General features: G+C 41.0%; 6 protein-coding genes across 19 annotated transcripts in view; 3 read left to right on the top strand and 3 right to left on the bottom strand.

Moving 5' to 3' along the window:
• Positions 1 to 20,572: 20,572 nt before the first annotated feature.
• On the top strand, positions 20,573 to 49,062 carry LOC104037275 (visual pigment-like receptor peropsin). Its single transcript, XM_009491162.1, has 6 exons — positions 20,573 to 20,693; positions 27,506 to 27,711; positions 42,491 to 42,590; positions 44,778 to 44,882; positions 47,730 to 47,953; positions 48,622 to 49,062. The coding sequence occupies exons 1-6, from the start codon at positions 20,573 to 20,575 to the stop codon at positions 49,060 to 49,062; spliced, it is 1,197 nt and encodes a 398-aa protein (XP_009489437.1).
• A 39,797-nt stretch (positions 49,063 to 88,859) lies between these two features.
• VIT (vitrin) lies at positions 88,860 to 125,651 on the top strand. Of its 3 annotated transcripts, none has more exons than XM_075707834.1 (18): positions 88,860 to 88,890; positions 90,562 to 90,627; positions 91,647 to 91,803; positions 93,766 to 93,899; positions 97,671 to 97,748; positions 100,605 to 100,685; positions 102,484 to 102,690; positions 103,349 to 103,399; positions 107,112 to 107,150; positions 107,251 to 107,307; positions 107,962 to 108,024; positions 112,718 to 112,765; positions 118,286 to 118,348; positions 121,087 to 121,234; positions 121,436 to 121,539; positions 122,048 to 122,274; positions 124,346 to 124,859; positions 125,473 to 125,651. In XM_075707834.1, exons 1-18 carry the CDS (start codon positions 88,860 to 88,862, stop codon positions 125,649 to 125,651), a joined length of 2,247 nt encoding a protein of 748 aa, XP_075563949.1. The 3 variants fall into 3 exon arrangements, with proteins under 3 accessions (XP_075563949.1, XP_075563948.1, XP_075563950.1); XM_075707833.1 differs by having other exon boundaries at positions 91,632 to 91,803; XM_075707835.1 differs by lacking the exon at positions 107,251 to 107,307.
• A 14,768-nt stretch (positions 125,652 to 140,419) lies between these two features.
• On the bottom strand, positions 140,420 to 206,593 carry STRN (striatin). The gene is made up of 18 exons (XM_075707222.1): positions 206,282 to 206,593; positions 193,036 to 193,139; positions 184,753 to 184,826; positions 181,697 to 181,775; positions 179,500 to 179,655; positions 168,037 to 168,172; positions 166,027 to 166,162; positions 161,620 to 161,730; positions 158,534 to 158,677; positions 155,739 to 155,875; positions 151,113 to 151,288; positions 150,044 to 150,091; positions 149,252 to 149,373; positions 148,243 to 148,410; positions 144,945 to 145,085; positions 142,476 to 142,583; positions 141,035 to 141,121; positions 140,420 to 140,948 (listed from the first exon to the last, which is right to left on the bottom strand). The coding sequence occupies exons 1-18, from the start codon at positions 206,591 to 206,593 to the stop codon at positions 140,779 to 140,781; spliced, it is 2,409 nt and encodes an 802-aa protein (XP_075563337.1). The 3' UTR covers positions 140,420 to 140,778.
• Positions 206,594 to 208,130: 1,537 nt separating this feature from the next.
• Positions 208,131 to 274,624, bottom strand: HEATR5B (HEAT repeat containing 5B). Of its 3 annotated transcripts, none has more exons than XM_075707030.1 (36): positions 274,602 to 274,624; positions 270,707 to 270,875; positions 269,927 to 270,138; positions 267,686 to 267,794; positions 266,461 to 266,610; positions 265,783 to 265,954; positions 264,652 to 264,809; positions 263,373 to 263,622; positions 261,630 to 261,785; positions 259,938 to 260,188; positions 259,377 to 259,488; positions 257,539 to 257,691; positions 257,146 to 257,245; positions 256,391 to 256,500; positions 255,403 to 255,566; positions 253,219 to 253,394; positions 251,895 to 252,000; positions 249,914 to 250,104; positions 248,184 to 248,343; positions 245,197 to 245,386; positions 243,679 to 243,848; positions 241,187 to 241,331; positions 240,055 to 240,294; positions 237,915 to 238,166; positions 235,668 to 235,849; positions 234,546 to 234,614; positions 232,155 to 232,334; positions 230,593 to 230,830; positions 229,684 to 229,944; positions 228,590 to 228,717; positions 228,259 to 228,403; positions 222,058 to 222,327; positions 218,049 to 218,273; positions 215,369 to 215,520; positions 212,148 to 212,361; positions 208,131 to 210,854 (listed from the first exon to the last, which is right to left on the bottom strand). In XM_075707030.1, the coding sequence occupies exons 2-36, from the start codon at positions 270,830 to 270,832 to the stop codon at positions 210,550 to 210,552; spliced, it is 6,222 nt and encodes a 2,073-aa protein (XP_075563145.1). In that variant the 5' UTR covers positions 270,833 to 270,875; positions 274,602 to 274,624; the 3' UTR covers positions 208,131 to 210,549. The 3 variants fall into 3 exon arrangements, with proteins under 3 accessions (XP_075563145.1, XP_075563146.1, XP_075563147.1); XM_075707031.1 differs by having other exon boundaries at positions 215,495 to 215,520; XM_075707032.1 differs by lacking the exon at positions 261,630 to 261,785.
• On the top strand, positions 274,574 to 279,851 carry GPATCH11 (G-patch domain containing 11). Of its 7 annotated transcripts, none has more exons than XM_009484132.2 (8): positions 274,574 to 274,794; positions 274,879 to 275,105; positions 275,994 to 276,035; positions 276,115 to 276,235; positions 276,966 to 277,056; positions 278,233 to 278,337; positions 279,141 to 279,222; positions 279,769 to 279,851. In XM_009484132.2, exons 1-8 carry the CDS (start codon positions 274,748 to 274,750, stop codon positions 279,822 to 279,824), a joined length of 771 nt encoding a protein of 256 aa, XP_009482407.1. In that variant the 5' UTR covers positions 274,574 to 274,747; the 3' UTR covers positions 279,825 to 279,851. The 7 variants fall into 7 exon arrangements, with proteins under 7 accessions (XP_009482407.1, XP_075563152.1, XP_075563156.1 ...); XM_075707037.1 differs by having other exon boundaries at positions 279,141 to 279,241; XM_075707041.1 differs by having other exon boundaries at positions 274,873 to 275,102.
• A 2,275-nt stretch (positions 279,852 to 282,126) lies between these two features.
• EIF2AK2 (eukaryotic translation initiation factor 2 alpha kinase 2) overlaps positions 282,127 to 288,358 on the bottom strand; it is a 22,845-nt gene continuing 16,613 nt past the window's right edge. For all 4 annotated transcript variants that reach the window (XM_075707036.1, XM_075707033.1, XM_075707034.1 and 1 more), the window contains exons 12-16: positions 287,966 to 288,158; positions 285,118 to 285,243; positions 284,456 to 284,551; positions 282,429 to 282,491; positions 282,127 to 282,347 (exon numbers count right to left, since the gene is read on the bottom strand). In XM_075707036.1, the coding sequence (XP_075563151.1) occupies positions 282,228 to 282,347; positions 282,429 to 282,491; positions 284,456 to 284,551; positions 285,118 to 285,243; positions 287,966 to 288,158 (598 nt within the window). In that variant the 3' untranslated portion in view covers positions 282,127 to 282,227. The remainder of the gene's footprint in view (positions 282,348 to 282,428; positions 282,492 to 284,455; positions 284,552 to 285,117; positions 285,244 to 287,965; positions 288,159 to 288,358) is intronic.

The raw sequence follows: 288,358 nt of genomic DNA, 5'->3' as shown, positions 1-288,358 counted from the left end.
TTTTCTGTAGCGTTGCATGCACATTTATGAATTCAAGTACGTGTTTCTTGGAAACAGCATGTCGCATCTTAGGCTGTATACAATGGGATGAAAAACTCAGCAGAAGGTAAAGTGGATTTCCTTGATCAGGAAAATGCCCAATTTTTTTCATAACTATGGAGAGCAAATTCTGATCCTACATCTGCTTCTGTCGATATGCAGTCCTGCACAGTTCTATGACTTGATGATATTCAGGGGCTGACCAATTCAAAGAAAACAATCCAGATTTTCTCACTGACTGCCTTCAGGAATATTCCATTACCTAACTCAAGCAGGCTGGCGTACAGGAAGTCTTTCAAGTGGAATGGCAGCATTGCTGTTAAAATGTCAGTTCATTTTTATCTGTAGACAAATCACTGACTGCTCCCAGGAATGTTTCTCCTTCTGCTTCTATTGCCTTCACAGGAAAACTACTTGTGCAAAGTAAGTCCCATACAGATCATGCTGCTTATCTAGGTATTTTGGAATCTGGGGTTGGAAGATTGCTAAATTAGCATGGAAGTCCCTCAAAACACCTTGCAGCTATTTCATCATTAAAAAACATCTCTGCAGTATTACCCACATTCACCTCTTTCCAACCTGAGGGATAGAAATTGTCCTTGAGATAAATCTGAAAAAGACAAACGCAGAACCTCTGTCATTTTCTGTTCCAGAAGTTGATAGTGTCCACTAGCGATAGCATGAAAATAGTTACGTAGAGAGCTGCTTCCTTCTATGTCTGTCATTGATGTATAGAGGGAACAGTCATAGCAGCCTTATCAAAACCTCATTGTCACCAGAACCACTGAGCTTTTGCGTAAAATTGGACGATTGCTTCCTCTAAATGCATATCCAAGATCGTAAAAGATCGAGCCCTAGAAGGCTTCGCTGCGCATTCGGTGCAGTGGGCAATTCCCCTGTGAACATTCTGGACACTGAAGCACAACGTGACACTGCAGTTGCCTGTTACACCGAACAGCACAGGAGCGAGCTGTGCTGTGTAAGCATGTGGTACGAGTGGCACCACTGCACTTTACAGTAGTGACAGCTTCAGTAGGACAAGGCCCTTGACAGCCTTAAGATTTCTATAGGCCATTTCAGCCATGAAGGATGGACAGGGAGGTCTTTCTTCCTGTTTCTGTAGACATTGCTTTTCTAGTGCCTTGTAAATTTTTGTACTGCTCTGAACTAACTTAAGAAGTTGAAGTATGACTTTGCTGGCTTAGAACAGTAAGTGTTAAAATTGGGGGTAAAAATCAAGTAAAATCCTAATGCCTCCAGGGTAGTTTTAAGAGCCCTGTACCTAATCCTGCATGCTTGGATTGGCAGGCTATTAATGATCATTCTTTGTTGTGTACCCTTCAACATAAAAAATAGTTACTGATAGTGACATTGTCTTTTGAAGTGTTGATCAACAGCTCTGTTGGCTGCCTACAGCCAATTCTGCACTGTCTTACAAATGGCTCCATTTGTAAGGACAAAGTTTACCTATGTAGCCAGAATTTTTTCCAAAGAAAAGCTCAGAGTTTTGTAAAGCCTATTTAAATAAACAAGTGTCTGAAGAACACAGAATGGATTTCAATGGACTTTCCATTAGTATTATCCCTAAACAATTCACAAGCATGATTCAGTAGTTAGAGCAGTACCAGGAACATGAGAGGAGAACATACCACACAGACCATACCTTTAGCATTCTCTGGTAGAAACTTTATTCCCTGGAACTGAGAAACAGTCCCCTTCTCACAGCTGACAGCAATCACAGAGTTAAGGCATCACAAGGTGTTGGAAGATCAGGAGACAGCTGTGTTCTTTGGCACTCTATGGAAGAGCTCGGGAGCAGGTGGAGAACAGCTGCAGATGGATGGACCTCAGAAGGTAAGACCAGATACTCGAGGTTACCAACACCAGTGTCTTACTGACTCAGGAGATGAAGCAGCACGACCAACTGGAAGGTCTTCATTACTTCCTTCTGGCCTGTGTTTCCTGGGCAGGGCTGAGTCCCGCAGTGGCCAACTTTCCCCGTCTCTGCCCATGTTCCTTTCCAGGTGGCCCTTCCTGCCCCTTCCCTTGTTTGTGCTCCTTCCTACGCCTGCTCCTCCCTGTTTGCCTGAGGGTACCCTTGTGGTAATGGTTGCGCATGCCTCAGTAGGAGAAATGTGATGGGCCCGCTATCCTCCCCCTGCTACTCCAAACCAGTGTTTTTTCTTTTCCCTCTTTCCCAGCCTGGTGGCTCTTTGTGTTACCAGCTGTAACCCCCTTCTGCCTTTTAAACACCCCATGCAACATAAGTAGTTAAGACATATCTCTGAAGAGGGGAAATTCATGAGGGAGCTGGGTAGATTGTGTCTGAGTAAGTAAAGAAGCATCTCGGAGACAAGTATCAAGTATGTGTTGGGGGGTGCTGACAACACTGAGGGCAAACAAGGAGTTGCAGGGTGGGCTGGCCGTGGTGGGCCGCTAGCATAGAGAAGCACTGTCAGAGGCAGACAGAGTGGCTCCTGCAAGCTATTGAGGACTGAGCCCAGAAGGGAAGGGGCTGTTCATAAGGAACAGGTCTGGGTGAAAGAAAGGAGGCTGTCACTGTGTGACTCAGAGTAGGAGAGAGTGTGCTGGGAGACTGAAACTCCCATTTTTTCGGTCGATCCAAGCTGATTGGTTTGTGGAGGCTCTTACAGTCTAGTTCTCAGTTAGCTGGGTATAGAGGGACTCCGTGGTTTTTCTGCTTGCTCTGTCATTATGTGCTAAGGGGAAAACAAGCCTGGGCTGCATGTGCACCTGTGGGGTACAGTCCTGCAGTGGTGTGTAATGGCTTCTCATCATCTTCGCACAGGCTTCGCAGTTCAGAGATGATGCACATCGTATCAACCTTCCTAGTGTCTACCTGTACTTCAGGTTTAACAGTCTGGCTGAATGCCTGTTCTACTGAGGTCTTGGCCAGCAAGGGTGAAGTTAGGAGGAGGCAAGTGATATTTACTCTGTGTGAAATGGACTTGGACCACCACAGAACCTGGTATCTGCAGGGCAGATTCTGCCCTCGCTCTTTGAAATTGGAGCATTCACAATCTGGCATCAAAGGCAGGACAGGTGCAAGTAACCTTGGTGTTTCTGAATTGTTCCTGGTGGTGTCTAAGGGCTTCTATTACGAAAGAGTGGGAGCCCATCTAGTTGCAGGATGTGTAAGAGTCCTGCAAAGGTTGCTAAATAGTGTTGTGAATTCTTCAGTGTGTTGCTTCATGGCTTCAACAAGCGAATGCAATTTTGCCTGTGAGGGATACATGAGTGTGGAGAGTGTCGTGCTAGAGGAGACTGTGGGTGGCTAAGTGCAAAGTCTCCTGGGGTCCACTCTGTCCTAGGGCCTGTTCCAAGGACGCAGCAGCCTTGCATAGGATACCAGCTAGTTTTCAGTCCCTGTGAAGTCTCTGGCTTTCTAAGAAGAATACAGTTCTAGAAATCTGGGTCTCGGTTGTGGCCATGTTTGTCAGGGCCTGCAGAGTCTCGAGCCTCTTGAAGACTCTCTGCTTCTCTCTGTTCCAGTCAGGTTTGGTGTCTTGGTCCCACATCATGTTTAGTCTTTGCTAAGGGTGAGATTTAAGTGCCACACCTCAACACTTCTGGTCTTTTCTGCAAACTGTAGCTTCTCCAGCATTGCATGATCACTGTACTGTTTCAGGGGGTTCAAGTTTTGTTCAGGCTGGGATCTCTTAAGCCTTCAGTTTGTCTGTTTCTGGAATCTCCAGCTCATCTGGAATGAAAAAAGTATGTTGCTGTCAGTCTGCAAGTTCTCACGTGTGTTCCCAGGTGCCTGGGTCTCACAGCCATGTTACAGAAAACTGCATTTCTCCCCCGAAAGACTAAAACTGGGGACAAGGTAGGAGAAATAGATTCTCGGAAAGTAACAGCCCATTGGTCATCCACTGATTTATTTATTCCCCCCCATCCCAGCCGCTTTAGATTAAGTGTTAGGAACAGTGCCTATTGTGTTGTGTTTGGATGCGGTCTTAGCAGAGGGCCTCCCATTATTTAAGCCATCTGATGGCTTTTCCAATTGAGGACACCAGCAGAGTTACCATCAGAAACAGGGAGCCTTATATTTCTGTGCATTCTGGAAATGGCAGTCTGATATGGTTAGGGTTAGAGCTGGGTTAGGGTTAGTATCTTTTCCAGAGTTAGACCACTGAATACTGCAATACCTCTCCATTTAAAAGGGGCACATGAGCCCCTTCTCATCTGGTCCTTATATTTCTGCTAGAATCACTGTAATGGCCCATGGCTTTCTAAGATCTGAAGACTGCCGTTTACAGACGACTCACTTTCCTTCTGTGGCATTTGAGTTAGCATATGAGTTAGTAAGAGTTCTTTCTAAAATGACACCTTTAAAGCAATATTCTCTCTGGCGAGCGTCAGTCTGAAATACATGTGCCTGCCACAGGATGGCGGCAATCAGTCACCTTTGCAGCATCCTCTTTCAGTTCGATAAACTATTCACACTAGATCACTCTGTGAAGACGGTATGACAAACACAGGAAAGCCTTTGTGTGTTCTTATTCATTATACATGAAAACCATGTTTTACAAAGCTTATTACAATATGATAATTTGCTTAGCTACAAAAGCTGGCCCACGGGATGAGCTCTGAATACCTTATCATAAGGTAGTTTGTATGGGAGTTCATTCTTTGGGGGATTAAATACTGAGGGTGAGGTATGTAATCTCTTTTTAATGCTTCCCAGTGAGTACATAGTTAATTCTTACCGAAATCTGAGGGGTTTCCACCTTTAGGCCTGGGTTTCCAGTGCCTGAGGTCATCTAAACTAAACAATGCATCACTGCAGTGTGATACCCAGTACCTTCAGTTTCCCTGGAATTCAGTGCCTGTTTGAAGGCATTTAGTGCCTGGAGCCAGTCATTAACATGTTAATGTTTATGTACATTTACTTACAGCTAGTCTTCTGTCATCTCATCTGAAACAATAAACCAATTTTTACACCCAGGGTTCTGTGAAGTTGCTTGTAGTGGTCCCCAGTTCATTCTGTGGTCAATGTTATCAGCTGTGATCAGTGACATGCCCCAGCATGGAATGGTAAAAGCACTGTATTCAGTATTCAGTAAGACTCTGTGTGAAAGCTGAAGAGGATTCATAGCCTTTACCGTGTAAAGGATTTGGTGAAGTTAAATTGATCTTTGACAGTCCTACTTTGTGAAAGCTGAGCCTTTCTGTTAGAAAATACAGCTTTAAAAATCAAAAAGTGCAGGGGTGAAACAGGATTTGTAGCCAGTGAGCTCTCTGCCCTGGCAGACAGCATGTCCTGCTGTCTCCATCCAGGGATCTGCATCTCACTCTCCACCGCTGCAGGTATGCGCCCCAGCACTGGAGTGCAGGGCCAGTCTCTTTTCCCCCAAGACTAATAAGGTTTAAAACATGAGTCACACTAATCAGGATGGTGCTGCTGAAGAGGTGTTTGGCTGCTCACAGAACCAGTGGAGGAAACAGGAAGAGCTTCAGCCCCTCTTCTTACCAGCTTGGGTACCTCTGCTGTGAGTCAGAGGTTAACTTAGTCTTTTCTCTCTTTTGGTCAAGGTGTTGTGTTTGTAAGTCTCCCTCTTTCCCTTTTTTTCTTCCCCTCCTTTAACTTGGAATATTTGGCAGATGCCTTAGGTGCAGCCCCTGCACGTGGGGTCGGAAAGGCAGGACGCGTGTCGTGGGGCAGAGCGCAGGAGGCAGGAGTGTGCAGCACACACGGTGGCACGCCTGAGGTGAGCGAGCCCCAGCTGGGAACCGCAGAACAGTGGGAGACACGTCTTCTGGGGCGGGAGGAGGCTTACCTGATGCCTGGGGAGCACCAGAGACCAGAAACTCTCCCAACAGGGCATAAAAACAGGAGTGAGGCAGTCAGCATGGTGGCTGATGTGAATGAACATGAAGGAAAATCTCAGCCTCACAATGAGCAAAGAAAGGGTGCTATAAATTTCAAGTGTCTAGCTAAAATAATAAGCTCGTATGACTCAGTATTGGAGAGCCTAGTACCAGACAAGACATGGAGACTCTCTCAAAGCTGTTAATAGCACTCTGGCAGGTAGACTTTCCTGGCTGCCTCTGCTAGCCCACATAGCAATGTATTAATTGCCGTTCTGGAGCAGTCCGCCAAAAAATATACTTGGCTTTGTCCATTCTTTTCCCTGCACAAATGATGGAAAGTGTCCTGAGTGTCTTTGCCCAGCTGTTTGACGTCATGTCCCTTTGGAGTCTGAGAAGTCGTTTTCGGTATTTGAAGGAAAATATCCTGAGCCAGTATAATACTGGGATGGCACATTGTTATATCACAGAGGTGGATAGTCTGAGGCTGTGCCAGAAATAGGACTTAGAGAAGAAGCGCTTCTGCTCCTCTTTACTGCAGAATTGTTCTTCCCATGCTGTGGGAGATAGCCTCCTTCCCGGCGTTGTCTGTGTGCGATGGGGGAAGGCCATCTAAGGTGAGAGAGAGCATACTTTCTGGTGGCTGGTGTGAAGGTGCTTTGCATCAGGAAACAACATGGCATGTGGAAAGCCCTGAGCAGGGCAGAAAAAGACGCACCCCAGATCTACTGTCATTAAAGGTGTCAGACCAGAGGTAGGATCAAGGACCTATTTATCTAAAGCATACCTTCTCCTTATTCCTGAGATTTTAGCAAGTGTTTGTAAGGAGAGGGAAGAATAAGCTGTTGGCAGGATCTGTATGATCTCATAGGGGACACAGATTTAGGCTATAGATTTACAGATTTAGGAGGATAATTCTGAATTAGATGTGTTCAGTCAGAACTCTTCCCGTTGTTTCCGCAGTGCCCGTGCAGACTCACAAGCGACGTACTGCGTCATGGGGACAGCGTTCAGAAAGAGTCTGCTTTCCCTCTGCTGTTCATGCAGGTCAGAAGATTTTCATTCTTGTCTAACAGCTGGTTATGGTCTTTGTATTCATCCATTCTCAGTCTCCTGCTGGCAGCAGCTTTTCTTCCCAGAAATCCCAAACAGGGTCAAAAATCTAGCACTTCTGCAGAGACCCTCTCAGCTGCTGTGCTGTGAATTACTTGGCTGGCTGTTTTGCTGCAGGGCAAGAAGGAACCTCTCGGAGAACGGAGGCATGACCTTCTGTCTATGACTGATTGCTATCACTTTTGTGAGTTTCTCACTTGGAATAACCTGGGCATCTTTCAGTGTGGCTTTGTCTTGCCCTAAGTGGAAGTGAACATTGCTTTATCAACAGCATTTTCAAACCAAGAATTCTGCTATGAGGAAAAGCAATTGGCTAACTCTTTAAAAGATTCCTTGGCCTGGTGTACTCTCTTTTTATAATTAATCTAGCTAAAACCCACAACATGCTTGTGTGTAGGCATAGTGTGATGACATGACATGATAAGCAAAGTTCAATATTTTCTTTATGGACACAGAAAGTAAATTTGAAGGTGAAATAAATTCTTCAGTCCTTTCCTACAGGCTGCTGGGGTTTTGGCATCCTGAGCCACCTCTTGTAGCTGTATCACCCTGGCTCCCCAAATACAGGGCCATATAGATGTATAAAGGCACAGTTTTTATAATCCAGTTTATATCTCTAAAATACTGTCCTGACTCATGGTTAATTCCTTGCTTACAGATGACTTTGAGATATCTAATGCATGCCCCAAGTGCAGTGAATGCCAATATGCGCTTTCTGGGGAGCATAGCAATGGGGCATAGCTGGCTGTCCACATTTTTCAACTTCTAAATAGAGGACATACTGAATTTCATGCACAAACACAGATCTTGTGAGCAGCGCATGCAGATGTGTTTTGAAAGAACAGTTATGAAAAGCTGTGGAAAGATGGAGAGGGCTACGTGTCTTTTATTCAAGGAATAAAAGCTTTCAGTTAATGTTTGGGAGAAGAATAGGAGTAGTATTGCCACAGTATGCATAGCTCTACTGGCTCCTCTTTCCAGCCATACTGTTAAAGGATCAGTTTTTGTAGGCTTTTAGAGAAAACTCTCAGCAGCCCTGAGCTTTACAATTCTCCTTCTCAAGTGACAGAATATGATTGAAAATGTTATGAGGAAGCAAATACATTTGATCTCTGACCTAGTATCAGAAAAGATCCCAAAAACTCACCACAGGTGCAAACAAGGCTCAGGTCAGTCAGCTGATGTGTGACCAGCCCCTGGGCTTGGCAGGGATCTGTTGGGTTTGCCTGGGCAAATAAAATGTCCCTTGTGGAAAGCCTTGGCACCCTAAAGGTGAAAAGTGCTGTTCAAATTTTGGGCTTTATTTTTCCAGTTTGCATTGGTAAAGTGACACGAGGATTGGCTGACAGCATTTTGAAAGCTAACTTTCTGTGCATCTATGAACAGTGATGGTCTCTGTTTTTCCCTCAGCAGATGCAGCCCTGGCTGACCTGCTCAAAGGATTATGAGCGAAAGTGGGCAACGTGGTGCAGTGCCTGACTCCTCAGCCATGTTGTCAAACTGCGCAGTTTTGATGTAACTCCTCACCTCTTCTGACCTCACTTGGCAGCATGTGCTCTTGCCCAAATAAGCAACCTGTTTACTTATACACCAAGCAAACAGCCCTGAAAAGCTGATACTGCTCCTTTTGAAGTGCTGAAGAACTTTGCCATTCATTTGCAAGATCAGAGAGGCTGTATTTTTCAGGCAAGCCGCTCTGAAATCCCTGCTGGATTAGTTTGCTCCTGTTTCTTCTCTGAGAAGTCATATGCTTGCATCCTTTCCCTAAAGTGCTGTCAGAGCAGAGTCCCCGCAAACAGTACTGGTGTTTTAAAAATTTCCAGGGAAAGAAGAGTCAATGTTTTCTCTTCTGTAGGGCTTGTATTGTACTGAGTCTTCTTCTTTTGTAGTAATGTTAACTTTACTCAGGCACATGGAAAAGCTGTTTGTAACCCTGTATGGTTCTTCAGCAGAAGCTACTGACGCCTATTACCTATCCTAAACAAGGCCCTGGCAAATTAATGTGAGACATTCTCAGATGGTATTGTTGTTGGATTTGAAGTTGCAGTGTAAATGTTCTTTTGTTAAGTAGATCAACTTAGAAATATCGAAATGCTTGAGAGTTTAAAAAATAAAATGTTAGGAATATTTTTGTCTTTAGATATGTATTGTATCCATGTTTACCATGAGAAAGGCTGGCATCTATAGCCTTTCTGTGTACCACCATAGCATCTTGAAGATTGCTGAGGTGATGGAGTCTCTGCCTTTTGTAAAACCATTGATCCGAACCTTGGGGTAAAGGACAAAGACAGATACTGCTATTGCCCTTTCTTAGTGTCCTTTTAACAGAAGAGGTTAGGAAAGCATGTTAGTAACTCTCAGTTGGCATTACTAAAGGCTGAGAAAGCTTTTCCTGAAACCTTTTGCAATCCATACGTCTGAAACTACTTGTTCCTCTGTTGCAGGTGGTTTGGATTGGCACATAGCTTCAAGTTTGCCGGGGAGGGGCAGGCTGATAGAGGGATAGCACACATGCTTTTTCTTTAGGAAATGATGCTGAAAAGCAGTTGGCTTCAGAAAAAAAACAATGAAGTGAGAGGAATCTACCTTCTGTTTTTGTACAAGTTCTGGGTTTTGAGTGAAGGAAAAAAAAAAATAGCATTTTGGCTCCGTGAAATCCTTACAGAAGAGACTGTAAGGAGAATTAGGCTTTCTCTACAGGAAAAAGGCTTGGGAAAAGAGAGTGAGTGATGCAGGTGGTGGTGATGGAGGGAGATAAGGACTGAAGTACTACAACAGACACAAATGTCTGCCTCTGTGCTCTTATCACAGAATGCTTTGGGTTGGAAGGGACCTTTAGAGGTCATCTAGCCCAAACCCCCTGCAGTGAGCAGGGACAGCTTTAACCAGATCAGGTTGCTCAGAGCCCCATCCAACCTCACCTTGAATGTTGCTGGGGATGGGACCTCCACTACCTCTCTGGGAAACCTGTTCCAGTGCTTTACCACCCTCATTGTAAAAAATTTCTTCCTTATATCCAGTCTAAATCTATTCTCCTTTAGTTTAAAACCATTACTTCTTGTCCTGTCACAACAGGCCTTACTAAAAAGATTGCCCCCATCCTTCCTACAGGCCCCCTTTCAGTACTGAAAGGCCACAATAAGGTCTCCCCGCAGCCTTCTCTTCTCCAGGTTGAACAACCCCAACTCTCTCAGCCTGTCTTTGTAGAAGAGGTGCTCCAGCCCTCGGATCATTTTTGTGGCCCTCCTCTGGACCTGCTCCAACAAGTCCATGTCTTTCTTGTGCTGAGGACTCCAGAGCTGGACACATCCCCTACACACTTCTTTGGCAAACATGTATGGCTGCATGCATGCTCTATCTATCTTTAAGGTAAAATCTGGAGCTCTTGTATTGCAAATTTGTGAGTCATGAGCTGTTTGTTGCAGGTGCCAGGGGTGAAGCATGACTGGTGGTGTTGTTTACAGGGCTCAGGTGTAGGAAAGTCAGTAGAACAGCAGTGCTACCTCTCCTCGCCTGACTCTGAGGTGCACTGGTTTGAAATCATCAGCTGGTTGTGTTTTATCTATAGGGTAATTTATAGGGTACCTGTAGTGCTTCCAGAATTCTCTTAGACAGAGGTAGGGAAGCTTAAACCCTAATGTTTCACAGAGCTTTCTGGCATTACAAAATATACAGGGATTGTGACATTTTTCACTTTCTTTCGCCTGTCTTGTTGCAACTGAGCATGAGTCTTGTCTTTAGTACATAAAAGATTAATGGGGACAAAGTTTCTTCTGTAAAATCCCGCTGCTTACATGGATATGTGACTCTTTCCTCTCTAATAGAGTGAGTATACTTTAATTGGTTATAAAATACTGTATATACAGTATATTGGCAGAAAGCTGTCTGCTATAAAATGCCAACCTAAATTCTGAGCCAGAATGGAGTGCCTGCACAGAACACTTGTATTCTGTGACATAATGATGCTTCTGTTAAAACCGTTCATGTGAGGAAATAATATCTGTGATAAAACTCATGTTCTTTACCACGTGGCCCAGATACCTGGGATTTATACAGAATTTGTCTGGCAGTCACACAAAAGAGCCAGTAGGGACCTAGTAGTAGTCCAAACCTCAGTTTGCTTTTCCAGAAATTGCGCTCCTGATTCCTTCCCCAAGTTTGGAAGAGACACTGAAGTGGCTTGTCCAAAAGCAGTGGTCCCCACTAACTTTCCAGAACATGGACATCAACATTATATTCACATATCCTGTTCAACAAGGGACCTTTACCATTGTGTAAGTAAGAGTACAATGTCTGGGTCTTTTTTTAATATATTTTTGATGTATGGAAAAGTACTATCCTGAAGTAAACTAATTCATGTAATGAGAAGGAGTTTTCTATTCTCCTCTTTCTTCGGAGCTTAGACATAAAATCTTGTGAGTGCTGATATTTTAATGTATGAGTCAAAACCTGGCAAATGGAGGTGTAATATTGGACAGTAAGGAACAATGCATAGGAAGTAAGGAGAAGTGTCTGGTTCTCCATAAAAACTTTATACTTCTGACTTGATTATGTATAGTTATATAGCTTGCAGGAAGTTCTCTGACCACTTGTAACTGTTTCCAAGCTCTAATCTCATTTTGGGGAGTGACATTCTTGGTACTCTGGAAATGTCCATTAGTCCTGTTAGTCCCTGGGATGTGCTTTCCTTTTCAGCATCCTGAGAGGATGTATTCTTTCTGATTTCCAACTACAGAAAAACAATATTGGTATTACAGAAAGTTCAGAAAAAGTAAGAGCAGAAGAAACCAGCATGTCTAGGATTCCTCTGCTATTGCAGTCTCCGAGACTGGTCAGTTGTTATGAGACACTTCTATTATTTGCTCCCACACCTGCTGGAATGCTAGCATTAAAGACTTCACAGGAGTCTATGGTATAGAGTTTATAATAGCAACCAGCACCTGGAAACAATTAAGTGGATTCAGCTGACAGAAGCATAATACGAGGTTAAGATTATTTATGTTTTCAGTGATTTCCTCCTCCTGCAAAGTATTCTTTTAATCCAGGATTAAATTCTAATTGTGTATAAGTCCTTGGAAAGCTCATCAATTTGAATGGAAGTTTTAGGAAGCAAATTTATCTGAGGTTTGAATGGGAAGTTGTGGGGTATGAATCTTGCTACCTTGTAATTTCCGGACATTTTGTGCAAGGCAAGCAAAAATTGAATGAATGAAGAGAGAATCCTTGCATGCTCCATTCTCAGACATGATGGCAAAGGAAATGGAATGAAAGCACAGTGCCTTGGGTATTTATGCTGCCTGCGCACAGTCTCATATGAACACATTAAGATAAAAGACTGTGGTGTTTTGCTAGTTTGGATGTTGGAGCTGAGCATGTAAAGCAAAAGCATCGTCAAAAACCCACGTTTTTTTCAAAGTGGTCAGAGTCCATCTGTACATAATTTGACACAGGACAAGAATAGTTGGAGTTAAGCAGGAGGTTTGCTTTGTTGTATAATATTTATATGAATGAACAAAACTTCACTGAAGCCAATGCAGCTCTATCCAGCTACTGCCTGTTCCATGTAACCTGTATCCCCACAAATACAGTTACTACTATTGCTAGTTATATGCCTCAGGCTATATACTAACATTGCAGTATTAAGGCATGTCAGGCTTGCTTTGCCTCAAATTGCCTTGGCCTTCAGCTGGCTTAGCTGTGACAACAATTTTTTTAATTATCAGGTGACTATTTCCTGATTTGATTTACTTGGTTTTTTTATAATCATTGGATATAACCACAATGTTTGTACAGCAAGTAGTTATTTTGTATACAACGAAATATTTAGGATGCCGTCTTAATGTTGCAATGTAAGAGAATATAGGCCTGGCCTGGCAGTGGAGGGCTTGCCCATGGCAAACCAGGGTGCAGGGAGGAGGAGTGCAGACGGGGGGGGATAAGAGAAGAGGGCACAGAATGTCAGTTCAGGGCTATGAACAGCTGAGCAGCAAACAGTTAAATGTAAACCTGGGAGCAGGGCAAAACCGGCTTACAGGTAGCAGAGAAGATAGGTAAGAAGTACACAGCGTGTATTAGATACTTTTTATATAGGACATTCAGACATAATGTGAAGTTGCCAACCAAATAAAAAGAGCAAGGTGTAAAGCATGAAAGAAAATGTACAAAAATAGCCCCAAGTGGACCTTAGAAAGAGAAGGAAGGAATTGGCAGCTTCAACATCATGCTTCTCCTGGCAAAGCAGAGGGAGAAACCTCTACCACCACCATCATACTCCTCCCAGCAAAACTGATGACTCCCTGTAACCATTCCCTCCCCCTGACTGAAGCCAACAACCCAAATACTTCAAGAGAAGGAGCGGAAGGGTAAGTATAACACCAGGGACAAGGGTAGATGCTAGGAAGTGTGTTTTATTGAATTATTATTGAGACTTTTTCCCATGTTAGTATTCTTTACTTCTTTTCTTTAGTAATAAATTAAATACATTTTGAGATGTTTTATGTTTCCCTTTTCTTTTTTCCCCCTGTATAATTCCCTAATTTGCTGAATTGGCAATAGCTTGCTTCATCCCTAGAACGCAAGTTTAAGATTCTCCTGATATTGAAGTCCCGCTGATACATGAAATGCTGGGGTTTTATTCTGCCTTTTCTGCAGAGAGTGATTTCTTCACAAGAGTCAAAGTGACAGTTCATTTGGTACACCTGCAGTCTTACTTCAGAGTCTGGTAAGCAGAAAAAAAACTGGTACATTTTGCCTTTTTGAACCAACACCTAAGGAATTAATTTCATGTCCTCAAAAAAACAAACAAGCAAAAAGATGTTTGTTCACAATAATTTGTAATAAAAAGTCATTTACTATTAGCAACCAGCAAGCATGGTCTGTGTTGAACATACCTGACTGTGAAGGGTAGTTTGGGTTTTGATGCTTTTTATAATGGTGGTAGCATCTTCTTCAGTTTTCATGGTTCACAATATTTGCAATGTCCATAAATTCTGCATGAGATTGCAGGCCTATGAGATGATGCAAGCCCATATTTGGGGAAAAATGATACTCTAGCTGGGCTCCCCTCTCAACTGGAGCACTGAAGTGCTGCTGCAACACAGACGGTGAAAGTGCCCCAGTGACAGAACACCAAGACAGCCGCTGCTTTGAAGTAGGTTTGTCTAAGCTCGCTACTATAATGAGCTCACCGAGGATGACTGGAAGGCTTTTAAAGCCAAAAAGCCAAGTTTTGCTAGAGCAGGAACTACAATAACATTTTTTTAATACAAAAAAAATCAGTGCAACTCATGAAGACAGGTTGGCAATAAAAGTGCTCAAATTTCGAACTCCCCCGTGCCACAGAGAGGCCCCTGCCTTCCAGCTGAATTTCCACTCTTCCTCAGTGGTTGCCGAGAGTTTCTGGTCCCCTCGCTTCCTTAGGAAACCCTTTCTATCATCTCAGAAGCAGGACTTGTTGCTCTTCACTGCGATCTCTCATGAACTGATTCAGCTGCCCAGAGGGTTTTAGTTTTCTTCAGCATCACCTAACCTACTCAGTGTAAGTTCAGCTCGGAGCAGGGAGTTTAAATAACACAAAGACTCAGCCACCTAATCTGCACAAGGCAGTTTTCCCTTCTCTTGAATCATCTTTCGGTACGAAAGCAACATATATTTGAAGCTGCAAGATAGTCTGTTTTCATATTAACATCAATCTAAACACAGCGTTCTGTGAGAAATTGCTAATTTCAAACTGTATATTGCAGTAATAAGCGCTAACCAAGCATTTTTTCTGACAGGTAATTTTCTAGATCTGTCACAAGCTACAGAACACAATTCCTCAGGGAAATATTCGCTTTTGAAAATGATGAGAGTAAGAGTAAAGTATGAAGCAGAGTAGGCTAAACTCCATTAAAATCATGGCAGAAGTGTGGATTTTACAATATATTAATTATATGATGTAATGATTTTCTTAACTGAATTTGGCAAGTAACCTAACACAGGAGCTGAAATGTGGTTTGGACATTCAACTAGAGAATGCATCAAGTGCATTTGTTTTCATGTTAAAATGTCACAGCAAGGGAACAGTCTAAGGTTAAACGGGCATGTTTTGAAACATAATGTGAAACGTGCTCAACCATTTATGGTCACTCTTCAATGTAAATATTTCAGATCTGTTTTTCTGCTATAAAATTGGAGGTCACTATGTTACCACCAGTTGAACCTCAGCAACGAAAGAGCAGATTCAGGTCCGCTTTCTTACAGGTAAACTATTCCAAGTGGCATGCAGCTAGCACAGTCATTCCTATTCATCCCTTGACATGTTTTAAGCATTACTGACCTGATCTGTTTACAGAAGTTTTTTCTTTTAATTCAGTGGGCATCAGAAAAGACCCTGTGCAAATCATTTCAACAAGTGTATTTTCTTGGAAGTGGTGAACAAATACATGATCTGATTTTGAAAGAATCATCTGTTACTGATATGACATGTATTTTCTGACGACTTCAATGAAATCCATAGGCATAACCAATCATTGCATGATTATTGTTTGCAAGACTAAGTGATGTCTTGTTGGATATTGATAGTTTTTTCATTTTATAGTGAATAGTCTAATGAAAAAATGTGAAGTAGAAATGAAAATAATTTATTTAAAAAAAAAAAAAATCTATGTAGAGATTTTCCTACTAAGATACTACTGGATTTGCCTTGAAATCCCCCTGATTTGTATTTCTGTAAAATTTCACAAAATTTGATGCCTTCCAGAGGCAAAACTATTTTTATTCCATAGAGTCAATTTCTATCTGCTTATATATTATTTTAACTCATCCCTTCCGCATATTTTTTCTTTTGCCTCCTCCCGCTTTTGTCCATTTCTTTAATCCATGTGTAACAGGTATTGTGCAAAAATAGTGCTGTAACAACTTACACTAGCTTTCTGATAAAATCATTCCTTTGGCAACTGCCGAATTCTTGGGAATTCAAGCTCCTCAGGGAAAACAGGTGCTTGTTAGAAACATACATCTTATGTTTTCTGCCACACACAAATTTTAATACTTACAATTTTTCTGTTACAATGTAGTGGAAAAGGTCAGTAAACTGAACTCTAATATAACTGGCCTGAGTATCTCAGGCCAGTTAATGCTGCTGTGACACTTGCCTTATTGTGCTGGTATATATGTCACTTTGAAAGCATTTAGAGAGGTGGACAGGGATTAAAAGGCTGTTGCACATTTTTAGCAGCCAAAATAGGGGCTACCTGCTGGCTTATACCCGCTCTAAATTGGCTTTGCCTGCCACCTCAGAGGTCATTGGTTGGTTTGGAGTGTCCATAAAATGGGCTTTATTAACCTGTCGTGTCATAACCCGGTCATTTCATCACTCGCTTTAATCAGGTATCTTGAGGTACTGGTGGTTTCATAGGGTTTCTTTCTTCATTAAACTTCCAGTAACAGCAGCATTAAACCCTCAAGTGCAGCCATGAGTATTAATTTCTTATATTCTTTTATATGTAGCATAGAAGTTTCAGCTTCTGTTAAACTTGAAAATGTGGCTTACTGATGGTCTTAAAATCCAAATTCTGCTTTTACTTGCATCAGTGAGGTCATCAGATTTCCGCTGGCAGGGTGGTGTGCAGGGTTGACCCCAGCCTGCTCATGCCGGTTGTGGAGTCCCTTCCTCGGAGGCGTGTGGAGAGCAGTTCGTGGGAGGGCTGGAATGGCCATCTCAGACGGGCTTTGCTGAGCACGGAGAGGGCTCGCGCCTCCTGCTCAGAGACCTGCGCATCGGCTGCGCAACGGGTGCATGCCTGCTCCCCGCCTGACTTGGCAGGGCATGGGTAAGGTCATCTGCCAAGAGAAAGCCCTTCCGGCCAGGTCTCCAGGACCATGGCAACCTCTCTTCCTGCAGCTGACAGGAGCTGGGTCGCACGGCTCTGCTGTACCTGGCAGGCAGGTCACAGCAGGGAGAAACACGCGTGTCGGAGGTCTGGGTGAATGCACGTGTAACAGGAGCCATGGCACCAGTCCCCCAAGGTGCGTTTGCATTGCTTGTGTCCCTTCTTTGGAGCCAGCCTGTAGCTCCTACGTATTTAGGAAAGAGAAACTTCAGGGTCCTTTCATGTCCAAATCAGGTTTTTTCACACGCTTTCCCACAGTCATAGCTATGTCAAACACAGTAATTTCTCCATACCACCACAGCGTTTAATTTTCTTCTCCTTTTTATAGAACTGCCTGCAGCGTATACCGCTCTAATCTTTTCAAAGCACTTTGCAAAGATAGTAGAGGCACTCAGGGATAATCTCTGTGAGGCCAGTAAATTGGTCACCACTGAAGCAGTTGGAGACATGAAGCGAGGTGACTGTAATCTGCAGAGATGGAGCCCTCCTCTCGTTTGGAAGTACAGTGACCTGTGGACACATGAAACAAATCACAGGAGTTTGCAAAGCCTCTGTCCTTTATTGAAGGATGCCACCGGAGGGAGTAAGGAGAAAACTGCAAACAGGGCAAGATATTAGTCACTCAGTGTAGTGTGTGAAGACCAGGGAGCAAAAAAAAAAAAAAATCATCAAAAGGGGTGCTTGACCATGGAGAACAGTTCACCATGATTTTTTTTTTTCTTCTTGATATTAAAAGGCTCGTTTTTTTCTTATTATTATTGCAAGGTGCAAGGCTTGGCAGAAGACTTTCTCATTGAAATGCAAAGTTGAAGTGTCCATGGAGCTGTGGTATTTATATAAAACCAAAAGAAACTCACAGCTAGGAAAAGTCAAGATTCAAGTTCAGGATATCAAGGCAAATAATATGATTTGCCTTTTATAGTAGCAGATGGAAAATAATGATCATTGTTACTTTATTACTGCTTAAAGTGCTTATGCCTAAAGAGGTCACGTGTTACAGTTTTCTTGAATGGCTTACAAGAAAAATACTCTCTTCTGGTTGTCCCTCTCCCTATTTAATCAAAGTCACGGGCACTGGCATTTGTGTCACAACAGATACCAAACTCAGATTTGGAAGCCCAGGCATGTGCCAAATGCCATGGAAAAACTGCTTGTGCATAAAGGGAAGTGGTTAGCAAGCATGCTCTGCCACCGCAGCGCTGCCTGTGGTGTAGGAGATCAGCATTCCTTGTAATTGCCGAGAGCGTGGCTTCCTGTGAGATGAGGGCCAACACCTGGTTCCAGGACACCAGGTCCTGGCTGCACAGCAGGATTAACCTGCACAGGGTGAGATGTGCCTCATGGCAGGAGGAAACTTGTCGAGGAGCTGTTCTCTTCCCTTTCACAAGGCTGAGGGATCTTGCCCAGAGGCCTTGGACTTGTCCCACAAGTGGGCTGTTGGGTGCCTGATTCATTTTCAATGAGAGAGTGGAGGGAGCATGGACCAGGTAGACAGTTTTTGCCTGATGGGAAGTGTCATCCTTTTCCACATCTTTCTCTTGGTAGGTCATGAAATACACTCCAATGAAGGCATGAGCATCCATGGACAGAGGCTTTGTGATGGGCTTTCAGCTGAGGACCTCTTCTTTGACCCAAGCTCCTTGTCCTGAAGAGTAGGTGGTAATCCTGGGCTTTGTTGTGGGCCGCCTTGAGCATTTTTGAATGTCCCTGAGCACTGCCTTTAGGCACAACTTTATCCCAACCCTTCAGCTGAACAGTGATCCACTTACAGACAGGCAGATTACTAGCTAGAAATGGCTGCTGTAGCTCAATGTTGAAAAGCTGTGACTGTGCACGTATTCTCTGTGAAAGCTGATGCGCATCCAGGGCTTTGCTGGGGACCACAGGATGCTTAAATGGCAACCTCAGAGAGCAGCACCAAGGCAGAGAAAAGGCTGCATGTGCCGGGTGTGCCCGACAGCCTTGTGAGAGATGTGTGCATGGTCAAGTGATGCCCAAAGCTGGAGTGGTGGTGGGAATATTGGGGGCAACCTGGCACTGTTGCAAGAGCCCCCAGTGAAGGACTTTGGCCTTAAGGGCACTGCTAGGGCCATTTTTAATCACTGAGCTGGTAAGTCCCAGGTCACTCTGTCACAGCCTGCTAAGCAGCATGTTTTTAGGAGGCTTCTCAGGGTTAAACTCCAGCCGTCTATAGACAGACTTAGGAAGAGGTCTCTACAAAAAGTCAGCAGGAGGCGGGCTGTGGCTAGCAGTTGGGAAAATCAGGCCACTTGGCTGTTTAAATGGGATCTGCGGGAGCTGCCAGACCCGTGCTGCAGACTTTAGGCTGGAGAAAGAGACAGCAGCACTCCAGTGACCGGTACAAGAGTGAGATGGCTGGGGACACGTCAAGCCCGGCACCCTTGCAACAGGCTTCAGCGAAGCGAGTGTGTGGGTCACTGTCCTCACCATTAGCAGGCAGGTGAGAGACTTCCCATCTTTCACAACAACGCAGCTGTTTCTCCCTTCTTCTCGCTGTAAAGGGTTGCTCTCCCCTCTTATTCTGGTCACGTTGCCTTTATTCTTCTCTCTCATGGCGAGGCTGTCACAACAAACACAGGGAAAGTTTGACAGGAGGAATTAATCTGCCTCAGGAGGGGCAAAACCAGTCTGTGGATGGACAGTGGAGGTTCCCATTGCGGTGCTTTGCTTCCCTCGGCCAGGTGCCACCACTGGGGCTGATTCGCTGCCGGGGGTGGGAAGGGACAAGCCAGGTGGGACCCTGAGAGGGGTACAGGGATTTCAGTGCAGTAAGAGTGTGTTGCTCAGCAGGAAAAGTTTTCTGCTCCAGATGAATTAGTTCAGACTCAAATTTTTCAATTATGACTATAGCCTGATTGTTAAGAGAGGTTATATCTGAAATACAATCATTGATAGCTCAGTAAAGAGTAAAAATACTCCAGACTGACTCACTTAAATCACACTGGATCTCATTTTTCAACAGTGTGGGAAAATCCAACTGTACTTGGAGCATACTAGATTGGAGGGTGCTTAGCAGTCTAAAAATACAATTCAAAGGACTTAAAAAAATTTTTTTCAACCTGTACTGGAAATTATCTTCCCTTCTTTTTAAGCTAGCAACTATCCTGCTGGTAAAGTAACTTCATAGCTGATTTATTCTGCTGTGTTCAAGTCACGTTCCCAGGCGGTGACAACTCCCCGTTGTTTTTTACTGTGTCTTTTTTTTTTTTTTTTTATCTGTGTGATATTTTTCCTCAGCTTCATTTGAACTAAAATTCTACTGGTCTTCAGTGAAGACAAAAAGACAAAAGTACTGCTGTTTTAGCAACATATCAATATGCACTGTTTGTGGGTGTGCCTGTGAGCCTGTAGGTTATGTGGTATTATCCTATTTTAATGGCTGTCGTCTTTTTGCCAGATACACACTCTTCATTAAAGGTTTTTGCACATAGCAGTAATAAGGATATGAGGAAATCTGCTGCCTTGGGCTGGCCACAGATTCAGAGGCTGTATTAATAGATAGGATTAGTAAAGAAGAACAGGTCAGAAGGCTGCAAAGCTCCTGTCCCTTGAGATTTCCTTCTTTAGAGCATTAGTCTCATTGAAGAGCTCCCTCGAATACAGGGAGCAGAAACTGAGGAAAAGGCTGGAACCATTTTATTTCACTGAGACCTACCGGGGAAAGGGCAATTTCTGGGTCATAAGCTCCACTGAAAATGTCTGTCCAGTTTTCTCCACAGGCTCCCTGGAGGAACAACAACATCAGTTTTCTGAGCAGAGAGGCAGCTGTAACAGAGCAAGGAGAGACTATCATAGGTTTCTACCTACTGGCTTTAGGTATGTACTCAACTTGGATGTGAAAGGAAGCTCCTAAGTAGAGTTTGGTATAAAGTTCAAAGTGATTCATTTGGGTTTCATCCCTAATGGAACAGGATGTTAGAAAATGCAACTTTTTCCTTCAGATCAAGGAGGTACAGCTTTCTTTTGTTAAAAAGAGATGAATAATCAATGCAGAAATCTTGAGGAAAAAAATAGTCAAGCCTGTAAACTTTTAACTAATGTTCACTCAACTTAATCTGTGGGAAGATAAAAAAAGTACCTTATCATGCACTTCTGATACTGTGTCTTCTCGTGTCTTGGTAGCACTGAATTAACGTTCTGTGATTTCCAGAGTTTTGACTGCTGCCGGTCAGCTGGCATCCTACAATTACCTCCTGGAGAGACAGAAAATATGGTTCCATAGCTTTGAATTTTTTTTTAACTATTTGTGCTGCTCTTGATTTAAACGTTTGATGCACAAAAAATAAACTTCTTCAAACAGGATCTATGAAAGAACTAAGTACTAGAACATTATCCTATGTTAGTAGTCACAATACCGTGTGTTTATTTTGGTTCTGCTGCAAGACAGCTATTGCAAGGATTTGAAAATGGTACCCAAAATGAAATCACTTTGATCCCAGTGCAATTTGGTTTTGTTTGTTTAAATATTGTCTATTTGGGGCAGACTCATTGCATGATACAAGGAAACTTTGTGAAATTTCAAAGAATGCAGGTTTGCTAGGTAATCAAAATTTCCAAACATAAAACCTTACAGGAAAATAGAAGAAAACATAATTTCTATTAAATCTGTTCTTCTAAACAGCATATAAAAAATGTTTCTGTTTTTAAATGATTCATCTAAACAAATTTTTTTTCATTTTATAAGCTCATCACGTATTGCAAGTAGCTTACTAGCCCTCAGCTTATTTTTGATAAAGGTCTATGGAAGTTATAATGTAAAATGCTAAGTATTTTAATATGTTTACATGAGACTTTCTTTTTTTACCTATAGGAACTAGGGAGACAAAAGTCATGTTTAGAATAAAAACAGAGATTCTAGTAGAAAAATATATGGCTACTATCTTAGGAGACTTAATTAGAAGAGTGACTGTAAGATAAATCAGAGTTGTTCCAATTTATCCACAATCTGTTCACATCTGCGTATCCATTCATGAATGGCTGGGAAATGGCTGCACCATCAGCTAATGAATTAATCAGTTGCACTTAAGACTAGAAAGAACATCTTAGGTCAGCAAGGCCAGTCCCCTGCTGTGACAATATGTAATCTCATTTGCGAAGCTATCATGCTCCCTCATATAACTGGCTGGGATTTTTTTGTTGTTGTTACCACTCTTCCAATTGACAGCCTGTTCCTGACTCTGTTTCTCTGTTGGGTAGGAGCCTTTCCCTAAATTCTTAGCTAAAGTGATCACACCAACTTTGTATCCTTTTTGTCACTCCTTTTAATTCAAATAATTTTTTTGCCTGCAATTAAGGTCCTATGGCCAGTCTGTGTTCCTGAAGGAACAATCATACCGTGTGGGCAACCCTTGTATTCCTACACTAAGCAAGTGAGGGGTTTGGGGTTTTTTGGTTCGTTCATTTCAGGTTTTTTTTAAATTTTAATTTATTTATAAATGTTTAAAGGAAATTTTAAGTCAGTAGGAGAGAATATTTGTTAGAGAACAAATTCAGACTTTTTGTGAGTGTTTATATCGGAAGGGCGTGCTGAGAGCATTACCAATCCCATCAGAAAACTGGAACAGACCACAAGACCCAAACATGCCTTTAAATGGCACACATTGCTGAATGGTAATAGTAAACTGTTATTTGACAAGTGACAGAATGAGTGTTATTTTGAGACATTGTTTGACAGATAAATCTGAGAAGGTGGCAAAGGAAACAAGCTATTCACAAAACATTCATCCACAAAGTGATCGCATTTATTGAACAAATAATCTCTCCACGCTTTGTCAAGTCTAAAACATGATGACTCTTCTCCTTCCTGCCAAAATTGGCAATATGCCCTGGATAGGATATTGTGTATGTATAATTAGCAGCAAAGACTAAAACCAGAGCAGGGTCACTTCACAGTTGCAATAGTTGACAGCTTTGCAAATACTCTAGATTTTATCACTGTTTTAAATAAATTTTTCTAGTCTGAAAGTCTTCCACAGCAAACCTCTCCAGATAGACATTTATGCTTGTGTGTAGGTAGTTGAATCAGTAATTGACTTCATTCATGCCTGCTCTATATCTAGATGCTCAATCCAATTTCTGTCCTACAGATAAGGTTATTTGCTGAGGAAAAAGGGTAGTTTGTATTGTGACACTGAGCCTTCACCTTCTGCTCCTGTTTCTTGAATTCTTCCTTCCTTCCTTCCTTCCTTCACTTAAGGCTCCCTTTTTTAGATTTTAAACTGCAGATAGGTGAGTTGTAACACCTATTTTTCTAATTCATTCTTGTCAGATTTTACAAGTAAAGGCCATGCAACAATGTCTAATAAGAACAAGTCTAAGTACAAAGCATAATAACCTATCTTAGCTGGGCACGGATGCAGTCATCTATTGGAAATGTGGATGACCAGCTCGGAGCTATCAGTTCCCTTGTACCAAATGTAACTCTGCAAAAACATAAATTGAATGTTAACCATGAAATTGCATGCAGCCTCAGGTGTTTATGCTTGTTCAAAGACCATCTCCGGTACATGAGAGAAAAATAGGATATGTGTGGATGCTCAGACTTGAATGATTTGGCAGAAATCTTTGTAAAATTGTTGTGTTCCCTCTTAGCTATTCCCAGAGTTAAACAATCTCACTGTTCTCAATCGCTTTCAGCAGAGAGATTTTCAATATCCTTAGTCACTCTTGCTGGCTACTTTTTCAGTGCTTTCTTTGCACAGGCTGGCAGATAGCATGCTGATACAGGACTTTGTCAATAGGATTTCAGTTCCTGACTACCACCAGCTTGCTTCGCTGCCTTCCTGTGCCTCCCCCAGAAATCGCGGATAACAGCACCAGCCTCCTTTGGGGACCACTTCTGACATCAGCGGATTAAAATGCTCTATTACGGGTTATTATTCCAGGGGAAGGATTACTACTGAATTACATAAGGGCAATACAATATTTTTAATATTGCTGTCCATCCTATTCCTCCTACCTGCAGTGTTTGCAAATGTGGTCCCAAGTACTTTTCGGTGGGTGTCTGAGGAGAAAAGGTGACTCCTCAGCTGTTCAATATTTAGCATTTATCAACACTCATTTAACCTATTCTACTCTGATACTGCCAGTCTCACAGAAGCTGGTCTCAGTCCTGCCCTGTGTTAACAAACTTCAGTAATTGTGGGTTATCTGTGTATTTTGCCACTTCAGAAAGGCCAGCATCTCTCGTTGATAAGCAGCCCATATCAGAGAGCATTACAGTTTAGGGGGCAGATGTGGTGACTCCCCTCTGAACTTTATCTTCAGTGGAAGTGCTCAGTTTCTTCCCATGCTATTTTGTTCTTTCTCAGCCACCTTTTGATCTCAGCTGGAACCTGTCCTTCCTTACCAGGATTACCTTAGGATGCCGGGGTTGGATTTTGGGTTTGGGTGGGGTTTTTGGTTTGTTTTTTGGTTTGGGTTTTTTTTTTTCTGTATGTTCTTGCAAGTGAACATTGCTGGCAGCCTGCAAAAAAATGGAACTAGTTTCCTCGGTTGTTTCTTTTCTATCCTCTGTTTTATTGAGATGCCACCTGCTGACACCAAGGCCTTATAGCACTTCGAAGTTCAGAGGTTTGTTTCTGGGCTCTTGATCTGCCTGTGCTCTACCCTGAGGCACACACCGCCTGCAAAGCAGCTGAGGAGACCCCTGCCTTCACGCAGTGTCGGAGCTATTGCTGTGCTTCCTCCGCATTGCACTTCCAACCTTTTTCCCTGTTGTGACATCAAGGTTTCGGGGAGGGGAGAGGGAGGTTGTTTGCTTTGAGGTGTTCTTTCAGTTGGGGTTGGTTGTTTTTTTAAAAAAAAAAAAAAAATCAGTCAATACAGTCAGCAACCCCAGACCAGCACATCTATCTGATGGTGCAGAGATCCAGTGTCCCATAGCCACTGATCTAGTTGATAGCACTTTTATGTGACCATCGGTTTTGTTACTCCATGGTTTACTGAGAATTGAGTTCCTCCAGTTTTTTATCACAGTATTAATATGGTCTATTACCCAGACAGATCAGACGTTTCAAGGACTGGATATGCCGGTGCATGTTCTCCACCTGCTTTTGTTAAAAGGATTGTGCCTGCCTGCAGAAGTCATACTCACTCTGTAATCTTATCTCCCTCAATGCTTCCCTCATCCCCACTCTCAGTGTGTAAATGTAGTTCCAAAAATTGATCACAAATACTGTGTGTCTGTCACCTCCATCTAAAATGTGTATTGTTGTTTTACATGACGTTTTGCTCAATATCTTCCTTAAGATACTCTAACTGAAAATTCCCTTACCCCCCAGGCTAGGGAGAATTTGCTCTGTATATTCCCCGGAAGTACGTCCGACACTTTAAGGGTAGCCCTCCTATCCAGTATGTTGCATTGACAAAATTTTGCTATTTACAAAGGAGGTGCCATTTTATTTTGTCTGCCATTTTAGCACTGTGTCTTCATATTGACAGGGAATACTTTTATACCTACTGCCTTGAAAACTATCTTACCTTACCGAAGGAAGAGCTGACATACACAAACAAGACAATTACCGTGTTTGCATTGCAGACTATCATGATGCATTCCCAAAGCTGTCCTCCTCCAGTGCCCTGCTGTGCCTATTTACAATACCTAGACTCAGAAAAAAGTCAGAAACAATTCCTGACTTGAAGTGCATGCAACCGTTGGAAACGAGACTCGATTAAGAAACATTGTCACCTAGTGGCCAGAATAAGATGTATTTATTGTTGTTGATCTTATCCTTATAATGAGAGATATATAAAATATATGTATGTATCTCAGTGTATCACTGTACCAGTGACTATTTCTGGTTAATACTATGTGCCAACATGTCAGCTCTTCCCAGTTCAAAAGCTCTTTATTAAACCATGTGCATTTGCTAAGCAGAGCAGCAACAGCTTAGCACTTTTGCAAAGAGGAGTTATTAAAAGGAAATTGCTCCGCAGAAAAAGAAATGCATAGTGCCGTACAGAGACTGTCCCATGAACCGCCTCTCCTCCACTCCAGACCACCCAGAGCACCTCACTGGGAGATAAGTACCCAACATCTCTGTTGGCAGAACAAGTGCCTTGCACTTTGGCATTTCAGCTCATGATACTCCTGGATGGCCTGGAGATTCAGAGGCTGTTTCCACCCTTCCCTTCCTGGGAGCCTGGCAGCGAAGTGCTGAGTTTCTGACATGTGGGGTTGTTGATGCTTCCTGAAGGAAGGCAGCTGCCCTCTTGCGACAACATTAAACCTATCAGCCATCTTTCACCTCGTGAACTCCTTTGAATATCCAGAGATGCTGTGCAATGCCATCATGTCATGTCCCTCTTCAGTGCACATATTCACCTCTTGCTGTGTCAATATACAGCACCCTTACTCTGGGATATCTACTGCTTGGGCCTGGATAGAGGGCTACGGATCAACTCGTTTCTCACTCGCCTGGTAGTTAATGTTGTACCCTGGCATCAACTGTGGGGAACAAAACCACCAGCTGCTGGGTTCCTAAACCTGTCCTAGGCTGCAGGCACTCAAAAGAAGACGTGTTTTGCTCCACATTGCCAAGATGAAGTGAGGCCAGCTATACTGGCAGTGGCAGAGCTGGTTTGGGGGGTGGAAACAGGACCCACTGGGGAGCCAGGTGCCGCCGACCTGCTGCTCAGCCCCACTCCAGCAGCTGCCCTGGAGCCAGACCCTTCACTGGCTAAGATCCATTTTCAACACTGAGCCTGATGCTTATGGGTAAACATTTTGTTAAAAGTAATTCATTTCTACATGACTACATCATTCCAAAAAAGTGGGATGCAAACTACAAAGGTCTCGCGCTGATGGATGGAGCAATAACTGTGCACATTTGGAAACTCTAGGTCTCTCCAACTGAATAAGTGGCTGACTTTCACCAGATTTACAGTCATCTCCCTTGCATTTTCCTCATGTAACTAAACACATACAAGTCAGGCATCTCTGTTCCTGGAGAGTAAGAGAGGACAAAACTTTCTTTAAAAATACATTTAAAAAGACTGAAGCTTCTGAAAGGTCTGTTCTAAATGTTCTCTTTGTATAGATTAGCAGGTGTATTACTGAAAAATATTCCCATCTGGGACAGGTTTTGCTGCAAGGAGATCCTAGACTGTTCTAAGAGAAGAAACTTAATTGTATTAGCTGCACTTCTTGAGAGAGGACTGGTAAAGTGGCTCTCTGGCTATGTGCATGAACTTTTGGTATCCATTATTGTATACAACATACCTAAACAGCTGCAGCTTTTGGCAGATTGTTTGTAGTCTCTGCTCCACTCTATCAATCTTTCCTCTTTCCTTTTTTTCCCAGGTAGTATGTTTCATGAGTTTCATCTGTCCACTTAGGAAAAAAAACTTCTCTAGGCCCTTAAATGGTGAATCTTCAACAGATGCAGCAGCAGCTCTTTGTGTTTGTTCTGGTTTATTGCCAGAGTTATTCACTTGTTCCTGCTTCTGAAATGTACGCAGCTATTTAAAAAGGCTTCATGCATAGGTCTTCCAATGGATAATCTGGTTTAATTTGTTTCTAACGGAATGAAAGGGTAATTTTAGAAGAGCTGTCACACATTTACACACTGAACTGCTTCTTGCTTTATTTGCTTTTCGATTTCATGGATTTAATTTTTTTTTTCCAGGTTGGCTGTCTTGGTTTGGAAACAGCATTGTGATTTTTGTCCTGTATAAACAAAGACATCTTCTGCAGCCCACTGACTACCTCACATTTAACTTGGCAGTATCAGATGCTAGTATCTCCGTGTTTGGTTATTCACGGGGAATCATTGAAATCTTTAATGTCTTCAGAGATGATGGATTTATTATCACATCAATATGGACTTGCCAGGTGAGACTGGATTACACTTAATTAGACAAAACAGGTGCAGCTATTTCTGTGTATATGCTGTATATAATAACCAGACAGGCCCAAAAGAATGAAAAGAAATATTGACTGACCTTCCAAAAGGACAGTGTTCTCTTTTGTTACACCCATAAATCTATGCATTTGATCAGTATTTGCCCAATTTTCAGTGATTTTTTTTCTAGCTATTTGCAATAGTTCCTTCTAGTTTTGTTTTTTTACTTCACATCATAGCTCCTGCTCATGTTGGAAAGCTAAGGTATAGGCTGTGCTTGTCTTCAGCTCTCCTGAAGTCAACCTGGTTATTGGCACTTTAACATCTGACTTAAAGCAATGTAGACTCCTACTTGACCAGGCATGTAGAGCAAAGCCTCCACACAGCACTTGGGTATACCCATATATTTTAGCATACAACTTCTTGTGCTAAATCAGTTGTAACCCTCCGATCTTACCCTTAAATTCTTAGTTGGTTCATTGCCTGTAGTAGGATGAGTGACTTAACTTTATGGAGCAGTCATCTCTGAACTTGGAGGCAGCTTTTTGTTGGAGAACTTGGAAAATCTTATTCTTGTTAATTCTGAAACATGCCTGTGTAGACAGAACATAAATACATCCCATGGATAGATAGGCACAAGCCTGGCTCCCTGGTGCTTTCGATAAAATCTGTGAGAAAGATTATACTTAGTGTGTCTGCTTCATGAGGGAATCAAAAATCTGAAAATGCTAGGATTGCCTACAGCAAGATGTAAGAAAGATCGTGCTGAAGGAAAAAGGAGAGAGAAATAATCCTCTTTTCTTGGAGGTTTGTTTGGGTTTTTTTTTTCCATTTTTTTGAAAGAGGAAGTTGAACTATTGTGCAACATAGATGAAAGAACTTTTACAGCTTATGTCCCCTCCCTTTCAATAGAAAGGTTCAGTTTACTCAGAGAGGAAGACTTCCCACAGAAGACACTGATTAACCTAGGAGCTGATCTAAAAATTGATTGTTTTCTTGTTTAAAATGTATGTCTGTAGTCATTTGGCAGAAAAGCATTTATTCAAAATGAAGCTATTTATTTCCTCAGCAAAATCCCATTATTTCTCTCATGAGAACACCTACAATTGCAATCTAAGGTCTGTTGAGGAGAAACTTTGAGGACACCTTTAATTTTTTTTTATTATGGAAACATTTGAAGTCATCACAGACATACCTGCAAACTATAAAATTCTCACCCACACTCAGAATTAAACAGATTTCAATTTTTCCCTGTTTCAAGGAAGGCTGGAGCTATGAGTAAGAAAGGAAAGGTGAAATCTGGATCTCTGGGTTCAGTTCTAGCTTTGCTGCAGAATTCCTATGTAAGACAGGGTAAGGCATTCCGTGTGAGAATACTGAACCAAGATCTGTGGCATAACTTAACATTTACAACCCAGCAGGTTGAAAGAGGTAACATCAAATGACCCTTCTGCTTCCCCAGTCCAAGCTCTTCCAGAGCCCCATCTATGCTGTGGCTCCTTTTTTGGGCTGTAAAAAACAGCACGCACACACACAGAGGAATGGACACGGCATAGCACACTGTGTACATGCCCTTGATTTGCATGGGAGTCTTTCTTCCACAATGCCTCTGCCTGGAAGTCTCTCTTTGGCTGACTTTGAGCTATTTAGAGCCTCATTACAATGATCTGGCTTTTTTTTAGATTTAAAAAGACTGGGATGGAGGTGTGCTTGAACTTACTGTGATGGAGGTGTGCTTAATCTTGCTGTGCTTGAATTGCCTTTACAAGGAGAGAAGCAGTCCGTAACATTTTCTTGGTACCCAGACAGTTTATTGGTCATGGTGTGTTAAGTAATCTTATTTGGATCTCCTGGTTTTAAACAGCATTAATTTGTAAAATATGGATATCAAGCAAAGTTTTAAGGTTCTGTGATCCAAAGATTTTGTTCGGGACATTAATAATGCATTGGCTTTTCTAAACACACTAATTTGCAAAATGTTAAACTTTCTGCTTTGGTAATCCTCTGTAGGCTTTAAAAGTTAACATTTATCATTTCAAGGAGGAACTGATACTGTATTAACGCTAACTAAAAATTCATAGTAACCTGGAAAAGTCAATTTGTACTCTGAATGAATAGTTTGAATTGGTTGTGACTTGTTGAGTGGTTGAGCTGGTTGTGGCTTGTTTGAGAGAAAATCATGTAGGATTCCTGTTTCCATCAAGATTTTGTTCTGGGTTGGGGGTCTCAAAAACATGTTTAAACCCTGACATCCATCTTCTTGATTATTAAGCTTAACAAACAGAAGCCAGGGATGAAAAAGTAACTGATGGAAGTAGAGTGTCTGTTTGGAGGAAGAATATTGTGCAGAAATAGTGGGAAGCTTCTGTGCATAAAAAAGATGTGAGCATTTCCATGTGTGCGTAGACAGCCAGCACAAAGGTCATTCTAAAAATGTTCAACATTGAACAGAGGTAGAGTTTTGATTGCTTGTTTTTTTGATATTTATAAAACATGATGCATTCGTAGTCTAACCAGAACAGGTCTCACATCTGGAACATGAGGAGTGAGGAGCTTGGTGCCAGGACAGTAAAGCCCATGTTTTCTGTCATGGCTCTTCGAAGTTGGTGTCTCTTGCTCCCCTCACCACACTCAAGCTCCTCTGCAAGTAGCTGGGATGACAATTTGGGCTGTTGCACACATGAACATGGCTCTTTCCTTAGCATGGCCCATCTGTTTTCCCTGACTTGGTTTGTTTTGCTGAGTCCAGAGGATGGTCTTACTTGGCTTTCTGTCATTGCCCATTTCACTACACATTTGCTCCTATTTGATCAGTCAGCTTCTGCTGTCAGGTATGCTTAGGGAAACTTTATTTTCCCAAGCTAGCCTGTCATTTCTGTTTATGAAGAAATTTCATGAGCTCACCTCACTTAATCCACCTAACTATTTTCCCTTCCTCTGACTCGGGCCTCCTTCTGTGCCCTCGGGTAATATTTTTCAAAATTAAGGTTCACCGTTCTTGGCTGCCCCAGTTAGAGGGAGTGGAGAGCAGACAGACAGACACTACTTCTCTTTCAAACCCTCTGTAACAAAAGATGGCATCTCCAGTTAAAAGCACCATCTCGTGGCATACCTGCTGAATGGGACAGATATGTGTGCTCCTGTTCTCCTCCTCTGTATGGAAGAAACACCACTATTCTTCCCCATGCCAAACATTATTTTTCTTTTTGGAGGTCTGACAGAGCTCCCCTCTCCAGAATGATGTTGCATGGTAGGTCTGCATCCAAATGCTGCCCCTGCCGAATGCTGTGTACAGATACAGTTTTCCCAGGTTGGCTTTTGGACTCTGATTTCACTTCTTGTTTATCCTTTCCCTGCTCTACCACTGTGTCTTAGTCCTAATCTGGACAGAGGGAGGACAATCAGCCTCTAGCACATTCATTTTTTAGCCTCTGGTAATATTATCAGTAAGTGAACTAGTTCATATATTAAAGTTCATGTCAGGGAATGTAAGCCAGTGACCAAGAGCCATCTGTTCCCCCACTGACCATAGTTCTAGTGAAAAGCTACCTCAGGATATGTTTTTGTCCTTCCCATATGTTTTTTATTTGTACATTCTGCTGAATTAGAAGTTGCACTGAAACCTGTAAATAACATTGCGTCCAAATGTTCTTACATGTAGGAAGTACAGAAATATTAATTCTCTGCAGATAAACACCACAGTTTCTTCTAAACCTTATTAATCAACAAACAAAGTTTTTCTCGTATCTGTTAATCATGTGATGAATAGAAAAGATGCAGGCTTCAGGAAAGCTCTAAATATAGCAGAAGGATTATAACCTATCTGATCCCCATAGGTACATTACAGTCATGCCAAAAACCAAGGATGGGCTGTGGGATGCCTTAGAATTTGAAATCCTTCATAATCCTGGTACTTCAGTTTAAACTTGTTTCCACTAATTCACTCTTCTAATTTCTTTTTTTTTTTTTTTTTTTTTTTGAGAATACATTTTGGTTATTTTGACATTAATTTTATAAATACTTAAGAATTTTACTATGAGGGTCAAGAAAATTGACTGCTCCTATCATGCGCTCATTCTGTTGGTATAGGCTTCTTTAAAAAAACGTTACTTATTTCTGACTGTTTCTTATGTATAAGATGTATCTCAGCTGTGCACAACAGAGCATGATGTAGTTATCTCCAGGTCATGGTACCGTCACAGACATACCCACTGCCACCGACATGCTGACTGACGCTATTATCACAGATGCACTCACCTCACTATCAGTCTAGGTATCCCCGGTCCATCTGGCCAGCCAGATGGTGCCAGAGCATCCCCAGCAGATCCAGCTCTGCACAGAAACAGCCTCAGGAGGAACGAAAAAAAAAAAAAAAACGTTCAGCTTTGAGGTATTAGTGAGCACAACAGTAGCCTGCCTGAGAGGATTCAGCCCACACCACCTCTGTCGCTGCAGCCTGCCCTCGCCATCCCACCAAGGGCCAGCCTGGAGGGGCCTGCCCTCACCCTCTTCTGCTGAAGCTGCTTTGTGTTGTGTGGAATAATAAAGCCACAGAGGGGAGCCGGAGGGAGAGAGGTGACTGTCTCACCCTGTGGTTGGGTTTGCTACATAGCAGTGAGGAAACCTGGTTTTGAATCCTACACTGCTTAATGCCTTGATGTTTTATATGGTATTTCTATCTGGCAGACCCTGGACAGAAACAACTGGCAATGTAGTGCAGCAGCAGTGAGGCCCACATTGCACATGCAGGTATTGTTTTACTCTGTTATCCCTAATTCATCTGTGCATAGTTTCCCTGACAGCACCAGACCTGTGGCGTATGTGCATCCTCAAAGGGCACGGTGTGGCCGGGAAGTCCAAAATCTTCCGTAAGTGCCAGACTTGGTGCGCATGCATTGAGGAGGTCATGACCCATGGAACTGTCTGGGATTTCTTGCACTTTAACAGGCTTTTCTGAATAGTGGTGGCGGAGCTGATCAAGTTGCCAGCTGAAATCCCAGACAAATGGGGATCTCTAAGAAAAGCTGGGTGCGCAATAGCCCTGCTTTAACAATGCCACTGTTGGATAAGGAGGGTTCCCCTCTTTCCAGTGGGTGTCTGACCATTCATGTAGGGAGTTTCTCTTTGTCTCTGGCCCTGGTATTTGTTTGCTCTAAGGACAGTGGAGCATCCCCATATGATGAATAGTGTTGGGGCATATGTTCCTAGGCAGGGGATGTGGATCTGAGCACCTTTGGATGGAGAAAAGTGAATCCAGCTGTCCCATACCCTCCATGGGGAAAAAGGGAGAATGGATCAGCAATCCCTCTGCTTTTCACAGTGACACTACTTAATTTTTGAAAGTCTTGCATAGTTAAGGGAAGGATATGGCTGTGAATACCAACAATTCTAATCTTTTGCGGCCTGGAGTAAGGCATTAAAAATCAAAAGGGAGGCAAGATATGACCCTCACCTTGTTCTGTTGGCTACTTTAGGAGCTTTGTTTGCCCACTAGCTTTTGCCACATACAGTCTAGGAGTCAAGCTTGGAGCCATGGCCACCATTGCACCAGGCAAGTAACCAGAGCTGCAGCCCTGCAAAGCTGAGCATGGTGGCCCTTACTCCCTCTTGTAGATTTAGCTTCCAGTCACTGCCTCTTGCTGACACTTAAAAAACAGAGCATTTTTGGTGTTATTAAATGCTTAGAGGTCTAGCATGACATTTCTGAGAAGTAATAATGTCCATCTTTTGTAAAAGTTAGAGGTGGGGATCTGAAACACCAAAAGGAAAATTGCAACAGTAGGAAATTCTGAGATCAATAAAGATGAAAATATATGGGTTTTTTTCAGAAGTTTTGAGGGCAGGACTTGTAATCTTGAATAAATTATTTTAAGTTTTATTGATGGCATTTGCTTTCTCAGAACATGCATTTATCTCTTTTCCTATACACAAATTGTAAAATACTGCTAAATCTTCCCTGAGGAGGAAACAGAAGATTAATACCTTCTTCTTTTAACAAAATGTTCTGTAAATTGTCTGATAAATCAAAAACCCTAAAGGCATTTATGTTCTTTTATAGAGTAGCTTTGAAGGACATCGATTTCTGTCCATTTAATATAACTGGTAAAACAAACCAATTGTTGACTTAGCTAGACTATTGACTCTGTTGACTCAGTTTGTGATTTTATGTGTTTGTAATTGCCGAGAGAGTGTTTACGTATTACCGTATGTGGTATGGTATTCCCTCACATTCTGGGTGAGATGACTGACCAGCAGTAGCCTAGCAGTCAGCATGACCAGGTAATAAAAGCAATGGCAGATGGAAAGGACCGAACTGAAAACTCATAGGCTTCCTTTCTCCTTCCTTCCCAGTATTTGGAAGATTACTGAGGTATCTCTATGCATTCTTCACCAAACTTCTTCTGGCACAACCACCCATTCACGTTGCTCCATCATCCATTCATTTTTTCCTTCACAAAATCATCCCACTTTCAACTCACCGCATATGTAACAAGCACCCTTTGCATATATGTCTCACTCCCACCTCTGCCTCTTTCTCCCCAGCAGCTGTCCATGTGAGTACCCTACTCACCACAGAGCTCTCACTCATAAAACCCAGACAAATCCACAAGCTCTTCTTCTTCACCCCTAGCGACATCCATCAAGGTGCGTAAAGGTTTGTTCCCACTCACCCTCCCTCCCAGCTGGCTACAGGGAGATGTAGAGATGGTTGCTGTTATTGTCCTTGCCCACATGTGACAGCACTCGAACGTTCTTCCACACTTTTCCTCCTCTCTCTCCCTGGGGGGAACTGTCTGTGCAGACACACCTTGAGTTCACTAGTGCTTGTGCGCAGTGGAGCCAGAACGTGTGCTGCAGGAGTACCTTCACCCTCAGCATGGCTTTCTGCAGTGTCTAACATTGGCAGAGCTTTCCCGTCCAAAGACTGAGCTAGCTCAACCTTGCTTGGTGTAGAAAATGTTGCAATATCACTGTATATCCTGGTGTCCAAGCATGTAGCTCTAAGATTGAGGCTGGGACAGAAAAAAACAGACTTTTTTTTTCTCAGATCATAATAGCACAGGAATGTGGTCTAATGTCTGCTTAGTTGAAAAATATTCAGCTATCTACCTATAAGATGTTAAAAGAAATTAAACCGAATGTAAAAAGGGAGTGAAAAATAGTTACTGACTATCCTAGCACAGGACTGTGGTACGATATGGCTGGGATTTTACTTATATATAGTTTATCATTCCTGACATTTCAGTAAGATGAAAATAACCCAAAGTCAAATCATGGAACTGGCACTAAGAGTATTAACGGATAAAACAGGTGTTAAAGGTGCTGAAGAAAAGCTGTGTAACATTAGCTCTGTATTCAGCTCACCGTAACACACTGATTCCCTGTGAAAGGTAGGATGTGGAGACTGATCTATAAAGCAAATTCAAAAAAAAGAGTGCCCTTTACTTTGCCTGTGCTGTGCTACACAAATCTTCTTCTCTCAGATATGTTTTTCTGAGCAATTTTAATATCTCAAATATTATGAACACTAGAATGTATCCTCATTCTTGTTTCCTTGGATAACTGAGATTTGGATACTGGGAAAAAAAATGTTGCAGAGATACTAGTTTTCTCCATTTCTTTATTTCTGGTCCTCCTTGATGTAATCTGAAGCGTGCGCACATTGCAGTCAAAGAGGTAAAAGCAACTCATGTAGACATCTGCGATCTAAATTTTAATGAGAAAAATACTTCGTCTGCAGGGAAGGGGGGAAAAACTGTGCCTTTGCACAAACAGAATCATTAGCAACATAGAAGATCATTTCAGTGTAACTAATGCTACTGCAGGGAAGTTACGCCAGTCTTCATTAGCCATGAATTCTCCCTAATTTTCCTGTAAATGAGTATTTCTGCAGCCAATTGTGAAAAATTAGGGAAGTTATGTATTTGGTACTTGACAAATTGTGAATGCTCAAACTATCTGTTTCCTTGTTTAACAAGTCTGACGTAGCCCATCCCATGCCACCCAAGCACTGCATCAAACCACACACTGCTGCCTGGAAAAGGCATTCGTTGTCTGATAGTGCTCCTACAGAACCCAGAATTTCCAAAGCCTAAATTTTGATTCCTGCACTAGCTTTTTCTCTCAGAGGGCTCTGAAACATCCTTTTCTTGTTTCTTATGTGGAAAACAGTAGCCTTGCTCATTCTTCTGTGCTGACGTGTGTTTCTAAGAGATTAAATGTCTTCTCTCAAAAACTGCTGTCCATCCCTTACCTTCATCATTCAAGATCTCACCACAGGGCTGAACAATTCGTGTTCTTCTGGCTCCTCCCTGTGTGCCACATGCTCTCACTGACTTTCAAGCAAAATTTCATAGGAAACTTAAAAATCACTCTCATAATATCTGCTGGTATCTTAAATAGTCCTACCTCACCTTTACTCATCTTCTATTTCATAAATATATATTCCATTAAGTCACTACACCGCTAGTGTGTAGGAAGCAATTCCTGTTTGGGTCCTGACCCTGATTCTGCCCTGACTGAATCAATGACAAGACGACCATTGCTTGCAATGGGCTGTGTATGACACGACATCCAGTATTTCCACACCCCTGGCCCTGCAGAAGGGATGATATTGCACTTGGTGCCTTTCCAGATAGCTTTTTAAGGCCAAGAATAACCTGTATCTTTTAGACTTCCTTCCTGGGCTACTAGGACTCCTTGGCAATGTGTGTGACTCTCCTGTTAGGCACTGTCAGGTCCATCTTATCATACACAGTTGTGATGTGGAGACCCTTACAGTCTATACCCATTTTAGTACTATAAGCATTTTCTTGGGATAAATCAGTTATCTTCTGTTTCTCTGGTTGTTTTGGTACAGGATCCAGAGGAGCCAAGAGTATCATCCTAAAAGGAGATCTCCTAGCAGCCGTGCAGCTTTTTCGGGCTTTCAGGGACATAGCATGTTCTTGTCTTGGCCACTTAATGGCTGAACTGGTACCATCACTAACCTGCCCTGCCTTGTGCCTAGGAGCTTTAAGAGCAGAAGAATAACTCTACTGGTGGGCATTCAGCCAGCAATCAGAGATGACCTTGTATTAACCTGATGGTGGCTACGTTTCCTTCTTGCTGGGAAACAGCACAGACGATTGTACTTTGGAGTATGTGGAGGGTCACTTGTAATCTCTGGGCTGTCCTGGTAGAGCCCATGAACAGTCTGTGGGACCTCTGCTTCCCTTGAGACATGTGTAAGCCTCCAGAAACATTTACCATGATATTTGAATAGGCAAAGGTAGTACTTCTTTATTTTGAAAATAAAAGCATGACTTTAATCTGATGTTAATGGTTCTTAGTTATTGGGGTAGGATCACCACAGGCTACAAAGCCAAGTCTTGCTTTCTGTGGGAATGTAAAGATGAGATGGGTGACTCATGAGCTGTTATCCTCCTTTATCTGTCTGTGTATTTGTTTATTTATATTAATGGTGCTGCTAGCAATAAACAAGTAGGCTCTGAATTAACATCACCAAAGTGGAGATGAGTTTTGGCTCAGGCCCACTGAAAAGAGTTTTACACAGTGTAGCATGGATGTTCTCAGAGGGCAATGCTAGAGTTTCCCATCTAATGCTTCTTAATTTCCTTGTACAGTAATTCACAGAAGGACAATGGCAATACAGGATTTAACCTGAAGGTGGGAATCTTTCCACTGAATCTGGATCATCGGGTGGTATGAGCTACATGCTTGGTTTCTTCCTCCCCATTCATTCTTCATGGGTGGATGGGAGAGACATGAAACCTACCATGGTCCCACAGCATCAACGCAGAGCTAGAAAGCAGGTGCTCCCAAGCATGTGGAGATGGGGTACTTGAAGTAAGCTTATAATCTGATGAGGCTGTGTAAGGAAATTCTGAAAGAAATTTCTATTTGTTAAATGAGCTGCACTTGGTGGGGTTGTTACATTCACAACCATGCTCTTTGATAGCGGCATGTACTACTATAAGTATAAATTGTGAGCTGAGAGGGCTACAAGTCTAATAGCTAAAAGTCAGACCAAAGTAAATATACGTTGGCCCTCATTTGGTTAACCCAGTATATAATCCTAAAATAACTACAAGCAAACAAGTAGATTTATTCTGGATTCCCTAACATTACTAAAGCCAAAACCTGACCTGCATAGCTGGCACTAAATGTACATTTAACAATATAGTACAGTTAGTATAATTACATATCTGTACACATAATTGTATAGCCTAAATATTGCATTCATATTTTTCCTATCTTTAAAATATTTGCCATGAACAGAAAGGTTTAATCACTTGGTGAATGCAAAATACTGAGTGTCTAAACTATCTAATCCTGTAGCATATCAGTTCTCATTGTTTATTAGTAAATGAAGTGCTGTTTGTGTCAGAGATCTATAATGGCTTGGGTTGATGCAATCACCTGTAAGAAGAGCTACCCTTGAAGCCTGCTGGGACATTTTAAAAGGCAGAATGCAACCATAGCAGAGAAATGTTGCATGAGCAAAAGATGTTGTGGAAACTGTGGTAAAGGATGAGTCTCTTTCACTTCCTGTAAATCTTAAAGAAGCACTTTGAGTGCTTTAGGAACACTATGCATTGAGAGTTTTAAGCAGTCTCCTGTGAAGACTGATTTTGATTACGAACCTTGGTAGTTCTTCCATTTGACAGAAGAGTTACTATAGTCTGGTTGACACATTATTGATATATTGGAAGGATGGTGACATTATGTTGTCATCAGACTTGAGTGGAATATTTTCTCACTGACTGCAAACCTTAAGAACTTGTTAAATTTTAAAATATACTCTAATCAAAGGTACCTACAATTGTTTTTCCAAATGTATTTCTTAAAGATTGATTTAGATCCTTTTTTGTCTCCTGAGGTTGAAGGACGTTTATTGCCATTATCTATTTACATTATGCTCTTGGAATAACATGATCTGTATTCAAAATAATATTCTGAGAGGGCTTATTGTGATGACTTTAAATATATGCAATGGACAAATAATCCCTGTTTAAAGTTTATCTTTTTATTTACATATTCATTATATCTTATTTAATAGAAGAGTAAGACAGGACATTGTGGTTCTGAAGGGAAACAAATGGACTTCAGGAAATTGCAACAGATTCACCAGTTGGCCAGAGGAGGGAGTGATGCAGCCTTTCTGGCTGGTGAGATCAATGTTTCAGCCTAAACTGAAATGTAATAGCTATTTTGGCAATCTGCTTTTGTGCCATTAAAGCTTGATTAATCCAATAATAAGAACAATAGGTTATATTTTACTCTGCTTTAAATGAAGATAACCCTTATGAATTCAGTAGTGATGCATAAGTATTAAAGGTAGCAAAAGTGGGGCACACCCAAGCTCATAGCTAAAAATTTGATAGTGCACTGGGGATTCCTGACTCTCCCTGTGTTGAAGCAAAGCTTAAGAAACGAATTTGCATGCAGTAGGAGCTTTATATATTGTGGGTTGTAAACAGTACACCAAGAACTGGTGAGATTTAAAATCAGACACAAGAACAAAGCAGAATAAACACGGCCTTTTCTTCAGTTGCGTCTTAGCTTCCAGGCAACATAAAGATAATGAGCAAGTTCTGTGAGTATCTATATAGCCGAGGGAGTAATATTGGTATAGCACTGAGAGAAAAGCTTTTAAAACTGCTAGTCTAATCCTGTTTCTTAATGGGTAAAAAAGAAAGCTGGTAGATCAAAATTACCACACAATCAACTTCGCATTTATGTCAGAATGCACTATTGCCTATTAACACTGCTGCTATTTGATCATAATTAATAATAAGAAGAACAAAATTGCATTACACAGAAATGGAAGAAATATTATGACTGTGGAAGGAAGGAGCTGGCTAGGGGCTAGGATAAAAGAAAAGGAAAACCAGAAGCAGGGAAGGGGAAGAGCATCAATGTTCCAAAGGAATTAAATGTTATCTACTATTCTAGTATTTCCTTGGCTGTCATTCCATATATCTTTAAAGGTGCAGAAAACTGAGAATAGCATATATTTTTGTTACCTACATATGTTAATATCTCTGCCTATAGAAATTGGGATTATGCTAAAGCAGTTTTTCTGTTGCTAACTACTTTGGGTTCCAAGCAGTCACTTTGGTTGCTACCTACAGTCAGTGTTATCTTTTCAGGAGCAGAAAAAGTAGCAGAGATCTTTCTTCCATATCCAGTAGGTGTATGCTTTTGAAGTAGGTTGGCTACAGCTAGAATAAGATCCCTCATTTTCTTCTGAAGACATATGTCTAAGTGACACCAATATAAAAGTATTGCAGAATCGATAGACTTTCTGGGAAATGTCATATGCGTAGCTAGGGTCAAGAGCTAACTCGTCACTGATAGAAGTTTGACAAGGACAATACTCGTTTAAGGATCCTACTCCCAAAGCAGCCCTAACCCTGTTGGATGCTCTCTCCTGTTTTAATGTTCCAGATGCCATGGCCTCTGTATGGGCTGTTCTGCAGCTTGAGAGCCACCTCATTCGTCTCCTTTATTCATTTAATCATGGCACTCTTGTAATCCCCAGAGCTCCCTCTCCTCCTTGGCATTTCACCCTGTCACCTGTTCCTGAACCTCCGTGCCTCTGACCAGCACAGGGGCAGTTAGCACAGCTGCCCACGGGAGACTGCTGCCACTTTAGCCACTTACTAACCGTATGACCCTGGTCAAATCTCTGATGATAGCCCCCACAGTAGCAGGAGCAACAGTATTTTGATGTGCTGAAATGCTGTTATGAAATAGCACAAAGATGACACATGGCACTGACAATGGCTCAGTCCTATGAACTATGCTGATTTAGGTAAATGTGCATTTTTTTAGCAAGGCACCACTCCAAAGAAAATATTTTGGCTTGTTCTTTCTTATGGTGACAGAGCTTCATCTTAAATGGTAAAGGGCAAGGGTGTATTGGTGTATTTTTAGACCCACTTTCCTCCCTTGTGTGCTCAAGGGCTGTTTGAACTGATCACTTAATATAATTGTCTCCCTTTGGTCTGACGTCAGGGACGGGGCGTGGAAGAATAATGGTCACATCTGCAGGTGATGTAACATACACTGGTGTATTTCAGAAAAACTCAACCAGTTTCAGCATAGGAGGGCTGTGATACACACTAAGAAGCTTGTCCTCCTACTTTAGTACTCAGTCTCATAGCTCTTTAGACATAATTTCAAAGTGTTTATTTCCATCATTGCTGAAATACTGCTTCCTTTCTAATCTAATAACTAATGCAATTGCTTAAGTTTATGCTGCCTGGTTTCTTAGTAGCCATTGGCCATGCTGTCTTCTGCACCTATGAAGCATCGTTGTTAGAACAAATGGAGAAGTGGCAGCTGTTTGCATCACTAAGGCTAATGACATGCAGAACACATTTGCATATCCTTGTATTTCACCAATCTCCACAGCACACAGTGGGCCAAATTCAGCCAAGTGCAGCTTCTAGCAAGTAGCTAAGACATCCAAGGAAGTTTGTTTCCTGGTGTAAACATGGTTGCATTTATATACCAAGCATGAACTGATTGTAAGTGGAGCACAGGTGGATGTAGATTGTTCTAGTAGCAAGTCTTGCATGCACTTAAAATGTGCTGCGTTTGTAAAAGTTGGCATTAAGAAGTATACAGTGTCAATATAAGGGCATTGGTAGCAAGAAAAACCACCAGTGAAAGAAATGATGAAGCAGCCCTTTCCTAACCCTTCACCCAATTTAATTTATACAGTCTGCCATGGTCTCACCTTTGAGCCTGTATTAAAGCCCCAGATTCAGTGCTGGGATAAACTGAAGTCCATGGGAGTTGGGCTCATTCACACAGAGTTTGTTCACGTAAAATAACGATGTGCCTTTCTGCCGTTAATTTTACCACTTGAATGCCAAGTTACAGTCCAGAGACACTTGCTTAATATTCCTGCTTCACTCAGTGTAAAACTGGCAACTCCAAGAGCTCCTCTGCTTTGGTGTATCATTGTAAGCTTTCAAAAAAAGAACTGCCTTCAACGTTTTGCCTGGATCGTTTCCCAGCTACATAGCGGTCCCCAGCAGATGGCTACATCCATCTCCACTACACTCAGCAACAACTTCCTTCCTGTACCCATAAGTGAAGCTAGTAGAGTTGTAACCATCCTGTGTGTGTGTATCGCTGAGACACTGCCATCAGCGGGAGCCTACACAGCCGTACGGCTCTGCTTGCGTCAGTCAGAGGTGGTGAGGATCAGGGCTTAATAAATAGCAGGCAAGCAGTAGCACCAACGTTGAGACTCAATCTATTGGAATGAATTAGCTTTGGATGGATTTATTTAATTTTTTAAAAAGCTTTTTTCAGTCAGCCAAGCCCATTACCTCCTACGTTCTTCACTCTTTGGCCTAAACTTCACGGGTTCAGTTCGCATGTTTGTTCTGCCTAAGCAGGGCAGCTGCATCCAGTGTATTTTTGCCTATTCAGGGTTTTCTTCTTTTCAGTTCAAGCTTTTTCTCCTTCATTTGGCAAGTCATTTCAGGGAGGCATAGGTGTAAAAGTGTGTTTGCTTGTTTATTTTAGGTACATGGCAGAGCACTTACATAATTTTTGAACATTTACTTGCTCACTGATCCTATAGAAGTTAACTGTACCTGACATTTTATAATATTTCCCTGTTAGTTGGGTTTCTTGAAAAACTTTCGAGACCATTAACATGAAAATGACAGGAGCAATTCCTGTGTTCTTTTCCCCTTTGGCTCTCTGCAGTAAAAGAACATCCTGCCCTGCTTTGTTTTTCAGGTTGATGGCTTCTTGACACTTCTCTTTGGTCTGGCTAGCATTAATACCCTTACAGTAATCAGTGTGACTCGCTACATCAAGGGCTGCCATCCTGAGAGAGGTAAGAAATAAAGGCAAGTCCAGTTCTGCCTTCATTGAACCTGGTGCAAATCTGTATTTCTTTCAGTCACAGGCTATATCAAATATAAACTAGATGCATTGGAAACTAGAACATAACACAGTCATTTACTTAACAAACATGTTTGCATAGAATCCTTCAGGGTTAACCCAAATAAGAGCCAAATTATTACTAGTACACTTCGGTCACCACAGGCTAAATTCACCCTTGTGCCAAAGGTACCACAGGTCCTTCTGACCCTCTGTGTTCTCCAAAATGTGACTTAAATGACTCCTAAGTGATACATACATATATCATTGTCTGGATCTCACTGTAAGCCAACGAATTTCGTCTTTTATGAGATGATGTTTGGGAAGTTTTCAGTTGTTGATAAGATCCTTGGTTTGGAATGCTGCCCTACATACAAACATTTTCACTCTTCAGGGTGTTTTGCCAGGGTCTGCGCACAGCAGGCATTGTGGACTGCTTTAGATGGTGCTGGGAACATTCCGTCTGCACATCTTGCCTCCAGCTTTTGTAGCACTGCTCAGCCTGCCATCCCCACATGCCTCTCCAGTGGACAGTTTCATACCACAGGAGATGAAAATTACTCCTGCCATCCCCAGAACTGACCATGACCTGACTCTGCCCAGATGGTCCCCGTCTTCTGCCTGTCTCCCAGAACTGCAAAGCATCATCACCAGAGCCTCGCACCCACACTTCTTCCTTCTCTAGTGCCCCGTTGATCTGTAACCTGAATATCTCAGACCACCACTGTTCATTGATCTCTCCAGTGCTAGAAAACTTTTATGCTCTTTCTGTTGTTTTTTTTTTTTTTTAAATTTAATTGTTTTATTAACCTTTGGTATAAATGCCTCTGTAAAGGCATGCAAGTGTCCCACTGTACAACTCTGGTCTGAAATCCTTTACACATTTCCTGCCCTGTGAAGCCCTCATCAGCAAGTGTCTATAAACATCACCTGCCCCTTTCCCTTTATGCCTCTTCACATCACCACACTCACCCCAGGCACACCATTTCACAGGATCAGTAGAAACCTTTCCTTACCATTCATCCTGGACCTCCTGCCTGCTGAAAACTTTGACTTCCACTGAGAGCCTTATATAATCTCTCTTCTTTATACCTACATCTTCCATAAATTCCCCCTGTCTTCCTCTCACCCATCCTTAGATAATGTATTATCAATTTTCATGCCTTTGTTATGACTGGCTTGCACCATCTTTCAGGCAGGAACCTATTCGTGTCTGTGGGTAAAGCATGCATAAATACACTGGATGCATCATATGAGTTTTTCTCTCTAACAGCATGAGTAGTATTAGCTGTGAAAAGAACTTCTGCAGGGAGGTCTTTTTTCCACAGGAAGTTCTGTAGTTTATTGTAATGATAGACTTGTTCAAGTTAATTTTCAACACAAACTGCTGTTGGAGCTGCTAGAATTTGGCTGTGATGTATTCTACATCTTACATTCATTACATATTATGAAGTCAGTCATTTTTAAAACCCACGTTTCTCTTTTGCAAAGCTGTATCATGCATTCACCTGAGGGTGTACATAATTTATGTTTGCCTCCTGAGGAAATCTGAGCAAGTAGCCGGTATAACTTTACAGAAATGTTGAGGAACAGAGATTGGTGGATCCACAAATATTTCCCACATAAACAAAGAAATAACCACAATGTATGGCAACAGCAGGACAGATTAAATAATTTGTACTGAATGGCTGATGTAGTTTGAGCATCTAATGTATTTTCTCCTTTTTAACAGGGAAAACCTTGAAGTGAATAAGAAAATACTCTGAATTTAGACTTATCTTGTTTGTTTCTATGTAACATTATTTAATTTAACATACAACTGTTTCCCGCTTTTTACAAAATTGGAAAACGTAAGTCTAACACAGGATTTGCTAATTCCACAGTGCTCATCAAATGCATTGTCTCCTGCTTGGAAGCCATTCATTTCCACTGTTCACAAATGGTCTTGAGTCTTGAACACAAGCCTGACAGATGCTTTCAAGTTCAAGCTTTTCTTATGAATATGCATTTTTTTTTGCCTTCATATTTTTTTAAATAGCTGTATTTACCTTATTAGCTGTTGGTATCAGAGTGCATTTAGATTTCAGAGATATGTTTGCCTTTCCAGATATTATTTTCTGACTAAATCATGCCATTGCAGGTCACTGTATCAGCAACAGCAGTATGACAGTGGCTCTGGTTCTCATTTGGGTAGCAGCTTTCTTCTGGTCAGCAGCTCCATTATTTGGCTGGGGCAGTTATACAGGTAACAGGTATCTTTCAGTTGTACTTATTTGGCATCTCTCCACTTAACTGAACAAAGATACTTACCTTTCTTTCTTGCTGTTTGTGATAAACCAGACCGATTAGCAGTGGAACTGAGAAAATCATTCATCATGCATGACGTACAAGCAGAATGTTGCCTGCTTTGGTATCAGCTATAAGGAGATTTTTTTTTAAGATATCACAAGAAAGACTTGGGCCAAGTGCATATTACCTATGAAAAAAGAGAGGCCAGAAATATTTGGCATGGTTAAGCAATGAGATAAAGGAAACGATCAAAAGACATCCTTCAAAAACTGTCAAGATTAGGAAGCTAGAAAAGAAGACAAGTTCCAGCAAGTTAAATCTGAAACTATAATAAGACAAGCCAGAAAGATTTGGTGAAACCGTTTGTTGAAAATATGAAAACTAACATAGCAGAAGAAGAAAAAGATGTCAGAAAGTTTGTCAGTCCAAGAAGTGATTAGGGGACAAGATAAGACCATAGCAAAAAAGGAGGGGGAGAAAAAGGAAAAATTTTGAATAGTGAACACTGTGGTAATTCAATGGCTAAGAGACACTCCCAAACCAGAAAATTCCTCCATGGGGAAAAGTTGGAGAAATTGTCTCAAATTTACTCTCCAAAAATTTAACAAAACCAATCTCCAGGAACAAATGGTAATGATACGGGAGTCCTAACAATTGAAATCATGTGCCTGAAATTGTCCAGCAGCTTTCTGCCTGGATCCTGTAGGCATCTGCATCCTTTGAGAAGTCATGAAATCTATGAAGACTTATTAAAGCAGCTATGTGAATATATCCTTACTTATTAAATACGTAAGCTTTGAAGTATCTCTGGACCCTTGAGGAAAGGGTATGAGGAAAGCATCCATTTTTGTGATTGGTTAAATCTTCTATTCTTCCCAAACCAAAACATTACCAGGATATTAGGCTCAATGGATCTTTTGTTTGAGACAAAACCAAACTGCTTATTAGACTGTTCTGATTTTATGTCACGTTTTTGCACCCTGGATATGTCATAAATTTGGGGGGATTTGGACTGGTCCTTTTCTGTGTATCTTCTGGTGATCTGTTTTCTTTTTACATTTATCTTACTAGCTTATCATTTGTAGAAGGATTTCTGATGTCCCTTTTTGGCCTTAAACTGGAGCCAGGAACTTCTTGGGCATCACTGCCTTGTCAGGGCATCCAAGTGGCCCCCATGGATCCTATTTGTACTTTGGGTTGAATTCCTTAACAGTGGTCTTCAAGACCACTTCTAGGACCACTTTTCCCTACTGACAATCACAGCGGTTTCAGGTTCCTGGGCTATCTGACTCTAAACATAGTTCCACTGAGGGCACCCATGGAGATGTGGGAGCCCAGCAATGGCAAGTCCGGCAGCAGGCAGCGGGTGCCGGCAGACCGCAGCACATTGCACCTGGCTGCCTCGGACCTCTCACTTCCACACAGCAGCTGCAGGGGTCCCCAGGACCCTGCTGAATTTTGGAAATGTCACTTGCCAGTGTCTCTGCAGAGGGGGGAAACACAAGTCTGAATTCTGACTCACTGGAAATCTGCAGGATTTTCTTTTCAAGTCATCTGGAGGCTACTTTCTTTTTTCAGTGAAAACTTTTCACAAACCAGAAAGCTGGAATTAAGCCAGATTTTATGGCTATCTTTTTGAATCTTGGGGTATACTGATGAAAAAGGCAAAGGAGACAAAAATCTATTTCTATTACTGAACACATCCAGACAGCAACACCTAGAGCTTTTGGTGTTAAAAATACCAAGCTCTTTTTGATGAGAATCATAAAAGAGATTTTAATCTTTTGCTCGTTTAATTCTTCCTGTCTAAACCTCCTATCACCTGTGAGGAATTAAGGGATTTTTTTCTTCTTCAGAATTATCACTGTATGTCAGGGAGAGATCTGTTGCTAAATCATGCAGGCTTCACCTGTATTGTATCTCCAGGACTTGTTAATACTTGACTTACCTAATTTTGGTTCATGCTTCATTTATTTATAATTTAATTTGCTGCCATAGCTTTCAGAAAAAAACCCAGCTTTTTCCATTAAAAAGAAAAATCAACAATTCACACTCTATAGAAAACCTCTAATGCTATTGAATTACGTTTTATATGAGGACACATTTGCACACATCAGAGGGTCTAAAGAAGTCAACTGTTATTCATAAAAGTATTTAAGTAGAGACTACGCCTTATTCCCACTGCTTTTCCCTTAAGTACCTGATCAGCTAGTGTCCTTTTGTAAATCCCACTAGCTGCAGATCCCACAATCTGCCTAAATTCATTTTTAAGAGCCTGCCGCTCCTTTGTAGTTGCAGAACTGTATGCTTCCCATTTAATAAAAGGTCTCATATCTTTCTAAGCATTTATGTGTTTCATCTTCCCATAATCTTTATTATTAGCTGTATCAATTTGCTTTCATGGCTCTCACTACAGTAAAAATTTCCTTGCCTTTTTGTTTCTATTAAAAAAACCTCAATATTTTTATTTCCCGCTTTGCTATGTAAGTAGCGAGTTTTCACATTCAGCGTATTGTCTCTTTACAATTGCTTGTTATGCTGTTACAGTGCTCATCTTAGGAAGTTTCTGTGTAGAAGATTATGACAAATAAGAGTAGATAACACTCAGAAGTATCAAACCTACTGAATGAATACCCATTTTATTTTCACAGTTATCACAAGCTGGTCTTGAAAATTTGTTTATGTAGGATATTATGTCACAGCTCATTAAATCAGAAAGATTGTCCATTCTTTCATGCTTAGAAGAAGAAAAATACAGTATTTGAACTGATAAATAGCTAACCAACTTATTTTTGCTTTCCAGATCGCATGTATGGCACATGTGAGATAGACTGGGCAAAAGCCAACTTCTCTACAATCTACAAGTCCTATATTGTCTCCATTTTTATCTGCTGTTTTTTCCTACCTGTAACAGTCATGGTCTTCTCATATGTGTCGATTATCAATACTGTCAAGCTAAGCCATGCATTAACAGGACTGGGTGATCCCACAGACAGACAGAGGAGAATGGAGCGGGATGTCACCAGGGTGAGTTTGGGTTTCGTGTTGGGTGGGATTTATCTTGATGAAATCTGTCTTTCCGAAAATTGCTCCCAACTAGAACAGAAGAGAACAAAATTAATCAGCTGCATTTTATTTCTCTACAATCTCTAGTGACAGAGTCTGAACTCAGTGAAGAATATGAGGATTGTATGAAACTCCTACCCCATCAGTTGGCTAAAATATCGGTGCTACCTCACATGTGAAAAATAATCTAAATATAATTGGAGTGGGTTATACCGCACAAAAACAAAAGTTTTGTTTGGCATATGCTCTTTTCTTTCAGAAGTTACATTACTTCTGAGCACACACAGAAGTTACAGTGGACCTTTCAATTTACTTACCATTGCCTTAAGTCTACCCGAAACCCTCTTAATTCATATAAACATACAGGGCACTGTAGCTATTTTCATTCCATTAGATGAGGCATTGCTCAAGCACACCACCACGCCAAAATTAGATATATAGCTTCTAGGTCTGCCTGGCTCCATCAAAGCTAACATTTTGCTTGTCTGTACTCTCCTGTGAGCCATACCCTCAGGATAATCTGAATGTTTTCCTTCCAGCCAAGTGTCCAAGCTACTATTCCCAGTGTATTGCTTCCCTGATGTAGTCTTCCAGAATAGATTTAAGACTATTCTTCTTCTGTCTTGTAGGTTTCTATTGTCATATGCACAGCCTTCATTATTGCCTGGTCACCATACGCTGTCATCTCTATATGGTCTGCCTATGGTCACCCCGTGCCCAATCTTACCAGCATCCTTGCCAGTTTGTTTGCTAAGTCTGCCAGCTTCTACAATCCCATTATCTACTTTGGAATGAGCTCCAAATTTCGGAGGGACATTTTCATCTTGTTCCATTGTGCCAAGGAAGTCAAGGACCCTGTGAAGCTCAAACGTTTCAAAAACCTCAAACAAAAACAACAAGAGCCTTCTCAGAAAGAAGAGAAGTATGCCGCAGAAATGCACCCTGCACCAAGCCCTGATTCTGGGGTGGGAAGTCCAACCAATACCCCACCTCCAGCAAACAAAGAAGTATATTTTGGTATACTTGATACACCATCTAATAACCCTGATATTGAATGCGATAGACTGTAAGTTTTGTGGCCACTTAGCACATGCACCCACTTTGTATTCAGGAAGACCCTCTTCAGATCAGCGCTTGAGTGATTTCCTAATTCCCAGTCCATCTGTTTCTTGCTATAGCACTGAATACTATATAACTCAAGCAAATCAGATGGTAAAGTGATATTTTCCTTCTATGTAGGTACAAAAAGCTACGAAGCACATTACAATGTGGGCAGCACACCCAGTGCCAGAAACATTTGATTTTCACATGCATGCAGGAAGACTGACTTGTGAAGAGCAGGCATTAGCTAGCAAAGATAACTAATATGTTCCTATCCAAATGTTATTAATTAGGAGATTGCATTTCCAGATATGTATTTTTCTTTTCAACAGTCCCAGCCATAGAGGATCATTTTAGCTCTGTGGTGCTGCGCAGCCCAGGCTGTAGGAGAAGGTGGGCGCTGCTGAGATTGCTGTGGAGCTGCTGCAGCTCCCATGCCGGCGAGCTGGTAGGCAAAGCCGTGTGTGCTCCCTGCGGGGCACTGAGGCGTGCCCGCCGTGACGCTCCCAGGCCCTGTGCGTGCATGGATGTGTGTCTGATCATCTGTGCCTGACTCTGCGTGTGTCTACGCGGGTGCTAGGAGTTGTAGATCTTGGCATTTTCTAGTCACTGTAGTCTGAACAGTGGCTTCATACTTTTCCTCGTTGGTCTGCAGAATTATTTCCACCTTCCCGACCTTCCCAGTGAGCAGGGCCTGGCTGTAGCATTCAGATTCAGGACAGCTGGCCTGTAATTTTACTGATCTGTCTCCAAACTGGTTGTTTTTCTACCTGACTATTAAGGTGGAGGAAGAGATGTTGTACAGGCAATGAAACCAAAAAAGACACTAAGGTTTTAAGAGTACTGATGAAGTGTGGCATCAGAGCTATTTACAAAATATAGTCCAACACTTCACTGCTTCTTCTAAAGAAAGTTTTTGTACCTGCCTATGGGTAAAAAATGACTTTGAGGTAAATGTAACTGAGTAGCAATTAAGGATAGTGATTTACATAGCTAAGCTGTAGGCTTAAATCAGTAGCAAGACTATCAGATGTTACAATATCCAATTATTCCACCAAGTTTATTTTACAGATTCAAAGTGAGAAGGTATATTTTCATAATTCCCTGTCTTGGAAATTAACTACATACTCAGAGACTTCTGCAAAAATGTCTCTGTATTAGCCATGGAAATTGTGGGTTCATTTAGTGCCATTTGCAAGTTAAACAAGGAGAAAAAAAAAAAGAAGAAAAAAACCCCAACAACATTGGTTGCTAACTTCACTGCTATTTATGACTTTCTGGAATCTCACTGTCTGGGTGTGCTAAAATGTAGTTGTTTTGCAAAAATATGCTTTTCCAGATGTGTTTCTTGGGAAAGTTACAAAGAGAGCCCGTCTTCATTTCCCCCATTACTCTATTTGTTTTGAGAAAAATCACCTGTGTTTTGAAGTTAAAAACAAATAAACATTATAAGCAACAGTGGAGAACTGTGTTTTCTTTCATGGCCACAGATCTGAACTGCAAGAGTATTCATTTTTGTGGAAAATTTTGAGATATGGGTGCTATTTCATTACCATAAATAATTAAAAGCAAATAAGCAAACAGTTTGCTTCCAGATAAAAGTGCATGCTGTAGCTGCAGAAACAGATGAAATCATGTAGGGCAACGTCCTGTCACAGCTGGATGAAGCCAGGCTGGGCTAGCCAAAGCTAGTGCGCAGTTTTGAAAGTTTCTAGGTGTAGCACAAAATCCACCTTGGTAACCCTGCTGGACTGAGCTTTCTCACTGCTGCGAGTGCTTGGTTTTTCCTCCAAAGAAAGGGGAGTGCCACGCATCCCCATCGGATGCGGTTCTCGGAGGTACCTGCAGCCGCAGGTGTGCCAGACACCAGCCCATAGAGCCTCCATGGCCATAGATGCCAGGCTAGCTTTTAATCTGTATTTCCACTAGTTTATGGATAACTAGGGAAAATTCTTGCCCTGCTGCATTGTAGCAATGCTGTCGATCTGCAGGATTCAGACTGTGACATAGAAAGATGTGAAAAGAGCGAGGCGGAGCAACAAGGCCATTTCCAAGAGTGCCCCCAAACTCTGGCTGAAATCTCCACTAGTTCATATGCCATTGAGCATGTACAGTGAGGTTAGACTGGGGGAAGAGGAGGGAGTAGTAAAAAACGAGCCAGAATAGAGCAGAGCAGAGGAAAAATATAAGAGGAGGAGAACCAGATAAGCAGGAGAGCAAGGGGGCAGGAGCCAAAGGATGCATACCTGCTGGAAGAAAACTAGAAACAGCCAACACAGAAAAACCCTTGACTGGACCATGGCAGACCTCACTCCTGCAAGGCCTACAGCTACAGTCCTTTGTGGATATATGGTAATACCATGAAACCATATAACTGTAGAGCAGAATATCTGGTTTTGCAGGTTACACAGGGGAAAAGAGGATAGATGCCTTTGCAGGCACCAACCTGTGCTCCAGGTTCAGTAAGAGCAGGAGCACATTTGTCACTGAAGTTACTCAGGTTAAAAAGCATCCAGCCCTAAAGCACCAGTGACCTATAGCTGCACCCACGACACCAGCAAGTGGCTGAAGGCAGAAAAAAGGTCCAGAATCCATTACTGCTAGAGTGCAGGTAAGGAAATGTGCTTCAGCATTTCAAGTGTGTGAATCAATACAAGTCAATTTGTAAAACACTTTGCCTGTGTCCTGCATTTTCTCCCCTTGTCTCTGGTCCCACACATACCTGGACAAGGCTGGCCCCTGCTGCTGCCTCCACAGATGGGCTCCTCTGCCTGCTGAGCCCACGCTGCTGGTCAGGGGGGAGCAAAGAGCTTGGGGGGCTTGAGACAGTCAGCAAGGGTAGACATGGTCTAGATATGCTGAAGGGGGATGATGGGGTTTTATGCTTTTTACTTAGCAAGAATGAAATACAGTGCAAACAGCATAGAGAGTCCTAGAGTCAAATTACTGCTCCCCATAACCTTGCTGCTCCCCACAGCCTTGGATTTTCTTTTACAGTGGATGAGCAGCAGAGATGAGAGAAGGCTGTTGTCCTGACTGATATTCTGGTGACAAGGATACTTTCCAGGGAAACCACAGCTTTGAACGCTCTTCATCTGAGACAGTCTTAGAAGGGAGGTCCCACTCACTTTGACAAAGCAAAGGACTACCTGCTCCCAGTGCTTTCTCTTTAGAAACACTATATTTTTACATTTTTCTAATGCAAAAAGCCGATGGGTGTGCCAAAGGCAGGGCCAGGTGTCCTATCTCCACGAGATAGGACATCCCATCCTAGTGCTGCCACTTCGCCTTGTGTGAAGGCATACAGCAGGCAGCATGAGCTTGCTAATAGGACCTGGTTCTTCCACTACTTCTACCAGGGGCCTTTTTCAATGTGTTTTGTACTGAATGGATTAGTGCCAGCCTGCACAAATGAGATCTCATGACTATTGCTAGTATCCAAATGGTCTCTTGTCATGAGGTAGGAGAACAATATCCAGATCTTCCTCCCTTTGGCATAGAAATTCTGGCATGTCGGGTCCTTCTGTCTCTCTTGCTCAGCCCTGGATATTACTGTGAGATTTTGTAATTGTTGGGGTTGGTTTCATGTATGACACACTAAAACTAAGTAGTGTCATCTGACAGAAGGCAGTAGGCCAAGCAATTCTACCATTCCCAAAGGATACTCTCAGAATTTGCTGGCTTGTTCCAGCAGGATCTGAGGCAGAGGTTAGCCCTGTTTTATCCTAGATGCAAGAAACCCAGCCAAAACCCCCTTGCTAGCTGTTCATTATCCATTTCTGTATTCACAGCCCTGTTGATACATTAAAGCATTCCGGCAAAAATGATGTGCCTGAACATGGTAAAGTCACTCTGCAAAAAGCTTGAAGCCCTTAGGCCACCCTTTAAAATATGCCTTTAGCTACTCTGCATATTCATTTCCAAATATTTCCCAACTGTTTTGATTAACTATTGATTAGTACACTGTCATGGTTTAGCCCCAGCCAGCAACTAAGCACCACGCAGCCGCTCGCTCACTCCCCCTACCCCGATGGGGTGGGGGAGAGAATCAGAGGAGTAAGAGTGAGAAACACTCCTGGGTTGAGATAAGAACAGTTTAACAACTGAAATAAAATAGTTAATTAATAATAATAACAATATAATAATAATAGTAATAATAATATACAAAGCAAGTGATGCACAATGCAATTGCTCACCACCCACCGACCGATACCCAGACAGTTCCCGAGCAGCAATCGCTGCTCCCCGGCCAACCCCCCCCCCAGTTTATATATTGAGTATGATGTCATATGGTATGGAATAGCCCTTTGGTCAGTTTGGATCAACTATTCTGGCTGTGCCCCCTCCCAGTTTCTTGTGTACCTGGCAGAGCATGGGAAGCTGAAAAGTCCTTGACTAGCATAAGCAGTACTCAGCAACAACTAAAAACATCAGCGCGTTATCAACATTCTTCTCCTACTAAATCCAAAACACAGCACTATGCCTGCTACTAGGAAGAAAATTAACTCTATCCCAGCCGAAACCAGGACATACACTCAGGAGGTGAGTTCTTAATGGCTACAAAATTAATGTATTTACATGTGTATCAAAATCTCATCAGCTCTTACTTATTTCTTATTATCAATATTATTCATAATTATCAACATATCAGTATTATACCATAATCGCTGCAGCTATTAATCATGAAATACAGTTATTAATACTCACATGTACAACTTGCAGGTGGATTACCAATAACCCTGCCACTGACACAACCCTTTCACTTGGGCTACACAGTTAGAACAATCAAGTTAACCCAGGTTTACTTCTGTTCAATTTCTACACTTAAAAATAGCCTCTTCTGGTTTGGGGGGAAAGGGGGAGGGTGGGAGTTACAGTAATCATCTGTTTATTTAGGCCAAGAAAAAACGTTTGGGCCCACATTTCTCCTGCTGGCATTTTTGCCAAGCTGAAAATCCTTTAGGGTGTCAGCACGTTGAAATACATGGTGACATTTCTTAATAGCTTTGACATTTCTAATGGTAACATGAATAACTTGAGTGTGTAGTTAGAGGGAGCAGGATAGCCTACTGCAGTCCAGTCCCTGTTCTCAGTGCTATTATGCCTTTTTATCTAATGACTCATGTAAAAGTATTTCTTGTAGCAGACACCAGAAAACAGGCAATGCCCCTCCACCCCCCTTAAGACAGTGACTTTATTACAGTGTGTGCTACTCAGGCTTGCACCCCCTTGCAGGCTCTCTCTCCACCTCTATAAATCCTTAATTCTTTGCTGCACAGACTGACAAGATAAGAGAGATGCAGAGCATGCCCATCCAAGCATGGCCTATGGTTTGGCACTTTCCTCAGGAGAGAGAGATGGAGACAAAATCCTTTCCCGAGGGTAGGGCTGGACAAGAACATTGTTCTCCTGCTACCCTGGTGAATGTTCTCACCCTAAGCAATAATGAAAAAGGTGGGTAATGCTACCACGTCTGTATTTCCAACTATCCTGGAGATAAGCCAGCCTGGCAAACCAGGTTCTCTTGCAACACTGTGTGTGTCCCTCTGCCTACCTCTCAAATTACTAAAGGCTTGGAGGCTGAACCTTCTCAGTACATCAACAAATGCAAAGGATTTTTGCAAGCACTTTGGGAACTCTGCAGACCAGAGTGAAGGTGCCTGCAGGGTCAAATGGGTCTGTGTCCAGTATGTGGTCTGAAGCGCCCAATTCTTGCCTGTAGCAAAATAGCTGGCCCCCAATCCCTTTCCACATTGATGATCTAGGAATATGGAAAGCTACAATACTGTGCAACTGAAAAAAAAAAAAACAAAATACCCAACCAAAACAAACCTCCAAGGTCCTCATGGTCAGCATATATTCCTGCTTTCTGGAAGATGGCAATTAGGTGATTCCAGATGAAGCAGGCTAAAAGCTGAAAACAGGATCTTCTCCAGAAGGACAGAGTAAAGGTACTACTGGACACACATATACACAGAGCCTGCAAGAAGCTTTGTGCCTGGAAGACTCTTATAAAACTTCATATACCCACATTCAGCTTAAGAGAGGTAGCTAAGTGAATTGCATTGACTGCAGGAGAGAACAGGAGCCTGTCATCTAGGGCTATGGTTTTTTCTACAGCTTTGAGTATACAAATATGTATTTAATACATATTTCTGAAAGTTTGTTTTCTGGGTTGGATTTTGTTGTTGTTGTTGAGTCTGTCTATATAACAATAGTTCATCATAAAAGGGAAGTGAGACTGCATCCTTCTTGATGTGCAGGAGAAGCACAAGAATAAATTGATTCCAAGGATGTCCAAATAGTACTACAATAAGAACACAGAACAATAAGAAAATTACTAAATGGAAAATAATAATCACATTGCTAATGCAAAAATCAGGGCCACACTGAATGATAAAAATAAAGAAGTACCAGCTGTCTGTGCCAATAACCATCATCTTTAACGCTCATTGAATGAGACAAAAGCCCTTTGGGGATAACAAACACACAGCATTTAATTATGTAACCTAGTAAAACAGGAGTGGAAGGACTTACAGAAATCACTGCAGTAAATGCCCTCCCTTGCTGATATTTGACAGCCTCCAGTAGTCTTTGACACTGTACACCAGCCAGCTTGGCTGCTGGAAAGAGCCACCACTAGAGCAAAGCTGGGATGGTCCCGGAGGATGCGCGTGGGGCTGGAGGTGCATCTGCTGGGTCCAGCACAAGGTCGGTGCAAGCTGCCTAAGCAGGAGGCGCCTGTGCGTGTGTCCCATCCACCGCAATATTTGCAAAAGGAAGTATGAAGTCAAGAATAATATTTGGCAGCACAAATGAGAGCACGAGCCACACACCAAAGATAAATTTCAAATGGATTCATATCATGTAACATTCATATAGAGAAGTGGAAGAAATTCAATGAACTTGGAGCATGCTTCACACCACTGGTAAGCTGCTGTATGAAATGAACAAAACTTCTCTGAGAACAAGCTAGCCAATTCCTGGGATAACATGTGGTCTATATGTGGATTTAAAGGGAATAGAAAATGGGCTTTAGCTCATCCTTGACTGATACAGTGTTACCGGACAATCCAGCCCTCAGCTTCCTTTGCCAAAAGGCAGTCAAGTACTGATGCGTTATCATGTGTCGTATCAGAAAAAAATCTCAGGCACATGACCAGTCCAAGAATTTGAAAGTTTAAGTCCTTGCTCCAGAGATGAGACCTGTATCTCTCCACAATTTGGAGGAGCTATTTACCAGACCATTCCCCATCCTTGGAGACATGGCAATGGAAAACTTTCACTTTTGGAAAGCTGATACACCTTATTCTTTGAAAGATGCTATACATTTTTTGAAAGATAAGACACCTTAATGTGGTGGCATGGATCGGGAGTCCAAAGGAGGAAGGGTAGAGCATCATGAAAGTCACTGACCACTGTCTGACCACCAAAGCACAAGAACACCTTGGCAAGTTGAGGAAGACTCAGATCGGCCATGCAACATACAAAAGGACAAAGAAAATGGACTACCAGGACAGTAAAATTGCTGTGCTTATCTGGTATTTCACTCTTGCCTGGGATGACACAATCCAACTGAGGCATGCAAACATCTGCAAGGACCAGAGGTGTAGCACGGTATATTTGCCCTGAAATTGCCTTCATGGGTTGGTAGGCTGGGAGTGCAGGTTAGACCTGTGTCTGGGGAGCTGTTGCCTGTTTGGTAAGCTACAGTACTGCTTGAACTGGCTATCTTTTCTTTGGGAGACAAATTCACAGGATAAATTCACAAGCAGGTCTTAAACATTTCAGCTTCTAAAAGAAGCCAGAGCTTTTACAAGAGGTGGAACACATGGGCTCAGAAAGTGTGGGAAACGGTGACTCTCTCTTAGAGGGCTGTGAGGAAAGACCAGGCTAGCACTAGGATAACTAGTCAGGTATGCCTGCTGGTAAAGGAGCCAAAAACCTTGACATCACAACTTACAACTGAGAAGAGCAAGGCTCTATCAACTTCTGGGCTGCAGCAGTATTTAGCAGACTTGAGTCTTCCTCAAGTTAGTTTAGACCTCCTGTTTGCTTATGCCCCCCTCACTGGCTCTGTGTAATTATTGCTGGTGCCCACCCACATCTCTGTTGATTCACTCTGACCCTGAGGAGAAATGGCATCCCAGTTTCACATTTCCAGCTTAACAGAAATCCCATTTTTCAAGCTTTGTTCTTGCAGCTTGTTTTATTGCCACATCCCATATTATACCCAATATGCACTGTTGGTAGGTGCTTTGGCACCAGAAAAGGAAGAGCACAGCCAACAACCAGAAAGTTAGCATAGGTGAATACAACACCAAAACACTTTCTAATACTAATTCTTACTGATAAGCAGGAACATTTTTTCCCAATTGCTTTTCCTCATCCAACCTACTGTGAAAATGGAGCATCACCATGGAATAGTGAAACATGGGCACTTCCCACAGTGTTAGCTCTTGCCTGTTCTGCCCATAAAGAGCCCTTTAAGATTTACCACGCTAGCAGCAAAGAATAGGCCTAGCATATGCATCAAAAAAACACTACCGAGAGTAGTGTCCCTGAAGTCCTCCTGCAAAGACAACATGGATTTGGGGCCTTCACCCTTTACAACCATATGCAACAGAAATTAAGTTAACAATGTTATTTATATTGCCACAATCCATACGTGGGACAATGCTTCTGGTATCATAAAATTATATTCTCCAAATAAGCCCCACTCAGTGAGTCTGCTCAATAACCTAAAGGCTTTTCCCTAATGCCTCCATCTGCAAAATCTGGAATTGTACTTCACCCAGCAAGTTCAGTTGCAGTTCAGCGGGCACAGTCAGTTCTAGGGATGCTCAACATATGGTCTCTCAGCTGTAGATCCCAAAGGTTTTTAATGAAGATGACATGCCTCAGCTGCCTCTAATCCTGAAGAATCTGATTGCTTTCTGAATAGCAGAATGCACCCAAAGGACTTCTGCCATGAAAAACTCAGGTTGAGCTTATTTTTTAATATGGGATCTTGCACAGTAAGCAAAGCAAAAACTAGCTGTAGTCTGGGCAGTCACAGTCATCAACAGTGTTGAAATTATTTTCTCTAATTAATCACAACAGCAGGTTTACCTCATCTGTTGGTCTCATGGACTTAGAGCATTTCACTGACCTACATAATCTTCAAAGAGCAGAAGTGTCCTGCCATCTTAACCTACAGCTGGCCATAGGACCCCCCCATTTTGAACTGACATTTTCGTTCCTTAGGATAGGGACAACACAGCAAAGCAAGCTTTTCCAGACTCCCCACAAGAAAACCAACTCATCCCTATTGGTCTGTAAATCCCTGTATTAGCCCAGGTTACAAACAGAGGACAAAAGACCAGACCATCAGGCAGCAAGGGGGCACACTCCCAGCCTCTGGCTGCCATTCAAGCCCTTCTTTGACACCTGGATAAACCCAACAAGGATTAAGTATGCTCAGCAGGGCCAGGAAACTAGCCTGGTCTGTGTGGTTGGTCTCCCCCTTCAGCACTGCTTTGACTTAGTCACAATTATTTCAGGCTTTGTTAACCAGGCGTGGGTTGATCTGACTTGCTCAGCAACGAGCTTAAAAAACAAATAATCCAATTAATGAAAGAAGCAGAGTGTAAAAGTGTTTGGAAAGGGTTGGGAAAGCCAGGAGAAGCAGCCGGCATGTCCCTGGTGGGACGTCTCCCTCCAAACAAGGGCGCACAGAAGTCCCTTGTTAGCTCAGCAGGGACAGCAGCATGGCTGCACTTTGAACCCTGCAGTCCTTGGGACCGTGACATTTCACTGGGACTCAGAAAACCAAGGCGGGGGGGACAAAGCCCCGTACGCCATGCAGACATTCAGCCTTGCAGTTAAATAAATTCCAGAGACAAATGCTAACATTTGCAACTGCTGCCCACTTCCGATCCCACAACAGCGTCTCAGCAAGGGCTTATATAAAACTTCCCTCTAGCCCATCAACCCAGCCTTCGTTAGGCAACAGCAAAGAAATGTCAGAAGTGATTTAAGAGTATATCTTTAGCTGTGAAATGAGTGTTTGTGCTTAGGTTGAGGGGGGAGAAGGGAGTGGGAAGAGGAAGATTGAGGAGCGTTCACAATTATTCACATCGCAGTCGCGGAATACATGTGTAGGGCTATTCATTCGAAATGTTGCCGTTGATAATGGCATTCAGCTGCAGAAATCCCTAAATATCATTTATAGAGAGAGACAACTCCTCTGCCCTCCTGCAGTAATGAAAATTCAGGGCTTTGGCTCAAATTCCTTGTACCACCGCTCCAGTCCTGACCCTCGCTGTGTAAAACCTTGTGATTAAGAAGCTGTGTGACTGCAACAAACCCCGCCATCAATGCTCTCCTTCAGAAAGGGTCATCACAAACATTATCACTTGCAAATCCAGGGCGAAATCCCCCAGCCCTGAGTAATGGCTCAACTTTGGTGTTTATGGCCACAGCAGTTTTGAGACATGACCATGTCTGTAACATCGGCCGTTGAGGCACTGAGAAAAACCCAAGGTCTTCCCCAAGAGCGATGTTTGTTCCTGCCAGACCCAAGCAGCCAGGATCATGCCTGCATCCTCCCTACAGCTTCTCCCCACAGTGCTGAGGGAAGGAGAAACAGAGGGCATCAGAGGGGAAACATCCCCTCTCCCTTCTCCATCATGCCCTTGCTTATGTGTTTATGTCTGTCCCTTGGAGCAAGGGCAGAAAAGGTCATCCCTTTTTATCCTAGAGATATGGGAGAGAAATCCTATTCCCATGCAAGCAGCAGCAAACTGATTAACTGTAACTTGCAAAGATTTCATCCCCCGCATCTCCAGATGAGACCAAGTCACAGAACAAGTGAAGTTTAGAGACAGGAGGACACCAAGTGCCTGGGCACTGCAGGATAAGGTTAGTCCCTTTTATCAAAATTTTTGTGCATAAAACTGTTCTCAGACTTTTTGAAGTTTTGTAGATTAGAAACAATACCACACTGGCAGCAGTAAATTACACACTTTCCAACAACTGTTTATGGCATAGAAACTCATGACACATCCACACGCCACCTCTGCCATCCCACTGATGGCGTCTCTGCCAGTGGTCTTGGTCCAACCTGTTGATTTCCGCTCTATACTACAGTTGATGGCAGAAGTTACAATGTTGCAAATCTCTTCTGAAATACCAACCCAAGCACTAAAGTCTGGTTCCATGGAACCATCTTTGTCATAGCAACAGACTCCATGGAGATTCACTTGCACTGTCACAGTTTCCTACAGATGAAACACTGAAGACACCGCAGAACATGTTCAAAAACTCTTCAAAAAAAAAGAAAAATAAAGAGAGAGGTAAATGCAATCTAGCATTTGTACCAGTTTCCTCAGTTACAGGTGCTGCTAGGTTCTTGATCACCCATTTTCTGAACACTCCTTCTTTGCATGTCATCGTGTGCACGCACCACTCTTGTAGAAGAGCAGACACAAAGATGGAAAAAGCTGGTGTGCAGAGGGCCCTACTCAGTTTTCTTTTGAAGCCCATTTATCTGTTGTCTTTCATTTCTTGGATCTCTTAGCAGGCATCAGCCTGATTTTATGCCCCTGACTCTGTGACTTTCAGAAAGTCCAGCCTTGGAAATGTGAAACAAACTAAACAGGGAGTTTATTCAAAACTTCCTATAACTAGGCAGAGCTGTTTGGCAAACTGCAGCTGCCACAGTAATGCCAATTCCTTCCCCACCCCCACAAGTGAGAAGAAACAAACAGAGCAACAGCCTAAAAGCAAACAATTACTTACTGCAAATTAACCAAATTTATGTTATGCAAATCAGCACTTGTTTCAATTTTCTTACTCATTCTTGTAAATTGACCTTTTACTAGATGATGAAAGGTATTCACTTTTTGAAAGGAAAGAAGAAAAAAGAAAGCTATAAAGCATTGATTTTGTGAAGACCAAAGAAATTCACTTTAGAACAGCAGCAGATTTAAAATGTAATTTCCCCCAAAATCACTGTCTGCGTAGCTGGACAAGAACAGCTGGATGGAAACAATTATAGTTAGCACTTGCAGGTTTCTTTACAGGCTTTCCCATGCAATGCCACAAAGGAGACAAAGTGAGCTTCTGATGGCATCCTGTCGAGCATCTGAGCTCCTCTAAGTATCAATGCAGAGTACGTACACAAGCTATCCCAGTCCATGGCAAAGACAGCTTGATGGCAGAAAGCCCGTGAGGAGGACACGGTGGGAGGGGAGCTCAGCAAACACAGCGGGGGCTGAATGCAGAACCACTGTGCAGTGCACCAGGGGCCTCAAGAGCCACTGCTGATAACTTCTTTGGGCTGTCAGCAGCAGCTCCACCGCACCAGAGCAAACAGCCAAAGCAATCCGGGAGCTGTAATGCAGGGTAGCGTGTAATATTTAACATCGTAGCTGACACAGCTTGGTTACGTACTTTGTTAGCTCACTCAGGAGGGGAACACATCATTTTACATGGCTCTGCAGGCCTGACACCTCCTTCTCTTACACAGGCATGAAATCAGGATCGTCACCTCTGTTCTCCCTGCAAGTACATTACACAAGCATGACATGCTGGACATGTTTCTCATTGATCATAAATGTCTTTCACTTTATGGTAAGGGACTCACAGAAATCACCACCAGCACTGAACAGCCTAAGATAAACTCACCACGGAGAGTTTAAAGCAGCTTTGGGCTGCTCTGCCTCAGTGAGCTGTCAGTGGAGACGCAGAACTTGAACCAGGATCTGAACACACCAAATTATGGCTGTAGCTGTAAATCACCAAAATTAACACCACAGCTGCTTCGCTCCACCTTCCTATAACCTTAGTTTTTCCCTGGCCTTCTCCCCAGGACTCCCAAGCTCCTACTGGGATGCAACAGAAACCATTAGGATTTTGCAAACCAAAGTCCAAGCACCAACCTCAGCACACAGCGTGGTGTTGCAGGGCTGTGGGTGCAGCAGCAGGAAGCATTTCCCTTTTGCCTGGTCCTGAGCAACTCCTTCCCCAGCACAGACATCTTCGCAGCATGTATCTGCAGAGCCCTGGATGTCTGTGAGAGGTGTGAGGACCATGGGCATCCCTCACAGGGCTGGGAAACCCAGAACTTGCCTGCAACCTCTTTTTTTTGTTGTTGTTGCTTTTGGATTAAAAAAAGGCAGTTGCCTCATACTCCCTACCTCTTCTGACAGAAGCCACCAGTTTTCAAAGCCACTTGTTGAGCTATTTGCAGAAGAGCTCCCCTGCTACCATCAATCCAAACAAAGCGGGCCAGGTTAGAGGACAGGGCTCTCCTACAGCAGCTTTCTTTGCTCAGGTTTGGGAAGGCAAGGGCTGGCCAGGCCAGCTGTGGGGCGGGAATTGGCAGCCAGAGATGGAAGCAAGAAGCTGCAGAGGATTACCACCTCTTAGATGCCTTTCGTGGAGCAAGCCCTGGGAGATAGGTTCCTGGTCTTTCTACAGATATGTGTCCTCCTCTATCTTTGGTAACCCAAGCACCTTTTCAAACTTGGTTCTGTAAGCTCTGTGCTTCTCAGCTTTCTTTTCTGCAAAAGCTGCTTACCTTTCTTTTCTTCTGATAGTTTATAAGAACTTGCATGTAATTTAACTTTCCCTCTCCCAAAACTATTTTTCACTTTCATTGTTTGCCTTTCTTTGAAAAGAGCTCTGAGAACATAAGGTGGAAAATGTCAATTATTAAAGTAGTTTGAAAGCATTTACAATATTTTCCATAGTATAAAACACTCTGAGGTGTTAGCAAGCATAAAATGTGGAGGCTTTGTCATGAATTCCTCTTACAATTCTTATGGAGATTTAATGTTGGCAATTATAAGAATGCAAATGGCATTTCCAGCTTAACTGTGCTTGTGACTAAGCAATTTATTAGAAGTAATTTATTTAATTTGGGGATCAAAATGCAGAGCTCACCTTATAATATATGGTTGTGGCAATGGAGGCAAGGAACAGAGGAGAGAGCTTATTCAGAGAGATATATTTTTCTAATAAGATTTGAAGAGTTCTCTTTTTTCTTTTAAATGTAACAAAAGAGCAGCGTTTCTTCTCAAGGCTTGATTTCAGAGACAGATTTAAAATTTCATTGGATCTTTCTGTGGCCCTTATAAGCATCACAGAAGAAAGACGGCTCTCCTTTGCTATTCTATTTCTACATTGCTGAGTTTATAGTTAATTGAATTGCTACAGTGTGGAGTGATGTTTATGTATACTGTCTGTTTTCTGCTTTTTTAACTGGAAATGAATCATGAGAAATTACTGGCTTACAAAAAGTACAGATACAGGCTACTGCACTGCAGAAACTTGTGTCTACATCTTTGTCCCTTAGGGTACACCTCATTGCTCTGTATGGCTGCAAATGCTCCAAACAACTTGATGCTTGGATAAAATGGTGGAAATGGGCAGCAAGAAGGGTCATAGCATTTCTTCGCAGTCTGCACTCCCCAACCCTGCCCCTTTTACACACGTTATTACAATAACAGCTTAGTTGCAAATACCCTGAGCAGGAGGAAGGGCTGCGAGTTTCCTGCTTACAGCCCTGCCCCGCAGCCCCCCAGAGCGGCAGAGCTGCTGCCAGCTCAGCCGCCCTGGGTGGACAGCAGCATTTCCAATGTCGGACTGGTTTGCACACAGCAGAGTAATCTTTTGAAGGTGTTTTAGTTACTGGTAGTAGTCTGGATCTTCAATACCTTCACAGAGCAATGAACATCTTGGTGTTGACCAGTTAAAGAATCACCAGAAACACCATCTCTCCCATCCCACTGGAAGTGAGAGGAGCAAAGGGATGGGGCAGGCCTGAGGAGAAGGGCAAATGCTGGCATTTGGCCAGTCCACTGGGCTCCGCACAGGGCCCCCAAGTGCTCTACACCCCCCAGCACCTTCCCCCTGCCCCATCCCTCCAGCAGGACCCCGATTTTGCCCTCCAGTTTCCCCATTACCTCCCCCCACTCTGCCAGCGCCCAGCGCCAGGACCATATAACCGCTCTCCTTTCCTTGCCAACTAAATTCAACCTTACTGAAACACGGCACAGTCTGTCTCCACAACACATTCCGTCCCCCAAGGAAGGTGTTGCCAGCATCTGGATCCGCACAAAGAGAGGTTTATATGGATGCAACACCACACAGGAGTTGGGGGCACCCTGTGTATTCCCACCCCATGTTGAGATCCCCTATTCCTACACAGGCACATGGGTATACCATCCCATTCCCCCCTCCACCAGCTGGATCCCTCCTGGAAATTTTGCCTCCCTGGAGGCAAATGGGCCTTTACAAGCACAGTGGGCAAGGAGACCCTGGAGGGGGGCCAAGCCACCTCCACTCAACTGGGAGAGAGCAATGTAAGCCCTTACACGGTGAGCCTCTGCACAGGGGTGCATGCAGAGGAGCTTTTCACGAACTCTGGCAAATACCTGTTTTGAAAGGTACATACCAGTAAAGAAAATACATTAATCCACCCATTAAACACACTGGCAGTTCTGGCCCCACTGCATGTTTGGACACTTCTGTTTGCCAGAGCAGCACTCTGGTTTGTGCATGTTGCCTCCAGAAAAAACCTGCATTTTGAACAGTCTTCAGTGCCGAGAGCCAAAGCTGGAGAAGACAAGGATAAGGGCACCACAGAGGGGATGCATTCAGTTGCTGGGAGGCAGCCACGAGCTCTCTACTGTGAAGTGGCTTTTACTGGCATCACCTACTTGCTCTGACACCTGATGCCCTACAGAGCGTAAACAGAAAACACATCAGGAAAATAGTCAGGAAGAACAGACAGAAGACTGTTACTGGGTTTACATTTTCCAGGCCTGATTTGCAGTGAATAGTCAAGCTTTACTGCCAAGGTAAGGGGCACTGGGATCCAGAGTGAGACCTGGTATTCTTGGCAAAGTGAATTAACAGTGGCAGTGATAGCACACAGCTCACTCTGGCCGTATGCAGATAGGGAAAGCACGCTGAAAAAGCCATTTGTGTTTTCTGAGAGCTGTGGTCCTCATCTGCAAATTTCAGCACTGAATCCAGCACTGCTGAAACTTTTGATCAACAAAGAGCACTCTCCTAACAGATGATTTTACTCCTCATACAAGGAGCTTTATGCTGATGAATCAGGTTTTATATGAGGTAGTAGAGCAATGAAATATATCCCACTTACCCTGGGAAGACTCAATCCCCACCTACACTGGATTCAAGATGAACAAAATCCATATGCTGCACTTCCTACAGACCCAGTTCTGTTCAGTCACCATACATGTTTGTTTGCAGTAACTGCAAGTTCTGCCAAAAAACCTGTTCTTAAAATGGATTTCCATTGTGGCGGTCACTTGGTTTCTGGTAGCAGACTGGTGAGATACAAACATCACAGTCCAATCCCATAATGTCACAGCTTTTAAAGCTGGTTACACCCCCTTCAGATCCAAAGGCCTGTGGCCGTAATCAGGGCAAACTCCTCCCAAGCAGCTGCCTTTGACATTTCCTGATCCCAAATGTTAGGGGGGCTGTTCCAGCCCCAGCATTTACCGTTCACTTTATTTATGTTTCAGCACAGCATTTGTGGCAGCTTCTGTTCTAAATCTGGCATTAGGAATACGGGGCACAGGAGGTATGGGTAGATTCAGCTGCATGGTAAAAAAAATGAAGATCTCTTGATGCCCATGATAGCTCCCTGTTGTATTTCAAGTGCAAGTGCATCCTCCGTCTGTTTTCTTTTTTCCTACAGAGGTATATCTTAAAATAATTAAAGCAAAGCAATAGCTAAACATTACATCTTTCTGCTGCAGTCCAAGATCTATAAGCAAATGCAGCTGACTGGTTGGTCCTAACTAGTATTGTCTGCATGCCCACAGCTAATGCACTACACATTAAATCGCTCTCAGAGTATACAAACACTCTTTACAGACAGTAGTAACTTCTGACTTTGCTCAAATGCCTTATTAGATTCTCTTTCCAAGCCCGAGTTTACTTTTATTTATGTCTTTTGATTATTATAGGGGTGCATGAGGTCAAAAGTTTCCAAAAGTGACTGCCCAGAACTTAAAAAAACCCCACAATTCAAATCCATGACAGTTAAAATGGTCAGTGCTTAATTGGAAAGGCTCAAGCTCTCCATGGATCAGTCACAGAAAAGGGTCCCTTTCCCATTTCCTACTATGAACCCTCATTTTTGAGCCTGCCCAGCTGGGACAGCAGGCTCCCAGGCAGACCCCATTCCCATGCCGTATGCTGCAGGAGATCCAGGGGTTTATCAGCTGTCGCTTGAACATTGCCTCCTGGCAAACCTGAAAAGGCCAATTTCATCACCGTTTGTCCCTCCCTTCCCTGTGGGGTGAACAAATCAGCCTGGGGCTTGCTGACAGAACCCAGCTTCTCTATAGTCTCAGGAACATGGCCATTGCCATCTTCACTGAGAAACACCCAACGGATAAATTTACACACTGTAAGTTTGGTATCCATCCATTTAAGCCAAGCATGCCAACATTATGCATTCATTTGGCCCATGAGGTCTCCTCATTCATAAAAAGAAAGAAGAGATGCCTGGCTACCCAGTTGCTCTAATTATTTAAAGAAGTTTCTGATGCTGGCAATGGCTACAGCCTACATAATTCAGACTCCGTACCTTCCTCAAACAGAAGACAAACACATCAGTGTATTTTATATAAGCCTTCCTGGACATTTGTTATTTGATTTACCTGAGGTCAATTTAGATTTAAGTGCTTTAAGCAGCTAAAGCCAAACAATGTTAATCTCCTAGGTGCCTTGCCATCCCAATTATACATTCAACTTTCTGCTGTGCCTTGTTTTCTTCATGTATAAATGGTTTTCAAGCACAGATTACCTTAAGCGTACTAATGCATAAGTTAATATTTTATTTCACAGAGCTTGAGAAATGTAAAAAAAACTGCACTATTTGAACTCCACTGCCACTTGTTAGGAGTTAACACTAACAACTGCAGCTGCACTGTCTTTGAAGAGAGCCAGCACTGCCAGGCTGTGCATGATATTTTGGGTTGTTATAACCTGGAGAATATTCTGCTCTCTGATTCCCATGGTAGTATGCGGTGGAAAACACTTGAGGGCAATTGCTTGAGAGCAGAAAACTTCTTCCTTTCTGTTTAAGCACTTGGATGGGATTAGATGTGACATAGCTATGCGTGATCTTGCAGAAATCATCTAATTAGACAGTGCTTTCTGTCCTTATATGCAGAGTCAGGACTTTATAGTACTGGCTTACTAAGCCTGCAGTGGTCATCTGAGAAGATATGTTCAACAGTTCCTGTGTAATGATCACAGGCCAGTTAGCTCAGCCCTGAATCACTTTGATTCCCTATACATTTCCTACTTGCAACCTGGAGAGCAAATGATCTCATGGTTTTAAAACTGTGGCCCGCAGCCCCACGCCAGAAAGGCAGCATGCACCTTGGGTCCCACAAGTGGGACAAAGACCCAGTGTGTGGGAGACTCTGCGCTTTTCCCCTAAAAATTTCCCAACCAAATTTCAGATTTCTCCAAAAATTTTGCAGGCATAGCTTGTTCTGTAACATAGATGAAGATGATTTTCTTTGCATATATGTACACTGGTGGAGCCAGGAGTCCCTCCTGAGTGTTGGGGAGATGAGCACGATGGGTTGTGCTGCAGCACACACCCGCTTCGCAGGATGTGCATACCCATCACGACCCTGCACAGACCTCTCGGAAGCAATTTATGGCCTTTGAAGCCACCATCCTCTGCTCTTATTTAGGTGTTGACCTATGTGAACCGACCGTGTGCTAAAACCTTGCTCTCTTCCTCTATCTACGAAAGTTTGACCTGTTCATGTAAATCACTACAGAAAGGCCAGCTATGATCAAAAGATTATGAGCCAGGTCAGTAATGAACTTGGACTGAATTTGTACACCTGAATCCAATACTATACCTGTCTCTGATGGTGCCCAAATGGTTGTATATGGTCACATCATTGCCTGCCCTCAGCTCAGGGGCCATACCATTTGGTGAGCATCAAACCCAGAACAGGTGGATTTATTTACAGTTTCCAAATAGGTGAGTTTTCCCCTATTTCATTTACCTGTGCATCACTGCATGAGGAGGGAGGGAGACATGAAGGTTCTTACATTTTTGTGTTGGCTGAAACATGTAAGCCCACTAGTTATCTTATAAACAAAAACTTTATTAAAAAATGTTGATGTTAGGTTTGTAATGAGTATTAGATTAACTGAAGTGAGCTTCCCTTCAGAGAAGACAGATTTTCAGCTGTTACCCAACATGGCCTTTACGCAGCTGTTACCCGAAGCAATACTTTTTAAACAAAAACTGTATACCTTAAAAAATCTGCATGACAGATGATCTCAAAATGAAGATTTATTTAAGGGACTGTGACTAAGATCCAGCAGCAAGTGTCTGGTCTTCCAGGCCTGCTTCTAAACCTGTTTGAAAACACCAAACCTCTTTACTGCGTCTTGGCCAGATTATCGCCTCTGTCCGCACTGACATTGCTTGCACACAGCTTACCATTCCTCTCTCTTTCTGCTGTTTTATCTTCTAGAGCATAGGTAAACTCTGAGTAGATCACAATTCAATGCAGTCACTACATTTTCCTCAAAAATAAAGAATCTTCTCAAACTCTCTTTGAAACCAAAGTATTTTGACTCACTGGTCTCATTTGTTAGCTGCTTCATTAAGACTTTCAAGGGACAGGTTAGAGGTCTGCATCCCTTTGCTTTCAGGCTTCATATTACAGTCGAAACAAAGCTACTCCACGTATCAGTGCTACCCACTTGGAAATGAATAGAGCAGCAATTTTGGTAAAATATTTTACTGAAGAAAGTTACTGAGCTGCTGCTGCTGTGGTGCAGTGAGGCTGTAATAGGCATCAGCCTTACTTACTAGGTGTGTATGCGTACATGTGCATATCTGTGTCATGCAGTAGTAAAGATTCTGCCCCTTGAAATTTGTCACCTACTCTAAGTGTGCATTCACATATTTAATAATATTTTCAATGGATCCTGCTAAATCCTGCCTTAACTAACAAGCAAATGAAAATACGATACAGTAAAACTTAAAAACTACCACCACAAACAGTACTACCGGTTAACAGAAAACTCAAGTGGAGGCCTCTGATTAGAAGCAACAGTGGGAGCCATGAACACATACAGATATGGAGCATTTGTCCATCCCCTAGACAATCGTGTTCAATACCTATTCTCTTCAAACTAGTGGCTTCCTGACTGCACGGTCAGCTCCTTTGTGAACAGATCTTTCCCTGTGGCAAATCCCAGCACTGAAGTGGAGCCACACAATGTGGTTCACCTCTTGCTCCCACACTTTGTGTTGCCAGCTCTTGGGTGGCTGGAAATTGTTTCTATCAGGAAAGAGCATAGGCGGCAGCACTCGGAAATGTTGTGATAAAAAGAGACAGCCAGTGCCCTCCTCAGTGTTTTGTTTTGATACTCTTCAGCTCTCCATTACACATGATAGTGAGAGGCTGAATACCCTGGATAATGACAAACCTAAATAGTTTTGCTTTTTCTGCCCACTCAGTGTTTCTGCTCTGCGGTTCCCAGGATGCTCATTTCCAGGATGCCAGGCTAGCTCATAGGCAGCGATGCAGAAATGTGCCAGCCCACTTGCAGCATCCTTGACCCCAAGCCCCAAGCAGAGTCAGCCAGGCTGGGAGAGCTCAGGTGGGCGCAGTGGGGACAGGGCTGCACCACTGCTGGGTTTCTGGAAGCAACAGAGCTTGTTCACACACCACTGCATTTGAGCTAAGTCGTGCCAGATCCATGATGGCTCTTTGCCCTTGATACAATTTACCCACAAATTAGATAATCTGTCCATGGAAAATGAGAAATGGATCTATCAGCTGTTTCTTTTGTAGGACTACCACCCTGCAGCAGCAACAATGAAGCACGACCTCGGTGTAGGTGCTGTCGCTGTTGCTTTGACACCTTGCCGACCACGTTCAGCGTGCCAACAGCTACACCCCTCAATGAGCTGATGCAGGTACCAGAAGCTGAACCTTAGGAGGACTTTTTGCCTGTGCCGGTTATCCCAATCATCTGCTGCTTCTGACATCTCAGCTCCATCACTCAGCACTAGTGCAGCCATTTCTATGCAGTCCTGTCATGTGCTCTGTGGGCACAGCCTCAGCCTTTGCTGTCCGACCATGTCTTGGTTTGCCAGAAGCTCACTCTTCAGTACTCTCCTTTGCACTGGTTTGAGATCAAGAGACTTCGATAATGCACAGACCTGAGACTTTAGAGCTATATAGGCATCTCAACATGTACCTAGATGCCCATGGATTTCTGAAAGTAATCTACTTGAGTGGAAAATAAGTGGCTAAATACCAGTGAAGGTCTGTGCCCAAAAACTTTAGAGTATTTGTATCAGCATCTGCAGGTAAGGAGTTATCATGGGGACTTCAACCCTCCACTAGGACTGGGAAATGACACATAGCCACTTACCTGGAAAACCCCAGTATTTAGTTGTCTGGCTCCTAGCACCTATGTACCTCTAAACTTCCAGTCCTAAGGGCTCAGTCGTTTTGCCCATGATTACCTGAATAAATAAATGTCACAAAGCCTTATGAAAAGGGTGATGATACTCTGAAAGTGTTAACTTGAATTAGTAAGACTTTTGGGTTTGGTTTGGGGTTTTTTTAGTAGATCTGCTAACTAGATCTGCTAACAGATTTGCTGTCTGGGGAGGCTCTCTGTCAGTCCACTTCATTCTGCCTCCCAAGGGATTACCATGGCAAGCCTGAATTTCTATATTAAGAGAATCAAATGAATTATGAATCATTATACCTTAGTAACACAGTTGGGACTTCCTGATAAATCTTTGTTGTTGTACTGTTTATTGATATGCTGAGCTGTTACACAGTTTCCATAATTACTGGAGTAGAGATTCACAAATAACAGGTAATCACTTTCTCTTAAAACTGCACAAGCACTTTCCCTTAAACTAAACACATTTATGGGATTATTAGATCAGAAGTAGCCAGGAACTACATGTCTTTCCAATGTGTCTTTTGAACTCTATCCTCTGTATTTATTCTAGATTTTTTTTTTCTACCTAGATAAAACAGTGTATGTTCGTTCATATATATTATCTATACACTTTTGAATACCTAGGTGGAATTGCAGATTATAGTTTGCATTCCAGCATCCTGGAATATGATACCAGCCCTTTCTGTGATAATCTTGTAACTGTTGTGATCTTGATTGTCTCAATAAAATTTTCTTTTAGGAGATCTATATACAGATACTTAAGCAAGTTAATAATTTTGTGTATTTGGTGAGGTCACACTAAATGAGTGCCAGTTTAGAAGTCTTTGAGAGGTTTTTATTACATTCCCACACCCAACTTCATCAGAAAGAAGTCCATGCTAACCCTCATGGCATACTTCTACCTCTCTGTGGCCAGACTCGCAGGCTTGCTCTGTCACTAATCCTCCGACTTCAGGAAAACTGCTTAAAGAATACGATGCTATTCACTTGAGTAAAGGCATCACAGCCTGTCTCTTCAAAATATTTTTCCTCTTTAAATCTGACTTGCACCTAACTCATCTGGTATTTATAATCTTTAGAGCTGTGCAGTTTACTCCTGGCTGCTAGTTGTAGTCCTTTTACTACAGTACTGAACTGCACAGGGAGACTGAAAAAAATTCAACCAAAACATCAGTCGAGTAAAGCTTTGCTTCCCAAAAGAGAAAAACTTGACAAATCTGACAGGCTAGTGCAAAAGGAGCATAGAAATCCCTACCAAAAATATGTGGGAGGGAACATATATTTAAAATAGGACCGCCTAATTCGGCTGCTAAATCAATAGCAGTGTGTGCTGGAGGGAGAGGGAGAGACAGAGGGAGGGAGAGACAGAGGAGAGAGGAGCAGAGGCAGGCAGGGAGGGAGGGAGGGAGGGAGGGAGGGAGGGAGAGCAATGTGCCTTTCACAGAGCTGGGAGCTTGATGGGAATGTTTGATTAGCTCCTCTCTGAAAGAGAAAAGGTGTCCAGGCCTCCCTCCGCTGCCTGACTCTCCTTCTGTAGAATAATGTTGGCTGGAGTTTGGGGTACAGAAAAGCTTGGAAAAAATAGCACTTTGATACTGTGTGGAGAAAAGGAATAAAAAGTTGCACACCTCAAGCAAGGTAATTCTGATGTCATTTCTCTGCTATATTTATTCATGGGGGAAAGGGGGGAGTTGCTTTTTTGCTTGTTGATAATATTTAAATATTTTCACTGCTAAGAAACTGTAGGTACATAATTTTTGTTTAACATTCCAGCTGTGTGCATAGGATCAATGACCTAAGAAGATGAAGACATAGATGTAGAATGAAAGTGTACTTTAAATTATATATACTTCATTAAGTATTTAGAAAAGCATTAATCCCCTACTGTTAAAGCAGACACATATACTCACTGCCTGAACAGCAAGGGCTTAACTATCTGATAAAGAATGATGTATATTAGTCACATAACAATAGACATATATATGCCTACTGTTCAAATAGTGTGTAATAGGCAATACAACTTGTTCCCTAGGTTTAAAACAGTTTTGCTTCCAAGACTTTTTCTTTGTCTCTTTGATCAATAGGAAGGTGTGTGTTGTATCATTAACTAGCACAGCCTGACACTGGGGAACACTAATGTCCAAGATACAGAACAGAAAATGGTATTATTCCGGTAATATGTATTAATATGGTGTGAACTCCCTTGCTAGATGGATAGATACAGATGTATGAACAGTACAGTAGCCTAGACGCTATAGATCCTTTTGTGCTGAGTGCCTGTTTTGCTGGTGAGGCTCCAAAAATGAATAGCATTGTCAAGCCTGCCACAGCCGTTCAGCTGTCTGCGGAGAGATTAGAGCCTCGATAAGTCTCTTCAAAATGCAATTTCTCTCAGACTAGTACGAACATGAACCAAATGCCCCAAGCAAACTTTCAACCCTAGTTACTATTTTGTTCCTAGAGTTTATGGAAACTACGCCACATCCAGAGCAAAAAAAGAATTACAGATTACAGAGGCAGATCCTCCTTGGAGCACACTCCTTTTCCTGTTACCTCTCCAAAATTTAAACAAAACACCAAAAACGAGCAAGCACACACAGGGGAAAAGTAGTTTAGATGGCCTTTAAAATACATTTGGCTGAGAACAGCAATGGAATCATACGTTTTTATAGTTTGTATTTTACCATATACATCCTAAAGTTAAAAAGACCTTGCATTTGACTACCCTCAAAGAATAGCTATGTTTTTCTGTATCTGTAGTACCACGTTCTTCAGACTTTATTCAGTTCATCACTTGAATGACAGTCAAGGCTGTAAGACTGGTCTCTTTCAGAGATGCAAAGAGAGCTCAAGCAAAAAAAAATGCATTATACATGCACATTACTTTTGGAGTATTAAATCAGGTTGTTTTTTTTTTTTTAAACATATGTATTTTGCTTGCATATTTTATCCAATCCTTTGAGTTGCTGGGGTGGTTCTCACTGGGATGACAGAAAAGACTTCCTGTCTTTCTGGTATTCAAGACAAGAAATATTTTTTTAAAAATGAAAACTTGACTGTCCTGCCGATATAATTGAATATTGCTTTGTGTTTCTACCTGTAGTAGGAATGTTATGTTCTTAACTTGCTCACTACTTTATGTACGACACTTTTTTCCCTAGTAGTATTCTTACACATGACTTACCACTGACTGGTTGAACCAGGTAGTTTTACTAGCTAGACCAAGTTTCCTCACACTTGGGATGCAAGAAAGATACCCAATGTGTATTCTCTTGTGTCTACTAGGAATGAGATCCTACTGAAGTCTTTCCTTTAGCAGAGACATTAACAAGGTGTTCCCTCTTCACCCAGCTACTTAATTACTTCCACAGAAGTAGTAGGAAATTAATTTTTACACTCCCTTTTGTCAAACTTGATTAATTTGAATATTTCTAAAAGGGGACTGCCTGAGCCACAGTGTGGACACAGTAGCTGGGAAAACAGGCTAATTACTTCATGTGAAACAACAGGATTATTTATTATTTCTGGCCATTGTATTTTAGAAAATATTGCTAAAAATAAACCTGAAGTTTACATAACAGTGGCATCAAAGACTTGACTGTACCTGGTCTGCCTGGAGAATTTTTAACTTTCTCCTTTTCACCTCTGAGCCACAAATAAAATAAAATATAACTTTGCCCAGTAGCTTTAAATGCTAACCCAAGGCTCAGGACTTGCATGTTCAAGTTTCCGTTTTACCAAAAGTCTCCTAAATGATGGTAGGTAAGTCATTTAGGGCACCTGGCTGAAATGAGCGGTGAAAGTGATAGCTCAGTTTACTATCTGCAGCTATGACTGTATTCTTCCTCCAATGTCTTGAAGTTAAACGCATCGAAAAAAATGCTGTGGCACTCATAGACATGAACTCCCCATACAGAGGGACTGGCATGGGCAGGTGCCAGAGCAGCGAAGTGTGTGTCGGCCCATTGCAATGGGGTGGGAGGCACCGTCTTTTCTGGATGGGTGGTGAAAAGCAAGAGTCCAGGATTTCCTGACAGCCCTGGGGGATTGTTCTGGCCCCCTGAAGTTCTGAGTCTACCAGGACTCCGCCATCATCTGAGGCTTAGACCTCCCATTCAGGGCTCAGAAAGCGGACGCTGAACACGTAGTACGTCCTTCCTTCTGAAAGCTCATCCATCAGACAGGTCTCATCGGTCTGTGTTGGAAAACAGAAACACAGAACAAAACAGAGATAAATGCAAAACTAAAGCTTTGTGGGTTTGCTTTTTTTTTTTTTAAGGAGAGAAAAATAATAGTCATAATCCGCATTGTACCTAAAGCCAGGGAGGATGCAGCTACAGCAGCCACAGGTCTGCCCTCCTCACCTTTCTCCTGTGGAGTAGTTTTTGAGGCCGGAGTCAGAGAGAGAAATAGGTGCTTAACACCTACTTAGAGCACTTCAATTCCTCTTTTGAACTTGCCGGGGCACAAGGAGCCCCCTTGTCCCAGCGCTGGCCTGGGGTGCCTGTGCTAGAGCTCAGCTGGGACCTGGGACAATGCGGCCCCTGTTCTGGGCCGGCTCTCGCACAGAGGCTATAATTATCTCTCTTCTAAGGACCAGCCAGGCAAGATAACAGTTTTTACGCTATGTTTAGAAAACAATGTCTTACTACAAATTGACGGTTCATTCGCCTGTAAAAGAGCCTCTCTAACAGTCCTAGAGCAGCTGCCGTTCTTTTGCATCCCGGCTCCTTTATTTGCGGCACATTTCACACTTGGAAAACTTGGGTGAATGCTGCGCAGGCAGCGCAGCCTCCCCCTGCCACAGAAGAGGCTCGGAGAGGCGCAGAAGCGCCCAGACAATCTGCAGCCGCTTAGATTGTACCTCTATTAGTAAATTAAACTCTGACTGTGGCTCTCGACAGCCTGCAGCGCCCCTGTGAACCCTGTTGGCCCCCGACCCGCAGGGGCTGCAGGGGTTGCTGCGAGCGCTACGGCGGGGAGCAGTGGAGGCTGCCTTCTACTGACTCCTGGTAATGCCCTGCGGAAAGCAAGCTGCCGAAAAAAGTGGGATGTGAAGGGACTTGCTGCAGATAAAACAGGAGCATGTATTACTGATGAGCTTTTCTTCCGGTGCTGTGGCCCACAGACAAGTCGGGGATCTACCGAATTGTGTAGGCTCCTAAGGCATCTATGGGGTAGCTATGCTGGCCAGCTGAGACTGGAGTCTGTGTGGATATATCTGACCCTCGCAAACACTGGGAGGTATCAGAAGTGGGCAGTCCTGACAGCATGGCACTCGTGGGTTAGCTACCCGAGTATTTGCTCTGGGCTCTGCAAACATTCTGCACCAAACTCTGTGCTGGGGCAGCTGTACGTTTAGCGGTGTCTGAGGGCTGCTCCCACATCCTCTGCCAGCGCCCTGCCAGCAGAGGAGTAGAGCCCGCTCCCTCTTTCTGCAGCCGGCTCACCCTCACCTCTCTTGCCACCTTCTCTGAGCTGGCAGTAGGATATGGCTGGGTCGCCTTGGGCTGCCTTTTCGCCTTGGGCTGCCTTTTCACCTTGGGCTGCCTTTTCGCCTTGGGTTGCCTTTCCTATTCAGGCTCATTTTTCAGCAAATGAGCCCTGGGAAAAAAACAGGAAGTGTTGATCAGAAAGAAAATTTCCCAATGACTTGGAACCAGCAATATTTCTCATGAAAATGTATTTTAATTGAAAAAAATAACACCATCTGCAGCTTTTGCTTTCCCTTTTGAAGCAGAACACCCAAATCTACAGCTCATATCCCAAACTGGAAGCACATTTGCATTTAGAAGAGTACTTATAACCAGCTCTGCTTCATTCAGATCATCTAGGTTTAAGCAGTTCTTAACCTGACAAGTCTGACTGTCATGACTGAACTGGCTTTCCAGCACCCATTAAGTCCATGCTACCTTTGCTTTATCTCCAGAGCTTCAGAGTGCATTAAGAGTTCAGTGGCACATTAAGAACACGATCTGTGTCTGTTATCCTTAATGTGTCTCATTCTACAGGACATCCCATAGACGTGGACATAAAAAATACTTTCAAGGTCAGCTTGCGTTTGCAAACTGTTTTTCAGCCTGTCACCTTATAAAACAGCTTTGTAAATGTAACGCATGTAACACAGTGGCCAACAGTCTTTCAGCTGGCAGCTGGTTTCAGATGAAAAAAAGCGCATAATTGCCAAGTGACAGTTTTACATGCGCCAAAATTTCTGGGAAAATTCTGAATGATTTTGTGTGGCTTCATGCCGTCCTTTAATGTCCCCACCAGGATGAGCTGGGGATTTCCAGCACCTCCAGGCTTGTACATAAAACTGTGGAAATTTTTACCTCTCCAAAATCACTTGTTTACAGGGAAGTTTGGACGCGGCCGCCTCTGTGCCTCTCAATCTCCCTGCCAGGTTCCTTTAGGGATTCAGAAGGCTCCATTCTTTTTATTTTCCCCAGATACGTAGTTTATCCTTGAGTCCACAGAACAAGGGTGAGACAGAGGAAAGCTGGCAGTAGCGCTGTGTATCCTGGCCCTGGTCACCTTCAGTGAGTCAGAGTTACAAAAGGGTAATGGCTCTGTGACTCTGGGGGCTATTTGCACAGCTGCCAGCCGGCTGAGGACGATGGGAGCCCATCCTGTTCACCTTGGTGGGAGCCCATCTTTCTCATCTCTCTTGCATTGCATCTGCAGCACTCCAGCATTTTGTTCTCCTGGGCTTGGTAGAAGAGTTTTTGGACATGAAGCATATGAAGAAAGAGAGGCTGTTTGGAAAGGAGGCTAAATGGGAAGGAGAGGAGTATCCAGATGAGGGAGAGGAAAGGTTAGAGAAGTTTAGAGTAGTTACAGTGGAACAACTTGGTACAAATGGGATTGCTTGCAAAGTCAAATACAGGCATTGCACAAGTCAGACAAGTCTTTCACCCTGCTTTGGGGACAGTCTTTCTACCAAACTGCATCTCAAAATATGTAGTAATTTGGGACATAAAGTCTCAGGCTTCCATGGTCTACATCTTTTATTCTCAATTGTGAAACCTGGACGTAGAAAGAAATACATAAATTATGCAATAATTAGATTTGACATAGGAGCTCATACGGTAATCTCCTAAAGCCAAAGTTCAGAACAAACTTCCTGAGCATGGAAGTCGATTATGCAACATTGAGGTCTTCAGGCTTAGTTTTGTTTTAAAAACAAGAGACAATAAATTACAAGTTCCTGCTCCCACTCCATGTGATAAGCACAGTTTTCCTTTTTGACCTTGGGCTCTCAAAAACAGAATCCTGTGATTCATCTCTATGCTGAAACAGAAGGTCTTAAAAGCTTCTAATACGCAAAATTAGTAAATCGGTGTCAGCCTCATCCTGGGACACATTTCTCAACAATTTCTGGCTGCACCTACATTGTCACAGTATCCAGGACCAGGCTCTGGAGGCCACTTTCTCTGCCACCTTGTTTTCTAGCTCTTCAAGTTCCCTCCAGGGCACTCACTGCACTGCCACAGTAACAAGATGTAAGGCTCCACCCTCACTGCAGCCTTTCGCCATGAGACCTTGAGGACCAGGACTCACCTCCAACCCAGGAGGAGGAGACAGGACAGACTTCCAAATCCAAAGATCTCTGTGGAGAAGACAGCAGAGAAGCATCCAGCTTATCCACAGAAGTCCTGGTAGACTCTGCCTAAAAACTAGACTAGACTAAAGACTAGCCTTTGATGTTCTCCATGAGGAGTATGAGAAAGCACAGACCTAGTGAGTGACCTTAGGAGCCCTTCATGGCTCAGACCAGCAGGACATGAATGCCACCTCCAGTAGGAGATCTAGACATGCCTTCTGCACCTGGCTACCATGACAGCTCATGCATATCCTCTGAGCATCCATCCAGGTGGCACCTCTATATCCCATACCTAAGGAAGGTGGGAGCCTGGGCTCCACCTGCAGGCCATGGGGTAGGGTGGCCATGCACAATGTCCTGGGATGTGGGTTCCAGCATCCTGCCCCTTGCAGCTGACTCTGCAAGGAGGCAAAGGATTTAGAGCTCCCAGCGAAGCAGCACTAGAAGATGACTGAGGGCCATAAGGTGTTTGGGGGTTGTTTTCTGATTTGCCTTCTGTAGCAACCTCCTTTTTAGCATATCTTTTCTAAACTAAAGCTATCAGAGAGATATCTGAGAGAAGTGGAGGGGAAGGTTTCCAAGCAGGAATAATGCAGTTAGTCAGGAAGAAATAATATTTTTTGAAAAGTATAAAATACATAAGGGGAAAATGTTAAGCAGTGCAAGGAGCATGAGAATATCATTTTTACAGCGAACTATAATGCAAAATTGAAACTACTTTCTTAACTTTGTTTCACTGGTTGCCACCACAGAAGCAGATTTCAGGTTAGCTTTTCAAAATGCTTTCTACAGCTTCCCCAGTGCTTCCTGATTTGCTGAAGATATTTTGTGTAAGATGCTTCCTTGATCAAGTTGTCATTAATAGATATCGATGAATTTCACCACTTACTGCCTTATTTCAAACCAGTGCCACATGCCAGGGTAGTTCTAGATTTTTTTTTTAAATTACATATATTTTCTGAACCCTTATCCAACCAGTCCATGGCTTTGGCATGAGGCATGGGTAGTCGTACTGACTGCAGGAGATACTGAATTGATAAAGGTTTTCTGTGAGATGTTGTATAAACTTACTAGCATGCTTAAGGATCAGTTTTGCTTTTGACTTACACATATAACTCACTTTTGTAGTAAAGGGATACATGTAGCTTTAATAAGTAGAGCATAAACATCCTAAAGTTTCTCTAAATTTCTGCTTCTAAGTTTCTACCAAAAAAAAAAAGGTGTCAAGTTTTGTTTGAACATGCTACAGAAATTCCAAAAACCATCCCCAGGGTGATGTGCAGTTTCTTCAGTGCCTTTAACACAAATTCTTCACTTTTAGACCAGATATGTACCTTTGGGGGAATTCTGACACACCACACTAATTCTTAGTTTGCAGGCAGCACAAAAGCATGGTTAGTCAGCACTTTTTTCATTGTGCATCCAACCTGAGAAACCACGTATCACACTTTAAAAAGTCACTTTGACTTGTTAAAACCATCTGTTGGAAATAGAAAATGGTGCATTTTCTAAAAAGTGAAAGAAATGTGGCCATGAATCTCATGCCACAAAGCTAGCACAGCCCTTGGGCACTGCTGAATTGCAGGTACTTCTTTTTGCCCTCAGTTTCTTGGGGAAATGGCAGTGCCAGGCATTGATGGCCCCTGGCTGGGGTCTGACTGATGTTAAACAGAAGTAGTTAAATTAGAAAAGAGAAAGAAGTTGTCTGCCACAATGAGCAAGCTCCAGTGCACAGAGGGAGCATGGGCTCGAGCCTCAGAGTGAGGGGGGCAGATACATGAGCAGACAAGAGCCATGGTGGGAGGATGGAGGGAGGGAGTTCTCTGGACAGGGATTCACAGGTCTGAGCTCACAGCTCAGCTGAGCTGAGCTCACAGCAATTCCCAATGAGCCATGAAAGCTGCACATCAAAATGAAAAAAATTAATGCATAATACATTAACAGAAACCAGGAAAGTACAGTGTAATGACCCTCATAGAAATTGTCATCTGGATAGTCCAAATTGTATTTTCTCTGTGAGTGGGTGACATATTCTAAATGTATCTCTTCCTTTGCTGGAAGGGGCAGGTCAGACCAGCATAATTGATGGTTATCTTGCTGAGCCAGATGAAAAAGTATAATCATTGCAGTTTTATTTAGGCTCTGAGAAAGGTCTGGTAAGTTAAATCACACTGTAGTTTTAAATAAATTACCTTCTGAAAGAGCTCTGTGGAAAGTAGAGAAATCATTCGTCACTGTTACTTCAACCTTATGTTGGTTTAATTTCAGGGCATTGCATGAGCACAAAATGAGTAGTGCAGGGCTGCTTGGGTGTTTTTATTTGGCTCTAAATTGCTGGGTATAGCATGTCTTCATTATACCTACCTGAATGGGGCTATTTTGGACTAAATTCTTCTTGCAAATCTGCATATAAATGTTTCTTGAAGCAGCTCTGAAAAAAAGGACTCCTGTGCCAAAGCCAACTTCGGTAGAATTTAGACCTCTGAATCTACCCATACCTCACTTCAATGACTTGAGAGTGAATTGACAGGTACCCCGTCAGAGGTACTGGCTACTGGCAGTCCCCCTAGCCCTCTTCTGAGTCAGGGACCTCATGGAGCAGAGCAGGCACCATTTAAAACGCTATGTGGCAGCCACAACAATCAAAGCTTTTGTAATAAGAAGCAGGCGGTGAGAACCCTTAATCAGGGATAACTGTATCAGGGCTGTCTGTGGCCTCGGAGAGTTTGAACCCATGTTTCCTTCATCACCAAAGAGGTCCCCCATCATCCGACTCCAGGGCACAAAAGATTGGGATACCCTCCATTCTCTGTGATGAAGCAGGACCCCTGCGCAGCCAGGAATGCCAAATGTGGGGTCAGAAAGAAAGCAAATAAAAGAAGGGGCCTGACTTGCTGTTTGCCAGTCTCTGGCTTTGCTGCTGGAAGGAGCATGCGTTTCATGGTAGCTCACTACTGCATAAAAAGTAGAGCGAGTCCAGGGAGAGGGAAGGTCCTAGGACCCTACGTCCTCTTCCCCATCTAAACATCCAAACCGCAGGGCTGCAGCAAGGCTCCGTGGGCACTTTCACAGCTTTTAGGATCCCAGACGCACGGTGGTCTGGTTTCAGTGGAGAAGGAAGAACGTGCCCAGGCATCCTCTGTACCCTGGCGGATGGCACCCTCGCTCCCAAAACATCTCTTCCATCGCTTTGCAGAGGGCCTGCAAGAGGCGAGGCCTCTGCGCTCTCCAGGGTCATTTTGAACTCTTGGGGCTTCGCCAAGCAGAACTATAACCTCTCACCACCTCTGAACTAACGCTGCTTTGCACGGGGAGCCAGGGTCTTTCAGGCCACAGGGGGGATCTTTCCATGTTTCGTCCATCAGGGCCGACAGGCAGGCCTACACCCATTTTAGGCAGCTCACAGACCACCCAGTAGGCAACAGCCCAACCTGCCTGTAGTTACCGCGCCCTGACACCAGTAGGCCAAGCCAGCCAGCTGAACTTTGAGAAACAGGGCCGACAGCCACCTCTGTAAAGCAGTATGGTGTAAACCAGCACATGTTCAGGAAATGGAGCAGTGTCCAAGCTCTGAGCACCCATCTCTGAAGCAAAAGACCTAAAAGGCAAGGAAAAACTGCAGCAGCCGTCCCCGGGCTGTCGAAGGGATCACTACCGCAGGGGTGGAGGACCACCGCTGACCAAGTGTGGGACTCGTGTGGCCAGAGAAAGCATCTGGCAAACAGTCGGTAGCTACTGCTTAGGTGGTAAAGGAAATTATGCAAAATTAATAGTCCTGACTGTAATCCTGATATTAGCTGTGTATGTTAATGGAAAGACTCTTTAAGGCAAAAGCACGAGCTGTCCCCAGGCTCAGAAACTCGTTTAGCAGTGGTTTGATTGTTCATTTTATTAAACACACAACTGCCTAATGTGTGATGACGTCTGATACTTCTTACAACTCCTCCACCACAAGGGAAAGACCTGCAGCCATAGAAGCCTGAGTTTCCTTGTTGGCTCTTTCTGAGGTGCTGGGTAATTAAGCAGAGTGCACCATGGTGCTCTGAAGCTCAGCACTGCCTCCAGGAAGCATTTTTGGGTTCTCAGTCCTAGTTCCACCTGCCTCTGGCTGTCTGGCCAAGATGCGGTGTTTGCAACCACAGCAGAGGCTCCTCTGAAAGCTGAAGAAGGTTGAAGAATGCACATGGTACAGGAAACCTTGAGTTTCTTATTGAAGAAACAGTGTGGGCAATTCATTTCTTCTCTTTGATGACATAAGTATACCATGTCCTGTCTTTGCAGATAGCGCTAGCACAGACACCAGCTTTCTCTTGCTTCAATTATAGCAAGCCCCTTGCAATTTCCTTCATATATGAAAGAAAATAGGTGAGCGTTCACTCACCTTTTTTGTAGCAGAACTTTTGTCTGTGATATTTTTTAACTCCTGGATGCATAGATTCTATTTCAGACCACTCAGAGAGTAAAGTCCAGCATCCCATGTAAACAAGCTCACCCTTGCAAAATAGCACCTTGGATGTTACCTTCTGTGACCTGGCCTGAGATACCTACAGGGCAGTCTAAGCCTCCGGAATGAAATACAGTTATCAACTCAGCTTTTCTGGCTCAGCAGAACTCATTACCTGCCTTTTTAAAATAAACAGCCACTTGGATTTTTTTTTTTATGTACAGACTTTCAAAGTAACACAGTGCACTGAGGGTACATCATTCCTTCCCTCTGACAAGAAAGGGGATGAAATTAAATCACATGTGACAAGACATATTTACCTAGTGTGCACCAAAATGAACAGCTATTGTACTGCCAAGCAAGGTACAATGCGGACAAAGTATGAGCATGAAACAAAGAAAGGGTTGAACAATTTTTTAAAAAGAGACAAAAGAAAACAAAAAAGAAATCTAAAATGTTTTCTTGTAGAAGATCACGATCAGCTCTTGTTTATCCAAACCAGTTTACTCACACCTACACCATGCTCACATGATTTTCCCATAAAGGGCACATATTTAACGCAACCCACAGTGCTTGGAGATCATGTTGTTAACTCCACGCTACTTGCTCAGATAGCTTTAAAACAAAGTCCACTTCTGTTTCTTTTTTTGGTGCCAGTGCTGCTGCAGTATTACAACCCCTTGAGAAGGGGAACAATAACACATGCTATTGTGGTACAAAGAGAGTACACAAATTAATTTCTGCAGCACAGGAGATTACAGGAAATAAACTGCTTACTCCTGCAGAGACAAAGCACGTGGCAGCAGCAAAGAATTTTGGTTTGCACGTGGAACGGACAGCAGTGCCTGACACCAAAAATCAAGGACTTAAAACCTACACTTCCATCAGAAAATGTTATAGTTTGCCACAGTGACAATTTATACAGATTTAAACCATCTGTTTGTTTGTAGCATGTAGCAGTTGTCTCTGATTTTTATAAAAGTCAAGCTGCTAATAAAAAGTCAGTATAAAAACCTTACTTTATACACAGAAAGAATAGTTTGCTAACTCTGTCTCTTCCCTAATATTCAAGCTTTTTCAAGTATTTGTGGTAGGGAAAAAGTAATCAACATTCTTTCAAATAGAAATTTGGTTTTAAAGGTAAAATAAGACCTGCACTGGGAAACACTGAAGGAGGTGCTTCTTACTACATTTGTACTTGACTTAGCTGGGATTTAAGCACATGTTAATGTAATGCATATACTTAACTGCTTTCCTGGCATAACGATAACTTCTGTTATGGCAGTCTGAAGGATACAGATGGGAAAATGTACTCTGATAAACAAAGATGCAGCATACAGTTTAGGAGATTTAATACTGAATGGTTGCTAGTTACCAGTGCTGACTGGGACTGCAAATACTGCATTAATGGAAATCTGATAAGGAGAAATCTCAGCAAAACTCATACTCCAGGCTAATGCAAAGTAGAAACTTTTGGTTTTGTTTTAATGGGATCTATTCAGTTGGTAAAAGAGCAATAGCTTTGTGTTTAATAGCAAAGTGTCATTCTTGATCTACAGATAAATCATCCCCAAACACAGCCCCCGTGTAGTGGATCTACACGGACTAAAAAGCCTGTCGTATGCATGGATTGGAGCCCTGCTTTCTCTTTCCCTCCCACAGAAACAAAAAACCCCACTGTTCTATTCCAGGCTGTTGCTCCCTTTACCAGTTTGAAGTAGTGGATGCCGTGCTAGTGCACAGTATAGGAGATCTCATATGGCTTAAATCAGGTGACTCCCTAGGTCCCAGATACACTGAATGCACACAGACTTCCCACAATGGAAAGCTTGGAGCCTCTAAGCCAGACGCTTAATGGTTGGCAGTGTAAATCCTCCTGTGCTTTCCCCCATGTGACAGCCCAAAGGGTCTGCAGGCCAGGACCCCCCTTGAGAGTGTTGCCACCAGAGCTGTGTCACAGGATGTCTGTGCATTTTTCCTGGCATGTCAGTGCCTAATGTAGAAATTAATATAGTGGCAAAAGTAAGTTTCTTTATTATTACAACTTATTTCCATCAGGATACTAGTATAAACTGCACCAGTAAAAGTACAGAGTCCACAATAGGATGCTTTTGTGTGTAGCTATGACAACAAATCCGTTAAGTAAATCTAGCAGCCTTTTCTAAATGCTCTTATTGATAAAATATCTGTTATTGCAGGCTAAGAGGTCTGCTGAACTCATTTGCCCCCAACAGGCTTTACATATGAACTCCTTTCAGATTTCTCAGCCTCTTTCTGCAGGAAATTCGTAATATTTTAGGGGAAAAAGCCCACTTTCTGCTGCCTTGAAAAGCAATGCCACCAGCAGACTAGGTAGAGATTGCAATTGCAGCCAAGGCTGGGGTAGTGCCGCCCAAGAGGCCTGGCGTGGCTCCTGGGATGGCTGGCCTTGGCTTGGGGACAGCAGGGCTTGGGAATGGCAGGGCCTTCAGGCAGCAATGAGAAGTCTTGCGCAGCACTGGCGGTACAGGTGATTATACATTTTGTGAGACAGGAAAAGTTTAGTAGTATTGGACTTCCTCCACAAAGCACACAGCAACCCACCCATGAAGCTAGCTTTTACATGGATCCTTTACCATCTCAGACCTTTTCTACTCTAATTAAACTGGAGATGAAAATACTTCAGCGCCAAGCCAAATGCTGTCAGGACAAATTCTCACAGCTCTCTTTGACTTTAAATAAAGATGCCACTGCTGAATTTATTCGCTGCAGATTTTGGGAGTGCTCATATTAAGATGCCTTTTCCAAAGCTTAAGTCAGTGCCAGACTGGTATAGCCTTTAATGGTGCATGGTGGTTCTGCAAATGACTTGCAACTCTTATTCTGCCTCTTCTTTTTCTGGGATTGACCTGAAACAAGAACTCAGTGCAGGGGGGCAATTTTTTGATACCTCTGACGTGATGATGGGTTGAGACATATAAACGACAAGAAAACCATCTGAGCAAAGTTCCTCTGAACTCTCTTCTACAGCTTGTTACTATTTCCTTTAGCAGCTTCATAGTGGAAACACACTGCCGTAAATTCTTAAAATGGATTTTTCTTCCAGGAGATGGGCAAGGTTTTTTCACAAAAACTAACAGTGGCAGCAGAATATTACCACATAGCTGATCCTGCTGCTATGGCTTGTGCAGTCTGGGGTCACCCCAACTGCACTGTCCATCATTTTGCAGAAAGACACAGTCACCATGTTGAGTCACTTTCCACACCCCCAGGATTCAGTTCGGTGTCTTCTGAGCAACCTCGGTCACTTTCAGCTTTAGCAGCCTAGCAGGAAGACTAGGGATGGAGAGCATTAAGGAAAGACATAGTACTATTAGGAAGTGATACTGTTAGTATGTGCTGGCATTTGAAGTTCTCTGACCGTAGCACAGAAGCAAAAATCAGAGGTGCAGCTGGTCCATGTAAAAAGGATTATAAGTTATATAGGCTTAGAACTGGCTGAACTCAGTTTAGTTTAGCATACCATTTTAGTCATCCTCATTCAAGAAGCATGTGGCTTGCTTGAAAAAGAAGAGCAATTAAAATAAAAAATGTGAAAACACTGTATATGAAGGCAGACTGCAGATTTTTTTCTCTCTCTCCTCTGTCTGCCTTGTCAGTCTAAATTTCTTTCTGGGGCAGCCAAAGCCCTGGTTCTGAGTACACGAATTGCTATGTGAAATCTGCCGCTACCATTTTTCCAGGAGGCAGATATCTTGCTTTTCTTGATCATTTGCAGCTTTAACATTCCATGTATTTTCTTCCTTGATAGCAAGCTAATTTTTATTTTAGTACAAATCTTTCCATTTGTAAACATAGAATCATAGAATCATAGAATCATAGAATCATCTAGGTTGGAAAAGACCTTTAAGATCATCTAGTCCAACCATTAACCTACACTACCAAGCCCACTCTAGACTAATCAAGGGTAGACCAGACTAAACCATATCCCGAAGTGCCACATCTACCCGTTTTTTAAACGCCTCCAGGGATGGTGACTCCACCACCTCTCTGGGCAGCCTGTTCCAATGCCTGACTACCCTTTCCGTAAAGAAATTTTTCCTAATTTCCAGCCTAAACCTCCCCTGGCGCAGCTTGAGCCCATTTCCTCTTGTCCTATCGCTAGCTACTTGGGAGAAGAGACCAACACCCACCTCACTACAACCTCCTTTCAGGTAGTTGTAGAGAGCGATAAGGTCTCCCCTCAGCCTCCTCTTCTCCAGGCTAAACAACCCCAGTTCCCTCAGCCGCTCCTCATAAGACTTGTTCTCCAGACCCTTCACCAGCTTCGTTGCCCGCCTCTGAACACGCTCCAGCACCTCAATGTCTTTCTTGTAGTGAGGGGCCCAAAACTGGACACAGTATTCCAGGTGCGGCCTCACCAGCGCCGAGTACAGGGGCACAATCACCTCCCTGCTCCTGCTGGCCACAGCATTCCTGATACAAGCCAGGATGCTGTTGGCCTTCTTGGCCACCTGGGCACACTGCTGGCTCATGTTCAGCCGGCTATCTACTAACACCCCCAGGTCCTTTTCGGCCAGGCAGCTTTCCAGCCACTCCTCCCCAAGCCTGTAGCGTTGCATGGGGTTGTTGTGACCGAAGTGCAGGACCCGGCACTTGGCCTTGTTGAACCTCATACAGTTGGCCACGGCCCATCGATCCAGTCTGTCCAGGTCCCTCTGCAGGGCCATCCTACCCTCGAGCAGATCGACACTCCCACCCAATTTGGTGTCGTCTGCAAACTTACTGAGGGTGCACTCGATCCCCTCATCCAGATCATTGATAAAGATATTGAACAGGACTGGCCCTAAAACAGAGCCCTGGGGAACACCGCTCGTGACCGGCCGCCAACTGGACTTAACACCATTTATCACTACTCTCTGGGCTCGGCCACCCAACCAGTTCTTTACCCAGCGAAGAGTATGCCTGTCTAAGCCGTGAGCTGCCAGCTTCCCGAGGAGGATATTATGCGAGACGGTGTCAAAAGCTTTGCTAAAGTCGAGGTAGATGACATCCACAGCCTTTCCATCATCTACCAGGCGGGTCACCAGGTCATAGAAGGAGATCAGGTTGGTCAAGCAGGACCTGCCTTTTGTGAACCCATGCTGGCTGGGCCTGATCCCCTGGTTGACCTGTACTTGCCTGTGGAGTTCGCTCAAGATGAACCTCTCCATAATCTTCCCCGGCACCGAGGTCAGGCTGACAGGCCTGTAGTTCCCCGGGTCCTCCTTCCGGCCCTTCTTGTAGATAACATGCAATCAGTCTCTTTGAAGACCAAGTTTATTTTGATCCTTGAGTTTTTCCTGCACAACACACAAATATTTTCTCCCTCTCAGACTTTTTACTCTGATATTTGTCAAGCATCTTGTAGTATTTTAATGACTGAGATTAATTATGAGCGCCCAACCCAGGATTCCCTCAACAATCACTAAACAGCTGCAAAAGCAGCATGGGAGGTGACACTCAGGAGGAGCTGAGAGGGGTTATCTCTGATAAGTTTGTGTTCTTGTAGCCTGGCCAAGAGCTTCAAGGATGGCAGTGGTCGAGAACCACATATGCAGACCCAGAAAAAAACATTGTCCAAATGTTCTGACAGCGTCCTCTTAATCTTAAGTGCTCGTGCATGCACACGCATGCACACACATCCCCAGAAATGGAAAGCAACCAGTAATTTGGCTCAGAAACAATGACATGATTGCAAGATACTTTACGTAATGTCCTTCAGGAGTGAACGGACCTATGTTCCCCGAATCTCTACGAAATTACATGGTGTGATTTGATGTGCAGACAAAATGATTCTGTGATTATGTCTTAGAAGAGTAGTGAATGAACCTGAACAGCTGTCAGAGCATGTCCATATCCATCATGCCCTCTCCTGCCACTGGCTTCAGAAATAAGTATGTGGAATGAAATCTTGATTTCCTGAGGCAAAAGGCAAATCTTGGACAGCAGGAAAAAATTAGTCCATAGGAGTGCTACAGCCCAAACACCATCTCCTCTGGGGATATCAGCTGTTCTGCAAAGCATGAGAAGAGGATGCAGTGTGTGAGGACTGTGAAAGGTTGAAGAAGAGTGCACTGTCCCTCTTCCCGCACCGTTTCAATGTCATCTGCGATACCTCCAAATACAGCCTGATGTATTCGTCTTTTCCTTTTCAGTGCTCCTTAGTGACCCATCCAGATTTTGCTTTACTCACCATGAAGGCCACCGTCATTGCAACCTTCTTCGGTAAGTACAGCTGATGTGCTGCAATTAGTAGTTTGTGTGTTTGTACTCTCCTGTCCTGGCTCACCAGTGGCTGCTGGCTTCTTCTCTTCCCTTTGGACTCCATGGCTGATGAAGCTCTCAGTGGTAGGTGGAGTAAGCCTTGGCACAGTTTTTCAGACATGGGCTACCCAAACTTCTTGACTTTGGCATAGAAAGAACATTACTTACTTGCAGTGATATCCGAGTACATGACTAGCAGCATGCAGTCCATATCAGATGGCACAACTGGGCTTGAAAAATGTCTGTAATGTAAAGATTCCCTCCAAAGCAAAATCAGGTGTTTCTTATATGGGAGCATCCCTTCCCATTTTTTTTTTTCTGTGTTCTTTCTCTTTCCATGAACAAGAAGGTACCAAAGGCTATAAATGTGTCTTATTTTCTTTCCCCTGGCAGTCAGACAAGATCTTGTTTTTTGGGAACATGCAGAGACTCCAGAATTTGCAATTCATCTTACATGAACACTCTGGTTGATCAAGCATGATGTCTTAGTGTACTTTACTTACATGTCTCCCTTTGATGGAGATCCAGCCACCACGTAGCCTAATGGTGCTGTATGACTTTAATTGTGATATTCCCAGGCAATATTCCCTCTAGCTGGGATCCTCAGGTCCAGCAGGATAGCCATTCTTAGTTCAAATCCATAGCTATCTATGTAGTTCTTCTGTCTTTACTAAAAGACCAAATTACTTTCTCCACATTAAATTATGCCTTAACATTGCACGTAGTTGGGGCCTTGCACTTCATTTTCCACTGATTCGCTCCTTTTTTTCTAACTACAGTTTTGCCTTGGTTACACAACTGCACCAGTGACAAAAGACCCCAATATTGCATCTATACACTGTCACTTCATACACTGTGAGACTGATTTTTCTTTAGAGCAAGTTCTAGGCGTGATTAAGTCTGCAAACTCTCTGCAACCAGTCTAGGGGGAGAAGAGCTTAAAAGAAAGATGACTGCTGTTGCATATTCTAGTAAGATTAACTTAACAAATTACGAGAGAGTCAGCCATCACATCATAGAGAGTTTCAAATCCCCCTGAAAGCTCAGAGAAAGGAAAGGTGAATAGGAAAGTCGGGATATTTGTAATGAAGTTATTAATTACCTAGAATATAGGGCTTATAAAATAAGCACAGCGAATGAAGAGTTTTTGTATGTCATGCACTTAGCAAGTAAGCCTAACAGGGTAAGCTACATGCATATATTGTGATGTATGTTTTAACATAATAGTGTATGTCTCTTACTATTACACTTTTCAAATCATTATTCTACTTACTGAGGAAAATCAGTGCCCTTGCTGGGACAGGATATTGGGACACGCCACACTAGAACCTCATACAGTCCGTAATGCTGCCCAGTGCCCCACACCCACTACCACCAGTGAGTGAAATGCCACGACACACGATTAGAGGATAACCTCCCCACTGGGCTATTAAGAAGGATCTTTCTCTCCCTAACTTCCCATCTTGACTGCGAAGTTAACCAACAAGTAGAAACCTAGCTGTGGCTGAGAATATTCCCATTTCATTTTGTCAATCTGTTGATTCAAATTTGAGAAATCTCATGCACAGGAGCTTGTGGTGACTGATGTTGATAGTCCCCCTTTTTCCTGATACTATGCTTTCTTTGTTTTAGGTGTATTTCTTATAGGTACATACGCAGCTAAGGAAGCCACAAAGAAGACAAAAAAGGCTAAGCTATGTAAGTGGTCCCAGGAGTATTCTTGGCTGCTTTACAGCACACATGTCTGATGCATAAAAGAAGTGCAAAGCGAGGTTATATTCTGGTAACTCTTCACAGTTGTCTGCAGAGTCAATGGGAGTGTACGTTAACTAACAGATTCTTTCACTGAAATCAAATCACTAAGTAAAGCGGGTGCTACTGCACATGTGTAAAGGGGAAGTTGTGTACTTCACTACTAAAATGTGTCTTCATAGGTCATTATGTACCACACAAGGGTCTAAGCAAGCACTAAGGTTTTCGCAGCGGGAGAGACAAATATGTGAAATGGACCTGCTGTAACACAAAGCATGGGTAGCTGATTAGCATGAGACAAGTGGTGCATGTCCTATGTACTAGGATGTATAACTTTCAGCTATACTGCTGTAAGACCATTTCTGTCCACAGATTGTTTTGCTCATTTAGTTGGGAAACTAGCCTGCTGTGAGGTTGTGAACTCACACTTAAACCCCTTGTTCAAAGTAAATTGTACCCAGCAAATAGTTTTCAAAATTAACGGCAAGTTGATGGGCTGTGGCTGCAGCCTGGCGTTACAGATGGCACAGAGCTACGCGAGCACATTAGGAGGCTGGGGAAGCATCCTGCCTCGTGAGTGCACAGTCCTTCCTGGTCTTGGCTCACAGCCACATCTTCCCCTACCCTTCCTTCCCACACGTTAACCACAGCCTGGGTGACTACATTTCTTTCTCTCTCCAGCAAAGTGCAATAACGGATATTTCCTTCAGAGAAGCAAACATTGAAGGTCAGAAATATCCTCAGGCTTCTTTATTCCATCCTTAGTTACAGCCACATCCCTCAGTATAGGGGTTATTACGTGTTCTACTGTAGATGCAGCACACATAGACATGTCTTGTACCTCAAAACCTTTGATACGAAGGCATAAGAGGAGAGCATCCCTGTCACTCACTCATTGTTTCATGACATGATCACTCAGCTATGAAAACATTCAATCTGACTTTACCAAGATTTTGCACTCACAGATGTACCCCAGATCGATTGCGATGTCAAGGCGGGGAAGATAATCAATCCAGAATTCATTGCAAAATGCCCTCCTGGATGTCAAGATGTAAAATACCGTGTTTACGGCACAGACATTTATGCCTCCTTTTCCAGTGTGTGCAATGCTGCAATTCACAGGTGAGTGAGTTTAAATGAGCGAGGCACTCAGACAAAACTGTCATTTCAGTGTAGGGAGCTCTCTGCTTTTCAAATCCTTTAAAGTTCCCACTGCCTTGTAAGCTTGATTACAGGCTGCTTGTTCTAGTAGAAAACCTGCGAGAAAGACCACGTGTGATTCAATGGATCCAATCTTATAAAGTGCTGTCAATCTTGTATTCCTGTTGAAATCAGTCATGTTTGAAGACATTTCTCAACCCTTGGAGAAGTGTCTTGAGATTTGCAGATCTCTCATTCACACATAGCAAATTACTATTGTACTATTATTCAAGTGGAAGATAGGGAGAGAGCTGCTGCTACTAATAAAGATTCAGAAAAAAATAGGCATATCACCAGTGATGAACACATATAGCTCTTATATTTCTGGGATTGGTTTTGGTTCTCCAGATTTTAATTTAACTGTCCTTGGCATCAAAGGCTGAGTAATGTGCTTTCCTGCCACAGAAAAGGACACAGGGCAAGAAAACACATAATACCAGTTTTATAGAACAAATTTTGCCAAGTTTTATTAGGCATGCAAAAATGTGTGCAAAATTTTAATGGAGAATAACTTCACAACCAAAACACACCAGAATTGTAGGCAGGATGCAGAGGCAGGAAGCATTCAGCTGAAAATGCAGTAAGAACTTATAAAGCCTGATTGACAGCTTGACTTCATTTGGAGTTATTCAAGCTATTGCAGTGCTTCCAGTTCTGTGAAATAGCTGGGATCTTGAGTGAAGTTGAATAGTTAAGGCTTAGGGACTTTCTACCCTACCTCTGCACTGCGCAGTGCACAGGCTGACGTACCTGTGTGCACAGGGCTGCCGCCTCCCGGCTGCAGCTCTGTCTGCTCGGCCGCTTGCTGGGGAGATGCCTGCCAGGTGACTGGCTTTCAAACGACAAATTCTTCCCTCAGATGCTAGTGCACAACTGAAATTGTTCGTCTCTGCACGCAGAGCTCGTCCCAAAGGGAAGTTACAAAATACTGATAGCAACTGCAGCTTCCCCTATAGTTCAAATGCTGGCAGCCTGTATTGTTGCAGTGATAGTTTCAGTTTTCCTCATTTGCCAGCTGGATTTGGCTTTATTAGCTTATATGTTTCATTTCCACGGACAGTGAATTTCCTCTCCTTACAGTTATTTCACTAGCAGCTTCTTGCAGTCATCAGAGGCAGCTACAGCACTAACATATTCTTCACCACTGTTTGCTGCCCATTACTTATTTTCCTGCACAGTGTCATTATTCCCAGTCCTACCACCCCTCTAGAGTCGCAGTTGCTTCCTGGTTTGCCTGCTTTCCTATTGATGCCACAGCAGGTTGCATACACTGAAGCTTTTTTGTTTGTCTTGAGATACGTTACATCATATGTCAAACACCATTTAATGTGCACCGCACACAGAGCCTGCCAGGTTTTCTACAGCTTCCAGCAATATTGTGTTCAGTTTACTCCAGGTTGAGGTCAGAACCAGGCTTAGATTTTGCAGAAAACACATACTGGAGCTCAAACAAAACATTCATTTTTTACAAAAGAAAAAGTCAAGTGAGTGGGAAGTTTGCCTCAAATTTGTATTTCTGTCACATGGCTGGCCCAAAAACTCCTCTGAGTACCTCTCCCTGTACCTTCAGTCATTCAATCAAGCTTGCAGGAATTTTAACGAAGGCAGTAGCTTGTTCGTGTGTGCAACTGGGTCAACCTCAAACACAGGACCAGTAGATCAGTGGGAAGAGCAAACAGATCCTGACAGCACTTTGTAACAAACTGCTCTTCCCTATGTGGAAGCAGCACGAATATTTCTCAGCAGCAGACTTAGTGTCACAGCTCCACTACAGCCCCTGGTTTAAAGGTAAAAGCGAACGCTTCGTATCTCTTGCATTGTTGAACAATTTCTAAGTTTTGGGGGGGAATTTCTGCCTCCAGACACCGTGTTTTCCCCTTGCAGTGGCATAATTGACAACACAGGCGGGAAGATCCTCGTCCAGAAAGTCGCCGGCCACTCCGGTTACCGTGGGAGCTTCTCCAATGGGGTCCGGTCCCTGTCGCTGCCGCGCTGGCGGGAGTCCTTCCTTGTGTCAGGTACCGTGGTGGAGCACCAGAGCCGCCTGCCCTCCCCGGCTGCTCCCCGCTGCCCCGCCAGCCGGGCAGCAATGGGCGGAGGGGGAAGCAGCTTTCTCGTTTTAAACACCGGTTTAGTCACCCCGCCTAGCTTTAGCATGAACATTTGAGTTTTTATTCTGGGCTTCCTATCTAGCCCACAAAGATACACCCCACCAGCCGTGTGCTGAGTGCAGCCCGGTGTGGGTCTGAGCCCGCTGTGGGAGGTGACAGGCGGTCTGGATTGACTCTCTGAGGGCACCTTAACTCCTGCGATTGATGTGTAAAATCCGAGCCTCAGTACTGATGGGGGAGGTCTCCTTATTGCACTTGCTCCCCGCCCTGGTAAGGAGTGCTGCTAAGGGAACTAAAGGGCCTTTTGGCCATTTGAAGCATCCTCAGCCTGCACCTGAGTTCACGTCTTCTGAAGTGACTTCTGACTTCTCTCAACCCATCTCAAGCCACATATAGCCACAGTGTATTTATGCAAACCCTATATTAAGCAATTCTATTGGTGCATCCCAAGCATGTTATGAATTTTCTCCACCTCTGTTAGCCAGGCAGTTTTGATATCTACTCCGTGCAGGGAAAGCCATCTTAATTTAATGCTCATTCCTTTTTTCTCCTCATAGTATATAGAGCAGCTCACTTGCATTCACTGACAAAATTCACAGATTTTTTTTTTTAAATTAGATCCCCTTTACACCAGCTTCAGATTGTCTTGAACCTACATGCACTCATTCTACTTGTGTGAGGGTCTAATTTACATTGCTTTACATACAATTTCTAAATCTAACTTCTTGCTGCATCCATACAGTGGGACAGTTCTTGCTGGTCTGCGCTTTTGGCAGTTTAGGATAGGTATGACCAATTGATGTTAGTTAACTACATCATTCCTGGAAAAATCAACAGCTCAAGCAACTGAACAGCCACTAAAAATGTGAAATTTGTGGACAGCAAAGGAGGTCTCAGAAAAAGACCAAAATGAACTGTTGTCTGGAGTTTGCATTAATATATTTGGATGCATTTTTTACAGCATTCTGCCATGGGTACAGCACATTATGAGAAGGATTTATTTTGGATGAGTCGGAATTTCCTGGAATAGCTGAACCACTACTTGTACTTGTTGCTGGTTTTCCCCCAACAAACAGCACATTGTAATTCTGGTACATAAATGGGAAATAAGATTTTTTTACCTCAGCAGCTGCTCAGTTGTTATCCCATAAAACTGTAAGAATTTTTGATTTACAGTAACAAATCTTTATTCTTAATTCATGAGACACTATAAAAGAAGATACAAGAGAAAGTTACAAGCACATGTAAGAGGGGATGATGAGAAATCTGAGTATGTGTAGGCATGATGAGATTTGTCCCTCAGGCACTTAATTTTACGCATGCTGAGTGCTCTCACTGATGTCAGTGGAACTACTTAGTTTATAAACTGGCTCAAGAGTAAATCTAACATGATATATCATATATCATATCGTATTTCATATATAAATAGGAAGAAAACTCCCACTATAACTACTGGAAATGTGGGAATTTTAGAATTTTAGAGAGAAATTTAGAAGACTAAAACCCCAGGAAGGCTGTACTATTCATCAGCAGCCTGAGGATATGAATGCAGACAGATCTCACTCTCAAAAAGAGATGAGTTGGGTTTTTTTATAATTATAAGTCATCAGAAAGACAGAGCTGCATAAAGCATTCCGCAATAAAAATATAAAGTCACCTAAGGCATTAATTTCAGGATGGCTTTTGAGCTTGAACTGAATCCCCTATTCTTCAGTCAAATTTCCTTTCAGCGGACCAGACCCGTATGCGCTACGGTACCCTGGAAATGTGCCAACAGTTTATTCCTATTTAGGATACTGTCACCAAGAGTTTGTGATGTTTAAATTGTGAATGAGCATCCGCACAAAAGAGCACAGAAGAGGAATCCTCGGGGGACCCGGGCCATGAAGTGGTGTGATTTAGGGGCAGAGGGGGACGAGTTCTGTCCTCTGGGATTAAAGCAGCCTGCACACCAGGAGGTATGCAAATGTGCTGGTATTCACTTTCAAGCACTGAAATGCCTTGGCATTCAGTTGAATGACTCCATTCAGTTTAGTGGGAGCTTTGCAGCTAGTGGGTTAAGAAAATAGAGTCCTAAACCTTTGGGTTTGCTAGTCACAAATAAGCGTGAGAGGGTGAACAGCCATCACCCCATAGCTTGTCCTTCAACAGCCAGAAGTTGAGGTAAACCCATTTTTAAGTACATTAAGCAAACTCTGACCTAGATGCAACATTTTCCAGACAGTGGAAAAGACATATTACCATTGCTCCAGAGAGCTGGGCCACATTCAGGTCAGGCCTCAGACCTAATTCTTGATCACATATGGGATGCAAGTTGCTGTTGATCAAAAGCCCGAGTCTGGGAGCAGCCAGCCCCCATGCCAGCTAGTTTATTTGCACAGCAGCAGGCTTCAGGTTTGCATTAGAAATCAGATTAGCACAGAAATATTCTAAATTAAAAGCAGATTACTACACTATTGCTGCAACTGTGTAACAACCACTCATACCTGACAACTCTGCCTCTGTTGGGGATAAAGAAATGCATTTAGAAATCATCTGCAATCCTATAACTTTTCCATCTTTCTACTAAATTGGTGGAAGAGTTACCTAGTCCTGCTTGGCTCCTGATCCCAGTTTTGGCTCGGAGGGAAGTGGAAGTGAAGACCTGCTTCCCTTTACTCAGGCTTCTGTGAGAGACTCGAGGGCAAGGAGGAAGCTCTTTCCAGCTTGTCCTTGCATGCTAAATTGCCAGCTCTGATCTTTGGCAGATCTGTGTTCTTCAGTGGAGCTGCTCTCAGTTTATACCACTGTAAATGAGAAATGGATTAGATCCTTACATCATTACTTCATTAGTATCTCAAACTAACTTCTTCATCTAGGTTTTTTTAATGACAACTGAAATTTCAGAGGAGTAAAACAAAGCAGAAAGAAACATGAAAAGGGACAAAGGACAGTGCGTCTCCAGCTCCATGGCCATCCCTGCACATAGAGGACCAGTTCCTCTGGCATATACCCTTCTTTGTGTGCCAGCACAGGGGAAATAGCACCCATCAGTCTGTGGCATGTGATGCAGCACTAAAAAGATTTGTGGTTCAAAGCTTAACTGGGAAATGTACCTCATTGTTTTAAGACAGGACCCTCATTTTACATCTAAATATAGGTACCATATGTTCCCACACACAAGCACAGCCTTCTCCCACTGTTATTACTGCAAAAGACTGTTGCCAGAAATGGCATGTTGCAAAAGTGAGGTCAGAGAAGAATGCCGTGTGCGTGACGAAATGAATCCCACATCAAACATGCTTTCTAACTTGACTGCATAGTCAGGCACTGCAAAAGGCTGCCTAGGGATGCTGTGGGTTTAAGTACAGGTTATACACATGTCCTTCAGGAACGGTCTCCTTATGCTTAACACCATTTGAGAGCAAAGGAATGAACTAACTGACCTCTTCAAATCCTTCCCAGGACTGCATTTCCATGCTTTCCAACTTTTTTTTTAATGATGCTGGATTTAGGAATTGGTATTTTTAGTGGCATGGTTTTGAGATTCTGCCATCAAATGAAAGAAATCTTCAAAAAAAATGAGTTGGGCAGTAAAGAAGTGGGGTCTGATTCTGAATGCATATGTTAGATGAGAGTTTTGTTGCAAGAAACCTTAGAAATTTTTTGTGATGCTTTCTAATGATTTTTTTTTTGTAGAGGGCAAGCCAAGAAAAGGTGTGACATATCCATCAACTCTTGAATATTCTCCTTCAAAAAGCACAGCTGTTAAATCAGGCAAGTAATTATGACTGACTCTCCTTTACATCCATTCACAACTATCTGTTGTATCTTCTCAGTTGTGTAATACAAAGATATAATTATTCAGAGTCAGAAGTTAATGCATCCCTTAGTATGTCATCCAAATCCCTTATTGTATTTTTTATGTTAAGCATATGGAAATTATCCCAGACAATTTCTGGTTTTTGGTCATACCATGTTTCACAGACTTCTGTTGCCAAGAACTCCCTGTTAGTGAGTATGATGTTGTAGTGATTATATGAAAGCAACTGAGGTTTTACATGTTGACTTTCTCCTAATGTATGCTATCTTTTGGGATATTCAGTGTTGAGAGTATAATAACAAATAATAATATAATACTAATGACACAGATGGCAATACACTGCAGCTTTAGCTAAGGATGACATGATAAGGAACTACTCTGAATAACCATTTTAGTCAGCATCCTACTCTGTAAGACTCAACTCAGTTGAAATAATTTCCTCATTTTCAGAGGTCTTTGATCAAGTCTCACACCAGGTGGTAGTTGATATTCAAGTGTATGTGAAGTGCCTCTGTCACTGAAATGACACTTGTTTGTGCCCCCTATAGCAACTGTGTAATGTTCAGACTCTTCCCTGGGGGTGTGAACAAAACCAAAGTTAACATCTCATACTGTTACACATTTCCCTAACACAGCTCTTTTGCTGTTCGCTGAGCCTGAGCCTTCCTGAGCTTATCCTCTGTGAGCTGTGGTATAACAAAATGTGCTGTATCTTTTCCATGAACTCAAATGCCTGTTAGTGGGTGCATCCATCCAAGGCCACACAGAAGTTATGCGGAGTCCTGCTTTTCTCCTGCCTATTATTGTTTGGTCCGTGGAAGCAAAGTACAGAGCTCTTTCCTCATCTTTAGGCTTTTACTTGCACAAAGGCACATTTTCATCTGAGTGCTGTAGTTGTTCAGGTGGAATATTCATCACTCAAAGCCATGCCTTTAATTTGCAATACCTTTGCATTTACAATCACATAGATACAGACTTATATACATGTCTTGACCAGGTGCACAGAAATTACTAACCCAAATACGCACTGCTAGAAGGGAGGCAGTACCTTAAAAATTTTGGCTTTTTTTCTAGGAAACAATCACTAACACCACATCTCATCATTCCCAAATGTAGCCACACATGAAGTATCAGCCCAAACATCTCACACCAGACCAGGGACAATCGCAGCCAGGGTACAGCTCAGCAGGCTGTAAGCAACGATTTCTTCCACCAGTGCTAAACCCCACATTTTGTGAGAATCGGTATAGGAATGGGGAGCGTCATCAAGTCACATCTCAGACACGCAAACAAACTACCAGGAAACTGTTCCTACAGCAAACCAAAGACACAAGCGGTTTCCTTCACTTTGTTCTTGAATCAAAGAGTGTGAATGACAATGTTAGCAACAAAGACCGTGCATTCACACAGAGAAAATGCAGGATGAGCAAAGGAGCAAATAATAACTGTTACATCAAAGTCAGTGCTTGAGGACGCCACCGCCTTGCTTTGCCCAGCCCTGTCCCGCAAGTAGAAAAGAGATCTGATGGTCACAATTCATCTTCACCAAGCCCTGCTTGGCTCCGTCAGCCCTCCTTAGCCCTGCCACCTCAGCCCAGCAATCTCAGCTATACTCTGCTAGAAACAGCTTTTTCTTAAGATAAAAATCTCTGTAATATGGTGCTGGGAACATCTTGTGATAGAGGATTTCCTACTTCTTTCTTAGTTTTAAAAAAGCTACCTTTTTCCTCTGATTTAAATTATAGACCACATTGCACACTTGGATACTTAAACCCATTATCTGTAGGACGTAAAGGCAGTCCTTTGAGGATTACACTTGCTGCCAGATTAGCAAAACATTCTGCTTCACACCTGATCAGCTGTCAGAGGTGCAATTTTTGTCCTCATCCCAGGGATGCTGGAGATTCATAGTGCCTGACATTTCTTTAAATGCTGCTGGTGGTTACAGTGCTTCCCAAATGCTGGGCACAGCAAGAAAAAAACTTCCTAAAACAGTAACTATTCACAGCTGATAAAAACAATCAAAAGCTGTTGTTTTAAAAAATAATACAAATTTTTAGGAAACCATTAACCCTGGAGTAATTTCTCAAATAGGTCAATGCTGCCAAAATAGCTAGAGAAGAGAAAAATATGGAAGATAAAATCCTCCAGTACTCAGTCAGACATAAAAGCAGAGGCAGATTCTTTTGCAGGGTAGCAGTAAATGAACTGTAATAAATGTTCCAAGTACTTCGATGGCTTTGGGTCTTAGAAGAAAAAAAGGACCAAAAAAAATCACCCTATTCCTTCTAAGCCAGTCAGCTTCTAAGCCAGTCAGCCAGTCTAAGCATTCAGGATTTAGCCCCATGATGATCTGACAATGTCAGGCAAGAAAGAACTACATCTGAATGTGAATTAGTGACCTAAATATTGCATGTTAGCTGGTATTCCCCAAACACCCTACACGCACCATGACTCTGATTCTCAGGACACGCTGCTACTCAGAGGAAAAATCAACAATATGATGCATTAATCTTATGAGTATTGGGTTATTAGTGGTAAAACCCCGTATTTACTGCTTGCTTCAGAAATTCTATTGACGTTGGCAGGAGCTTTTGGGCAGTAAAAATGCCTAAATTTGGCACCAAAAATATGGGGTGACTACTGTCTAGAGGCACCCACCCATCATTTTTTCTTGCTTGGTGAGAAAGCTCTGATTAGACTGACTGCCCTACCTAATGCTAGGGGGGGGACTTATAATCTCTATATATGAGACTTAAAATTATTTTCTTCCAGAGCTGCATTTCCTAATGTGCTTAATTTTGCTTCAGAGCCTAAAAAGCCAGAGCAAGACCTAAAAGCTACGAAGAGTGCAGATACTGCTAATGCATCAGAAAAAGCATCAGAACAAGGTATGGGTTGGGGATCTCAGTGCTCTTTTACAGTATCCCTCCCGGTCTAAACTGCCTGCAGATGCTTGTAGGAAGCAGTTTGACACTGGTAACAAACACAGCTTTACCTCCCCCATCCAACCTCCTCTCTACAGGCTCTTTCCCACTGAACCAACCCCATTACATGAGCACCTGCGACAGTGCTTGAAGGGCACCCTGTCAGTTTAATCTCTGCCTGCGGTTTGGGCGAGTTCAGGTGCCATGAACCTCAAAAGCCTGTCTTACAGCTCTTGGCAATTTCCTATGCAAGGCATGTGCCCTGCAAACCCTTTGAAGATACTGCGAGGGAGATGGGCATCCTGCCTGTGGGAGCATTGGGAACAGCTAGCCCTTGAGAGCCCTTCTCTTGTGTTAAAGGCTCCACCAGAAACAAAGCCAACATGCACCAAGGCAGCATTTTCTCTCTGCTCTTACTATGCTGCTTCCTTGGGTTTTCTGCTAATACTGTTAGCTCCCAGCTTCCTTGCTCCTTGCAGCCTGGGGTATAAATCTGGCCCATGTGCCTGCTCCTTGCTCCAGCAGCACCAGATCACAGGGCAAGACTCACTGTGCCCTCTGTCTTCTTTCTTTTAGCGCAGCAGCATGGAGCAGGGCACCATTCAGCCCAAAGAGAGCCATTCATACTGATTTTTTCAGCTGAGTTGTTTTGTTTTTCTTCTGAGCTCTCTTTCAGCATTATCCCATTAAAACTGCCTGAGAGCTGAGTTTTTCACTGGCTAGCATTAGGTGGTAATTAATCCACCAGACAGTTTCATGACGATGGCTTCCAAAAGGAGAACATCCAGCAATAAAATACAAGCTTGTGCTGTGCGGCAATGAATAGACTGCACACCATTCCCTTTCAGTGTACACAGTGTGTCAGGCCATCCCCAGGGCTATGGGCGGGGAGGAGAGGAACAAGGCTGAGGTGAACACGCAATATATTTTAGGGCAGATGGAGAAGATAATGTTGAAGGCTCTTTTTCAAGACAAGGACTTGAAAGAGCTGTAGGCATGTTAACAATTTCATATAAGGATATCTAGGATGCAAATTTTGCAACTAGAATTGTCTCTGTTCTCACAACAGATGATACATTTTAAAAGTAGTAGCAACTGTGAGATGAGTCAAAGTTAGATGAATTCAGCACCTCCCAGGTGGTGCTCTCTCCACTCCTCTCAGGAGAAGCCCTAACGCTTCCTGCTCCAGCTCTGACCTACTCCCCAAACCACCATTACCTAAAAGTTGTCTTTCTGCCAAAAGCATTTCAGTGCTGTGGTGGGCAACGCATATTTTGTTCTGGTCTGTGACTCAGAATGGCCATCTTTTATTTCCAGATGTCAGCTGATTTCCATTTATATGGACTTTCTAACAGCTTAATTACACTGAGAAAAGATGATGACAAAATGGAAACTGCAACTGCAACTGACTGGTTGAACCATTTCATGGGTCTGAGACATCTGTCATGTTGATAGATGTTCCTGGCCAAAGCAGAGAAAGTGTAGCGGAAACACTAAGGCTACAACAGGCTGTAGTCAGCACTCTCCAGAGAGCAGTGTGATGCTGTGTCACACACGCACGTGTGCTACACATCCATACAGCAACAGAGGCACTAACGGCTCCGCAGAGGAGAATGCTTGTAGACATCCTGAGGAGAACACCAGTGGCTGGGTTGCCTTAAACAGTGAGCGCTATTAATGATGCTTCCATCCATGTCATGCATCCAGCTGCAGTGATTGTGTCACACATCCAGCTGCAGTGATTGTGTCAATGTTCCTACAGGGGATGCAGTCCGCAAAGAGTACCGGACATCTCCAGTGCCAACACCAGCTACACAAATGGCCACCACAACCCCAACACCAACGACTACAACAACAGATCCTTCCGCCACAACACCAAAGCCAACCGCAACACCTGCAACAACCAGAACCACAACAGTTGCAGCTGCAGCCAAGACTCGACCCGGACTGCATAGGGTCAGAGATATAGGTCAGTAGCATGGATGTGTGAATTACTTTCCTCCTGACCTACAGCTTTCCTAAAATTTAAGGAACAAGACATGCAGCTGAATAAGCCATGATTTAGTAAATCATTAATTCAGCAATTCAATGTAGAAATATTAGGAGTAGATAAAGAGATTAATTCCAGCAGATGGGCTGGAGTTAGAGTTGTGGTCTAGCCTTTGACATACATACAAAATCAGTGTGTCTCACATAAACCCATGTGTGCGTATATTCTCCAAGATGAGAGTTCATCTGCAGCAAGCAGTACAACTGTGGATGGTCTTTATACTGGCATATAAATTGATTCACGGGGGAGTAAGCTCTCCATCCCCAAATGCTCTCATGATTTTCAGGTATAGGATTCAACAAATAGTTCTTTGATTCACGTGTCTGGACTGAGAGTTCAACAAATAGGTCAAGACTCATTTTAGAATTAATTTTGTGATAACTTTCAATAAGTGGAAGATGTAATACATTTTTTTGTAACAGCTTTTGGATTTTAAAGATTAAAACACTGTGAAGGAATTCTCATATGACTTTTGCACACCTGGTTTTCCCTAACCTTTTCTTCTCTGTTTATTCTTATTCATTAACATTGGGGTTTTTTGGTTCAATAGCTCTAAATTAAAATATCTTATTTTTAGGTTCTAGCAGTGTCCACCCAGCATATTCATCTGTGGTAGCTGCAGCATCAAGTAAGTATGGTGAAGAAGTATGTGCCACAAGGCATGCAGTACAGTGTATTTTAGGGCAGCAATGACTCAGTAACCTTTCAAGCCTCAGCAAATTCAATGACTGCATCCAAGTCTGGATTTAAACTGAAAAACAGACACTTGGCCTGAATGTCAGAGATGCTGATCACCCACAGCTCTGGGGAAGCCTTTCTAGTGAATATCTGCACATTTCAGCCTTGACAACTGCTGGGTTTTGCAACACTTGAGACAAAGCTTGTGCTGTTTGAATCATGTTTTCCTATTGCTTCTTTCTGTCTTACTCTCTCAAAGGGAGATTTGATTTAGTTGTAAGATGCATGATGCAGAGGGCTACATAGCCATCTAAACTTAGCACTGAGAGAGATCTGAAATGCCAACTTACGTTGAACCAATGCTTTTTGAAAAACCTCAGGCTGTGGTTCTGAGTCTGGCATAAATGTGATTTTTTTTTCCTGACATGCCACTCATGTTATTGACAGCAGAGTGGCAGCTGCTCAGAGCTCTGCATCTCAGTCCAGAAGCCTGCTCCCATTCCAGCCCACAGCCTGCAAATTTAGAGGTGTTTTCCCATACAATGTGTAATTGCTCAGCTGTGCGGTCAAGTAAAGGAGAGTGTGTTTAACTGTTTGCAAGTTTCTGAGCATGGGGATATGATTGCTTCTGAGTGAAAAGGGAGCTGGGCCATCATTAGGTTTTATGCTCTGATGCTATTTCTGAGTACCTTGAGCTCAGCTTTGCTCTCACATACATAACTGCAGCAGTCCTTGCTGCCAAGTAATTTAGAGCCAAGCACATGGCAGGGCAGGTGTCTTTTGGGCAATTCAGCTCTTGAGGAAAAGCATCATTAAGTCAAATTTAGCTGTGAGCCCAGAATAAGGGCAGGGGCTGGAGGGGTTAATCTTACCAAGTCAAACACACAGGTATCTGTATGGCAGGATTTACAGAAGCGCTAACACAATTCAAAGGGGTTTAAATTCAGTGGGAATCTGCATCATTCAGTACTTAATGTGCCTGCAAGCCTGGTCCTGCTTGTTGCTCTCTTTTCTATTTCCTATTCCCACAGGCTGAGCACAGAGGCCATTATTGTCTTTATTACCATTTAGGAAACCCTGTTTGAGGTTCCCCAGTCAGTGAGAGATGCATGTTGACGGTAAAGTTCTGGCAACACTGAAATCAGTGGGAAGGTTATATTTGTCTTTAATAAGACCAAACCTTTAGTCAAAGAATGAAAAAACATAAATAAAAATGCACTCACTCTTTCAAGACTTTCAATGGTCACTTCATTGCAATTTGGATCCATCCTGCTTCACAATTTTCCTTACTGAAGTTCTAAACATTAATTAACTCCCAAAAGATTAAAGTGATCAGACTTAGGGACAGGTTATTGTGAACCGGAAGAGTGGTGACCTACTTCTGGTCCCACAGGCTTCTTTTCTAGGACCATGTCCAGCATGTCTGTACTTGGTATCTGGCTTCCTGAATTCTCCTGATCTCTTCTTGATTCTAAAAGAGTACAAATGCAGTTGTACAAAAGTACAAATACAGTTTTGAATGATGGCCATACACAAAGCAGTTTATCAGTTTAAGACAAAAAAAACTTTAAAGACTTGCTTTAAAGACTTGATGTGGCAAAACTGCTAAATGAAAAAACACTGATGCAACTAGCATGACATTTGACAGCTTACTCCTATCTGCCCTACTAGCGAGCGCAGCATTTCACCAGTCCAGTATACAGTAAAGGACAATCTGGAGGGGGAAGTGGCAATGGCAGCGGGCTTTGAAAGTGGATGCAAACCCTCTCCGGCTCTGGGCACAACTTTAACTTCAGCCGCGCTCTGGTACAATGACACCTTCTGCCTCTTTCCAACAGCAGTTAGCCCAGCATGCTCCCAAGGGCCACAAACCCACTTGCCCCCTCCCATCCCAGCTCTTCAAGCAACCCTTTCTTGCACAGCTGCTTGAACCTTAGATGAGGATGAGGAATAAATCCAGTGCTGCCGTGAGCACTGCAATCATAAGCCATGTCACGATCCTCGGTGCCACGCTGAGGCACTGAGCTGGCAACCAAGCATCAGGCAGTGAGAGCCTGGGCATCCACCCACCGCTACCGCCACCCCCCCTCCACCACCACTGTGTTCGCCCCAGCCACTGAAGGCGAGGCAGAAACCAGCTTACTGGGGCATGGTGGTAACGTGCCTTTGGGTACTGCAAGAGGGAACAGCCCCAAGGCCCGGCACAGTCAAAAGAAGCACAGACTGCCACCATGGGTGTGGAGGGTAGGGTTAATTCATTAAAAAAGTGGCGTAAAATACTTCTGATACTGCACTAATCTCTCTCTCACTCTCTTGTACTCTGTTTCTACTGACCTTGTAAATAGCCTTATACAAACATTCGGGCTCGGTTGTGGCAAACACGAAACAAGGCGAGCTCTCAGGCTCAGAGTTAATTTTCTTCCACCTCTTTGGCATGTACCGATCTCCTGCATGGAAAGTGTGCCCTGCACAACCCCACACAACACTGCTGCACAGACTTTTCCCTCCACAGCCTGAAAACCCAGCCTGGGCTAGCTATGGTCCATCTGGAGCCAGAGCTACAAGCTTACAGAGTTTAAAAGCCTTGCCAGTTTTGGCAGATGAGCCTGTTATTTCCTTAAACAGGATCTCTTTGGCTTCTGGAGTTTACAAGGTCTCTCAGGACAGCTCCTAGGAATCCCATCAAAGGGCTCCCAGTGGCCTATGCAGGTTCTAGTTTGGGTCAAATGCAAGCTATTTTCTGGCACCTAATTTTGCCATATCAAGTTCCCAAAGAGCAGCAATTCCTGTTTTCTGAGACAACCATTCAAAATTGTCTTGTTTATGATATCTTATTGATGAAAATATCTCAGGCGCCCCTGTCCAGTGTTCACAGGAGTCAGCTAGAACATTCCCACTGATTTTGAGAGGCTTTGGAATTAATCTTTCTGGGAAAACTAATGAATAAAGGCTTGTTAAAGGATACGTTTGTTAACAGGCTTCTTAAGAATAATTAATGAAATGAAAGGCATGATTAAAGACGTGGTTTCCATCTGCAAATGCTTTGAGCTTTTAGTATTTTTGAACAATGGGAATTTAATAGCCCAATCACCTTAAAAAAAAAGCCTTTTGTGTAGATGGTGGTGAAGACATTTCAGACACATGAATTCTCCCACATTATTTTCGTCATTGTCTCATTATTTACAGTCTGCCTGCTTGCTTGTGTCCACTCACTCTCTGCAGAAAGGGTAGCATCTGGTCTGGGGGGTTATTTTGGGCTTGGGGCTTTTTTTAACCTTCCTTGCAGAAACAACGGATGGTACTGAAATAGAAATAAACATAGATAACCAGTGTGAGTGAAAGAAGGAAAGTTATAAGGGAAAGCAAAGTCATAGCAGTAACTACAAACCTTTTAAAAGCAGACCAGAGACCTGTACAAGTAATATTCATAACTGAAGGGAATGCTAACTAGGCATGACAGACAGAGCAAGGTAATCCTTTTTTTTAAGCTGGCTCAAAATACATGGAGTTAACATCTGAGAAAGTATATTAATGAAAACTCTCTATATATGAACCATTAACTCTGACAGCTATAAAATGAGACTCAGTGAAAAACCCAGGTAGCAGTAGTCCTGAACCAAACATGGTATAAATCACACTTTTCCATTTTGATGTCTACTTAGGACAGGTTCAGGCTGCACAAGGAAGAGGACAGAATACAGGTATGTCTTAAATTAATAACAACTAGTAATTTGTGTTGCTAGAATACTAGAAAACCTTGTGTTTAAGTTACATGTACTAACCAATATAATATTTTCAAAGCATTCAGGGGCACTTCCACCTCTGCAAGTAACAGGAATATTTTACAACCCGGTACAGGTAAAGGCATTACAATCCCTTCTCTAATTTCTCCCTGTAGCTAGTTCCACCACTCACATCTGCTGAGTCATGCAGTAATGCACTGTTTTTCACTCCTAACCATGTTCATAGCAGGGTGCAGTGAGAGCCAATATCACAGTGGTTATTGCGTGACAATAGTGTAACTTTTAGGGAAAAGAAAAAGAAACGGGAATAATTAAAATTAGAATTGTTGTCAAAATAGTATCCTAAAATCATTTATAAAGGTCTTTTACAACATTTGCTGTTGCAAAATGAGAAGGGAACTTTGTGTCTGCGTGTATTTGGGGGATGAAGGCCCGACCCTGAGAGGAGATGCTTGCTTTCAGTTTCCAGGCCCTGAGCGCGATCAGCATCTCAGGACCCACTACCACTTGTTCCAGTGCACAGGTGTATAGCTACACTGCACAGCACCTACTAACATTTAAACTCTTTTCTTCTGCTTCTGCCAACCTCTTTCAGCTTGTAAATCCCTTTTTTTTTAAAAAAAAAATCCATAGTTTCCATCTTCCTTTTCCATTTGGTTTGAAAACATGTGCAGAAAGACAGTTTGGGGCCACCGCATCCCTTAAGATCATGTTTCTCTCTCCTCGCCCACTGGCATCTAACCTCTCGCCTCTTTGTCGGATCATGCAGGTATTCCGCGCCAAGAGCCTGTTGCTGCCTTCTGGAGGGCAGCCAGCTCTCCAGCCCACCTAGGTGAGCAAGATTGCTAGCAGCAGATTTTCTGCTCTCTTTCATAGTTTTAGTAACCCCAAATTAGCCCTCAGGCAGTACCACAGATCATTTTTGTGTGTCCTGGAGAAGGACCAGGGCAAGCCTCACGCACTGAATGCCAACTAGCAGCTTCCTGAATGTGAAAGGCAAAGGACAGCTTGGTGACTGGCGAGCTGTTGTTTCAGGCCGTGGGAATCAACATCTACCAGTGTTTGCAATTTTCCTTATTTGTTAGTCAAAACGAGGAACAAAAAACCAGCTCTGTGCAGGCTATCAGGTCTGTGGAGCTAAATCTTCCCTTGCTGCTGTTCCCAGGAGCCTCCAGGCTGATTGCGACCATAAAGGTTGCCTTTAATACTGAGTGTAGAAACATCACCTGTGCTTTCTTTCCTCCCTGGCTGTGCAATTCACCACTCTTCACCAGCAAGCAGCCTCATCAGTGGGCACTCTGCAAGGCCACTGACAACTTCCCGGAGCTCCAGAGCGCTTGGTGCACATACAAACACTAACTCTCCCTTGACGGGACAGCAAAGTTTCTCAGAGATGGATTTTCCCCGGGAGCTGCTGGAGCAGGGTGAGGGATGGGAGCCAGGGTGGCAGCAAGGCAGGCAGGGCTGCCCCTCGCTGACAAGGGCTGCAGACCCACAGAGCCCCAACAAGAAGAGCAGAGTGGGTCCAGTGGTTGTAGCTGGGGCTAGCCAACAGCCCAGGCTGCCTGGCAAGTCCCTAGCAATGAGGCTGGTCTGACCAACTGAGGCAGGACACCAGCCCAGCAAGGCAAGGTCAGGATCAGGATAGCAAGGTACAAGACTAGGCACAGACGCAAGGAGCAAAGGCAAGGGCACGCGCTTACATGCTGTCCCCGAGCAGCACGGGTGGAGGGCCCCAGGAATGCTTCCCACAGCCCTTTCTCACACATAGCCCTCGCTCACCACTGCACCCAAACCTGGGCCAGGGCAACAGAGCTGCGCCGCGGTGGAGCTGACCTTGAGCACCGGCAGCCAAACCCCCTGGGGAAGGAGAGGCTGCAGAGCCTGAGGGTGCCCCCGGCGTCCTGAGGGCTTTCGTGAGAGCTGGGAAGCACATGAGGAGTATTGCAACAGGAGACAGCAAAGTGGGCATTGATGTTGAGGTTAGAGGATGTTATTTATGCAGTAGGACTTTCTGGATAATATGGGCCAAGTAAGTTTACCCAGCAATCTCCCCAGCAAAATGACAATTTGTAGTTGATGTAGTTGCAGCATATTTAAGACGGGTACACTCCTCCTCCTCCTAAGATTTATTCTGTTCCCTCACTTTTATACCCCTCCTCCTTGTTTCAGTCTCCTTCTCTTCCCTCTGGTTTCCACCTGTGTTTGTCCTTCTCATATCCTTTTGGCCATACCGATGTCACAGCCATTTCTTTTTTTTTCTAATCTCAAGGTTTTTGTGCTCCTCTGACTCCCTTTGCCCTTGTCAAAATCCGGTGCCCACCTTTAGAGGCGGAGCAAGGGGGCAATATTTGCCTGTGTGGAACAGCAGAGCAAATATATTGCCTGTAAACATGCCAGTCATAGCAATGCACTAATTACCTGACACCACATATAGGGCAGGGATAGCCTGTGGTGACAGACCTGCCTTCCTGGTAGGACTGAAATGGGAAGAGCATTAACATCTGGACCAAAGGATGTGCTGGCTAATCTTCAGGCTAGTCAAGTCTTTGCCAGAGAGGCAGGGGAACAGAGTCTTGTTTAAAGCAAAGTCAGAGTTTGACCCCTCCTAATTGCTTAAGGCACCTTAAGGTCCCCCCGAAGGTGATTATAAAGCACAAATTTTCCATCATGAATGATTCGGTTTTCTCCATCACAGAACAAGAAGGGAAAAACCCACAAACACATACTTGCTATATTCCCAATGAGTTCTGATCTTTTTTTCAGCCCAGGTTTTGGCAGCTCGGATGTGTTGCTTCCAAGCAGCCAATTTTTCTAACGATCAAAGGGAAATTCCTGAACAACTTCTTGCTTTCTTGGAAAGGAGAGTTGTTTTTCTTGATCCTACCAAGCGCGCGCATGCTGCTCTGCAAACAACAGCGATCAGTTCTGCGGGTTTGGCCGGGCTGTCGAGGAACTTCCTCTCATCGGCTCAGGTTAGCAAAAGGGTGTGCTGGGAAAACACTCACCCCAACACACCAGTTGCTTGCACAGCTTCTCGCTGCACATTCTTCAGAAGGTCCCAACTCTTCCAAGCTTTTGACAATGCACATCAACTCTCTTGAAACCCCACACTCACTTAGCCCAGAATTTTTTTCAAGACAATTATACTGAAGAGTTGTGATGGTGGTGTCTTCTTTTGTTTTTAAAGGCCAGACTTGGAGCATTTTAAAAATCAACGCTTGATTTTTATGGGCACCATCAAGTAAAAAAAAAAAAAAAAAAAAAAGAAAAAAGCCATAGCTACTTAAAAGAATGAACATATGCCTTTCAGATATGCATTTCACTGAGAGGTTTCTTTGTTATGTGTCTAGGACTACATGCAAGAAATAGAGCTTTTGCCTGGATCTACAGGTCACTCAGAAAGCTGTATATTCTGCATATTTGCAGCCAGCTACCCAAAATCCTTGGGACTTACCTAGTGCTTTTCTTCATTGTTAGGAAAAAACAGGGGCTTTTTCACCACAGAAAGTTTCAAAAGGGTGTGAGCCCTGAGAAGACTGCTCAAAGAGGCAATAGACAGCTCTCACCCATAGGGGTTTGGACAGACTAGCACACCTGTTGTTATCTGAGTTGAATTAGTTCTTGAGAAGAGTGAATCTAGAAAAACTTCAGCATTGCTCCTACTGACAAAAAGCAGTCTTTTCCTGGAGTTACCAAAAAAACATCTGCCTTTTTTGAGCTTAAACAGTCAGAGAAGTTAGAGGAGCCTGTGCTGCAGTCACTGAGGATAGTCCCTGGCAATGAGCGGGCAGCAGACGCAGACCTGTGATAAGTGGGACAGGCACATTCCGTTGCTCGTGTCCTTCAGCTCACATCCCTGCTTACGAAGAAGAGCTGGCAGATCTTTGCACAGCTCCTTGGCTGGTTTCATGTGCAGAGCAGTTCCTACTGCTTTAAGCACCTTTCCCCCCCGCAACTCACCAATCAACATATTTGTACAGAAGACTGAAGTGCAGGGTTGTCTTCATGATTTGCTCCTTGGCTTTTTTTTTCAGCTGGTCAGGCTGAAAAGTAGTTTCATATGAATCTTTTCTTTCTGCAGTTGCTGGACACTTCTCTGCCGAGGGAGAGTGAAGCACACCTTTTGAGATTATCTTATCAAAAGCTTGTTTCACTGAAGTCTCTTCTTGTTCTCAGTGACAGTGTTCAGGAGACACATTGGCCACTGATAACAAACGAGCACCAGCTCTTCACTATGGGTAGGGTCCTCCTCTGCAGCCAGCACCCCTAGCTCCAGTTGCTGCTGTTTCTTCATTACTCTGCTGAGGGATGTACAAAATTCTGGCAAATGACCCTCCCCAGGTGGATGATAAACTAGGAATATTCATCCTGTTTTTCCTCCTGCTTACTCTCCCATTACCCAGGCCTGCCCTTCCTTCACCCTACTTCTCCTCCTAAGCAAAATCACAGCAAAACTTCTGTGTGTATCATGACCGACTTCTCAGCCCTTCGCTTTCCTCAGTTTTTAGATTCTTCATAGGGTGTCTAAAAAATGCTCAGCATAAGGAGGGAAGGGGGTCTGGAAAGATCACCTTAGCAATGAAACATGATGGGGTTCCTCCTACCCTACGGGAGACCACGCATTCAGCAATCTGTCTCATGCAACAAATCTCCCTCCCAAAGAGAAGCTGATAGCTCCTTGCTGGGCTGGCAACCTAAGGGCAAGGTCAGTGCTCTCACTAGGCCAGAGGACACTGGCAAGCCCACAACTTTTTCCAAACCTGCATTGTGGTTCACCCACTGGCTCTAGTCAAGAGCACACCAGCTGCAAGCCTGGGTAGGGGAACTCAGGCATGGGAGACAGTATGGATTCAATGGGCCTGAGATCTATGTCTTTGTAAACTGCTCTGAAAAAAACCAGGAGATAGACTGTCAGGGACCAAGGATCTTACCAGTGCTCCTTGGTACTCTTCTTGTTGTAGTTGGCTGCAAGGGCTTTCATCTGGCTGTAACCCAGAGCGAAACATCACTTTTTGGGAAAGCTCTTCAGCAGGCTCCAAAAACAAAGACACTTCAGGGTTTATTTAGAAAGTAGCAATTTTGATTAAGTTTTCCACACCTGATAGGCTGCAAGCAAAATGTAGACCACTTCTTTGTGTTTGGAAGGGTTGAGGGGATAGAAAAATCCATAGATGAGATGTACTTGCAGATTGTCAGTGGAAAACAATCTAAGCCAAGCAAAAGTATACCGAAGTCAGTATACTTGCCCCAGTATCAATGCAATTTAGAGGGATAACAGATCTAAAGAGGCATATTTGAAATCATAAAAAAGATTAATGCTCTGGAGGCAGTGATACAAGGCTCCTAAATATGGCTTGAAATGTGTGCATAAAGGTTTCCAGGTTTACTGATTTCCTTAGGTCTTAGATGTTAATGATAATTCACCATATGAATTGACCTTTCTAAACTGAGCCAGCGCTTTGTAATATCTAGTAATTCCATTATTTTCAGTAATAATTTTTCTTCTCTTTCATGTGTGAAAGCAATGGAAACAGACTCATGGAAACCTGGATTGAGCCTTTTTGACACAGGTAAATATTTTAAAGAATCCAGTAACTAGTCTGGGAATAATTGGTTTCCATCACACATGGGGAAAGCTAACTCTATTCATCAGGCCCATGACACTGCAGATAACAATCTGATTTTAAGGAGTAATTACAGTATTTAAAATTATAAATGAGGTATGTAGTTTACATTTTAGTAGTTAAAATTATTCTGTGCTTGCATCAGTCTCAAATTCCTGCCTAAAGCAGGAGCAGAACAGATGAGCTCTGGAAAGAGTTGGCAGCTACACTGCAGGAAAGGGGTTCTAGCTGCTGAAATCCATTTGTAAATAAGAAGATATTTTGGGAATGCCACAGTTGGGGTAGCAGTCTAGAGTTGCAATCAGTGAAGATGACGACAGATTATTCTGATGTCAATGTACTTAGGAAAGACATTCAGATAAGAAAAGGAGGGTTTAAGCTGAGCGTAAAGAATAATGAGCATCATTGAAATTTTCTGACATTTTAGCCTTAAAAAATGGCAATATGGAGATGACAGCATTTTTATAATTACTGGTGAGTGAGGGGAAAAAAAACCCCTACATTCATAGCAACAAGACCAAGACTTGCACAACCCTTAATCAGGAGCAGTTACCAACTGCAGATTCTACATGTTCAATATTTAAGGGATCCCTTTCCTTGGGAATATTTAAAGCAGACTACACAAACTACAGGCCAATTCATTACAGGGTACTCTCTCTCTTACGAGGGGCTGGACCATCCAACATAAGATGTCTTATCCATCACTAGTTTTGTTGCTGGAGAGTGCTGTGCTGGTGGCCCTTGTAAAGACCATTCCCTTGAACACTCTGCTTACTTCAAAGCTGAGGCATGACTAATCCTTGCGCTGGCTCTGACAAGCAGCATGGCCCATATGCATTAGCTTGCAAATCCAGCGTCAGCAGCCACCGTCAAAATTTGCATCATCCCAGACATGAACAGATCTCCCTTCTCCAGCAGCAGCAGTCTGAACCAGAGAGAGGAAGCATTTCTATCTGCTGTAGCTTAAGCCATCGGTGTGCTTGTTCAGAAAAAGCTACAGCACCAGGGCCAGGGGTGCAGAGGGGTATTTTGAGACAGAAAATGACAGATTCCATTAAATGCAATGAGAAGTTGTACATGGGGCAAGGGATGTTGTATTAATAGTTTCTCAGCAACTGAAGTGCCTGCATACACTAGTGTGATAAAGTCTGATGTATTCAGATTGTCACTTCAAAGGAATGGTTTCTAGTGTGGATGTAGTCACTGCTGTCTTACTTAAATGAATGGGAAGTTTAATCAGCATGGACAGCTGTGACAATCAGTGAAGGGAACTTTAATTAGCATGGAGTAGACTGCCCATGCAGTGAGTTGAAATTCCCATGGCAATAACAACATTAAATTGGACTGGCAGAACAGGGAGGCCCATAGAGACTGACCACCTCCTCAGTTAGTTGGGGAAGAGTATTTGGTGGGTGACCTTATTATTACACTAAGCACAAATCAGTCAGCTGACCCACAACCTTCAAGAACTGGTAATTGCACTGGCAAATAAAAATGAGAAGTGCTGCATTGCCTACACTTGGGTTTTCCATACCAACAAAGCTAATGGCAGTTATCTGCCTGGGTAAGGAATATGGATTTTATTGGATGCAGATTAATGCATGAGGCAGATAACTGTGAATTAGCTTCCCTATACAATTTAATTGCTAAAACAAATGGCACATGTTAATATCTAATTTCACTATGGTGTTAAATCCACCTACTTTCTGTTCTGTAAATAAGGCAAGCGGGGGGAACTGCACATATGGGATACCAAGCTGGCACATGTGAAGTATGTGGTGTGCAGGCTGCAGGATGAAATGCGGCTTTGGTCTATTACTGAGGAACTGTTATGTGCCCATGAAATTAAAGCCTCTACTGGAACATACACAGTCCGGAGGGCAAGCTGCTGACTATTTTGGGCTTTAAAGAAAAAAAACCACAATCATTCTCATCCATGTGGTTGACAAAGAGAGGCTACGTACGGGTCCAAGTCATTGCTTCCTTTGTGTCTGTCTGTCTGTCTCTCTCGTCGCCCGTAACTTCTGCGCCAGATAAACCCACCATAAGCCAGGGCTGCCAGCAAAAAGAGCCATCGTGCCTCCCAGCCACCCTCTGCCCAGGCCCCTGCATGGCCAGAGGGTGAGCTGCACCAGCCCATCATTAACCTTTTACTTTCTTCCCAGTTTAACTCTGCTCTTTCCCCCTTGTTGCACCCCACAGACACCGGGCAGGCAAGGGGGCTGGTAGCAGGGCAGGAGTGGGCAGGAGCAGGCAGGAGGGTGCCTGGCAAGAGGAGGGCTCTGCCTTTGGGTGGTGGGGCTGATTTGCACCACCTGAAAGTGTCCGTGGGACTGTGCCTGCAGGCATTTACACACAGGCAAAGCAAGGGCAAAGAGGGGGGGCATTGCCAAATCATACTGGCGAGCTTTTCCTCTCCCGGGTTTGGGAAGCTGTGGCTGCTGGTGGAGCGGCTCGGTTGCCAGATGCGAGTGCACAGCCCAGCCTCAGCCTACAAGAAACACTTGGCCCTGGGGACATTTCTTTCAAAGCGCTCTTCTGCAGCTCTTGCTCCTTTGCTTTACTTTGCCTGGCTGCAAATCCTTCACATTTATCCAAGGAGCAGCCACGAACACACACCAGCCTAAGACCAAAATTCACTCTCCTCCTCTAATCCTGTCCTGTTTCCCCTCCTTGCACCACTGCTGCTTGCACCTCGTGCCGCTGGTGCCTCCCCAGGTCACACTCATGCCTCTCTGTGCCTGCAGCTGGTGGGTTTGCTCCCATCAAGTATTTTCAGTTAAAATACTCCTCAGTGACCCATGCCCCGCTGCAACGTGCCTCACGTTGCAGAGGGTTTATCTTTCAGGAGCAGCAACTGCACCTGTACAGGATTTGCCTTGTGCCCTTCCTCAGGTCAAAGGCAGATTGGGTTCCTGGCAGCAAGACTTTCAGGCCTGAGACAGGTCAGAAACGTTTGCTGCAGCAGATGTCAGTGGACAGAGCTGTTTTGTTTTTTCCAAAACCGTCACTTTTCCTCAGGCAGGAGCCGGTGCCCAGCCTCAGGCAGTGCTGCCCCAGCACCACCACTTTGCCTCCTCCTGCCAATGTTTTCCCCATCCAAACAGGCCTCCTGTGGGCAAGTGCACACCACCAGGAGCCCTCACCCCTGTTCCTTGCCTGGGAGCTCATCCCAGGTGTGCAGAGGAGGGGCAAGACAAGAGGCACAATCCAGCAACGTGCTGGACAACAGCTCCAGCCGGGAGGGATGAAGCCAGCTGGAGCCTGGCTCGCCATCCTGCCTTCGAATGAGGCCAGCCTGCTCTGGCAGAAGAGGGCTGGCTCCGCTAACCGTGGGGGTGAGGCATTTATGGCACAAGACTCAGTGTGGGGATGGGTGGAGAGCCCCTACGCCCTGTCCAGAAAGCATCTGCTCCAAAGCTTGGGTAGGAGCACAGGGAGGCTGCGTGCGGGGGCTGCGGGCACCGCAGGGCACCACCTGTGCAGTGACAAAAAGCGACACCAGCTCTGGGGCTGTCCTAACCCAGACAGTCATAGCCAGAGAAATTCTCAAACAAAACACACAAAGAAATCACTAGCTCCTGCCATAAACAAAGTAGGGCTAACCTCTGTGCCCTTTACCTATTTCATGCATGGGCTCCAGTACAAGGCCGAGCCCAGGGCTCCAGCAGGCTTAGCGCCCTGTCTCTAGCAACAGGCAACAGCAGGTGCCTGGGGACGAGCAAAGCAGAGGAAAATCACACAATACTGCTGTTAGCAGGTCTGTTTAGTCCTGCAGTAGAAACTTTCTTCACTGGCAGCTGAATTTAAGAACAAGAAGCCAAAGGAACCTTTCTGTCCTGTAAGGATGCTGCAGTATGCTATAGCCTCCCAGCAGGGGATCAGCACCAGGTCAGCTTTACATTAGGCACTACATACTCAGACTTAACACAGACTTGGCCCCTGCCCCAAAACTATGAGCAGCTTTCAGCATGCAGGTGGAAGGACTCAAAGTAGTTGTATTTGCCCCTCAAGAGGGGTGGATCATTAGACCTAACTGGAATGGAAATAGGAGTGGTGATGGAGGGAGCTGGTATTTCCCCCCCATTTTCTTGGCTGTTTTCTGCATTATTATGGCTTGGTCATTAATATCTCCAGCAACCAACTTAGGCCATGCATGTGCTCAGAGCTGTTACACCTTCCATCATATTTAGGTGGTGACCTTCACTGATGTCCCTTTGCCGCCTGCTCTCTTTACATACACTGATGCTCTTGTGGCTGGCTGCTGTGGAGAGACAAACTCTGTGCACCTAGTAATTTCTCATCTTTTTTCTATATTAATCTCACACTTTCTAAAGTGACCTTCTTGCTGTCTCTCTGAAGTCTGTAGTCTTTCCTCGACTTATTTGGTGATGAAGATTTAAGGAAGTCTTCCTCCTCCTTTCTTAAAAAAAAATAATATGCAGTTTACAAAAACAAGCCATTCAGCTGTTTTTTTGACCAACTGCTTCCTTGGTAAGCATTCGGTTTGAGGCTTGTCTGATCATTGCTGTCTCTTCTGAGGATTATCCCAGCTAAATCCCCTTAATCTTGTCATGCTGTAGTGAAAAGAAACAGCTCTCTGCCCTTGCTTGGGAGGGAGACGCTGTACTGCAGGAGACTCTCACCAGACATTCAAGTCATGAGTGAAGTTTAGCATTTTCAACCCTTCCGACGCCAGCCTGATGATGCCCTGTGAGTCAGTGCATCTCACAAGTACATAAGCTCACCTTCCCAAGGCTGCTACCATCCAAGTATCTCAGTTGGGGCCTCAGCTAAAATCCACTAGTGACCCTTGAGACTGTTTCCCATGACTTGACTGTTGCTCTCTGCCACCATTTACCCTGTTTCTTTTGTGCTTTCCAAAATAACCCAGTCCTCCAGGAGCACCTGAGGAGCTATGGCTTGCACTGCTTCCCCAGCTGTAACACGGTGGGGTGAGTTACTCCCCGTACCTTCCTCTCCAGACAGAAAAGCAACATGCTAAACCTGTCCCTCGTCTGCTTCAGATGTTGAGCAGCTCATTGTAAAGCACGGGTGAAGCACAGCAAGCCAGCGGGGTGGCAGCGCCAGTTCTCTCAGGGGCAAAGCTCTGGGAGGTCACCACCCCACACCATGGCCACCAGCCTCTGCACCTGAGGAACCCTCTACTAGTGCATGCTGGTCTCAAGCCCTTGCAGTGAGGGGACGGACTCGCAAAGGGGAGTCAAAGTTGGTGCTTGGAAAGATTTTGGTGGCACTTCTAAAAATGCCTCCACTCTTGTTTTATCCTAGAAGCAATATAGGTGGAAAAAGGTAGCTCCAAAGATGTGGTCCCCATCCTCATTTCCCTCCATGTCAATCCTCAGGCCAGGGGGGGACCCTGCAGCCACCTGGTTGCCTGCTTCCTTCCAGAGCGAGGGCAGCCACCGAGCACACACTGATGGAGCCTTTTCTTCCTCTCTCTAGGCTTCAGTTCAAAGGAAGAATTGAATCCGAAGCCGCAGGACTCTATCTCCCAGGGGAACCCAAGTATGTACTTCAGAATTAATTTCATAATTAAGCGGTAACATTTTATTAATTACATGTTGCTAGAACACATTCAAATTAAATAGCAAAAGCTAAGTTTTCAGGAAAGCCTAAGAAACTCGAGGAACGCATTTTTCCCTTGCAGAGGAACAGTGAGTGCTCTCCGCTGACCCCTCTCATAGACATAATTGGGTTTTGCTTCTACAGGGAAGGAAATAACAGCCAAGATTTAGCTTACCTGGGCAGGGAGATGGTGGCTGCTCACCGCTACCTCTTCCTGGGCAGTATCAGCTCCGCGATCCTGGGGTGCAGAGCTTCACTCAGGGACTTTGGTGGTGGAAGACAGCAAACCGATGTGTTGCGGCCAGGGTTAGATGAGCGAGCCCTGCTGACCAGGGCAGGCTCCCGTGGCTACGCTGAGTACAGGCACCCTTCCCACAGCAGTGGGTGGGAGGGAAGGAAACCACCTGAGAGAGGGACCCAGCGCCTGCCGCAGCAAGGAGAGAGGGGATGCGGAGGGAGCATCGAGGATCCCTCAGTCTGGGGATGGAAATATAGGGTTCCCTGCTCTGAAAAAGGAAATCTTCTACAGCCCTTTACAATTAAAGGCAGATTTGCCCATTAACTCATCTTCAGATGGGGCCCAGAGTAGAAGGAGAAAGCAAGCTCTGAGTGGACAGATGGGGTCGTCTGCCGCCTCCTCATGGGAAGCCGCCCTGGAGAGGGGGCTTCACCCTCCCACTGGCGCCCGGGTCCTCTCTTGCCCATCCTCCAGCAGCTGAATGCCGTCTCTTGCAGAACTGGCGTCTCAAGGACTCTTTACATCAACTACTGAACCAAATGTCTATATATTCCCAGGCACTCCTCCTAATACTTCATAGTATTTTTTTCCCTATCAAAGATGTCAAGTACACCTAAAACTGATACAGAAATGAGGGAAAGAAGAAGAAAAGGGGAAGGATCTGCCCTGCAGACCCAATTGCGCTGCAGGAAAGCAGAGCTCAGTGTAGCAGAGATGCAGGCAAGCACAGCTGTATTTCCAGCAGTTGAACTGAGATAAGGCGCACCAGAATCAAAACTCGCATCCTGCTGACACCTCTAGGACCATAAAAGCTACAATTCAGATCTTGCCTCCCTGAAATCAGAAAGTGCTCAGCTCCCTACAGAGCACCTTTAGCCTGTGCTCTTGCAGAGTCCCAGTAACGTCCCAGCACCGAAATACTCCTGCTGTCTGAATCCTCCCCAGAAATTGTGTATATAAGCGTATATAAATCTTTGCATGCTCAGCCCCTGCTGGCTAACAAACTCCCCACTTTCCACATATAGACCACATGGTGTAGCTCCCTTTGAAGGACAGGAAATTCAGGAAAACTTAGCCATTAATTGAGGTACTATTTGTTGTGGGTTCCTGGCCTTGCCTCACGATCTGCTGTGAACGCACACAGTTCTCAGTCACGCTTCTATAATTCAGCATTATTAAAATTAGAAAAACAGACAGCTACAGGAGAAAAAATTGAAGGTAATGAGATGGGAGGCAGTTGCATAAGCCAGTAAGAACAATTGGCGCTTTGTAGCCTTTGGGCTACCTAATGATTAAAACACACTATTTTGGACAGTCTGATTGGTAGGAGGCATCAGCGGAGGGAAATCAAGAGATGGGGATGACCTGGATGCCAGAGGGGGAAAATGTTAATTAGCGCTCTAGTTAAGCCAAATTTTGATCCCGCTCCTGGTCGCAGTCCAACTGATGAATGTTTCACCACTAACTTACAGAGACATAAAAGCAGGCTGGCAGTGATGAAGGCAGCATTCACAGAAGCACGAAGATAAGGTTCGTCTGTGTAATTAGAAGGAAGAGTTTGTTTGGGTGCAGGCGTAGCTTTTCTAGAACATTGCTTTCAGCCCAGAGAGACAACATATAACAGCATGCTGCTGCTGCTGCACACAGTGGTACAAATCCACAGCTACATGTGAAAAGAGCCCCTGCTCAGTCTGAACTCACCAAGCAAAATCATCATCCCCAATGTTAGCTCCAGCCCAGAGTGAAGCTGCGGAACGATTCTCATTCAGAAGCGCAGAGTTGCCGGGATTGCCGTCGGCAGCTCCTTGAAGAGACGCCACCATGTCCTTTACCCCGAGGCACATCCCAGGCATCACACGTTTAGGGAACTGAGTGGGTCTTCCCTCCCTTCTGAGCAGCATTAACACAGTATGTGAAGAACCGTTCCTGTTACCTCAATTATTAAGCCCACAAAAACTTAACCAAGGAAATCTGTATGGTCTGTGCTCTGCAGGTGGCCAGACAGCAAAACCCAAGGGTCACGTCTGGCTTTACAAACTCTCACCACCTCTGGGCTGTGAATAAATCAGACTGAGCCTAAGCCGCGTCTCTGAGGGCACAGGACACGGGCCAGCTTGCTCCTGCGTGGCTGACCTCTCCTCCCTAGCCCCCAAACACGGTGCTCCCAAACTGACCCCTGGGGACAGCTTCTCACCCTTTTGCCACCCAGTTGGGCTTGGATGTTGTATGGGAGAAAATCATGCCAAGGACTGTGCTTACCAATAAGCAGGACAGACTTGAGCCCCCAGCTGTGACTTGTCCTTGTCAAAGGCTTTTTGGTAGAGGCTGCACAGCAGGACAAGTCACTGCATGCAGAATTCTTAGGCCTTTGCTCCTCACAAGAAGCACAGCTATCAGAAAGGACTTAAAATATTTTCCGTGTTTCTGTGTGTCTCCTCAGATTGCAAGGTTGATTTGTCCTTCTTGATGGACGGAAGCTGGAGCATCGGTAAGCGCCGCTTTCAGCTCCAGAAGCAGTTCCTCAGTAAGGTGGCTCAAGCCCTTGGCATCGGCAGCGCTGGTCCCTTGATGGGCATCGTTCAGTACGGGTAAGAGCTTCTTGTGCAGCTACTCCCATTGCCGTGAGGCATGACTGCATGCTCTAGCAGCTGTAGCTCTGTGGCTGACACGTGCTAAAGGTCTCACTCCAGCTTGCGCTCAGGAGCCAGGTAGCACAGACAGGTCCTACAGCTTTTGTGTTGTTGCATGTGAAGCAAAAAACTGACAATTGCTCTCATTTCTTCTTTTAGCAATGACCCTTCCACAGAATTTAACTTAAAAACTTACGCAAACTCCAAGGACCTAAGAAACGCAATTGAGAAAATCCCACAGAAAGGTGGACTTTCTAACGTTGGTAGGTGATGGAGCTGCTTGCACGTCCTCAGCTCGGGGAGGGCTCCAGAGCCTGGGCTGTAGCGAGCCCACACCTCCTCACCGGGTACAGAGGCTGTGGCCGAACAGCGCTAGGGCAGGGCTGGTGAGGGGGTACCACTCCCACTGTGACCTGCCTGCATTGGTCCAGGGTGCTGTGAGTCCACCGCAAGTGGACAGCATTTACCTTTCTCCTGGTGGGCAGGTCCCACCGATGCATCAGGGATCCCTGCTAAGCCAGCTTGTCACCCCCAGCCCCTCTGGGGCACAGGGAGCATGTGGTTGGGGTTCAGTGCAGTCGGGCTCAGGAGGCACTGGCATCGACAGCAGCAATATCTCCTCCTGCTCCCACGGCCACAGAAACCGCTTTCCCCAGCTCTTGGCAGGGCTCCAACACTTGGAATCAGCTCTCTGCCTACCGTTTCATGAGATATCATCAGGCAGAGCGCTTCCAGACCTGTAACTCATCCTCATCTCCTCTTTTATTCCAGGGAAGGCACTTTCATTTGTTAACAAAAACTTCTTTTCGGATGCTAATGGAAACCGAGGTGGAGCACCCAATGTGGTTGTAGTGATAGTGGACGGGTGGCCCACCGACCCCGTGGAGGAGGCCTCCAGGCTGGCCAGAGAATCAGGGATCAACATTTTCTTTGTCACTATTGAAGCAGCTGCTGAAAGTGAGAAGCAGAACATTATCGAACCAAACTTTGTGGACAAGGTACTTACTGGGCTGGGCTCTGGCCAGGAGCTTGGCTCTGACTACATTTTCCAAGCGGTTTCATTCAGGGCATTTCCCTTTCCTTCTTACCACTTATGGTTATTTCTTGTCCTGCTTCTATTGTCTTGATGTCTCCTGTACGAAGAGCCAGGCATCAATGCTGAAGTCAGGCGATGAAGTCAGTAAAGTTCTGGTTTGAGGTGCATCATGGAGCAAATGGCTTTTTACTGACTAAACGTGGACACAAACCTGCAGTAGTACTGAGACGAGAGATTTTCCAAACATACAGTAGCATGACAAAGCACAATTGCAGCCTGAGCTTTCCACAAGCCTCCTGCTGTGCATCTCCCACCCAGCAAAGGCTGAGGAGCCCTGTCAACCTAATGTCAGTGTTGCATTTACAAACAGGTCCCATACAGGCAAATGTTGGGATACTCCCAACACAGGCACATCCCAGTTCTTCAGCTATACTGGATAACACAAACATTTTGTTTCCACTGTTGATCTGATGGGGGTTATTTTTCTGTTATTTGTTTCTGCTGCTATGGACTTCTGGACTTCATGGTAGCTCTGAGAAAAAGGGTAAATCCCTGCCATGTGCAGCAAAAAAAGACAACGCAAGCCTTCAACAGTTTGTATTTGGCACTAATGGTAGCTGCCTGCTCAACAGTGCTTCAGGGCAAGCTGGTACCCCATTACGGCAGGAGGTATCTACCAAGTGCTGGACCAGGCTGGGCTCAGGAAGCAGGCTTGAGTTATTTGGTATTTTCAGAAAACAGATTCCCATCTGAACCGTGTCACTCTGCCATGAAATAATCTCCCATGAGTTTCAGAGCTGCTCCAGAGAGCTGTGCTGTCTCCGGTCAGCGTTTAATTGGATTGTAGTCTCATTTGCATGTAATGCTTTTAAAAGAGCAAAGCTACAGTGAGTCTCTGCAAACCTGCCAGGGACACAGCAGCAGTGGGAGTAGAGTGGGCTTAGAATAGGAAGGTAAAGAGGGAACGGTGACTTGATACTGCTGCATCGTAACACTAAAATAGCAGCAAGACAGTAAGAGCAAACGAGAGCTGGGCACGGTGAGGGGCCCAGGCTGGTGGGAACTGTAACTCCCTTGGAGCTGTTAGGCTTTATGCAAGTCAAGACCAGGCATCACGAAAACAGTGCCTCGGTCTTTTAAAACACAGACACACACACAGGAAGCTGAGAGATAAAGCCTGGCTTAACAAAATATTCTTCCCCAGAGAACTGAGGCATTAGCATTTAAAAGGCACTAAAACCAAGGACAATTTGATCCAGCTTGTCCCCACCGCTCCCACTCCCCCACTCTTGACTTCTCCCACTCCTTCTGTGCCACCCCTAGTTCCTACCCACACTCACCAGACTCCTGCTAACCCTACAGAAGCTTCCCACAAATCTGCTCCCTACAAGTATTCAGTTATAAAAATTAATTTTTTTTTTTTTTTTTTACTATTCGGCAGAGCCAGCACAATGGGGAATCTTTATTGGCTTTTTGCATTTTCATGAAAATCGCTTGGGTTTTTTTCTGCTTAGAAGGGTATAAGCCAAGGATAACCCAACTTCAGTCCCAGGTTTCAGTTCAAGGTAGTAGGATTTGCCAGCAGGCAAAACTTTCCTTGTTGCCCTGAACGATGGGAACTGAAGTTGCCACCTGGCAAACACGCAGGCTCCCATAATGCCCACCAGAGCCATGCTAACAGCAGCTCTGTGATTTGGATGCTCTCTCTGCAAACAATATAACTTATCTAAGAAAGCCTGACAGGTGGCAAATTTGCTTATTACATTTCTTTCACTACTATAATATCAGCTCCATCCCACAGCTTTAAAAAAAACAAACAAAAAAAAAGGCAGGAAAAACTGGCTCGTTACGCAAGTATCTGTGATGTTACATTGACGTCATTTCCCAGGGAAGCAGATGGTGACTGGAGGAGAGGCCACTTCAGACTCCAGCATTGCTGTTTCCAGGAGCCTATATTTACAGTTTAGTTACATACCCCAGTTGAAACAGGTGGACTGAAATTCCATTGCATTCGTCCTTGTGTTGCCTTGCAGGCAGTGTGCAGGACAAACGGTTTCTACTCCATCAACGTGCCCAGCTGGTTCAGCCTACACAAGGTGGTCCAGCCCTTGGTGAAGCGGGTCTGCGACACCGATCGGCTGGTTTGCAGCAAGACGTGCCTCAACTCAGCTGACATCGGTTTCGTAATTGATGGCTCCAGCAGCGTTGGCACCAGCAACTTCCACACAGTCCTCCAGTTTGTAGCCAACATCAGCAAAGAGTTTGAGATTTCGGACACCGACACCCGCATCGGAGCTGTTCAGTATACCTACGAGCAAAGGCTCGAGTTCAGCTTTGACAAATACAGCACGAAGCAGGACGTGCTGAGCGCTATTAAAAGGATCAGTTACTGGAGTGGTGGGACTAGCACAGGAGCAGCCATCACCTATGCCTCCGAGCAGCTGTTCAGTAAATCCAAACCCAACAAAAGAAAGATCATGATTCTCATTACAGATGGCAGGTCTTATGACGATGTTAGAGTACCCGCCATGGCAGCCCACCAAAACGGTAAGTTCTTCTATGGGTAGCTGCTCTTCCTACATGCCTCAGCATTTTTCCAGGTCAGAGAAATGCAGTTTGCTAGAGTTTGAAGGCACTGGATGGAACTTCAGGAAGGAAGAGTAGCACCTAACCCTGGGGTCTCATCGAGCTCTAAGCAAGACCAGTGTCTATTTAAAACTTGAATGAGGACCTTCCAAAAAAATTCACATAAATCTAGAAAAAATGCACCTATGTGTAGGAGATCTCAGGGGATTTCTACTGTCTTAGTAATACACGAAGCTTCCTTTTGCTTTCTGGTCAGGATAATCATGCATCTTCCAACACCATTGTAAGACAGTTGCATTGGAGCAAGAACCTGTTGTTCAGGAGCCTGTTGTTCATGCCCAGAGATAGAGCTTTACTGTTGTTTAAACTTTTTTGCTGTTGGCAGAAGGTACTTCCAAAGCACAAACTAGGCCTTTCCTCCAATTTGAAAATGCCGTTTTTATACAGAGAGAGAGCGAGCACTGCAACTCACCGCTCACATTTTTGTGGCCTGGCAGCTACCTTTGCAGTATTGGTCTTAAATATAAGCAATGACAACTTTTATGCTTATTCTAAACTCTGGGTTTCTTTCCAGGAGTTATAGCTTACTCCGTTGGAGTTGCTTGGGCAGCCCAAGATGAACTGGAAGCCATCGCAACGGACCCCGATAAGGAGCATTCCTTCTTCGTGGATGAATTTGACAACCTCTACCGCTTTGTTAATCAGCTCATCCAAAACATTTGCACAGAATTTAATTCCCAGCCACGGAACTGATGGATTCGAGCAAGGCGGACCCCTCAGGCGCCATGCTGAAGGCACGCCCAGCGCCACAGGAGTAATGCCAGCCTCAGTTCAAGAAATACTGGAGGTGTTTCTCTCTGGCACTTTCCAGTCAGCAAGGTTGATTGCAGCTCTCTGTCCCTATGCATGATAATGCTCTCTGTAGATGGTTGATTTTTTTTTTTTTTTTTCCCCCCCCTGCAGGCTTCAGAAACTCTGATTTGGAGGGATAGCAAAAGAGGCAGTAAACATGGAGGAAATAACTGGACCTGTTTGAAAAGCTGCTTCCAGCAAAGAGGCCCAGCTTGTCCAATTCCCACCTTTGGGCATACACAAGCTCTTTAAAATGTACCACCTGCTTCCTGAAATGGCCGGCTCCCTTCAGGGACCAGCCACACTGCTTAGCTGCTGTGGCAGACGCACCTCCATGTGGCACTGCCCACCACTCGGCACCCAGGTCAGGGCTGAAATACCAGACGCTTTTTTTAGGGGGTATATGACTCAAGTTTGAGTATCTTCTTAAAAGCAGGCGCTCTCTCTCTCTGTACAGCTGTCTTGCTAGCAAGTTAAGCTTCAGCTAGTGTAAACACAAGCACTGAGATTTATCCAAACCCAGAGACTGGAAAGCAAGCGAGAGGAAAGGGTCAAGCTGTGGGACTCTACAACCGTTTGTCAACCCCAGTAAAGCCCCAAATCCACAAAGCAGCCAACACGCAGGAACTGGAGTCTAGCCTCCTACAGCACTGTATTAATATTTGATTTTGAGAAGTGTCTCGTCCCCTTAGCTCACTTGCTCTGCTCTTGTGCAGCTCAAGGCCTGTAGGACCACAGCACAGCTGCCGGGACAGAGGAGACTGAGAAAATTGTGGGGTTTAGTTACTTGCAATCAGAAAAGCGTTGGAGACCCACCGCTCCACTGTTAAAACACAGCTCAGAACAGCTTACAGCAGTCTCTAGTGTGAGGAGAGCTATTCAAGAGCCATTAACAGGATTTAAGAGGGAATTATCTGAAGTTCTGTATTATACACTGGGAAAAGCAGCATTTTGAGCATTTACAGACACCGTCTCCCAAATCTGGGATTGACTTCTGATTTGTGGATTGATTTCAAAACAAACCTACTACAGCCCTGCATTATTCTAAACACATGGTTGTTTCTTAAGTGACAAACTAGCCATATCACTAGTCAATAGGGGAAGAGTAACATATTAAGGTCAAAAGAATTGCACTTTAATTAGGAAGCAGCAGTTACTGGTTATGTTTCCATCCAGTATAATTTAAGGAAACATGTTCATTAAGCAAAGGTATCGAAGGAAAGGGATGGAGTTTCAGAGCCAATAAAAATGTGTGTCTTCATGCACCTTATGGCAATAAAAGCTGCAACACGTCAGGCTTGTGGAACTAACAGGAAATGAGAAGAAATTAAAACTCAAATTTCACATCTTATTCACAAACCAGACTTAATAGCCTTTATAGTTTTAGTAAATAACCATGGCCAAGGATGTTTATTATTCACATAAAAACGTTAATGGAAGTAAACTGCCGTAAGGGAGACTCCTTTCTATCAACCGAAGTCGCACAATCTTTGAAATTGTTGTGTTTGGAAATATGACTGAAGTAGCTCAAAATTACCAATGAAATGAGCATAATGCAAACCAATGAGAATGGCAGATTCTGCATGATCTCCCTGGTGTGGTAACATAAGCCAGGCTAGGGTCCTCTCAAGAGGTTATCAAAACCAATCCTGGATGAAATGGTGGTTTTACATAGGGAAGGTCCAGATCTTCCTCTTAGAAGAAACATTCAGTTCCAGCTTTAACTGAACATCATCGATACAACAATGCTACCCAGACAAAAGACACAGGGCACTGCCAGCTTCCAAAAAAAGCAAAACAAAGACATATAATATATTTGTATGCAGAGGTTTTAACATTAATCTGTGCTGCTGCACTTCCACAGCAAAAGCCTCTAGGCTTGAAAAACGTAAAGATTAAGGACAGAGTTAAGTAGAAGCAGAGCAGCCCCTGATACCTCCTGTCTCCTGACCCACCTCCCTCACTACCGTTCTGCTGAAAGCATCTTTCTCTGTCAACAAGGGACATTACATGGGCTAGACAAATCTCCAAACGCATAAATTGAATTTACTGGGGACTTCAGTTCAGACACCAGATTTATCGTCTGAAAACCTGTTTGCTTGGGGTTTAATTTGGGGCTAGCTGAGAAAAAGGCCTTAGTCTTAACTTTTAGCTACTCTCAATATTGTGGTTTAATTTTTAATGTAACAGCTTACCACTGCATACTGTTTTCCATACTGGCAGTATTCTTGCAGCATGGAAGACTGGTACTCTACAGAGACTCCCCAATGTTTCGCTTGTGCTTTGCCAAAAGCACAGCACAGGCGGCCAAGACTTTAGGAACAGTTAGAGCCACACGTGTTCTTTAGGATATGCATTTTAATTTCTTCTGAAATGTTAAACTTCAAGCAATGACAGTGAGCTTTCAAATGCCTTTTCACAGGGAAGTTGCACAGCTATCTTCTGTGTCAAGCATTTATAAAGGGCACTTCAGTTTGTTGTTGTTTAAACTGTTTATCTTAAGTTTACAGAAGAACTATGGCACTCATTTGCCAATGTGCATTTTTATTAACTTCTCAGGATGACCTTGAAATTGTTGGATCTCAAAGTGTGAAAGTGGTTCAATGTTTAATCCGACTTGTCATCTAAACTTAGATGTCCTATTCATAAACACTGTAAACTTCAGCGTAAGCTTACTGTAAACTTGTAAGAACACACCCTTCCATTAACAAAAACGAGTGGATCAGCACAGCACACACTCCTCTTAACCTTTACCTTTCACAGCAATCAAAATACTTGCTATCTATTAAAGTCTCTAAATACCATTTTATTAAAAAACAAGATAACTTGCATATAAATCTTCATAAATGTTCGAGGGGGTATATTTGTTTGAAGAAAGCAGCAGAACTCCTTCTGTAACATATACAAGCTATTTTGAGCTTATCAATACAAGTTGCTATATCTTTTGCAATAAAATTGTCCCAAAGGCATACGCAGTACATGTTGTCTTGTATGTGGTTAAAAAACAAACGCCAAATATGGTCCATGCCATTCTAGTTTCTGAAATGCAGCTGAGATCCTTACTAGATTATGGAAGACCTAGCAAGGCTGGTAAAGCCCCAGGGGTTTCAATGCCATCCTTTTACATGCTAAGCTGAAAAAAAGCCTAAAAGGGAGCTAGGAGAGGAAGGACCACCGAATTACCTATCAGAGGAATCAGTCATTGAAGCAGAGTCTAATGACTGAAAGGCATCAAAATCATATGTACCTTCCCGAGTCTGCAAGATCACATCTTATTTGGAACCAGACTTCTTTTGGAAGCTGAAAAAAATAACAGAGTCTCTCCACACCTTCTAGATGCAGGGCTGAATCAAAGAGGAGCTAGATGTCCCGACACTTGATGCTGGGCTGCTTAGTTTCAGATGCCAGACCAGGGCGGTGGAACCTGCCATTTGGCTGACGCACCCGAAGAGAAAGGCACCAAAGGGTTGGACTTGGAGGCAGGCAGCCAGCCAGGGCTGGGAGCTGTCTGAACTAGTCACTGGATGCATAGCCAAACGGGGGTTGTCTGATCACCCTCTCCCTAGGAAAAAAGCATCTCTGTACTCAGGACTTGGGCTGGTGGGTTATCACTGCTCAGCACCATGCAGAACAGCTGCTGTGAACAACCAAAGCTCAGTCCAGAGTCCAACCATCTCTTCAGAGAGAGGTAACTCAAACCCCTGTCTCCCAGCAGTACCTTGCCTTGCTGGCCCAGAGGTGGGACACTCGGCACCTCTGCTGTCACTGCCACCCTGCACAGAAGGCATCGCCTGCTGTCTGCGCCCTCTCGCTCCTCAGCTGCTGCCGCTTTGCTGGTTCACCAAGAGGAGGGTTTCCCCATGGCAGTGGCTGAATTTTCCTTTTCTGACAGGCAGGCAGATGAGCTTCCCCTTCCTCCTTGCGTTCCTTCCGCCACAGCTCTCCAGCACGGAAAAACTCTGGGGTTAAGCATCCAGACAGGACCAACCCAATCTAAACATTGTTAGTGGATTTAACACCCCAACCTATTGTAAATTCCACAGAAAATTATCCACATTATCTACTTGGCAAGTCAAACAAAGCAGTAAGTTATCAGAAATATTACCTAGACACCAAACACTAAGTCAGTCTTCTGTGGTAGACTTACCTTAAATTACTTCATGGTTGAACAAAGTCACTCTCTATCATTTTTCTAGTTGTTTTTCTCTGCCTGTCAGCAACATTACGGAAACAACTTGATCCCTTTTCTTTTCTATTCCCATCTCAGTTTAAGAAGTCTTAGACAGTACCAGGCCATCCACATTTGCAAAATCACCTACATATTGAAAACATTGCAAGTGTACATCTATATAGCTGAGTGCCTCAAATTCCTCAAAGTTTTTTTTTTTTAACTTAAAAACTTAACCTGGGGGGTATCACAGGTTTTAGCATTGCATCAGCTACATCACTCACAATCAGCTGTCAGTCATACTGAATGGCAAGAGAAGCAAGTGTTATTTTTCTTAACACCAGTTTAACCCCTTCTCTGATTTCTAAAAAAACCCCTGATAATGCAGTTCAAGAACTCCAACACTCACTCATAGAAATTACTTCTTTCTAAGCACAAAAAGAAATGGTAGTTAAAGTTTCACAGTATGGCCAAAGAGAATATGCTTACTTTTCTCACACCCAAGTCATTATGGGGACATGTCTTGTTCATGGGCAAGCCCATAAGGATGTTAGGAAGGCCTCCCATGTGTCACGCCTACATTGTTCGTGAAATCTTCTTTCTCCCTACCTCAGGAGTCTTCTACTGACCCACTCTGGAGGCTGAACACTGGGGTGAATACAACTGTATTGTTACTTCATAAAGCAACACCTCCTTTCCTAAGAGGGAAGATGAGTAGGACTAAATCAGAAGGCTTATTTTGCTACCGTGGAGAGGAGATAAGAACTTCGCTTATCCCACCTACAAGCTTAGAAAAAAACAGGACGGACTCGCTAACAAGTTGTTCTGCTCAGTTCTGTGTAGGTTCCCATACCACCCCCTCAACAGTGCCGTTCTGAGCATCTTCCCGTAGCAACGCGACTACCATCTGTGGTGTGTGGTTTGCTCTCCCTCATCCTCTCCCCAAGGGCAGAACCGTGCGCTTATTTTTATGTTAAATGAATGTTCTCACCAGGAAGCGCACCATGTCTCGCTGTGATTGGTGCAGTGCTGATAGACCAGCTCCTGCACAACGGCACCGTGCCCACTCTGTATGTCTGTTCACCCCATGAAGATACTGGGGACTGGGTGCCAAAGCCCACAGAAAGATGTAGGGTGCCAACAGTGCCAAGATGGCAAAGCAGTACAAAACCAAGACATATGGAGAATAGAAAAACCAAGACGCTACTGTGAATGGTAATGCTTTGCACAGTTCAGAAGGAAGTTCACATGAAGTTACCTCATGGCCCTCCAAACCCATGTCTACTTGTCCTAGTCTGAGTGCACTTCCCCCTCCTAGTACACACATCTTGTGATAAAACGCAGAATTACGAACACAATACAAAATGTTGAAAAATAGTATTTATTAGCACCCAATTTACATAATTATATGGTACAAATGACACTTACTTGCTGCTGTAACATTAAATAAAGCTGCTCTTAAAAACCATTGCTTATTTCTGGAAGTCCATGTGATTTTGCTCAGCACAGAATGCAGGTACAGTATACAGCAACCCCACTTCACTACTGTCATACCAATACAAATACCTCCATGGTTACCTCAATGTGGTCTCATTTTAAACAGCACACTAACATAAGCAGATCTATATAATTTTAATGACAAAATATTTGCTTGACTTATTCAGGCAAGTGAATGTAGCTTTAAATAGAACCTATCCAAGAAGTTTCACAAAATAGGTATTGCAGTGAAAAAGAGAAAATTCAGGGCTGCAGTTGAGAAGCTCAAAAATATACTTGTGTATTTCAAAATAATCTCCCTCTGATTTTTCTATGTTTGCCTTCTTAGATATTTATCCACGATTTTAAAATATTTAATTTTATTAAGAAGTTTAATATTGAGTGTTTGAAGAAGCATTTTCATTTAAAGCAAAAATTTATACTTTTTATAATAAATGCTTATCAAATCTTTGGAGAACAAATCACTTTTTCACTTTTCTCATGTCCCATGATTAAGAAGCCTTTCTGAAATCATGAAATACATGAAATTTATGGATCCTTACTCCCAAGAAAACTATTTCCTTCACAAGTCAGAAAACAGAATTTCTCACTTAAGTTAACATTCACTTTTGTACGACAGTAGCATTTAAACAAGGTAATTTGGTGGTACTGAAATTCTGACACAGACTTATACTGAGCCATACACAAACTGACAAGCAGACTATTACTCAACAAGTAGGTATTTCTCATTTGGATCCACCACTTTGCAAGACACTTGAAGCCCAACATTGTTTCAAAGTAGTCATTCAAAACTGGCGTGCAAAATCATAACCTCAGCATAATTCTGAAGGGGAGTCTTAATTTCTTTTAGCTGTTTATATATCAGTCACAGTAGCCTTTTCATATCAACTATCTGTCATAGAAGTGACCCAAAACAGAAGAAGAGCAACTATAATTACTAACATTTAAGTGGTTATCACCTGTGGTATCTTCTGTGAAAGAGAACCGTCAGGTAACTCTAAGTTCAACAGTTACTCTTGTAGAGAGGAAAAAAAGTATATTAATACAAACAACAACAACAAAAAAATCCAAACTATGGTCCATAAGGCAATGAAATTTGTCTGGATTTTTTTTTTTTTTAACCTGACAGTTTCTTTTAAAATAAACCAATTGAAGATACTTATATGAAATACAATGCAGGTAGTTGATATGCTGACAAATGTCAACAGAAAATCTTACAGCAACAATAGTCTTCTCATCATGGATTTTCTTCTACAAGTTTTTTCAGATGCATGATTCAAGGAAAACATAGGACAAGACTGCTTTTCAGTCTGCTTGGGCTTTAAAGGTACAAGAAATTATTAGCTAACATGCTCAGTTTGCATTTCCAGACAAAGTGCTAACACATATGAGACAGTTTTCAAAACCTATGCATGTTTGTAAATGCCTAACTGCAAGGAAACAATTCTAGGAGCCATACATCTGAAAACAAGCTACATAAAAACCACTATCTTGATGACAGGAAGAATAAAAAAATAAATTCTTAATGGAAAAATATTAGCTTGAAGTCCATTGTTTATCCCTTATACAATGTATTTGGCTGCTTTTAGTAAGTAATCCAAAAAATAATGAAAATATTTGGCTTGGCAACAAGTTATCCCTTCCCTTTCAGAATAGTACAAATCCAGCTGCATAAATCTTCTCAACATCCCAGTCTAATACTCTGGTGCAAGGACCAAGGGTTCCCTGAAGTAGCAAGGAAGTAATTTTGGAAGCCTGCAATTCAAACTGAGGGAATGCAAGTAGACTGGGCTTGAGGACTGTGCCAACACAAGGCTTTGAGCAGCTTAAAATACACACATGCAGGCATGGTTTAAATGTGGGTGCGATCTCCCAGGATTACAACAAGGCTTGGCAGTATGAGCAGGGCAAAACTAGTTTAATGCAGAATAGCACCACCCAGACTCAATCAGGAAGAAAGTTGGGCTAAAAAGCATGTATTATTATTAAATGCCTTCAGCCATAGTTTGGATTTTGTTATCCAGCAACAAATCTTTCCTGACAATAAACCAGCTGACACCAACAAATTGTACTATTCAACTGGATTTACACCTTCTGTAGTGGAATTCAGATTCTCTAAAACATCTTGAACGATACAGCACTTCGTAAGTTTTCACTGCAGACTACAGAGCAGCAAAATTAAGTCAGCAGGTGGGGCAAGAGATAACTCAGTAGAATTAAATGAACGGGGAATAGGGAGGTACAAATCAGCCTTTTGGTGGCGGGAAGGGTAGGGCTGAAGCTGAAACCCCACCACCCTTCAAAAAACACTCTAAGAGAAAATCAATAGTTTGTTCTGAAATTTACCCTGCAATGAAAGTCCATTGCAGATGGGACTAAGATTCTAAGAAAATATAGCCTAAAGGAGGATTTAAGTGGGAAGATAAAAATCAGACATCAAAAGGATAGATAACCTGCACAGCAGGTATGTTCATTAGCACAGGCAGAGACATCATTTTAAAGGACTGACTTCCCACCATCCTCCCTCCTGGGATTAGTCCCACCAGCTGAACAAGAGCACTTGCCTGAGCAAGGACTATTTACACAAAGGTCATCCTAGTCCCCCCCCCCACTCCCCAGGTGTTTGTTCATTTGCTCTGTTGTACGCAATACTCTCTTTTACAATATGGTTTATTTCTTGTAAAACACCCCCTATGTAACTGGACAGATTAACACTGTGGTTTTAATAATTTTTCTCTGCTGCTCAGTAGAAACACTGCGGAGGTTTTGACTAGCAGTTTACAGGCCATTTATTCCAGTAACAGTGTTCATCTCTAAGCTTAAAGACACTGACGATGAAAGAGTCAAGACTGTTCACCGACTGTAACCCTCCTCAACGAAATACATTACCAGATTTAGATAAAATATTCTCAATGCCTTCATGTCCTTATGGAAAAAGGGAGCGTCGTGAAACATCTGGGTAGTTTTTTCGGGGAAATCTTTGCTTTCTCTGTCACTCAGTACACTAACAGCTAGGCTGAGCATCCCTGTGATGCTCACCAACAGCAGATGCCCAAGAAAACTCAAATTACCATGTCAAAGATTGCAACATCTTATACAAACCAATCTACCACATGTAAATGGTTTACTATCACATGCTGATTTCTCCATTCTTAACAGTGTAGTCCAAAACAATTTCCATTAACCAGCCACAAATTTCAGAATGTTTTTAAATGCTATATTATAAGCAGCATCATGTTTTCACAGTTATTTCCATGAATCCTATCAGCTCACCCATTAAAAAGCTGAAAGACTTTTACACTCATGCTAAGTGAGTCACAGATTACCTGGAACCACTGGTCCCGTTCACATCTCATTTGTATGAGAAAGTACTGAAGGAGTATTTTTTACAGAATGGGATATCTAATGTGAAATGAGTCATACAGATGACACTGTATGTAATATGTATTAAGCATGTAGATTATGACTGAAGGAAAAAAAAAAAGAAAAGAAAAATCAGAAACAAGCCTAACATTCTAGTCTGCTTCCCAAATCTTATGGCTTTGGTTCAATACTAATGGACATCATGAGACACAGTCTTAGTCCTGCAATTTTGTTTTTAAATAAATGTGTATCTGGAAGCAAACAATTAGTCCCACTACAGCATATGAGGAACTTATCTTTGCATAACTGGGTTGCCAACAGGAAGACTGTTAATAGAAAAGTAAGTTCTGTTCTTAGAATTTAAGTAATAAGCTGTTATAAATTTCCTGCCATCTCCTCATCTAAAGTGACATAGTTCTGAAATTTGAACAATCTCCACCTTTTACTGCAAGAGCGCATAATTTGGAATCTGGATATATACTAGATTTTATCCTTCATATAACCTGCAGCCAATGGACAAATGAATAAATCTGAAGAATCATTATGGGAAAGCCTCGCTAAACTTGCTACTCTAACTTTTTAATGGTTTCCTTTGCAATACCATTGGGCTAAACTCTGCACTGCTCCCCAACCCAATTCTCCCAAGATGACACCAGTCACATGGAGGGCACATCAGTTCTGGCCATTTAACCTACTATCCATCCCTTACGGAGTTCGGCAAATGGTCTCCCTGCTTCCCTTGCTGGTCAGCACACAATCCAAATGACCACTACCTACAGATCTTCAAAGTAAAAATACAAATAACCTCATTTGCAGATACTCCCATGCTGCAGAAATTACTCGCGTTAGACTGCAAACCTGATGCTTCAGCAAAGACTCCAAGCAGAAGACTGCTATAGCCTCTTGCTGTACAGGCACAGGGACAACCACAATGGCTGCATTTTCTTTCTTAACCCACATTACTAGGTTTTACTAGGTTGTCCTGGTTTCGGCTGGGATAGAGTTAATTTTCTTCCTAGCAGCAGGCATAGTGCTGTGTTTTGGATTTAGTAGGAGAAGAATGTTGATAACATGCTGATGTTTTTAGTTGTTGCTGAGTACTGCTTATGCTAGTCAAGGACTTTTTCAGCTTCCCATGCTCTGCCAGGCGCACAAGAAACTGGGAGGGGGCACAGCCAGAATAGTTGATCCAAACTGACCAAAGGGCTATTCCATACCATATGACGTCATGCTCAGTATATAAACTGGGGGGGGTTGGCCGGGGAGCAGCGATCGCTGCTCGGGAACTGTCTGGGTATCGGTCGGCGGGTGGTGAGCAATTGCATTGTGCATCACTTGCTTCGTGTATCATTATTATTATTACCATTATTATACTGTTACTATTAGCATTACTATTTTACTTTATTTCAATTATTAAACTGTTCTTATCTCAACCCAGGAGTGTTTCTCACTCTTACTCCTCCGATTCTCTCCCCCATCCCATCGGGGTAGGGGGAGTGAGCGAGCGGCTGCGTGGTACTGAGTTGCTGGCTGGGGCTAAACCACGACATAGGTTTACTACACATTTCACACAGGTGTCAAGGAGGCTCCCTAGGACAGTCTACAAAGACAATGCCAAACCACCAGCCTGCAAACGCTTCCAAATACACATCTTGAAAGGCATTAAAAAAAAAAAAATCAAGACTTGCTTATCTGATGATTATGCCCACTTTTTAATTTTTTTGTTTCCTTTGGTATGGACTAACACTTCTAGAAATTCCTGCTCCCCAAAATTATATTGTTAAAACATGAGGAAGGAGGTGGGGAAAGGGGACACACCTGCGATCAAACAGGTGTACTGAAAAAGGTGGTGTAACTAAGTCCTTTATCTCTGACACATTTATTCAAAAGGACAAGTTTCCGGTTACTAAATTCACAACTGCAAAATGGTGTTGTATGACCTAACCACAAAGCTGTACAGTGAACATCACACACCTACTCAAACACATTACATACGGGACTGCTTTAACGTAACATACTTGAAATCACACAGCCTAAAAAGTAACCTACAGTATGTGGCATTGTTGTACGGGCTTCTTGCTAAAGAACATATCCTATCAAAATAAAGATGGAGATCCCAAAATATTCAGTGCGTGATTTTCTTACAAGTAATAAAATCTTTCACGTGGTATGTCAAAAGTTTTCTCTTTGAGGCACAAAAAATAAATGCAGACACTAGGATTTTGTAAGAGCGAAGAAAATGTTTTCCACAATATAATTATATCTAGAGCTTCTTCCAGGCTACTCCAGATCATTTTGTGCAAGCATTTTGGTAACTAACTCGAATATGTGAAAGCAAACAGCACAGTGAAGTAGATTAGAAATAAAACTGAGAGTATTTAAAACTAGCAGACCAATTTTCAACATACGGAAGGACTGAAAATTCTCCCATTAAATTACTTAGTAAAATCAAAATCAGTAGCACAGGCCACCATACACAAAAAATTATATGAGTTAACCATTAAAAAATGTACCACGTAGATTAGATATGGGAAAAATAGTAGTGATAAATGCCATATACTGATGCTGCACAAAAATGCTTTTTTGCAAGAATAAGCCTTAGGTCCAGTTTTGTTTACATCTTCAACAGATGTATGTATCACATTAATGAAAGTTACCAATTCTATTGAACCAGGAAGAACTGCATGTAAAATGGAAAAAATAAAAATAATTTAGTGCCCTCAGACATCAGAAGTTCAAAGCTTATAAAACCCAGGACAATCATGAAACAGGAGTATCTAGCTGCAAGAGAATCATAACAATATATTGAAAGTGAAAGTTGAGAAGCAGCAATGCTCAGTTATTTAAAAGTTGTCAGAAATTAAAAAAAAAAAACCCAAACAAAAACCACCAAAACCAAGACGATTTGGGTTTGTGAGACACTAACCAGAAGACCAAAAGTTTGGTCTTCCTACACAAAAAGCATCATGTTACAGAGGAAAAAAACAACCAACCAAAAACCACACTTAAGAGATGACCTTCAGACTAAGTCCAACAAATCATGCATGTGGAATGGTATTGTGGGCACCAAGATATGGAGAACTGAGCTAAAAAGCTGAAAACAAGAAAAAGTTGTGTAAAAAGAGCAGACTAAAAATAGCTTGAAGAAAGGAATGGAAGTATACAGCTAGAACCAGCGCGTGCATGCGGGTTCCAAATTACAAAGACAATGAGGAATATGTAAAATGGCACAAAACACGGCTCGGAATACTGGCATGAAGTTACAAAAAAGACCTACTAAACACCATGTAAATCCTCCTGTCAGTGAGACACAATCATTGAAATAATCTTTGAAAGGAAGCCTAATTGTTTAGAACATACATAAAACCTCACTGGCCAAGACAATATTAAAATGCACAAGTCTACAACCCTGCTTTAGCAAGCAGATGGACTAGATAACCTAAATAGTTCTTTTTTACCCCTAACTCCTATGATGATGTTCAGAAGATCTGACGGGCTCATGCACAATACCCTGCAGTCCTACAAGTATGTGAGCAAGTACAGTAAAAAGACATTGACATCAATTATGAAGACCAGCACAAAAATATATATACTCCACAACCTCTTTGTAAGGCTACATTTGTTTTGTTTTGTTTTTTAAAGGCACCTCATCCTCTAGCTATTGCCAGCTTTTAAAAAAATCACTTTTCAGTTTCGAGCAAGAGCTCAATAGTGAGAAGGAAACATCTTTCAATTCACATTTGAACAGCCACTTCTTACATTCCAATTGTAATCAGAATGACAGTCTTTAAAAACAAGCATGCTGGCCTATTAGTTTTATGTACAGCAATTTAAACAACTGTAACTACATATTGTATTGTGTAAGCAAAAGCACAACATTCATTTCATACTCACACCATTATCCTTTGTATACACAAACTCAAGAGAACTCTTAATACTAAAACATTAAAATGCACCCATAGAGTCTTCCCTTACTAGACACATTTAATACATGTTTACAATATATATACACATATATAATATACATAACTTCTAGAATTTTCAAATAAATCTTTGTAATTTCCTCTTCAGAAAGAAATAAAATAATGACACTGAAAAAAATATTAGTCAAGTACACAGAACTCTCACAAGGTTGAATGCTCAGTTTTGCAGCCAAGTTTCCCCCTTTCCATCATAACCAAAACACTTTATAAAAACTAAATAATCTGAATTACTATTGTACTCTGTTTCATGGTAAAAGTTCTAATCTTATCTATGGAAATATATTGCATATCAATATAATGAAGTGACATATCTGAATATTCTGAGCAATAAAAGGTATTCCAGGATATTTTAGCAGTAAATACAATGTGTTGCAGGCTCAAACAGCACAGGTCAACCTTTTATTCTAAATAATATAGTTGATTTAAACTCTGAGATCAGCTTCAAATGTGGTCCCATCCCCAAATGCCACTCTAAAAACAACACAGCCATATCCTATGTTGATATCTTTCAATAATTCCTTTTTAAAAAGTGTCAGTTTAAAGGTAAAGATTTATTTATCAGTTTCCAGTCTTAGCCTCAGGCTGGTATGTGGAAGAGTTGCACTGGGTTCTTTCCTACTCGTATCAGCACCAGAAATCATCTCCAGCAGAAACTCTGCCTTCCATTCCCATTAGAGGAAAACACCAACTTCAAGCTTATGAGCACTAATAACTCTGATGATGACACATAACAGAAAAGAATCCACTCACCTTCATTTAAGAAGGGATAAAAAGACCAAAAGATTGGCTTGAAAGTTACTTTCATTCAAATCAACGGACAAGCTCCGAATAGATAAACAAAGCACATCTGTTGAGTAATTACAAGAAGCACTCAATCTTTGGGTAACCTAATCAATGGCACAATATGCCCAGTGAAGGAGACAAGTTAAAAAGTTCCACAAATGGTGAAGTTGGGAAATACCTCTAGAAGTAGCAGAATCTCTGAAACTGATGGAACTTTGTATAGTTACCATGTGTTGCACTAATAGGACTCATACAAAGCATCAGGTATAAGTTTAATCTTCAAAAGAAGTATTTCACTGTTATCCTTAATGCCCAGAACGATACCCTTTTTGACAGGAACAGAAAGAGGAGATGAATGTTTGATAGTTAAATTGTAGGACAGCTTCTCTGGAAAGCTTTATGATAATTTTTTGTGACAGATCTCCAAGAATAAACAGCATTATAAATCTGAGTAAGTTAAATCTGCTACTGCAGTATATACAGACTGCTTCAGTCTGTTGTTAATTGGGACTAGACTAAAGGCTCAGCTTCTAGCCACATGCTAATACAGTCTTTAAAAAATATATAAATTTTTTTGCAAACTAAATGTTTACTGTATAACACAGAAGATTTAACAAAAACTTTACTGCATTTTAATTTATGTTAGTAGTTTGCTTTCCTTTAACTGCATTTGTCTTCGGCTAGCAGCCAGGTGGCTGAGATTAACTATCTGCTACTGCTCTCTGAACAAGATCTACTTTATTAATACCAAAGGGATGACAAAGTGCCTCTCACATGACACAGTAATGAGCATGTGAACTGACACTTTTTCCAGCTGATTTAATTTTAAGCACATTAAGATTCCTCAATGCAAAGCATCTTAGGAAGTTTCCCTCTTTTCCTACTCCCTGATGCAATTAGACCCCTTCTTTCCAGTACTCCTTTTTATTAATAGAGAATACATAGACCTAGTTTCACCCAAGGCCTGCCTGGACGAAAATTCACACCCTCTGAAATAAAAGCATTTCTTTTGTTTTTAAACTATTTGAAACTGAGAGTTTCCAAGCTCCCAGCACCAGCTGAGCTCACAGAAACCAGAACAAACGTCAATCTAGAAAACAGCACCCTGCAAAACTAAACACTTACAAACATTCTCTGAATTATAGGGCAGCGTAAGAAGACTCATGCCCCCCTCCTCTCTTTTGTGCAGCTGGTTAAATATATACAAAGCTAGAGTTGAAAGGGAAGCACTCTGTCATACAAACACTTTAGCCAGGGCATCTGCTCCTGCACTGGCAATATAACATTTGGAGGGGTGGAATGCCACATCATGAATGGACTCATCAAATTTTTTGCGATGAGCAGTAAATTCTTGGATGCAGGTCTTGCTTTCGAGATTCCACAAGCGAATTGAACAGTCATGACCTAAAGAAAGGGGAAACAGTTTTCTTTATAATTCTCATGTCTGCCACGATTATGAGAAAAAGGAAATGAAATCTGAATGTACTTACTGCCAGACATCAAATACAAGCCATTGGGATCAACAGCTAAGCTTGTAACTGCATCTAAGTGAGCTACCATGGAGTGGATCAGTTTTCCTTTGAAAAGAAAAGATTTTTCTAGGTTATTTTCTGCAGTTCACTTTGTTATCTGTATTCACTGCTTAGACCCTACCACAGCTCATATTATATATATCATCTTGTCCCATGACTGAATCATTAAAATTATGCAAGAAGTCATTCTTTTAATGTTTACAGTCTCAGGAGAGCCACAGTACCAATATCACCAACTTTGTTAGACCTTTATGTGTGCAAAACCACCGTGAAGCTGCAATCACTATGTGTTTTAAATATCTGCCACTTAAGTGAATTAGGTGAGTTCAGGAGTAATATCTTGACTGTGAAGGAGGACAGGTGGTGAGTAATATTCTCACATAATAAGCAGTGAATATAAACTACATAATAATATGGGATAATTTTAGTCAACTCGGAGAGAATTTATGTTCTATCACAGCTTATTATAATTACAGTAATGATTTCATGTTAAAAATAAGAAATCATGGCTCCAAGGTGGGTTTTTTTTGTTGCAGAAGATAATAAAACAGAAAAGAAAAAAAGAGCAGCTGTTTCCTCTACTGTTTATTACCAAACTACACTATCAAACAAATCAGCTATTTTCAGCTTTTTCCTCAGCCTCTATTGGGTCCTTTCATCTCTTCTCATTTAACATACATCTGGGGAGTAGCAAACTTAAAATCAAGAAGAATACTGAAAGATCTCAATTTAACTTTTAAGCCAGTGTGACCTGGAAGCAGAGAAGTTATAAACTGAAGATTATCAAGATTCACAGTCAGAATACCAGATCAATACTACCCTTCCTATCAAAAAGTCTTTTAAAACCCAAGACATTTATAATTACACATCTCAGTGCGACTCTCACTACAAATTAGAAAAAGTATTATAAGCTGTCCATCTGTTTCTGCAGAAGTGAGAGATTTGGAGAAGTACAGTGGATCAAACTGAGAATGATGCCTGCAAGGGAACTTCTACCTCCAAGTCATCAGGCAGAGATCTTGGAAGCACTAAAGGTGTGCCAGAGCTTCCTGCCCTCAGATCAAAATAACACAGACAGCACAAAAGAAGAAACACGAACATAAGAACACGAACATTTTAAAAAAGCTTCCTTTTATGTTAAATATTGATAACCCCCATAAATAAGGCATTTTAAAAGTACAGAGAATGATGCAGGTTCCTTATCACTGTGCCAATAAAGTTTTAACTGGGCTGGCAATCTTCGGGCTCTACTGGTGATGAGAGACACTTCTGTTTCAGAGGATATGCAATTCTTAACATCCCTCAGCATTTATGTGAATAATATTCATCATAATGAAATTCTCTTTATGTTTTACGTTATACAACCGCTATGACTAGGACCTGCTGAAAAGATGCATACCTGTATTGTTGTCGTAGAATTTGATGTGTCTGTCTTCATGAGCAGTGATACTAATTGGAAGAGTTGGATGGCTGATGACTCTGTTTATCTGACATGAGGAACTGACTGCTAAGAAAAGACCCACGCATATCAATACTATTGCTAATCAAATTTCTAAGTTCTTTGAAAGACTGCTACTAAGAAATAAATATATAACCAATCTTATCTGCAAAATAGTTTTAGCTTTACATAACGGAAACTCTCAACTAGCACCTTATGCAATGTGGTTTACTCTAAAATACTTTCCAAATTACACACACAGAGAGGCATACATAAACCATATGTATGAGTGTAAACACAAACAAACAAGGTCCATCTTTTGGCCCTGGTTTTAGATAGGTGCAACAGGTAAGAATGTGAAGCCAAAAACTGAGTGAAAATACCTTTTTTACACTTTCCCACCTCCACTCTCCTCTGGCCAAGCCAAACTTTCTTCGTAACATACACACAGTACAGGAAAATTAACATTGCAGGCAGTATGTTTCCAAGCAAACAGGATCCTGTGCCCTCAACCTTACAGAGCTAAATGCACCTACTATTATTTGATATACATAGATTAAAATTCTTATTGAAGAAAAAAGATGCTAGACTATTCAGAGGAGAGCTACTTTCCTGGCCTTCAAGAATCTTGAAGTATCATACATATATATCTACACACACACACACAAAAAAAAGTATAGGAGTTTTTTGATTAGAAATCTAGGCATTGCTGTGATGCACAGACTAGTACAAGAGCGGTCTTAAGAGGCAAAACACAAAACCACAAATAGCCACTCCACAGAACATCAAAATACAGTTATGACCTTTCATGTAGGAGTTGACTGGTTTTAGTTAAACTGCTGCCAAAGAACACTCACATCATCTAATCAAAATTCTTACTAAAATAACCAAAATAGAATACTGCTATAGGGTCACTGGCTACCAAGGTGGTAAAGACTTCAATTTACATCTTTCTATAAAAATCTGAACCTTCAAGTAGTGTCAGCATCCACAGGACACTTAAAAATTACGGAAGTGTAAATTAAGGAAAAACACATCCATATTAATAACCCCCCCTAAAAGTACTAAAAGCACATGAGACTGCATCACAGCCAGCTATCCTCACAGTTTTAAAATGCCAAGCAGAGTGAGGCTTATACTGAACAGCGGAGTCCCTAAGTGGTGGTGGTAGGGCATTTCAGGTGACTTATTTTCCTCTTGCCTAGTTCTTGTACAAATAATTATGTATTTTTTTTTAAATATATGTAAGCTTAATAGTACTGTTACATAACTAAAGATACTAAACAGGGACTGCTGGTTGCCATAACGCAGTCTCGTTTTCTTAAAGACATATTACTAAATTACAGTAAGAAGGAGGAGGTGAAACAAATAGAAGGCGGGGGGGGGGGGGGGGGGGGGGGGAGAAGAAGAAGAAAGGTAACGTCCACTGAATAGGTAACATTTAGGACAATTTTTTCAGACAGGAACAAAGATGTGGGTTGAAAAAAGAAATCCTGCACAGCAAAGCATAGAAAGAAGGGAGATGGCACTTTCCATTCCATAAAGTAACAGTCATTCAACTATTTTAAAACAGACAAGCAAAGCCAACAAGAAGGGCTTATTCCCTTTTAAAAATATAATTAGACAGTAGAATTCGCTGACAGAAAACTTCTAGGGGAAAAAATTATAAAAATTTTAAAAAAGACTGAATATTTATATTGTTATCACGTTACCATTTTGGCCTGAATATGAAATCTCATGCTTCAGGTCCTTCTGGTCTCTTTCCTAATGCTGGGGTAAAATAATTTACTGATAGCACGCTCCTTAAAATTTCCTCTAAAACTTCTGATATTGGCCATTGCCATGATCCAAGGCATTGTATGGGAGCTTGTGAATACTCTTCCACTGGAGCTTTGCTTTTTTCCTACAGTGAAAACTTCAACTAAAGTCCAACTGCAAATGAGTCAAAAGTGTATATAAAAACTTAGAAAAGGGATACCTCTGAGGAAAAATAAAAAAGAACACACACACACACACTCCCAAGCTTTTAATAAATTCAGCTTCAGATTTTCCTGATACTACCTCCAGCTTGTGATTTTGGATTGAAGAGAGAACAGAAATCTTGAAGCTGCAAAGATCACTGGGCTCTATTAAAGAAACCTGTGCTTTTCCTTGTGCTACTGGTCCCTGAAGAGGAATTTAGATAGTGTGGGCTTGTTTTTTCTACCATCTTTCAAAAGTATGTGCACTCTTTTGCTACTGAAATACCCACTAGGTCTGTTGTAGTAACAGTAATTTACTGTTACATGTCCAAACACAGCTTGTAACATAATTCATGTTACAATTTATCATTACACTGCCTAATTGTTTGGAAACACTGAAAAAAACTATCAACAGTATTGACCTTAAACAAGCGATTTCTTTGGTTTTGGGGTTTTTTTTGATACATACTAGTATCTACGCTGGACTCCAGGGTAAGAATTCGTTGTCGTGTCTCCATGTTAAAAATGCTAGTGTGTCCACTGTTAAATGATGCTACCATGAGGCTTGGGTCACTGCTCACAAGATCTACTGATGAAGGGATTCCCATTTCTAGAAAACAATGTAGAGAACATTTTCATAAGCTTTAGTTAGTGTAAAGAAAACAAAACACCCACCAAAAATCCCAACCAGTAAGCACTTTAGTATCAAAAGGGTCATGATTATGAAAAGAAATGTTACATTTTAAAATCTACATTATACTAACCTAAATAGATTGCCCTGCATGATCACTATTTTAATCATGTTTTTCTGATATGCGTATCAACAACGTTCTTTACCGAGATGCTGTATCCGGAACTGCAGCTGAACAGAAATCTACTTTAAGAAAGTAAGAACTCCCTGGACCCTTTTTCTTCCTTTAACTGTAAGAGCAATTCTCAACCCAACCTCCACTGCATCAAGTAAAAGGACGTGAAACTGAAGTGGTAAAATCATTTACATGACAGATAATTAACGTTATTATTAACCTGGGCAAATTCAGAGCTTAAGAAACCCCCAAAGCTTTCCAGGTGCAAATTTATATGCTGACACTGTCAGCACGGAAAGTTACATAAATACATTATAAAGTCGTATTACAAAGCTTCTTCCAACCTGCCTATTACAGTATACATCCAATCTCCTGTAGCTATCTGAACACTGCAGGACGGACAGCCAAATCAGCAGGGCTTGGGTACAGGAAATATCCCTTAGAATTTTTCTCCTCGAATGTCCTGTTCACCACCTGCTATGTGAAAGAACAACCCTGGTTGCAACAGATGCCAGGAGGAGGAGGAAGAGGTACAGAGTCAGACACTGAATGTTAAGCAACCAAATGTCCATGGATCCAAATAACGCAGGAATATCATCACCTCTCTCCAAACCTAAGACTCATGGGAGAAACATCTTTCTTGGACACATGACCTCAGGAATGTTGCTCAGGAATCGTACTTATCTCCAGATACTCAAAAAAAGCCAAAAAGGATTGATGTGAGAAGAAAACACGTATTGTTTCGGAAGTGACCTTTTCTATCACTGCCATGCCCACTTCTCTGCAGCTTCCTGGTAAGTCTACAATGGTTAATCTAAAGGACTTAAATGATGACTGCTAGATATTTTAGAAAGTTTGTTCAAGGTTCTCAATAAGCCATAGGAAAACTCAGTTCCAAAGGAGGATCTTTGAATTTCACAACTGGGTTTCATTCCAGTTTCAAACATAAAAACCCCAAAGATTAGCTCTGTGAGGCAAGACTATTCCTCCTTCCCCCTTCTTAATTTAATAATTAGGAACAGAACCAAAACACAAAAACCAACCAAACAAAAAAAAAATCAAACAAAAAACCCGCTACTAGGAAGTTTTCAAAGTAGACAGGTAGATGAGCTGGCAGCAAACCAGTATGTTTTTCACAGAACCCTGCAGACCTTTGGAAACATAGTTGTACCAGAACTACGTGAAACATTTCTATTTTGCTAAGCCTATTTTAACTAGCAAGTAATGGCAGATCTGACCAGCTTTACACCATAATTCAGTACATCTGTTCAGTGGTGTTCCTCAGGGGTCAGTATTTGGACTGGCGCTGTTTACACCTTTGTCAGCAACATGGACAGTGGGACTGAGTGCACCCTCATCAAGTTTGCTGATGACACCAGGCTGTGTGGTGTGGTTGACACACTGGAGGGACCTTGACAGGCTTGAGAGGTGGGCCTGTGTGAACCTCAGGAAGTTCAACAAGGCCAAGTGCAAGGTCCTGCACATGGGTCAGGGCAATCCCAAGCACAAATACAGGCTGGGTGGAGAATGGATTGAGAGCAGCCCTGAGGAGAAGGACTTGCGGTGTTGGTTGATGCAAAGCTCAACATGACCCAGCAGTGTGTGCTTGCAGCCCATCCGCATCCTGGGATGCATCAAAAGAAGCGTGACCCAGCAGGTTGAGGGAGGTGATTCTGCCGCTCTGCTCTGCTCTTGTGAGACCCTACCTGGAGTACTGCATCCAGCTCTGGGGCCTTCAACATAAGAAGGACATGGACCTGTTGGATTGAGTCCAGAGGAGAGCCACAAAGATGATCAAGGGCTGGAGCACCTCTCCTATGAAGACAGGCTGAGAGAGTTGGGGTTGTTCAGCCTAGAGAAGAAAGGCTCTGGCGAGACCTTATAGCAGCCTTCACTGGAAGGGGGCCCTACAGGAGAGCTGGAGAGGGACTTTTTACAAGGGCATGTAGTGATAGGACAAGGGGTAATGGCTTTGAACTGAAAGAGGGTAGACTAAGATTAGATACAAGGAAGAAATTCTTCAGTATGAGGGTGATGAGGCACTAGAACAGGTTGCCCAGAGAAGCTGTGGATGCCCCATCCCTGGCAGTGTTCAAGGCCAGGCTGGATGGGGCTTTGAGCAACCTGGTCTAGTGGAAGTTGTCCCTCTGCCCATAGCAGGCTCATTGGAACTAGATAGTCTTTAAGGTCCCTTCCAACCCAAACCATTCTATGGTTCTATGATTATGCTGAAGTTTATTTTGCCTCAAACTTGTTCTGAAGAGCCAAGGAATTTTCTCAGTTCATGGGTTGCCCTTGGGACCATCAGCTGTAAGAAAGTTTGGTAATGGCAACAGGCTCATTCTAGAGCACTTACTCAAACAGCTACTTCAAGAAATTAGGCTCTAAACAATAGGATTTTGATCTGTGCATGACATTTCAGTAACTAAATCCAACGGACTAAATCTTTTCAACTAGCAGTGTTTAGGATGACTACATTATTGCTATTTAGTTAATGTGCAAACTCAGAAATTCAACTGAAATCTCTGTTTTAGAGACACAAGGAATGTAATCTGAGAAAGTATTGATGACACTGGCCTGAGCTGAAGCACTGGCTGCTCCAAACCTCTGTTGGGGGGAAGAAAGGGCTTTTTATTCTGGACAAACGAAAAGCAAGGGCCTAACAGAAACTCAGCTTGAATCTGAACTATGGAGTTGATACATTATACTCCATGGTTCTAGTAACATCAGCAGATCATCTGCAGCAGTTGGCTTTTAGATGTATGTGACTGTCCCTGGTGTGTAGGTATCTATTCAGCTGGTGTCAAAGGACAAGGGACCCAAAATTTACTCTTCCCAAAAACATTCATAAAGATATAAAATCCAGCAAAATAAACAAGAAGGATTTCTATTGAGCAGCCAAAATTATGGCAGTCTGAACAGTGATGCTTATCAACTTTAAGGTAGGGCAATTTTCTGTACCTTGATTATCATTAAATATATTGAGAGCTGGAGCAATTTCTGTAGCTTTCCATAGACGTATAGTACCATCTGCTGAACAGGACAGCAAATGCTGGTGCGCTCCACTGTAAACCAGACCCCACACTGCATCTGTATGGCCTACAAAAGCACCTCTTAGAACAGAAGGATCTGTGAACAAACCACAAACAACCACATTTCAAAACAAAATTTGAATTAAGTCAATAGTTCCATCTTGGTCTGTGTTTATGGACCAACCTTAAGAAGCTAGTCCATAAAAAACCCAAGACCAATCAGGTCACATCAATATAGAAGTCTCAGTTATTCTTGTATGAAGATGCTTGAATTTTATCAGCATACCTGGCATTCAGTGACCCAGTTTACAACTAAGTTGTAACAAACAAAGTTTCAGCAGAAGGGACAGTATCAAAGTTGGCAAAACACACTTTGATTTTAAAATTCACTCTCAAACAGCTGTTAATGGCACATCACTCCTTTTTTTCCAAAAGCCAGCTTTGAGGCCAACCCCACCTGAAGCTATGAGAAGTGAAAAATGCTTTAAAACACAGACACAAGGCTGACATCCATTCAGTTCTGATAAATCTTACCGAACTGGGCCTTTTTAGCTTTTTGGAGACAACATTAATAGCTTTGGTCTCAGACTATACAACCTCTTCTTGTCTCAACTGCACACAGATTTGTTGAAGAAAAGAATATTAAAATACACATTTGCTGTACTTGCCAAGTAGAAGATTTAGTTCTGTACTTTTTCAACCTAGCTGTTTCTCAAAATTTTGATGAAATCAAGGCCTTTTTTAAGAAATTGACAAATGTTATCTTCTCATCAACCAGTGTCAGTATTAAAACAAAAATTTAGAGTAATTGAAGCCAACATTCAATTTTCTCTTTTAAATTTTCAAAGCAGCATTGCCTACAAATTATACTATTTTAGCCATATAACGTTAATGTCACTAAACGTATCATTTCACTGGTGTGTGAGACAGCAACATACCATAAGAGTCATAGGGGTCGATGTTTGGGTTGGTTGTATTCCAGCCATGGATGAGGCCATCTGTTCCCCCACTGTAACACTGTTCACCATTACTGCTCATCACCACACACAGCACTGGTCCACTGGAAGAACCCCCCCAAAGAAATGTTGACTATTAACATTTCCATTATGTGACCAACAATGTCAACAGAATCTTCAAATTTCCCTGTTAGATACAATTCACTTGCTGCACAGACTGAAACAAAAATTCTGCATATCAGACCATATGCTACAACACTTCCCACAAAAAAAAAAAAACCCACAATATTTGGTAATGTAACTACAATCAGGACAATTTAATGATTATGCACATGAAGTATGAAAAGTGTCACACTTTTAAACTATAGGCTTTGCCATTTTGCATAAACAGCTTTTTTCCCTTTAAAGATCTAAGGTTCTTTCATGAAACCAATTCAGTAGATTTCAATTCACTGCGAACAGCTTCATTCTACAGATGCACATATCTGACAAAAAGGTAAGAGCTGCAATGATGAACAGAACACTTAGTCACATTTGAACTGTGTAATTTGTAGATTTTTCTTTTTAAAACTGTGGTGTACCTAGTTCCAGGCATAAATAATTTTGCAGAATGGAGATGAACATATGCAGATATTTTAAATAACATGGGAACTAAAAGCATCACATGAAATCACTAGTTGACAAGGTGGAAATTACTTTTCAAAAGAAATTCTGTGTTTGTTTAAAAGTCATACATTTCTCAAAATATGACAATGTTTCTCAGAAAATACTCACTTATGTGCTCTGAAGGTATATATTGGCTCTACATCAAGAGAAGCACTCCTAAATGAAGTATAAAAAAGTGTTAACATCTATATGATGCTTTACAAAAATGTGCCAGAATTGCTAAATTCTTAAAATCACCGCTACGTCTTTTGAAGTGTTTCTCACACAACTTCCTCTCCCAACATGATTTTTCATATGTCTAGGAATTCTTTGCATTCTTTCAAAATATGATGGGTTTTGGTTCATTGGTTTTGGTTTATTTTTTTGTTTAAAGACCTTCAAAGGTAGAGAGTGCACAAACTCTCACACACCAGTCAAACCAGTAGGTAGGTATATCAATGGTGGGGAAGGAGTGGAGGGCCATCAGTATCACATGAAATATATCATTAAGTGTTCCCAATCCCTATCAGGGGAAAGGAGCTTATGACACCTTGTTTTTATACCAATGCTGTAGCACAGTTACAAACCACTTCAAAAGCTGCTGCTCTGGACTTTACCGATCAGGTGCTTGATACAGACTGCAGGAAGACCACATGCTTTCCCCAGTCCTCCTAAAAGGTGTGATGTACTCCCTTACCATATTAGCCCCACTAAGAATTTTGCTCTCATTTCTGCAAATCCCCAGCAACACGCAAGAGACAAGTGTACAAAGGAACCTAGCAACATCTCTGTCAAAGTTTAAAGCTGTACACATGTATATGCATATATATGTATATATATATATGCATATATATAAAAATGCATTTTTATACATTTATATACACATGCAAGCACACTAACAGGCCACATCCAAATATTTTCACTAGTAAATTAATTTGGCATGTTATCTACAAGGAAAATATAAAAAAGTGAATGGTTTTCATTTTCACAAACAAAACACATTCACGAACATGCATGGATTTCTTCTTGCACTCTTTAAAAGTCTCCATCCTTCTCTAAAAGCTTGTTTTCCTACTCTTAAATTCAAGGAAAAATTTCTATTAACTCCAAGGGCCATCCAGTGAAGCAGCATCTACATTTTTTGTTTCCCTTCATAAATGAAAATGTTTTTTGAAACAAAGCAAAAAAAAAATCTTACTTTTTTGCTGGGGCTGTTTTTTGTAAATTCCACATTTTTAATGTATGGTCCTCTGAAGCTGTTATTAAGACTGGTTCAACCGGATGAAAAGCGAGACCTCTTATTCCATCAAAGTGACTTCTTAATGTGAATTTGGGGTTCCAAGTCTTTCTCAATGCATCCTTATTGTTTGCTATCTAATAAAAAAAAATGCCAAACTTGTAATTAATCTGGAAGGCACAAGGAAAGGAAGAAATGAGAAATTTAGTTTGGCATTTTCAGAAGATGTCTAATTACCTCACCCAGTTTTCGTAACAACCTGCTCTTGAGCAACAGTCCATTTAACACTGATCAGACAATTCAAAATGAGAACGAAGGTAGATGTATTCCACAAAGGCAACAAGTAGTGTCGCATCCACAATAATATATTCTGTGCAAATCTGAAATACTTCACGTCTGTTAAGCTACGCAATTTAAAAGCTGAAAAGAACCTTTCTGACTGATACTGCTGTGAACTCAGTTTGGTATTTGAAAGTTGATCTGTACCTACTGGCTCATTCATTAACACCGGGCCTGACAGAGAAGTGTCTAACAGCACAGAAGGGAACACCATCTAACTTACTCACCTAAGGCAACACAAGCTCTGTGATAATGCAAGACAAGTAAAGCTTGCCAGGAAAAAAAAGAAAAAAAAAGGGGGGGGGGGGGAGTGGCAAAAAGGACTCGGCTACACACTAAGAATGCAAATGACAAGCAATAAGCTGTTGTATATACAGGCACAATTATTTGGCAATAAATGCACTTTTAGCAGATCCAAAAAGAAAGCACCTTAAAAAAAGTTACTTCAACATTGCTCCTCTGAACAAATGTTGACGTAAAATGCTGAACAGACTTTTATCACTTTGTCAGTCAACGCTGCCATAGTTATATTTACCTTCCTATAACCACTGCTGATGGTGGTTATGGAAAACCAGTAAAACAAACAATTGTAACTCAAATATTGATGATTTCATTATGTTGAAAGCTGCAGATAAACCCAAATAATTTAGTCTCATTAACTGCAAAGAAGAGACAGCTGTTTTGAGCTACTTCAAGAATCTGTATTTTATTCTTGAAGAATCAGGGGGTGGGGAGGGGAGGTTTAAGAACAAAAGTGCTTTTTCTTACATTTTGTTACTTCTGGATTTAGTAATTAACATTATGCTTCAATTAAGAGGTTCTACAGATTTTAAACAAATGAGAAAGGAGTTGTAACATACAGCAGGTTTAGCCTCACCATGTTTCTTAGTAATTATGTACTGTCTGCTCAGTTTCTTTGCCAGTTTACTGAGCTGAGTTGGCTCCATGAGGGAACTGACAAAGGCTGGAGCTGGTGCAAGGATGGGGCAGGACTGCAAAGTTAACAGCTCTGGCAGATTTTTCTGGAGATTGGCCAAGAAAGCCTCAGCAAAAAGGGTACAAGACATACAGAGTATTCACAGATAGCTGGAGAGGAATTTGGTTGCTCAACACAGGCATCTAATGCTGATTAGGTGACAGAGGGAACCTTGCCTGCCCTCCAGCTGCCATACCACCAGCACAGGTCCTGTGTCACATGTGCGAAAGCCGCACAGACACCTCAGATGGCCTAACAGTGCACGCCAGTTCTGGCAGCGTAATATTCTCCATTTACTTCTCATTCATTCAAAGATGTTCTTCCAAAGGAGTCCAAGATGATTAGCTTATAAATTGGGAAGTAGGTAGAGGGCAGACCCAGCCAGCAGACCAGCAGCAGAGGTGGAACCACATCCTAGCCCTGACACACCACCATCATTCCCCTTCACCCACCAGTTTCTCACAAGCGGCAAGCAGTGGGTCACTAACACAGCAGCCAGCCTCCTTTTCTCTCTCCCCTCTAAAATACAACAGTGAGGTAGCAGTTGCGGGGGGGCAGGGAGGGATGTTCAACCCCAAAATTAGCACTTGATCTGGATTTGCCAATAATAGCAGCATCTGTGTCTATACAGACAACTTGAAAACTCCAGAAACAGCAATGATAATGCAAGTAGGATTACAGACACTTCTCTTGTTCAAAGTTGTAGGAAATCAAGCAAGAGCCTACTGCAAAGTCCAAAACCTCCAAGTCCGTACACAATATTAAATGTAATGATTTTGCAGTTCAGGTACTCTTATGTACAGTAGTCAGAATATTATAATTTTATGAAGCTTCTTAATCTACCCAGATGAGAGGAAAAAAAACCAGAGCCAAAGTGAACATTTGTTAAAACAGCAATGTGTAAAGGAAGCATAAAGAAAAGATAAACACTTAAGAGAGTATTGGTGAGCAATCTGGGAAATTTCATCTTGTTAAATATTCTACAAACTTACCCACAAAAGGAAAATTTTCTTTTTTAAGTAATAAATTCATAATCTCCATTAACAAGTGAAAAACATTCTTTAATTTACAGACAGCCAAAGCAACATGTGAAAGACTTAAACCATGAAATGAGGTAGGTTAATGCTGCCATGTAGTAGAAGAAAAGAATCCAGTAAATGGGTCAGAGGGAAGAAAGCGACTGAAAATAGGAAAGTGTCTGCAACTCAAGAGCAAATACATTTAAAGACAGATTCACGTGAAATCTTTCAGCTTCATTCTCCACATGATTCAAAAGTGACTTTAAAAAAAAAAAAAAACCAACATATTAAGTTCCCACTAATCCTACTTGATTGACATTTGGCAGCTAGAAGAAGGTATGAAGTAGTCCAAAATAAAACCAGATTATATTATTTGTAAGCTAAACTTCCAGTGAAATTTGAAATGGAAAAACTAGCCTTTCATTTTGCTTCAATAAAGAGCACAGTGACAAAAGCAAAGAGCTTTGTAAACAATTTTTTTTTTTTTTTAAATTGTCAGCACTAGAAATGGTAAGAGGTGAGGTAAGCATGACTATGAATTCCTGGTCACAGGACTTCATAAAGACATTTAACAAATGAACACACAGAAGCTAATATTCTCAATCACACAGAAAAGGATAGGGGTGGATAAAGAAATGCTAGATTCCATAAATGAAAGCTGTTAGTTCAGGATATGGAGACATGGACAAACACTACAGTTTATATGGACACTTGAACAATGAAGTGAAGTAGTGAAAGCATTAAGCTCTTGTACAGATGGTTTAGGTTTGCCATGTCCTCTGAATTTAAAAATTCAGCATCAAAGTTTTAGGTGTAATGGTAAAAGAAATGAAATTTATACAACATCTTATCCCTTTCTGGAGACAAAGTTAAGAAAAAATTAAGAGCTCAGCCCACATTAGGAGATAATGCTAAAATACCGAATTTTAGCAGATATGTTCTACATCATTGCAATCCTGATGATCCACAACACATCACATGCTCAGAAACTTGCTATAGCAGTAGCACACATCTCTGCAGTGTCACTCTCAAAATGTGTGTAAACTTTTATTAACTCTGTAATTTATTGCTTTACAAGTACATACAAGGGTAGAACTTCAAATTAAGGACCTGCAGGTTATTTCTGAAGTCTCAGATTTGATTTGCGATAGTAAAATCCCAGATGGCGATTACTTAAGAGTCAGATTTACTGAAGGGTATGATTCCTCCCCAACATGCAATCTCTGAAATCCCTCAACCTGGACAATGCAATAGCAAGATTAGCCTAAAGTTGACAGATCACAAAGGAGCAGATGATTAAAGTAATACCTTAAGTATCTTTTTCCAAGAAATCAGAAATACAGACAAAAATTGCATATGACTGCAAAGAAGTAATTTTCAGCAAGTTTTTTTTTTATGAAAAGTGAAAGAAAAAGAAGCCATAAGCTACAGCAGTGCTGGCCACAAAAGCCTCCTAAAAAGTCTCTGGTCCAGCTTCCCATTTGAAATGGGACTATTGCCCACACCAGGTGAAGTAAGCCACAGCTCTCCCCCAGCCAAGTCTTGAACATCTCCCAGGAGAGGGAATCCACAGTTTCTCTGGGTAGCTTGCTTCAGTACCACCTCCTACGTAACACTTTTTCCCCTAATGTCCAACCTGAACCTCCCAAGCCACAATTTGCTACTGTTTCCTCTTGTTTTAGCACCTGGCACTATGGAGAAGCTTTGCTCTGTCATCCTTGTAAGCATCCTTCCAACACCTGTAGGCTGCTATTTTAGCACCCCTTAGCCTCCTAACAAGTGAATAACACTAGTTCCCTCAACATCTCCTCATCAGTCACATGCTACTGGACTCTTCAATTTCTCCACAACCCTCTTGAGGTGGAGGGCCCCAAAACTGCATACAAGTATGGCCTCACCAGACCCAGGTAGAGGGGACATTAACTTCCCCCAATCTGCTAACCATGCTACTACTAATTTTGCTCAGCATCACCAGGGTTACAAGTATGCAGCTGTATCACTATCACTAATTACATTTACTTTCAACTATTTGAATGACACAGCAGGCAAATGAGAGGAGGAGAGGGGCTTGCAGAGAGCTTCAAGGCTGCTGTGTATGGGAAGAACAGATATGTCAAGTAAAGATTTGTGACATACTTTGGCAGCATAATTTTAACAGGAAAATGTTTTCTGCTGAGTCTACACACACATAACTTGCATCTGCCTTTAGCAAGTAGACAGTAGGACCTTGAGTTACCACTAATAACCACTTACATCATAAGTCAGTGAATCTGCCTCATTGGCTACTGTAAGGCCTGCCAGTTCTCCAAGACCCAGCTCATTTTCAAGTGCTTCATCTGTTCCCATAATGAAAGATTTCCCTGAAGAAGGAGGGAATGTTAAAGCTTCCACTGCAAGAAAACAAACAAACAAACAAAAAATCCTGAAACATAGCTTTATATAGCATTGATAAAAGCATATTTTCCACTTCCAAAATACTAAACATCTCTCAAGTAGCTGAGGGCAAAAAGATACAAAAGGATGCATTAAAACAATAGCCATTCTAAAGATAATCACCATACTTAACAATAAACAGTATTCTCTGAACATAATACTTACATTTGAGGTGTACATGACTCGAGACAGTAAGTGTAATTAGCCACAGAAGGGAAGAGTACACTTCCATTCACCCATACATAATGCAGAAGTAACACAGAAAAGCTCAGGCCCTTCCCCAGCTCCACTATAAAATATGCAAATAGGCTCTGGAGAAGTAGCAAAAACACAGACAAGAATAGCTGGTGGGAGCAGCTGGACCCTTCCTTCCTAACGCTGTAACACATCCAAAAGCATGTCTACAATGAAGCTATTTACATGCCCTCCAATCTAGCAATATGACTGGAAGCTGAGAATTCATCACTACTTGTAAAATCAGTTTAATTACCAAACAGGTTAATCAGCACCGAATTCCAGGTTTTTACTAGCAGTATCCAAACTCACTAGTTTACAGCTGCTATAGCATGCCTATAGGAGCTCGTCACTGCAACATAAATACATCCATAGGCAGATTTACTAGCAATGGGAGGATCAAAGGCTAAGAGGAATACAGTTCACACACTTAAACCACATAAGACTCTGCATCAAGTAGTATGACTCAAAAGAAGCTGTGCCTTTACCAACTTCCCTGTACAATAGCTCTCCAAGTCTACGCATCACAAAAGGGGGACTGAATAGATGAAAATGTGTTATCTTCTGGACACAAGAGACTTCACTCAATTTTATACACTTCTTGTTTCAAATTACAAGGGCTTCTCATTAAATTACATTTTTTCCCCTTTTAGCTCCATTGTAAATACAAGCCTTGGCAAATACTGTTGCTACCAGGGAGAGAGAAGAAGAAACACCACCTCATTCTCAGCATCTCATTTAGTCTAACAGCACCAACACTAAGTTAAAACCAAGCAAACTGTGGTTTACCAGGAATAGCCTGATCTGTTCAGGCTGCTTCTCTCTTGTCCCGAATGCATCATGTTCAGATGCTATTCAATTCCCCTCCAGTCCACCCAGCATAAAGTAAGCTAATCTTTCTGTGGTCTTTCTGTTCCACACTCATACCTCTACTGAGTGTCCTGTTTGCTTTCTATTACTTCTTGCAACCAAATAAGCACCTTTCAAGCTCTGCCATTTGATTAGGTCTCTTAGTTACTACCTTTTAAAACATCTCTCACCTTCTTCACCCTGAAGTCTAAACTACCATTCTTTTTCACTCTTTTGAACTTATGATGTAATACTCCACTCAACATGCAATACAAACAGGACATCAAATTTGAAAAGTTAATAGAAGAAAAGAATTGTATGTCAAAAATATCACAGAGTCTCAGATTTATAATGGAATAGACAGCTAGTAGTTTGTAATACTGAACTCAGACTGATAACAATCAGCTGTCCTCTTCTGTTTTTGTGAGAGTCCATCCGAGTCTCTGAATTAAAAAGCACATTCTTGAAAGGACATGAAAATAGAGCTCTGCTAATATGGCGCTCAGCACATGTGAGAAAAGTTGGAAAGGAAACATTCAACGAAAAACGCCTCCACTTCTCAAAGTGTTGCTAAGTTACCCCCTTCTTCATACAGAAAATCACTGAGCAAGTAGGAAATAGAACTACTGAGATCTTTGGTTACTATGCCACACGCCAGGGCTTTTTATGCATCTTAATTATAACTTGGCCGACCTACTTTTTCACACTCACTGAAAGACTGTGAAGTGAAACCCGTGTTTTGCTCATTTTTCAAAAGACATTTACCATTTAAATAAAAAGCACATGATAAGATCGTCTACAAATTAATATAGCCTCATAATTTATTTTATTATACTGCATATTATAGCAATTCAAATGTTGAATCAAACAGATGATTTAGCAACTTTCAGACATAATATTAATGAAGGTAACCACATGCTTCATTGCAAAGATGTGTGGCTTTCCATACTTGGACTAGCCGCTATGAGAACATTATGGAAATTAATACACTGGCAAGCGGTAAGTTGTTCTGTATGATTCACTACATAATCACCACATGCATTTAAAACCTACACCTAACCACCTGTGTTTACCTGCAGAGACTCTATCTTCACATTTAAAAAAAGAACATGTGTGTGTGTGTGTGTGTGTGTATACACACACACACACATTAAAAATTATGTTCATGGGGAGAAAAACAGATGCTCTTATGTCCTGAGAGTTTATGTTCCACACTTGACTACCAGGCCTGAGCACAAACAAAAGCAAGTGACTTAAGATCCTCATATTACAAAGCCACCAAGTGCCAAATGAGTTTTTTCCATCATGTTCAAAGGTATTCAGCCAAGACTTTACCTAGGTAGGTGTCTTGACTTTACTAATTGTGACCAGAGGGGAGGAACGGGAATGCCATTTATCGCACTTAGACAGAACTCATAATGTTGAATCAGTATTTGTAAAGTGCTTGGAAAGTCTCAGAGAATAATCTTTAAGCAGAAGTAACTATAAACATCTACCTTTTACAAAGACGTAGGCACATTTGTAATACTTACCTTCATCTGTCCTGTTTATCTCATGTTCAATGAGCCTTGAGCTACTGGGCCTAGAAGAAGGTGCAACAGATGGCTGTAATGAAGGGAGATCATCAACATCTCTCAAGTTTGCAAGCATATCTTGCAGCTTTGACCTGTTGGGCCCTAACCAGAAAAAACAAAAAATTAAATGGTTTATGCATAGTTCATGACAGCACTACTTATACCAGATATGCTACAGCAGCACATGCAACAATGGGTCCTACCTTGCATTATAACGTTACCACAGAAAAACTAATGAGCACCTATTTTCAGCAGTAACTAATCATCCAGCATGAAATGAATTTCTTGAAAAGAAAGTGATAGAAGCAACTGAGAATTGTGAATGCACAATTGTCCCCACGTTTATAAACTCATACTGCTACTTGCATGGGATGCTGAAGAATGCCTCCAACTGAGTCACAGTGATTATTAGAATATTTACATTTCAAAAAAATAGCTGATGTTTGTGAATATTTTAAAATTTGTGCATCAGATACTTTGTGCAGCATATTCTCATGACAACATGATTAAATTTATTTGTGCAGTAGTGTAGTATCGTGAACTATATAATCAAAAAAGTTATACTTTATTAAAATGTAAATGCAACTGGATTCACTGGCCTACTTCCTGAAGCTACATATGGTGAAGACCCATGCCCTTCTTGACACTTACCTGTGCTTTGCTCCATCATTTTCCCACATCCCTGTTTTGACTGTTTTATATAGGATTGAGGCTGAAACATATCTTCGGTAGTTTTTCCTGTTGTAAGTTTAATTAAGAATGGGAAAATGTCTTACCCATAGTCCATTATGTTTTTTCCTAGACCAGTAAATAATACAGCTATTTTTAAGCAGCTTTAACACAGAAGTGTACTCTAATATATGTATTCTCTCATAAAACCATTCTATGATTCTTTTCTCTTATTACTTCACAGGAGTGTTTACTACAGCCTTGCAAAATCTTAAGTTTACAAATGCAGTTGCAAACTCTACTTTGTCCACCCTAACCATAATGACAGATAATAAACTAAATTGTATTAAGCTTGTCTGTCACAAAAATATTACTTGATTCAGGAAAACAGTAAGTAGGATTTTGCAAGATTGTTTTACTATAATATCCGATTTATAAAAACAGTATTTTACTTAGTAGCAGTTCAGTGTCTAAGCACCATTTATGATGAGATTAACGTCATAGAAACAAACTTTGCACAATTTAATGTCAAGATATTTAGCCACTTTTTCCTCGGACTTCCTTCCTCACATTCTTCTTCACTACGTGCAATATCATGAATAGCTGAAAACAGGCTGTGATTCTTCTTGATTTTTCTGTACTGATGCCCTTCCAATGATGGTTTGTCCATGGAAAGATGCTTAATTTCTGTACTGCAGTAAACCATTTGGTCTCCCAAGATCAAACCAATCAAATCAGTCCAAAAGGTACTGTAAATGTACTGAGTAGTAGTTATGGACATGAAGGAGCACTGGATGTCCAAGTGCTGCCTTAAATCAGTAATTTCTCTCATAAATATGTAAAACATGTTCAAATAATATCTATGTCTATATTAACAATTAAATATTAAGATTCATTATAAAAGTACTCAACAGCTGCTCAAGAATATAATTTCAGCAGTTTGAATAAATAATTTCTGCTAAGTTAACCCTACAACTATTTACCCTGAACTACATAGTATGTCTGTGTATTTCAAAAATAACAGACAAGTTACAAAAATCAATTTCACCGAAGTCACATATTGGTATGCCCTATTTTAACTATAGGGAAATTTAGAATCAATTTTGTGAAACACGAACGCTTTAGTCGGCCAGCTCAGCTTCTTGTCTGACTTGCAATTAATTTCCAGTAACTTAAATGATTCCAAAGATGACAAAAAAAAAAAAATCACTTGAGAAATTTAAAGTATGGTAATGATTTACTCTTTTTCTTAAAAAAAAGAAAAAAAGGAGGTTTAGTTTGTGTATTTGATAGCATAATTTCAGCAACATAACCAACTGCTGAGCAGCAGCTTATCACAGCATCAATAAAAAAAGTAACAAAACAAGTCAGCCTCAATGATGCGAGGATCTGACACCTTTTGTATCATTATGCATGTCTTTTTGGAAGTGTGAATTTCCTTGGTATTCATAAGCATCTTCCCACAAAGGGAGAAACATCCCTCAAATTTCTTACTGGGCTACATGCAATATTATTAATTTACATCATTCACACATCAATTCTCAATATGGCCAGATGTTTGAAATATAGCTGTGAATACAGTGTTTCACTTCAAACATTTACATATGAGTCCAAAAAGCTTTAAGGCTTACTTATCAAAAACCACTAATTTAACAAAACAGATTTGTATTTTAAGAAAGGTAACAAAAATATAATACAGGGCTAGAAACTGTATTTCAGGTACTGATCACAGTTTTTTGTTTGGGTAAGAATACTCAACATTTTTAAAGACTAGTCCCACAGGTATGAAAGTCAATAAATAAGTCCTGTGATTTACAAATAAACTGATGGTCAGAGTTGCTTCCTATTTCGAGCCCTGCATAACAAATTATGATGACAGCACGACTTTCATGTTGTGAATGTTAAGTACAAACAGGGGTAGAAATTAACCTGTTTTCTCCCTCTGACATCTAATAGGATACTCAAGACAGTTTCTGGTTTGTTTTATTTACATACCAGACTTTAACTCTTCCTGTGACACTGGCATGTTTCCAGCTAAGAAAGGGTGCTGAAGTCCTCTATATTAAAGTGTGAACTATTAAACCAATGCCTTTTACAATTTAAGTTTCTGAATAACAAAAGTATAATCCATGCTCAAAGCAAGAATTTTTAATTAATCCAATACCTGGTTGGAAGAAGTTATATCTAATCCAACTATTTATCAGGAAACTTGATTGACATTAATTTCAACCCCTGAGAACTGGTGAACAGGAAAGCAGTCAGGAGCAGCAAAGTAAAAGAGTAAGTAACTTTAGGAAAACATTGAAAGAGAGATAGAATTAAGGGTGTGAAAGATGTGGGATTTATGATTTTAAGGTGCAATGTTTTCCACTTACTCTTAACCCCCTTTTTCCCCTTGCGCTCCTTTTTGTATTGTTCCTTGAGTTTGGTTATTACTCCCTGGTCGACATTCCAAGCTTCAGGCATGAGACACTGGTCTTCCTTTTCTAAACAAAGTGAAACAAATGAAACATCCTTTTTCAATAATGTCACCAAGTGATCTCCACTGAAGGAGGTAACAGCTGCTGTCAATGGCATTTGTCTTTTATTTTAAACAGACAGAAATAGCACCAAGCTTGTGAAAGCTGTAAAACTGCTACTCACATTCCACTTCTATTTGCTCAGAATTTTCTTAACACAAAAACTGAGATGAAATTTCACATGCCTAATTTCTATAACCAAGCACATAGCTGTTCATAAATGTAAGCAACATTTACTTTATGATAAATCAGGACATATTTTTCAGCTTTTTCTTTCCTCCAGGGAAAGAATTATTCTATCTAGAAGCAGCAGCTATGTTACTGGTCAACATAACTTTACAACTCAGATGTTGCATAACTGCATTTCAAATTCTCATTTCATTGTCTTTGTGCTATGCTATCATTTACACAAAGCAGCAGCACGTTTAAATAATTTTGGAACATAGTATACATATCACCAAGGTTTAAATAAAATCTTAAAGCACTAAAGCCATGAAATTTCACAAAAAGGGGAAGGCCTGAGCTATTAGTCTTTGAAAAAAACCACATAAAACATTTCAACATGCCTAGTGAGAAAAAAAAAAAAAAAACAAACCCCAAACCACAAACACCTCTTTCAAATTGCTTCTCCTGTGACATGATACAGAGAAGAAGTATTCCAAGTGCCGGGTCACAACCACCCCATGCAATGCTACAGGCTTGGGGTAGAGTGGCTGGAAAGCTGCCTGGCTGAAAAGGACCTGGGGGTGCTGGTTGACAGCCGGCTGAACATGAGCCAGCAGTGTGCCCAGGTGGCCAAGAAGGCCAACAGCATCCTGGCTTGTATCAGGAATAGTGTGGCCAGCAGGAGCAGGGAGGTGATTGTCCCCCTGTACTCAGCTCTGGTGAGGCTGCACCTTAAATATGGTGTCCAGTTTTGGGCCCCTCAATACAAGAAGGACACTGAGGTGCTGGAGCATGTCCAGAGAAGGGCAACGAAGCTGGTGAAGGGTCTGGAGCACAGGCCTTATGATGAGCGGCTGAGGGAATTGGGGTTGTTTAGTCTGGAGAAGAGGAGGCTGAGGGGAGACCTTATCGCTCTCTACAACTACCTGAAGGGAGGCTGTAATGAGGTGGGTGTTGGTCTCTTCTCCCAAGTAACAAGTGATAGGACGAGAGGAAATGGGCTCAAGCTGCATCAGGTGAGGTTTAGATTGGATATGAGGAGAAATTTCTTCACGGAAAGGGTAGTCAAGCATTGGAACAGGCTGCCCAGAGAGGTGGTGGAGTCACCATCCCTGGAAGTGTTCAAAAAATGGGTAGACGTGGTACTCTGGGACATGGCTTAGTGGGCATGGTGGTGTTGGGTTGATGGTTGGACTGATGATCTTATAGGCTCTTTCCAACCTTAATGATTCCTAGTTTTATTCATTAAAAAATAATCCAGCCACCAAGCCAGGAAACATGAAATTAATTATTACTCTACCCTGAACTGGTTTAGTGGTGGACTTGGTAGTGTTAGGTTAATGGTTGGACAGGATGATCTTAAAGGTCTTTTCCAACCTAAACGATTCTATGATTCTATTCCAATAGTACGATATTTGGGGATTTTGAACAAAACATGTTATGTGAGTTTAAATCTCCAAGTCATTTTTTCCATATATGGAAAGACTGTACTTAGGCAGCTTAGAAAAATAACTTGCGAGAGGAGGGAGGTAATATAGCTTTTCCTCATATATATTTATTTTCATGACCATTACAGCCACGAAATTAATTTTTTGAAATGCATTATCTTTTTGCTTTGTTTTCCTCATTAAAATCTCAACCTTATTATTTAGAAATTAATTCCTTTCAGACCAAGTTTGCTTTGTACATCAATAAACTATTCTAGACCTTTTAAAATACAAACAAGAATGAACTTATCCTCAGACTAATACACAGAAAGGGTATTACATGTCTGTAGAGGAAGCACAACACTATCAGTCACAATCTGAAGGAGACACTATGATGGGACAAAAGATACAAAAACAGACATGGGTTATTATGGGAACTGACTTGTTAGAAATTAACTATGCTGAAAAAGACCTAGGGATCCTCCATCGACATCAAATTGACCAGGAGTCAGCAGCAAACTCTTGCAGCAAAAGCGACCAACCATATCCTGGGCTATATTAACAAGAACATAGCCAGTAGGGTGAGGGAAGTGATTGTTCCCCTCTGTTTGGCACTCGTGAGACCACACCTTGAGTACTGCATCCAGTATAATATTTCCTATACTGGGAAACCCCATAAGTATAGTGCTAAGTACCTAGTATTGACATAGTATAGCAAGTCCAGGGGAGCCACTAAGACAGTTAAGGCAGCTGGAGCAGATGAGCTACAAGGAGGGACTGAGACTACTGTGAGTGTTCAGCGATGGCAAAAGAGGCATCTTAGTGCTGCCTACAACTACCTAATGGGCAGGCGTAGAGAAGACAGAGACAGACTCTGTTTGGACTTGCATCACAGAAGGACAAAATACTTCTTACACGAGGACAGTCAAATACCAGAATACTGCCCCTGAGAGTTTATGGGAACTCCTTTCTTGGAAGATATTCAAAACTTGACCAGAAGGCCAGAGTAACCTGCTGCAAATGGACCTGAGCAGGAGGTTGGATTAGATGATCTCTGACTCCAGTCATGATCCTATACTCATGAGTTACAGATTAATTCAAGACCCAAAGTCTTGAGGCATTACTCTTTTTGCAGCAGCTATGAAAATAGAGAGGTATGAATAAGCTGAAGAGAGATCCAAAATGAAGCAAGGACTTCCTCTGTTTGCTTCTATTCTCACTACCCAACATCACTCTTCTATGCTACATTTAACAGTTTCATTTAAATCAAATTAACATAAGTGATTCACAATGGCACTTCCTTGAAGAAGCTTATTCTTATATACAGTTACCATAGGAGACACAGGTTGTGAAACAGGTAACTCAAAAACATGAATGTCTGTAACTCAAAAAAACCCTTAATATTTCTAGAAATGAAACTAATACTTTCCATGACAATTTTTTTTTAAATGTTAGACTTTTGCTCATTTGTACTCAGCTGTCATCAGTGAACGTAAAAATAAACCAGAAGTGTGAATGTGAGAACAAAAAAGCTCCTGTTGCCTTACTAACTTTTTGGTGACACAAGCAATAGCTAGCTACACTTATCAAGCATAAATGGATAAAATTTTAAAATTAAAAAGAGAAGTATCACAACAACCTAATAAAAATATTTTTCATGAAAAAGAGTTGCATTTCTAAATTTGTTTGGTGAACAGAATACTGACTGCTGTATCTAACAATATTGAGACACATCCTCTTAAGCATAGAGACTACACCACACTGAACTATAATTTGGAGTCCAACCAGGAGTTGGACATGGCTTCAGTGAAATACAGCATCTCAGAGCTGTTAGCTCACGTGACAGCCACAGCTACCATGGCTTATTTGCCTGTCAAGGTTTCAGTTCCATTATAAAGCTCAGTTATTTCCCATTCATCTTCCATAGCTCCTTTTGTGTCCACTTATGCTTAAGACTTTCCAGAGCAGCTTAAGGAGGAAACAACTCCCCGTCAAGATATTTAACCAGTTCTCTTCCTTCTTCCCTTCCCTATGCAGTGGGTTTATGTGGAATAATTAAGTCCAGGTAAAGTGAATGATGGCACTCTGGGTTGCAGGACATGAACCTCAAAGGACAGAAAACAGTTTGTGAAATGCCTCTCTATGACTAGGGGGCTTAAAGATACATTCTTCTGATAAATTACAGAAGAAAATTTGAGCAAATGAATAGTTCATATTACCCAAACTGCTAACACACAATAAGAGTACAACTAATTCAGTCTTTATGACTTGCATTACTCTCTGTATCAAAGTGGGAGAAAGCAAAGATGACAAAATAACTTTCATGTCATAATTGTTAAATACAGCTTTATCAGAGCCCTTCATTAGCATGGGTCACTGGAAAAACACATTGAAATTCCACTCATAAAATTCAAATTCTATCTGCCTCATCATTAAAGAAAAGGAAAAAAGACAATGACCAGGTCATAAACCTTGAAGAATCCTTACATTAAAGCAGTATACAGAAAAATGAGAATATTATGTCAAGAGGACTTCAGTCTGCCAATTATTTTCTGTGGGAATACTCAAAAGGTGCTGTGATTGTGACAGAGATCTCAATCAATCAATCACTCACAATATATTCTTAGCACAATTTTTTTTTCTCCTGGTACAACCCATTAAATTTCCTTACCCCAGTCTGTTCCATCTCCTGAACTTCTCGATTCCCCATCACCTTCATCTGAGGTAACCAAAAAGTCAAACTCTTTCAAAGCTTCTTCTGTATCTCTGTCTTCACTGCTGTCAGATAGCACTCTTTTCCTTACAATCTGAAAGGTCAGGAAGGAGAGAAAAAAGTTGAATTAAGTTACATACACATCTTTATACCAAGCAGTACTCTCTTGTCTTCTATGCAAAATACTAACAGGAAGTTGAAGAAGCAGAAAAGTATACATCAATAAGCAAATCTGGAATAAGCATACAGACTGTTCAAATTTCTAATTCAAAATCAAATTTGTCTGTAGATCACTTGATAATAAATCTACAGAGACCGAGACCAATACTACCAGAAAAGTACAAACTTTCTCTTAATTAAGAAAACCATGCAAAGCCCACAAAGACCCCAGAATGCTGTAGAAAGGACTTCAGCAAAACCAAATTCACTCTGAAAACAGCCTTTTAACTCTCACCTCTGAAATCACTCTACATGTGGACCAAAAGACAAGTCTAGAAAACAAAAAAACTCACAACTGACAAGAACGAATTTGCTTAGATTTGGGAAAAAAATCATTCCATCCTGAATACTTCCTCAGATATTACTGTTATTGAAACATGGTACTTCCATGTTTAAACTGCATCTCCCTTTCAAATACAAACGCAAATTTGGTAAAAAAAAAAAAAAAAAAAAAAAATTTACCAGATTTTGGTAAAAGAAAAAATACATGTTTTAAAGAAGGACCTCATTGTATGCTTTCTGCAATATATTTACTTTTTCCTCAATAATCAAAAGGGACTAGATGCTTTACAGTTATTTGACTAACAGCTGAGCTGATGCCATGGTACATGAAGTCTGTAGCATAAATTTTATTTCCACAGAAAAAGAAAGATTACATTCATTACAATATTTTGACTTAGAACCTTGCTAAGGGTCAGTCTGAAAAGACTTCAATACATAGGCCAACATCCCATCGTTCATGAAGATGAATAACTGTTTCCCCTAAATACAATGAACCAATTTCAAAACCTGAAGCAATTCTAAACTTCAAGCTTCATTCCTTCAGCAGACTTATTGAACATACTGTATTACAGATGATTTTACAGAAAAGTCTCAGACATTAGTTCACAGCCCAGGGATGACAGGAACAAGTTTACAAAGACCCTCTTTAAAAACTCTTTAAAACTGATGGCTTTTTAAGTGTTCATTCTTAAAACTGATCATAGAAACAATCACATCCATCGTAACACTTATCTGCTTCAACTGTTGGGAAATACAACTCATTGAATAAATATTAATTTTGAAAAGAAGAGGATAAAATTGAGTACTGATTGTATGTATCTATTTTATGTGATCATATGACCAAGTCATACAGAAAAGTATAGATAATGAGTTTCATGTATTTGACTGAACAAACAAAAGTGTTTATTAACCACATGTTAGAGTTTTTCCAGTTATAGTTTTTCTTCCTTCCACAAGCTATTTAAAAATAAATGCAGTATTTCAGTTCTGTACCCTACAAGGATAAATTCTAAGATTCTAACAAGTCATTCTAAATATCAACACATTTATATAAATATTCAACAAACAATGCATTTTTGACATGCAACATTACAAACAATACCTTCAAACTAAGCCAAAAATTGTAAAAAAAAAAAAAAAAAAAAAGAGGACATCTGCTACCTTAAAAATTGTATCCAATATGTATCAAAAATACTAGGCAGTATGGAATAGTGAAGACAATTCAAAAAAATTTTAATCTGTCACTGAAAAATTAAAGCAATAAAAATGGCAAAGCTTAACTTGTATGCACAAACTCAGAAATGCATATATAATTCCTCTTATGCACACATGCTTGAACAGACCATCATAAAGATGCATTAAGGATTTGCACGTGTACATACACAGTCATATACTTTGCATACAGGCATCTCATTAATCTCACTTTTTCTGTTCTTCGTAACTTTTTCAATTATTTTTTCCACTCACTGTTGCAGTATCAATGATTGTTTTCTCTCTTCCTTCAATATCTTCTTCATCATCTTCATCACTAAAGTCTGCAGCTGCATTTTCAAGAAACTTGAAGGTCTCTAGCAGAGAGGCAGAGTCAGTCAACTCAGGTTTCCTAAACAACAACAACCACCATAATGAGTCAAAAGAAATCATAATAAAGTCACTTTTGTAATTGCCAGTCTGTTCTGCATTATGATGTCCAACAACACACGAGACTAAAATAAGCCTACAGGTAAAAATGGACTATTACAGGTAAAAATGTTTGTGGATTAAAAAAAATAAACATTATCCATAAACTATCTTATTAGAACCAACAATTATTCTTCATCCAGCTGCAATTACCAGAACAGACACTTCAATTTTTTTACTTGAAAAGCATTTTAAAGCAATATGCATCTGATATGCAACATCAATATCAATATACCATCACTAACAGCCTCAGCCACAAGGACATGAGTTACAGCTACTAAGTTGGGCTCCCGCATGCACGTCAGGGTACAGGAAAACTTTGCTGCTGCTATCTGACATTCCTCACCTTGCTGAGAAACATCAAACTCTAGATCTATCATTCATTAACTTTTGAGACATGGTAAATATGCCACTATAAAACAATATAATGGGCAAATATAATTGATGACTAAATAATCTTTACATAGACATTAACATTAAACTAATAAGGAAACAGATGAAGACTGGGTAAAATTATGACTGCACTGGCACAAATCCAGGCAGTGCCTCAGAACAGGAAGCATAAGGGTTGTCATATTAACAACTGAACAGGAAGAATCCAAGCAGGACTGTAACCATTATTAAAACTCTGATGAAAGTACAATTAAAGCAATCCTAAAATTAACAAAAGGTACCATGTTTCCTATGCAGAAGATGCACTTCTCCATCAATCCCTCAAAGATTAAGTGGTGAAAAAAATTATTCAGTTTGAATTGTAATGATTACTTCCAGTAAAACCTTGTACATTCTTTATAAGACTTTACAGCAGTAAAGACAAGCTTTATTGTTTTCTTACCTTTAATCAGTAGTCTGTTTTTCATAGTTCATCACTAAATGCACATCATCTGGATTTTCACAACCACTGAAACAATAGAAGTCTCTCTCTCTTTTTTCAGAATTGTAGCTCCAAATTGTCTTGTACAGTCACCCTTACTACCAGCAAGTGCCTTGCTAAATGCTACATTTTGCTTCTGCCACGACCCGTTTCAAAAGTTTCAATCAACTAACAAGCCTATATAGTAAGGGCTTTTAAACTCTCTGCAGTGTAAACACCTGATTACAGGTGGGTCCAGTACCCACTTATTCCAGTGTTTCTTCATAACACTTTTGAAAAGTTTATTACAGGAAACATCCAAGGGCAAAAGCTCTGATGTGTAATAAGACGTGATAAGCAGCACACTTCCTTCTTTATGCAGCCTCTGCTCAAGCAGTTCTATGCTTACACAACAACAATTAGCAGGAGTGGGTTCTTCATAGCCCCAATATGTCTGCATCTCCTTAAGACAATTTGCTATTCTACCCATTTTTCATTTCCTCATCCTTACAGCCAAAAAATACCAATAAAGATTTTGCTCGCCATTAGAAATTCCACATACACAGCATCATAATATACCATGATGTACCGTATGTTTTCATGGTCACTGGTTTTACTGAGAATATTCCTTCTACTTTCCCATATCTTCTCTTAGATAAGAACAATCTCAAACACGCTTCCAATTTGCCTTGCTTCCTGCAGTATTTTGACCCTCTCGTTTCTATGACAAACATGAAAGCACTCTAGTATTTTCCTTTTTCCTTAAGTAATCACTACTTTGGCAGACTGTAATACCTCACGAAGCTGTAGTAATAATGTGCATTTTCACAGAAATCCTACAGTATTGTTATTTTGCTGTTTCCAACACAGAAATCTTGATAAGACAAAATTTGTGATGTGCTTCATTTGACTAACTTCTTGACTTCAGCAAATTTTGTGTGTCCTGGTCAACTTTTAGTGGACTAAATCATCGAACCACAACTGTATTTCTGTTTTTTCCTCTGTATTTTGCTGTGTAAAAATCTGCCATGTAAAAACATCATGGCTGCCAATCTATACTGCCAACTATCAGACATGCTACAGTAAATAGCAATGCATGAACTAATACCAAACATAGACTAGAAAATTTTAATCAACAGAACTTGTTATTAAGAGACAGATATCCTTCTACAGGGACAAGTATTTGCAGTAATTCATACATAGATTTGGTTCTGTACTCATTTGATCTTAAATCAGGTGCGCTCACACTGAAGTTCAAAGTGACCACCAAAAGAGAAGGTTGTACCTTTTTTAAGTAGCTGGTCTGAATTCAACTATCATATTAATTACCACATACTTCAGTGGGCAGGATATATACATAATTATATATCTCCATTTACACAGGGGGGTAAAAAGGCATTTTATTATGTATTTCAAAACCCCTGCACAGTACAAAAACATACAAAGTCAGCATAGTACCACAGATTATTTGTGCTAAGGCACAACTTCCAAGAAAGAATTCATAAGAACCAAAAAAACCCCAAACCCAGAAGTGACACAATATTTAAACTATTTTAAAGGTTCTACAGGGAAAAGAAGCTTCAAGCTGACAGACAGGTTGATGGCTATATTGTACACCAATACACTGTTGCAGTCAAATCAAAAGTAACTCAAAAATTTAGCTATTTTTTATTTAGCTAGTTTTCATCCTTTAGCAGCACATAAACATAATGCATTTTAGATATTACTGTCAGCATGAATACCTAGGGATACTATAAAATATATTTAAGAAAATGCCTAGCCTTAGCTAATTTATGTTATGTACTTTGATGGCAGTTTGAAGCTTGTTTGTTTCATTATTTTCCATCTGTTTAGTTTGTTTCTCTTACAGGTTCATTCACAAAGCAACATAAAAAAGCAGAAGTGGCAAAAGTATATTCAGAAATAGGGTAGTATAATAAATTACTTTAAATTCCATTTTAGAAAAAGAAACACAACTCAACATTTCCAGGGCTTTCGTAGTCTAGAATACTTTTTGAAAAATTAATAGATGAAAAGAATAGAATGGAGGTCCAAAGGGGGACTGATACATGGAACAGCAGTATTACAGGCATGAGTGAGGCAAGACTATGGCAAGGTTCAGGACCTGTTGCAAATGAAGAGAGACTAAAAAAACCTCAAAAGGCCTCAAAAAGGACAATTCCTCTTTACTGGACTGTCCTGGATCAAAATGCATGTAAGGGAGAACATAATTTTCAAAGTGCAAGAACGTAGGTATTGTTTTTAGCTTCTTCCCCAGCCATACTGTCTAAAGAAAAACTGCTGGGGAAGAACAAGCCAGAAACCCCAGACAGCAAGAACAGCTACAGAAGCTGCCAAAGCAGAGAGCGTGGAGCAACCAGATTTTGGCAGGACTTCCTTGACCCTGTGCTCCTCAGCTGCTTGTTCTGAATCTCCTTCCCACTGCTCCTTCCTCAATCGTACTCTGCAACAGCACCCTTGCATGGTTTTCTCCCCAGCACCTAACCTTGCCTTCTTTCCTTGAGGGTTTCATCCCAGTTGACTTACCACTTCCTAACCAAACCTAAAAGAAAAAAAAAAAATCATTTAACCAATATAACATCTTCTATCAGATCACGTTAACTCTGTGCATTACATCTTCCTCTCCAGTAGCCTTATCCAATTATGCAGGAAAGTCTTTGGGGCAGAGAGACTACCTGCTACTCGTGACTGTACATGATTAAGTACAACAGAACTGCTTGTCACAAGCATAACAAGTACAATAAGTAGTGCCAGAAGTAAAGTATAGCTACACTAATGCTGCTGGGTTTTCCATCTTACTACTAATGGATGGGCAGTGTGCAAACTTTGTGAATGTTACTCTTGATGCAGGGAACTTCTGATCACTTTTTCCTGCTTAAAACACAAAATTCTTGTTACAAATGGGCTGGTAACTGAAGTATTTACCTCCCTTAAAGCAACATAAACCTGAAATCACATTCTGAAAGCCAGAATTTTCTGCAGCTGCCCTGAAAATCTCATCTCAACTTGTATTTTACAGGTTGTTCAATTATTCAGATTTGTCTTAACCCCTTGGCTCCTTTAAGACTAGAAATAATAATCATCTCTTCCCATGAAATCTAACGTGACTTGTGGATATTCCACATGTACTATTTAAAACAAGCCTGGCTCTCACTGTGCCTCAGTGGGCCATACAGCCAACTCTTCATTTTCTGCCATACAGTCACATAGCTCAAGACAACTATTTTTGTGTAAAATGCCAGTTGGCCCTGACATTGAAATATTAGCAGCTTTACAAAATGTATAGTGTTGAATTGGCTCTCAACATTTAATATTCAGGATCTTAACACAAATCCTGTTTCTTACTCAGTGAAAAGCAGAAACTGTAACCTATAGGAAAGGTGGAGTTGTTATATGGAAACTAAAACAGCACATTTATGATAGCTTTCCTGCCCCCAACATGATCCAGAGCGTTTCACATTGCAAAGTCAAGTTTAACTTAGACTAAAGCCACATTACAGACATGTATTTTCTTTGTAACCAACACATTCAATATTTCTATCATTACCTTCTCCTTTGTTGATAATAACTCTTGGGAGCCTGTGGTCATGTCCAGGGAGACTCTCATAAACTTCTCCCATGAACTGCCCAACCACAGGGCCATCAACTGTCTTGGTCCTGCTCACTCACCCAAAGGAAAAAGTACAGGGCTCTTTTGTTTGTTTTATCCAAGACATACACAAGTTATCGTAAATAAAACCAGGCTTTATTGATAAATTCAGAAGCAGGAAGAAATACCACAGTAAAGTTAAATAAACACAAGTTCAGCTTAGGCTGAGAACTGTTTCTGGGGGCCTGTACAGGAAAAAGCCTGTTGTGACCCAGTATTCAAAGACCTATTCTAGCATACTCTTCCTTGAGCCATTTTCTTTGGCTCCGTTTCCTACTACTACCAAAATGTGCTACTGCAAGGTCATAAGTTTTATTAATTCCCCATAGAATTTAGTTATTTCATGTTTTAACACAGTCTTTTCAATGTGGCTAGTTGTTCTTTCAAACTGGACACAGTAAACAAATGCATGCAAATGCATTCCTTTCTATGAGGACTGTCTTTAAGAACAGTTTGTTAAATCTTCAATACTGTGCAAAATCTTTTTTAATGCAGCACTGAAAATATCAAACTAATAACTTATAAAACTACGGACCACTTACAACCATGAAGATTTACACACAAGGAATACGGGTCAGGCTAGACAGTCTGTCACAACCTTTGAAACCTCTTATGAATTCACACCACACAATGCAAGAACCAGTGCAATACATACTACAACAGGTAAGCAACACTTACAAAATGGTTTGGATGTAAGTTGGAATCACAAAGGAATGCTATTTAAAAAGGAAAGGTCACTTCTCTTGCCAAATCTAGTCAGATAACTATAATATGTCAAATAAACAAGCTCTTTAAAGAATAAAAATAAAAAAAGAAATTCAATGTTTGACGAATTAAAGTAACTTTTAAGTTATTTCTCTATTCAGCTCTCCTCTCTTTGCTTCTTTCTCTCTTCTACTGCACAACTACTCTGTCTCTTTCTCCCCATTCCTTCTGTACCATGAATCTTCTGTGACGTTTCCAGGAAGCATCCCTCAAACCCTTAAGACCTAGATCTGTGTCAATGAAATGAGTGGTTTATTGGTACTACTTTCTTCACACAAAACCCCAATTCATCTTCCCGCCGCTTTAATGAATCTGTTGAAAGTGTCCAGGTCTGGCCTAAGTCAGGTATCTTTGAAATGCCTGTTAGGTCACTGCAAGATGAAGGCAGGGACAAACAGGAAAAAGGTGGCAAAAACACACCAGTAAAGGGAATAAGGAAAAGAAATTTTGGATTTTTTTCTTTTTGTAATTCAATATTTTAGTCTCGCATACTATTTTGGAAATCTTTTCCGTAGCAGATGTTACCTCAGGTTGTTAAATTGGGAGGTATTTTCCCAAATAAACCATTTTATAAGCTAGTCAACACACAACATTCATCAGCCAGTACGCAGCATTTTCATTACATGGGTCAGTGTTAATAGGATTTAGAGATGCAAAAGAGTTATTCAAGGCCGTCTGGTATAGAAAGACGTTCAGTCGCAGTACACATCAGAAAGATAAAGTCTTCAAAATGTTTAATTTTAATCTGTGAAAAGGTCTTTGGATTTGCTTTCAAATGTTGAGGTTTGATGCCTTTTTGCTCATGTAAAGTATAGGCAGTGGAAGCCATATGAGGTTTAACAGGAAAAAAAAAGGGCAGTTTCAGAGAGAGAAACTGATAAATCATTCAGGATTATTTTTCTTTAAAAAGTTTCTATTGGCTATTTAAACTTAGTTCTAATGATCAAGCCCTTAGCAAGAACTCAGATAATTTATCTATATTGTTTTCATATATATACACACATCCATATATATGTGTGTATATACATATGCTTGGTATACCCTCATTCTTTTCCAGTTCTATTCCTTCATTATATTTGCTTCTACTCATATCAAATAGTAACCATATATACACCTTCAAAAAGGTAAACTAATTTGACTGCTTAGGTTTCAGTCAGTAAGATAAAGCTATTAAAAAATGAGGTTATAAGTGAACCGAAGATACAAATACTCTCATGTTTTCAAGGCTACAAGTGACATTTGCAGACAGCTTTCATTTCTGTTTCAGTTTGCTGGGGGAAAGCACCTCTCACTGCAGGTGTTAAGAGTTTCAACCATTATTATAAAGTTATTATTTTAGTATCTATTTTTGAGTCCAGTCATGCCACGTGGTACTTATCTTTTGTAATGCAAGTGAGCTGATTGAAGAAACTGAAAACAGATTCACTTTTAAATTCCATGAAATAAGTGGAAACAGGACTATATCTATTTCGGGTTATCATATTAACATTTCATTTATGGAATCAAAATCTTGCAGGGTGCATTCAAAATCCACATGATGTCTTGAGTGCTAAAGTTTTCAAGAGGATCTGTACATTAGCAAATAAATAGGCAATGTAAGAATACAAGTTTGGCCACAAATGTAGCAGCTAGTAACACATAAAGACTCACCTAACAGTAAAAAGAGAAACTGATTTGGCTTTAAAAGACTTTCAGACAACAGTAGTTTGTTCATCACTGTACCAAAATAAATTTAAAAAAAAAAAAAAAAAAAAAAAAGAGGTGGGGGGATTTCTTTGACGTAACTCCAACCCTCCAAGATATACAAAATTAAGCTGAGAGGTATGAGGGACCAGATGGCAATTTTCTATAATATCTGGAGCCTAGCAGAATTCAAGTTGCATATTGTCTGCTGCAAATAAATATTATTGTCTTAAGTATTTGCACTACAGTAACTACTGTACACTTCTACATACCAAAGTAAACAGCATCAACCTCACAGTAATCACCCCAAACATTCTCACCAGCCTTTCCCATAAAAAGGCTCGACTTACTGTTGATAATCACAGCACTGAATGTTTGGCTGTTGAAGCAAGTATAACCTGTGTAACAGACAAGTCCTGGTATAACAGACAAGTCATAAAAATTTGTAAAAGAGTAGTAAGCTGAGCAGAGGAGGAATATCCTCCCTATCCACGACAAAGTGCACACTTCACACATCCCTGGGATCAGAGGAAAAATGCCAGGGCTTACCTTTACAAACGTCAAAGGCATTTCCAAAAAAACCCCCCAAAAAACCAAACACCACTACCCCCCCACCCCCCCCACCCCCCAAAAAAAACCAGCAACCAACAAAGAGAGAGAGACACCTGTGGGTGTCTCCTGTTGTCAGAAGTACAGTCAGAGGTAGATCAGAGGTATTGCTGAAGGAGGGTGAATATCAGTAACAAGCACTATGCACAGATTAACAGGCTTACAGAAAAAACGTGCCAAAATCAGACTGTGTTGAGAAGTATGTCAGCTCTTCCATTCTTTTAGTGGAATTTCTCTCCGTACCAATTTGTGTTGTTCTCCACTACTTTAATTTCACTGAGAAAGTATCGGTTGATTACCAATAAACAACAGTCAAAACATAAAGGAAGTTTTGTTTCCTGTTTCCGTTACGCCCTCTCTCCTCCCAAAGCAGTAACGATATGGCAGCATAAAAGCATCAAATACCATCTTACTTTCTTTGGGATTTATCACATGGTTGTTCAGTAGTACAGAAGGCAATTTACCCAATCTGTTCTTTCTGCAATTTACATTGCTATATGGAGAAATCTTTAAGGAAATTTAAAGCTAATGTTGCCTTCCATTTTCTCTTCATGCAATCCCCATACTCCACTTCTCACATTCTTCCTTCCATGTAAACATTTTTCTAAAAATCAGACTTAAAATTGACAGCCTCAGATGGAGTCCATGTATTATGCAGTTCTTCCAAGATCAAACAAATCAAATGTTCTATAAGTTGCATTTTCTCACTTTAACACAGGTATTCCTTGTTAGACTAGATTCATTTCCATGCATTACATCTTGTCCAGCACTCTGCTCTTCAAATGTAACTAAAACATCTCCAGGTTGACCATTAGCCTCAGACATGGTCGCAGATATTGACATCAATGTTCATTAAGTGTTTTGAACCGCAAAGTTTGCCAAACTGCATTGGCTAGAGCAGTTCACATGCTTCTGTGGCGATAGCAAAGCTTTCTCCTACAAGAGTTTCACTGTATCTGTACAGCCACAGAGCATCTTCCATCTGCATTTTAGTTTGCAATGTCTGCTGGTCCTGGCAAACACACACATATGTCCTTAAACTTCCTGGGATTGCACTAAGGTTTGGCTGGTTTCTTGTTTTTCCAATCTCTCACCGTAACTTTCCTCCTCTACCACTACCAAACTGCAGGCACTTGTTCATCGCACTTCTTCCAACTGTACAAGCTTGCTGTAGCCCCAGTCCTCTTCTCACTTTACATGCATGCTAGGAAAAACAAGAGGCTGCTAAAAGAAACGCCAATTTTTTCACCCTCCCAGTAAGCAGCCTAGCACTGGTGACGTTGCTTCAAAGAGTGCCCCTACCTTGACTGTCAGCCAGAATTTAGCTGAGCAACGTACATTTTTCCCAGTTCTGCCAACCAGGTAGAAAAGCGTTGAATTAAGTTTTCAAACACTCAGTAAGAATTCCGGTTGGGATCAGGAGCAAGATCTATGTGCCTTAAATCTTAGTCACCTATTCAATGCCAATACTCTTCAAAAAGAAGCTGTTCTATACACGTAACATGACAATAGATGAGACAGGTAACAGGTAAGCATCAGCTAATCGAGAACAACATCTCATCTCATTTCTGATTTACCATCTGCCATCAAGCTCCACTTTGAAATTTCAGAGGCAAGCAATGATGCAGGTGGAAGGTGAACAGTGCCACATGCCACAGAAACAGTGAGGTGTAACATTTTACAGTATCTAGTAGCACAAGATGAAATAGCTGTTAAGTAACAGGCAGTCTCTGCCAGGAAGAAAGCCACAGAATGCCTCCTGCACGGAAAATTGAAAGGGATGGTCTGAAAGCGTACTTGAAACACCTAGAAGAATCACAGCATTGAAAGCTATCCTGTACTCAGATTGACCAAGGAATTGTAGTAAAATCCCAACTTTTTCCTCTCAGTGAGGGAGATCTCAGCTGACATCCGCAAACTCAGAATCACCCATGAAGACTGACATGACTACACTGAACAAGATCGATGGAAAATTCTTTCACTGTAAAACCCTGGAGTCACTTCTCGCACTTAGCTCCCCTAAGCTTTCTAATACAGTCTGCCATCTTATGCATCACAAGTGAGATGAAAACAGTTTCTCAAAGTATGCAGCCTGACCAGCCTTGCAGCTGACAAGCTCGCAGAGCCACAATGGAAGGGAACTCATTTTTCTCCATCAGTGAATATCCTCAGCCACAGGGTAGATTATAGAGTGTTAAACCTAGTATCAGATCTACCCAGAAAGGAAGGAGATAGGAAAGAAATGCAAATGTACCCAAACCTGCTATATCAAAACCACTGTCCAACCATTTCATCCCTCAAATAACTACCTTATAAACATACCCATCTGTTTCAAAACTGAAGTAAACACATTTAAATAAATTTTAAAGGGTAAGAGGAGCTTTATTTACCTACTTCCCCTGAAAAGAAGTGACCCCTTCAGCAGAAATCGAACTAATATTGTTATTGTAATCCATCAAGCATTCCTTGTTCTGCAAAAACAAAGCTGCTGTACATAAAATACATGGCTTGTCAACTACGTAGCAGCACAATGTATTTTAGTAGCTTGCGGGTTTTCTCATATGTTCAAATTTTCCACCTCACAGCATTAAATTTAATTACATAACAACGAACTTCTGCCCTTACGTAACTTGTTGGCCTACAGTTGTTGCAGCTATCTGCTGGGTATAATGAAATTTTACAAATGCTTTTAAAAAAAGACAGAATGTGTCATATAACAGTATTAGACCTTAGGAAAAAAAAAAAAAGGTCTTGAATTTTGCCACATCAGTATAGAAAAGGCAAAAAAGAGGGAAAATCTTTGAGGAAAGCTGTGCTTGCTGATGCAGCACAAACTACTGGGAACAGATACCTCATGTATTGTTCAGACAAACAATTCTGCATCATTTTCACTATTTTTCAAGTTTTGCAACTACAATCTCTTAAACAAGAACAGATTATTTTCCTGAAGCCTCTACACTTAAGTTTCAGATTTAACTTAATTTTTTTTTCCCCCCAAACTCTGCATGGAAAAGAGAAGAAAACGGAAAAAAGCCTCTTATGTTTTCTACATTACAAGCACAACAAGCTTTTACTCTCCTTGACTGACTTTTCATAGTATTAGAAATACTGAAAGATAGAAATGAATACCTTACATTTCAGTCACATTTACGTACGTATACCCATTAGTGGAAAATCAAAAACTTGCAGAAATCAGAACGTAGCAAGTGACTTTGTTTTTCAGATCCAGTCAAAAAAAATCCTGTACCTCATATAGATTATCATGTCACAGTCAGCACAGACCAGAAGAGCAAAGCCTGTAATCGATTCAGTGAAGCTTCCAGCAATACTAATAAACTGTTAACTTGAAACAATGCTGACCTCTAACCACTCAGCAACCCCTATCTCAGAGAGGCCTGATTTGAATTTGTGCTTCCTTCCAACTAAAACAAAAAATAAACCCAAAACCAACAACAAAAAAACCCCACCAAACCAAAACCAACTTACAGCGCTTTTAAGCTGTGAATCTTAAGAGTTACTTCCATACTTATTGCTTAACGTAATAAAATTAGTTAGAATTGCTCTAATCTCCAACTAGGGAAAAAATCCTGAAATCTCAGTAAACAAAAATTTGTTCTATTCCATTAAGTGCATTTATGCAGAAAGATAACAATGTCATCTTGATGCTTACCCAATCATTGTGTCTTCTTTAATCTGGCCATTTACCATTGGCTCTTGATTTCTGTTTTCCTTCTCTGAAGCATCACTTGAGAGGCCCAATAACGCTCGTACTCGCTTTGACTTCACATCCAATATCGTGTCAGTGTAGCCCACTTCTTGTAGATACCTGTAGGAACAGAACTTACGCTAATCTTCCATGTGCCTCTCACTTATTCAAAACAGTATGTGAAAACTTCTCCCTAAACTCATCTTCAACCCCTTAAATTAGCAAAGTATGGTGCTGTGCTAATGAAACATGCTTATAAATCATCCTGTACCAGCTGCAGAGGGATCGCCTCTTGCAGTACCAGCCTCTACAGTCACTGGGGGGCAGGGGGGGGAAGCGGAATCAAAGAGCCTAGCAGTCAGAGGTTATACAATACTTTATTCATTCATTTACTAAAATGGATGGAAAGGCACTTACAATTAAAATATTCACAACTGGCTTAAAATCACCAGAGTTGCATGTACAACATGGCCATTTTATTCTTCAACACATGGAAACTACACATGAAGTCTTACAAGAAGTATCAGATGTGTTCGTTATGTATGTTTTCCCTCCAGAAAACAGACGGAATAAAAACCAAATTCTGTAGATGTAGCTACTAGTAAGAGTTGTTACAAATAACGCCCTAGGTTTGATAAAATCTTTGTCTTGCCTTTTCCTTATTCTGCAATGGATCTGCAAAATATTAATTTGTCTTGCATATAAGGGCTGGACAGCAAGAATCCTGGACTAGCTTGTATGAGAAACTCAAGGTCTGAAGTTGGCTCTTTCATTAATATGCCATATTGCCTTTAGGGGAAGCAGGGGGGAAATAATGATATTTTAAAAGAAAAAAAAAAAAAGTAAAAATTGGTCTATTGGTCTCTGTCCTTTCCTCTAGAATACAGAGTTAATAGCACTGTCTTCTCAGGAGCACTGGACTGATTAAATGTTCAATATTCTAGATGACTCTAAAGAGGGGAAATGCTATTTTATAATAACAGCTATTACAAATCAAGGACATGCACTTTTCCTGCAAGAACATTCTCCTCCAATTATTTAACAATATCCTCCACATAACCACATTAGGAGAGAAATGTTCAATTTTTATATAGCCAACAATGAGTAAGTCACCTATGCAAAACAGAGCCCGTCAGTAATATGCATTCTGTATTCAGCACTGTGTCACTTATTTATGAATTGCGCTGAGAAGGAATGACTTGTCTTCAAAATCACTGATCCAAGTCAAGACCACTTTATTTACATTTATTCAACATACATGCAAAGATATGAGCTCTTGTAAAAGAAAAGCATGTACACACCATCCAACAGACAAACTGAACTTTTGTATAATTCCTTGGAAAAAGGCCCTTTACATTAAAGGCTCTAGACTGTCCTTACTGTCTCCCTCCCCTCTCATTTATTCCTCTGTAACGCACCAAAAAAAAAAAAAAACCAAACCAGAAAGCAAAAGCTTTGCTAGCTGATTAGAAGACCTTAGAATCTAACTATCAGCATAGGGGATGAGGCAAATGCATGAAAAAAAGAGACAGAAACACTCTGATGAGAGGTCTTTAAGAGACCTCTTCAATTTAAACCAAGGGTTGTAACCAAAGCAAGAAAACCACACAAAAATGTGACCAAATATCTTGGAAATTAATTAACTCATTATGACCACAATTCAAAAACTAATTTAGATTAACAGACATTTGCTTCACTGAGATGAACTGAGAATTAGAAAAATTCTAGTCTAGCCTTTTGGATATTAGTCTTTTCTGCACTTTCAGCAGGCCAAAATAAAAGTAATCCCTCTCCAACGCCAGTTTTTTTTATTTTACATAGCTCTTAACAGAATTACTTGTGTGTGTTGTTTTTTAATTGCAAAAAGAATTGCAAGGTGTCATGACCCACTGTTTTCCCAAGCAGATTGTTTTATTATACTCAGTGAAAGACAAGCAAAGGAGATTAGGTTTGTTATTTGTCAAGGCTTCTCATCTGAAGTTCTGAAATACTAAAATTTTTCAAAAACTTTGGAAAAGTAGGGCAGAAGATGAATGAAATTCATCACACACACTAACTTTTCTTGAAAGAAAAAAAAAAAATCAAATACCACCATCATCACATTTCATTACCAGATTCATTCCCTTGCATTTATTATTCGAGTCCTTTTTTCAACACTTACTGTCTTAGCAGCTGTCGTCCTTGTTTCCATATTAGCTGACTGTTCTGTTGTGGCTGAATCTCTGTCTCATTCCCTTCATCTGGAAAAGATTATTTAATTATGAACATTTTTTTCCTTGTCCTACTTTTTAAAAAGCTGCCCATCCATTTGAAAAGACAAATGTGATTTGTCTTAAAATGATTAGGAATGGTTTAATAACAAAAGAAAAGATTCAAAGTGCCAATAATCAACCAAGAGAGAAAAGAATGCACATAGCACATAATTGCAGTACTACGTACACATGAAGATTGTCAGGTACATCCTGCTGTATGAGAGCAAGTTCCACTACTCTTAAGTGCCTTCCCTTCCGTCTCACACCCAAAAGGCCCATCTTACTCCTTTTTAAGGGCACATAACGACATAGACAATACGAGTTCCATCTTTGCATTAACCTTCCAATATAATTGCTGATCATAATTTAATTTTGAATACAAACATCTTTAACTGCTAACAATATCAAATGCAACTGCAGCATGATATCTATTTACAACTTACTATCCAACCAATTTCCTTAATATTTGACCGTTTGACATAAAACCAACAGACCTACTCATATCAACTTTAAATTCATCCATATTTGTATTAGTTTTGTGGAAGGAAAAACAAGATACAACAGAGGTTGTTTGTTTATTTTTTAACCTGAAAAGCTGTTGAAAAATTTTCACCACATTTTCCACAACCATAAATTTGTATCTAAACAGTACTACTCCAGGAAAATCCACAAATAAATTATGTGGCTGTTCTGGTGAGAAACCGATCTGAATGCTGGCAACCAACAGCTACACATTTATTCCATATATAGCTTCATACTATATGATGGGGGGGGGGGGTATCCCCTCCTCCAGGAAATACATAAGTATATGCTTCCCAAGATAAAAGATCTTGGTTTATTATCCATGAAAGCCTCTACAAAACTTGAAACCCTTGTGGTCCAAAGACTGAAAGATGAACAATCTCCTTGTGTAAACAAAAATTAAGAACCAGAAAAACCTGTGGTACAGTCCTATGAGTAACTTGATATGTGACATGGGAAAGCTATTGTCCTTACTGGGAGGTCATTTACCTTTAAACAACTGAGTTAACACCACACACAAAAAAACCCACCACCCACCCAAAGAAGCTATCAAAGACTAATCAGAATTCACATGCAAGGAGAGCCATATGAATTTTATCCATCTCAGATTCACAAATCCATTTAACAGTAACCATAGGAAATAAGCAATAGCACAATGACTTTCTGATGACAACTGAACACAGCTGAACCCAATGCACAACTACCAAAGCTCAGTCTATAAGAATTAAAACATGACTGAGATAAATCTGCCTGAAAATTCCTCTTGAAAGCAAAACCTCTTCTTCTGAAGGCACTATTAAGTATATCTACAGGCAAGAATTCTCTTTTCCTTAGAGATCATAAAGAAAACAAACAAAAAGGACCCATTTGGAAGAACTACTAGAAACACTTCCATGTTTTTTCCGGACTAGGCAGGAGAAACAGGGGGCGGGGAGGAAAGACACAGACATCTATCAAAGACAACTCCAAAGGAGCATCATAACAAAGTTTCTGTTTTAAGTGCGTATCTTCAATCAGCCCAGATTTGATACAGAAAAAAAGTGTACATTTCTGACAGCTACATACATAGAATGCAATGGGATAAACCAGGATAATGGAATTTTAACAAAGATAATTCCACTAATGTTCGCTTTGCAGAAGTAATGCACTCGCTACGGCTCTGCTGCGCAAGCCAGGCCTTGCACTACATTCCTCAGCTAGAAACTGGAGCAACGTGCTATAGCTGCATTCTGAGAAATTACAAAAACCAAGGATGCCTAGGATCTTGATATGATCAGGACAAAGTTTTCTAGTGGTCCAGATACAGATTGGGATCTTCCACTTAGTAACACCAAATTAAACTATTTCTTCAGCTAAGGAAATAACCTTAATAATAATGTGAAATAAAATTTTTCAAAAATTCTATCTTGTACAAGAAAATCCTGGTGTAAAGTTTCATCAGTTGGTGTGGGGTTGGATTTTTTGTTTGTTTGTGGTTTTTTAATGACATTCTGAATCCAATGAGATAATTAACCATGGCAATAAACCAGACCATTCCTTCCACAAACCAAGTGACAGAGCTGAGGTCTGCAGACTTTCTATATTCTTCCTTTGTGTACAGGTGGTTCTAGTTTCATTGGTGTAGTAGGAACAGCAGGGTACTGAGATAAAAAAATCACCACCCATTACTTCTCCTTTCAAGGGCTTGACCTATAACTAGATCTCTCTACCCCTCCTTTTTTTTTCCTGAGGAAGTGATAGGAAGATAGAGAGAGGAATGAAAGGAAGTAATTTAAATTCTTAATTCCTCAAGTTCAGTCCTTAAAGCTATTTGTGTGAAGTAGGAGATGCAATCTCTAGAAAAACAAATCAACTTTCCAGAGACCAAGGTGAAAAACTGTCCTCTCACAGCACAGCACTGAAGTTAGTTGCATATATTTCCAATGACTGTTGTAATTTTATAAATAAATTCCCCACTCAAACTCTTACTTATGTCTAATATGCATTTTCCTTATTTTTCTCCTGGAATATGACTGAAGTAATTGAACAAAAAATTATGTACTACATATTTCATGGCCTTTGCCATTAACTTTTTATTCAGAAGAATTATTCAAAGACAAAAGGATTCTATAGCTATAAATGTAGTATCTCCCTGTTCCAAAATATCCATACACGTTACTAAGGAAGAGAAAAATTATCATCTCCTGGAGCAGTTTATTGGTTTGGGTTTCTCAATATCTAAACTCATTTGATTTATTAACAGACTCTTTCAGAGCATTAGCATACATTTTTAATTTTACAAGAGTAAAATACAGTCTTTATTAATAATTTATTAATAATTATATCTCTATTCCCACTGCTTCCATTAAGTGCCTTATTTTATCAACACTATCACTTCAACATTTACACAAACCACAGTTAAGCTTTTATGCCAGTAGTGAACTCATTCTTAATAAATTCTTACCAGAATCATAGTTTGGTGGCTTCATATCTCCCTGATTCAATTCTGTGCCATATTTTAATTTGTGATATTTAGCCCTGAAAGGAGAAAGAAAAAAAACAAACTATTAGCACATTTAAAGGGTATCTCTATACACATAAATATCACCTGTCTTCACTTGAAAAGCCACTCCTTTCTTCTAGGCTAGAAACAAAACAAATAATTTCAGCAGGACTTCAGATATGTAATTTTGCTTAATTATTTTTTCCAAGGTTGACATGTAATTGCAAAGTGAATACTGATGAAACACAGGGATCAGCAGACTGCAGATTTTACAAAATGTTCTTGCTACAGTAAAGGTTCCTTCCTTGTGGACATGGGCTACTCTCCACTTCCTCCCCCTTTTCTTTAGCCATCACTATGAAACATTTTTACTATGTCAGTTCAGTGCCATCTACTCTGGATTTCATATTGTCACCTCAATTAGGCAAACCTTAGTTTTATTCTTTGAAATGCTGTGCTTTCCAGCAGCAGCAGGCCCTCAGTTAGAACTATTCTAAATGAGGTTGAACAGTTCGAACTCTCCAACTAACAGCAGCCCAGCTACACCAGTTTCTCTTAAAGCTGCTAGATCTGCCACGTGACTAAGTTCAAAAACAGAGACTTCTCTTCCAAAAATATTTAGCCTACAGAAGGCTTATTGTAATAAACCCCACAAAGCACACTGCACAATGACAATAAGAGTAGCTAGAAGAAAAAGGGAAATGCTTTTTAATTTGAAAAGCTTCGTTTTACAGAGTCAGTGTCTATAGATTTTTAACACACAAAATAATGCTGCAGTAGTACAGCATTTCAAATGCACTTACAAGTTATTAAAGTTTCATTAGAATAGTCTTATAACACAGTAACAGAGAAACTGAGGCAGAGAGAGCCTTAGCCAGTTTAGCAATCTGTTCCGCCCTTCTCTCACACTCACTGTAACTTTTGTCTGTTTGATTGTTTTCTGCCAAACATGAAAATTTAGACAACTCAAAAAAACCCTAATTGTCTATAAAGTTTTGTAGACATTCATAACTGGGTAGAAAAGCGGCACTCATACTAGTTCCTACCCTGAACAAAAGGCAGAGAAGAATTCAGGCAATGCTGGGCATGCGGCCTGGCAGTAGTGGGATGACCAACTAGTATACACGCATACACAGCTCCAATGCAAATCTACAGAGCTAGGTGTAAGGTTGCAAGATACAGGCTACAAAAACAAACAAAAAAACCCAACCCTCACATACACCAACATGAAAATGGGCCTCATTAGCTCCACTATCCACAGGGGAACTCTTCCACTTAAAATCTGTTCTCAAAAAAATTAACGGGTGTGACACTTCATAATTGTATGAGGCAAGTCTCACTAAGCAAAAATGACGATAAAAGAACAACTGTAGATAATGTTTTCAGGTTACCTGCACCTCTTGATTGCTTCTCAGAGATCTTCAATACACTACTGTTTTCTTTTGCCTTTTCCTATTTCATCAAGAAAACTCATTACTTCTAACAAAATGGCGCTGAGGGAAGTGATGCTTGGTAGTTCTTATGCTGCAGTATCGACAGTACTAGTTTCCTACTAATCCAGCTGCATTTTAATTATCTGGATGAGAAGGGTAAGGGCATAGTGAAAAAATGCCTCTTAGGTGTAGCAATTCAGACAGATGAAGGAACTGACTTCCTCCTCAAGAGCTAGAGCACTACGCCCTAACCCAGCTGAGCAGCAACCAGCAAAGAAAGGAGAAAGAATGCACTTGAAATGTATTAACAGCAGTAAGTGAAGGATAAACATTTTGGTTGGTACAGAACAGAATAACCAAGATTAAAACAAAACTAAAGCTGAATGCTCAATCAAAATACTTATCTTTCTTTTCCCAACTATCTGTTTCCTACATCTCACCGGCAGAGAGATGTTACTCTGGTAAAACAATTGCATTTCATTATTGTTAAATACTGATGCTATGTATACTTTTCCCCCACCATCACTAATAAACAGTAATGACTAATCAAGAACTAAGAAATGCTCTACTCTGTCACTAACCTACCTCACCAACTTTAAACACTATATATTGTCAAAAACTTCAACTTTTTATGCAGTTAGAAATTCAAGTGACACTAATGTTTAAACCATTTTGATTTGACTTATCAAAAGTGAGCAAATAATAATACTTCACTTTAGTGACCTATACTGTGTTCTACTCAATTCCTGCAAGTAATTTCAGAGCAGTTAGTTTTGTGGCATGAGGCATTTGCTTTTAGCTTGTGGGTCTTTATATAAAAGTTCCATTATCCTCTATGCATGCACTAATTTCCTTGTCAAAGTTTTGGTTCTTAGGGTGAAAATTATTAACAAAGTAAAATGTTTGCTAGGTTAACTCAAAGGATCATTCCTTATACCTTTCCTATTCCTCAGATCTCTCACCTGTTCTCCAAAATACATTTTTCAAAAATTCAGCCTGCATTTTTTTAAACTTCTCAGTATATTTATTCCAATCTGTTATATCTGTGTATGCTCATTTTTTTACATTTCTTTCCCTCTTAAATCAGCAGCAATATTCTTCTTTTTATTGAGGCTTTCCCCCCCTCATTAAAGGCATTACAAAAATCAGTTCAGCAAAGTGAGATTATTCATTCTATCCACATTCTAAACTATTAGTAGCAGGTTTTTTTTAACTACTTCCTCCTCATAACGCAACAGTTTTTAAAGCCAGTTTTTATTCTTCTTTACTTCAAGAGGATAACCTAGATTACATGGTCTTGTACACCACTAGCCCTTAAATTTATTTTAAGGCCAAGCTGGACTAAGATTTCATCTTTCAGAAGATTTAATTTTGTAAATCACAGGCAGAGCAGAAATGAGTAGAAATACAGATATGGCAGAAGAATCATGTCCTAACAAAGACAAGCAATTGAAGAGCTGACAATCCCAAAAACAATCCGTATTTTCAATATTGCTGGGACAGTTAAAAACAAAAAGCTATAGACCTTTGCCTACACAAAATGACAAAAAAACCAATGCCAAACTCAAGCCTGAATTAATTAGTATAAATTCAGGCATCTGAGCAAGACACCAGTTAGATGCGAAACAGAAACATGAAAACCACATCAGAGTACTTGACCCAGTGAACTCATCTTCAGCTATGGTCAGCTTCTAAAGTTCAGAGGAATATTTATAAAACCAATCAATATAGATAGCTAACAGTCCATCAAGGAAATTTTTTTCTACACTTCTTCAGGCAGCAAGTATGAGATATATTAGTAGAAACTTTCTTATGCTACAGTTGAAAATGTCACAGGTATGAAAGACAAATAATCTTCTTCTTTGTAAAGCATACTAAGGAAAAGGCTGAGCACAACAATTTAGACTCCAAGAGTCTTGACCATTCAGTTACACATATTGCAATCAAAAGCTATGCAGCTTCTCACAAAAGAAACTTTAATTCTCTTCTATACAAATTCTGAATATAGCTTCTTCCATTAGCATGTTTATATTTAACCTATTTCTACAATAACACAGTATCTCCTGCCCACCTGTCCTGCTTAATTTCTATGCTTTTTCAGAAATCACATAGTCCACTTATCAACAGCTTTAAACCGGCCCTCTGCAGTTCCCGTTGAACTCTAGTTCACACATCACAGCAGTGAGATACTATTATCACAAAAAAGAGCAAATGTATTTTTTCTGTAAATAAGTATAAAGAAAAATCAAGTTTCTCCAAGCTTTGTATCATCGGGTCAAAAACAAGGACAGTGGTTTTGGGGTAGGGGAAGAAGGAGGGAAACAAATCACAAAGATGAGCCTTTATTATCTGAAAATTGTTCAACTTGGATGATTTACCTTCAATTTCCAAAAATTACATCTGAATTATTATGCAAAGACTAAAAAATGACTTGAAAAATAACTAGCTGAAGGATACAACTTTATAGAAGGTATCTTCCAGTTTGAAAATTAGCCTTCAAGTTGTTTGGAAGAAAGCGATTTTGGGGCTGTGAAACTATGTTACAGGGTAGATGCCCTTACTCAGATAAGTATGAATATTACCACTGCTCTGGCTTTTGCGCTTCATTATGCAATTCTCCTTTTTTGATTAGCAGTATTTTCTTTAAAATATGTGTCTTCTATGCAAACAGTGCTTGGAGACATTCAACATGGATGCCAAAAACACTTCAAGTGTTGCTTAGGAAAATGCTAAATGCTTTCATCCTTTTAAATTTCCTAAGGCTGAGAGCAGTGAAACTTTTCTGAACACTTCACACAGAAACAAGTTTGATCCCGATCAAAAAAGGCCACTATTTCTTGGAAATATCTGTCGCCAGACCTGAAGCATCTGATCCAGCTGTGTTGAGGGAGCCTGCCAAAACATCCGTAGAAGATCTGGGAGCTGCTGCCAAACCAAGAGACATAAACAAGAACTACTGCCAGGAACAGCACGGCAAGATATTCTACCCAGGGGAAGAGGCGCCAGCCTTACGCTGATCAGACACACCAGTGCAGAAAACAACATAAAATTAAATCAAGTGTTTCTAGAGACATGGCTCAGGAGTCCAGTTCTTTGGTTAAAATATGTTAAGACAGGAAATGAGCTAGACTAGATAAAATAGGACACGTACTTGAGAGAAACAGTACTACATTTCAGCTAGCTCCCGAAAATCCAGAGGAAACAATGCAATTCACTAGTGGTGGAGCAAGTATTGATAAAGTGATAAAAAGTAACCCTCAACTGTGAACAGCCTCACACTGCAATCTACTGGATGTTGGCAAAACTACATCAAAACTGCTGCTGAACAAATGATAGTGCTTAACTATTAACTACCACCTTCTAAGCTCTCTGCTGTTTAGTGTATTAAGACTCTTCAGAAGAAATCACTGGAATTCCTATAGGCGCAACAAAAAGGTAATCTTACAACTACTAACATGAAGACCGAACATTAAACTAAACTTGTCAGAAAAATGTGATAATCTGTAGGCAAAACTCATTTTCTACCTTACCCGCTATAAAATTACATAAGTGCTATGAAACAGAGAACAATGACAATGCTTCCAAAGTTGTTTGTTTATAGTAAACTTTGAAAACATTTGGTTGATAAAAGAAATGCTCAACACCCACTACACAGAACAGCAGCTCATAAAAGCACGTATCTGAGAAAACCAATGTTGCTCATTTCTGCCTCATGGTTTCCTGAGGGCATTGTGAACATGGACTATTCTGGGCAACAATTTCATATTCTGTCCCGTTACTCATAACGTATTTCATCTAGCTAAAAAAGATCTGGTGTGCTGCAAGGCCAGGGCAGAAATGAAGGAACGCAGGAATGCTTCCCTGCTCCCTCACCCGCACCACCCTTCCCCTAACTTGACCAGAAATGCTTTCCTCCTACCTTGTAGGATCTCATTTTCCAGCTCTGAGATCCCAGTGGAAACAGCCAGCATCCCAACTGACTATTGCCTGACCTGGCCAATGGCTGATTTCGGAAAATGCTGGGAAAGAGAGCAGTGCTCCAAAGCTCGGTATGTTGCCATTCTTTTAAGTATCAAGCAAGAACGCTTGCTGGGAGACACTTCCAGCAGAAATACAGGACTGTTTCTTCAGAAACTGGCAAATAATACTGCTGTTTAAAACCACAAACTCTTATAAATAGCTGTCTCCAGCACACACCATTCACAAGCATCACATTTACTTTAAAAACCATTACTGAAATTGTCAAACTGGATTGGATCAGCTGACTGTAGCCTACTGACCTGAGTAACTGAGCCTAATACCATATACTGCAGAAAAAAGTAGAAGAAAAGATAAAAGTTACCTATGTAAAAACTGCTAAGAAACCACCAGGTGTTTTTTCCCAATCCTGACAGTGACTGCTGCATTAGGATTTAGATGTCTTAATTTAGGTGGATTTTGTCAGTGAAACTAGGGGACATTTTCACGATCCACATGAAAGTTTGATTGCTGATTTGTTTTTTCTAATCTTACAAAGCTTCTCTGATAGCACATAGAAATGTATTTGCATAGTCTGATAACTTTAGATAAATCGCTAATTTATCTGGGTTAAGAACATGAAGTATGAGATATATCCCTAAGTAATCAGGAATAACTCCCTCAGTTTTGAAATACAAGAAATCTTACTGAATTTATATACCTTACATCATATCTTTAGAATCACAGAATAGAATCATAGAATGGAATGGTTTGGGTTGGAAGGGACCTTAAAGACTATCTAGTTCCAATGAGCCTGCCATGGGCAGAGGGACAACTTCCACTAGACCAGGTTGCTCAAAGCCCCATCCAGCCTGGCCTTGAACACTGCCAGGGATGGGGCATCCACAACTTCTCTGGGCAACCTGTTCTAGTGCCTCATCACCCTCATACTGAAGAATTTCTTCCTCGTATCTAATCTTAGTCTACCCTCTTTCAGTTCAAAGCCATTACCCCTTGTCCTATCACTACATGCCCTTGTAAAAAGTCCCTCTCCAGCTCTCCTGTAGGGCCCCCTTCCAGTGAAGGCTGCTATAAGGTCTCGCCAGAGTCTTCTCTTCTCCAGGCTCCAGCACTTGATCATCTTGGAGCAAGTCCAGAGGAGGGCCACAAACAGGTCTATGTCCTTCTTATGTTGGAGGCCCCAGAGCTGGATGCAGTACTCCAGGTGGGGTTTCAGGAGAGTGGAGTGGCAGAATCACCTCCCTCAACCTGCTGGTCATGCTTCTTTTGATGCATCCCAGGATGCGGACGGGCTGCAAGCACACACTGCTGGGTCATGTTGAGCTCTGCATCAACCAACACCGCAAGTCCTTCTCCTCAGGGCTGCTCTCAATCCATTCTCCACCCAGCCTGTATTTGTGCTTGGGATTGCCCCGACCTATGTGCAGGACCTTGCACTTGGCCTTGTTGAACTTCCTGAGGTTCACACAGGCCCACCTCTCAAGCCTCTCAAGGTCCCTCTGGATGGCTTTAACTGGACAAGAACATACTCCCTTGCCTCTGTTTTCTTTTAAAGTGACTCTAATCTTTATAATCATGCCTCAAATGTAAGCCTTTCCACAACTACAAACTGCAATCTCCATTATGCATACACTTGATATTTTTCCGTGCTATTTGATATAAGATCAGTGCCATAGCAAGGCCTGGGCAAAAAGGGTATCTACCTTAAGCATTCCTCTGAGAAATCCCCAAAGGGGAAGTAAGTATGCTGGAGCCCTGAGGCTACCGCTGGCCAGGGAACTGGCTGCAGCTCCATGCTAGTGGGTGAATTGGTTGCTACTGGAAAGAGCCAAACTGGATGGTGCAAGGCATCTCTCATGTGCTAAAGCAGCCCATACAAGATGAGCAAATCTAAATGCAATACAGTGATGTACAACTATTAGTGTCCTTTTTAAATTATCTAGCTGTAATATCCTATTCCTCATTTGCATATGTGTATATTTCTAATCTTATTTCTACTAATACAAACTATTTAAAAGGGGTTTATTTTATTAAAGAGAAGTAGGAGCCATCTGATAGGAAAAAGGTATGTAAGCAATGATTGCTTTGCAGTAGTACCATAAATATACTCTTTGGTCAAGAATTTGAAAAGAGATTTTACTAATAAAAACAATTTTAAAAATAAACTTGGCCTAAAATAAATCAGTTGAACAGAAAGACTTCTGGAAACATGAGGAAAAAAACAATTTGTTTGCCTCAAAGATTAGAACAACAGGAAAGTATATATAAGAATAAAATGGTAAAGTAGACTGGGGACTTCTACTGAAATGCCCATGAACAAAGAAACAGACTTTTGATTAACTGGTAAAAATGAACATTCTTTTCACTCTTCACACAGCCTCCAGAAGATATTCCTGTAGAGTCTATCATACTGAAAGGACTAAAAACTTAGCAAGATTAAAAACTAGTAATTACTAGACTGAAGACAGTTATTCAGTATTTCAGTTGTCAGAGATTATTAAACAAAGCCAGCACACTGAACAAAAAGAGAATACACTATAATTCTGGGGTATAATCTATACAGTTAGGTGGAATTTTACCAAGGGAAAAGTATTCATCATTGATCAACCATGGGTTTTATTTGCATGTTTTTGTAGCCGTACTATGTTAGCCATTGTTTTTACCATAATGCAGACATTTAGACTACTAGGTTTATTTAGTATAATAAAATTTGTCATTTTGAGATCTGAATACATACAGAGAAATATTTCTTGGTTTTGTCAAACACAAAGGCGAAATAAAGTATTTGTCTTCATAATTTCTTCATCATGTACTCATCACTAAAGCAGCGTACCTTTCCTGCTTAAGCGCATATTCCAGCATTTTGATTCTTCGCACCAGATCCTTCTTCAGGTTTTCTTGTCCTTTCCTTTCACCTTGAAGAAAGGCGATCTGGGCCTGCAAAAGGAAGTGTTTCATTTAGGATCTGCTTCTTCAAAACCATTAATTGTAGCTCTTAAGTGTGTGTGTCTCGCAAGTTATTTTAAAATTGATTTGTACAGTTCAAAAGAAATTGGCTTACTATGTTTCATAAACATTATACACTTAGACAAAACACTGCATAGATAAGCCTTCTAAACTGTATGCTCATTACAGATAAAAAAAGATAAGAAATAAAGCAATTTTAGTTTGTTTGACAGGGTTTATTTCCCCTCTTGGCTAAACATTCAATAAAGGATAAAGAATAGATAAAATAAGCATACAAAAAGCCTTCAGCAGATAAAAGCATTTACCAACAACATGCAGGAGAAGATAATAAAGTATTTCTGCTCACTAACTGTAGTAGTATATAATTAGTGTACTGTTCTATAGATACATGTTAGATACATGATACTAGTCAAAGAAGTGAAGTACAGCATGTTCGGCTAAAAGAAAAATAAAACCCTGTTTGTAACACAGTGCCAAGTGTTAATTATAATACTTACTAAAATAGGTTAAAGAAAGCTCTCCAGAAATACTGTAATTGAGAGAAAAAATGGAAAACAGGGAAAGGTATTTCAGTGAGGGAGACAAAGAGACGAATGGTATAGAAGTAAATAAAAGTCAAGTGCAAAAACAGACACCTAACCTTTATCAGCTCCCAGCAGAGCGTAAGTATTTAGCTGCCTGTGAAAAATCTCCTTTAAATAGAAAATGATGATATATACAAGATACTCATTCCTAATCATACAGGCAGAACTACCTGCTTTTGTACCTCATACTCAAATCAAGTCCCGTATAAGAGGCAGGTTCTTGTGCTCTCTCAACTCATGAATACACTTGTAGACAAAACCACCTATGGGCAATCACCACTTCACGCCTCAGCCTCACCGGCCTTGCAAGCCGACTGCCATTTTCAGGATCAGAGTTTTCTGCCACCTTTGCAGCTAAGTCTCCAAGTATCTCATCTGCCTCCTGAGAAGTACAAACAGGATATAAGGCAACTGGTCTAGACCATCAGCTGTTGAATGTGAAGACCAGTAAGCCTTTAATTTATATAAATATCCACTGCAGTTCTATAAGCAGTGTTTTATGTAGGTACTGCAGTCTGTACCAATCTCTAGGGAAAGCCTGGGAGAAACGAGCAGGAGTATCCTCTCCTCGCCTGCCACAACCTTGCAAGCAGTCCCCAGATATTTTACTTAACAAAGACAGACACTTCTAAAGAATAACTTATCTGACTTAAGATTTTTATGCCAAGGTGAGAAAAAAGCGTTGGTAAACACCATTTTCTCTCCACCAACTATGAAGGGAATGCACACAACAATTTTGGTTGAATTTCGGAGATCAGGCAAGATGAATCTTATTGCAAAAGGCCATTTGCTGGTGGCCAGCTATAGCAGCTGCTCTAAAATATGACACCAACTGACATAATTTCATTGCTCAAGTACAGCCAGTAAACAGCTTGACAGACACCTGAAGAATCCTTAACTACCAGTCACCAACTAGAGCAGCCAGTTTATTACACATGAAAAACACTGGCTGCTCTCTAATGAAGTCGGTTTTCACCTTCAATGGAGGAAATGCATCTGCCAAAAAAACCTCATCTGAATCAAAAGAAAGGCCTCTGTCACTCTGGCATCAAGCTTCTTCTCACTTAACATGCAAACTGGGATGAACAAAAAACTACAATTGAATTCTAACGTTCATTTTATGCTCAGATTTAGGGAAAAGCACAGAAGAAAGAAATGCTAGCGCTGGAGTCAGCATTTCGTACCCTGAAGAATGTAACTTTGCGAGAAACATGTCAACTCAACAAGGTCACCATCCCTCTCAGTAACAAGAGGAACACCTCAAGCACATACAATTTAGTTTGCAGTAACTGCACAGACACCCAGATTATAATGCATACTGCTGCGATAGTGATTTCTCTCTCCCTGCCTCCAAACAGGCCCGGCAGAAATAAACAAGTGCCCTTCTAGCCAAAAAGTGAGAGAACATCAAAACACACTATTAAAAACAGTAGAACATGATGTAAATATGTATTTGGCTGGAATGAAAAAATCATCCAATGCCATCAGGACACAAGCTGAAGGGATCTGTGATGTGACCTGCTGTCTGCAAGCAATTTCTAGCTAAGAATGAACTGACTGAACAAGCTGGAATGAAGCATTTTTACCCGGCAGGTTGGCAAAGGACAGCCAGTAATGACCTGCCTCACACACTGCTCTACTGCAAGGGCCAACCCAGCTTCACCATGCTAACAACTGAGGTTAAAGTCATCTTCCACTGGTAGCAGCCTAAACAAAGAAAAAAAATGCAACTTCTCAGTAGTTTTGACAGCTTACTTTTTTAAGAGAGAGAGACATAAACGGATTTGATTAAGAAATATCATACGACACCTCCTTCATATGATAATGAGCAGTCATGCTTCCGATACAGGGCAGCCCTGGCTCCATGACTTGTCTGACTAACCATTTGAGAACCATGATTCAAAATGGTTACCAGAAGCTTCTTAAGCATGTAAAATAGTGTAGATGTTCCTAACTACCTCTGGAGCTGAAGCATCTATGTCTTATGATTCAACATGAAGGAAAAGGATCATGCTCTACCTCCTCTGGGCCGCTGGCAGGCTCTGTGTACTATGCACATGTTGCACAGGAAGAGTGAGCACTGGAAGAAATACTAATTGATTCTTTGAGCATCTTTTATTGTCAATGGTATGCCTATGCTCTTACTGATGTCTTATAACTTCTCTTTTTCCTGGACTTCCAAGAAATCCTTGTGTTTATTACTTGAAAAGCATTCAGCAACTACAGAGTAGACTTCATGGCCCAAGAGCCGTCTCTCCAGCCCTGTGCAAGCTTGTTGCCAGGATCTTTCAAGGTTACTATATACTTTACAGATTGGTAGTTTTATTGGCAAATCAAGAAACAGACAAGTGCTCCAGAGGGCTTGAGAATAATTTTGCTCTCTCCTTGGAGGCTGCATAGTTTCTAGCATAGTTTGTTCACGCTTTTCTTCTGAGGAGCATCTTTATGCCCAATACTTATTGAGAAATTCTGCCTCTGAAAATGAGAATGCTTACATTTGATCATTTTCATAATATTCAAAAGTAATATTCCTCCCCTTTCCTGCAGCATGTTAGCAACCCTTATTCCTCATTTATGTAAGTAGTGGATAATTACAATTAGGTCAGCCTCTGTGGACAACAAAACATCGGTTATACATGTAAGCTCAAATTTTATTTAAGAAATTCTTAATGATAATATTCAGCTTTATTTGTAATGCACTAAGGACAGCATTAAAATGATAACTGAAATTTTAAACTAACAATAATACTGTAACAGTCCATATGTCATAAGCAGATTTCATTCTTTATAATGTTTGGCAATTAACTGAAAATATGCCAAGGAACCTAAATGTTCATACCATAAATGAAACAATTTGTAGTATAAATGAAAACTGAATAAATGAATACACTGAGTTTAAACAGCTAAAACGACAAATGAGATCTAGCAGTATTTATTTTCTCAGTCTCTAGAACAAAACAGTGATAACTATAGGTTCACAATTTCCAATCAAAATATTTAGCCAATACCTGTCTAAATGTCTGTGCAAACATTTAAAGTGTAAGAGGTCTGGGTTTAAACACGATGAAGAGTATAACTGAACTGTACCACTACAGTTTTCTTACAATTCGGACATAAACGACAGAATTTTATCAATAGATTGGGACTGCACAGGCTGTTACCCATGGTTGCAGCTTCAGCACAAGTCAAACCTGAAGCCTGTGGTACCTGAGGGAGTAGGAGAGCAAAGGAGGATCGCTTCCACTTTGAATGATCTGCAACACTGTTTCAACACTTGTGTTTTGGCCACTCCTGGGAAGGTTTGCCAAAAATTTCAAGAATTCACAAATATGCCAAACAAACAGGTTATGTGACAACTGACCTTCTAGCTAATAAGGTTAAAATGCATCAAGTTGTAAGCTAGTCATCACAAACCTCTAAAACACCTACAGGGATCACGCAAAAATTTGTATTGTTCCTTGCCTTATGGGTGGGGCGCATCGTCTCTATAAAGCACCCGGTCCCCACTGGCTCCGCAGTGAGGTATCAAGGCAGTGTCCGCCTCAAGTTTATTCCAGGCTAAGTGCTACAAGTTACTGTATTACAGCTCAACTGTGAAATTAAAATCAAGAGAGTAAGAAGAAGGAAAGAAAAAAAAAAAAAAACCCAACCAAAAACCAGAGAATATTGGGAAGACAGATGCCTGGAACAGTCTATTTCAGCTACAATTGTACAGTCCATTTTATTTTTTTTCCCCCCCACTATCTCATTAAAGTTTTTAGTATTACCAACTGCAATAAAACTTGGACTTTTCATGCATACTTGGTCTAAATTAATAGCACTGTAGCTATCTTAACTATTCCACTTCTTTACCAAGAGATTTTAAAAATAACATTCATTCTTATGTTGCACATGAGATTTTTTTTTTTTTTTAAACAACACTGTTGTTTTAAGAAATTCCCCAAAAGACTCTAAGGTCACATTACTGTGAAGTGGACAAAAGGGTGAGGCAATGTTTTAGGTAGCACTGGGTTAGAAACAACATTTTTTAAAATGTTGTTGACTTCCTAATACAGGCTTAGCAGCCATAACTATAATATAATCAAATAATTAAATTGTATGTTAATAAATATGGATTTTACCAATGTTTAAAACAGTAAACTGAAATTTACACTAAGTGGAATCAGCAACCACAAGGATGGTAAAAAGTCTATTATATCTGCACACCTTTTTAGGCTGACACATGACAGAAAAGCAAGAGATTAAAACTAAACAAATGATGCATGTTTAGTATCAACTCCTATTAATTCCTGAATTTTAAAGCTATTTCAAGTTAAAAGGTGATTTTTTTTTTATTTTAATTCTTAAGACTCAAGAACTGTAAAAAGCCTTTCCATTCTTTTCTTTAAACTATTTAGATAAATATTTTAAAGTAAATCTCACTTCAAATTTATGGGCACTTGAAGGTCAACAGGCACCATTTGACAAAGTAAGAGCTACTAAGACATACAATTCTGTATAGGCTGCTTCCATAATGCAACAACAAGGTCTTCACAGGTTGAGAGAAAGAGAACAAGGGAGAGAAAAAACTGGAAGAAAAGTACTGCAGAAAATACGTAGATAGCTAAAATAACTAAATACATATACAGATGAATCAGCCTTAAACAGTCGTTCTAACCGGTCTACCAAGATCTACCAGAAGGATTCTGCAGGCTGCCAGGGTGCTCAGTATTTTACATTATAGTTGGCTCACTGAAGCACTACATATTTAAGTATATTTGTAAATAACTGTAGGTATGGTTGGGGGGTGGGGGGGGAGAAGAGATTATAAACAGGTACAGGGGAGGGGGAAAGGGAAACATCAGGGGTCTAGAACAACTGGCAAATCATTTTTTTCAGCCACCATGCTTGACAGTGCAACACACACCCACCAGCACTCCATGCAAAGAGAGACTAGGAAGCTTTTGTAAGGGCCTGTAGCCATTTATAGTAACACAAAACTGAAGTGGGGCCACAGGCTGGAAGCGGCCACTGCTGAGAGGCAGGCAGTGAGGCGTATTTAGCTTCACCCGCACAGAAGCGCCTCATCCCATTTGTCACCCACACGCTCACGCTGGACGATACTGCCTCGTGGGCTAACACACAGCACAATCTGCTACTGGCAAATTATTTTTGCTGGACTTCTCAGAGATGTCCTAAAACTGGCATCAGAGCTAAGCCCTGAAAAAATTAAACCATCCAAAATAGACCAAAGATTTAGCTTACGGTAAAAAAAAAAATTGAGATAATTCTTCATCTCGTTGAAAACATTGTTTGAAAAACAATTTCTTATCAGTGAATTCAAAACTCCTAATAGATCATCCAGAATCAAAAATTATTTAGTAATTTACTCCTGGCAATATCTTGATTACTAATTTAAGCATCTCAACTAACAGGAAGACTTTTCCTTCTGCAGTCTGAAGTGTTTTACTTGGTAGATCTCTGTTCAGATAGCCAGTCTTTCTTTTATCTACTCTTCAGTGCTGCCTTTCACTGTTCTAACAACTGCAAACATCAAAATACTTGCTGAGTTAGCCAAGCAATGTATATTCAGCTTATTTAATCATTTTTCATAAGCAAAAATTTTTGTAGTACACTTAAGTAAGTGGTGAGCATTAACTTTTTTTTTTTCTTCTTTTTGAGTCCCAGGAGCATGCTCCATGTAGACTGATGTAAGGACAAAAAGAAAGCAAGTTTTAAATGTGATGTAATTCTATAGGCAACACGGCAATGACATGTCACAAAATAATCACGTATTATGAGCTGGAGTCCAAATTGCAAATGCTCAAATATAATTCCTTCCCACTTGCTGTACAAGAAAGGCAGAAATGCAGCAACAGCAGCCAGCACCAGGACTGACAAATAGACTTATGGCCGACATTTAAACTGAGACAATGGAAGTTCACAGGCTGAATGAATCACTGGGGGTATAGCAAGACAAGGGAGAACAAATCTGGAGGAGATTTTTAGATTTGGCTTTGGTAACAAAAGAGGAGTGAACCAGACTTGACCACATGAACATTTGCAAAGGCAATCGGCACGTTCCGGTTTCTCACTCCTACAGCCAGGAGCAGCTCCTCCTTGTATTCAAGCATGCACCACCACCCTGAACTGACTAGAGCATCAAGTGAAACAGATACAAAAATAACTGATTTTGTTCTCACCTCCTGTTTACAAGCTTGGATATGAATATCATGCATGCCATTTTTGTTCCGATGTTTTTGCAATCCTGCCCTATGTGACTGCCCTAAAGGGAAACATATTCCTGGCTAAGAGCGAAAAAATTCAGTATTTCCACACTGCAATCATAAATTTAACTTCTTTGTCATTGGGTTATTTTCAAAATACTCAGTATTAGTTAGCATATAGCAAACTTTTTTCAAATAGGAAAAGAACATCTTCTAGATGAATCCATCTACAGGCCCACACAGAACAGATCACTATGATAAAGTGAACCTTTGTTTTCACATTTCAGAGTATTTTTATTTCTAGTGTATTGTCTGCAAAGCTTGGATCCCAAGCACTCTGAAGTGATTCAGAAGAGCTGTTTCAAGTATCTAAGCATTTCTCAGCATTTAAAAACAAAACATAACAATCCTTCATCTATTTCTAAGTCAGTTCTTGCCACTTTTTAGCTAAAGAACTTAGAAAGGAGGACTAGACAAGGTCTGGCAGCCTTGTGAAGCCAAGTATGTGAGTAGGTTGCTGACCAATACCTATTTTCTCAGAAAACTGTGTACAGACATCAATTTTAGTTGAGGCTTGGCATTCGTACAGTCTTACTTCTTTTAGCATTAAATTAAGATGAACCAAAAGTCTCTGGACATGCATGTGATCTTTCTTGGGGAATTTTACACACCCTGTTCTAGAATTAGTAAATAAAGTTTCAGTGTCTACTGAAACGTTGATAAAGGCTGAGTTATATAACAACAAGCAACTTCTTGTTCAAACAGTGCAAAGTTACTTACCCTTGATGCAATAAAACTGACATGAGCCAAGACCTTCTTCAGAAAAAGGAGGGCTACAATTTGAGTAGGGCACACAGATACCAATTTAAATTATAAACGTTGACTAGTAAAGACACATAGGATGTTTCACCATACACTAACCTGACGTTGAAAACCAAAGTTTTCCACCTAGAATATAACAATTAATTTCATTTTTGCTTAATTCAACAAGTCTACAGCAAATCACGAAAATCGGAAAATCCTGTTCTTTCTGAAAGTGTAACTTCCTGTGAAAAGTGTTTGTAAGCTTTAAAAACCACTTGGAGACAACCTAACATTGCAAAACTCTCTGTTCATGCCACCTCAGTATTTACAGCAGCACTTTCCTAAGAGTTAGGCCCATTTAAGAAACACATTTTCATTACACTTAAAACTAAATTACAGGTTTAACAGATTTGAGAAGAATGGGAAAATCTCATGCTGGGAAATGCTCGGATCATTTACGCAATTTAAAAAAAAAAAAATCAAACTACTACAAAACCCAGGTACGGACCTGCAAAGAACCAGTTTAAGCAGTTTCTATTTACATTCTACTTCTCTACAAAAGCTACAAATTTCTGTAATGCAGCTCTTTCATCATTGAACATTTACTCCCAGTAGTCCTCCTGGCTTAAATAAAACAAGCCATGACAGCTTATCAATGAGTATACTGGGATTAGCTGGCAATCATGCATATAAGCAAACAGGAAAGAAGAGTACAGAAGCTTCTCTTTTTTGCTTCATATTAATTTGGCAACTAGAAAGTTTGCTAAAAAAACTTCGCAAACGAAAAGGATATCTGGCAGTCACTGAGACCCATTTAGCATCATCTTTCCCAACTAAACATGTCTCAGTATTGTGACCATGGCTTATTTTCTTCTGCCTTTCTTTTGATTTATCTGACATATTTAAAACAATAAAGTTGAAAATATTGTCCTTCTGGGGTGGAGAGGAATTTAACATTAATCACCGTTTTCTTTGTAATATCTGCCTTGTGAGAAAAAAATATTTTATTGAAGACTTCTACAGCACTTCTGCCAATTCATCTTTCACAGAGAATCTCAGAGATTTGACCCACATCTTCATATTTGGAAATCTTACACAAAAACTTATTCAAACTGTATTTTATCTTCTATTTTATTGGCCAAACCAAATCTTTAGCAGTTTTCCATTAACTAAATAACTGATTTCATCAACTCATTGCTCATTACTTTTTCTCTGAACAATATCTGCAGATTATCCAGCTATCAATGATTTTTAACTAGAAACTTAATCCAGTAAGAGGACTGTTACCGAAAAGCCAACAAACTGTAAATATCAACTATTTCTGAATCAAGTAACCAATGTCCTAAACCACACTATAAATAGCCACAGCCATCTGTGCGATTTGCCCCTTCTCCTCATTACTTTAACTTGTCTATCTCCAAGGACACAGTTCTACCACATAGCGTGCCTGGTTTCATCGCCTGCCTCTTGCCTCAGAAAAGCAGCAGAAAGGGGGAAGATCAGCATCCCTGACCCCCCCTCGAGAGCTAACATTACTAAATCTGACTTCCATAACCCACCTCAAGTGCTTATCTATTATTTTCATCACATTCCTTCTATTACAGTTGTTTGCTATCATTAAACCACATTTTATCTCATATCATTAATTCTTTCCCTATTTTTTTTTCTTTTGGCAGTGTCTTACAAGGAATATTTTTAACAAAAGTTGTGGAAAGAAACCACAATGTATCACCCATTCTCCGTAATTTCCTTGCAAACCTTTTCAGAGGAAAGTTTACCCAAGACAAATAATTTTAATGTAACCCTATCAGGTCCCACTACTCCAAACCAGTCTACTGCTCTTAAGGCACAGTTAGAAGAAATGAAAACTAGTAGTGAAGAGCACAATAGCTAGAAAATTCCTTAGCAGGATACGGGATGTCTATACATGCAATTACATACAGCATCGCAGTTTGTTGCAATTTAGAACATTTGTGAAATGCAGAGAAATGCCAAAGTCTGCAAATCAGCATTTTTGCTAGAAAAATGTTTGTCGGGAGCAAAACTTTCCACAGCAACATACGCATTGCTTGCAAAGACAAAATTTCTACTTGAAACAAAAGCCATACACACACATACAAAAAGCCTTCCAAGCTCATCCAGCCCAGAAGCTGCAGAGCTCAACAGCTTTGTTGCTTGCTGGGACAAGGACGTGCATCGGCAGCGCTCAGCTCTGCGGGGGTCCCAGCCGCAGGGTCAGAGTCCCCATCGCTCTCTCCCAGGGGTGGCAGATGGCTAATTAAAAGGGAAGTAGCATCCACAACAGAGAATCACCCCCAGCCGGTCAGAAGATGTACTGTTAAGGCAAGACACCAATATGGGAGGCAGTTCAACCCCTGTTTGCCTCAAGCAAAGATAAGAATTTCAGTGCCCTGCATATGTATTTGATCTAACTCTTGGCTATTTTGGGATGGGCTTGTCCAACACATGATGACAACTCTGAAATGCCTTGGAAACAGAGTCCAGAAAAATGCAGAAGGAAAAAAAGAAAAGTTTAAAACTTTTGCAGAACAGGAAACCCTTTCTTGTCAACTCTCCTAAGCAGCTGCTAGAAGAACCTAAGAAAAGGAAAATTACTCATTTCTAAAAAGACATGAAAATAAATGATAATGCTATAAAATACAGTTCGTGAATACTAAAATAAGGATTAATAATGTTAGTATTTTTGCTAGTGAATTATTTCACAGGGCATCATAAGAGTTTATTCTTATAATTTTCAATATGCAGACATCAAAGTACCATAAACAGAAAGCAAGCATGAAAAGTGAGATATGTAATTACCGGATAAGCAACTAGGGGAACGCTGTATGAATCTGTTTTCATTCTTATTTGAAATACACAGCTTATTAATGATATTTGCATAGATATAAATATTGAAGTCCTCTTTAACCCTTAATGAAGAAGATTATATAACTGAAGCAACAATAATTTCAAAAGGTTCAAGAAAAAAAACTAGAAAAATCAGAGTAAACATGAATATTTGCCAGGGAAAGCAAAATATAGGCACTTGATAGGAAGAAAAACCGTGGAAAGGCAGTACTAGACCAGTAATGAAGAACAGAGAGTAAGCTGCGTGGCCTGCCAACTCACATACGTTATAAACTTGGGTGTGTGTCACCTGAGCAAGCATCACATAACACAACAGAAAGGTACTCTACCCGAGTAACACATTTACTTCCACACAATTCATTACAAGGAAAAGAAAAAGAGAAAATAAAAAGAAGCCCAGAGGGGAAGAAAAGGAAGATAGGAAATCACAGTGGGACTGACTTACAAAGTGTTTTTGGAGAGTGTATAGCTTAACTAACCAACAGCTACAGAGCAGAAGCCAAGCATGGTAATACTGTGGCATGAAGTATCTGAAGTATTTAAATATCATGGCAGGTAAGAAACTGGAGGTAAAGTCTACCGTTAAGAAACAAGATGAATTGCAGAAAAAAATGTATGGGATACTAAGACGACCGTACAAAATAGATCCTCTGCCACACAGTCTCCCAAGAGAGCAGATAAGCTAACACTGAAATTTGCATTGGATAGAAGAGTAGTAAAGTACAATGAAGAGCACTGCATCTTTATCTCAAGAGAGAGAAACTGCCCGACCTCAAATTTCCATTATTCTGTTAAACATTTCCAAATATATAGGCCAACAAAAGGCTTCAGAAGGAGCACGGAGCTGTTTTTTAATTAACACTGCTTATCCTTCAGCTCTACGTGTACAATTTCTAAAAGCCATCCCGTAGCTGCTGAACCCCTAACACAAACCTCTCACACGGATCAAAGAACATTCAACTGCAAATGGTCACAGCAGACGTAACGCCTGATGTCTATGGAGACAGCCAAGAATTTTGCACCTTTCTGAACATGACTCTGCAGCAGATAAGTGCTGTTACAGCTTGTGGCAATGCCAGCCGCAGTTAATTATAACTTTATTGAAACGTTCTGGCAAGAGCCAAAGGCGTTCAAGCAAACAACTTGTAATCGGGTTATATTCCCAGTTCTGCCACTGATAATACATTACTTCGGCAAATAGTTTAAGTACTCTACTTTCCTCCTGTCTCATCCATAACACTTACCAAGCTTTTGAGGGATACTTGGGGGAGGAGGAGGAATGGCATGCTAGCCTCTGTTGAAGGGCACTACAAATATGCGAAGTGTTATTACTATGAACACACTGGCACAATTTCTTAGGTCCTGTAAAACAGACTCTTTTCTCCAAAGCAATTTTTGAGATCTGTATAAGCTATGAAAAAATGCCAAGGTATTTATGAGACTCCACTGGATATGTGACATGTGACGTTCTTCTTGTACACGGCTAAGCTAGTTACTTTCTACACAGTATTTTACTGGATGCAGTGAATAGAAACATGATTCTGTTACTAATGAATTTTTCATTGACTCATTGAAGTTAAAATAAAAATTACTCTTTTGCCCTCATGACCACTTCCTTTAAATTCCTACAAGGGAACCCTCAGCAAAGAACGTCACATCTGCCACTCATCTCAGAGCAGTTGTTTGATGTTACCACAGAAAGTACAATTAAACAGATGACTTCCCTACTAATTAAAAAAAACAAAAAACCCAAACCAAAACCAGAGAAGTGGTTCGCATTGCAAAACAGGCTCAAGACTCCCTTGACAAAGATGGTACGTCCAAGGAAAGACACAGAAAGAAAAGAGATGGACAGGAAGCAAGAGACAAAGAAAGGGAGACCTAAAAAGGTAGCTGAGTAGACACTTTTCAGTCTCAAACATGGCCAACTGAGAAACAAACAGCGGGCTGCTGGCAATGTGGACTACGTTAAGGTTTACTACAGAGCTCTTCTTGTAAACAAAGCCAAAGAGGAACAACAAAGGTTGCATTATCGACTGTTTATCAGAGTTAACATAAGGTGCCCATCACTGAAGTATCTGGCAGTAATGGCTCTAGGCCAGCAGCTCAGAAGTTCTTTAACCACAAGATCACTATCAGCCCTTGAACGCACTAATGAGCGTATCAACCCCACCGCTTTTCAACTGAGAACACTCCATAACGCATCCCATTAATCCCAAAGGAGTTGCAGCCGGTCCCACAGGCCTGGCCCGGGGACCGAGGGCCCAGAGGGGCTGCGAGCCAGCACCGAGGGCCGGCGGAAGCCGCCCGCTGCGGAGGGGCAGCGGCACAAGGGAGGCGCGCAGCTCGCCGGAGGCAATTTTTAACAGCGGGTTTATGAAACTGGTGACAAGTTTAGGCGGCCGGCCCTGGAGGGGCACCCGGAAAACTCCGGAGAGGCGGCAGGCAGGGGCCGCTCCCCTCAGGGCCGGCCGCCATGTCACGCCCCTCCGCCCGGCGGCGGGGGGCGGCCGCCCTCTGAGGGGCAGGAAAATGGCCCGCGGTGGAGCCGGGCGGCCGCTCCCTCACGGGGAGAAGGACAAGGGGGGAAGCGGGGGGAGCGGCCCCGGAGCAGGGAGGGTGGGGGGGGGAAGGAGGTCGCGGGTGTTACCTGCAGCTCCGCCCGCTCCGCCTCCCACTCGGCGCGCTCCGCCTCGAAGCGGCCCCACTCGTGCTGCAGGAAATGCAGGATGCCCGGCACGCTGTACTGAGCCCGGGACGCCGACACCGGCGCTGCGGCTCCGGAGGCTGAGACCCCCCCGCCACCGCCGCCGCCTCCTCCTCCTGCTGCCGCCGCGGCGGCCGCTGCTGCCGCCGCTTCGCCCGGCTCCAGCCCCGGCCCGCCCGCCGGCGGCGACAGAAGCAAGGCGTTATTGTTGTTGTTGTTGCTGAAGAAAACGCCGGGCCCCACTTGCTCGTCCATGGCCGGGCCGGGTCTGCCGCGCTCCCCGCCGCCGCCCGCACCCAGCCGCGTCCCGGCAGCAGCAACAACCTGGGCGCGTCCCGCCCGCCGTCACCGCCTGACAGCCGCCCCCGCCGGCTGCTACGGCAGCCCGGAGGGGCCAGTTCCAGAGAGCGAGTCGCGCCGGGCCCCCCTCAAGGCATTCTGGGAAATGTAGTTCCGCTGGGCGGCAAGGGCCGGAGGGAGAGGCGGGAAGAGGGGGACGTCGCCTTTTTCTCCTCCGCGCTGCCTTTATTTCGAGGAACGACGTTACAGCCAGTGAGCCTCATCCCCATGGCGTGCCATCTTGGGGTAGCGACCGGCAAGCCGTGGCAGCGGGCAGCCGGCAACGCAGGCCCGGGCCCGGTGGGCTGGGCGGGCGTGCAGGGGACCGCGGGGAGCCGCGGCGGGAGGGGCAGGGCAGCGCTGAGCAGCAGCGAGCGCCCAGATTGATCGCGACGTCCACCTGGGAGCAGGATTTAAATGGCTTTGGCACGCTCGCGGCCCACCGTCGGGACATAAAAAGGGCAGGTGTCTCGCAGCAGTTTCCCAAACTTTGGTCACGCCCTGCACTCTCAGCCCCAGCATTTCTGTTTCGGCCCTGTTCTGAGCAGTGCTTGGCGTCAAAGCACCAAACACTAGAAATCCAGCCCAGGATGGGATGAAACGAAGAGCAAAACAGCATTTTCTGGGAATTGCCATACTGCCTCTTCTGCAAGGAAAGGGAAAACGTGATACTCGGAGGCTGGCAGCAAAGCCCGGGGCTGAGGGCGCAGGCTGTCAGCGTTGCTCTCTCCTGCTTCTCCCGAAGACACACAAAGACAGAAAGTTAGGCTTGCTTTCCGCGCCGCATACACACTGACACCGGAGGCTTGCTGAAGGCAGACAAACACACCGGTACCGACAGGCTTGACAGCAGGGCTAAGTGCCAGCAGCACCCCGCTGCCTCCGCTCGACCCCAGGCGTGTGTGACCCCAGGCTCGACCCCCAGGCGGGGTCCCTGCGGGTGCCGTGAAGGGGCCCCGCCGCCCCTCACCGCACCCTGGGCGCAGCAGGAGCGCCCCGTGTTTACTCAAGCAGTGCTTCCTGTTTCCCCTTGGCTGTTCAGAAATTGTACTCGCCCGCTTCGAAACCCTGCCCTCGGAGATTAGAGCTGTGGCTGGTGGATGACCTCTTCGTGCTTTTACCGAGGGAAAGACAACGAAGGAAGCCTATAGTATAGAGCGCGTCACAGAGCCGAGGGGAAGAGGAGCGAGAGCACGGAAGAGAGAGCGCGCTCTGGGGGAACCTCGGCAGGGAACCGGGGTAGAAAAACAAGGCTCACCCAGAAAGGAAGGAAATGGCAGAGAGAAAGACGTGAAGGGGAAACAGAGCAAATGAGCTTGATGAAAAGGCCTATTAAGATTTAGGCCATCGACAAAGAAACAGATGAAAAGGAGGGTGGCAACAATAAGCACGACAGGCATTTCAAGTTATTTTGTTTCGGTTTTTTTAATCAAATGACATTTGATGCCAAACATTATGAAAAACCACACGGTTATAGCTTGAGTATGAGGAGCAAGCAAAGAAGCAGATGAGGACTTAGAAACTGGGGAAGGATGTATACAAGTGAAAGCTGAGCATGTTGTATACAGTCACACAGTATACAAAGAAAAACCTCTCCCTTCTCTGTCCCTCTACATCTGTCTAGTGCTGTTTTCCCTTCTGCTAACTTTTTTCTACCAACTTCTTAGTTATGCTTGATTGCTACACCTCCCTCCACCGCCTGCTCCCCTTTTCTGAGTTTTCAGACATCTTGTAAACTAGAGTCTAACCAAAACATAAAAGTTCTGAGATAAAAATTAAGGTAAATAAAACCTGATTATAGACAAAAAGTTTTCAACAAATATCAAAGTCATTAATTACTAGACTACCTGGGGGGATGGAATCTAAAACAGATTACAAAGTTATTTTCTTAGCTTTACTTGCAAAATTTTTGTGTTCAATTTTGTACTAAAAGAGTTTCCTTAATACTTTCTCTCAAATGTTAAACACGTTCAGATCTACTTCTGAGCAAAATAGCTTTGTAATGCTTTAAACACGTATTAGAAAGTGATATATTTTAATCAATTTAATCCCCACTACATATAAAAAGATGAAAAAAGTAGGGAAATTACTTTCCTCCTCATGTACGGCATATTGTTTTTACTTCTGGGTGTATCTTTACTCCTGTAGGACAATGGAACAAGACTTGGAAGCTAACATCTTTGTGAAGAAAAATATTTGAAAGATTAGAGTATGTACCACTTGTTGTGTCCTCACTTTAGTACTAAAATATTCATTGTGAAATAAAAGCTTTTCTGATTTTGTATTAAGTATTTTGCACACACCAAATACAATAGAGCAAAGGAGCATTGTCTTGTCCTCCATTTTGCATAGATACTCAAAGGGTTATAGAAGGTCTTACAGGAAAAGAGAGACCAGGCAAGTGACTATGCAAAAATAATGATCTACTATTAATCACATTCAATTCTATTTACTATCCCTTTGTTATATTTGGGTTGAAGTAGAAGCTTCTGAAATATGCAGTTTTTACAGAGTATCCAGAAAAACATCAGAGATGAAATTCAACAGGCCTAGCCGAGCCTTCCAGTTATGTATCTTCTCTCTATATAGCAAAATGTATAGAAAGAACCCTATAGAACCCCATAAAATCAACAGCAGTGTCAAAAAACTCATGTAAGTCAGTCTCGTATACACAAGAAAATACACAGTTCTGCACTTCCGCCAATAGGAAGGGCGAGGTCTGGCAGCAGACAGACATTGGGAGTCACTGGCTCTGCGCTGTAAGGTTAGCACAGCACTTGAGCTCTAAGCTCAAAAATCTGCAGATCAGACTCAGTCAGATGGGAGGGGAGCCATGTGCTTTTCAAAAAAGAAAAGCCTGGTAGGGGAAGGAAAAACTGGAGGAGCCTGGCTCTCACTTGTGTTCTGCTCCTTTCGTCAGTACAGGTGCACAGCGCTCAAGTAATTTGGCTCTGCAAACTTTATCAAGGACTGCAGATAAGATATATCCACTGAGACTAAAATCTTGCAGGAAGGTTAAATACCTAGGAGTCTGGACAAAGAGCAGAGCACTGAATCATCACATTCAACCAGTGTCTGGCAGAATAGGAAGACTGCTAACACACAGCACCTTACAAGGGCCAAAATCTACACCTACAAAAATGCAGGTAGCAGGCAGTTCTCTTTATAAACTCGATTTCCAATGCATTCTTTAGAATTTATCTTAGAAGAGATAGGGGATTACATTCTTTGCATCCTTTATTAATTTCCAAGCATGGAAATGGATCTGAAAGAAATATACACCACATAAATAAGGACAACTCATTAAGACAGCATGCTTGATCATTCACCTTGAGAAAGGCTGAAAATTTCCAATTCTTTGTTTTTTTTCATGCAAGCTGAAATGATCTACAAGGTCTGACAATCCCCTTCCCTACTTTCTTTTTAAAAGGAAAAAGTGCATACTTCTACACTTGAAATTCCCTATGGTACATGGTAAGTATTGCATAATGGTTTCTCCTCTTCCCTCCATCCCCACTGTGTTCATGTGTTGGCATAATGGTATGATAACAATCACCAGATTTCAAAAACCACTCAAAGGTTTGCGGTAGCTTTTAAAAATAAATAAAACTATTTAGTCAGCTAGAGAATAGGGTTTTTTGGTGGATAATTTATAACACAAATTCATAAATATGATCACATTCAGTTTCCTAAAAATCTATACAAGTAACGCCACTTCCCTTGTAACGCATGGATTTCCAAGTAATTACACAAAGCTCTATTAGACAGCCTTTCACATACAAACTACGCAAAATTAGACATATACGCAGGAACACATCAGGGCTAATGTAATGCTTCTGACCACTTAATGGTCCAAAGATAACAAAAGTAATTCAAAAAAAGCTGGTTTTCAGTTTAATTGTTGGGGTGGAATGTACTGTGGGTGGTGGTTGCCGAGCAGCTGCTTTTGCTTTGCTGGCCTGACTTGCTCGGACTGCAGTTTCTAGACGTGTTTTTAACTCAGGAGCAGCTCCCATTACTGTCTTGAAAGCATGTGGGTAAAGTGGACCAATGTGCATTAGATTCTGAAGTGCAAATTCATGAAGATCCTTAGATGCTGTACATGCAGAAGCAAAGGCATTTTCATTCAGTAAATAGGAGATCAGAGTGGGAACGAGAAGGGCAAGCAACTGGACTCCTGAAAGTGAAAGAAAAAAAAACCAAACAAACATGTAATAACTGTATCAGAGAAGAAAACATGAGAAAATTAATTTTATCACTGACTAGACTGATAAGGGTAATTTTGTTTTCAGAATTGACAATAAACACTGTAATTAAAAAATGATCAAATGAAAAACAACTGAAATGCAGATAGTTTCCTGTCCCTTGGTCACTCAAATCTTTATCAGGATTGTGTTTCAGACTTCTATTATTGTTCATCACAGTTATTTTGTTCCTGACTCTTCTTTAAAGATGCCTTTGCACCATCTGATTGCAGATCATTGATAAGAGACTGTAAGATGTGGAGTGCCTATCATATTAAAGGATTTCAAAATGCTTTTCAGGCAGACAGAAACATTATTCAATTAAATCTGAATATCAGGCTCCCCAGTGAGCATAACAGAACCACTATTATGCAAGTGTTCATGAAAAAGTCAGGGACAGTTATCTGCTGTATTACTCCATTCTGGAAGATTCCAATCCAAAAACTAGCACTGCAGCTGTACTTGGGCTAGCACGACCCAATGACGCCACAGCCCGAAATGGCACACAGATCAGAAGGGTTTATCTTTGTTTCCTCAAAGGGGCTCAAGAAAACATACATTTAGTGTTTTACCATCAATGAAGAGAAATAGCAACAGGGAGTATGTTGGGGGAGGGGAGAAACCCCAACAAACCCCACAGAAACAACAGTAATATTTTTACAAGGAACTTTATCAGCATTTAAGCCAAATGTCTGCAGAGTAAGTCTTTAGAAAATGCATTGTTTCAGTTAAAGAATAACTGAACTTAAACTATAAATACTGTATTCTTTCTTTTGAAGCAAACAGGAGGCTCCATCTACAATCAAGATATTCTGACCAGTACAATTCCATTTCTTGGGCTTTTTAGATAAACTTGGTTGAGCTGGTAGAAGCAACCTGCTAAAAGGGATGAGTCTGCTAAAATAAATACAAGTTAATAATAGGAAAAACTAAATTTAAACAGTGTGAACTACTCATTTCCAAACAGAAAACAGCACTCACTACTGCAGTTCATGTTTAGAATTTTTTTTCCTGCAATGACCAGAAATGCAAAGGCTACAGCGTATCATACTGTATGTGCTATATGAGTCCATGTGTACAAAAATTCTAGTACTGGAATTACAAAAGCATGTTGCACAGGCATGGTCTATTTGTGACTATGCCATCAAGTTCCTAACTGCAAGATTTCTAACATTCAATATTCTATTTTAGCATTACACATTTCTCTAGAAAAACTAAATACTTACTATTTTGCTCCTCACCAAGGGCAACCAACGTTTCAAGGACTTTAATTCCTTCCTGGACTGCTAACAGCTCCAGGTTGTTGTTTGGACGGCTCCTTTCCACAGCTTTCAACTTCTCAACCATGATAGGGGCCAACGAATGAATATATGGAGTTGACAGGGCACGATTGGTGTGTTGGAATACAGAAAGCAGAAGCTGGTAACACTTGGCTTGAACCTAATCAAATCAAGATAAATACATTGTCCTGAAAGTTATTTGTTAACTCAGGGAATTCTAATAAACTCTGTTATCTATGTATGTGAAATACATGTGATACTGGGGGGGGGGGGGAAGATGACTAAAGAGATGACTAAAGGGGAAGGAAACATACTGAATAAGATGAAAGCAGCAACACAGCCCATCTGCTAAAATAATATTAGCCCAGTTTTCAATAAAAGGAAGGCCAGTTAGAAAGAACATGCAGGTACTAAATAGCAGTAACAGTATGAACTCAGAGAAAATAAAGGAATAGTTAATGTCATACAAGCCAGTCATACTGGTCCACAGAGAAATACACCTTTAAATCTCAGAACTACCAGCACTAATACTAGATGTATCTGCAAAATCATGAAATGCTATTTGAATCTCAGAAGGGTAAAACAGCCCATAAAAATTACTCCGATCGAAGTGATCTTATTGCTTTAACATGAGCCAAGGCTGTAGCCAAAAGTGGCAAGGCCTCCTTCCTCTGCATTCTCCATCTTGTGCTGGTGGTAGCATAGGAGTATACATGTAGCCATACAGTGAGCTGGATCACAGAACCCTCTCCTTGTCTTCCTTCTACTTTCTTTTTCCCTCCTCCCTCTTTTCCCTGGAAAGCAGCGATTATTAAAGTCAACATTTGGGAAAATGACTCACTGATGATCTTGTTTAGATGAACTTATGAATGCATTTTATTTGGGTGTACAAAGGTTTTCCTCCAAAATCCCAGACAAATAACCCAGAACTTTTGAAAAGGTAAAGCCCCACAACAAAACAAGGATAAAACATTGCACACACTTTCAAATTGCACTCAAGTCTGAACAGGATGAGTTACTGAGCACATGCTGAACAGAAACATTCTAGAGGAAGTATTATTGAACACAATGACCTGTGAGGAGATGCAGGGATGACTGGAAACATGGATGTATAAATAAAAATATTGAATAAAAATGATAAGAGAATAAAAATTAATAGTAAGAAAAATACAAGTTATGCAGCTCAGGTCCCTGTTAATTCACGAGCATATGGCTGTAAGTTTTCTATACAATTCAATTTTTAAGGCCTGAAGTAGTAACACATCTTCTAATACTGTTTTTATGCTTTCTAACAAGGCTCCACAGAAGAATTTTCTCCTAATGCCTTACTCAGCATCATCTTTGACCAGTTTCAACAAATTATTTCTCTATCTCTCCATATCACTCCAAATAATTCCCTTTCCTTTCTGTCTACATTCTTTAAACTTTACTCCTTATTAGCTGTTAAGATTATTAGCCTTTGAAACAAGGAATAGAAGTCTCTTTTCTTACATGCATGCATAAATCAAATTAGAGCATTACGACTGCATCTGACAGCAGAATTTCATCCCAGCTTCATTTATTCCATCTATGTAATATAAAACTTTTGACTATTCCACATTCACAGAAGCCTACAAAAACTCCTGTGAGGTAAAATCAGGGCTTCATCAAAGCATGTAAGGCACACTCTCATGTAAAACTTGCCCATTAGCACTGAGAGACAAGGGTCTCTGAACTGAGTTCCCCTGTTGGTGCAAAATGAAATTCAGCTCACCAGCCTTCTCATTATTACTATACATGATATGTAACCTTTCGGACTTTTGCAGGTGGTAACAGTTTCACAAATATTTCTGTATTTCTTATGAGGCAGCAGTGTTTCTTTAGAAGAGTTTTTTCCATCATCAAATCAATGCTTTTAGTACAATCAGTATAATGCTTTTATTACAAACGGGTCTAGTTACTGACCCCAACAACGAGTGTTTTGTATTTAAAAAACTAGAAGGGACACACAAGTATTACAGTCTATGTTCTGCACATCAGAGGGGAGAGTGGACACAATCTGGCTGCTGTCAGAGCATTCTCTGTGAATTACAAAAACAGTGGTAAGTTCCAGCTCACTGACAGCTCTCCAGCAGGGTGGTGGGCAAAGATGTACTTCTCTCACTATTCATGTGTTTATACAAAGCTGAGAGAGAGCATGACATAAAAGTTCCTGCTTAATACAACTGACATTTCCATTCACACATTAAAATTTTAAGTAGCTTTACACCCAAAGTAGGCTTCAGAACCAACGGAATTTTATGTCCATGCTGGAAAACCCCAGCCCTGCTGCAGAGAAGAGTTATCAGTCTAAACAGGATTTTAAATGCCTCACTGTGACCCTAACACATCACAATTTTTTGTGTGTTTTTCTTCTCAGGAATCTCTGCAGTGCTCGCTTGCGGAAACACTATAGATTTTTCTCTTTACCTCCCACCTGCAGATCTGTATACCCACTCAAGCAAACTGACATATACATGGCTGGAACAGCTAAGCTTAACTATACAGCACATAAGCCTGCTTGAACAAAGTCAGTCTACAACTTTTTAGTTTCCCTCTTCAGTGGGAAAATAATTTAGAAGATAATTCATAAAGACAAACCAAAGGGCAGAACTGAAATCAGGAGACAGATGATTCACAATCTGTTGATGTTCTGATGGTGACCACAAAATTATATTTTTGCACTCAAACTGAGTTTTGTATGAACATGTAAAATAAGCACAGGTTCTGCACAAATACAAAATTCACCAGAAACGTGGGCTGTAACTTCACCTACAGAAAAAGTGGTTCAGTTTGTATTATAGAAGAACAGCATTAATGTAGAAACGTTACCAGTTACTCTCTGGTAACCAACCTTTTCATTTGATAAAATTTCACATATCAAAGACTTCTTTTCCTTTTAAAAAGGTACAAGTCAAGAACCTGGCACAATGTCATGAACACACATTACCTAGAAGCACTTCGTTTGTGTTGTTTTGCTCACTAAAGAGTTTCTATAAGGCACTGTTGAAAATTGTAGTTATTTTGACATGCAGCATCTGTCTGTGAAGGAATCACCAAGCATTCAGAAAATAAGGTAAATATATCACAATTATTATCACAATTTTTTGCAGCTATGTATCATTCACATTCCTATAACGTGATCTTACCCAAGGATCACAGGAATTTAATGCACTTTTAAATCTGTTCATACATCCATTTTGTAAAGACTGCACTCCAATTATTTCAGTGCTTGCTGACCAAAGGAAGAGAGCAATAGCTGTAAGTATGCTTACTTCATCAAGAATAGGCTTAGAGGCTTCTGAAAAACAAAAACAAATATGCTGTTAGCTTACTCCAAAAAGGGTTTAGAATTTATTTAGTAAAAGCCAATGAACACAGCTAAACTCAGAGAGGAAATAAAGGTACCTGAAATTATTTGCAACTGTATACAAATATGCATCTACTTATTACAGAATCACTTTATCATTATTGACTGTGACTGACAAAAAGCTGAGCAACTCTATTATAACAGTTTTAATAAAATCAAACTTTCTGAAACTCAAATATCAAGGAACAAACATCACCCACGCTTTCTCTGACCAAGTCATATTTTTTTGTTTTCAATGTGTAAACAAGAGAAGAAAAATGTATTTTTTAGATCCTTTCCCAATTAAAAATATACTTTGCTTTTTTTTTTTTTTTAATCTCTTCAGCTGATACATCAGAGTAAGAAACTGATATCAAGCATGGCAACAACTTTTACTTAACATGAGGTTTCACATAACAGAGACTAGCTGATCTGACAGCTACCTGTCACCAATAAGAACAGTGCTACTTTAACCTTTCCTGCTTTTCAAATAGTCTGTATTTGCCATTGTCATCCTTTTTTTCCTTGCACAAGCTCCGTCTTCACAGATCTCATTCATGAATTTACATCAACAGGAAAAAAAATATAATTATTATAATATATATAAAAAGTAATGTTCTGCTCGTTTTGTTGGCCAGGTTGGTTCTGCTCTCCCTTGAGAGGCACAAAAACCCAGCAGATATATAGTCTGCAGAAAGAAAAAAAGCATGACTGCCCTTTACAGATGTCAGCTAGTCACTGGATAGGCTTAGCCATGATGTAAGACCTTACTTCAAAAAACTACTCCAAGCGTTAAGTGAAAATTTTTTTCAAAATTTTTTAAATTCTAAATTTGTTTAAATTTTACTGAATTATGAGACTTGAAATCATATGCAGTAGACCTGGCTTAGATTCTTATGTGCATGATGTGTCCCACTCCACAGAAGACGAAAGAAAAAAAGGAAAACATACACTCTTGCAAGGAGCAGAGAAAGACTTCTGAAGTCTGCAAAAAAGCCTAAAGATGTTTCTGGAAAGAGGGACTGGGAAATCTTTACAGTAACAAAAGGCTGAAAGACAAGAGCTGATGTGACAAATCAAATTAGAAGTTTGACTTGGTTAACACAAATCTACTGATCCTTCTCCTTCAAACATTTTCAGGATTGTTTGCAATTACCTACTCGCTCCCTATCTCTCACATGAGTAACTCCATTCAAGCCTCTCTTCAGTCTCTATAAATGGCTCCTTGGGATGTAATAGGATGGTTTTTGGCTGAACTTCCATTATGCAAATGACAAATCTTTGCATGTCTCTCTTGCTAACCACACAGCTGAGACTGTACATCTTTTTTGCTTTTCGAAGGGCAAGGCAAAGTATGAATGTGAACCCAGAGAAATAGTCTGCAGTTCTCTAAAGAGACGCAGTAGACATCCTGCTGGTGGGTAACACTTTTTTTGACAGGGGCAGGATTTTTTTCTCACCACTGAAAGGTTGTAACAGTGTTGTGAATATCCTACTCTAGTGTGAACCTTGCCACAATTATCCCTTGCTGTCTGGACACTCGTTCACTTTAACACTCTCTGTCATTAAGACTATATGAATCATGTCAGCAAACACTTAAAAGATACACTGTTTGCCATTTTTCTTAAGGTTTAATTCAAGGTGTCGAGTCCATGTAAAGTACTGAACAATTACAGTTTCAGTAAAGAGATGAGTTCCTCTACAAACACTGTGTTGTCAACTAAAATCTCCTTTCCTTTAAGCTAGCAGGTATTCTGTGGAAAGAGGAAAGGAACTGTGGAAATGATAGTTTGCTCAGGCCTTGCCAACACATCTAGAGTTGCCAGTAGCCAGAGAAACTGAGGCATGGTCCAGGAAGTAAGGTGAATTCACCTTGGAACTCCTTTAGATTTTACGTGCAAGACATTCAGCAGATGTCAGAAAGACTGATCGGTATCAGAAGGTAGATTTCCAAATTCCAGAAACAAGTCACTAGCTGAAATGAAGATGACTGGTAAGGTCAGCCTGAGGAAAATCTAAAGCATGAAATAATCACGTCATAATGGGATTCAAAATGGAAGAGGAAAGCCTGAACTAGAACATAAAAATACCCTATGGAAAGGACCTGAGGGGGGCAGGGGCTGCAAGATGAGTTGCAAAAGGCAAAGTTTCTAACAGGAAGTTACGATCAATATTGTCAAAGAAAACAGACCAACAAGGACAAATCAGGGATGGGAACTCCAGAGATGTAACTGTATTTGCTTAAAGCCAATGCTGTGCTTGTCTTCAACACAACCTATTAAGTAACTCCAATTAGTTACACTGTGTGCACTCAGGTCTTTCTCCCATTTCAATTTTACAAGCAATTCATCACCACTTTTAATCCCCAACCCTCAGACACGAAGCCTATTAAATTATAGGCAGATAAAATACTTGCCTTTCCATTACAGCAAAACCCAGTTCTCTTTATTTTAACTGTCCTGCACTGAGAAACCACTTACCAGGTTGAGAGTATTCCAAGATAGATGCCAGAGTGCTGCGGATAAGACCTGTCCATTGTTTCTGAGTTTCATCCGACCTGACTGTTGGAAGAGTAACAATAGTTTTTATCCCTTGAAGGGCTGCACTGACTGGAGGTGGGACCTGATTATCTGCCGATTTTACTGCTGTTTCTTTCAACACTCTTGTAATCAGAAATAGGATAGTGGGTAAGATCGTCATACATCCTTTAAAAAAAAAAAAAAGAAGACAAAATAGAGTTTCTGAAGTTAATTCCAACAAGTGTCTTAGATAACCTCTTTAGCTTTCCCAATATGGATATATATGGCTAGGAGACAAAGGAGACATGAAGATAAACTGCAATTCAAGTAACAAGTGATATGTGCCATTCAATATTTTATCACCAAATTCATTCATCAGTACTACTGAAGTGTATCATAACACAAGTCATACAAGCCAGCACTTAAAACGTTGCTGTCAGTTCAGGAATGATGATTCAGCTATCAAAGGAGACAAAACAATCCTCCTACTGCATTGCTTTTCTGAAGAAATCAACACCTACCTATATGTTTTGTGCAGCCAGTCCTGCAGATACAAGTTAGGCATACTCAAGAAATATTGGTCAAGTAACATATAACCTGACTTTAGACACACAGGAACTTCATTAGAAGGAATTTCAATCACACATGTAGACTTTAAGCTTCTATAGGACTGCAAGAAAGGTGCTATTGGGTTTAGGCATGTAATACTAATCTACAGCTCACTTCAGACAGTCAAGTCTCTTTCCATATCTTTTCTATGCCCTGTTTTCCCACATCTGTGGAAACACAAAACCCACTATTTTCCCACTTCTGGGTATGCTGTGAGAATAAATACACAAAGTAGAATAATTAAGACTGGAGGGGACTGCTGGAGGTCATCTAGTCCAATCCCCTTTTTCAAAGCAGCCGTTCCTCTAGATCAGATTGCCCAGGATCTTGTCCAATGGAGACTGCAAAATGCTTATGTTTTAAAGAAAGAGGAAGAAATACAAAAAACCCGCTCAATCCCAGAAAGTAATGAATTAACTTTGTTCACAGTTTCCCTTACATCCAAAGGCTCAATTAACACAAATGTTTGTGCATGTACTGTCCCCTCCTCCCTACAGCTATCAGCTGGCTACATCTTCTGGATGAGGAAAAAACCCAACTCTAGCAGTCTCTGTAGACTAACAATAGTTTCTGAGCTACTTGCAGTGGTCACTTGCCAAATGCTGGGAGTCATGCCTTCACTCCAGTCAACACAGAAGTAGTACTGTTACTTTTTTTTGCTTCCCTCCCCCCACCCCCCCAAAAAAAAGCAGGGGGAGAAAGGAAAAGGAACCAGGAATCAAGTAAAAACAGTGCAGGACTCTAGGTCAGCTCAAAATCTACGATTTTTAAAGAATTATCATAGAATCATAGAATCATAGAATCATCTAGGTTGGAAAAGACCTTTAAGATCATCCAGTCCAACCATTAACCTACACTACCAAGCCGACTCTAGACTAATCAAGGGTAGACCAGACTAAACCATATCCCGAAGTGCCACATCTACCCGTTTTTTAAACGCCTCCAGGGATGGTGACTCCACCACCTCTCTGGGCAGCCTGTTCCAATGCCTGACCACCCTTTCCGTAAAGAAATTTTTCCTAATTTCCAGTCTAAACCTCCCCTGGCGCAGCTTAAGCCCATTTCCTCTTGTCCTATCGCTAGCTACTTGGGAGAAGAGACCAACACCCACCTCACTACAACCTCCTTTCAGGTAGTTGTAGAGAGCGATAAGGTCTCCCCTCAGCCTCCTCTTCTCCAGGCTAAACAACCCCAGTTCCCTCAGCCGCTCCTCATAAGACTTGTTCTCCAGACCCTTCACCAGCTTCGTTGCCCGCCTCTGAACACGCTCCAGCACCTCAATGTCTTTCTTGTAGTGAGGGGCCCAAAACTGGACACAGTATTCCAGGTGCGGCCTCACCAGCGCCGAGTACAGGGGGACAATCACCTCCCTGCTCCTGCTGGCCACACTATTCCTCATACAAGCCAGGATGCTGTTGGCCTTCTTGGCCACCTGGGCACACTGCTGGCTCATGTTCAGCTGGCTGTCAACCAGCATCCCCAGGTCCTTTTCCGCCAGGCAGCTTCCCAGCCACTCTTCCCCAAGCCTGTAGCATTGCATGGGGTTGTTGTGACCCAAGTGCAGGACCCGGCACTTGGCCTTGTTAAACCTCATATAGTTGGCCACGGCCCATCGATCCAGTCTGTCCAGGTCCCTCTGCAGGGCCATCCTACCCTCGAGCAGATCGACACTCCCACCCAATTTGGTGTCGTCTGCAAACTTACTGAGGGTGCACTCGATCCCCTCATCCAGATCATTGATAAAGATATTGAACAAGACTGGCCCTAAAACAGAGCCCTGGGGAACACCGCTCGTGACCGGCCGCCAACTGGACTTAACACCATTTATCACTACTCTCTGGGCTCGGCCACCCAACCAGTTCTTTACCCAGCGAAGAGTATGCCTGTCTAAGCCGTGAGCTGCCAGCTTCCCGAGGAGGATATTATGCGAGACGGTGTCAAAAGCTTTGCTAAAGTCGAGGTAGATGACATCCACAGCCTTTCCATCATCTACCAGGCGGGTCACCAGGTCATAGAAGGAGATCAGGTTGGTCAAGCAGGACCTGCCTTTTGTGAACCCATGCTGGCTGGGCCTGATCCCCTGGTTGACCTGTACTTGCCTGTGGAGTTCGCTCAAGATGAACCTCTCCATAATCTTCCCCGGCACCGAGGTCAGGCTGACAGGCCTGTAGTTCCCCGGGTCCTCCTTCCGGCCCTTCTTGTAGATGGGCGTCACATTGGCAAGCCTCCAGTCATCAGGGACCTCCCCTGTTAACCAGGACTGTTGATAGATGATGGAAAGTGGCTTGGCAAGCTCCTCTGCCAGCTCCCTCAGTACTCTTGGGTGGATCCCATCCGGCCCCATAGACTTGTGAGCGTCCAGGTGGCATAGCAGGTCATTAACTGCTTCCTCCTGGACTATGAGGGCTCCATTCTGGTCCCTATCCCTATCCTCTTGCTCAAGGGCCTGAGTACCCTGGGGATGACCGGTCTGGCTGTTGAACACAGAGGCAAAGAAGGCGTTAAGTACTTCAGCCTTTTCCTTGTCCTCGGTGACAATGTTCCCCCCCACAATTTGTAAGACACAAATTGTCTGTTTGAAGACAGCCCATGTTGTGTTCTGAGCATGACTTTGTCCCAAGTATGTTATCTACCATGCATCTATCTCATTAGGAAACCAACCTCTAAAATGTCTTATCTACATCAGTGTGTGAAAATTCCCAGAGATCCATGAGACAACTATTAAGCAATTTGTTATCTGAAAAGCAAAACTGAAAGAGCACAGCCTCCCATGCAATTGTGTCCTTTACCCCTGAACTCTACTCAGTGCAATTACCCTAGTTTACACATATCCTTTGTGACAGTCTCCCTGGGCAGAAGAAAGCTCCATTTAGTTTACAGTCACATTTGGGGCGACTGACAGCCAATGGCTGCAAAACCAAGTGTACCACAGCTGAATTGTGCTGTTTTTTCCTCAGCAGGATTCTCTTTTCATCCAGCTGCTGCTTTTCATGAACTTCTCAGGAATTTAATTATCTCCAACATGTCTATGTTCTTTTACAATATGATTAAAATTAGCCAAAAGGTTTCAAAATCATGAAAAAAGGAAGGGAAAAAAACAACAAAAAATCACAGTGATATAGAGCACATTTCCTCAGAAAACTTGCAGCACACATGCAAAATTAAAATCAGATAATTTCCTTTATGTTGCTCACTGGAAAAGCCTGAATTCTTAATTTATTTCATAACCCAAACATACTTTTCAATAGATGACCCTTAAAGAATCCCATAAAAACATATTTACAGTTTGCTTTTGGCATCATATGCTCACTACACTTCCCCTGTAGTAACCACTCACACGTATTTTGTTACAATACTTTACCTGCTGGAGAACACAGAGAAGGCAGGTCAGACAGTATAGTAACAGTGGCAGCCACAAGACGAGCACTTTCCTCAGAGAGGTGGGATTTGGCAGCAATGTGACTTGGAGAATCTGACACTTTTGAACTCAGATGGGGCATGTGCCGTACCAGGATAAACATGAGCAATTCCATGGCTGCAAAGACTAGAGATTTTCCAGGCACAAGACCACCACTCTCACCTCCCTCTCCTAAAGCAGGAGCATTTTCTTTTTCCTCAGTATCATCTTCATCTGAAAGAAGGAAAGACATGTCTGAGGAGACAATTAAGAAAGATCCCATACCAAAGATTACATGAAACACTCTTTAAAAAAAAGTTAAAAATCAAGAAGGCGGCTCATATCAAACTAAATGCTTTACTTAGAATAACTTAGAATCATAGAATCATAAAATCATAGAATGCTTTGGGTTGGAAGGGACCTTGAGAGATCATCGAGCCCAACCCCCCTGCAGTAAGCAGGGACTGAACCTGTGAACTTGGCGTTATTAGCACCATGCTCTAACCAACTGAAGTGCTTTAGAAGTACTGTGATTGCAACAATACTTATTTTTCTAGTTCCAGATGGATTTTTAAAAGTAGTAATACTTACACAAAATAAGAATGCAGTAATTATTGTTTCTTTTAAAACAGACTTTAAAATTAACAGCAATGACTGCCAAATAAATAGGCATGACAGTATTTTTTTTATTTAATAGCTATTAATTAAATGTTCCACCCTGACAAAATCTTATTTCAGCCTACATTGATTATGAAATAAGAGAACAGAAAAGCATTGTAGGATTCTATGTCCGAGTTCATGATTTCAGTGCATTCAGTTCAAAAAGTCTCTCTTTTGAATGACAACTTGGCCAGCTGCAGTCTTTCCTTCTCCCATTAAACAGCAACACAGATTCAGTAAGTCAAAGCTGGCCCAAACTACCCCTAAGGAGCTCCTATGAATTTAAATGATTGCTAGTGTTATCACATTCACTGATTTGAAAACTGCAACTTACTGAGCCTACAGTAAACAATTCCATTAATTCATATGAGGGAACAGAGCTTGCATTTTTAGCTGTGCTGGTTCCTCAAGTTCCAGCAAAATCCCCTCTCTGTTTTTATGTGGAAAACAGGCAAAAGCTAATGGTTTTTTTCTCAACAGTATATTGTACCAGACTAAGATGGTAGTTTTCCTTAGTAAGATAATATTCTTTGGGTTTTACTTTACTTCTTTCAGGTAAAAGAAAACATGGCAGACCTAACCTAACCAGGTATCAATGAACTATTTGCCAGGTTGCCACTTGGAAACTAACTTGGCAAAGATGGAGACAGTACATACAATGCGAGATTTTTTTAAAGAAATGGTAAAGGGACAATTGAACAGGGAGATGCTCTGTTAAAAGGAAGAGGTTACCAGAAGTACCTCAGAAAGTAGCTTTCAGACTGATGCTAATACACTTATCGAGGATATTCTTACATAAAGTAGAAATAAACTAACAGAGTATGCTGATGAAAGGTCTAAGCAAAACATCAGAAGCTGAAATATCATACCAGAAGAAGCAGGGATAAAAGAAGAAAGAATGAATTTTACTAAAGGTCAATAAAGGCCAAGTAGAGGAACAGGATTTAGATGTATCAACTCCTCAGAGAATCTCAGAAAAATTTAAGTTGAAAGCGACCTCCATAGGTGATCCAAGTCCAATCTCCTGTTCAAAACAGGGCCAACTTGAAAGCTAGAGCAGGTTGCTCAGGGCTGGTCCAGTTTTCAATGTCTCCAAGCATGGAGATGCCACAACATCCCTGGGTACCTGTTCTACTGCTTCACCACTCCCATGGTGACAAATTTTTTCCTTGTATCCAATCTGGATTTCCACTGCTGCAACTTGTGTCTGCTGCCTCTTGTCCTTCCACCATATGCCTCTCAGAAGTGTCTGGATTGGTCTTCACTTTAAAGCCCCTTTAAAAGGGGGCATTGCTGTTCTATTCCGTATTAACCCTCTCTTCTGCAGAGTAAACAAGTTAGCTCTCCCAGCCTCTCCCCATGTGTCACATACTTCACTTCCCTAGGCAGCTTAGTGGACCTAAGACATTAGACTTCCACTGGACTTCCTTCAGTTTGTCAACATCTCTCTTATTCAGGATGAGGAGGAAGGGCGAAGAAAACTAGACACTGTTCCAGATACATCTTCACAAGCTCAAGTTGAAAGGAAAATCATCCCCCTTAATCTACTGGTCACGCTTTTCTAATGCAGCCCAGTAAGAGTCTTCAGCATTGCATAAGCACACTACAGATTCACATTCAACTCGTGATCTGGCAAATCTGCTATCCAGTCTGTCAGCACCCCAGCCTATACCAGTGTACAGGGATACTCCATCCCAAATGCAGGATTTTGCATGTGTCTTCACTGAACTTCAGCAGGTTCTTAGTCCTGCAGCTCAAGATTCCCCTGAAAGGCAGCAATGTATACACCTTCCAATGTATACACCACTTGCACAATTTGGTTATCATCCAAAAACTTGCTGAGGGTGCTTTCTGTCCTATTATCCAGGTTGTTAATGATGATGTTTAACAGTAGCAGACCCAATACTGAACTCTAAGGAACACCAGTTGCAACCAACTGCCAGTTAGATTTGAATCAACAAACTCCATTCAAGCACACCAGTCCAGCTGGTTATTCTCCTACTTCTCAGTCCACATCTCTCCAATTTGAAAATGGGGTACTGGATCAAAAGCCTTGCAAAAGTCAAGGTAAAAAATATCCACCACTCCCCCTTCATCCAGTTATTTCATCACGGAGGCTGATTAGGCATTATTTGTCCTTGGTAAGGCTGTGCTCACTATTTCAAATCACATTCTTCTACTCCATGTACTCAGAAATGGTGTCCAAAGGAATTTACTCCAAACACACACAGCAGGCTTACTGGCACATAGTATCCCAAAACCTGCATCACAGAATCGTTTAGGTTGGAAAAGACCTTTAAGATCATCCAGTCCAACCATTAACCTAACACTACCAAGTCCACACTAAACCAATTAAGGGTAGACTAGACTAAACCATGTCCCAAAGTGCCACGTCTACCCGTTTTTTTGAACACTTCCAGGGATGGGGACTCCACCACCTCTCTGAGCAGCCTGTTCCAATGCTTGACTACTCTTTCCGTGAAGAAATTTTTCCTAATATCCAATCTAAACCTCCCCTGGCACAGCTTGAGCCCATTTCCCCTTGTCCTATCGCTTGTTACTTGGGAGAAGAGACCAACACCCACCTCACTACAACCTCCTTTCAGGTAGTTGTAGAGAGCGATAAGGTCTCCCCTCAGCCTCCTCTTCTCCAGGCTAAACAACCCCAGTTCCCTCAGCTGCTCCTCATAAGGCCTGTGCTCCAGACCCTTCACCAGCTTCGTTGCCCTTCTCTGAACACGCTCCAGCACCTCAATGTCTTTCTTGTAGTGAGGGGCCCAAAACTGGACACAGTATTCCAGGTGCGGCCTCACGAGTGCCAAGTACAGGGGGACAATCACCTCCCTGCTCCTGCTGGCCACACTATTCCTGATACAAGCCAGGATGCTGTTGGCCTTCTTGGCCACCTGGGCACACTGCTGGCTCATGTTCAGCTGGCTGTCAACCAGCATCCCCAGGTCCTTTTCCGCCAGGCAGCTTCCCAGCCACTCTTCCCCAAGCCTGTAGCATTGCATGGGGTTGTTGTGACCCAAGTGCAGGACCCGGCACTTGGCCTTGTTAAACCTCAGACAGTTGGCCTCAGCCCATCGATCAGCCTGTCCAGGTCCCCCTGCAGGGCCATCCTACCCTCCAGCAGATCGACACTCCCACCCAACTCCCAATGAGTAGAGACTCATGGCTCTACTTATTGGAAGTTAGACATAGTATCTACTTTTTGCCATTTATTGGAAAGCTTTCTTGAGCACCACAGCTTTTCAGAGATGACTGCAGCAGCCTTAGCATGTCATCAGCCAGCTCCCTCAAAATGCATCCCATCTTGTCCCAGGGTGTGTCCAGCTTTTACCTAAGCGGTGCCTAACCTGATGCTCATCTAGTGTAGGTAGCAATTCTCTCCCCTAAACTTGGTCACTAGACACAGAGACACAGGAGGACTAAGCAAAGAAGGTAACAGTGCCTCAGTTCTTCCCCTGACAAGTTTTGTCATTAGATCACCCAATCCATTCAGCAGCAGGTCCAAATTTCCTCGGCCTTTTTGCTGCTAACATATCTATAAAAACCCTTCTTGTCACGCTTGACCTTCATCACCAGTCTCAGCTCCAGCCAGATTGTAGCTTTCCTAATTCCACTCCTCCATACTTGAGCAGACATCTTCAGTGGACTTCCTGGGCAGTTTGCCCCCACTTCCACCATCCATACACTTCCTTGTCACGTTTGAGCTCAGTCAGAAGTTCCCATTCAGCCAAGTCAGCCTCCTGCCATGCCTGTTTAACATCCTGCACTTTTGGATGAGCTATTTTTTGTCACCGAAGATGAACCATCTCTCTTTCCTTTGCCCTTCTGGGAAGCTTATCACAAGATCTCATCTGCAAGCTCCCTGCATAAGCCCAAGTCTGCTAAGTCACACCAAACCTTTGACTCGACTACTTGCTTTCTTCATTTCCCTCAGGATCATGAACTGCACTATCTCATGGCTGCTACAGCCACAGCTACCATTAATGTTCATAACCATTTCTTCTGTACTAGTGAGGAGCAGATCCACTGAGCCCCTCCCTCATTTCGACTGTCCAGCATTTGGACTGAAAAAACCTGTGCCTCTCACATTTCTGAAAGCTTCATATTGTTAGCCTCCTGCAGCGTTGCCCTTCCAGCACATGTCTGGATGGTACAAGTCTCTCATGAGAATCCCATAGCTTGTGATTGGAAGGCTTCTTCCAGTTGGTTTAATATGGCTTCACCCACTTCCTCTTCTTGATTTGGCAGTCTGTGGCAAACAAGACGACAGTTCCTGACTGGTATCACCCTTCATTTCCTGTTATTGGTATCAGTTCTGACCTGTCAAAGAGGGATGGCTGGCCCAGATACCTACCCTGACAGCTTGTTCCTCTTCTCCTCTTGCAGATCTCTATAGTGTTCTCCAACTGAATGTCTAGAGATAAAGCCTTTTGTTGCTGAAAGTCACAACCTTGTAGCCTCCACCTTTGTGGAAGTCCCTCCCTCCAGGGCCATATTCCAGCGTAGCCTATGGCTGTCCCTCCTTCTATGACACATGGGGCTTGGGCTCCTGCACCTGCAGGATCTCTGTGAAGAACACAGCATTCTTCCATTTGCCTTTTCTGACACTACAGAGTCTGCTCACCTTCACATGCATTTCCTTCACATCTCACTGGTGAGACCAATGTCACCTCCAGGCCTGGCTGTACAGACAAGCACCTGGTGAACAGTCACATCAGGACTTTCATCTGAATTTCAAGCCAGGTCATTAGAGCTCTGATGTGCCAGAGACGATTGTTTCTCAGTCAGCAGACTGTGTCTTGCTCTATGTCACTGCCATCATCATGCTGACTTGAGCAGTCTTGTACAGTCTTGAGCAGCACTTCTGGGCTGCATGAGCATGTCCTTCCACGCCAACTGCCTTGCTCCTGTTTGCACACCCTGTTCCCAGAACTCCTGGTTGCTGACACGCCCTGAATGTCAGTGAAGTAAGAACCCAGATGCAAGTCTGCTCCACTTCCTGGCAAGATCTCCTGGGCAGGCAACTTTTCACACTAGTTCCAGTAGCAGTTCACTTACCTCATGAATGCCAGTTGTGCCAGGGATGCACCACAAGACCCTACATTGGGGGCTGAACCATTACACTTCAGAAAAAAGGTAAATGAAGTGCTAGCAGGCAGTCAATAGAGAAACATTAATGAAACTGAGGAAGATATTAGTAAGACCTTAAGTGGTATGCTGGGTAAAATTTTCATCACTTATATTCAAGAAAAATGAATGAAAACCATGACGTGAAAAGAATAACCGCTAGAATGATCAGAGGAAGAAAAACCACATCTTAGAAGAGTTAAGAAATCAGCAGGTAAGATTATGAATACATCAAAAGTATCTGTGGAATACACAGCATTTTCCTCCTCACTTTAATCACACTCTAATGTATCTGAGTTCCTTTCCCAATACAAAAACCTGTTGCTTATTTACTCTGCAAAGCAAGCTGTGTTTTCAAAATCTTACTTAGGGTGTTCCTTTTTTCCTGCAAATAATCTTGAGCTGCTCTTACTATCTGCTGGACAACTCCTGTGACCAGTAGCTGGACTGAAGGAGGATCCCAGGTCAGGAGGAGTCGGTGAAGCACACTCAAGAGTTCAACACCAAGGAGCTACAGTAAAACAAAATACATATTAAAAAAATTAATTAGGACTTAACAATTCCTAATTGTTATGTCACTTGCTTATGATGAGCAAATACTTTTCTCATGCAAAAATAATTACAGCTTTGGTAATCATCACAGATGAAAGAACAAGACCTAGAAAAAGCTCATTGTTACAACATGCTCATACAGTACCTGGTCCTCTGCAATATGGATCCTGGCACAAGGGGAATCCAATAAAGTATGAAGTGCTTGTAAACAAGATGTAACATGCTCAACAGGTTCTTCAGGTCGTGGGGAACACAGAAACTGTATACTAACACCTGAAAAGAGCAATAATTAAAAATAATGTTCACATGGTCATAAAAATCAAGTTTTCTTTTTTAAATTTCTTTAGAAGTATAGCAGGTTGTTAACAACTTCAGAAAGATACATGTGTTTCTGAACTCTTCTTCCTTTAAAGGAAAAGAGAGTTTATGCATTAGAAATAGCAGAATTGTATTCGCTTTCTCTTCTGCACCATGCCTTCCCCAAAATTTGGCAGGAAAAATAAACAGTGACAGCAAGCAACTTAGATTATTGATTGGAAATTTGTTCTAAAGATCTGTGAGTCAGACTTCTGAATCCTTGAATTGTAAACTGAGTTTTATTTTATTGAACTCTTTTAAATGTAAAGATAACTTCAGCTCAGTTAAGCCTCAAAAACTATGCAATATTCATATTATACACTTAATTCTGGTTTTAAATATCTGTATATCTCAGCAAACTGTTGGCATTCCTCAGAATAAGTGATCGCATCCACCACTTAAAGCTGTTAGATAACAACAAAAGGAAACAGCACTACTTGCAGAAGAAAAACTGATGAAAAAGCTACTCCACGTGACTTGTCAAGTATCAGTCTCTACTGAACTGTGTTTTTATGAGGGTGTGTATTTTAATTAACCTTACAGCTTTTGTCTCTTTGAAGCATAAAATTTTGTGTCATCTAAATTATATTACAGCACAGAACAGTTCCGACTCATTTTATTCAATTACATAAATAAACTAGATATACAACTTGTCTATAAAAAACACAATAATCACAATGACAAATATTCTGGTAAAGCTATAATGAACACAGGAGGCAGAGAGATATGGAGAGAAGGAGACGGAGATATTTCGAAACATTAGTGTCCAGACATCTGATGCATTTTAGATTTCCCAGATTTCAAGCAAAGTATCTTTTCTCATTCCCCTACCATTTTGTACCATAATGTGCCAGTACTGAACTCTAAACTTGTAACTCTTACCCAAAATTAAGTGCATTCGATCTTTGTTTATCTCCGGCAAAGATTTAGGGGTAGGTGGAGTTCCAGGTGTCTGGTTTAACATAATGGATGTAGCACGTTTCTGTGAATTGGGCATCGCTGCAGCAGTCTCTTCTGCTGACTCTGAAGCATTAAATCCTGTACTGTTTAGCCAAAGTGCCACTGCATGCAATATGGGAGCCCAGGAGTTTCGGTAATGCAGTCTAGCTGTATCAATTGTTTCTGGAGTGTAAAATGCTCCCCCTGTTAAATTAGCAAAGCAAAGGTAAATTCTGAATTCTCTGCCAATAACAGACAAAAAGCACATATTCTAAATTTATTAGTTTGTTTATTCAGGGTGTATTTGATCATGCACATATTCAGATGTAATCCTTGTTAGTGACAGTGCATCCCAATTCTCCTTGTGAAGTAGCAACATTAGTACCTCTCATAAGAAAGTGCAGTGGCCACAATGAAACAGTAAGCAGAGAGCTAGAAAAGCAAGCAAAGTCATTAGGTCTTGCAGCATTTTTCCATACAGAACACTCATTCTTAACTCAGTAAAATATTATAAGACAGTATCCGCTCTAATCTCAAGGGCTATGTTTTTCTTATAGTAAACATCTTTTTACATTTGATATCAAAGTATTTGAGGTGTAGAAGTATTCTCAATTCTACAAAGACATAGTTTTAATGATCTCTGTGATTCAGATAAAGGATATCTTCATTGCAGATTGAAGGAAAAAAAGCACACTCAAACTTCAAACATACATTCCTGTTACACATAGGCAGAAACTTATCACTTGCACAAAGAACGTGCCTGCCAAATAATGTATAGAATAATTTTAAAGTCTTGACTAAGGGTTTCTTTCTGTTTATCAGAACAAGACAAAAAGAAATTCCAGTACTTACCATCTGGTGGAAGCTGGGTAGCAAATTCAGCTGGTAAAGTTAAAAGAGCATAATCTTTCAGTGCAGCTAACCAGAGACGGCTAAGTGCAGGCAGCTCAGGTTGTACAAGTGTTATCAAACTGTCTGGTGGCAACTCATCTATAGTACCAAAATCATCCTCATCCTCCTCCGAGCTCTTTAAAACATGCTTTGGTTTGGTCTCTGCTTCTTTCTTAATTTTCATGGCAACAACGTACACCTAGAAGAAAAACAGATATGGAAGTACATGCTGTGAGATCCTAAAAAGATAAAAAAGCAGCAGCCTTTCCCATGTGAAAGTAACAGATTCCATACACAGATGACTCACCGGAAAACGACTGGGAAAGAGACTTGCAATACAATTACCTTTTATTTAAATATTTTTTTCTTTTATTTCTACCAGTATGTAACACTTAGGGGCATAAAAGGCACTTTCCTAAAACCATCTGGCTACATACTGTTTTCCTAAAAAAGTGTCAGCTACTGCTGCTCTACACAGACATATTGATTTAAATAACTGATTTCACTCAGTCAATGCATCCTTATTGCAAAGATTTCTTTGACCTACATTAAGAGCTAGTAGCTCTAGTAGATAAATTAGAGTAATTGTCACTTTCTGGGAGCAGATTAGGTATCATAAAGACATGAAAATGGCTTTAAATGTGTTACATGAACACAAAAACATTTATATATTTGTCTTTGATAGATGCTATGAGAGGATAAAAAACCTTTTCAAAACCTTAGACAAATATGGGAATAAGCAGAAGTATCAGAAAAACACAGTAAAAATAAGCATTTTTAGGAAAGAAATAAAATAGAAATAAGTGTCTTCACAAAACAGATGCTCCATATCAAAGCTAAAAATTACAGTATGGGGTGATTAACATTACGAAGGAAAGTGTTAACATTTCAGCTGTGTAATTTCAAAGTCACTTCCAAGAAAATTTAATGGAAAAAACCCCCAAACCTTAAAGTACTACACTAAAAGAAACAAAAATACCGTTTGGGTAATTATATGTAGAGCTCGATAACATGCAAGTAACATTTCAGGAAGCAAGGCAAAGTAAGTAGTGCTAACTCTGTCTTTTGTAAATCGTCAAAGATTTCTGGTATGCCAGCCATTCCCCAACAATATCCGTATTAAGCCTGTAATTTATTATGAACACCTTGACAAACTCCTAGTTAATTAACTGCAATATTTTACCAGAATATATTTTAAGGTTGTTTGGGTTTTGTTCTTTTAAGTTTAAGAACAGTAAGAGGAGGAAAACCAAAATCTGATAGGGTATGAGTCTATACTTTAATACAGAAAAGTGTAGTAAAACAAAGAACAATCAAGCATCACTGTAAATACGTATCAACAAAATGGCAGAAAAAGGAACAGAGAAAGATACAGAGATGAAAACATCTCAGGAGTGGAACTGCAACAGGTAAGGAGAAGGGCAGGTGCAAGGCTCACTTGCTGAACAGCCAGTGAGATGTGAGACTGCTATTATACTGCAAAATCTTTTCAAACTTTTAAAGATTGAATGGTCAGTGTTTACCTCAGCCCATGCTTTCAGAACTGCAAGTTTCTCCATAGTAGTCGCACTCTCTCGGTAAAGCTGGCTAGAAGACCCCTTTCCTGCTTGCACTTTATCCAGGGAAGAGACAAGAAGGTTGTGAACTCGACGAAGGTCATTCAGGTCACTTACAACCCCACTTCCTATCCAAGCGCTACATACCTAGACAACAAAGTTTAGAATCATTCTAAACTAGCAAAAAACCCAACAGCTGTATAAATGAAAAAAAAAAAAAATCTGTAAGAAAACAAAACCCAAAACCACCACCACAAAAAACATTAGCAGCTCCCCTCCTGCTTAATATCAAAACATCCGAGGTTTTCCTTTTTTCCCTCCCCACCCATGATAACAGAATTGCTCAGGCAAGTGGTTACAAAGGCTGCATTTGCAAAGCGTATTACAATGGAACTTAATAGACACAGGGAAAATTTTTAAAATATTTTTTTAATCCTCCATAAATAGGTAGTAACAATTTTTGTATTCTGTTCCCAAGCATCTGGTCAAATCATTCAAGTCATTGGATTCAGGTCATTGCATTCACTGTGAAGAATATATTGGACAGCAATCCATAAAAGTACATCTTTAAAACCCCACACCTCTCAAATTAATATATTAAGGCTCCATACTAATAAGAAGCTTTCCAGATCATTAATGTCAAGAAAACACCAAGAAATGAGTGAGATAAAAATCTTTAAATGACTGAAAATCTTTAAACAGCTGTGCTCTGATCTGGAACCAACTGTACCACATTCTGATCAATACCAGACATGGTGGACTGACAGTTGGGTGTCTCCCCACTTTTCTTTTGAATTAAATGGACCCAAACAGGTACGTAAAATCCAAACATCATACAGATCAGCTGGTCCTGTCTAGTGCTATACACTGGCATCCATCCTCTGAAACACATTCACGCCCAGACACAACACATGCAACAGAATAATTCTAGTGCAGCTGCTTTTCTACAAAAAGGGACAGTTTTTTCCAGAAGAGCTGCCTTGATTCTGGTGATGATTCTACAAGTATGAGGAATAGAAGCAAAAAAACCCCACAGAACTCAAGCAGTTCAGGTTTTACAAACTCTTATTTCATGGCATTTTTGTCCTATCTCCAATTTATTTATTTTGCTTTTAAAGAATCAGTTCCATGGGGAAGGGCCTCTCATGATCTGGAATGATGGACATATTTGAAGTAAATACAGACACAAAAAGTGTCCCAAAGGTGCACAGGACAAGGCTGCTGAAAATCTGTCACAAATCCATAATTCATTCACAGTAGGACTAAGACCAGCTTCACTCCTGCTGCTGGACAAGTCAACAGCTGTTTCAGTAATGACATAAAACTACAACAACATCAAACTCATTGAGTGCAGCTCATTGCGGTCCATGTAACTTCTAGAGAGTGAGTTAAATATCCAAACAAAACCTCCGACCATTTGATCCCGTAAGTGCACACATGCACTGTGAAAGTGGTTGAATAGAGAAGATTTTGACAAGTTACACAGAATGTTACATGTTTTCACACAAACTGCCTCTTTATCTAGCTTTAAATGCACAGAAACTTTCCATAACATAAGATGAGCATATTCTTTCCTATGTATAGATACCAAGTTATGCCATATGTGATCCATCCTTACAAATTGTGCTGGAAAGTAAGAGTATAAAACAACACCACAAAATCACAGTCCTGCTGGACCAAGATTTACTAAACAACACTCGCATACACAAAATTATTGTATTAAAACTGATGTTTGCATAGCTAATTAAACTGCTGCCTTAAACTACAGTAGTAATTTAGCTGTGTAAACTACATACCAGATACTACTACAGCCATGCTGCTGATAGACAATTTAAACTACAGTAGCACAAGATCATGCACAAGAAAAAATGCACACACACACAAAAAAATCTTTCACTGAGTTTTCACTGAGAGATTACTATGACTGTAATGAGAATGCTCAGAGCTTCTAAAATCTAAACCAGTGTATTAATCTGAATGGAAGTTTAGTGTTTAAAGGTAAATTATCAGTAATAGGAATATTTGATCAGACTGAAAGGCATCTCAATAAATAAATACATTACTATTGGTCTCATTAAGCAAGGGTTTTTTTCTTTTTGCAGCAAATGCAGAATTGACATGGACACATGATTAGTTTCAGAAAGACTAAACATTTTCTGATGTAGCTCCCAAAAAGGACTTCTGCACTTCTAAGGAAGAAAATGTATTACTAGGAGACTCAAAAGATGTTGCAAGAACATCATGGATTAGGTTTACAAAATTTTCCAGCCACTTGCTACTACTTCTCTTCTGCATCCTTCTTCCAAAAAAGCAGGAAAATCAGTTTAGCTTATACCATCTGAACATTTTCCTCTGTACCTGGCAGGCCTTTGCAGTTATATCGGATGGCGTATCTTGGGAAAAAGCTGGCCTCAGAGCAGCTCCAACCTGTTGATAGGAAGAAAAATAAAAAAAAACCCAACTAAAACAACAGTGATACAACATTCTTCATCTCACCTTGTTTAAGGCTCAAGCACATATACCGAACAAGCAAGACAAGATTGCCAATTTTGGCATTATAGTTACATCCCAAATTTATCCTTGTTGTCTAGCAGACATTTGCAATAATATTTTTTAAACAACAAAGTCCTAAACCAGGTTTTTTAAGGCCTTTTTAAGCCTCAACTACCTTTGTCAAATATGTGGTACTAACTTTCTTATGTTAATGAGTATCCTTTAAAGCATGAAAGTATTACAGGTGCAATTTATGCTCAGGCTCAAGAAGCCGATGACTTTTTCATGTCCAGAGGAATAACAATGTGAAATCAAATGTTTATGGTTGGATTTGCATCAAGTTCCCAAAATAACAAATCCTGACAAAAAAGCCTTTTAGACAGTTGTTCTAAGGCAGCATTTTTCAGAAACAAAAGGAACCAAGTCAAAGAGACAGAAGCAACGGTTACAGCACTACAGAAGGAAGAAGAAAAAGGCAGGAAGTGCAAAGGATGAAAGCCCGCCTTTAAAAAATATTTGCAAAAGATACTGAAGACACAGTGAAGACAAGAGAGGCGAGAGAGTTAAGCTATGCAACAAAATAAAGCAATAACACCCCAAAATAAATCTTCAACTGCCTATCTCCCATTCCTATACTTTTGTCATTTTCATTTAAACAGAAGTATATTCATTAATTCCCAAGAAAACAGATTTATTAGATTCAGTCTGGAACTGGATCAGCATTACTTTCCAATTTCCATTAAATGTAACTTGTAATATTTGGCTTTCAAGAATTGATAGTTACTGAATTTTTAAATTTTGTCAGCTACTATAGATAGGAAGAGATACAAAAATAATTTTTGACGAGGTAAATAGAAGCCTCTTCAGTACATTTTCACACGCAAAAATATCTTCACAGGTCTTCTGAAGCTACAAAATGTTCTTAAAGCTAATACTGGCATATTGGCATAAATATACAATTTCCTGAACTTATAAAGGAGGTCTCACATTAGCCTGATACTGCTCCAGTATCACATGGCCTGGAAACTCTGGCTCAGGAACCGATGCAAATTTCTTGATAATGTCTTCAAGAGCTTGAAGACCCGCCATTCGTAATTGGTTGCTGTGATCAGTCGCAGCCATGAATGCCATTCGAATAAGGTCAGAGAGATGGAGTACTAAAAAGTCATCTTAGAACGAAACAGAAAGAACTATTTAGTAACTTAAAAGATAGCTAACATGACAGATATTTCTAACATTTTCCTCACTGACACATACAAATTTTACCTATGCTTATTCAAAGGTCCACATTTAGGGTATGGAAGAAGGCAGGAAAGAATGTAACCTATTCCCTGCCACCACCCCCGGTGATACAAGGGCTTTTATTCCTAAGACGACCTTAAAAATTAAGCACAAATTTGAAACAAAATGAAACACATGATACATAAAAATTGCATTGAATAGAGTACGTAAATGTAGCTAAGTAGCTTAGAAGAGCTTAGAACATTTAGTAAAGCTAATTTTAGTGATCCCCCCCAAACCTACAAAAAAGTCTTCAATGCAATTCCTGTTCAAGTCCTATACTTATAGTGACCCCTGCTGATAAAGGAAAACCTTGTCAAGTTTAAACACCTGAAAACTTGAGTATGCCTCTAGTTCTGCTCCAAAAGCCACATCCAAGGCTGTAAGTAAGCAGCAGACAACATGCAGAAAAGAACAAGACATAACTCAGTAACATTTCTGAAAGGATTATTCTTCTCTAGTTTTATTAATTTTATTTCCTTCCTTACTCTCAATTTGAAATTACCAGATGTTGTACAACTAATATCAAAATAAATTATTTAAAAACATAATATCCAGGGTGACTAATAAAAAACACAAATTATGAAAGCTCTACATATTTTCAAGTCTCAAGGTAAAAAAAAGAAAAGTTTACTTTGTAGCTGAAACTTTTCAGAGGCATGTCAGTGAAGGAAGACTGGAGATCACAACTACAAAGTGGTAAAGTCTGCACTTATTTTTTTAGACCATCACGGATGTTAGTAAAATTTAAATATTCTGGAAGTTGAAGTTGGGGGGGTAGAAGTTTGCCAAGTTTTCCTTTTTACAATGATACCAGACACATCAAGTTCACTTTAAATAAATTCAGAGATGTAAATTCTCAGGATTATTATATGCAAACCTCTGCAGGATCCTATAAGAAGCAGTTATTTCATGATTTTGTCTATAATACAATACTATCTCAAAATAAACTTTTCCAAAACTCTTCCCTCTTAGTCTTCAAACAGTGACCTCAGCCTCAAATCAAATCAGAAACAAGATTCTCACAAAACCAATGCACAGTGCTGGAACCAGACTGCATCAAAGCAACATAAGCAAAGACTTCATAAATCTCCATATCATAACAGTCACCCTCAACAACATAGACACTAAAATCCATTAATCCCATGCATTCTAGGGTGCTCATGAGATTCATCCTACATACACAAAGTCCTCATGAGCGCTACACGGGTGAAAGCAAACAATCACTATGCACCAGAACCAATACACATGGACAACTTAAGGACAGACACCTCCCACTATCTGCTAGAAAAACATTTCTTCACAAAACAGGTATGTCATCTCTGACCTCTCAGTTTTGATCCTCTAACTCACAAAAGCATCTTCAAAACATGAGCTTTAAAATTTCATGACTCTCATGGATACCAAAAGAATGAACTTTATAAAGCAGCTGGGTCCATGTCTTACTGTAACTCCCTCCCACATCCCTCACTCCGCAGCCAGTGCCAGAACATTAGTTACCTGGCCTTAGCTCTTTTTTCTTTCCTAGCACCCCTTTGGTCTGGAGACGCTAAAATAATCTCTGAAGTCTAATTCACTGTTGTCATTATGTTAAACTCAGAGAAACTATTCCCAGCTCACCCTTAGCGAGAAGTTTACTGCTCCTGTTTCAGACTGGAGAAAAGGTTTGCAAATCTAAGGGGTTTTTTTCCAAGCAGATCAGTCTGTCAGAATTCATATCCTCCAACAAACCTCATCCTTTGTGTTCATGGTACAGTAACTACAATGGTTATACAATTACAATTTTATTGCCTTTTGCTGGCCATTTCCTTTGTTTTTAACCATTTTAATGAAAGGATAACTGCTTATACTTTTTTTCTTGGTTGTGTAATCTTAAGCTGTAAAGAGGTGTCAAAAATTAAAAAAAAAAAAAAAAATTAAAACCAAACCACAACATGCACATTCTGTAATTACTTTTTGGGTTTTGAAGTCTGGCTGAACGAGCCAGTGCCAGATCGAAGTGTGCCTTGTTCGCATTCTCACACAGCATGATAACTCGGCACAGACAGTCTGCTGCAAACACACGAGTTGCCCAACGAGGTGCTACAGAAGGCTTGGATTTATCTTCTTCACCCAAGGTGGTAAACATTGTATCGTCGTCCATCTCATCCTTCTTCTCCGATTCATCATCCTTCCCTCCTCCCAGGGGAGCAGCAGTGCTCATGTCTACAACAGAGAACAATTAAAAAAAAAAAAAAATCCCACTGTTACAATCTACAGAAGACAGCTAAGGACATATTTAAGCCTTTCGTTATACTCAGATTCGAAACAGTCTAGTTCTTCTGTTGATACAACAACATTTGAAAAATGTAGAAAGGCATAGCATTATCAGTAGAAGAAATGTTTTTCGCCTCTAATCTGGGCTATATTACCCTTCATTTGGCTTAAATGATACAAAATAAATTCCTGTAACATTAATTCTCCACAGATACCAACTACAGCTGAATCCCATATTGAAACTTCTCACCTTTGAAAATTAACCTATTAAATTGCCAATAAACAGGGTAAGGAGACTACCAGGCTCAGAATCACAGAATCAGCTTGGCTTTGAACTATTCAGCTCCTGTTTCAAGTAAAAGCTACGGTGCATGTTAAAATGAAACAAAACTATGAAGTTTCATACCATGGGACAGATACCCAGACAAGTAGGCAGTTTATAGCACCCACAAATGTGCTCAATGTTCAAAAAAGTCTCTTCTCTACTGTGGCTGTGAGACTTCATTTCAAAAAATAAAAATACTTCAGGGTTCACATTGAAAAAAAAAAAACAAAACCAAACAGATCTGAACAGGGACAAGAAACAACTCACCAAACATGCATATACACTTCTGCTATTCAGAAATGAGAACATAAAATCTCAATGGCAAGGTCTAAATTAGCAAAATGCCAAGATACTGACAAAAATTACTCTGGCAATAATTAGAGGAGAACGAGAAGAAATTATTGCAAGGGTAACCCACCCCAACTAAGGCATGCTTCTTAGAAAGTCTAAATTTAAGCAGCTGAAGAACCAAGACATTTGACAGAGAAAGAACAAGGCTATGGCAAATCAAACATGGCTGAAGCCAATTCACAAGAAGAGTGTTTTGAGAAGGCATCCAGGACCTTATGTGGCTGCTTTGTAAATCTCTGCTTAAAAAACAAACCAGATTTTGTTCACATGCCAGTTAGATGGATCAAAGGAGTTCAAAATGAAGTTGCTGGCTTATTAAAGTACAGCTGAGAGAAATTTATTTAAATATGGTTCTCTCAGAGATTATTTTACCTACTAATAAATAAAAAAGAGACTGGACAACCATGTTGAAAACTTTAAAACCCATCCCACACAAAATAAGAAAAGGACATGCCAACTTGAAACTCAGGAAAACAAGGTCTTTCTCACTGGGCAGATATATGGTAACTACATTGCATAAAGAAATCATTGGTAGCATTACTCATCAGTAAATGCAAAGCTGGCAACATTTAGAAAGAGCTTCAGGATGAACTCACAGTATGCCAATAAACAAGTATAAATGCAAGAGAAATGAGCAGAATCTGCGTCACAACCATCCTACAAGCTGAAAAACAGGAATAAGGTCTCAGAGGACAAGATCTTTGCAAACATGTCTGCAAAGCTGAACAACAATCAAAAGTTTCATCACCATGGTAACCCATCATCACACCAGTAACTCACAAAACCTCATAAAAGAAAGCTCAGAGTGTGTACAGCACTCTTCCTTCTGTATGGTCCTGATATATAAAGGCTAAAAAGAATACGTCTGCTTTCACTAAGATACTGAAATGTCAGAGTAATAATCACACTGCTTCTCTGCTGGAAATCCTACTTTAAGGCAGCTAACTTTTTAATCTTAAAAGCAGTATTTTAAAACTTTTAGAACTTAACATTAATGATTTCTTTTTTCTAAGCGAGTTTTAATGCACTAGAATCGAAGTTCTATATATAATATAAGCTATGCCTTAACTAGGATAAAAGACAAGCTCCAAACAAGTATTGCCAGAAGATGCTAATACTAAGGACATACTGTTGTTTATATGAACACTATATAACACTTACCACTGGAAGCTGCAAGGACATCCTTACAAAGCATTAGCCAGTGAGAAAGGTTTTCTACTGCCAGCGATGAGAGCATATGACCCAGAGTATCATGGATATCTGAGCACAACTTCCGATCAGTCTCCCGATCCAACATTCCAAAAAGGACACCTTCGAGGCCTGTCTCTGTTATATTAACCCCCTGATGCCGGGAATGAGCATCTCGCCGAGAACCAGCTCCTGGTGCAAAAGGATTCATATCTGCAAAATGACAATGAGAAATCTTTTCTGAAATCACTAACTCAGTTTTAAAATTTGGAATAACAGACTAGAATTGGACATTGTGTATTTGTGTGCGTATAGTTTAGGCAATGATACACCAAAGTGTTACTGAATTTCTTCTGAATTAACACTAGAAAGATTTTAATACAGCAATTAATCTAATTTATTTTCTGCAAGGCAAGTAACACCTCCTAGTATTACTTCCAAAAAAAACCCAAAAAAAACCCACCACCAAAAAGCCCCCCTCTCTCTTCAAGGTACATAACACATGAATTTGTAAAAATGCCTAACAGTACTGGACTCTAAAGAATCTTTCCAGAGACAGACTTAACTGGTGTGATTTAATACGAGTAAGCTCACAAGTTTATGTTCGTAATGAAGACTGTGCTGATCAACACTGTTGAGACTCCTATTTTCAGAATAAAACGATACACGTAAGACTTGAACCAGCCAGCAAAGTCCACAGGCTACCAAGACGTGCTGCTAACAGAACAACACAATCTAATATCTCCATCAAACAGTACACAATTAAGTCAATTTTCAAAAGAGCAAGACCTACAGTACCAGAAAAACTGTAAAATGTTTCCACTGTACATACACTGCATTCCCTATTTGACTGCCACTCTTAATGGGGCAGAGAATTTTAAGTCTGACCTTTACAAAAAGTTAAATTATAAGGGAAATTCAAGAGGTAAATAGGGTTGTGGCCAGAAGTTATCGGAGCTGGAAGGGATGGTTTTAGTTTTTTGTTTTGTTAATTGGGGGGAGGGGGATGTTGTTGGGGTTTCTTCCCCTCTCTGAAGGTAAAGCACACATGCCTCCACATGTGCACTCAACTGTTACAAAAAGACCACATGAAAGAGATACTTACTGATCCCATTGTTTTCTTTGTCTCCAGCATTTTTTGCTAAGCTCATGGCATATTCACATACTTCTGCTGCTTCCCTCTGAGCAAGCTGTCGTAAACATGCAACTGCAGCCCGGCGAAGCAGCAAGTGGGAGCTGCACAAATGAACCTAAAATCAGAACCATTATAGGCAAGTTAACAGCTGCACCCCCATATCAACTAATCAGCGCTGCTAAGGACTAACAGCGTTCTACTTTTCAATTATATGCCCACGTGTGAGCTGTTGGGCACCAAGCTCTTTACAAGACCTTGAGAGTTCAGAGGTACGCACTTTTTATAATGGACAAATGTGAAAATAAAGCTGATATATACAGAGGTGACAGTTGTTATCTGGTTAAAGAGATAAGAGCTTAAATACTGGAACTACTGTACCAGTGTGATTTTAGACTAATTATACTTTCCAATCTGTTACGTTCTTCAGTACTACTGAACCTCATATTCTGCTATAGCTGTAAATCACATTCTTTTAAACAAAATGCCATCATCAGCTGCATCACATATGACAGCTATCATAAAACCTTTTACTTCAAATCTGTAACAGGATTTATAGCGTAAGTTTTTATAAATACCTCTCAATAACACAGCTTCTCATTTCTTTGCTAACACTGGCTTCTAATCCCTTTTGATTCATCTCGAACACAAGCAAATATTTTTCTTATAGAAGAATTGTGCATAGTCCCTGTTTTCCTGTGAGAAAGTAGCTATACAGAGAACTGTATGTTTTTTCCACAGTAGAAGAGATGAAGAGTGCTCTTTAAGAAACTCTGGTTCTTTATTTACCCTGGGGAATTTGTTTTTAATAAACCAAATACACATTTGCTTTCTCGGTATTAGGTTATTATGTGGATGGAAATTGCTTTCCTAAATGAAAGGGCTGTATAGCTTATAAAGCATTTTAACAGTAGATCTTTATTCCACATATGAATACACAAGATTTTAGTCCTGAAAAAACAAGCAGGCTTTAAAGAACCTCCAAATATCACACTGAGGTTGTTTTAATGGAACTAAAATACAGAACATTTGGGAGGTTTAATTAATGGAAAGAGTACTGCCCTGTTTAAGTTACAAAACAACCAACTAGTGGTTATGAAGTCAATACAGGAAGAAGAAATGAAACTAGATTGTGGAACTCTGTGGTTTAAATTTGGCATTAATTCCATTCAAAAGTGAGTTAGAAAGCAGTGAAGATTTTGCTAATGGGGCAGGTAAGGCAGACCTTGCCTATATATCTACATATTTGCAGTATAAAGAAATGCACAAGACAATTGAGAGGAAAACTTACCAAACTAAGTATGACTTGGAAGTAAGGAATATCAGAAAAGAGGAGGAAAATAGCTTTTGTTTAGCAGAGGACCATAAAGGAGCCGGAAAGAGACAGAAGAAAACCCTGGCAAACGTCTTCACGTAAGAACTTCATTGTCTGTAATATTACCCACTAGTACGTAGAGAGTAAATGGCTATAGGGATTGTCTGTCGTGTAGTACATAGTATTCATACAAAAAGGCCTACCTACTTTTGGGTACGTTGCACCTCTTTCATGCAAAACTTTGTGAAAGGACAAGTGACAGATTCAGGGAAAACACTGCACTCCCAAGAGTGCTCCAGAGTGGGGGCGGGGAAAGCAAGGGTAAGCACAGGGGGGGAAGCATGTAACAATGAGAGAATGCACTAGGGAAAGTCTGGATGGCAGATTAAGAAAAAGTTCCAATATTGACGTAAGTAGGATCGCACTCCTTCAGGTCACACAGAACCACCAGTTCCACAAAGAATGACACAAAGAACTTTGCAAAACATCCAACAGACATTAGGGAGAAGCTTTTCCAATTTCTCAGTATTGGACTGCTGAACCTCTAAAACATACTTTTAAAAATAGTAGTAACAATAATTAAAAAAAAAGCAGCAAAAGGCACACCCACACACACCACCTTTCCTCTTACAGTTCTGTTTGGTATGTATGGGGTTCCAGCCTCTGCCTCACTTCCAGGCTTAAGCCATGTTTTGCTGACAGAATGCTAATGGACAGAGAAAGCAATGCTAACAACAGCAGCGCAAGAATTTGAATGTCAACATCTACTATGCTGACAGTGGTGAAATAAATCTAAAATCTCCTACCTTTCCCCAACTCACTCGCTTCCCTCTATGCATGCAATCAGTTGGAGGAAATGGAGCGTTGCAGCCTCTTTTTAGTCAGTCACAGTATATATAAATGCTTGCTATCTTGTGCTATCTCAGGTGAAAGAGAATCAGACCCTATGACTTCAATTTGGGCAGCATTCTGAAAAGATCCAAAATGGCTTGGAGACAGACATCCTTTTATTGCACTCCAGTGTTTTGGCAAATGTGGCTTGTTTATTACCTATGGGTACCCTTGACATCTTGCTAAGTGCTTCTCCTGCCCTCTAGCCAAGCATGTACATAACACTCTGAGAAACAAAAGGGATGCATTTTGTACTCACACAAAGACTGGGAACCAGACTGGACAGGTTGACATGCCGTGGTGCAAACATATGAAGCTGCTGAAGGCAGGATATGGCAGCTGCCTGAACAAGCGAGTCTGAATGGTCTTGTGTGATTGCACATCCCACCAAACAGGAAGAACGGATTGTTGAAATTGTAGCTCCGTTACCTAATGATGTAATATGATACCCTTAACACAGCAAAATTTGTGTGACAACTGTAGACTTTAAGCCTTTGAGAAACAACAACTTTTAATGCTTCCAAGTTCACAGATTAACATGCAACTTTTCTGAATTCCTACCGCAAATTAGTATCTACACAACTTCAAAGAAACACTACAAAGTGTGTCAGTATCCCTTTGTTAGCTCAGTTAAACAACATACCGTCCAAATGAAATTTTGGATCAATGATGTTCAGTCAGAAATATTTTGAGAATATCTTCCCAGGACATGAAACCATTCAGTTATCTGAATTTCAGTTTTGAAAGTCTCTTTCATTCTACATATATGGGCAACACTTCATGCACCAAACCATTTCTTAAAATATCAGGTAGCACTTAAGCTAATATACATGAATGCAGGTGATTTTAGTTAGCTGCATTAGATAAGCTGCACTGCTCTAATAGGACAAGCATTCAAAAGAACAGTATTTAATTTGAAAAATAATCCCATTCTGTATTTTAAGTATTAACCTGCATCAGGTTCATAAAAAATCTTGAATTACAGAAAAATGTAACATGCAGAAGACATTCTACATAAGTTGTTGTTTATTTAAAAAGTTAATGACATTCCAGATCAAAAGGTTAACACACAGCAAGCAGATACACAAGTTCAATTAAACCACCTAGAAATTTTTCATAACTAGAAATTTAAGTCCAGTTATTTAGAGTTAAAATTTCACTAGCAGCTAGCTCTCTGGCACTGCATCAAAAACCATCCTATAAATATTCCTAAAAATCCCAGTTAGACGAAGTTACAGATCTGTGGTTTTGCTATCTGACACACAGAATTTCAGATATAGTGTTTGGCATGACAAGATCTTATTCTCTTGTAAGGTACAGCGATCTAAGAATACCAGGAATGAGTGGAAATGAGTTACAGTTCACAATATTATCAATTATGCCAAACTTAAGCTCTTGCCATCAGTTAAAAATAAAATTAATGCATGTTGAAAAAGCAGAGGAAAAATCTTGCCTCTTGCCCCATACACAAAAACATATGCAGCAAGGGTGTTTTTCATCTTTTATCTACCATGCAAATTTGCCATTAGTCAGAACACCATACACCACTGCAACTTCTTTATACAAATCTCAAACTGCAGTCAAAAAAAGCCCCAAGCAGTCATAAGTAGGATCAGAAGTGAGGTTGCTTGCAGGACTGTAACTGAATTTGTCAACATCCCCTCACCCCCGCCTGCAACTGGAACAAACAAAAATTTATTTTCTTCCATTTAAGATTGCAACATATTATCTTTATACAAGTTAGATTTTTTTGATTTCTCTTCAAATTCCCACTAACCTTGCAGCTCAGGCCCAACAGTAGTTATTATAGCTCCAAGACATCGACCTAAGCATTGATGTACTTCTGTATGCGATGGTGGAACAGTTAAGAGCAGAGTAAGAACCAGAGAAAGCGTTGGCTCCACGTATCCACGGTACATTGGTCCACTAGAATCTACTATCAAAGCAAGTGAATGGAGAGACCAGGTCTATCAAAAAAAAAAAAAAACAAACACCACAAAGGAATATTTTTCAGTAATAGATTTAGGAAATTTAAACGATTTTGTATGCAGACTGAGCCTAGCTCTGTACGTCCTTGCTTAAACATGTCTAGTTAGCTACTCTGACTCCAGAAGTGTTTCAAAGGTCTCAGAATCTCAATCAATCACCTGGGAGTTTAAATATCTCTAGCATACTCCCTGGCTATCAGCAGTTTTGGGGATAATGGAGATGAAGATGACAAAGAATTTGAGCAAAAAATGGTTAAGTGCTTTGAGGTAGAAAAATACAAACACAAACACCACACCCACTTAAAAAAAACCCCAAAACCAACAGAAAAAAAGAGAATCATTCCACTGTAAAACTGGATGTAGAGTCTGAAATGGGCAGTTGACAAAGTCCTTACTGGGGACTGCCTTTGACATTCCAGTAGAAACTGATTTGCATGACAAGTTGAAGATTCATGTGCATTTTCTAATTAATTTTCTTATTAGAAGGTACAAGAGAAGCACGCAGTGCTGTTCACAGTCAGTGTACTACAGGATGAGAAAACAAAATGGTGGAAGATCAACCTATTTCAGTTGCAAGATAATTAAATAATAAGAGAGCAAAATAATTTATTGCAATTGCCAAAGCAAGAAATGGGTGAGGGGACAGTCTTTTTGGTCACTGACATTTCATAGGAAATCAATTCCTCTGACAGACCTGAAAACATTAGCTATCTCTCCATAATATCCTACTAAATTATCTTATTTCAGAATTTTCTTCCATTAAATACATGATGCAATTGCATTGAAAATACTAACTTAAAAGAATGTTATGGTTATAAATCTAGACTCTTAGGAATGAGCTGGAAAACCTGCCTTTAAAACTACTCTTTTTTTAATCCTTTCTGATGCAACCCAAAAACCATTAGCACTAGCAATCACATAAGTACTTCTACAGTCCTAACCACATGGTAGCACATTACAGCTTATCCTTTCATTCCTGCAAATTTCCATTACTCGTATTCCCATACAGTTTCTGTGTAACCATGCTGATCTAGTGAGGGATGAGATTTAAAAGCTTAGCTTTTCAGTGGCCTGGTGTTGTACTCTCAACAGAAAATAAGGCAGGTATGCAAGTTCCACCTGGGCTTCCCCTATACACCTCACATTTTTTTTCATGAAGAAGTAACCCTTTCCTTTTTGTTTTTTTAAGTGAACGGTATACAATTATATGCCTCAAAACTACTTACTCACACATGAAGTAAGTTACATATGCAAACTGGACTTTGTCTTACTTTAAATAAACTAAGGAAATTTAAAAAAGACTTTAAATTGTATTTATAGATTATTGTTTTTAAACATTATCTCCACACAAAATTAGGCTTGTTTTCCCAAGTGAGAAGCTTCACTATTATTTGATTATTTTTTTTATTGCCCGGAGGAAAAGAAATAAGAAGATACTATATTACATGTTCTATCAAGTTAACAATTTAAATCAAAGTGGAAGTATAATTCTGTATAGTTACTGGGGGCTTCAGCTTCTCTATCTGTGGGTATAAAATGCCCCTACTCATGGGTGGCACACAGCTTTCTGCTGCTAAAGCGTAACAGTCAGTCACTATTCCGGATGATCATTTCCTTGCAGTAACTTGTGAAAAGAATGACAAAAAATTACCTGTTATATCATGCAATTACATCATAAACTTTGAAGAACAGTAATTACAGAAAAGACGCTTGCTTTTACTCTAAAAAGGTTTCTTTTTTTCCCCCCTTCTTAAGTAATTCTTCTGTTCTAGTGCTTTGATAGATCTCATTGCTGGAGAAAAAAAAAAAATCAGCACTTTTCCCTCTAATATTCAACTTCTTACTGTAAAGACAGGTGTACTGGTCCATCTAGCCCTCTCTTCTTTCTACAGCAGCAGCCACAAACAGATGCTTAAGGGAGAGTGAAGACAGACCAAGACACTGACCCCTCAAATTTCTCCTGGAAGAGTAAAGACAGCGTATTCTCCGAATTTTCAAGTATTTTCAACTTAGGAAACTTTCTGAACTGTGCAGTTTATACATATTCAGCAACTCCAAAGGCATTGGTCTTTCAGCAGCATGTTTGTCCCCTTTTTGCTCTACTAGCAACTTTTAGCAGTCAAGTTGTCTTCTTGTGAGACTCCACATGTCTATAGTCCATAGTGGATAAAAACCCCTCCCTGCCTTTGCCTTGTCTTGGACTTGTCTTCTACTAGGTTCCCCTTCTGTCCCCTAACTGCAGTTTAGCTTGCAACACATTTTTGTTGTCATAATATGACAACAAAGATGATGTACTGCCATACTGTATTCACAGTATCACATATATGGAAATTACTTGGCAAAGAAAACTCCTGCTCATCACCTAAGACTCCAGTAACTGATCACGTTAACCATTAAAAACTTCAGTTTAGGCAGCTAAGGTACAACTAACACATTTTGCTTCACAATTACGGTCAGTTCAGAATATGCCCACAGTGAATTACTCTGGCTCAGCTGACAAGCAGACACTTGTCAGTCTGAATTAATGTGACCACTTGCAACTGCCTCCCTAACTAACAGTAAGGTTATATTTTAATTGCAATACACATTTGGAATTCTGTACTGTAAGAGTTTATTAGGAAAGTTCCACTTTCTTCACACTCCCTCTCATATGCTGCCTCTGTAAGATTTGGCTTATATATGACAATCTCTATTAAAGAACATCTGAGCAGGAAATTTAATTTTTTATTTTAACCCTGAACATTTTGAAGTAGTTTTGTGGTGACTGTGTTTTTACCTGGACTTCAGGAGAGGTTCCATCTTGTGCCAAAGCCAAGAGAATACTGACGCTAGTTTTCAGATGCTGTCCAGAACCTATACCACCAACATACCGATGGAGACAGCCCAGAGCCAAAGAATGGCCTGTTCTTGATACAACATCTCGAGCAGATTTTAACCTATCAATGTTTAAATAAAAGGAAATAATGTAATTCACTAAGTTTGTTACAAAGAAGCCTTCAAGTACCATAACAGTGCTAACAGAATTTTGCAGGCCACCTTACAAGATCTTGAGAAGCCTTAACAACAAAAGCAAAACCAATGTACTTAACCTGTATTGCTATTAAAGCAGATTATATATAAGGCAAGTGGAGGTGGGGGGAAATATTTTAAAAGTAATTTTCTTTCTTCCTGGTCAGAACTTGACATTTTAGATGACAAACAGTTTTGGAAGTAAAAGAATATAGGAAAAAAATCTAGTGGTTACCAGTGTTTCACAGCAGGCTAGTTTAATAATCAGAAAAGTCACTGCTAGACCACTGCAGTGAAATGGAATCAAGAACGGAAAAATTACAACACATATTGAGAAAATGACAAAGGAATCCACAGCTACGTCTTCCACTGCAAAGTCAACTGAGTAACTTTTTAATACAGCTGTTTTCTTCTACAGCCAAGTTCTATGACTTTTCCAATAACCTTTTTGTTTTAAATAGTGTTTTATTAATGAAACTAAAGGAGAATGAGTATCATTCTGAATGACCTATTTGTATGAAGAAGTGACTTGAGTATTTTCCACAATATTTCTGCTTCTCATTGCACGCTGCAGACATAACTTTTTAATTAAAACCTTTTTGGGGGGTGGGGAAGAGAAAGAAAAGAAGGATATCCTAATTAGAACAATGAAAGGTTTTTTTTTTCCCCTCTGGTTGTCTGTATGTGAGATGCAAGCATGCTCTTAGCCATCAGTTAACAAAGTAAATGCAAATCTCAAATATAAAAAAATTACTTGACAGTGTCAACAGACTGGCAACCATTAACAACTTGAATCCTACATAAGAAACCAAGGAAATAGTCCCAGTAATAGAAATTCAAGGAAAGACAGTAAAGATTATGTCCTTTATTACAAGATGAAATGATGGGAAAAATTTAATTACCCAGAGGTAGGAGAGCTGGACTGAGGCTATGTGCATGCAGCCTGGCCAGCCAAAAACATGGGCTGCAGCCCTGAGGCAAGTGCATTCTGATTCACAGACAGGCTGATATCTTAAATTTAAGCCAAAAATTGGGAAACATGTTGTCTTGTTATATCTACCAGGCATCTTTCTAAAGACCCGAGATTAACAACAGAATATGGAAAAAAATTATGGGCCAGTAGGTAAGTTAAATCAATATTTAAAGAGAATGTTTTGATGAAACAGAATCACTATCACACAATTCATATTACAGACACGCTTAGTGTAAGCTGCATTTAACTATCTGAAGCAGTTTAGCCACTTTCAAGTAACTCATCAAAAATTATTCATTGGTATCATTTCACATTCCAAGTAGTTTAACAACTCAGCTTTTATTCCTGGAAGAATCACATGAAAGAAATCAAAAAGAGAAGGCTCTTTTTGAAGGTCTGTTAGTTCTACATAATCATAGCAATCAAGCATGAAGAGAATAATCAATATGGTATTTAGTAGAGGAATCTTCCAAACTATGTTAAATTATATTTTTATTTAATTTTCTGAATCAAAACCAACTTACTTATCAAAACTGTATTGAGCCATTCTAGCAATGAAAGAGGCTTCTCCAACCACCTGAGCCATTCTACCAAGAGCTTCGCCTGCTGCACATCTCAAAATAGGGTTAGGATTATCAAGGGCACCCATTACCAGTGTCAGAGCAGATTTGCGGACTTCTTCTGGTCCTAATGTGCTTTTATTTTCAGCTAAACCCTACATGAAAAAAAAAAATGAAAAACACCACTCCAAAGCAGGAGAGATATAACAGCAATTTTACTGTACTTTCAATTAAAAATTATGCACTTTTATTTTTGTTTAAATTTGTGGTCATTTATCCTAAAATATGCTGGTTGAAAACATTTAAAACTCAAAATCAACAACACAGGTAGAGTGTTGGCAAACATAAGACTATTTCACATACAGGAAGACCTGTTGCACCAGTCTTTTTTATGAAATGCATTACAGTGCTACATGCGCCCTAGTGCTACTGAATCTGAGCTAGCTTTACACAGGACACCCCAGGAAAAAAGAGAAGCTTTAAAATCTAACTGCAACATCTCTTTCTGTCAGACAGGAAAACCACAGCTCAGTTATGTTTCTGCACGAATCACTTAAATCGAAGACATTTTAGGCACATGAAAATATTTTTTTCTTAATAATCACATCTTTGCAAACATTTATACAGCCTGTTATATGAACATTCTATAGAACAGTAACACTAAACACTGCTTCTGCAGCTTCTCTGGCTCACATATTTCCTTAATAGTACATCACCTTTCACTACAACTTTGAAGAAGTCTTTTACTTCGGGAAAAATAAACACATGTAAAATACAAACACTACATGTATTATAGAGGAAGAAGTTGATGGCTCTGCCACAGATTCTCATTTTCTCTTCCAAAATCCTCATTTCAGCTCAATTTTGACAATTCTTTGGCCATTTGGCATGGCATGGGAAACTCCAGCATCTGCCTCAGAATCTACTTTTCAACTTGTACCAACATGGTTCAAATTACTAAGAACAAAGCAAGGAAGAGAGGTGCTGTTTTGTCAATGTATTTTGCCCATCAACCAAGGACATGGAGCCCTGGTAACAATTAGCTTAAACTAGGCAGCCATTTGTTTTATGGCAGAAGTCAGGCAAGAAGAAACTCATCCAATCTTTAGTTACAGGCTGGCACTTCTATGAGGGTAGCTTCCTCAGTGCACAGGCCTTAGTTGCTCTGAAGATGAACAAGGATGACAATGACAGATGTTGTCCAACAGACTCGTGAATTGGAAACTATATAAAAACAGCATCAGGAAAAAACTAGAAATGCCTTAAGAAGTTTGGCTAATAGAAAGAAAATCCTACACTCTAAGACACTGTTCCACAAAGCCCTGAGGCAATGCAAGTCACTGAAACCAAGTATTTCTCAGGAATATTATTTGTGACCTGCTGTCTAGCTTCCTGACTTGATAGCATGAGGCTGGATCTCCAAGTGTAGACAGAGAACACAGAGCTGTAACTGAAGTAAGCGGGACTGGACATAAGCATCTAGAATTCTGTGGGATATTAGGGAGTCTTAAGAAGAAAAAATTAAGACATCCAAAATGGAAACCCAAACCTATTTTTGTTTTTATTTCCATGAGCCTCATCTGCAAAATACTCTATGACATGAGGGTGTTTTTAAGTACATATGACAAAGTACTTAAATCCATGAGTACAGTGCAAATAAAACTAGAGGATTTAAAAAGGAAAAAAAAAAAAGACAGTCTGAACACCACAGAATACTGACTACGCGAGCCTCATCTGTTCTCTGGACTCTATTCTCTCTGGACTGATACATACAGAGAAGAGCTCACACTAATATCTGAAAAAAATTCAATTCTGGTATTTTCAAAATTCTGAATGTTTAAGTGGTACCTTTAGTAACATTCTTCTAACAGTCTTTTGTATTGAACATAAATTGATGAATCAAACTGCTGAACTTTGGCATCCATTATAAGTTTACAAGTTTTACCTTCAAGGCACTAAGAACAGCAGTAAAGATATTAAGCTGCACGGCTTGCTGGCGAACACCTTTAGCCTGCTTCACACATTCAGCAAAGTGATCCAACATCTGTAATCTAAAACAAAGGAAAAGAACACAATTTAAGTGATATTCTTTCAAAATACAAACTAAAACACAGCTGGTAAAAAAAAAGCACACAACAAAAGGGCCTTTTAAGTTCAGTCACAGAATTTATGCTTCAGGGGCTGCAGAAGGTATTCACTTTAGGTAGAAAGGGTAGAGTTATTCTGAACGTCCTTTTGCTGGTTTTTTTAGCTCAACCACAAATGTTTACTATTCCTTTTGAAGAAAATGCCAAGAGGAAGTAAGTCTTCAGATACATTTGGCTGTATAACTAGAAAGCTATGAGGACAAGAGTGGAAAAATGCTGCCTCTCCACTACCATTCAAAATAGTGTTACCCTCCATATTGCTATCATTGTTCCTATTGTTTTCCCCATTTAACCTTCATTTTCCCCCCATTTAACCATGCCAGAAAGTGTTATTGGGAGGAGTACTCCCTAGAAGATACCAAGAACAGGAATATAATGAATAATCTGCATTCTTAACTACTTGGCAGTTCGCGAGCCAACTCTTTCCATAGCTAACAACAGATAGAGATCAAGTTGAATTACTGCAAGCTGGCCTCAAGTCTATCCTACACTTACTGCAAAATGAGACTGACTGCTAAGAAAAAACTGTTCCCATCAGGATTGCACTGAAGGATAATTTTACTTTAAAACGCATCTTAGAGCTGCTTTCACTCTGTGCTCAGTGATGAATTAGCTAAACTGAATGACAAAAGTAGTACTGACAACTCGTAACTCTGCAAAGGTAATGTGGAACACAAAGGAAAATAAGCTGAAGTCCATTCCCTCTTTTTCATCACACATAAAATCATTTGCTGAGTATAAATCAAATGGTCTTACTCATGGAAGCCAAATTTAATTCAATGGATGCCACTGCTATGGTTTCAAGGTTGATTGAAGTTAATTGCAATGGATATTTTTGCAGGAAATTACTACTGTTAAATGCAGTAAGAGGAGAGAAGACTCTAGTCTCCATCTCTGAACCGTAATCTTCAAAATTGATAAAATTGAGGAAATCACCTTATTTCTAAACTAAGTAGACATATTCTGGAATCCTGAGACACAATGAACACCAAATACTGAACTCTGAATTTAAAGACAGTTGATATCAAAGTAGATTCTTATTTCAAGAAAAAAGATTGAAACATAATACTCTCCAGAGAACAATGCATTAGATTTTGAAACTGAACACTGATGTAAACTGACCTATGTTTGTAAGAGACATGAGGAAAAACCACACCAAAGAGAGCCACAGATGCATCGATGACAGATACTCCTAAAGGAAGGGGACCAGGTACAGCTTCACCAGCAGGGATGCGCAAATAAATAGAAGATGGATCATGTTCCAAAGCACCACTTCCAGAGGCACTGTTTGGCTGAAGCTGCAAAATGCCACATAATATAAATATCTCTGAATATACCTTCGCACATAAAATTTGGAACCAGAGGTAACCAAAACATGTTTGCAGTAGCTTAGAACAACAAAATAGCTTACAAATGCCCGAATGCAACTGCAGTGTCCCCATGCATATGCACACTAGCATTTACATGGCAAGCTAAATCCTGGAGGGTCAAAGCAGTTAACAGCTGGATAAATGCACAAACTATCACTCCTGGTAGTCAGAGATGGAAATTAGAGAAAACCAGATTAATTCTGGTACTAATAGTAGCTTCTGACTCAAAGTGACATTTCAGAAAAAAGGTTATTCATACACTCTCTGTTTGAGCATTAAGTTACAATACAGCATATTAAATGATCAGTTTTGGCTGTAATGATTCCCTACACAGAAAGATTTAGAAACAGCACTAAAATAACTAACATTCCTATCATCATGAAAATACTTCCTAACCATCATTCTTTCAGGAAACACGACTAAACAATCATCGATTTTCTCTGAAGAAAAACTTATTTTCATAACTTGTTAATTATCAATTGTGAAACAAAATTAGAATCTAGTAGCTCTGTATTTTTCTTAAAGGTCAGAAAACAGAGCAAACATTTGTTGAGACCTCCACATCTCTAAAAATTAAAATGTGACGGAGCACAAGAGAATCCTGTAGTGCACTACAGGGCTTCAGTTACCAACAGTGACACTTAAAAAAAAACAGGCAGGGGGAGCATCCCAGAAAGCTCTGTGGATTGAAGACTGCACTGGAAGTCTCCTACACCCACCACAACAAACAAGGGAAGTTTACAAAACCCTTTTTTCGCTTTGATGTGCTGATCTTTTCTCAGAAACAGTTTCCCCTTGGTTTCTCACACTTGGTATTAGTCTTGGCTTTTGGATGTGCTCAGTCAAGACAGCTGCCTTCTGAGAAACCTTGCCATTATTAGATAGGCTGTGGCAAAAGAGGCATTTTCAGCTCCCCCCTTCTTACGCCAACAAATTTCTGAGAAGCTGAGTTGCAAGGTTTATGATGGCACAGTTCAGCAAATGCTCAGAACAGTTAGTTGTCCAGGGAATACAGTTCACCAAGAAATCAAAAATCAGAGCAGAATTATGAAGGCAGAGATAGGCTGGTGGGTATATCCAGACAGACAAACATTTTTGCTTCATGTCATTGAATCCTGAAATATATGAGGCGAAAAGGCTTGAGAAGAGGTGGCCAGCCCCTTCCTATTCATCACAAATTAGAAAAGCAAAGAGAAGGCACACAGTTTTCTAAACTGTTTAATATTAACAAATTGTTCCCTATGCTACATTCCTTCTCCAGAGGCCATATGAAAAATAACTGGATCAACATTACCAGTTGATCCGAAAAAATTTTATTGAGACCCTCATAGCAATACTTGTTTTGTTTATTTTTTTTTAATTTTTTTAAATTAATTTTTTTAAATTTTTAATTCCTATGTTTCAAAGACTCACTTTTTTTAGAAGCGCAGCAAATTCCTTATAATGACAATGAAATTGTGTCATCACTTCCAAATGACATATAAGATTTCATACTACACCTATAAAACCAGTTAAGTCTTGTTTTGCTTTAACGCCATTTGCAATACTGATACTTTGACAGCAGTTTCATTATAAAACATGTTAAGTGGAACTTAGGTTTATGCCAGTTCAAAAAAATATATGAGAACAACTGCTAGACTAGGAAGATCGGGGGGGGGGGGGGGGGGGGGGGGGGGGAGTGTTGTTTTGTTTTAAACAAATTAGGTTAGTTCACTAACCACAACCATATGAGTAGCGTTATGCAATTTATATCTCAGCTGTAGGCAGTTTTTAATCAAAACAGTACACTGTAGATGGAAGGACTTACATCTAACAAACCTCTGAAATAAGACTAAAAACAAGGCTTGAAGCCTTCAGTTTCAGAAGGCTTCCCACACACACACATCACACAGACAGATAGTGCAGACAATTCACTATTCTTCTAGTTTTTTATTACCTGGTCTTCAATTGATTTATGGTCTGTTTCCTGCAGCCAAGAGCCAAGAAGAACACTATCATCATAATGACAAAGAGACCTTAGGAGTGATGTGGTTGTATTAGCAGAGTTGTCTGTCAAAGTGAATTCTGCTACCAACTCTCGAAGAAGAGCATTAAATGATCCTAGAAGGATGGACATTGAAAAGAATCATTGCTACTTCTTATCCAAAACATTTCAGCTAGTGATCCGAAGTTACAAATCAAAGCACACACCATTGCCTCGATTGTACAGGTAGCAAACAGACAGAGAAGTAAACCTGACAAGACTAGAGTTGAGAGCAAGGCTTCAAACAGAACCCCGGGCTCCCAGTTCCCAAACCAATGTTCTGAACAACAGATCAGGCCATCCCTTCCAGGATGACAAGCCAGATTTTGAAAAAATCTACTCATCCACGTGATCATGTAAACTTAATGAATTAACAAAAACAAACAAACGAAACCCAAAAAGGTAATCTGTCAGATCATGTCAGATCATGTCAGATCATGTGATGGTACCTCGCAATTTAATAATAATAGCATAAATCTAATAGATCAAGCCAGGTTAAAAAACAAAAACAAAAAAAAACCCGAACAAAAACCCCACCCTAAACCTTCATTCTCACATCTGCCCCTTGAGTATCCTAAGAAATAATGTTCTCTATCTGTTAAGTAACAATGACAAAACACCTAAACTGGATTTCAGAACATGATCTCCGTACCTCTCAATCCTATAAACGGGACTGTAACTTTTATACTCTAAGGGTTACTTTAATATTTTGCAACATTCATACTCTGTAGTTATACTATCAAGATGACATACAGGAAATGAGGAATACAGTACAAGACTCTTGGAGATTCCTAGTATTCTATTTTGATTCTTATATCTGCTTCAAAGGCAAGCACCAAAAATACATCAAAAAGAGTAAGTAGAATTTTTACTTTAATAAAAATGTTAAAAATTTATGTACCTTCGTATGTCTTTGGAGGTAATAAAGCCAATATATCATAAAGTCTTAAACGGACCATAGCTGCGCTAGCTTTGAGATGAGCTCCATGGGCTTTAATTACTGATGGAATGCTGCAGAATCAAGAGAAAAAGAGAAAACCAGAAATATTGCAGTTACTGAAAAGAGTATTTTCAGATTTCTTTTCACAAGATGTGTCTCTAGCCAAGACAAGAAAACAGTGTTCAGAGAACTACTCTGAGCAACATTACTCAATTATCAGAACATTTTCAGAGGTAACTGTGCGGAGCAAACTTTTTTGCAAAAACACACACTGCTGTAAATCAAAGACATGTACCTCCTCTGAAGAAACTCCTATTTTGTGCTTTTCTTTTATTCTGTAAAACATTTAAAGACTTTTCGCTAGTACATTTCATAAGAGGAGAGTTTATTGATTAACATCTACTATTCCAGTATCTTAGTTTTCTCATTTCTTGCACAAGAATAAGCAAACCATGAATTCAAAAGCTCATTGAACTGGAAATCCAAAACACAGTTAACAAAAGTTACTACGGTAGGCCCTTCAGCACAGGCTATGCAATTATATACTTTCATAAAGCTAATAATCATAAACACAATGCTCACAGAGGTTTCTTTCAACATGGACAAGCAGCAACAGCACAGTAATAGGTCAGAATATAAATTAAAACAAACTAGTTCTAGTATTTCAGGTCCGGGAAAAGACAAAAGTGAATAAAGAGCAAAAACTGCCTACTTACTGCGACATCATTGTCATGGCACATTCTATGGGTGTCATCAATTTCCTGATCACATCCTCAGTAAGGAGCTCAGGGCAGTGAGCAACAAAACTTCTCATAGCTAGTAACAAAATGATTTAAATTGAAATTTTACTGAAACAAACAAATATAAAGCATGAGCAAGATACAGATCCTAAGAGAATATAAAAAAAGTAGCAATTAAAAACATTTATTCAAAGACTGTGTGACACGTTCATGAAACTATATGCCAAAACCAGGTCATATTGATGAAAATCTGACACGTCTTACTCATTTTCAAACAAAGCAGGGAAGTTACGAGAGTTCTCTCTATAATACTTGGGATCATGTTTTGGTTTACTGCGCACTTGCAATCTCAAAGTTTGAAATTCTTACCACACAGAGCTCCAGCGCGGCCTTCCAGTGTTACTTGCCAGGTAAAAGAATCTCCTCTCGCCTTCTCTGCTTCCAACTCCTTCAGAGAACGTGGAAACACATTTCGCCATAGCAGCAACATCTTAGGCAGATGATACCGAACAACAGAAGGACCTATGCAAAAAAAAAAAAGAAGTGACAGTATGATAAAAACTTGTATTTACCTAAGTGTGAAAAATCTGCCATGAAGCCTTTTGCTCTTTAAGCTATTTTTCTCTTATTTCACTTCTCTTCCTTTTTTCCCTACTTGAGCAACAAAAAACAAAGGAAACTCTTTCTCATTTCTAGGTTGAAAATGTGGCAAAGTATAGGTAAGCCTGTTTGTTTATATCAGTACTAAAAATAGGAAATAGGCAATTCTATACATCGTCATGTAATATCTAACCACTGCCAACTGTCTTTTTACTTTTTATTCTGACTTCTGATTTTTTTTTATATTACTATTTTGAAGGCAAGCTCTTTAGCCTATCCTAACTTATTCATAAAATGAGTAGAAAAATAACCGACAGCTACTGATTATGTAACTAGTTTAAGTCAAGTTTAAAGAAAACTTCTGAAAAAGCTCCAGAAGAACCAGCGCAAGTGCATCAAAAATGGGTTGGAGAAGGACAACCAAAATAGGGCTACACTGTTAGAAAAACATGACAATAATCTGGCAAAAAAAAAAAAAAAAAAAAAAAAAAAAAAGGCAATTCAGAGAAGCAAGATGAAACACAAAATGGTATTTGCGGAGAGATCAAAATACTGCAGAATACATCAGAACTTTATCATATTTTCCAGTATAAACCTCCTCCCCTCAGCCCCCCAAAAAATCCCACCCAAACTATTGCTGCAAAATTCAAGAGTATACTTATAACCTCTCAAAATACAGTTTCTGGTATTTCTGTGGTGGCAGTTATGAACATGAGGCTGGCTTTTTTAAGACAACTGAATTGCTTTCAAACTGGTAACACTTCTAATCAGTACTGCTGCCTATCCAGAGGCACACATGCAACTTGTTGGAATGCTCATTACGTTTTATTTACAGTCCATTTCTTCTGCACCACAGTATTAAGAAAGGAAGACTATGGGCAATTTTGCCCTTTTCATAGAATCATAGAATCATTTAGGTTGGAAAAGACCTTTAAGATCATCAAGTCCAACCATTAACCTAACACTACCAAGTCCACCACTAAAACAATTAAGGGTAGAGTAATAAATTAATTTCATGTTTCCTGGCTTGGTGGCTGGATTGTTTTTTAGTGAGTAAAACTAGGATAAAATCATTAAGGTTAGAAAGGACCTCTATGATCATCAGTCCAACCATCAACCCAACACCACCATGCCCACTAAACCATGTCCCAAAGTGCCACGTTTACACATTTTTGTGAACACCTGCAGGGATGGTGACTCCATCACCTCTCTGGGCAGTCTGTTCCAATGCTTCACCACTCTTTCAGTAAAGAAATTCCTCCTCATATCCAATCTAAGCCTGCCCTGATGCAACTTGAGGCCATTTCCTCTTGTCCTATCATTTTCATAGAATGACTAAAGGCTGGGTTTCTAAAAACAGAGCAGAATGGTTTTTTAGGTATGACACCTTCTACTATCCTTCAGGTTACATAAACACTAATATTTCACTTCTCCCCAGCACAAACAACACTGCTGAAATAAATGCACTAACACTCTGTTTCCCTTGGTATAAATACTCTTGTGCTAGATACTGGACTCATTATATGCAGAGACCATTTGCCACAGTGGATAATCAGAAATGTTGGACAAGCATTAAAATTAAACAAAAAGCAACCATTTTTACAAACCTAAGGTCATAAGCGCTCCGAGTAAAAGCCATCCAGCTTGAGTCCGCTGCAAGGAGAGTCTGCTGTTTTGTGCAGCAGTTCGCAACAGATCCTCAGCAATACTGACCACCATCTGCACCGATGACAAAAACCAACAGATTTTAAAAGTATGAATTAAGCCACTGCAAGCTACTGCTACACATCCACCCTTACAGACTATATATAAAGACGTTCTCAAATCATTTAAATTGACCTTCCATAGAGAATGAATGCAGACTACATTTCATGCAGATGATTAGTATTTTGCATATGACAACACAGACGGTAATATTCTCTTCAGCAATTATTCATTAATATGCCAAACAAGAATGCAAATTTGAAAGAGAGACGGGAAAAAAGCTGGTAAATATTGCAACTGAAATACTCCAAACACATGCTCTGGCCATTGCTCTCTTGTTAGGCACAAGTTCAATTTCAATAATGCTTTAACTCGTTACCATGTCACACGTTTTGCAGAGCTATTCCTTCTAGATAAAAAGGTATCTTTTAATACACTCACAGATGAAACAGTCATTATCTCACCTTTCCTTTGGCATGAGGAATACCTAAGGGACACTGATGCACACCACCTAACAAAGCAGCCATTGCAAAACTGTAGCCACTAACAGCTTCAGGAGAGGTCTTCAGATTGTTGAGTCTTTCTGCACATCTGTCTAAAAACGGAGTCAACTGAAAAGGCAATGCCACAGCTACACACCGCAAGCACCATGCGGCAGCAAGTCGAGCAGCCATGCTGGGATGAAGAAGAACTGAAGTTACTGTCTCCAACAGACCTACAGAAAAGAGAGTTTACAGTCTTAAAGTTATGATGTGCTTTTTAATATACGTAGACAAGCAAACTGAATCAATACTAGACAGGCGACATGAAAGTTAAGAAAGTCAGAATTAAAGTACTTGAATTTTATGACTTTGCCTTTTTCTTTAAGGAAAGACAGAAGCGTTATTAGCATTATGCTGCTCCCCATCAGGTTTTACCAGCAAAGCTGGAGCTGCCAGAGCCATAGCACTGACTTCTACTACTTGAAGAACTGAAAAGAGGCAGTATCCCCACATAAGGGAACAGGCACTGGATGAAATGATTCCTACAATCTGCCCATCTTTTGCACAGATTGTCAGTAACAGCAACAGCAAGACTGATCTTTGGTTTTGCTTCACATTGTAGGCAAGCACATGCTACAGATGTCACTGACCGCTGTCCTCTCTTTTGACACAGTGCTGTCTCCCCTGCACCAAGTTTCCGTCCTTCCACACTTCCAAACATCCATGCCTAGCTAATCCCAGTTTCTAACTGTGAGCTCTTCAGTCCAATCTGTTTCCACACCAACACCTTCCTCAGTCCAGATCTCTAACTTTGCAAACTCCTACTTCAAAGCCCCCACTGCTGCCTTATCTCTTGCTTTCTCTGTAGCTAGTGAACAACTTCTACCTGCTTACTTCATAGCAGCCAGCAGAAGTAACACTGAGATACAGTCTCCTCTGTTCTTATGGGGCACAACAGCCACAAGGAATAAATATGAGCACAATCTTCCCCACCCCATAGTGAGAGCAAAATCAGTATGAGAAGAATGTCATATGCATCAACATGACAATCAATGAGATGTCTAAAGGAGCTTGCACTTCCATTGGAAAAAAACATAGGCATCCACAAACTGAAAAAACTTAAAACTGCAACACTACAGTATAAACATGGATTCATATGTTAAAACAAACAAGAAAATCCCACAGAAACCCTAGTCAGCTTAAGCTAAATAAGTAGCTTTTTAAAATGGGACCATCCATAGCTTCATCTCCACAAAATACTCTCAATCCCCCACCCCAACAAAAATTTGATATCTGAAGGCAATACAGCTTTCCAGGAGCAAATATTTCAGACCTTATATAGCAAAACAATGTATTTCCCATAAAATCATATGGCAAATGGTCAAATCAATGCTAAACAAATCAATGCTAAAAATCACAACTTTACTCACCCTGAAAAAGAGCTTCAGGCAGATTTTGATCAAAATAGTTGCTTAATACTTTGTCAAACTTGAACTAAAGTTAGGGTACTAAACACAATGAGCTGGACAAAGGTAGCTACATGGAGTATTACAGGGAGTGCCAGTTTCATCAATTTATTTCTTACATATTAATTTATTATTTAACTAGACTTAATTATATTTCATATTCATTACTCAGACGTCTCATTTAATCAATTTAAAGTTATTTGCATACCAATAGAGGGTTCTTGAATAAGAGGAGATGCAGTGGCATTCAGACTCTGAACCAGACTACCCAGTTCCTGGAGCGCACACACCATTACATGCTGGCTTGCAGCTACATCGGCAGCTCCTGATTTATTTTCACTGTTAGCATCGTTCACTACTGCTTCTGCAGAAAAGAAAACAAAAGTATCTTGCTTGACTACCACCTGAATCACACCTGAACATATACAGGATAGAAAGGGACAGCTTAGTTTTGACATCAACCCTATATTAAAAGAAAACCACAAGTTTGGTCATAGTGTGAACTCACAAAGCAAACACATTCTGAAGAGAAATAGTTTTACAGCTATCAGCCAAACACAATCATCCAAAGACCATGAAAAACAGATGCCCAGCAGTTACTATGGATGGCAGTGCACTAAGAGGTAGGATTAACAGTATAACACAGCAAAAGCAAGTATACACATATACAACATGTATGTACTGTACCTATACGCAGTAACTAAAAATCTAATCTTGACATATCTAGGTTCTGCATACAATTTGCATGCACATATATGGAATAAAAATTAAAATGAAAAAAATATCCAGACCTTTAGTAAATAATTAATCACAACCTCTAATCATCTTAAAGTTATCCAGTTAAGTTCCTAGATCCCACTGTAGGTTCTTTCTCCTATGCAATATCCCAGAAGCAGCAACTGTCACTTCAAAGGGACTACAGTATCAGCTTAATGTTTATATGTCTACTATAGTACAAATTTAGAAAATTATCCCACTTATATGAAGGGAAGCAATCATTACTGATTAAAAATCCTTCCAATTTATCATAAAATTCACCAGAAATGCTCAAAAAAATGAAATAGTTCTTCTGATCACCCAAATACATAATGGAATTTCCTGCAACTCTGACAAGGTGGCAGGAGGAGGAATTTCTGCAACTGTTTCATCTCAGAAGTAGTATTTCCAACAGACTTATTTTCCTTGAAGTAATACTTACTGTAATCAGAACCCTTTTAAGGTCCCATACCTACCCTATCAAAAAATAGTTATGAGAAGAATCTGCAAAAGTTTCAAAATCAATTCCATTTCCATATGTTAATCATTACTTTAAACTCAAATTAGATGGCAGCAGAAAAGAAGAAACAGATGTTTGGTAAATGCACTGTTGTGCAACTCCAGTTTACTTTCTCAATCTCCAGCTCAAATTAACTCATTTCATAAGAAACAGATCCCAACACAGTTTTGTCAGTCCTCTTAGTGATTACAGAGTCTCCAAAGTTCTGCAAAGGGGCCACATTTATCTTCTCTAATTCCAGTCTTCAGATTACATCTTTATTTGTCATCTGTAAAATCCAATTGGGTATCAGTATGGGTATTAGTGGGGGATACACAAGGACCTACAAGATCCTGACCTACAGGACCTTCAGCACTGGTAGTAAAGAACTCTGCGCGACTTTTAGTACAACCTATCCCGAGACAGGTTGCAAATATACACTTTTTTCCCCTCCACTTCCATACTAAGCAAATGCAATGTCAAAAACCATCACAGGATAACAAGCCAGTTTTACACAATTGTTTTTCAAGTAGAACTTACATTTTGGGTATCGTATTTCAAGCAGAAAACAGCTGAATTATCTTTTACCATAACAACAGAATTATTCCTCACAATAGAAGAAAGCTGAAAAATGACTGAACCAGTATAATGACAGCAACTTTCAAGTGGTCTCAAATAAAGAAAAACGGTCCTCACCCACTGCCTTCATTTGTTTACCAATGGCTTGACATATATCTTTGGCAGCTGCAATCTGCGCTTTCTCCCCAAGCAAGCTGCCCACAGTTGCTCTCAGGATAAAGGACACGCATCTTCGAGAGTAAACTGCCTCCACGTGGGTCTGAGTTGCACGAGGATGGGAGACCAGATCAAGTACATGTGACAAAAATGTAGCAAAGTTGCGCTCCAACCACTGACCTCCTAATGTTGTAACAAAGACAACGTAGGCCTGCAAATTCAGAAGTAACAGATCCAATTAAAACAGAAACAAAAGGCTATATTCAGTCACTGAAGACTACAGTTATACTCATGCACAATGCAGTACAGTAGCAATACCAGTTAGTAATAAGCAACCCTAATGAGGCTAAGCAGAATGAATCAATCCATTAGCCAGGACTTTGTTGTTGAAGCTAAGTTGTTTCCAGTGCCAAGAGTAGCTCCTATACTGCTACATACACTGTGAAGTGCAAAAAACTCTTTGGATGACAGCAAGAAATCCCAGTCCATTGCTCTAAATGTGTGTCTTTTTAAAAATTTTAAGAACATAATATCAATAACAGCAGCAGCATGAACGTGTTTAATTCACAATGAAGACCGGGCATTTTTGCCAAGTTCACCTAAAAAAGGCTGAGAAAAATAAAAGGGTTTCACAAAATACCCTACAATCAAAAAATCTGGATTCTGGCAAGTTACTGCAGCAGACTGAAATACATGTCAGAATGAGAATGCCTGAGTTTGAAGAGATGCTGCTGCCACCTTTCTCTGTCAGATAAGTGGAGCTTCCACATTCAGCAGATCTCACCTACTCAAGACAGACACATGGAGAGAAGAAATGTAGTTTAAGAAATCAGGGCTGCAAACTTTACCCAGCAGCTGAAAAAAGAGCCAGCACACACAAAAGGACAACAGTGTGTTCTCTCTAAAAAGAAATAACATTTAAATATGGAGCTAAAGTCTTTAACATACTAAGTTTTCAAATATTTTTACAAGTTAACCCCACCTAACATACACTGATCAAATAAGCTTTCCTTAGCACATATTTCAGTCTATTGTTACTGCACATCAATAAGAAAGTAGCTTAGGTGAATGACACCGCATGTACATCTCACAAAACAGGTGAGTCAAACTAGACCTGTAAGTTAACTTATAAACAAATAAAGAACAAAAGTGTGTATTTTTCCTACTAAACGGGTTACAGTTATGTATAAATGTTACTTTATTAAAAAAAAAAAAATGTAAATTACAGCTTATGACAAACCTGGGTAACACCAACTCGCACTTCCCTATTGACAGATCCTCCTACTTTTAACATCTCTCCACCACTCTTTAGGAAACCAGATCCTCCTCGCAGAAATCCAGTGGCCATAAGCTCCAAGACCTCCTCAAGCGTGGCTCTCTTCACATTCTGTCGCATTACTTTTGCAAAAAGAAAAGTAATCATTTAATCCCAAAGTTCCAACCAATACAAGCAAATGTCTTGAAACCAGACTTACCAATTAAAAACTGTCTTGCAAACATAAATCTAGACAGCATTTCAGATAACAGCTTGTTTTCATGCTTAAAAACTAAGCTACTTTTCCCAGATTTTTGATAGTTTGCTCTCTCTTTCTTTGTATGACTACAACAGAGATTCTGCACTCTTCACTCTTTTCAGCTTAGAGTTTATAAAACCAAACAATCCACCTACAAGCTTCCATCTACTGGAACAACAATGCATTGTGCAACACTGTCCTGGTTTCGGCTGGGATAGAGTTAATTTTCTTCCTAGCAGCAGGCATAGTGCTGTGTTTTGGATTTAGTAGGAGAAGAATGCTGATAACACACTGATGTTTTAGTTGTAGCTGAGTACTGCTTATGCTAGTCAAGGACTTTTCAGCTTCCCATGCTCTGCCAGGTACACAAGAAGCTGGGAGGGGGCACAGCCAGAAGAGTTGAACCAAACTGACCAAAGGGCTATTCCATACCATATGACATCGTGCTCAGTATATAAACTGGGCGGGGGGGGGGGGGGGGGGGGGGGAGTGGGGGGTGGTGTTGGCCGGGGAGCAGCGATTGCTGCTCGGGAACTGTCTGGGTATCAGTCAGCAGGTGGTGAGCAATTGCATTGTGCATCACTTGCTTTGCCTATTATTGTTGTTGTTGTTGTACTGTTATCATTACTATTTTACTTTATTTCAATTATTAAACTGTTCTTATCTCAACCCAGGAGTGTTTCTCACTCTTACTCCTCTGATTCTCTCCCCCATCCCATCAGGGTAGGGGGAGTGAGCGAGCAGCTGCATGGTGCTTAGTTGCTGGCTGGGGCTAAACCATGACAAACACCATCATGTAACATGGTACTGAAGGCGCAGTTTGTCCACTTGAAAATGGAATCCAGAAGGACTTGTACCTGTTGCTTGTTTTGGTATCAGTGCTGTAGCCATGACCGTCCCCAAAAGCTTTGACACTGCAACTCGCACACCATAGTTTGAGTTCTCCAGAGCTTTAAAGCACAGCGTTGCAACATTCTCTAGTTCAGCTGTCCACATGAACACGGCTTCATTCTGTAACTCCAGCAAACACTGTAGGAAAAAAAGACTTGCTGAGCACCAATGGAGACCACTCTTACCCTTTATCTAAGTATCAGTGTAATTGTCAGGTTTATTCAGCAAATATTTTAATATGATTATTTTAAGAGTTAATTTCCCCCCCTCGCACTCTCCCATTTACCCAATAACTTGGCGAGTAAACAAGCAGAAGACTCATGGAATACGTTAATACATAAATAAAAATGAAAAGATGAAAGCACAACAAAAGAACTATGTAACAACTAACCTCTCCCACTGAGGCCCACAGCTAATATATTCTATGTCATATTTGTTTACGAAGTGGAGAAGACAGTATTATAGTACCTTCATTTACATGAAATAAGTCAAATGTCTGAGCCTTCAGTGTAAACTAGTAAGGACTTACCTTGCACAATTAATTATCAAATTTCCTACCGTAAGCAACAGGTCACACAGTTCAACTGCAGGTACTTCACAGTCACAGCACAAGAATTTGTAGGACTGGTGAGAAACACACTCACCTTAGCCACTGCGCATCGTACAGCCATAGATCTGTCCGTCAACAGAGATCGGGCATTCTTATAAATATCACGGTGACAAGAAGCTGCTGCTCCTCCAAGTCCATTTAGGACTTTCTGTAAACTCATGAGAATTTCACTGCGGCCCTGAGACTGCACATACACAAAAAAATATTTATGGAAAAACGTGGACACAGTACTTATATCAAGGACCAGGTGCTTAATTCTGCATTTTCCTGCTTCTGTGCAGGAATATTTTTGGAAACATTGATAATACAGTTCACTGAAGTCATATACAACCAACACCTAGCTGGTTTTAGACAGCAGTAAGCTCTACACACAGCTTTACTAAAACTGCCACAGTTGTCACGAATTAAGATGAGCCCAGGCAATCCAACAAATTGGCCCTAGACAAGATGCTTCTGTCCTGCCCCACCATTTATCTGCTGCAGCCTTGAAAAAAAAGAAAAAACAGTCGATATGAGAGAACAGGAAGCCCAAGTATTCAACAGCTTCCTACCATACCTGCACACAGGCAGGTACTTACAGTTGGAGGGCACAAAAAACAACAACAAAAAAGCCCCAAATCACACAGGTACAACACCACAGCTGAAAAAAAACAGCTGCCAGGACAAGATCCAGACAATCAGTACTCCTTCCAACTTGTCATAGATTTTAAAAAAACAAACAAACAAAAAACCCAAACAAAAAAAACTCCACACACCAACAAAAACCCAGCGGTGCTATTTGCATCAACTCAGACCCACTGACAGCCCAGGACACATTCTCTCAATATTACGACACTCTCTTTCCAGGGCACACTGCATCCTGCTCACATGCAGAGTAACATCTTTGTTACTTATTTACATATTTATTCTTCTTTTTTTTAAAAAAAAAGTATTTATTATTCGTTTTTAAACAACTGAATGTTTATTGAGGGTACAGAAGCAGAAATCTTAACACAGTAGTTAGAAATGGTACATACAACCATTTTGCAACTTTAATTACCTATGCCACTACAAAGCAACTACTATAATATTCATGAGACAAAACCCTAAACTTTCTGCAGTAAAAATACATGCACGTTTAACTTCATACTATGTAAGTCATTTGCATTTTTCTAATTAGAAGGCAAGCAAACCAGGCATTTTGGCAAACACCTTTAGAGGAAGCAGGTTTCAGTTTAAATGGAATCAAGACCACATATATAAAACAACCTGAAACTTACCTCTGCACTTTTCAGAGACTTTAAAAGATTATTCACTGTTTCTGGAAAAGAACTTCCCAGCATTCTGCCCATTTTTTCATAAAATGCTCCAACACATGCCACAGCAGCCCTGTGAAAAAAGACATTAATCAGTGTACTCTCTTCCTGTATCATCTAAATGAAGACAAATACTTAAACAGAAATGTATGTTTTAATCATCATTGATGAATAAAAACCTGTTTATTATCCACTAGTTATACTGGCTGTTTAACCACTGTGCATTTAAATAATTTTTTTGTTTACAAAAAAAGTAACAGAAAAGTTACTAGCTTCTAAGATCACAAATGTATTTGAAAGGGTATTATTATAGGACCTACACATAGAGTGAAAAATTTTGGAGAAGACAAGTATATGCTTGGGGTTTTTCCAAGCCTAAGAACTTAAAATCCATAAATTATTGCATAACACAAGAAAATGTATAGGTACTGTAAAAATCACTGGATCCATAACCAGTTATATACACATTTTCCTTGCCCTGCCATTTGAGATTAGGAATACTTTAAGTAACACTGTACTGCAGTTATATACACAAATTGCTCCAGGACAGTGACTGAAGCAGCTCCTGAAAGCATACACTTTTTCATCACAAAGGAACAAGGGGGTTTTTTTAAACCCGAAATTCTTGGGTAAATGACTTTTTAGCAAAGCTATTTCTTATAAACTCATTACAGCCTACCCCTTAACTGGCTTGTCTCTGTCCTGGTTTCGGCTGGGATAGAGTTAATTTTATTCCTAGCAGCAGGCATAGTGCTGTGGTTTGGATTTAGTAGGAGAATAATGTGGATAACACACTGATGTTTTAGTTGTTGCTGAGTACTGCTTATGCTAGTCAAGGACTTTTCAGCTTCCCATGCTCTGCCAGGTACACAAGAAACTGGGAGGGGGCACAGCCAGAAGAGTTGAACCAAACTGACCAAAGGGCTATTCCATACCATATGATGTCATGCTCAGTATATAAACTGAGGGGACTTGGCCAGGTAGCAGCGATCACTGCTCGGGAACTGTCTGGGTATCGGTCGGTGGGTGGTGAACACTTGCACTGTGCATCACTTGCTTTGTACATTATTATTATATTGTTATTATTATCATTACTATTTTACTTTATTTCAATTATTAAACTGTTCTTATCTCAACCCAGGAGTGTTTCTCACTCTTACTCCTCCGATTTTCTCCCCCATCCCATCGGGGTAGGGGGAATGAGCGGGCGGCTGCGAGGTGCTTAGTTGCTGGCTGGGTCTAAACCACGACAGTCTCCTACACAATTCTTCTACACAAACATCAAAAAATGAAGTCTGAAATCATATAGTAAAAAACCTTCTGGACTACCATTTGAGTGGGTAGCATACATTTCAGAGCATGTTATAGTACAAAACCCTTCCCACTTATACAAGTTCCTCAAAGAGTTGCAACAGCTTCAAATAAAAGGAGGACAGTATCTGCCCAAACACTGACTATTTCAGATTTTATTGTTAAATCCTGTTGGTACGGTAATGTCTAAAGGCAAGCCCAAACTGGGGTTCACTAGACACTATGAACATATGAAGCAGTATGTGTGGGAAAGTACTAAAAACAGTTTCAGTGGAAGCTGTTTGCGGCATTAACCAACCTCCTACCAGTGAGACTGCTCTTATAAGTAAAGACAAACTGGATCACACATACATGCGCGCGCACGCACATCCAAGTATACAGACTCTGTGAGACTTGTGCGGTATATCACAGTAGGGGAATATAAACAGGCAATGTTTGATGGGGCTGTGGGGGGAAAACTTGAACATTTGGTTACAATTCTCTGGGCATAGGTAATGCTCTTGTTTGACAGTCTGCAGGTTCTGTCTTAAATGGGGTACCTGCGCCCAATCAGCAATAATCCCACTGGTGGAATTTCTTCATTGCATTACTTCATCAACTGTTATCCCCTCCATGACATAAGCATGTGAAGAAACATAAGACAGTCCCTTGCCTAGACGAAAGCATCTCACTTTCAGATAGCCAGGTATCTGTCACCTTTGAATCCTGCCCTCCACAACCTCTACCCTGCTCTTTTCTCTGCTGTATCAAGCACATGTGAACTCCAAATAAGCATGCAAAATATAACTAAACATAACATGCACATATACAGGTAGATTCTTTTGTAATATCCAGGACCCCTTTGCTTAAAAAAAAAAAAAAAAATTCGCCTTTCCCTAATAATATTAAACATACAGCTTTGTAGGCAGGTATGCTGCAGTATCATCTTTGCTCTTGATGATGTCATTACACTTGTCAAGCGTCTGAAAAACAGTAAATGTGTCTCCAATGCTGTAGAGAGCAGCAAGATTTTTTGCTAGTAGTTTTCGCGTAGGTGGCCCAGGGGAACTGCTGATGAGTCCTGTTAGCTGTTCTACAAGTTTCTTCTGTTTTTCCTTGACATCTGTCTGTTAAAGGACAAAAAATAAATAAAATAAGAAAAGTCATTTAATCCTGTGTCTTGTCTCCACCACCCAGAAAAACCTACAAGAGACTGAAGTAAATCTTATACCACTTCCACCTGTATGTAATTCAGCAAACTGCTTGTCTCGCAGAGATTTGAGATACATTCAATAATAGCAGAGACAGATGCTAAATGCCCAGAATTATCTGTTACCCTATTTAATTTTTACTTTTTTAAATACTTACTAAAAATACAGTAATACCTGCATAGAACATCATTTAATCCTCTTTACCATCAGGAATCCCGACTCTGGGAGGGAAGGTTTTGTCTTCCAAGTATTTTTGACAATGAAGAACTCAAACCAAGCTATGTGTTATATAACAGAGAGTCTGACTCTACTGACAGCCTACAATTAAACACTTAAAAGCCACAAGCTAACACAGAGGCTCTTCAGGCTGAATCTGAAATCATACAGTTATGACCTGGCCATTATCTGTCAACTTTCTCTAGCATGAAATTAATACAAATGTTTTAGAAAGAAGGGAAAAAAAAAACCAAAAACATTAAATTACCTTGTTAGCAGCTACCAGCACTTTATCCAAAAATCTTAACCATTCAAAGATAAAGACTGGTCTCTTTGCTTCTGTGATTTGAGCTAATGCTTCCTCATTCAGTAACAAACTATGAGCCAGCTCCATAACTGGTTAAATTCCGGTTTTACTGTAAATTTGTGTAACAACTCTAAAATAAAAATATAAGTATTAGTATAAAGTATAGTACAACAGTACAAAGCTTTGAAAATCAAATAAAAATATGAAGATGAAACCTACAGATTACAGTTCTAGCCTGCTTAGATTTGTCTTAGCTAAGCAGTCCCACATAAAAACTACTCACATATTTACAACTGAGTACATCCATTAGTATTTCAGGGAACAGAGTGGTTAGCTGTAAAAACAGCACCTACAGGCAACTTCAGGGTGCTAACTCTTAGCCAAGAAAAATATACTGAAGTCACTGTTTGAAGAAAAAAACCACACATACACACAAAAGAGGTAAAGGAGTCATCTCACTGTCTCCTCTTACATAAAATGGAATAAGGATTGTCCCTAATCAAGACCCTTGACCACACTCGCAAAGCTTGGGCATGAACCTGTCCACCTTCTCAACACCTTCAACAGAGAGGGTGAGAAGGAGATGAGCCTATCACAAGTAGGAATTTCCACCCAACAGAAATTTGAGAGAGGAAGGAACACTGACAGCATTTGGCATCACTGACCTAAGACTTCACAGATCCCACTAGCCTTGCGTGAAGTGCTGGACAAACAAGCCCTCTGAAACCCAGCACGTCTTACGTGTGACAGCCTGGAATACAATCAGCAGCCAAATGACTGCAAGTCTCCCCAACAGGCAAAATACTACAGATCGAACACTGGAGATCCTGCTCAAACAGCGAATGGGGGATAGCAACAAAGCACCACAAATGTAAGCAAACACTCTGCAGAAAACTTAACCTTAGCAAGCCACATTTAAACAAAGTGTAGCTGCTTAATACAGAACAGACAGCAAAACAAAAATTTATCTAAAAATCACAAAATTAAGTCAACCATCTTCAGCAAAAAGAAACCCAAAAAAGCAAAAAAAACCCAACCCCTGAATGCAGTGATGCTGAAACTAAGATCTCGGGTGAAACAGGAAAAGCAAAGCAACTAAGGAGTATTATGTAAGACATCAGCTTTTGAGAGCTGCACTGTTCCACTTGTGCTCTCAAATGCTCACAGCTGCTTCCTCATTCGTGGTCAAACCCAAAAAACTCTTAAAGTCAAATGAAGTGATTTAAATTTAATAATTTTAACTTTTTTTTAAAACAGTCCCCAGATTAGACAGTAGTAAAGGGTGACATATTAATACTACAACTGTATTATGGTTTTAAATTCACCTTAATGATTTGGTGCTGATGAAACTAAAGCATACAACGTCTGTAATGCTAAGCTTGTTCCCTGCTCTTTGGTACTTTGCATTACAGTATTTTTCACTGCACACATCCCCAGCAACAGATCAGCAAAAGTGGAAGAGCCACTTAGAGAAGCACATACAGCCCTCCCCCAACACCTCCGAAGACATCTTCTGGCTTTTTTTTAAGTTATAAAGAATTGAGGAGGTATTGCCTGTCAATAATGCACAGACACATCACTTCAAAACACCTTTACATGACAGCAGAGAGAAACACAATGAATGACAGCACTATGATTCTTTGGATATCGTCCCAGAGATCTACACCGCTCGTCACACACCCGCACAGCACAGGAGTGCTGTATGACAGCACAGCTCATTACTCCTTTTCCTCCCCAGATAAAAGCATTCCCCTACCCTTTAAAGCCATGATCCCCTTATACGCCTTCCACACATTCCCTTACCTCTTAATCCAAACTTAGGAAACACAAGCTCTGAGCTACCAAATCCGCACGTACGTTCAGCTGTGCCGCTGAAGCACAAAGGATCGGATACAAGAACAATTACACAAATATTCAGCTAATTGAAGACTTAAGACTCTAATACACACCTATGCAGGTAGGCAATCCAAAGCTCACCTACAATAGCCAAAGGTTTGCTCCAAAATTCAGCAAAAAACTCCTACCAAGTTCTAGTGGTTCTGGCAAGGTCTGGGTCTTACTGAACATGTTACAAGTAATAAATACACCGCTATCTCCCACAGGATGCAGAGCAAAAGCCTACCAAAGTCAGCTAGCATCCAGTAAGTTATGGTGAAGCATTACAGAGATTATAAAGTGTTCAGGTGTACTAGAGTTCCTTTGTATTGTCCAGCTATTTTTCTGTAGCCTAAATCAACTATATGGGCTCAAGCTGCACCAGGGGAGATTTAGATTGGATGTTAGGAAAAATTTCTTCACGGAAAGGGCAGTCAAGCATTGGAACAGGCTGCCCAGAGAGGTGGTGGAGTCACCATCCCTGCAGGTGTTCACAAAAATGTGTAAACGTGGCACTTTGGGACATGGTTTAGTGGGCATGGTGGTGTTGGGTTGATGGTTGGAATGATGATCTTAGAGATCCTTTCTAACCTTAATGATTCCTACTTTTTACTCTCGTTATAAATAATCCAGCCACCAAGCCAGGAAACATGAAATTACTACTCTACCCTGAATTGTTTTAGTGGTGGACTTGGTAGTGTTAGGTTAATGGTTGGACTGGATGATCTTAAAGGTCTTTTCCAACCTAAAGGATTCTGTGATTCTATTTAGATCTTCATCAAGCACGCACTTCAGCAGACGAACTGAGAAAGCTGAAAAATGGGCGAGTTTAGGAGAAGCGACATCCTCCTGAAGAACTGCATCAGGTGAAAAGGACTTTGTGCCTGGGGCCTTCTACCTGTTACTTTAATAAGCTGTAGCACCCCTCCCACAGCCTCTTGCCTGGTTCAAAAACCCCTCACGAAGTAACGCCTCAAGACCGCACTACAGAGCTAGCCACGCACCGGCTCCTCGGCCGCGGAACAATACCAAACACCAGCCAGAAGCGTGCTGCCTTCCATACCCACAGCAACCCCGCCGCGGGCGCACGTACGCGCACCCACCCCCCACAGGCAGGCAAACGCCGGCGCCTCTCCCCTCGGGACAGCCGGAGGCGGCAGGCAGCGGCGCCGAGCCGAGCCGCGGAGAGGAAGCGCGGCCCACAAGCCCTGCCCGCCGCACACCCCGGGGCCAGACCGGACCGGACCGGGCCGGGCCGGGCCGACACCGCCCGCCCGCCCGCCGCCGTTAACGGTCACGGCGCGCGCGCGTTACGCTCCTACCGTGCGGCGGCCGCGTCCTGCCAGCTGCGGGCCGCGCGAGGCGTGACAAGGCGGCCGCGGCCCCCGGGGGGTGGGCGGGACACGGACACGCGCGGGCACGCTCCGCCGCAGGCGCCCCCTCACCCGCGCCGCCCCCGCCGCGGGGCCATCACCGGCGGCTTCGGCTGCTTCAACCACCACCGTGTCCTGGCCCGGCTGGCGGGGAGGGGAGGGGAGGGGAGGGGAGCGGGGCCGGGACACGGGCGGCTTTGCCCCCAGGCCCGGCGCCGGCCCCAACGCACCTCGGCAGCGCGGAGGAACCTGCGCCCGCGCACAGCAGGAAGCGAGCGGCGCGCAGGCGCCGGCGGCCGCGCGCGGGCGCCGCGATCGGGCCGGGCCGGGCCGGGCCGAGCGGAGCGGAGCGGAGTCGGGTAGGTGCGCGGGGTCCCTCAGCGGCCCCCTCCGCGCCGCGCCGCTCCGCCCCGCCGCGGCCTTGCGGGCGCCTTGGCAGCGGGCGAAGGCTTCCGGGGGTGAGGGGCGTCGCGGGCGCCGGTGGTCGGCGGTAGCGGAGCCCGGAAAAGCGCGCTGTGGGCGTGAAGCCTGGCGCGGGTGTCCCGGGGGAGGGAGGGGGCGGCCCGGCCCCCCCCGCGTTCCCGTGTTTTCGTCCCTCAGGCCCGTACCCCTTCAGCCTCCGGCCGCGCACCGAGCGGCAGGTTTTTCTTGCGGATTCTGCATTTCAGGTAGCCTGCGGAGAAATAAGACGCGTGAGAGAGCGCACTGACGGTGTTCATAGGAAAGGGGCCGGAACGGGGCATGCGTGCTGAACATGGAGGAAGATGAAGAGGAAGATTACATGTCTGACTTATTTATTAAGTAGGTAGCTCTTCTTTTCCTTCTTAAGTGATGGTAAACACGTTAAAAAAAATGCTAATACTTGCTGGAATTACTAACTCTTAGACAGGATGTAAGACCAGGCTTGCCCATGGTGAGGCGGATGAAGGAGGCTCTTCAGAAAGAAGAAAAGCAAAAAGAAGCCAATGAGAAGAACAGACAAAAGAGTATAAAAGAAGAGGAAAAAGAGAGACGTGACTTGGTATTGAAAAGTGCATTGGGCAATGAGAACAAAGGCTTTGCTTTGCTCCAGAAGATGGGCTACAAGAGTGGCCAGGCCCTTGGCAAAAGCGGTAAGCCTGTCACTGTCTGGAAGCGTGTGCCTCTATTTGGGTGTACCTTTATATTTTACAGACTGTAGTTGCCACTTCATTTGTAGACAGGGTCAATGAATGCCTCTCTCAGAGCCCTAGCATTACTGAACTGTGAATGTGGTGTGGCAAAACAAAAGATGAGAGCGAATCTCTAAAAACTGAAATAAAAACGGTGCAGACTGTCGAGAGATGCGAGGGAAGCGGCAGTACTTGCTGCTCAGTAAATGCACTTCCATATGCGCATGCCTACAGGAATTGTATTCAGAGTGTTTTGATGGTCTTGCAAAGCTAATAGTCAACCTAAAAAAGTCTATACCTGTCTTTGAATTTATAGTTGGATTCTGAAGAAGAAATGGTGCACACTGGCCTATTCTTATGAAGCCTTAGTAGATGAAGTAAAATCAGTAAAACAAAGCATCAGTAATTGCTATGCTAGTTCAGCATGTCTCTAGCAGACAATTGGCAAATTAAGTGGTCCAGACAGATTCTTTTTATTCTTCATCTTTGTCAAGTTGTGAGACTCTAGAATGAAAAATGCTACTGAAGGCTGTAACAAAGCAGTCTCCATCACAACTATGTTATACCTGTCAAGTCAACACCATTTTCTTTCAGTTGGGTAGTGTCCTGAAAAAAGTATACAGCAATCCAGCAGACAAGCCAAAAAAGAGAGGGAGTTCCAGTTCAGCTGGGTCATTTGTAATGCACTAAATGTACATCGATTTGGGATTTTTCAACTTCCAAGCAACAAAATCACAAGAAAATGTGCATATTTAATGGAAAAAGCAGCTTGCCTGCTTAAATATACTGCAGAAATCGTAGTTTGAGAAAGACCTGATTTCTCAAATGGACCTATTTTTTCCCTCACAGGAGAAGGCATTGTTGAACCTATTCCTCTGAACATAAAAACAGGTTTGTGATACTTCCTAATTTACTTAGTTGGGTATCAGAGCTTCTCAACTGCTTACATTCATCTTTTGAACTTACATAGGCAGAAGTGGGCTTGGTCACGAGGAATTAAAAAAGCGAAAAGCTGAAGAAAAACTGGAAAACTATAGACAAAAACTCCATATGAAAAAACAAGCAAACGAACAAGCTGCAGATCAGTTCAGGTAAAATGATGTAACTGATATTCAAGGAATGTCTATAAACAATGATTCTTTCTATGCTTTAAGTTTGGTTATTCTTTTAATGTGTTACTATTTTTGAATGTTTTGAATGAGAGGTAAGAGTTGAAATACAGTTGAAATATAGTAATTGTTTCTTAGTTCTAAAGCAAAAGCAGATGAATGCTGTAATGCTAAAAGTGTGTGCTGCATCATTTATTTTTGTAAATGTTAATAATGCAAATATAGATACTAAGTTTTCTCAAGTAATTTGCAACTTTTTAAAATCAGAGAACTATGTCATCGTTTTTAGTATAAAATCCACAGGTAATCCTGAGCAATGTTGCTACAGTCATTTAAAAATCAGTGTAAATTTGTTTAGGTTTTATTGTTTTTATTTTCTCCTGATTTGGTTGTTATATGTGAAGAAGGGAAGGCTGTGTCTTTTGCAGATGTTTAGTGAACCACTTTTTCCCTGTCTTATGAAAAACCTGGTGAAGAAAGTGTTCAGTGTAGTGTGATCAAAAAAAGCACTGTCTTGAAGGCGTAATTCCCAAGAAATACACGTGTGCACCCATAGAAACAATGTCAGAAGGACTTCTTAACTTCAACGTTGTCCTGGTCTGAATTAGTAGGGCTAGAATCTTAGATTTTCTATTTTAGAAAAGCTATTGACTGTAATGCTTCTCACTGTTTGTCTAGCTGCTTATTTTAGCTATCAACTCTTTCTTAACAGAATAAGATTCAAAAACAAACAAGAAGAGCGTAAGATGGAAGGGGACCTCCGAAAAAGCCAGAGGGCCTGCCAGCAATTAGATATGCAAAAAGTGAGACCTGTATTTTTGGGGGTTGGAAGGAGGGCTTATAAGTTAGAGATATAGGCTACAAACGAAGTAGGGGTTCAATTCTTGGAAGTTCTCTAAAAGTGTGGGATAACTAGCCTGAAGTCTTGATGCTTGGCAACACTTCAGTCGTCTTAAAATATTTCAAAGTATATGTTTGCACCATTAAGATATTTGGAAGTGTACACCAACTTCATTGTAACTTACGTGAAAATCCATGTTAATTTGCATCATCAGAGCTCATCTGTTTCTGCTCCTGCATTATTGTGGTTTCTTTTGAGCTGTTTGCATATCTTTCAGTAGCCAAAGTCAGGCTGTCCTAAATGATGGTGCTGTTTGCCTCAAGTGAGGGAGCAACATCATCACAGAATGGTTGACATTGGAAGGGGCTCTGGAGGTCATCTTGTCGAACTCTCCTGCTCAAGCAGGGTCACCTAAAGCAGGTGGTACAGGACCATGTCCAGACAGCTCTTGAGTATTTCCAAGTACGAGGATCATCATTGAGGGTATCAGCAGGTTCACCAAAGAAACATTTAAACAAAAACCAAACCCAAAACAAAGTACCTTCCACGTGCAAGGAATAACATGGGTAATAGCAATGAACTACTGTAAGTTTTTGCTGCTTGAAAACTTCAAGTATTATTCTTTTCTCTATTAACTTGTTAGAGGTTAATACCGCCCCACAAGTTCTGCTGAGATTGTTTGATACTCCTTAGTCTGCTCCAGATGGAGTTGGCTGAATTAGCTTAGATCATCTTTTTTGACTCTTCTTCCTTTAACTTTACCTGGGATGGATTAGGAAGCACTGTGTGATCTCTTGGTAAAATAACTTGGGGCAGCATGTCTTCAACTGATAAAAAAGGGTATCTGTTCACAGCCTTGGTCTGAGATTATGTTGCTGTGTAGCCTTAACACATAGTGGACATAGATGGAATAGAACTTAAGGTTAGCATGCGTTTACTTGTTTTTTAAAAAGTGAGCAATCCTTCTTGTGGACCGCTGTATTTAGTTTCCCACTACAGCTTTAGTAATTCTTGGTTATACTCTACAGGAAAGTTTTAAAACTTAACATCTCGCCTATTAGAAATTATTTTTATCCAGCATCTTACGAGAAAACCTATGAAGGAAGATAATTTTCATTTAAATCCTTCATTATTTAAGGATATTGATGTTCCCAAGGAGACTTGGTATTGGCTAGAACCTGAAGAGGAAGACAAAAAGGATGAGGAAGACAAGGAAGATGAATGCAAAAACTCAGACTTAAGTGTAAGCTCTGCAACTAAATTAATGGCTTGATTCAGAATTAAATTTAATATTCCTTTAAGAAGTAGGTATGTATGCATACATACACTTATAAAGAATTTATGTATACATGTAATTTTCCAAGCTGTAGTGAATATCCACTTTGCAATCTTAAAGTAGTGGTTTTTATATCAGTTACACGATCAAATATAAAACATTAAACCACTGACTTATTGCTCATCTGTTTTGAAGCTGATCTTTGGAAAAAGTAGCCTAGAAACTAAATCCTAACCATTTTTGTGTTTTAGCCAAGATATGCAAGATCACGTATTTGATCAAAGTTATTTGCTTTTGAGCTTTAATTTTGGATGCCTTATCTCATGTCTTAGGCTGAATTCTAGAATTGCCAAATAATTTCTGAAAAAGCTTCACAGATTATCTCAAGATGGACACTGGAAATTCACATTTTTTGAGAACTAGATCACACAGCTGTTGTTAGCCTTACGGGTTTGATTTGCAGAGATTCCACCAAAAATATAATATACTTGAAATAAGGTAGCTAGGTAATATTTTTAACTCTCTCTTCAGTGCAGGTTTCTTAGCTGGAAAGAAAGATGAGCAAACAACAGCCATTAACTTTCCAGAGGTCATGAATTCTTGTGCCGTATGCTACAAATTTGGGAAACTCCATGCCTTACTGAGCTACAGTACTGTGTAGCTTTTCCATAGCAAAAGGTTAAACAATCTGTTTTAGCAAAGCTAGTAGCTCAAACTGTTTTATGTCACATGAGCCCCAGATCATTGCATACATTTACATATTTCTCTAGGTATCAGAAAAGCTGCACATCCTGACTGCTTATTTGAGAGAAGAACACTTTTACTGCATTTGGTGTGGAACAACCTATGAAGGTGGGAGTAAACCTGTCTTGTAAGTGTTTTACTTTGCTTATGCAGCTAGACTTAAATAGTACAATATATCCTTTATGTTTCTCTTACTGAAGTCTTTTAAATCTACATAGCAAATTTTCCTTTCAGGCTGCTGGTTTTTGCACAAAGTTTTGTACGTTTTGATTATAAGGCAATTTTTAGGTGTTTACATGCACACAACAAAAAAAAAAAAAACCAACCAACCATACTGGCATTTACTTGAATTGGTATTCATATTAATTTTGTTTTGAGAAAACAAAATTCAGATACTAAAACTAGTACCATAAAAAGCTGCAAAAACTTGTAGGTGTTTCTGAAGCAGTTAGAACACTGTCCAGCTTCACCGCACCAAAGAGGGTAGAATTTATGTTCACTGTTTTAAAACTAAGTTTGGAATTAATAACTTGCAAACCTTCTTGAATGCTGTTTAATCTGCCTCATATGAATTCTTCAAATAATTCTAGCAACTTTCTTTTTTTCCATCCTCTGAGCTGGAATTACTCACTTTTTCCTCTGCTTATCTCCTAGACTCCAAAGATTTATCTTCAAACTGCCCTGGGGACAGTGCTGCAGATCATGACTAAAGCCTTTCTAAAGAAAGGAGTCCTAGATAAGTATGTGAAATTCATAATATCTTTTAGAATGTTCAGAGCTGTGCCATATTGAAGAATTCAAACCAAAGTATGCAGAAGTATAGTTACATTGACAGGTTAAACTAACATTTCTGAAGCACGGATTTTCTGCTTGATGCACAATTTAATAGGAACTAAAACTTTGCATTTATAATTGAACTATCATAATTTAGAGGCAGGTTAAGCCTTCCACAGTCTTTGGTTACGCCTTGCCCAACTGAACAAGATCAGCTGATAATAAAATTCCAGTTTGAGTAAGGGAATAAATATTGGCTAGTTACTCTGTTGTATAATGCGTCAAACAGGATTTTTTTTCATCTTTACAGAGATGACTAAACATCACAGCTTTTTTTCCTTACTATCTTAGACCTGGTGGGGAGAAAAGCTTGTGAAACATTACAGTGACATTATTTGCATCAGTATTCTGTTGTATGTAAAGGTGCATATTTTGCATAACTAAATAGTACCAGATCACATTGTTGGTCTTTTGGTTTTGTGTAAAAAAATACATTGTAATACACCTTTCATTTTTAGGGAACAGCAGTTGCTACTGTAAACAATCACTAATAGAAAGGTACTGCTGAAGTATACAAATACTAGCAAAAAAAAAAAGTATCAAAAACTACTGGGACAAGCTCAATATTACCATTACGTTCTTACTGTTAAGTATTAATGGGTGCTCTGTCCAAGAACTGTAAAGGATATTCAGCCAAAGTTTGTCACACATCAATTTTCGTATTATAAGACTAGTTTTATGGGTAAAAGGGAAGAGGAACTAGTGGTATTTTGTCTGTGTCAGGATATCGTTTCTCCCAGATCTTGACCACTGCAAAGAAATACTAATTAGTCCAGAATAGTGAAATGCTCTGTGTATTTGCTTTAACCCCGCAGGCAGCTAAACACCACACAGCCGTTTGCTCACTCTGTCCCCGTCCCCCCGCAGTGGATGAGGGAGAGAATCAGGGAAAAAAAAAAAGTAAAATTTGCAGATTGAGATAAAGACAGTTTAACAGGACAGAAAAGGAAGGGAAATCACAATAAAAATAAAGGAGTATATAAAATAAGTGATGTACAATCCAATTGCTTACCACCCACTGACCAATGCCCATCCCATCCCCGAGCAGCGATCGCTGTCCCCCAGCCAACCCCCCCCCCCCCCCCCCCCCAGTTTATATACTGAGCATGACGTCATAAGGCATGGAATAGCCCTTTGGTCAGTCTGGGTCAGCTGTCCTGGCTGTGCCCCCTCCCAGATGCTTGTGCACCTGGCAGAGCATGGGACATGGGAAGCTGCAAAGTCCTTGACTAGCATAAGCACTACTTAGCAACAGCTAAAACATCAGTGTGTTATCAACATTTTTCTCATACTAAATCCAAAACACAGCACTACACCAGCTACTGGGAAGAAAATTAACTCTCTCCCAGCTGAAACCAGGACAAAGGGTTAGGCATGCCTCAGTATTACAACAAGGGATTAAAACCTAGCAGTATGGGAGAGAATATGTAAGGTGCTGTCTCAGCACAGGATTTCAAATGGAGGAAACTGGAGAATTTTGCTATATTAAGAAAATCTTAAGTGTTCCTTTCAGGAAAAAGAAAACTGAAAACTTAAGGTTTTCAAAAGTTTAGAACAAATCTAAACTAGATTTCCTAGAAGCTGAATGCTTAACATTTAAATTCTCAAGGAATACTTACTTTAAAAGTATGTATTTTTAAATTCTGTAGCACTGAAGGTGCTAGGTGTTTGACAGGTGTGTAGAGATAAGAAATTTCACCTCAAAGAACTAAATTCAGTGAAGAATAACCCACACCTATTCCTAGTACCTTTTCTACCAAAATTAGTCTTGGCATTAACGGGTCTGTTCTATTAAATTACTAAAAACATCACCGAACAAATCAGAAAGGTTTGAGTCGCATACCCCAAGATGGCACTTCTTCCATGGAAAGCAATAGATAACCTCAACTGATAATGGATGCAGCACATGTTAAGAGCACACATACAGAGATTGGCCACAGGCCAGCTAGCACCACATCAACTTAATCGTCTAGCAGACAAGGACTAGGTTCCTGTACTTATTGTGCAATATAGTTCAGCTCATCCAGAACCTGTGTTTCCAGGTAAAAATCGCAAGTGATTGCTTGCAGAAGTATGCCATCCTGATCTGCAGCTGATGGGTGTAAACTGTGATGTGACCATTTTGGCTGATGAACTCCTCAACGGCAGGAAGGCGAAACACCAAGGAAAAGACATATCTTAAGTCTTGCTGTTGCTTCTGACACTTACTGTTATTTCATCAGTTTCAAGAGACATCAAACTCTGGATTTAAACAGTCTGAAAGCCTTTTAAAAGGGCATTTACTGAGTATGAGTTTTAAGTGAGTTGACTTTATGAACAGACTTTAAAAAATGAAGTATTTCAGATGCAGAGTACCTTCCTGAGGAATCTCTCGAAAGCATCTTTTTGATTATGGGTGCCTGCAAAAAGAAATTAAATGTCAATAAATTATTTTTTATGAGTAAATAAACTAACTGAAATAATGTATTAAAATCCCATACCTCTGTTATAAATTGGTTGGTGAAGTCCTTTGGAAGTTTACCTTCTCTAACATCACGCCATACCTGAAATTCATAAAAGAGAACAGCTTCAGTATGTTTTCATTTATTATATTTCGCATCTCTTTATGACCCATATAATTTACTGAAGTAATTAGGAAAATACAAATCTACAAAAAAGGTAAGGCTTCAGAAAGAAAGTAACTGTAAACAGTTTGGAAGTTTTTACGTTTAGGTGTACTTTGTTTTGGGTTTATGGTCTTTTCATCAACTGTTGTGCCTTTTTAAGCTTCAAAGCTTCACACTCTACAATGCTGTGTTTGTTTCAGCAATCCTCTCTATTTCAGAACCATTATCCTTCTCTCCCTAAAAGTAGTGGGTTTATAGCCTCTTGCCACAAAAAAAAAAAAAAAAGCAAGACAACTGAATTTCCTACTTTGGATGTTACTATTTGCAAGCCAAGCAGGTGTGCTTCCTCCCTTTTACTTTGTTCAATACCACACAGTTATTTCTGTATCACGGCAGAAAATGCTACGTGGAGTTCAAAGCAAGTAACACACAGAGGATTTTTAGTTACATGCTTTCAGAAACTGTTTCTGGGTAGCAACTATTTTTTTCCACATGATGTAGCTTTCTGGGTAAATGGAGCAGTCCACATGATTCACTTTGCTGTTAACTAGTGTAATGTGTGCCTGAAGAAGATGACGGTCATATTCTTGCACACTTAGCTATGCATCCTGATTCATTAGCTAGTCTTATGGATGCTATAGCCTGGCTTAGCAAGCCCTTATAACCAGCATCCAATAAAACATCAGCTCCCATGAACTTCAAGCTTTCTCCCCTATTCTTCAGCAGTAGCTTTAGGGCTGTGACCCTACCTGCTGGTGATCATCAGCTGAACCAGTTACTCAGCTCATAATCCTCAACTTTGCTTTTGCATGATGTTCTTTCAGCAGGGCTTGCCAGCACCATACAACAGAGTTTATCATGCTCCGTTAAGTGAAGTTATTTTTTAAGCTGATGGAGCAGCTGAAGCCCATCCTAGGACTTTCCATCCATATGACTTCCCTGCTTGCTTACAGATGCAAGATGTTTATGCTTTAAGGAAACAAGACTAAATAATTGGTCTTGCCCTTTTGACTGTAAACACTGTGGGACTGTGAAGACATCTGCAGTCAGCTGTGAGCAGGAACAAGATGCATTAGAAAATACAAGGTAGCTAAACAGAGCCAAGTTGAACCCGTGAGTTGAGCGGACACATTGGTATAGTCGTCTCATATTGGCAAAACGACCAAGCTAATAGCGTTCAAGAGCTTCTGGGTCCAACCATGTACATATATCTTACAATTACTTCAGACAAGATAGCAGCTACATTGCTGTCCTGCAAACACATAGGTTTGAGCAATGAGCCATTACACTAATAATGTGCAAAGTACCAAGAAAAACTAAAAGACATGGAAAAAACACCTTTTCAAAAAAAGCTTAAGTAACACTGGTTTTCTTTTTGAAGTAACATCTTCTTCAATTAAATCTACATATTCCAAATCACTTTTGTTTTCATTTTGGAAAACTGCAAGTGTTTTGGCTTTATAGAAGCTTTGTTCTTGCTCCACTGTGCAGTGAAGACAAGAGCATGGCAGAGACAAAGCTCTCCCATTCATAATTTTTTATTTTCTAAAATTAGAAAAGTACTCCCTTCAAATAATCTGATCAAACAAAAAGATTTATCAGAAACTTGAAATCCTTTTTGCTAGACATTATTCTTTAGCATGCTAAGGCTTTAATGTGTATGTCACTGGACAGAAGTGAAATAAAACCAGTAATATTTCTTTACTTCAGTTATTACATCTCCGCTGAGGTGTGAGGACTTATGGGCCTTACAGAAATAAATCAAGGGGAAAATGTGAATAGAGCCAGTACTCTAGATATGCAGGTTGTTCTAGCATGCAATTAGCATGCGATACAAGCAACAAGGCAAAACAATGACAGTGAGAGGGTTTTGGTTTTTTTTAAATTTAAAGATTACGTACCTTACTCTTCTCATGACGACTGAATGCCGAAAGAGTTTCAAACCAAATTAATCCCAATGCATAAATATCTACTTCCTTTCCATATTCACCCCCGACCTACAAAGATTAGAACAAGAACAATACAGACATCAACTCCAACTCGACAGCACTTCTTAAAGCAAAATTTGAAGTCACTAGAAATTTCCACCCCAAGGCTTCAGGAGTGGCCCTAACTTAATCTTATTAGTTGTTAAACTTTCTGCTACAGACCTGTTAAACAGTGACTACTGTGTCACATTAAACACACTGAAATTAAGACTTCTACAGACCTATACAGATAAGGCATGCCGATACCTCTCTGTCACAAATAATGAAACAAATAGAAGAACGCAAATGCCACAGTTAACAGAGGTCCTAAGTTAAAATTGAAATACATGGCTGGCAGCCTGGTTTTGCAAGAGCATTCCTTACAGCACGCAGTGTCGGACCCTGTAGGTTAGCACAGCGAAATAAAATGGCCACACTTGCAGACAGCTTTCTCCAGAATAATTATCCTCATATATAGTCACACCAGGGAACTTCAGGCAACTTGGTTTAGTACTGAGATTAGGACTGACAACCACCAATGCCGAGTTTATAATGCAAATCAAGTTACAGAGACACTAACATATCAGGATAATTACCTGTTCTGGTGCCATATATGATGTTGTTCCTGTGTTCTCAGTCAGAGTCCCATATGCCACAGAAGTCACAAGACCAAAGTCGCCTATTTTTATTTTATCTTCATGTGATATAAATATATTCTGAGGCTATATATATATATTAATTAAAAAAAAAAAAACACCATATGACCAAGGTTTATCGTCAAGCATAATCAGCCACAGAAGAGCTCCCCATAAAATTGGATAATTGTTCACAGAAATTAGCATTAAGAAATTGATAGGGTGGGCACAGAAAGAAGTTCAATTGATTTTTAAAAACACAAAATAAATTTAAAGTAGTACATGCCACAGTAACTGCAACTTTTTTTTCCACTAGCTCAGTCATAACTGTATCATGCTTAAATGCTCTTCAAAGACATTGTGCATATAACATTTCATATCCCAGAGTGCTTTTTAGTCTTCAGTCCTAGCCCTGGGATTTGATAGACTTGGGCAAAGCATTTAGGCTCACATGGAATTCCACTCAAATCACAGTTTCTCCTAGGCACAGCAGGATTATCTGTAGTAAGTCGATTCCAGAGTTAGGGCTTACTACAGGCATCTCACAGTATCACTTTTAAGTTCCCACTGAACTTGCCATTTTTAAATTTGACGAAGTCATAAGCAACTAAAAACAGAATTGTATATGCTTGGATGAAGTTTCCCAAAGAAGATAAAGAAGCTCCATTTCTGAATGTTATTAAAACAAAACAAAATAGCCTTATGCTGTCTTTTACTCAAAAAGCTGCAGTGGACTCTAAGGCCCGGATAGACTTAATATTTAACAGGAACAGATCTTTGTGTCAAGAATGCCCAATGCAGTTCTTCTGTTCAAGTCTGACCATGTCCACACACATTTAATACAGTACCTATACCTGGCTACACTATTTGAAGACTCTGTTCATACCAGGCACAAATGGGATTCATCTCAGCTTGAACCTATCCTGCAGCTTTGATTCTGGGACATGGAGATCTCAGATGGCCAAGCATCTAAGTTGGCAGCAGATCAAAGGGGGGAGAAAAGTTTCTGAATTCAAATGCAGACAGACAAGTTAGCAGTAGGACTTGGAAGCAGGTTACAGCCAGATGCCATGGATAAGGGACAGGGGCAGCAGATTCATAGGAATAGGGAAAAGTAGGAGATTGAGCTGAGATTATAAAGTACGGCTGAAGGAGCAAGAAAATACAAAGCACATAGAGTGGGAAGAGCTAAGAATGAATGGGTGAGGAGAGAAGGCACTTATTAGGCCTCTTTTTCCCAGGCATCTAGGGAAAATAATGAGTGCATATTTGTGGTTTGTTCCAGTATTGTAGCAATAAGCCTGATAGAAAAGCTCTAGAAGATATGAATGTATCTGTCCATAAGACAAGATTCTATGAGTGGGCAGTGAACATGATCTGGAACTACACTGTGAATGCAAAATGCAGAAGATTTCAATCTCTGGTTCAGGAAGTCCATAAACTTCAGGTTACTGGAAGTCTTGAGAATATGCATCAAGGACAGCATCACTGTATCATCTCTCAGCTCTAATACTCTCTAGGTGTTTGGAATTAGCCGCTGCACAAGGCAAACAGCATCCTAGATCAACATGTAACGTGGCCCACTACAGCTGTTTTTAGGAACACCACCGCAGTAATGACTTTTTCACAGAGTGATTTAAAACTCTGTAAGCAGCATTACAGCTGGCATATGAAGCCCTGAAGGCTTGCAACTTTGTCCTTTATAATCTTTATATAGAAATAAAATCTGGTGAGTGGTGAGGCCGCACCTGGAATACTGTGTCCAGTTTTGGGCCCCTCACTACAAGAAAGACATTGAGGTGCTGGAGCGTGTCCAGAGAAGGGCAAGGAAGCTGGTGAAGGGTCTGGAGCACAGGCCTTATGAGGAGCGGCTGAGGGAACTGGGATTGTTTAGCCTGGAGAAGAGGAGGCTCAGGGGAGACCTTATCGCTCTCTACAACTACCTGAAAGGAGGTTGTAGTGAGATGGGTGCTGGTCTCTTCTCCCAAGTAACAAGCGATAGGGCAAGGGGAAATGGGCTCAAGCTGTGCCAGGGGAGGTTTAGGTTGGAAATTAGGAAAAATTTCTTCACGGAAAGGGTAGTCAAGCATTGGAACAGGCTGCCCAGAGAGGTGGTGGAGTCACCATCCCTGGAAGCGTTCAAAAAACGGGTAGATGTGGCACTTTCGGGACATGGTTTAGTCTAGTCTACCCTTGATTGGTTTAGAGTGGACTTGGTAGTGTAGGTTAATGGTTGGACTGGATGATCTTAAAGGTCTTTTCCAACCTAAACGATTCTATGATTCTATGATTATGCACTTGTGGAGACTGAAATTCTATCCAAAAAGTAGCATTCAAATATTTGTATGCATACCTGATACAAGAGCAACTAGAGTATGTTGTTATCAAACACAGTATGTATTAGGATAGATAAAATATCCCTTTACAATATGGGAAGAGCAAACTTCCTAGACTCAACTTTTCACTTACTTTCTTTTAATTATTTCATCAAGAAAAGTTAGTATTTCTTTTTCCAATAGGCAGCCTTGTGGCCCAGTAACACATAATACACTGAAAATGCCTGTTAACAGATGACTGCTGATTTTTTGAACTTCTGCATTCTGACATCCTCCAGTTTACCTTCTGCTTTTAGGATGAAGTCCAGCCAGTTGCTGAAAAAAAAATTACTCACTAGCAATATCAGAAAAGGCACACTACTAGGGTACATAATAGACTAAACACAGACTAGAACAATCTAACATTTTCTGAAATTCCAGTAAGTGCTATTTTTATCTATTTTTTTTTTTTTTAAATTACCTATCCTACTTACCTTGAGGTCTCGATGAATTAACTCTTTAGAATGAATATATTCCACTCCTTCCAGAATTTGTAAAAATTTGTTTTGGACCATCTCATGATACTTTCGGTCTAGTCTATTTTTTTCAATCCAGTTTTCCAGTGTCCCTTGTTCACATAATTCCATTTGGATGAAAAGACAGGTAATGCGTTGGCCTGACTTCTGCCTGCAGAAGAAAATTATATACCATCTTGAAATTTGCAAGATACAATTCCTCCCAAACCATCAGTGATTCTCAGGTTCCTCTTCTTTAAAAAAACCTTTTTGTTAATTATTATTTTTGGAGGTCCCCAAAACAAAGACTGCAAGTGTCTTGATTTTAAAAAGATCCTAGACCAATTTGTACTAGATAAATACACAGAACTG

This window comes from Pelecanus crispus, chromosome 3 (assembly GCF_030463565.1).
Source record: "Pelecanus crispus isolate bPelCri1 chromosome 3, bPelCri1.pri, whole genome shotgun sequence".
Taxonomy (NCBI): domain Eukaryota; kingdom Metazoa; phylum Chordata; class Aves; order Pelecaniformes; family Pelecanidae; genus Pelecanus; species Pelecanus crispus.
The sequence above is the reverse complement of the archived record's forward strand: the minus strand, read 5'-3'. Positions and strand labels throughout refer to the sequence as shown.

Bases quoted from the DNA above. Each gene is read 5' to 3' on its own strand.
- LOC104037275 (XM_009491162.1), top strand. From the start codon at position 20,573: ATGTCTGTCCAGTTTTCTCCACAGGCTCCCTGGAGGAACAACAACATC. The intron at 44,883-47,729 runs GTAACAGGTATC...TTTGCTTTCCAG, and splicing joins TGGCTGGGGCAGTTATACAG to ATCGCATGTATGGCACATGT. The intron at 47,954-48,621 runs GTGAGTTTGGGT...TCTGTCTTGTAG, and splicing joins TGGAGCGGGATGTCACCAGG to GTTTCTATTGTCATATGCAC.
- VIT (XM_075707833.1), top strand. From the start codon at position 88,860: ATGAAGGCCACCGTCATTGCAACCTTCTTCG. The intron at 93,900-97,670 runs GTACCGTGGTGG...TTTTTTTTGTAG, and splicing joins GGAGTCCTTCCTTGTGTCAG to AGGGCAAGCCAAGAAAAGGT. The intron at 112,766-118,285 runs GTAAATATTTTA...TCCTCTCTCTAG, and splicing joins ATTGAGCCTTTTTGACACAG to GCTTCAGTTCAAAGGAAGAA.
- STRN (XM_075707222.1), bottom strand. From the start codon at position 206,593: ATGGACGAGCAAGTGGGGCCCGGCGTTTTCTTCAGCAACAACAACAAC. The intron at 184,827-193,035 runs GTACGCTGCTTT...TTCTCCTTTCAG, and splicing joins TATGCGCTTAAGCAGGAAAG to GGCTAAATATCACAAATTAA. The intron at 181,776-184,752 runs GTAAGAATTTAT...AATCTTTTCCAG, and splicing joins GCCACCAAACTATGATTCTG to ATGAAGGGAATGAGACAGAG.
- HEATR5B (XM_075707030.1), bottom strand. From the start codon at position 270,832: ATGGAGCTGGCTCATAGTTTGTTACTGAATGAGGAAGCATTAGCTCAA. The intron at 232,335-234,545 runs GTACAGAGGAAA...TTTGTTGTCTAG, and splicing joins TAACTGCAAAGGCCTGCCAG to GTATGTAGCGCTTGGATAGG. The intron at 210,855-212,147 runs GTAAGTATTTAG...TTTCACTTTCAG, and splicing joins CCTTGGTGAGGAGCAAAATA to GAGTCCAGTTGCTTGCCCTT.
- GPATCH11 (XM_075707039.1), top strand. From the start codon at position 274,748: ATGGAGGAAGATGAAGAGGAAGATTACATGTCTGACTTATTTATTAA. The intron at 274,795-274,872 runs GTAGGTAGCTCT...GGAATTACTAAC, and splicing joins ATGTCTGACTTATTTATTAA to TCTTAGACAGGATGTAAGAC. The intron at 278,338-279,140 runs GTAAGCTCTGCA...ATATTTCTCTAG, and splicing joins GCAAAAACTCAGACTTAAGT to GTATCAGAAAAGCTGCACAT.